The sequence below is a fragment of the Ictidomys tridecemlineatus genome, chromosome 14 (assembly GCF_052094955.1).
Source record: "Ictidomys tridecemlineatus isolate mIctTri1 chromosome 14, mIctTri1.hap1, whole genome shotgun sequence".
Lineage (NCBI taxonomy): Eukaryota > Metazoa > Chordata > Mammalia > Rodentia > Sciuridae > Ictidomys > Ictidomys tridecemlineatus.
In genome coordinates, this window is record NC_135490.1 from 24,299,727 (window position 1) to 24,588,084 (window position 288,358).

General features: G+C 36.3%; 4 protein-coding genes, 1 long non-coding RNA gene and 2 pseudogenes across 19 annotated transcripts in view; 3 read left to right on the forward strand and 4 right to left on the reverse strand.

Annotated features, from left to right (window-relative positions):
• Positions 1–46,652: 46,652 nt before the first annotated feature.
• Positions 46,653–47,502, reverse strand: LOC101958482 (dnaJ homolog subfamily A member 1 pseudogene; annotated as a pseudogene).
• Positions 47,503–49,428: 1,926 nt separating this feature from the next.
• LOC110598152 (uncharacterized) lies at positions 49,429–57,494 on the reverse strand. The gene is made up of 4 exons (XR_002483991.3): positions 56,007–57,494; positions 52,237–52,314; positions 50,064–50,118; positions 49,429–49,648 (listed from the first exon to the last, which is right to left on the reverse strand). It is a non-coding gene; the product is annotated as an uncharacterized LOC110598152 (long non-coding RNA).
• A 121-nt stretch (positions 57,495–57,615) lies between these two features.
• Galnt7 (polypeptide N-acetylgalactosaminyltransferase 7) lies at positions 57,616–186,498 on the forward strand. Of its 4 annotated transcripts, none has more exons than XM_078030988.1 (12): positions 57,616–57,820; positions 119,095–119,555; positions 160,116–160,282; positions 165,312–165,442; positions 165,684–165,763; positions 167,698–167,880; positions 171,156–171,273; positions 172,760–172,882; positions 174,964–175,182; positions 178,772–178,870; positions 179,669–179,797; positions 184,053–186,498. In XM_078030988.1, exons 1-12 carry the CDS (start codon positions 57,695–57,697, stop codon positions 184,188–184,190), a joined length of 1,974 nt encoding a protein of 657 aa, XP_077887114.1. In that variant the 5' UTR covers positions 57,616–57,694; the 3' UTR covers positions 184,191–186,498. The 4 variants fall into 4 exon arrangements, with proteins under 4 accessions (XP_077887114.1, XP_077887113.1, XP_077887115.1 ...); XM_078030987.1 differs by lacking the exon at positions 167,698–167,880 and adding an exon at positions 168,021–168,203 and having other exon boundaries at positions 57,617–57,820; XM_078030989.1 differs by lacking the exons at positions 57,616–57,820; positions 167,698–167,880 and adding exons at positions 95,908–96,667; positions 168,021–168,203.
• Positions 186,499–192,684: 6,186 nt separating this feature from the next.
• Hmgb2 (high mobility group box 2) lies at positions 192,685–195,296 on the reverse strand. Of its 5 annotated transcripts, none has more exons than XM_005325507.5 (5): positions 195,136–195,296; positions 194,412–194,580; positions 194,042–194,187; positions 193,790–193,964; positions 192,685–193,217 (listed from the first exon to the last, which is right to left on the reverse strand). In XM_005325507.5, the coding sequence occupies exons 2-5, from the start codon at positions 194,559–194,561 to the stop codon at positions 193,056–193,058; spliced, it is 633 nt and encodes a 210-aa protein (XP_005325564.1). In that variant the 5' UTR covers positions 194,562–194,580; positions 195,136–195,296; the 3' UTR covers positions 192,685–193,055. The 5 variants fall into 5 exon arrangements, with proteins under 5 accessions (XP_005325564.1, XP_021582183.1, XP_005325565.1 ...); XM_021726508.3 differs by having other exon boundaries at positions 194,412–194,576; positions 195,136–195,291; XM_005325508.5 differs by having other exon boundaries at positions 195,110–195,283.
• A 13,408-nt stretch (positions 195,297–208,704) lies between these two features.
• Positions 208,705–288,358, forward strand: part of Sap30 (Sin3A associated protein 30) — an 85,128-nt gene continuing 5,474 nt past the window's right edge. For 2 of the 7 annotated variants that reach the window (XR_002483992.3, XR_013430291.1), the window contains exons 1-7: positions 208,705–209,257; positions 209,439–209,966; positions 211,653–211,778; positions 212,050–212,148; positions 221,574–221,637; positions 225,285–225,432; positions 243,164–243,257. Coding sequence is in view for 2 of the 7 variants with exons in the window: in XM_005325510.5 (XP_005325567.2) it covers positions 209,213–209,257; positions 209,439–209,966; positions 211,653–211,778; positions 212,050–212,148; positions 214,569–214,691 (921 nt within the window). In the remaining 5 variants the exon portion in view is untranslated. Of the gene's footprint in view, positions 209,258–209,438; positions 209,967–211,652; positions 211,779–212,049; positions 212,149–214,568; positions 214,903–221,573; positions 221,638–225,284; positions 225,433–243,163; positions 244,311–269,354; positions 269,549–269,765; positions 287,159–288,358 lie in introns of those variants that run through there. The other 5 variants (XR_013430290.1, XR_005737790.2, XR_013430292.1 and 2 more) reach the window with 5 other exon arrangements.
• Positions 221,240–260,970, reverse strand: Scrg1 (stimulator of chondrogenesis 1). 2 transcript variants are annotated; one of them, XM_078030992.1, is made up of 3 exons: positions 260,775–260,970; positions 223,589–223,840; positions 221,240–221,458 (listed from the first exon to the last, which is right to left on the reverse strand). In XM_078030992.1, the coding sequence occupies exons 2-3, from the start codon at positions 223,825–223,827 to the stop codon at positions 221,404–221,406; spliced, it is 294 nt and encodes a 97-aa protein (XP_077887118.1). In that variant the 5' UTR covers positions 223,828–223,840; positions 260,775–260,970; the 3' UTR covers positions 221,240–221,403. The 2 variants fall into 2 exon arrangements, with proteins under 2 accessions (XP_077887118.1, XP_005325568.1); XM_005325511.4 differs by lacking the exon at positions 260,775–260,970 and adding an exon at positions 239,883–240,349.
• The window catches only part of LOC144370312 (protein tyrosine phosphatase type IVA 1 pseudogene), a 2,139-nt pseudogene continuing 1,078 nt past the window's right edge, over positions 287,298–288,358 (forward strand).

Here is a 288,358-nt window from a genome sequence, read left to right on the forward strand (position 1 = left end):
TTTTAAACTTACTGTCACTAATGTTCTGAAATTGTTAGACTTGTTAAAGAATAATAACTAGCTTTCCTTGTTCATGACAGATATTCTCTCCCTCCCTCTTTCTCTCTCTTTCACACACCATATATGTATGTGAGTATATATTGTTAAATACAGTCAGTTTTCCATTATCCACATTAATGAAGTTGTAAAGCAGATATTCAGATGACCTGAGCATCCAAAGAATTGCTACAACTGTTCTGTTCTAGTAATCACGTGTCCTACAGAAGGAGCTGTGGGATTCATATGGTTCAAGATATGCCTTTGCCATGCCTTTGTATATAGACCTACAAACTTCTCTTTTCCTTTTTGAAATGCTAGGGAATGAACCCAGGACCTCACATATGTAGGCACTCTACCATTGAGCAACCTGCCCAGCCCATAAACTTTTAATTGAGTAGAAGAAGAAACCCAGCTGGATTGTGTAGGTGTCTCCACCCTATTTTACTTAGTGAAGGAGAAGGCTGCATCACAACGAAGCATGAAACTGGGCCTCAGAGCAACAGAAGTGTGTAGGCACAGTAGAAAAACTAAGGGAACTCTTTATAGTATATAGAAGTCAAATTAAATGCATCATATTTATCATACCACTCAGAGGATTGTAACTGATTTTAGCAAGGACCAAAAGAATCCATTTATAGATAAATAGATGCTGTTCAACTTTGCCATTGAACATTATTCATCCAAAGTCAGTGACTTGTTATTCAAATATTATTTGGGTTCCCCTCCGAAGGCAAACATTCTAATATATCTAATGAGATCAAGTGTATTGTTCTGTTCCCCGCAAATATTTCTGAACATTTTTAGTACTCCCAGAGTTAGTGATATGGAAATATTGTCAATCTTGAGCCATTTAAAGAGCATATATAGAATGCTACCCTAACTCTGCTGTGCCCATCTAGTTGCCAATGAGAAGGAAGAAAACTAACATAGATTGAGCATTTACTATGTAGTAGTATATGCATTATCTTACCATGGAGAACTTTTTAAAAATTTCATATAACATTATTAATAGGTGCCTTTTTAAATATAGAAAATAATAAATGGACTAATATAGACCATAATTATCAATAAACTTCTATTTATAATTTTTGTTGTATCGAGTTCAAAGTATATACAGTATAACAGTGGTTAGGATAAGGACCCTGGAATTAGAATTTTCAAGTAGAAGTTCTCTGACTTGTTAGTTGTGTGACCTTAAGCAAATCACTTAAGCTCTCTGTGTTTTGGAAAACTCATAAATGAATTCAGCAAACTAGCAGGATACAAAATTATCACCCTTAAATCAATTGCATTCCTATACTCCAATGATGAATTGGCTGAAAGAGAAATCAAGAAACTATCCCATTCACATCGCCTCTAAAAAAAAAAAAAAATACTTACGAATCCATCTAACAAAAGAGGTGAAGGAGTTTTTACAATGAAAACTACAGAATACTAAAGAAAGAAATTGAGGAAGAACTTAGAAGATGGAAAGACCTCCCATGTTCTTGGATAGGCAGAATCAATATTGTCAAAATGGCCATACTACCAAAAGTGCTCTACAAATTCAATGCAGTTCTCATCAAAATTCCAATGACTTTCTTTATAAAAATATAAAAGCTATTATGAACTTCATTTGGAAAAATAAGAGGCCCAGAATAGCTAAAGCAATCCTTAGAGAGAAATACAAAGTAGGAGACATCACAATACCAGACCTTAAATTATACTACAGAGCTACAGTTAAAAACAAAAACAAAAAACAAACAAACAACAATAAAAAAAAACAGCATGGTATTGGCACCAAAATAAACAAGAAGACCAATGGAACAGAATAGAAAACACAGAGGCAAACCCACAAATATACAGTTAACCTCATACTAGACAGAGGCTTTGTAAACATACATTGGAGAAAAGATAGCTTCTTCAACAAATGGTGCTGAGAAAACTGGCAATCCATATGTAGTAGATTGAAATTGAACCCTTATCTCTCAACCTGCACAAAACTCACTCAAAGTGGATCAAGGACCTAGGCATTAGACCAGAAACCCTGCACCTAGTAGAAGAAAAGTTCAGACCAACACTTCAACATATTGACACAGGAACTAACTTCCTGAACAAGATTCCTAAAGCACACACACACACACAAAAAAAAAAAAATAGAATAAAAAATCAATAAATGGGATGGCATCAAACTAAAAAGCTTCTTCCCAGCAAAAGAAACAATCAAGAACCTACAGAATGGGAGAAAATCTTTGCCAACTGCACCTCAGGGCATTCATTTCCAAGACATACAAAGAACTCAAAAAGTTTAACATCAAAAACACAACCCAATCAACAAATGGACAAATGAACTGAACAGGACCTTCCCAAAAGAAAAAATAGAAATGATTGACAAACACATGAAAAAAATGTTCAACATCTCCAGAAATTAGAGAAATGCAAATTAAAACCACACCGAGATTCCATCTCACTCCAGTCAAAATGCCAATTATCAAGAATATAAGTAATGATAAATGTTGGCAAGGATGTGGAAAAAGGGGTACACTCATACATTGTTGGTAGGATTGCAAATTGGTGCAACCCCTCTGGAAAGCAGTATGGAGATTCCTGAAAAAAATAGAAACGGAACCACCATTTGACCCAGTTATCCCACTCCTCAGTATACATCCAAAGGATTTAAAATCAGTAACACAGCCACACCAATGTTTATAGCAGCACAATTCACAATAGCTAAACTTATTCTTACAAGAACACCAGTCTTTTTTTTTTGAAATCTTTATATATTATTTCTATAGAGACAAGATTTATCTTCAGAACAGCTAGGTGCATAATTGGGAGTGGCTTTCTGTTATTCTGATAATTTAGAGTATGTTGCTGTGTCTCTGGAAGAGGTTCAGCCTCTCAATAGACCAGTGTTCTGAAATTCAGAATGAAGGAATTATACTCATCTTTCGGAGTTTTTGTGAAGGTTAAATGAGATAAGGCCCGGTAAGGCCCACAGGTGTGGGCCACTGCTCCCAATTTTAGCCCACATTTTGTTTATCAACAGATGTATGGATAAAGAAAAAGTGGTGGAATACAACTCAGCCATGGAGGAGAATGAAATTTTGACATTTGCCAGTAAGTGGATGGATCTAGAGAATATCATGCTAAGTGAAATAAGCCAACCCCCCATCCCCCCCCAAAAAAAAACAAAGATTGAATGTTTTCACTGACATGTGAATGCTAAACCACAATAAAGTGGGGGAAGTGAAGAAGAGAAATTCAGCAGATTAGACAAAGGGTAACACAAGGAAGGGAGGAGCTACACAAATAGAAAAGACAGTAGAATAAATCTAATATAATTTTCCTATGAAAATATCTAAGTGAATCTCACCATAGTGCCCACCCACAAGAATGGGGTCCTAATTAGAATAAGATATATATCCCATGTTTGTATAATTTTATCAAAATAGAGTCTACTGTCTTCTTCTACCTAAGAAGAACCCATAAAATAAAAAATAAATGAAAATTACAATAAAGCCTATTTCCTGATTTTAATTACAATAAAACCTACTTTCTCTAAGCATTTAAATTTAAATTTATAAATTTAAATGCTTAGAGAAGTTTCTGGCATATGATCAGTGCTAAGTTGACTGTAATTACAATTTCCATATGATCAATGCTAAGTTTACTCTAATTACAATTTCTATTATTTCCATGTTAATTTCTATTATTTCCATGTTCAGAGTGGCTGAACCCCCCTGCTAGGGACACAGCAACATACTCTAAATTATCAGAATGACAGAAAGCCACTGCCAATTATGCACCTAGCAGTTCTGAAGATAACTCTTGTCTCTATAGAAATAATGTACAAAGACCTCCAAGATATTCTTCTTCTTCTATAGTTCTTTCAGCTAGAAAATTCAAATGCATCAAAGACCATTCACCCTGCCCTTCTCTGTGTCCTCTGTGTATGGATGAGGCAGAAGCATAGTGTGGAAATTTGGTGACAGCTAACAGAAGACACTACACACCCTGTGCTTAAGATAAATGGCAGGGACAGTAGAAAAGGTTAAAGTTTAAGCTGAAGACAGTTAAAAAAAAAAAAAAGCACTGCATGCTTTATGCTTAAGACGAATGGTTAAAAGCCTCCCCCCCCCCAGGTACATCCATCATTTAAGACAAACAACAGGAAAACGTCAAACCTGTGCAACAGATCTGACCACAACCCCTTGACCTAAAGTAACCAGTACTGTCAATTTCCATGTTAAATGCATTTCCATGTTAAGAGATGAGTCCAAAGAGAAGACCTACCACAATTTTAGGCACATTTTGAAGCATGTACAAATATTTTTGACCATGTCCAAATTGGCACAGGTGTATGTTAACATATCTTATGAACATGTTGATTTCTAGCCCCAAGATGCATATATGCTGTTTACCCCTTGATTTTATCTTATCTGCCTAAGAGGTAGCCACAGCGCTATAATAATCAATGCAATAACATGCTTTTTCTAACCCAGTCTTTGTTAGCCATGTTTGATTTATATTCTGCATGAGCTAAAAGACCCACTGAGCTGCCGACTTTGATACTGCAATGCAAGTGAAGCTCATGCTAAAGGACAATGATATCCAGCTGAGGTCCCATGTTAGGGGACATCTTCATATACACCTGCATCTGGGGAAAAAATTAGATGGCAACTCAATAGCTCACCTTCCGGCTAAATGCTATTATTGTAACAATGCAAAGAAGCTTCCAAAACAGTTTTTGGGACTACGTTAAAGGCCTAAGCAGAACACAGCTGAGATTTATGCCTACAAATATCAAGTTCAAAATTATGGTTCCCATGACAGTCATAACTTACCCTCCAGCACACAGGTAGTATTTTTAGTTGTTAGGTTATAGCAGGAATGTTGCAGCCTAAAATATATGTGTGATATGTTTAGATTACAGCTAATACAAGAATGGTTAATTTAGATTTCCTCTGTGGTTGTTCATACTTATATATAAGTTGATTCACTTGAATGTGATTTTGCACTTACAGAAATGTACATTTCAAACCCAAAGAGTAATAATTACTTGCAAATTTAAATTAAAGTATGTAGAGCTTAAAATAGTGTTTGAGCTCAATACACAATGACAGAATAAAATAACACCAGAGCACATTCAAATATTTAAGTTAAGGAGACTCGGGAGGGTGGAGGACTGACTTATTTATAAGGTAGGAAAGAGTCTCCAGGTTAAAATAAACTTTGCTAATAAGTGTATTTCCTGCTATATTTAATGTCCTAACAATCCTGATAAATACATGTAATTCTTTTAAATGCATTCATGCATTGAATCATTTTCTAAAAACATAGTATAAAGCAGATATGAACACTTAATCTTGAAAGCTAGTATGAAAATATTTCTCTGGCCTGAAAATGGATTCTGAAGAAGAAAGGAGAAAGAAGATATGAGACTAAAGCAATATATATTTGGACTTCCCTTGTCTGTTTGGATTCCTTAGGTATCAGGGGCTACTTTGGGGAAACCAGGAGTAGATTGGTTTCAGTAGATGATTGAATTATCTGTGTCAATCTCAGGCAACACTACAAAAATGTACCTTATACCCAGTGTGTGTTTATAAAAATCTTGTAGAAACATATTTCTGAAACAGTGTTTAGATATCTAAATTATACTTTATTGGCAAATGACACACATATTTCTATATACAAAGACAATAAACTTAGCTTCCTCATTTTTTCTCTCTCACATACACACACACACACATACACACACACACACAGAGTCATGTGCGTGCACATTGTTTTTTTTCTTTGAACAATGTGAAAACAGAGTTTCAAAAGGAACAAGGGATACAAGATCATTTAAGAGTGAAAGAAAAATTTAGAATAATTTTAAATAGGTAGGAAAAATTAGAGGGGGGGTTAATAACTTAAAACTAACATTTGTTTTATTTTTCTCTTTTTAATTGACTACAAATTACCAAAATCTTGGATCTTGAAAAATAAAATTTGTCATAATTTGGCGTGAACATACTTTATATACAGAGTTACAAAAAATTGTGCTGTGAATGGATAATTATGATTATAATGCATTCCACTATTGTCATGTATGTAAGAAATTTTTTTAAATTAAAAATAAATAAATAAATACATAAATACAATTTGTTAAACATCAACCAAACTTATAAGATGACATCAGTTTGGTAAACTGGTCTATTAAGTAACATTAGATATTTTTTAAAGTGATGATCCAAATGTGGTGCCCCAGGTCAATGTCATCATCACCTGGAAACATAACGATGTAAACATCTCCAGCCTCCCCCATCTACTGCAACACTGAGGGTGAGGACCAGAAATCTATGTTTTTACAAGACTTCTGGGTGATTCTGAAGCAGACTAACATTTGAGAGTCTCTGATCTAAAATAATAAATCCAGAGTAGCCCAAAAATAGAGTATATCATCATAAAAAATTTTTTAAAACATTTCTGATAAATAGGAAGCAAATCAGATTATATTCTCAAAGCAGCTCTAAAAGAAAATAAAACCACAGGTTTGATTATGAGTAAGAGAAAATGTCTCATAGGGAGGAGTTCTTCAGGTCTGGACTATCTCATCAAGAGAAGTGATGGGGTGGGTGGGAAGGGTCAGGGCTCTTGGTGATTAGGCAGCTACACGGAATGAAGGGGTTGGCCAGCCACCACTCTCTTCATTCCCTGTGTCCCTCCTCCACCCCTCTAAGCGGTAGCAAAATAGCTGCTGAAGCTCTAGACCTCATAGCTACATCCTATCAAGGAAAAAGAAGGAAGTAAATAGGGCAGCACCAACAAACTCAGCCAGAATTATATGTTATAGCTACATACAGATGTAAGTTTTTTTGTTGTTGTTTTTTAATAAATTACAACACCAAGGACAGAGAGAGGCGAGGTTGTGAACCTATACATTATCTATTACATAAGCATAATTATTATATTCAAAGAGATCTAAGAATCTATTGCATCGATGAGCATTTTCAAATGTAATTGACAAAATAAAAAGGTCAACGGACTGAATAGCAGAATTAACCTAGCTGAGGAGCAAATTAGTGAGTTAGGAAATGAAAAAACATCTCCCATGCAATTTCCCTTCTCTCTCCCTTTCCCGCCCACCTCTCATCCCTGTTTAATGTTAATCTTCTTCTCATGCTCTTCATCCCTACTCTGTTCTTAGTTACTCTCGTTATATCAAAGAAGACATTTGGCATTTGTTTTTTAGGGATTGGCTCGCCTCACTTAGCATAATCTGCTCTAATGCCATTCATTTCCCTCCAAATTCTATGATTTTGTAATTTTTTAATGCAGAGTAATACTCCATTGTGTATAAATGCCACATTTTTTTATCCATTTATCTATTGGGTTATACAAAATTACATACAAGAGGAAGTGAGGGGAAGGGAAAAATAATACAAGGGGGAGAAATGAATTACAGTAGAGGGGGTAGAGAGAGAAGAGGGGAGGGGAGGGGAGGGGAGGGGGGATAGTAGAGGATAGGAAAGGCAGCAGAATACAACAGACACTAGTATGGCAATATGTAAATCAATGGAAGTGTAACTGATGTGATTCTGCAATCTGTATACGGGGTAAAAATGGGAGTTCATAACCCACTTGAATCAAACTGTGAAATATGATATGTCAAGAACTATGTAATGTTTTGAACAACCAACAATAAATAAATAAATAAATAAATAAATAAATAAATAAATAAAACATCTCCCAGACTACAGTCTTTAGGAATTTCAACCAGGAATTGAAAAATATCCAGGGAGGAATGTGGGGACACTGAAGAGGAAATTTTAAAATCTGAAGAGCTTCTAAATTACTAAGCAGGTTCCTTCTTCTGCTGAGATAAGCCTGGTCTGTCCCTCCACCCTGCAATCACTGAATAAGCAATGGGTGCCTTACACTCCCGACCACTGAGTTGATTAGAGATTTCTGCCTCCAGGCAGAGAGGTGTAACAAGGTGTTTGATCCTTAGGGCATTCATCTGCTCTGGCTGCTGCCATAAAACAGTTCTGGAGGCTAGAAGCCCAAGATCAAGGCAGCCACTATTTTAGTCCCCCAGTGAAGACTCTTTCCAGCTTCTTGTGTCCTTACATGATTCAGAGAGAAAAAAAAAAAGCTCTGGTCTCTCTTTCTCTTCTTATAATCCTGTAACCAAATGCAATGGGTTTGCCCCTCTGTGAGTGCCAAACCAATAAGCACAGGAGATAAAGGAGTAGAGAAAGGTGTATTACTGGTGGCAGGTAAGGAGAGCACAGGAGATGATTCCCAAAGCAGTGTTCACCCGAACAAAAAAAAGCAAAGGCGCTTTTTCTGGGTAATTGTGGGTATATGTTCATAGAGGAAAGACTAATCATTATTATGTGTAAGGTAGGCACATTCCTGGGCATGCTAGTTCAGGGTCATAATCACATGTTCAGAAAATAGCAGACATGAAGCTTCTGGATGGAGAATTTACCACCGTAATGGGCATAGTTTATTCTAGGTCATCTAAAAAGCATGAGTCAAAGTGACTCAGCAGTTTTAACTGGTCCCTTAGAAGTTTCAATGAAGAGTCTTAGCTGAAACAAACAAACAAAAAAAATTCAAAAATCACTTTGAGGGTACATGAACAGTCTTTTAAAGAGGAGCAAATTTTCCCCATAAGCATAGAGCATGCCCTTCATAGTGTCTGCCTAGTAACTAAGGATCCCATCATTGGGACCCCACTCTCATTGGTCCAGGGCAGGGGCCTACCACAAAACTGAGGCAACATGGAGACTTCCTTACTCTTCAAACCCTGATTCTTGCAATCATGCCAGAAAGATATCAGACATGTCGCTCTGAGAAACCGGCAATGAGTTTATTAGAAGGGATAGGGGAGGGGACAGGAGGACACACTCAAGGGACAGTGAGTCCTCTCAGCTAGGAGAGGAATGGTGTACCTCTCCTGCCCCCCAGGTTGTGACTTTTGACTGATAAGATAGGAGGATGACATCAGACTTTCAAGTCCCTACTGCACTTGAGGGCTCTAGGTGACTTTGGCCCATGCTGACAGGTTCTAACTGGAACTGGTTCCTACAGATTTTAATGTTAAGAGGAATTATCATCTCCCCGAGTTCTGGATCTGGATTAGGTCACAAAAGTCACCCCTTCAGGGTAACTTGTGATCATCTTATTGGGCTTTCAGGCCTGAATTTCTTCTGCAGGTAACAGGAAGTTTGCTGAGGAATGTAATATATCCTGTCAATTTAAACCAGGCAGGGCTGCAGGTAAATTGCTTTTTTTTTTTAAAGAAAGAAAGCATGTAAGGGTCAGGACAGTGGACCCAGTTTATAGAATTATTCCCTTAACCTCATGTTTCCACTGCTTATATCTGTCCATTCTCTGTTAATCATGATCTCATTTTACCTATGACCTCCCAAAGAATTCACCTCCAAAGACAATCTCACGGGGTGTTAAGGCTTCAATATATGCATTTGGGGAGGTCATGGTTCAGTCTGTAGCACTAAGGTATTATTTGAATAATGCATAAAATAGAAAATGAAGAGCAGATACACACTTTTGTCTCTATCACATAGTGTTTCTCTTACTATAATTAAAAAAGTAAAATTGTGTTATGACCCAGAAACATGCATGCAGTCCCAGGTTGAGCAGCTCCTAAAACACACAAAACTATACCAAAAAAAAAAAAAAAGTAATGTTAAAAGATGCAATAGAGGAATTTTTGGTGAAGAGAAAATAGGTATTGCAATATTAATGTTAGGTAAAATTTTTTTAAAAAAAGCATTTATCAGTTTTTAAAAAGAGTCATATTTTTATATTTTAAAATATAAAATGTTTATATTTATCTTTTATATTTATAAAAGATATAAACCACAAAAAATAATCCCAAACATTGAAGATATAATTAATGAATAAATTAAATATGAAAAATAAATAAGTAACAGATAATTTCTGTGTTACATGAGCCAATCCAGAGAATAGGAAAATATTTTAAAAATTGGCAGCTAATTTTGATTAGAAAATACAACACAAATAAAAAGGTAGGCCTATGTCACTTGTAAATAAAGATTAAAACCATAAATAAGATATTAGCATTTAAATCCATCACTCCATGCTAAAGAGGTGTTTATGCAAGGATATTCTCTACACTACCAGGCGAGGTTAAGAAAAGTAATCACTGTATTTAGAGCCAGAAGACTTGTATTCTAGTCCTAAATCATGCAGCTCACTTAGCCTGTCTGAGCTCTGGTAATATTTACATTTAAAATCTCTCCCAACTTTAAAATACAAATTAGAAAAAAACAAGATTTTAGAGAATGTGGAGAAACCTCTTGTATACAATACTGTCATCAAGGATGATTAGGTTAATTGTCTTAAACAGACATTTATATGAAGATGAAAGTTCCTTCTGAGTCATATTTGTAAGGCCACTCCTAACAATTTAATGAAATAGCAAGATTTCTCAACTAGAAGAATGAGGATCAATGAACCCTTAGAATATCCTGATTACTCAAAAGTAGGTGTGCAAAGTAAATAGCTAAAGCAAACCTATAAATTAGTAAGAGCTGCTCAAGCAAATTTGACTGCCAGATAAATCTGAGAACACATTAAGTCAAGCAATTTAAATGGAGCACTGTAATTTCTAGGCACAGAGAAAAATATCTTTTCTCTGACACCAAAATGCTTTCGAATTATCCCTGTGTAGTTGACCCCCATGAGAGATGTTCATAATAAAGTATTATTATATGACTTCACAAAGCATCATGATACCATGAGATAGCCATAGATAGAATACTATGCAACCAAATAAAAATAAAGTTTATATCATAAAAATACTTCTAAAATAATGTTAATTTTAAGAAGCCTAATATAAAATTGTGAATACAATATGGTATCACTGTATTAAAAATACATGTTTTATAGATATAAAATGCCTTATATATGTAACATTTGGGTCTTCAATCTCTACAGCCATCTGAATTCACTCTTTCCTTCAAAATCAATATAACACCTGCCTTAGTTTTTCTAAACTCTCCACTGTTTCCTCCATCATCCACTTCTGCATATGGCTCCTTTGCCTCTAGCACCACCTTCTTTAAGGGCGGCGGACACCTGCAATCACATCATTCCTGAGAATACCACTAATATAAGGCTATTGGCATGAAAAATTAAAAGCTGAGAATTACAAAGATAATTCCTAAAGTAGATTTCAGAAACTACCTAAAACTAGCTAGAGTGAGGGGAGACATCCCTATAGTGAATTAAATCTATTATAAAACTACAAAAATTAAAGCATGTGGTACTGTATCCATAATAAATGGATAGAATAAGTACTATATCCAAAAGTTAAATCACATATAAATGGGATTAAATTAGTTAAATCACATATATATTTCCAGAATAGTAGGGAAGGAACAGAAAATAGAATCTTCAATAGTCAGTGAGAAAACTGGAAATTTTTTTTTTTAATTTTTAGATTCCTCATCTTGTTGTATTAGATAGTTGCTGGAGTTCGGATCTGGAATGTCCCCAAAGGCCTGTGTATCAAAACCTAGTTCTCCAAAGTGGTGTTATTAAGAAGACTATGGAACCTTTAAGAAGTGGGGCTTAATGAGAGGTATTTAGGTCATTGGGTATGTAATCTCAAAGGGGATTGTGGGACCCGAGGGCCTTCACATCTTTGGCTCCCTGGTGTGAGGTTAGTACTTCTGTTCAACCATATGCATCTGCCATGACATGCTTCCTTGCTACGTCCCCCAAAGCAAGAGAGTCAATCAGTCATGGACTGGAACCTCTAAACCTGTGAACCAAAACAAACCTTTTCTTTGTATAAACTCATTATCTCAGATATTTGTTACATTAACAAAACACCAATAACACAATGGATTAAAGATTTACATATGCAAAATAAAAACATTCAACATTACACATTAATAAAAATGAATATTGATAAACTCTTGGGAGTAGCACAAAGAATTTTCAAAACAGAAGAGGAAAACTAGAACCTTTAGAAAGAAACTAGCAAGTACACTTCCAGAAAGTGGTTCAAAGGAAATAACAAGACAAAAAGACAAATGCATACTTAAAATGATGCTAGTAGTAGTGCCGTTAGAATATTTAAATATTTGAACTAATTTAAATACTCACCAACAAGATTTGGTTAGATAAATTATTCCATATAATGGAATACCATGTTGCAATTAAAAAATAAATATGGATAGGCTTATTGATATGGAAAGATATCCAAAAATGTTAATAAGTGGGGAAGTAGTAACAAAAAAGTATGTAGTTTTGTGGGTTTTTTTTTTTTTTTAATGTTCAACTGTACAAGTAAAATTGGATCACTTTCCTCATCACAGAGCTTCCTGTGGCTTCTGAATCCCCACAGAACAGCCAGGCTGCTTAGCATGCCATCCAATGCTCTCTACAGAGAACACTCCTTTCCTCACTTAAAAGAATATGCAGCCTTCACACTAACCTATTATCCTGTCCCAGAAGAACTGTATGCTATCACATCTTCAGGGTGCTCCAGCGGCTCTCAACCTGGAAAGAGAAATCTTCCACATTCGCTTCTTAAGAAATGCTGAGGCCTCCAGTCTGCTCCAAAGCTACCTTTCACTTGAAGCCCTTACTAAGCCCACCCCCACTCTTTCCCCACACTCTTACAGACAGTATTTTTACCTCTTTTAGACATAAAACATTTTTGACCAACCTCTGTACACACAGTACTGAGCCTATGCTCATAAGAGATGCTCCATTGTTTGCTTAAACTTAAGATCTATAAAATTTTATTTATTCTCAAAAGTTACCAAAAGGGAGAAAATAAGCCGGCCACAGTGGCACATACCTGTCATCCCAGCAGCTTGGAAGGCTAAGACTAGAGAATCACAAGTTCAAGGCCAGCCTCAGCAATTTAATGAGGCCCTAAGCAACTTAGTGAGACCATGCTTCAAAATAAAAAAGGGCTGGGGATATGGCTCAGTGGCTACGTGCCCTCAGGTCAATCTCTGGTACCAAAAGGGGTGGGGGGTAGATAAATCTATAGATAAAGCTGGCTTTTTTTTTCACTGTAGTTAATAGTTAAAGCAGAATTAATATAAATGGAAAATAATAAGCAAAAGTGCCTTATAATTCCACGCCCCCCAACAACAATCTCTCTTAAGAACTCAGTATATAGCTGACTGTGGGGTGCACACAGTGATTTGGGAGGGAGAATTGCATATTCAAGGTCCTGAGTACCTTAGTGAGACCCTGTCTCAAAATGAAAGGTAAAAAGGGCTGAGGTGTAGCTCAATGGTAAAGTATTTGGGGGTTCAATCCCCAATACCAAAAATAAATAAAAAATAATTCAGTATATATGATGTTTTACAATTTATGATATGTTTACATAATTTTTCTACAAAACTGGCATCACATCATCAAAATTTTCATCAGATTGGCAAGGTTCTTCTCCCTAATCTTCTGGTGAGAAAAATATAGAGTATCACTTTTCTTCAAAATTCTTCCTGCTTCTTTCACAGATTAGAGAGAAGTCATTTATTTGCTTTGTATTTTATTCAACTCCACCCATAATGCTTGACTTGTCAGATACTTTCAGGATAAAGAGGGGATAATTCATGGTGACTTAGCTGGTGTGTCAGAACCTGTCAGTCTCACCCATGCTTTTCATCTAACCTTAGTTGGGATGATTTTTGGCCTTCTCATTATTGGGCTTCTATGGTCCCAATTGTGTGTTGCTGAGGTACACAAACAAATGATACAGTAACTACTACTAACTGCTCTCAGACCTTGAGCAGACCACTTAACCCTCTGAAAAATCCCCTTCAAGCAACTGTTTATCAATCAACTTTTGAGCATCTTTTACATACCTGAAACTCACTAAACTGTTGGGAATAATATAATTCATATGACCCAGCCCTGCCTTTCAGGAGCAATAGAGAAAGGCAAAGAGGCAAATAACTGGAGTAGGAATGAAAAAAAGAGCTCCAGAGAGTGTGGGTACAGAACTGCCAAATCCCTCTCAAACTCTGAAACTATACAGCTCCACGGAAAAAGAGTAGTCATTTTTTTAAATGACCTTAGATATTGCATAGGTGTCCTTCTCAAAATGCTGAAATATGGGGATGGAACTTACAACAAAAAGTTGAAAATCTCATAAATCAAAAATGAATTCAACAACCTAACCCACAGAACATCATAACTTAGTATAATACTGTAGAGTAGCAGTCGTTTGCATTTGAGATGAGGTGGCTGGCAGAAGAGAGTATCCTATCACATATTGCTAGCCCAGGAAAAGATCAAAATTCAAAATTTGAAGTACAGTTTACATGGAATACATGTGTCTCATGCACCATTGAAAAGTTGAAACCCCCCAAGCAGAACCATCATAAATCAGAGACCTTCTGTATATCTTGATGCTAAATAAAAATCTCAGAGGTCCCCGATTCAATGTAGACATTCACATTTTGGCAAAACCAGTTTCAGATATGTGTAGGAAGGAATGATGATAGATTTTTCTGTGGTATGGTCCATCTGATGACATTCTGGGCTTCCAGATGTGGCAACCAAACAGGAAAGTGCTCTGATAGGGTGGGAGCATACAGCAGGTGCCTGGAGAGCCAAGTCGGAGCCCAGATGTTTGGCTCAGAGAGCAGCAGATAGGAAGAACGATGCTTCCTGCCACAGATATCAGCTGGCATATCTGCTATTCTTGCAAACTGGTCTATATTGAACACATAATTCAGGGGCTAAAATTAAAATTAAAATGAAGCCACAATTTCTAGAATAAGTCTTCAAACATTCCAGTCATAGCAACACTTCCTTTCATCCAGCCTGCCATCTTCAGAGGCTAAAAAGGAATTTCCTCTAAGCACAAAATTCTGAAGAGAGTTCTTCAAAGGTCCTCGAGAGGAATTCATCTGATAGCAGGGAAGGAAAGTTCAAGATGCCTCGGAGACTACATGTATAGAAAAACACTTTAGACTGTCAAGGTCAGAGGAGGTTATCTTAGAGGATGCAGGAGAAGGCAGCAACAAGTTAAGAATCCTACTCAAAGCTAAAAGAGCAAGAGTGCCATTAAAGACACATCCTTGTAAAACAAGGACTCAGAGCACACACATATTATGTACATAATACACTGTATGTGTGTGCCTTTACATATTAATGCAGAAGGGATGTCCGAAATATTTAACAGTTTCTGAATAGTGGACATGGTGACAAGTTGTCCCAGTTTGTTTGGAATGAAGGGGTTTCCTGAGACATGGGACTTTTAGCAGTAAAACTAGAATAGTCCTGGCAAAGTAGGAAGGTTGATCACTCAAATGTCAGCTATCCATAACCAGTGTGGCCTTCCTGACATCTACGTGATCTCTCATCCTTGCCTTCTGAAGATATCTGTACCAGATAAACTCTGGGAATCATGCAGTCCCATGTGAGTTCCCCAAATTGCTCAGGCTCTCTGCTGCCCCTGTACCTTTGCACATGTCGTTGCCTCCACCTGGAAAATCCCTCTCTGGCCTGCCCAACACCTGTCATTTCTTGCAAGAAGACTTTGTGACCTTTCAAAATCCAAATTAAGGCCAGTGTTGCAATGGTGCATGCCTGTAATCCCAGCAGCTCGGGAGGCTGAGACAGGAGGATCGTGAGTTCAAAGCCAGCCTCAGCAATAGCAAGGTACTAAGCAACTCAGTGAGACCCTGTCTCTAAATACAATACAAATATAGGGCTAGGGATGTGGCTCAGTGATTGAGTGCCCCTGAATTCAATCCCCAGTACCCAAAAAACAAAAAAACAAATTAGGGCCAGTGATACAGTGGTGCATGCCTGTTAACCCAGCTACTTGGGAGACTGAGGTAGGAGGACGACAAGTGAGAGGTTAGCTTCAGCAATTTAGCAAGACTCTAAACAAAACAAAACAACAAAAACAGAACTCAGGAAATAGTTCAGTGATAAAGCAGCCTGGATCCAATCCCCTTTACCAAAACAAAACAAAAACCTAAATTAGGTACTTCTCTGAAGTTCTTCCTTAAGATGGCATATTTACTGCAGACTGCTTATCCCAATTTAGTTGTGAATGAGGATGAATGAAAGCGCATACCCAAATTCCGAATCAAAGTAATTTGGTCTCAGTTTGTGATGTTGGTCTCCAGGGAGCCACTGAAGCTACTATAGCCTTCTGTTCATGCTGCCAGGCTCCCAGGCAGAGCACACAAGAACCTGAACCTGATGATTTTAGGCACAATAATGAAGACCCACTGTTTCTGCAGGTTTGGGCCAGAGCCCTACTAATAAGGGAAATATTTTTCTTTAAGTTAGTCCATGTTGTCCCTGGACTAAACTGAACTGTAATTAATTAATAAGGTACCAGCAGATCCACAGCCCTCCCAGATGGGAAAACTGAATAAAAACGGAAGGACCCCATGCTTCCCACGCTCCCCAGGGTTCTACCTGAGATGGTGGGATTCAGGAAAGAACCAAAGGCACAGCAAGTCCCTTCCTGTGAACCTGAGTCAAGCTTTTCCAGGAGCCAGTTTGAGCATGGGTGTGAACTGAGGTAGAAACAGGTCAGGAACAGGGACCTGTTATGATTGCAGCAGGAAGCAAATGGCAAACTCACAGCAGGAAAATTCAGAGAGAGTTGAATAAAGGGCTTATTTTCAAAGGTCTAGGCAGGGTAGGAAGAAACCACAAGGGATTAATGCAGTCCCTGAGACTGGCACAGCAGGTGTTACCACCCCTGGGTCAAAGTGTTGAAGGGAGGGAGTGGTAACTAGAACCCAGAGACAAAGAGGGTTACAGGAGGAGAGCCACATGGCAAGAGCTTAAGACGCGTGTGGCAGGACACAGCCAACAGGCAGGGACCTGCCCAAGGAATTAGCCTCCAATCCCCTCCTCCCTCTAATCCCTGCCAATTCTATCCTTGGGCCAAAGGGGAAGGCCACCCTCGTTAGAATCCAAGGTTATCCTCCTGGTGCCCAAGCAGAAGGGAGAAATACGGTGAAAGTCTGGAGAACCGGCAGAAGATGTTCCAACTCATGTGAGCTTTCTCATTATGAAAGCTCACATCTTGTTGTCCTTTCCTTTGGATGTACAAAGAAAGTTCAGGCTACTTAGAATTTGAATCTTGGCAGTGATTTAAAGCATCCATGAGACCACCTAGGTTAAAATCCTTGCTCTGCCATTAAGTAGGCATGTCTCCTGAAACAAATCTCTTCACATCCACAAGATTCAGTTTATTAGCCAGGTGTGGTGGTGCATGCATACCTGTAATCTCAGCAGCTTGGAAGGCTGAGACGAGAGAATCATGAGTTCAAAGCCAGCTTTAGCAATGAGCAACTCAGTGAGATCCTGTCTCAATAAAATACAAAATAGTCCTGGGGATGTGACTCAGTGGTTGAGTGTTCCTGAGTTCAGTCCCCAGTAAGAAAAACAAAAAGCAAACAAACAAACAGATTTAGTTTATTTACTTATAAAATAGGCACAAGTATTCATAGGACTGTTGAGATTCTGTAAAGCACTGAACATAGTTAATGATGTATAGTAAGTGCTCAATAAATGTTCATATTAATTTTCCCAATATTGCTATTACTGTTTTTTTATTTCTAATAAATATTATACAGCCCATGTTATCTGATGTTTTCCCATTGCTTTTATAAAGGAGTCTTCTCTATTCCACTTTCTCCAGCACCAAGAGAAGAGGGAAGTCAGGTTAATGGATGTGTTAAGAAACAGAGGCTACTGTGACAACCCAGAAACTCAGAGTGTCAGAGACACCAGGCAGATATTTGCAAGATACTAACGCCAAGTTTCCTGATTGTCTTATGTGGGTTAAAATGTCTATCCCCCTCAAGAAAGACTTGAGAGGTTCACAAATTCCTTTTATATTTAAAAGAGGAAATAGATCAGAAAGGTGAAAATGAGTTTATATAGAACAATCTATGTATTTATTATACAAAGAAATGAAATCTCTTCAGTAATTCATTGGCAAATTTAGCATGTGTCTGAAAGAGCAAAGGAAACAGGATGCCTCTGACAACAGCGAAAATTCATGGTCTGCGTGAACTTGGTTTTATATAGCTGGCCATGACTTAAGGGCACTTGCAAAAATTGATGCCATTCATTCCAGTGTTCTTTAGCATTGTGAAGTCAGAATTTTCCCCTCTGTATTCTACCATAAGTATGATTCATTGTAATAAAGATTCCTGTTTTGACAACCTGACCAAGCTAAGTTAAAACCTGAAAATTAGTATTGGCAAGTTAATAGAATTCTGTGGATCCATGAGTCACTGAGTTCAGCATCAGATAAGAATGCAGAAGTGGAGAATGCAGAACACAATTTCTGCCAGGGGAATAAGAATGAATTGAGGGCAATCGAAGGACTAACTCCAAAGACATGTATGACACAATCCCTGGGCTTAACATTTTAGTCTTTCATTATCTTGCCTGTTTTGATTCAATAAGTTTGAACAGACATGGGTAGGTTGTAGATTTTTTTGTTGTTGTTGGTTGATTTACAATTTTGTCTTTAAAAAGATTTTATTGAAATAGCATTTATATACCATACAATTCTCCTCATATACACAAATATGTGTAACTATCACTACAGTTAATTTTAGAACATTTTCATCACCACAAAAAGAAACTGTACCCTTTAGATATCATCCCTTTGACCCCCATTTCCCCTTGCCCCAACACCTAAGCAAACACTCATCTCTTTTCCATCTCTATGTATTTACATATTCAGGCCATTGCATACCAACAGAGTGAGTGATATGAGATCTTCATGACCGTCTTCTTTCGCTTAGTAAGTTTCTATGGCAGAATAATATTCCTTTGTGTGGAATATTATTTCTATATCCACTCATTGGTTGCTGGACATTATTTGGGTTGTTTCCACCTTTTGGTTAAGAGAAGTAATGCTCCTATAAACATTCATGTACAAATTTTTGTGGATAGATGTTTCCATTCATCTTGAGTAGACACATGGGAGTGGACATGAGGGGTCATATAGTAACAGTGCTGAACTATTTGAGGAACTACCAGATTGTTTTCCAAAGTGGCTATACTGTTTTGCATTACCATGATTTCTTCCATTTCTTTTTTCTTTTTTTAAAACATTATTTTGTAATAATCACAATTATTATTATTATTATTTTACTTAGAATAGGTCTTCAGGAACATTTCTTTTTCTTTATCCTTATTAATCAACCTAATATCTAAATGAAAGCACAAAACACTGTGTCAGTCACATTCACAAAGAATTCTCCTCCAGAATAAAGATTGTCACTTCCCCATCCATTCCCAAATACATATGAGCTCTCTATAGCAAATCACAGTGAATCTTATAAGGATTTAAATAAGAATTATGGTCTTTTGTAGTAACTCTATAAGATGCATTCACCTTATTTATTTTATTTTCAAAAAAAAAAAAAAACAAGTGAGAGAACTGGGCACAGTGGTGCATGCTTGTAATCCCAGAGCCTTGGGAGGCTGGGGCAGGAGGATTCCAAGTTTAAGGTCAGCTTCAGCAAGTTAGTGAGACTCTCAGCAACTTAAGGAGATCCTGTTTTACAATAAAAAATGACAAGGACTAGGGATGTAGCTCAATGGTAAAGTGCCTCTGGGATTAATCCCCAGTTTAGAAAACAAGAGGAAAAGCAAAATAGACAACAACAACAACAACAACAAAAGAACACAGCTAATTGAGATATGCTGGGGGCGGGGGCATGACTTCTTTAAACAGATGGAGAAGCAAAAACACAGGAAAATTTGTAACTTGCCCTAAGTTGCATCTAAGTGGTAATGCCAAGGATAGTATCTCATTTGTCAATCACTTCCCTCAAGGAGGTTATATAATGCAGTAGGGAATGATACGCTCTTAATGTAAATGATAATGACGCAAGATGCATGTGCTATGAGCCAAATGGCTAATGAGCCAGAATGTGATAAAAGAGCATGGTAAAGTGTAAGGAGATGAGGATGAGGACAAAGTGGGGAGGAGGGAGGAAGATACAAGAGAGATTTCCCCGAAGGAAAAGAGAAAGTGGTGCCAGAGCTAGTCCTTGAAGGATGCTCAGGAGTTTGAAAATTTCACAGGCTAAGTTGAGAGAAGACTGTGCTGGATCACAAATTAGCAAAACCAATGACTTGGAAAACGGAAGCAGAGCTAGGCAGTTTATTTAGAGTGGAAAGTAGCCCCTTATATTTAGCTGAGTAGTAGTAGGTTATGAGTTTGATTATAAATCCTGGATTAAAGAAGCCAGCCTTTATTTAGGAGACAGTAAAGAGAAATCAGCAGAAATTTTATCAAAGGGTTTTTGTAATCTGTGTGGTTCATTCATGATATTATTTTGGCAGTGCTGTATGGGGGAGGGGGAGTAAAAGGATAAGGAAAGAGAGTAGAAACCCTACTTTAAAACTCAGCAAAACAGTCTCAGTATAAAATAACAAGCATCATGGAAAAATAAAAGACCCAGAATAGCAAAAGCAATTTTAAGCAGGAAGTGTGAATCAGGTGGTATAGCGATACCAGATTTCAAACTATATTACAGAGCAATAGTGACAAAAACAGCATGATACTGGTACCAAAACAGGCGAGTGGACCAATGGTATAGAATAGAGGACACAGAGACTAATCCACAAAGTTACAACTATCTTATATTTGATAAAGGGGCTAAAAGCATGCAATGGAGGAAGGATAGCATCTTCAACAAATGGTGTTGGGAAAACTGGAAATCCATATGCAAAAAAATGAAACTGAATCCCTTCCTCTCGCCATGCACAAAAGTTAACTCTAAATGGATCAAGGAGCTTGATATCAAATCAGAGACTCTGCGTCTGATAGAAGAAAAAGTTGGCTCCGATCTACATATTGTGGGGTCGGGCTCCAAATTCCTTAATAGGACACCCATAGCACAAGAGTTAATAACAAGAATCAACAAATGGGACTTACTTAAACTAAAAAGTTTTTTCTCAGCAAGAGAAACAATAAGAGAGGTAAATAGGGAGCCTACATCCTGGGAACAAATTTTTACTCCTCACACTTCAGATAGAGCCCTAATATCCAGAGTATACAAAGAACTCAAAAAATTAGACAATAAGATAACAAATAACCCAATCAACAAATGGGCCAAGGATCTGAACAGTCACTTCTCAGAGGAGGATATACAATCAATCAACAAGTACATGAAAAAATGCTCACCATCTCTAGCAGTCAGAGAAATGCAAATCAAAACCACCCTAAGATACCATCTCACTCCAGTAAGATTGGCAGCCACTATGAAGTCAAACAACAACAAGTGCTGGCGAGGATGTGGAGAAAAGGGTACTCTTGTACATTGCTGGTGGGACTGCAAATTGGTGCGGCCAATTTGGAAAGCAGTTTGAAGATTCCTGGGAAAGCTGGGAATGGAACCACCACTTGACCCTGCTATTGCCCTTCTCGGACTATTCCCTGAAGACCTTAAAAGAGCATGCTACAGAGATGCTGCCATTTCGATGTTCATAGCAGCACAATTCACAATAGCTAGACTGTGGAACCAACCCAGATGCCCTTCAATAGATGAATGGATAAAAAAAATGTGGCATCTATACACAATGGAGTACTATGCAGCAATAAAAAATGACAAAATCATAGAATTTGCAGGGAAATGGATGGCACTAGAGCAGATTATGCTTAGTGAAGCTAGTCAATCCCTAAAAAACAAATACCAAATGTCTTCTTTGATATAATGAGAGCAACTATGAACAGAGCAAGGAGGAAGAGCAGGAAGAAAAGACTAACATTTAACAGAGTCATGAGATGGGAGGGAAAGGGAGAGAAAAGGGAAATTGCATGGAAATGAAGGGAGACCCTCATTGCTATACAAAATTACAAATAAGAGGTTGTGAGGGGAATGGGAAAATAAACAAGGAGAGTAATGAATTACAGTAGATGGAGTAGAGAGAGAAGAAGGGAGGGGAGGGGAGGGAAGGGGGGATAGTAGAGGATAGGAAAGGTAGCAGAATACAACAATTACTAATTGGGCATTATGTAAAATTGTGGATGTATAACCTACGTGATTCTGCAATCTGCATTTGGGGTAAAATTGGGAGTTCATAACCCACTTCAATCTAATGTATGAAATATGATATGTCAAGAGCTTTGTAATGTTGTGAACAACCAATAAAAAAAATCGAGAAAAAAAAATAAAATAAAATAACAAGCATCTTAATTGCAGTTTCTCAAACAAGATATATTTAACCCTCAGTGGACATATGCAAGTTTTAGAGTCATTTTTGGCTGTCACTCAGGGGGATGTGCTTCTGGGATCCATTAGGTAAATACCCTAAAAAGCACAGAAGAACATCCTACAACCAAGAACCAGCTAGTCCACAATGTCAGAAGTACCCAGGTTGAGAAAACCTGATCTAAATCAAGGTGGTGGCAGTGAAAATAAAAAGAAAAAGACAACTATTAGAATTATTTTCTAGGGAAAAGTTTTAAAAAGATTTTAAAAATCAATTGAATCTGGAGGTAAGTTAGGTAGTAAATGGTTTATAACTTGCATGATTGACAAAATTATAATGGCAAAAACAATTTTAAAGAGGCTGATAATAAGAAGAAAGAATGTGTACATATATATTATACGTGTATTCTATGTACATATTTCATATACATATTTCATATACATGTTACCCATACACATATTATCTGGTCACTTGGAAATAGTAATCCCAGTAAAGATACTGGAAACAAGTGACCTGTGAATTATATTAAACTCTTTGTAGTTTTGCCACATGTAGAATGGCTTTGAATTGGTTCAAAACAGGCCTATCCATGTGGTCATCCTTTGCCTTTCGCTCTTAGATCTCTTTCCTCTGTTTCCTTGATTTGCTCTGTATCACACACAGAGGGGTGATTCTGCACAACATATTGCCAGCCTTCTTTACCCACTGGGTTCTGGTAAGTTTGGCCACTAAGAGTCACAGACAGGAGTCTGGGGTGTAATAGGAGGGAAGAAGCCAGGGTATGTCTCTCCTTTTGCTCTGGCCAGTTTTCTGACAATGATTGTGTCCCCTCCAACGTCGCAGTTTTTCTATGGAAACCCTGCCCTTGGTGGATTCGGCTCCCACTGAGTACCCTGGCTGCTGAATTCTGGGATGACCATCTCCTATTTATGTCTCTCCAGCCCTAACAACTGCCTGCTTTGCCAATCCCTGGCTTTACCATTTTCTGTCTGTCCTTTTAGTTCTTCCAACACCTCTGTAACTAGTTTTCCATGTTAAATCCTTTTATTCATGCCTTGGTTTGGGTTCTTTCTTCCTGACTGTATTCTGATTGATTCATTGTGTTTAGTCTTAAATTCAAACCATTGGAAATGGGATAATAGACTAGGAAATGAAAGAGACACAGTGACAATTTTTGACCTTTCAATTCAATAAAATGAAATATACAAAATTATTGTTTACCAGTAGTGGATTTACACGTGTGAAATAGAGTTCATAAGGAGTATGTAATATAAAGCCACATGTAAATAGAATAAAAATGTAAAATAGTATAGATACAAATTTCATGGTTCAGGAAAAGAGAGATGGATGGATGTAACAGCAGCTATCAAGAAAAGACTTAATGAAGGAGATAAGACCAGATCTGAACTCTAAAAGATGGAAAATCAGTTAGTGGGAAACAGATTTACAGATGTATTATGTAGAAAAGTGCAAAGCATAAGCAAAGAAGCAGGAATAAGTATAATGTGTTCTGACTAAAGTAGAGGCATCAATGGGTAGACTGGTACAAATACGTAAGGAAAGGCTACAATGCAGAAGGCCTTCAAGAGTAGGAAAAGAACCGTGAAGAATGTGGGATCCCAGAAACACTGAATGGAGAGATTATGTCCTTTAGGAGATAACAGCTGTAGCCTCTTCTTCACATAGTTAATGAAACACAGAACAAGATATCAGGAAGCTGGCTTGTATTCCCATTCCCTTGTCCACTTTATAAACTTAAAATCTTTACAGTTTCAGCCAGGTATAAAGGTGCATGCTTGTAATCCCAGCCACTGGGGAGACTGGAGCAGGAAGATCTCAAGTTCCAGGCCAGTGCTGGCAACTCAGGGAGACTGTTACGGTTTGTATATGGGTGTCCACCCAAAGTACCTGTTAATCCAGGAATATTCAGAGGTAAAAGGATTACATTACAAGAGATGTAACTTAATCAGTCCATCCTAGTCTGAATGGACTAACTGGGTGGTAACTGTAGGCAGGTGGGGCATAGCTGGAAGAGATGGGTCACTGTGGGCATGTCCTAGAAGAGTTCATCTTCTCTGGGGCCCCTTCCTTGCCCCCCTCTGCCTCCTGGCCACCATTAGGTGAACAACACTTCTCCAGAATGCCCTTCTGCCATGATGTCCTGCTTCACCCGGGGCCCAGAACAATGGACTATACCTCTGAAACTGGAAGCCAAAATAAACTTTGCCTCCTCTAAGTTGTTCTTATCAAGTATTTTGGTAATAGCAACACAAAGCAAACACAAGAAACTCTGTTTCAAAATATATAATAAATAAATAAAAGGACTGGGGATATAGCTCAGTGGTACAATGCCTCTGAGTTCAATTCCCAGTATAAAAAACAAACAAACAAATTAAAAAAAAAAAAAAAGACAATAACAACTTCAGAGTCTCAGTTGCCTAACTGCAGAGGAATTAATAAGACACATCCAAAAAATGTTAAGATTTTGTTGCTTTTCAGATTGGTAAGTAATTTTTAAATTATTTCCTATATACCCAATCTTGTGGTGGGCCTAAAATTATGAGGTCAGTTTTATTTTTTTCAATGCCTAATTTATTCCTTCCTAATAAAGAAAATAACTTTAGATCACAAATAAATAAATAAATAACCAGAAAGAAGGGTATTTTTCCCAGCATTGAGTTCTAAAACATGCTGAATTGAGCATAACTCTGACCTTTAAAAAAGTAAAATATAAGAAAGGATTCAATACTTTTAACATAATATATTAATTGCTTTTAAAAATGAAAGCATATATAAAACCAAGAAAGAGCCTGTCACTGGATATTTGATGTATTTTTTGAGAATGAAAATGAAAAGAAACATTAATGTAAAGGTTAAAAATTATTTTAGAATTTATAAGCGGGTTAGCTTGACAGGTGGCTGATGAAATACAATTCTACATCTCATTTTATATTATAGTGAATTTGTTTTGTCATGTGTATTATAATTCACATTAGAAAAGCTAGTAATCATTCTACTGTTACCTTCAGTTTTATTGTGGGAAGAACCTGGAGCAATAGCTTAGCTCTTACCCAATGCCAGGAATGAATTGAAGTCAGAATAAACAAAGACTTAATTACAGCCTTTAAGTGAAAGCTGGAATAGTACACGTGGAACTGAAATCTTATCCAAGTAAAATTAAAAAAAAAAAAAAAGGAATAGAATAAAAGAAGTGAAGCTAACTGGAATTTTAGCAGTTGGAAGAAACAATCAAACTTAACTTCTACTGGGGAATGTAACTCAGTGGTAAAGTGCTTGCCTAGTGATCCATGAGGTGCCGGGTTCAATCCCCAGCATGTCAAAAAGGGGAAAAAAAAAAGTAACTAAGTTGGTATTGTTGAAAAAATTAGGCTAGCATTTTAAGTCTTTGCAAGGATTTTCAACTGTTTTCGAGTCTATTTTGTTAATTTGCCCCCAAGTAGTATTTTAGTACTGACAATAAAAAGGATTATAGTAGATAGTATATAATTTTATGAAATAAAGACACATGAGACTTAAACATAGTATACACAATGGGTAATTTCATTTATGGTTTACACTGGGGTTAAGGGACATTTAATGGAAAATACATAAAAGCAAACCTTTTAACAGAAGGCAAGTCAAAACTTAGGAGAGTCACATAATCATGTCATTCCATAAAACAAGCAGGCCCAGGAAATGAGAAACTAATCCGAAGGGCGTTTTCAGTTCTGGATAAACTACAGGGCAAGCAACTCAGCTGAATTGTTGCCCTTCTACATGATGGTGGTACTGAACAATCTCCTGAGTTTTACAAGATTTTCAGCAAACCCTTAATTGTTAAGTCATTATAACAACTACTGATGTGTCATCCCTGCTATAATTGCTTTAGGCTCTTTTCAGCACCTGTTTTGCATTTACTGATAGTATTAAAAGACTTAACACAAAAGTAAAATGAGACTATTACTTTTGTCAATTGCATGTGTACATTTGTTACAAAGCATTTTTAAACATACACACACACACACTCACACACACACACACACACATCATGGGAATAGCCTGCTGTACAAATGAGACCATGTTTTAGAGTTCCTGGAGGTCAACAATTGTTATATATGTAAAAAGACCTTGGAAAAAGAGGAAAGCAATAATATTCACATAGCTAGGGGAGGAGATTTATTTATCTTGGTAACTATTACATCCTCCGCCCCTCCTGGAAAGCCTTTTCCCCAACATTACTTACACGGCCAAAGTTGCTTTTAGCTCAAATTTGTGGCCCCTGAAGAGGCTGAGAAGTCATGGAAAAATGCAGTCACTGGAAGCAGCAGAGAGTCATTCCCCTGCCCACATCTATTCTTCTCATTCACCCTGGTGTAGGGCCTACAGACAGTAAGAAGAAAGCCTTTGATAATCAACCTTTCACATTTCCATGCTTTCTCAAATAATAATAATAATAACAAACTACAACAACAATAACATTGGTTCTTGTCTGAAGGGTATTAACTGAACTTATGCAGATAATTTACAAAAATATTGTAAAAATATTATAAAAATTGACGTAGAGGTTTATGGTATCCAACTGCACAGCCTCCGTTATCAAAGCCAAATATGGGTCTCAGTAGCCTCAGAGTAATTTATTCCCATGACAGTCTTAATATCTATAGCAGGAGAAAACTGTGAGATCTACATACTTTCTATATCCTCTCTCGTCTGGCTCTGGAGAGACGAGAATGTTCTCACTCTGACCACTGGGTCAGGCCCTGGGGCTTTGTGACAGCACTTCTGTGAGAATAACTGTTATATTTTAGCCAGAGTGACCCGTAGGTCCTGAAGAGTTCCATCAATTCCATGCTGGTTGCCACCTTCATGTTGATGCCCCAGTGTGGGTGTATAACTCATCCTCCACAGAGGGAAGTTTTTGAAATCTTTTTGATATCAAAACTACCCAGCGGCTGGATGGCCTCCTCAGCCCTGCTGCCTGAAGTTACCTTGTTTTATAGCTGACGTTTCAACTCTTTCTTTAACATGAAAGCACTGTGGATCAATAGGAGTTCTGAAACTCTGTACACAGGAAGATTTATCAACTAGTCCATTTTATCGTCACTTGAGAAGAGTTTAGAAAGTATGCCTCCCAACATAAACAATCTCTAGAAAAGAGGGGAGTTAAAATGAACGGTGTTATAGAAGCATTACATTAAAGAAAAACTCAAAGTCCTGCAGTGGCTATCTAGGATCTTTAATTTTTTACATTGGTGACAAAAAAGTAATAAGGAATAATGTCAGGAGCTAAATGGTAGATACATGGAGATTGAAAAATGAAGCCACAATACAGATATCTGAAAATAAATTAACTTGTGATCCTTTAAAAAACAAAACAAAACAAGAAAACACTTTAAGTTCTCATACAAGAAAACACCACGGTAAGAGAGTTCTTAAAGGTTTTTTTCCTATTCCTACAATATTAGTTAAATGGCAGTGTATACTTTACAGAAAGAAAAATGGACTCACAGAACAGCAAGAGAATTAAACAGCAAACATAACATAGCAAGGTCATTCTTGATTTGGGGATTTAAATCGCTCCGATCTAACCACATTACTACTGCACAGTTGTGTTAGAGGTCACTTTACATGAAAGACATTTTCTTTCATTGATGAAGGTAAAAGAAATTTTAAAATTCCACTAGATCACTAGATACGCTAGAGCAGACCTAGGAATAGAGGGGGGAAATCATTTGCTGTTTGCTGAAGTTGACTGAATGCCCTGGGGTTTCATTTTCTTAATGCTACAAGCCAATAAAATGTTTTACTTTGTAACCTCTGGCAAGCCAGTTGAGAGTCAGCAGATGGCTTCACAATGGCCTTGATAGGTACTTTTTTCTGATCTCTTACTTTGTGATGGATGAGGTATAATTTTTAACACAAGAATTTTGTGGCAGACTGAGAATAGAAGAAAGAAACAGGTGTTGAGTGATACAAAAACACATAAGATCAAGTTAGACTTGAAATACCATTTCCGTTTTTTTCCTGACTTGAAAGCCAAAGAAGGGGCTTACTCCCTATAGAGAGGAGATTCTGAAGATGAAAATGCAAAGTTGAGGATTTCAGACTAAAACTGTCTCTCCATCACAGAAAAAGCTTGAGTTTTATGGCTTTTGGAGAATATTAAGGGAGAAATGGGTCTTTGAGAAAAGGCCTGTTAAGGAAATGAATTGTTAGGCAAGAATAGTGCAAGTGTGGCAAATTCTTTAGCTCTCTGTGAAAGGCATGGAAAGAGATATATAATTGTATCTGTGGACTTAAAAGGCATCCTAAAGATTTATGGCTTAAGATGAATGTAAAACATGAGTCTAGCAATGTCTGGCTTTTTGCAGCTACTGCAGAGTTTGATTTACAAATGTATTTGATTTGGAGAAATGGCACTTTGTAATTTACCCACTGGCATAATAAATGATCCAACATTCATTTAGTTCCTTTCCCTCTACTGCTAACAAAATGCATTATGATTTGGTAAAATTACCTGCATTTGGGGCAGCAGGAGGAGGGCAATATAAAATAAGCAACTGGTGAAGGCAGTTACAGAATATATCGTATTTGGTTTCTAATACTTGAGGTTGGCATTATCAGCACACACACATAACTATATTGCATTTCTCTTGGTTTTGCTCTCATCTTATTTAATATTCCTTCATAACTTTTCACTTAAAACACAGCATGGGGATGTAGAAAGAAAATCATATGGGTCCATAAATAATTCATATACACCTGAAGGCATAAAAATCATGCTAGACAAAAACAAGTAGTAAGAAAGGTGAACAAGAAGTTAAATTTAAATGTTGTTAGGAAAAAAAATCAGTGGAAATCTGAAAGGGCTTGAAAACTAATAAAAAAATGACATCACTCTCTCAAAGAAGATGTATGTAACCTCACTCTTTGGCCCCCTTCATGGCAATTAAACTAATTTCATCAGGGATTGTCCTGAACATGAATAACTTTGGTGTTTGAAAGATTGTTAATGTTAAGATGCAGAACTGTCAGCTCCATACAAAGAGATTTCCAAGTCTATTTACATTGTAGTGTTCTTTGCCGTCTGGGATGATATTCTGAACTGTGCCATGTTTTTAAAAAGTACTTGTCAATCCACTTGCAAACTTCAATGGTGATAGCATTATATCTCTAGACTTCAGAATAATAGAGATTCTGCTATTGAATAAAAGTCTCTGACTGCACATTTTAAAGATATTGAAAACATAAAAAAAGTATTTTTGAGGAAGAAAAATTTTAATAGTTTAGGTTTGATGATATTTTACAAAGCAGTTAACCATTTTGTATACATTTCTATGGAGTGATATTTAATACTGTAGTATTGAATAGTTTATTTTCTTATAAGTATTGAAGCATGTACAAAAAAAGAAAAACAATACACAATACTCTAAAATCTCAAAAAAAAAAAATAAGTACATAGACATGGAAAGCACCCAAACACATTTTTTTTTTTGCTTATTAGCATTATTCTTCCTTATGGGTCATCTACTTTTATTCTAGATGCTGATAAAGTAATGATAATAATAATGGGTAACATGTATTTAATAGATACTAGGAGTCAGACAGTATGTCAAGTATTTTATGGGATTTTTTCCCATTTAATCGTGTCAAGAGGCCTGCCAGTTATCCCCAATTTATAAATGAGGGAAAGTCATATAGATGAGAAACCTAGATGAAAAAAAAAAAAAACTTGCCCAATGTGATAAAGCTTGTAAATGCTGGAGCTAGATTCTAGCAGTCTAAGGGCTGAGGGTACACTGTCCCCACTCCCCTCCACCACAATCTCCAATACTAGGATGAACCCAGGGATGCTCTGCCACTGAACTACATCCTCAGCCCTTTTAAATTTTTATTTTGAGACAGGATATTACAGGTTTTGTTTGTTGGTTGGTTGGTTTTTTACCTAAGACTGCTCTAGAATTTGCAAACCTCCTGCTTCAGGCTCCTAAGTTACTGGAATTACAATCAAGCACCACTGAGCCCAACTCAGTATGCACTCTTACATATTATGTTATTTTCTGAGATCATCAAAGTAAAAATTATCACCAATCTTATTGTTATGAAGCAAAATTAGGTATGTGTTGATTCTCTCTTAGGTCTTTGCAAAATGGGTCTGCTGAACTGAACAGGACTTCCATTTTAAGATGGTTTCAACAATCAAACAATTGTCTTAAAACATGGCTCACTGTCATTTAACAGATTAATGACAGAATTCTCAACAATCCAGATCCACTAGACTTATCCTCTGACATCAATCATTCTGCCTTATAATGAAAGGTACCTTCAGATAAGGAAAGGGAAATGACTTGCAAGGGATTGAGAGAATTCCCTGCCCTATAATGGTTTTGACTCGTAATCATCTTCAGTTTGGGTAATGAACAGCCAAGGTAATAACAGCTGAGGGCCCAAAGTCATTTCAGATGCATCACAAGAGTTCATCAGGGCACCAACCACCCCAGCCTAAAGGAAGGCAGAGAAAGCAATGATGGAGTATGACAGCAGCAATACCGTCTCGCTTTGCAATTTCTCTTTACTTGTCACCGGCCAACACTTCATTTTAATTCTCCCTTGCTGTCAAGAATGAAAATAGTCTTCTTAGAGAATCCTTGATTTATAAGAGTAGTTGGTGTCTAAGGCAGAAAATGGAAGTGTATCTATGAAAGAGGGGGTGGGAAAATAAAAATAAGCAATAAAACACAAGAAGAAATCTGAAAATATAGTTTTTTTCCCTTATAGACCAATAAAATCACATTAAAAATTAGCATTCCCCAAAGCAGGGCAATGTATATAGATACGAAGATTTCTTGTTAATTGGTGCCCATTGAATTCCTGGGAAAGAACTAAAGAAAGTAATAGACCTTCCGTGTTCTATTCCCATTCTGCTGCTGATGGAGGTTCTAGACTGTATTTTGAGTTTTCAGAATGACCAGCTCTTAGAAATTCCAAAATAACAGGGCAGAATTAACAGAAAAGCATTTATAACTTCTTTAGAGAACTATTGAGCCTCTTCTCCTGGAAGTGGGCTCTTTATCCACATGCTATCAGTCTAAAATACAAATCCCTTCTGATAAAGAGAGAAATAAAGAAAATAATAAAGAAAACAATATTTACAAAAGATTTTCATGCTTTTTATTTAGTATAACATCATACTTGAAGTTATGAGTAAAGTTGGAAATCCTCCAAGAAGAGTTTCCTCTAAACCTCCCTAAGAAGTAGTTGTATATTGAACACCAACTCTGGTGGAGAATTCCACTTTCTTGAGGTTAAGTCATTTTTTCCTCATTCTGAAATAGTTACTTTCTTCATGATTCCACTTATAGGTACTAGGTCAACTTCTTGGAATATAAATTTCTAATCTCTCTGGAACATAACAGTTCTTTTAGATTGAACAAACTCATGCACATATAAACTCTTATTGCCTATTTTGCAGAGAAAAGAGCATGGGGCTCTGCCATAAACCACTTACATAGAAGTGGATATGTTATTAAATATCTCAAAGTCATTTTCATTAATGAAAATGCATAGAAAATTACACCCATTCCATATAGTCATTAAATGGATTGAATTAGTTAATATATGCAAAACGCCTTACAGTGGAAGTACTAGATTGTGGCTAGTATAATTATTAACACAGTGGCTTCCAGTCACCTCCTCCTATCCCAGTTGTTCTTCTCCTGACGCAATAGAATAGAACTTCACAGTTAGACAGTGTGTTTCAAGCATGTCAAAATAATACTGTTTTCTGTAGGAGTCATGCCCTTGGTGAATGTATGTACTGTATTCATTTTTATCGTCTCACCGGAGCCCTCCAATTTTTGTTTTTGTTTTTTTAATTAAAAAAAGGTTGTTGTTGGGGTTGTGGTTGTAGTTCAGTGGTAGAACACTCGCCTGGCATGTGAGGCACTGAGTTCAATCCTCAGCACCACATAAAAATAAATAAATACATCTGCAGAACAACAAAACTTGGTGCCCTCCCTTTTTAAAGGACTCTTTACCTTGTCATATAAATATTTTTTCATTATCAGCATTTAAATAGCAACTTGTGTTAGAAATAATTCTCTAAGAGAAATTTAAATTTTAGTTTTTGGCAGTATTTTAGTCCCTCACCTCTGAGAGTGGCCCAGCAAGGCTTTTTTACTCATTTGTATCTTAAAACTATTATTCTTTTCTGGGATCACCATTATTGCAAGAAGAAAAACAAGAAAGAGTACAATAAAATTTACTAATGACTGTCCTGTGTGGGGTATTTTTTTTTTTCATGTTGGGGATTGGTCCCATTGGTACTTTACCACTGAGCTACAACCCCACTTCTTTTATTTGTTATAGTAAGACAAGGTCTCTATAAATTGCTGAGGGTCTCAATAAGTTGTTGAGGCTGGCCTTGAACTTGTGATCATCCTGCCTCAGTTTCCTGAGTCACTGGGATTATAGATATGTACTGTAATACGGTACCCAGCTTCTGTTGGAGTATTATATTTAACCAAATATTACTCTGACAGGTTAAACAGTGTAGAATGAATTATATTCTTCATTTGTGCTAGTCCTGCTATTACTATTATTGCAGCCTAAAATGAGATTATGATTTTGAGAGAGCCATGTCAGACTGTTAACTCACATTGACCTTGCAGTTAATGAAAATCTCTAGCAAAAATGTAGATGATGCTTTCATTAAAAAAAAAAATACTTATTTTGGTCTACTTATTATGTGTACTAGTCTAAATACTAGAAATATGGCTTTGAACAAAAGCAACGAGATTCCTTTTTTCGTACAATAAATCTAATGTCTTTGAAAAACACCAATTAGATCTTCAATATCATTTAAATTTTATTTTCATTTTAAAAATTTTATTTTTTTAATTTTTGTGGCTCTGGGGATTGCACACAGGTGCACTGCATCACTGAGCTATATCCCCAAATCTTTTTTTTTAATTTTGAGACAGGGTCTCACTAAATTGCCTCAAACTTGTGATCCTCGGGTTGTGGGAATAACAGGGGTGTGCTGGCTTGAAGTTAAAAAATAAAAATAAAAAATAAATAAAAAGACTTCCAAACTATTATCTTGGCTCATTTCTAATCAGGAGGTGGGGGTAAGTACCAGAGCCCAAATGGAATAGGAATAAATTGCTTTAAAAAATAAACTCATATTTTCCTATTGATACAAATAAATAGAAAAGAATGCACAAAGATGCCTGACAAGACTAGCATTCTTCAACTATTGTGTATTAGAATATAGAACATTGTTGTACTTCACCAGCCATATCTTTGAAGTATTAAAGTTAATTGACACAATTTGGGAATCTCTTTCTTATAGCAACTACTAGTAGTTCTTTTGAAAAAAGATAGATAAGCTGTCTTTATTTCACCCTTGATGATGTTGTTCAAAGATTGATTCTTGATTCTTGAATACTTTTGTCCTTAGTATTGTGGCAGGATAGGCTAGGTTGTGACAGTGATGAACTCCAAAATCTTGGAGGCAGAAAGGACATCTCACTCTCTTATTTCTTGGTATGCTATATTTCTATAACAGTTTGGAAGCAGGACCCTATCTTTGATAATCACTCAGGAATTCCAGTGGGCTGAGCAGCTGCCATCTTAAATACTGTCAATCACAAAGCCAGAGGGAAAAGCAGATGTGGTGAAGGAGGCAACACAGAAGCCAGAAAAATGACTTGCCATATCTAATCCCAAATCCACAGGGAAGTATAATCCTACTGTGTGTTGAGAGAGCGAGGCTGGAATTTGTAAACCACAATACTGATTACCATAGGGGCACTATTTACTAAATATATTCTTTCTTTCCAAAGTACTATTACTTTCAGGTGTTCAGAATCTTACTTTGACAATTATGCTAATATGATCCGTTGTGCAATTTATAATAGTGCATTAAATTTAGGAAGTTCTTACATTATCTGTCAGGTGTCATCATAAATCTGGAATACATTCTCTAATTAGTTCACTTTTCTAATGTCAAAGAAGTAAATCATTTTATACTTTTATAATAAAAGGATTTGGTATAAGATTCTTACTTGGTTTTTGAGAGGTATGAGTACTTCTAGAATCGTGTGGGCTTTTCCACCTAGGGTTGGAAGTCTTTCAAATGTTAAAACGACATTAAATTAATTGCCACAAATGATTATGAAGCAATCTGGAATTTCTCTATAGACACTCACCCATAATCCACCTCTTCTATATTTTTACAGAAAAAAATTGAGGCATCATGATTTTTCAGTAAATTAGGCTTTGGGAATTTACAGGTTGTGAATGACTTTGCCCTGAATGGCGACAGTGGCAGAGCATTTTTGTGAACTCTTTGCTTAGTTCTTAGTTACTAGACCCTTACAAATTGAACCACTGGACCAATGGACCACAGTAAATAACTGTCTGCCTAAGTCTATTCAGGTTTAATCTTTTCTAAAAATTCTGTCCCCAAAACATTGTATTTCCTTTATACTATTTACCTCTGAAGAACCTAGTTTTAATCTTCTTTCCCTGGCTTTCTGGTCTGTGCCTGTTTTGTTTGTGTTAATGCTCTATTGCTCACATGTGGGATAGAAGTGAATATTTTTTCTCTTACTCTTTGTTTAATACACTCTCCTGTTACTTGAATGCATTTCACTCTTTCAGAACTCCCACGAGGACGCCAGTGAAAGTAGCCAGTAATTGTTGATGAAAGTTTTGTCACTTCTGCATCATATATAAGACAACAGAATTGTTGAGAACAAAAGCTGGTCCTTTCTTGTCCTTTGTATTCTGAGAAGGTTTACAGGAAACTCAAATCTAGTTAAGTATTTTGTTATTCTTCATACTTAGCAAGTGCAGTATAAGGTAGAAATTCATGATGATTAATAAAAGAACGTAGCAAGTTGAATCTTTAGGTGACTAAAAAATATCTTCCTCTCATAGTTTGGTGCTCTGTCATCAAACTTATAAGTTAGCTTATAGAGTCCAGAAATTCCAGAACTGAATTGATGGAAGATTTACTTATCTTTGCATTAATTACTATCATAAAGTCTCCATAAATTATTCACTGTTTATTATGAAACTTTTATGTTTTTGAAAACTTTGAGTTATAAACACTTATTTGTTGGAAGCATAATTTGAATCTAATGGTTTGTTCAACTTATTTGCTTATTCTCCTTCCATTCATTTTGATGTAATACTATAGTATTATGAAATAGTACAATACCAAAAGAAAACAATAATTAAGACAATTCAGGATATGAGAAAACTATGATTCAGAAAAAACAAGGATGTGATAACCATTAAAACTAAGAATCACACAAAAAAATTTGATCTTGGGGCCGGAGTTGTAGCTCAGCGGTAGAACGTAAGTGCATGGCCCTGGGTTCAATCCTCAGCACCATTTGTGGTATTGTGTCCAATAAAGGTATTATGTCCAGCTACAACTAAAAAATAAATATTAAAAAAAAATTTTTGATCTTGGAGCCAGATCTATGACTCTTCATTACTAAGCTTTGCACCAAAATTTCAGAAATGATGAAGTTTATTTATTTACTTGGTACTGGGGATTGAACCCAGAGGCACTTAACCACTGAGCCACATCTCCAGCCCTTTAAAAAAATATTTTATTTAGAGTCAGGGTCTCACTGAGTTGCTTAGGGCCTCACTAAGTTGATGAGGCTGGCTTTGAACTTGTGATCCTCCTGTTTCAGCCTGTTGAGCCATTGGGATTACAGGCATGCACCACTATGCCCAGCTGAAGCTTATTAAAGTACGTTTCTTGCCTAAAAATTCTCATTATCAATATATTTCAGAGCAAAATAGTTTTTTCTCTAAGTAAATAATATAAAATGAAATTATGTGTTAATTTTATTCTTTTAAATATCTATAATATGGTAGCAAGGCATATAATAAATGCCTCTGGAGGTACTGAGAGCAGAAAGCACAACTTTAGGAAAGCTAGATCATTAGATTTTGTTCTAAATAAAGTAGATAGGTGAATTATTAGATTGACATTTTAATGGCTATGTGAAAGAATTTGAGATGTAAGACCAGCTAGAAAGCAATTACAACAGACCAAATGAGGAATGATAAAGACATGGGGCAAAGAACAAATAAAAGAGGAGAATGAGGTCAAGTTCAAGAAATAAGTAGGATAGAAAATCAGTAATCTGATGAATTTCAGAAGTCCTTCAACTTATAATTTCCTGCTTTGAAACAGTTATTCTTCAAAAGTATATAGATAACTAGGTATGGTGGTATATGCCTCTCAGCAACATGGGAGGCTGAGGCAGGAGGATTGCAAGTTTGAGGTCAACCTAGCCACTTAGTGGAATGCTGTCCCAAATATTAAAAAAAAAAAAAAAGAATAAGGAGGGCTGACATTTAGATCAGTGATAGATCATCCCAAGTATACAGGTAAGAAGAGACTTTATTGAATCTTAAAGCTACACAATGGCCTTTGTACTGGGTGACAGATAATAGACTCCAAATGAAGAGAAAGGACTAGCATGCAGTCGCTATGATGCTGAGTTGCTGAGAGAAGTTGGGGTATTAAAATCGCCAGTGCTTAAACTCTGGGTGTCCACTAAATGCAAGTCATGGCAACTCTAAATGGTGAAGTATGAAAATATGTATTTAAAATAATGTACAGTTATTTAAAAGGTCTACTTGTATAAGGTATGAATTCTCATACGTAGCACCTTCTATCTGTACAATCAACGCTTAAATCCGTCAAGTTAAATAATCTGTACATTACAATTTACCTGCATAATACTATGAATTCAATACTGTCCTTGAGACTATTTGAAAAAGAGAATTGTAATGAAAAAAATCAGATTTCTAATGCTGAGATTTCAAAATTAAAGTAAAATAAAATCTAAAACCTCAAAATCAACACATTAGATTAACTATTCCACTCTTTAATTGGTTTGCTTTTGGTACTAAGCATTAAATGATTCATGAAATCAGACTTCACACATTTCTTTGCAATCATTTATTTGACTTATTTCTAGGCCAGAAACATAGTCATTTGATAGGCTTTACATGGGAAACTGGTGACTGAAATTTTATTTAATGTTGAATTAAAGGAATTGCCATGAATTATTTTTTTAAAAAATGCTAAGTAAATTTAGCCAATCCCAAAAAACCAAATGCCGAATGTTTTCTTTGATATAAGGAGGCTGATTCATAGTGGGATAGGGAGCAGGAGCATGGGAGGAATAGAGGAACTCTAGATAGGGCAGAGGGGTTGGAGGGGAAGGCAGGGGGAATGGGGTTATTAATGATGGTGGAATGTGATGATCATTATTATCAAAGTACAGGTATGAAGACATGAATTGGTGTGAATATACTATGTATACAACCAGAGATATAAAAAATTGTGCTTTATATGTGTAATAAGAATTGTAATGCATTCCACTGTCATATATAAATAAGAAAATATATTTTTTTTAGTTGTAGATGGACACAATACCTTATTTATTTTTATGTAGTGCTGAAGAACCCAGTGCCTCACATGTGCTAGACAAGCACTGTACCTGAGCCAGAACCCCAACCCAAATTATGTCTTTTTGATAATATATCTGATTTAGGATCTTCTCAATTCTTGAATTTGAAGTGAGGATTTTATTCAGATTACAGTGACTGATTATTAAACTCTTCTTCTCCCAACTTTGGTTAAAAATAAATTTTAATTTTTAAAATATTTTATTTTCTTATGATACTAGGGAGTGAACCCAGTATTATAATAAAATAAAATATTTTAAAATTTTTATATTTATAATTCCACTGAACTACATCCCTGTTCCTTTTATTTTTTATTTTTGAGACAGGGTCTTGCTAAATGGCCCAGGCTGGCCTCAAACTTGGAATCTTCCTGTCTCATTTTCCTGAGTTGCTGGAATTACAGGTATGCCCCACCATACTAGTGACTGGTTTGTTTTATAATTCTATCTATATTTCCCCTTTCCTTCTTTCTGTGTTCTCAAAGTGATGCTCCCCAAGAATGACACTTTTTTTCCTTTTCTTATTATATACATCTTCCTAGAGAACTTCAGGAACAGTCATGTTAATTGGCCTATCTTCCTTCCACCATTCCTCCCCCACCTCCCTTCTGACTTTCCTTACTTCCTTTCCTTTCTTCTTTTCTTTTTTTAAAATACAGAAGAATTCACCAGGTTAAATCATGGCAATGGCCTTCCTTGGTAAGTTCATGATGTGAGTCAGTATAGCATAAAACTAAATGAAAGACACCCAGAAAAAGTGTGTTCTCATAATTCTATTTTTTAAAAAGTACTGTTTTAAAATACTAATGTGACCTTAAATTTTTTTAAAACAGAAGATCAGAACGGTCAAGCAAAAGAGAAACTTTGATTTTGATATGATGGTATGATGATTTTATTAATCATTCCATGTTTTTAAGTTATAAATGCCTAACGGGCAGGATTTTTTATCCTCAATTTGGCACCAATCACTCAGTATTTGTTGAATAAGTATATCAATAAACTCATATAGGAATGGTTAAAGTTATGATAGCTTTATGGGTTTCAAATAAAACCAGAAACCTTTTCATTTTGAGATAAGGAAATTGGTATAAGTCTCTTAAGAAAGCAAAGAAAATTAAACATTTTCATGAAGTGTTCTGAGGCCTAGTCTACTGGTTGATTTTCTTCAAACTGTGCTGATAGGAAACAGCCTAATCACACTGAAAATGTCTCCTAATTAAAAGTTTCATTTTTGGAATGCAATTTGCTACGTGATCCTTTCCTGGTTACCAAGAGACTAATTTGCCAAATAGGAAATGGTTCATCGTTTTATAACTTTATTACACATCTTATTCTACTTGGAAAAACTTAGAAGATAACAGGAATGTGTTGGATTTCAAACATTTTACTTAAAATTGTGTCAACTAAAAAAACTGCAGGAAATGCCTTTCTCCACTTTTGCAGTACAAAGAAACAAATTAAACAGGTTTATGAAGTTGCCCACATTAACGCCCCCACATCTTAATGTAATGTATTAGTTCAGGTATCCATAGTTCTCACTCTTTTGTAAGCTCCTCAGAAGCCAACAAGAGTGTCCTCGATTTGTATCCCCTGTACAAAACCTGGCACGTTAGGCATTCATATATGAAAGCAAAAAGTAATATGGTAACATAAGACTGAAATTAGTTCTCAATATTTTAAAAATAATAACTTTAAGAACCAAAAATTCTTTTGTTTGGATATAATCCTGAGATCAACTTGTTTATTACAATATTAAGCAGTCTGCATAATACTTGTTTGTAGAGAGCCCTGATGTTTTCATTGTTTCATCCTATATTCTCAAATTCCTATAAACAAGGTCCTCTAATTCCTGTATAATCACCGCCATTCTAAAGTGTGTGACGGACAAACACTCAATAAATATTTACTTGCTCACTGAATCTTCAATAGTGTCAAATGCAAGATCACACATGCCCTTATATTGAATAAATTGAAGCATAGCATCCATCAGAAGAGCATTGGTTTCTCTTTCCTCCAGTTTACTTTTAAGAAAACTAACATGTGTGTCCTTAACATTATCAGATAAGATAACTCTAATCTGAATGACAACTCTAATCTGAACCAGGTAAACTCTGGGTTGATTAGCTGGTGGTGAAGCTCTTTGTGGGTCTTGTAACATGCCCTCTGATGGGCTGTTTTCCTCCCCTGCTCATTGTCTTTAGGATTACCTCTAAAATCTTTGGCTCAGCTATTGCTCCCCCTGGACTTCTTTCTATTTCTCTATGTCATGTCAGGCATTCTGCACATCCCCTTGCCTCCAAACCCCCTTGCTTGGGTAACACCAATTCATTGTGTCAGCATTCTCTTCAATGCCACTTCTTCCAGAAGGCCTTTCTTTGTTCCGCTAGAACAGACTAAATAGTACTAGGTACTTCCAGAGCATACTATATTGGAGTATAAATATCTCTTGTCATAATTATTCATCACATAAATTAGTGTCTGTCTTACCTCTGTGCCTCTAAGTTTTATGCAAAACTGGGAATTTTTTTATTTTGATAAACACTTTCTCTCCAGCACCCATACTGAATTTATAATTACTAAATTAAATTGAACAAATTAATCATGTCTTCACCTTAGAAGATTCAGTAGAGTGATGGGATAAAAATTCCAATGCAAAAGCATTAGAATCTGTAGAAGTGGATTCAAATGCTATTATCAGTGTGATGTGGCCATTTTTTTTTTTGACCCTGTCCCCTTCTTCTCCAACAAAGCAAGTTAAATAGTATAATTTAGTTTGCTCATATTATAGTTTTTGAAACTAAGAGACACTTGCACTATCACAAATTGAGATACTTTGGTACCCTTGAACATGACTGCTGTCTACACAATGTGACTGAAAAGACCAATAATCAAACAAGTCTTTCCCACAGGGCAGCATGAGGACTGTCCTAGGATATGCAGTTGGAACAGTTCAGGGTAACAAGACACATCTGCCACTCTGCCTCTTGGGGATGCTTGAGACCAGTGATTCCTCCAGCTAACTGACTGGAAAGGACCAAGAGGTATATCCGTTTGTTTCCCAACAGTCTGTAGTACAGAATTATTTCTATTATTTTATTTATAAATCCTAGGCATTATAACTCAGTGCCAAAACTACTAAAATGTGCATTTGTGGCTATGATTGCCATCGAAAGTCAAAATAGAGGCCAAATTCATCATCTATTATTTATATAATTTATACCAACTTCAAAACAGATGAGGCATTGTAGATAGTTAAATGAAACAAACTCTGTATTATGGTAGTGTTAGAGAAGGAGAACAGAACACCGAAACATTTGAGCACTGAAGCTCTGTATGGTAGGGGCAGGGTTCAAACACATGAAATATGGAACAAATGGGACATTTACCATGAGTCCTGATCTAGAATTTCACTACTGTATTTTCCTGTTCTTTCCTTTTATCTTACAGATGTACAAATATTCCTTTTTATATATCAAAAGGGAAAAAAAGCAATTCATAGTTCTTCACTAAAAGAATGCAAAAGACTGACTTTTTTTCCCTTGGGTGTCTTCCTTTCTAATTAATCATACAGTTTTTGGTTCAACAATCAAAATACAACCAAAGACTGAATCACATAAAGGAATGACTACGTATGCTAGAAACTCAGTCACACCTCATTAGTAAAAACAATAAATAATTCAGCCAATGTGTTTATGGTCATCAGTATTCAAGAAAATACTTACTACAAAAAAAGCCTGTGCTCCAAAATGAATGCTAATGTTCATTGGTTAGCTCTTGTTTTATGAGATGCTCCAAAGACTTTGTAAGTGGAATTTGAGCTAAAGAGTTTTATTTGCTTTTAAAACACAGGAAAAAAAAATCTTACACATTTTCTGTCTTAATCTATCTAATGTAACTAATTAAGTCATTGGGTTTAATAACTACTTCATTATGTGTCTCAATTATTATATTGCTGACTTCACCCTGTCCTGCTTGGCTCCCATTCCTCTCTTAACTTAACCTTAAAAAAATTAGTGACTTAATCATAAAAACCACAAAGCCGGAAATAACCTCGAAACCACATTCATACTTTCAGACAACCCGTAAATCACCCCAAACAGATCTCTATCCTAAGGGTTTCCCCAGACAGATTCTAGAATTTCCTCTGCTTTTAAAGTGTTTCAAGACTTAAAGCTTGCCTTTTCTTTGTTTATCATCCAAAAAGAAACCTTCATCCAAGTCTAAAATTAATGATTGGCCTCTTTTTCTTTACTTTGGTCAACTGTCTTCTCTTGGAACAGGAATATGATCTCAAGAAAGAACAGTTACTTCTCTATCATGACTATCATGACTCATCTGAGCTATGTACAAAGCAAAGAATTCTGGACTTTAAAAATGCTCCATGTATGATCCAACTTATGAAGTTTTGCCATTGAAATATTCTACATCATATCAATAGACATCCACTGAAAATGGTTGGCATGGAGAAATACAGTATTCATTGTTAAAAAAAAAACAAACAACAAATAAAACAAATGGCATGTAAAAAAAAAAGGTCACCCTATACACCATCTATTAAATCATTTAATTTTTGGTACCTATGTAGAAACATATATCATGAAACTAGATCATAAATCATAAAACCAGATGCCAGTGGGATGGGGTGTAGCTCAGTGATAGGGTGGTTACCTCTCATGGATGAGGTCCTGGGTTTGAGCCTCAGCACTTCAAAAATAAAACAAATGAGATGCCAACTAAGCAAAACATATGTTGTTCATGGTCCCCAAACACAAAGAAGCTTGAACCTAAGACATTAAATAGGCAAATACAACACATTATAAGTCAGTTACTCCCTAAGGGTGGTAAACTTGGGGGTAAAAAGATGATCAGGAGAGTGCAAAAACACAAATATTTTTAATTTTGACAATTACATATTTAATATGTATAGAAAACAATATTATATTCCTGCAATTTTACTGGTATCTTTGTTTAGAACAAAGCTAAAATTTGATTAATAGTAATTTAAATAAAAATAATAAAATAATGGTGTATTGCAATTCCAGGTATGACTGAAAAATGGTATAAATAGTACTATGATAAACAAAGTTCAGAAAACACTATCACTGTTAACTCACTAGTATTGGTATCACAAATACAGAATGATTACAGTGTTTTAAAATTGAAATTAAGGCCAATAAAAAATAAAAATAAAACTGAAATTAAGGTAATTTAAAGAAAATGTGGTTATTTGGTTTACCCGTTACCACATTTTGAAAAGTGTCTATGGAAATAACTCATTATTAACATTGTGTTCTTAGGCTTTTTACACTTAATTATTCTATTCAATAATACATTGATCAATCAATGAATATTTATTAAGCTTTACTGTGCATGGGGTCCTGTGACAGGTAAGTTTTGTGAACTCTATAAAAATCTTTTAAAGTCACTCCATTGTCTTTCTTTAAAAAATTCTGGGTAATGTTTATTTTAAAAAGTAACAGTTTCATTGCTAATAATATAGATAATACAGGGTCTGGGGCTGTAGCTCAGTGGCAGAGTGCTTGCCTAGCATGTGTGAGGCATTGGGTTCAATCCTCAGCACCACATCTCCATCTACAACTATAAAATAATTTAAAAATATATAGATAATACAGAAAAAATTATGTCAAGAGGAATCTCAGCAACCTCACTGTTCAGATATAGATTAAAATGCAAATGATTATTTTCTCTATAGTCATTTTTGAAAGAAAATATATAGAATTCTTTTATTAACAGAGTTAGTACTTGACTACATTTAATTTTATATCACACCTTTTCTCCATTTAATATTTTATTCTTTCCATTTTCACACAGTGTTATCTATTTTTCAAAATATAATCTGAAGGACAAAATATACTGTCTTAACTACTCACCTGCCAATAGACATATGGTTGAGCTCTGGTCAAAAAAAAACTGGGATGACAAAGGACTTAAAAACAGCATCCTACAGTGATGCAGCCACATCAGTGTTTATATCAGCTCAATTCAAAATAGCTAAACTGTAGAATCAACCTAGGTGCCCTTCAACAGATGAATGGATAAAGAAACTGTGATATACATACATGGTGGGTTATTACTCAGCCTTAAGGAATGAAATTATGGCATTTGCCAGTAAATGAATGGAACTGGGGGATATTATGCTAAATGAAATAAGCCAATCCTAAAGAACCAAAGGCCGGATGTTTTCTTTGATATGCCGATGCCTATTCACAACAATGGGAGGGGGAAGAATAGAGATACTCTGGACTAGACAGAGGGGAGTGAAGGAAGAGGAGGGGGCAAGGGAGTAGGAACAATAGTAGAATGAATTGGACATTATTACCCTATGTGCATATATGATTACATGACCTGTGTAACTATATCATGTACAAGGTACAACCAGGTGAATGAATTTGTATATGATGTGTCAAAGGCCTTCAGAACAAGTAAAGAATATATTAAAAAAAAATGGGATAGAAGGGATGGTCCTGGCCTCCAGGCCCAGCTCTTCCCAGTGAGCCTGCATGTGCTCTTTTCCCCTTCAAGAGCCAGCCAGAGACAAAGAATCCAGGGGAGGACTGTAACTCCTGAAGGTGGTAGATTCACCAAATGGAAAGGGTCTTGCTATGGTTTGGACCAATGTCCCCCCAAAGCTCCATATATAAAGGTGTGGCACCTGTGGTGGTGGTATTGGAAGGTACTTAGATCCTGAAGAGGTAAGACCCAGTAGGGGTCCTGAGGTCATGTAGGGGAGGTGGGTATTCCCCCAAAGAGATGATGAGATCCTAGTCTCTTCTCAAGTCTCTTTCTGCTTCCTGCCTTGAGTCGTGATTACTTACTTCAATATACACTCCTGCCAAACCCTGATGCCCTTTCCAGAGGCCCAAACTGATGTGGCCACTGGATCTTGGACTTTTGAACATCTAGAATTGTAAGTCAAAATGAAACTTTCTTTACTTCATAAGTTTCTCACGTTAGGTATTTTATTACAGTGACATGACATTGACTAATGTAAATCCCTTCTAAAGAACCTCAACCGCTATGAACATCGATATGGCAGCATCCCTGTAGCATGCTCTTTTAAGGTCTTCAGGGAATAGTCCGAGAAGGGCAATAGCAGGGTCAAATGGTGGTTCCATTCCCAGCTTTCCCAGGAATCTCCAAACTGCTTTCCAAATTGGCCGCACCAATTTGCAGTCCCACCAGCAATGTACAAGAGTACCCTTTTCTCCACATCCTCGCCAGCACTTGTTGTTGTTTGACTTCATAGTGGCTGCCAATCTTACTGGAGTGAGATGGTATCTTAGGGTGGTTTTGATTTGCATTTCTCTGAATGCTAGAGATGGTGAGCATTTTTTCATGTACTTGTTGATTGATTGTATGTCCTCCTCTGAGAAGTGTCTGTTCAGATCCTTGGCCCATTTGTTGATTGGGTTATTTGTTATCTTATTGTCTAATTTTTTGAGTTCTTTGTATATTCTGGATATTAGGGCTCTATCTGAAGTGTGAGGAGTAAAAATTTGTTCCCAGGATGTAGGCTCCCTATTTACCTCTCTTATTGTTTCTCTTGCTGAGAAAAAACTTTTTAGTTTAAGTAAGTCCCATTTGTTGATTCTTGTTATTAACTCTTGTGCTATGGGTGTCCTATTAAGGAATTTGGAGCCCGACCCCACAATATGTAGATCGGAGCCAACTTTTTCTTCTATCAGACGCAGAGTCTCTGATTTGATATCAAGCTCCTTGATCCATTTAGAGTTAACTTTTGTGCATGGCGAGAGGAAGGGATTCAGTTTCATTTTTTTGCATATGGATTTCCAGTTTTCCCAACACCATTTGTTGAAGATGCTATCCTTCCTCCATTGCATGCTTTTAGCCCCTTTATCAAATATAAGATAGTTGTAACTTTGTGGATTAGTCTCTGTGTCCTCTATTCTATACCATTGGTCCACTCGCCTGTTTTGGTACCAGTACCATGCTGTTAACCCAGATGCCCTTCAATAGATGAATGGATAAAAAAAATGTGGCATCTATACACAATGGAGTACTATGCAGCAATAAAAAATGACAAAATCATAGAATTTGCAGGGAAATGGATGGCACTAGAGCAGATTATGCTTAGTGAAGCTAGTCAATCCCTAAAAAACAAATACCAAATGTCTTCTTTGATATATTGAGAGCAACTATGAACAGAGCAAGGAGGAAGAGCAGGAAGAAAAGACTAACATTTAACAGAGTCATGAGATGGGAGGGAAAGGGAGAGAAAAGGGAAATTGCATGGAAATGAAGGGAGACCCTCATTGCTATACAAAATTACATATAAGAGGTTGTGAGGGGAATGGGAAAATAAACAAGCAGAGAAATGAATTACAGTAGATGGGGTAGAGAGAGAAGAAGGGAGGGGAGGGGAGGGGGGATAGTAGGGGATAGGAAAGGTAGCAGAATACAACAATTACTAATTGGGCATTATGTAAAATTGTGGATGTATAACCGATGTGATTCTGCAATCTGCATTTGGGGTAAAATTGGGAGTTCATAACCCACTTGAATCTAATGTATGAAATATGTTATGTCAAGAGCTTTGTAATGTTGTGAACAACCAATAAAAAAAATAAAAAATTAAAAAAAAAAAAAAGAACCTCTACCGACCACAGAGTAAAAGGGACTGTAACATCCCCTGAAATCTGGAGTTGTCATAGCAATTGGCCTATCTGAATTCATTTACATTCTTTCTCTAAGTATTTTTTGAGCTTTTATATTTGCGTTTATTCTTCATTTAACTTTTAAAACACTACTATAATTGAATATTAAAACAAAAACAATAGCAAGTAGTGAGCATGATTATAGTCCTACACTCATTCACTACTGCATATAAAATACCTGCATTGAGTGTTATTCACTTGTCCCATTAAGAGGTCTGACACTAATAGTACCTCTGGATATTGGCTTCTGGAAGCCACCTAATGCTTCCACCACCTGTATGTCCATACACATGAAAAGGTTGTCTCCTTATCGAGTAAAAACAGCATGGTCCTTCTGATCTAACACAATATCTCCTGACTCTTGGTCTCCTTCATCATGAAATGTTATTTTCTGTCCATCTTTCATGCCTTTGTCAATATAAACTTCCAGAATCTTTGTCTCTTGAACTATATTCCTTCCATTGCAATTTTTCATCTATCTTTAGGACTGATCTGTTCCCCATGGCCTTGGCACTCCATGCACACAGACTGATTTTGCTGAACCATTCCAGATCCTATCTGATGAATTCTTATTTTCATTCCAGTACCTTGGCAGTTGGGACAGCACTCTATTGTTCCTTTCTTACCAACCTTGGCCTTCACATTTGTCTCAAAGCACATTCTTTTGCAGAGCCAGTTTTCTTGTTGCACTTTATATAAATCTTCTAACATTACTGAGAGCTGACACATGTTTTTACCTTTCCTTTCTCTCTGCATCCTTCCTCCTCCTCCAAAAAACATATTAAAGATGTCCATGGGGGAGCCAAAACCACCACATGTTCCACCCTCCTTAATTGCCTATTCTCCTTTGTCATGAAATTCCCTTTTCTTGGCATCAGAGAGAACTTCATAAGCTTGAGAAATCTGTTTAAACTTTTTTTCCTTCATTTGGATTCTTATCAGGGTGGTACTTCAAGGCCAGTTTCTGTGTCTTTTCAATTCTTTCTGGTGGCATTGGGTTTGACCCCCGAAACATCATAATAAGTGGTTTATTTCACCATTTTCTACAGCAGGTGAGTAGGTTGGGGCTGATGTGGGGGAGTGGGAAGGAGCACCCTAACTGTCTGCAACTCAGGCAGCCGCCGTTCCCCTGCCTCCCACCAAGCTTTCTGGAAAGTTCCCCTTTCTCTAAGTCTTAAAAACTTCCAAACCCCCATTCCATTGTTCTATAGCAATTTTTCTATGACTCTTATCTTGATTTTTTTTTTCATTTTACTTGAAGTCATCTATCTGGTGGTTCCTGGTTGAGTGACTATAAGGGATTTCACCAACTGCCACTTCTTCTAAAGTAGGAGATTAGGTTGCTGTGAACATAACCTAAGACAATTTTGTATCGAGGATTTACCCAGTATGATGCTGTAGCATCTTTTCCTTATCCATTATCAGTCTGGGTGTCTAACATTCTCTATCCAAAAGTCCATGAAAACCTATAATCTTCATGATGCACTCCAACCAGTGCAACAACACTGTGTGTAGAGCTTTATTTGAAGAGATTATACTTGCCAGGATGCAATGAACTATCACTTTTCAGTGTGAACCACTAAAACATTTTGCTCCAGTAGTGATAGGATTAAACTAATATTTTTAGAAAAATGATTCTGATAGTGAGAGGAATTAGCATTTGAAGAGATGAGAGGTTAGAAGGTGATGAAAGAAACTGCAAGGAATCCTGAATTTCAGCGGTGGGAATAGAAGCAAAAGGAAGCATCAATGCTAGAGTGGCCCTGACTTGATAACAACCAGATCTGGAAGAGAAAAGTAGGAGAAACCATGGAAGATTTCTCAGAAATTTCATGTTTTGAGTGTCAAAGGCTAAATCAAGAGCCCAGGAAGAATAGAAGATTTGGTGGGATAATACAGGAATTCCACTCTGGAAATGTTGACTTTGAAGTACCACAGGGAGATTCCAAGTGAGCAATGCCCTGTAGGTCTAATGTTCAGAATACAATTTGTGCTAAAGGGTCAGGTGTGGGAATTATTAACATAGTCAAAACCTTGTGAATGGCTAAACCAGGAAAAGATTAAGTACTGAGGAAAAGATGAAGAACTAAAATTCTCTAAATTCCAAAGGATGCCTTTTTTTTAGAGATAGTAGAAGAGTTAGTGAGACTTTGACTGAGTGACCTGAAAGACAGAAACAAACAAAAACACAAAACCAGAACTCCAGAACCCAAGAGATGAGAACATTTCAATAATAATAATTCTAGTATGTAACTTAACCCACTCATTTTTTTAGAAAAAATCTCAATTATAGTTTTTACTTCTGGAAATTAGGTCTTTTCTTGATTTTACTCATCTTTCAGAGTTCTCTTTTCACTTCTTAAGATGTATTAAGCATATTTTATTTTCTGTGTTCCACAGTTACAACTGTTAGGTTTTTTTATGCATTTTATTTTGTAGTTTATTATTTCTGCAGGCTCTTACTGTGCCTCAGGTATTCATTGATTTTCAACTTTTTTTTTTAAGAGACCACAAGGATGGAATATTTTTTTCAAAATGTGAGGTAAAGGGGGTTCTTTACAAATAGGTTTGTATTTGTTTTTCAATTTGCCTATGACATTATTGGTCTGGGCCCACTTCTAACTACATTCTTGGTTTTGAGGTTTTTCTAGCCACCCAGGTAGTGTGAATTCTGGTTACAAACCAGCATGAGGGCCAATTTATGATTACTAGCTTCTTAGATGATGGTGTGGGCACATGTAGAGGGAAGTTTCTTCTTAAAGAGTAAGGGGAATGGGTAATTAATTATTTTTTAACTTGGGAATGTGGTTCTTTGGAAAGCCTAGGTTTTGCAGTCTATTATGGATGGGATTCTGCATATTTTTTTGTTCTTAAACTCATAAACTCAGAATAAAAGCGATACACAGATACCTCAGTGTATCAGTCATGTTTTCATTGCTGTGAACAAAATATATGACAAGAACAACTTGAGGAGGAAAATTTTATTTGGATCATAGTTTCAGAGACTTCAGTCCATGGTTGGCTGGTTCTGAGCAAAAATATCATGGCAGATGACACGAAAGAGAAAAGCTGCTTATCTCATGGCATCTGGGGAGCAGAGGGTGGGAGGGCAAGGGACCAGGGAGAAGATAAACTCTTCCATGGCACATCCCAGTGACCTTCTTCTTCCAAGTAGATCTCACCTCCCTGTAGTCCATACAATCATCAATAAATGGATTAATGTACTGATGAGACCAGAGCCCCCATAATCCAATCATTGCCTAAAAGCTCCATCTCTGAACCTTGCCACACTGGAGACCATGCTTTCAACAGGTGTGTTTTGGTGGGACATTCCACATCCAAACCATAACACTGAGGATAGGTCAAAGCCCTGAAGGTAAAAGCCAGTTTGGGTGCTCAGCTTATCTTCTTTATTGAGACCATGACCTTAGCATTCTTTATTTTCTCATTACCCATGGATGCATTTTAAAAGATTACAGGGGATCAGAATATAGCTCAGTTGGTAGAGTGCTTGCTTTGCATGCATAAATTCAATCCCCAGCACCACCACCACTAAAAAAAAAAAAAAAAAAAAAAAAAAAAAAGATTATAAAAATTTTACCTGGTATTTTCAGTTGTTTTCAACAGAGCGGTTGATCCTGGCACCTCAAGTGCTACTATTGTTGCATGGGACATATAATTTGTAAATACAGGATGTTCCATTTGAAAATATATTGTAATACATGAAAATCTTAACAAAAGACGTTAAACAAATGATTGAGTAATTGTTTATAGTTTCTGTGTGTTGTTAAAGCATTTAGAATTGCTTTACAGGTTATTAATTTAACTACTTACAGATAGCACAAAAGCAAAACAATAAACTTAATTATTTGGAACCATAATGGTTGAAAAAGAATCAAATATATCCATATTCTGGCCTATTCTAAGGACTGCTACTGTTATAATCCTTAGTCTATGCTGCCATAATCTTTCACCTGGATTATTAAAATTTCTTTGTTTCTTTCCAAACCAAACCCAGAAGGTGTGTCTTTTTTATTTATTTAATCCTTTCCTTTCCCACCTTCTTGCTCCATGGTGATTCTATTCAGATATGTTAGATCATGCCACCACTCTGCACTAAATGGTCCAGTGTCTTCCCACCTCTAAATAAAAGCCACAGTGAGTACTAGGATTCAATTTTCTTCCTTCGCTTTCTCAGCCTTAGCTCCCCTGTCCTTGCTTCTCCTCAGACATTCTTGCCTTAGGACCTTTGTATCTATTGCTCTTCATGCCAGATAGGAGCCATCTCTCTTGAGATATTCACTTGGCTTGTTTTCCCACCACTTTCAGGTTTTGTTCAATGTTATCTTCTCTGTGACATCTCAGGCTACTTAAAGTGGAAACCTCCCCTCATCCTCATCCAGCATTTCATATTCCATTTTTCTGCTTTATTTCTCTCTATAACACTTATCTTCTAATATACCATCTAAAATAAAAGTTATTCTTTGTAAACTTTTTAGAACAAATGTTTGACACAACTGACTTTTTGTTTCATGACAATATATAATAATTAATTTACATATTGGTTTATTGGCTAATGCCAAGAGGACAAGAATTTTTGCTTTTATTACTATATTCCCAGCATCTAAGAACAATGGCTAGCACATCAAATGTGCTCAAATAACAGGTTGACTAGAAAATCTATAAATATATAATAAAAGATCACAGGAAAGGATTCACTTCATTAAAAATGATGTTATAAGGTTTGAGAAATAGAAGCCATCCCAAAAGACTGAGTCCTCAAAGACCACTCTCCAAAAAGAAATGTAATTAAAATTCAAATTTCAAAACTCTTTGCAATATGCCAAAAGGTACATTTATCTAAATGACAGTATTTTGAACTCCCCTGAAGATCTGCACTCTTGGCCCACAATTCCCTGGTGTGGCTCTCTAATCTCATTTAATATAGAGTCATGTGTTCAAATAAAAGAGAAAAAGGGACTTGTTCACTGTTCAGTTATTGGGAAATAACTTTAAAAAAAAAAAGAGAAAAAAAAATTTCCAGGCATCACTGAGAAGCAGCATGGCATAGATGGAAAATAAAAGTTTGCAATTGACAGGTAACTAGTTCCTATAGAGCCTCTAATTCCTAGATAACCTTCCTATACAATCTCTTGACTGTCTGTCTCAAGATCTCTTTATTTATATTCAATTCTGTTTATCTCCTCTGAAGTATCTAAAAAGGTATGTAGGAATAGAGTTCATTATTAAAAATAATCCAAATCTTATTTAAACTAATCAAAAACCAATTAGAAAATGAAGATGATATAAACTACTTCTATGCTGTTCCTATCAGGTTGTTCTGTAGGCTCTACATCTCATCTTGGATAAGCACAGGAGAATTGCTTCCTCCTTGGTCCGGCTCTCTAGGTCTAAACACCTGCATATCCCTACAGAGATTTTGCTTATCCAGCTACACCCACTGTGGTCCAGACAAATCTTTCATTTTACATATGGCAGCATGGGTTCTCTGGCACTTTTACTGACATCATTTCTCTCCATTCCATCCACTGCATAAATTATGCTGAGAGATTATCAATATTAACAAAACAGAGTCCAATTTGCCTTGTAGGAATCAGATTCTCACATTAAACACTGTGAGGTTCTGGGCTTAACTGGATAAGCAAGATCTCTGGAGGGATGTGATAATAAACTGACAGCTGTTTGAAACTAACCGTCTGTTCACTGATGCAGAAGTTCATATGCACAAACTGTAATAGGATTTACAGTAATACCTTGACAAATTTCAGTTCTGAAGACTTTCTGGTCATTTAACCATTCTGCTGAGAACCTGAGTCTTTCTTCAGTGAAATCTGTAAAGGGAAATTAGAGTCTAGTCAAATCTCTCATTTTACATATGGAAGAATGGATTCTTTGGCTCTTTTACTGATGTAGTTTCTTTCTATTTCACCTGTTTTTTTAAAGTTATGCTCTAAGAGATCATCAATATTAGTAAGAAATAGGCTAGAATATTTTACATTAAGGGTTTAATTTACATTAAGGGTTGTGAAGTTCTGGGCAACTCATATTCCCATCACTGACCAGTTAGTTTCAAGCAGCTATCAGTTGCTAGGAATTATAGCACTAGGAATTATAGTACTCATTTTGGTCAAACAAGATGCAGAATAGTGTACCCTTCTTTTCCAACCTCCAAATCAGGGCAAAATCACCTATCTGTAAAATATTTAGCAAAAATTTAGATATTAGTTCCTTTCAAGATATATTAATTCATAATTGAAAAAGGATGCTTCTAAACTTCTCTATGCTTAAACCAATGAAGGCATCAACATACTTTCCCCCATTTACTCGACTCAAGTTATAGAGCATGTCTTCTGTGCAAGCACTGTCAGTATCCTAGGAACACAATGCTAAAAAACTTGTTCTAATGGAGGTGACATACTCTGAGAGAACTTATGGGATGTTCTGAGTATGAATCAGGGATCCTGGACTCAGCAAGGATGTAGGGGTTGAAGAGAATCAGAGGGATCTGAAAGAATTGATGTATAAATTGAAATTTGAAAGATTATCAGGAGTTTGATGGCACTGGCACAGGCCAAGATGGGGGAAGGACTGGTACAGAAACTACTGAGAATCCTGGGAAAGGGAATAACGTGCATAAAAACCTAGAAGTGAGATAGAAGTGTGGGCTTGAATTTGAACTGTTCCAGAAACAGAGAGACATCAACATGGCTATAGTTTAAGCTGGAAAAAAGGTAATTGACCAGCTTTGAGTCTATGGAGATAAGCAGATGAAAGGTCATAAAAGTCTTTGCAATACATTGAGGAGTTTGGGTGTAATTCCATGAACAATGGGAAGCTGTTTAAGAGGTTTCAAACAAGAGTAGTAGGAAATACAATCTGTTTCAATCTCCTCCTAAACAAATGTTTAAATCAAAAGAGCACTCGGAATTATGGGAGTCCAAAAACAGTACCAAATTATGAAGAGGTAGTATTCTTCAGTGTGAAATCTAAGAGGGCTTTTAAATAAGCATTTTTGCCTTCAGAACATTGTAGGAAACCATTAACCTCATCAAATGGGAGCCTTGACAACAGTCTTTTATTCCAGATGAGTACAACTCAGGAATCACCCACTAAGCTTATAATAGAAATAGTAATCTATGTTGGAAAAAATATATATGCAGAGTTTGACTTCATAGTATTCCACATGAGAACATAAGTGTTAACCATATATTAACATTATAGTCATCCTCAGAATTTCAGTACTGAAAGGGATATCAAAGGTCATTCTGTCCAATGTCTTCATTTTATGGATGAAAACAGTAGACAAAATAATCAGAAATAAGCAATTATTTAAGATCTGGGTTCTTCTTGGAAGATTTCAGCACATTATAATGACAACTTAATTTTCACAATGAAAATCAGGTATTTTGATGTAAATATTTAATTACTAACACTGTTCCTGAGCTTCCAAAATGGTTCCCAATGGACCCTGCCTATTAGTATTCACATCTGTTGTAGTTGCCCCAGCCTCCAACATGGTACCAGCTAGTGGGTCTTGAGCTCTAGCCTTCCTCCCTTGAAGTGTCCCACCCACCACCTGTGAGTTACCAACGTCTTTCTGTTTGCCATGTGAATGAACTTGGAAGCCAGTTCTCCAGGCCCAGCTGAGCTGAGCTGACTGCAATTCTACTGACAGCCTGGCAAGAACCTCATGAGAGAATCTGAGCCAGAAATACCAGTTAAGGCACTCCTTGATTCCTGAACCTCGAAAGGGTTAAATAACAAAGGTTTGTTCTTTCAAAGTGTTAAACTTTGGTATAATTTGTTGTGTAGTAATAGAAAATAAACCCCATACAAAATTAAAAACTCTTTACAAACTATATGCATTTAAATAGTAATTGTTATACACAATAAGATATTATCTTGATTTAGAAATACAACCACTGGTGATCTCCTTTGAAAAGAGATGATTAAATGGTTTCCAGAATAGGCAACAGAATATTTAACTAGTAATTTACAGGTCACTGATTCTAATTTAACTGAATTCTTGGCAACCAGACAGAGTTAAAATTGAAATTTGGCCATAAACAGTAATTGCCCATAGCTGAATGTTCCTATTTCAATAAACCTTAAAAAAAAAACCCCAACCGTCAAAAGATTAAAAAAAAAAATCTCAACTTAAAGCTATCATTTTCTTCTTAATTGTGAGTATTTTTAGTAGGATATTGAGTAAAAGGGAAACAACAGCCTATCAGTTAATGGAGATGACAGTGTAAAAAGTAATCACAACACTAAACAAAACCCCCAAACTTTTATTCTGGGAAGAACCTTCAGGTAAAGAATAGCCAATGAAGCAGTCCCCACCCCTCTTCTAAGTTTCATTTCCTGTTTTTTATTCATAATCCAATTATTCACTCAGCATTCCATCAAGAAATATTTATTAAACTCTTTTGACACACCAGGCACAGGGATACAATAGTTAATTAGACAAATCTCCAGATTCTTGCAAATTTAATCTGGGAGTGGGAAAACAATTCAGGAATTACAACACAGTGATAATCGTTAGGGATGAAGTAGAAGGTGCAATGGAAGCCCCTAGCAAGAGACCTAACCCTGTACCTTAGTAGAAGGGGCATGGGAGAGAGTCTAGAAAAGCTTTTGTAATTGATATCCAAGTTTAATGGTAAGGTGTCACAGGATATTTCGGGGGTGGGGTGGGGGGCAGCTCCTTATATAAAGGCCCAAAGGCAAGTGAGTTACATTGAGAAACTTAGACCTTCAGCCTTAGTGTAGCACATAGAAGGAAGGCATGGTGAGAGTCTCAAGTTAGTGCAGGATGGACACAGTTCCTTATAGTGGATTCCTTTGTAGCAGAGTTGACATGGGAAAAAATTTAAATAAAACAAAACAAATCTGATCTTCTGCATCCAATCTGAGAACATTATATAATAAATACTATTATGTAATATTATAAGATAACCATAATCATTACTTGGCAAAAATTATGTATGTACTGGCAAGAATTTTGAGGTGAAAAAACGTGTTTTGAATCCCAGCTTAGAAATGACAGTAATACTAATCTCAGGTTGTGTAAAGGTTACATGAAAAAATAAAACATGAAACCTCTTACCCATACCAGGTGTTCAAAGAATTCACCTCCTTTCTGGCTACTTTGCTTCTGAGCCCCCAGCTGATCTTTGAACTGAAGGCATCATGTCAACCATATGTGACCTTCTAACCTGGCAGACACCATCTCCTATGCTCATCCCATTACGCTCTAGACGTTACTTTCCTCCCCAGTGAACGTTTCCCTGTGTTAGACAAGCCAGAAGTACCCCCAAAAAATAACAATCCCTGTCATACAGTAACAGCTATGGCATTTGTAAAACAAGAATTACACCCATACATTAAGACTTAATCCATTACATTAACTGTATATCTGCTCTGTACTTGGCCTCAGTTATTCCCTTTGATAATATCATGCAGTATAATCACTATTTGGTAGATAAGAGCCTTCGGTTAAAAAAGGTTAAGAGTGGCTTACCCTGACCTAAGCTTTGAATGTAGCTTCTCATCTTCTTTCTCAACAGACTTGTCAACTCTTCGAAAGCTGCATCCCAGCAAATGTGGTAAAAGCCATTTATTTTAAGGTGTATGTTAGGTTTCTTTTAAACATTGTTAGAATTCAGAGAAATATGGTCTTTTACTACTGTATACACATTGATTAATTTCTAACTTTGTGGCCTTTTCATTTGTATTTCCAGTTCTGTGTGCAAGTGGTGATGGCAGGATCTCCCTAGAATACTCTAAAAGAACCATTCAAACGGCTTTAGCCATAAGTACCACTTTCCATTTGTATACTGAGCAGCTATGTTTATAACAGCAAAAATCAAGCTTCTGATTTTATTCATAACAAAAGATTGTCTTTCTGACTGTGAAAATGAGAGCACAAATGCAAGGTTTAATCACTGAGGCAGACTAAATAACCAGGTTTTACTTGTTTTAAACCCCAAAAGCAAAACAACAAAAAAACCCTTGCAGATTTGAAGTAATATTATGAAAAAGTATACTTTGACCATACTAAAACAAAGGACAAAATTTTAAACATTCTGTTTAATTAGGCATTTCAGCGTATGGCACACTAATAATGCAATAACATACACTCCATGATATATAGTGATGGACATCTTTGTTGGAAGATATGGGCACAATATTTCCTTGAGAAGGGGCTTGGTAATTACCAACATCCTTTCAAGGGCGTCAGGTCTCATGGACAGAAAAGGAAAGTCCATCAAGAGGCAAAAATCAGGTGTGAGGGAAACAATAAGGGGTAAGTATTGTCTTAAAAACTGAAACTGTTTTCTCTGGGTAGAAATCTAAGATCAAGGATTCACTGCTTATTAGCAGAAGACAATTGGCTTTCTTCTAATTAGCTCAAGGGCAAGAGTAATACTGGCTTTCCAAGTGAGCTCCTCTAGTTCAGTGATATTTGCACATCTCACCTGAGCCTTTCGGTTACAAATCCACCTCCTCTAGAAGCCGTGTGAAAAAGCAAGATCAATATATATATGGAAAAAAAAATCCTCCCAGCTATAAATCAGCCACGTGGAGCTGCTGCTGCGGCAGCTGTAGCTCCGACTTCCTGGTTTGCTTCCTGCAATCAGGGGGGGCTCGGGCAGGTCCGCGGCATCCTGGAGGGCATGGGTGTTAAGGGCAGAGTTACGGTCCATAATTACCATAAAAGTTTGGCAATCTGGAAGCTTTAAGGAGCTGAGCTGTAGGGCAAAGGCTAAGGACCAGACCTGGGGAAAGTGTTAAGTTAGTTACAAAATAAGGAGGGACTGGGAAGGGGGCTCGTGTGCTCGGTGGTGGAGAGAAGGGGACTGCGGATCTGGAAGGGGGCAGGTAGAGAAAAAGGAAACGAAGAGAGCGAGGCACACCGGCCGGTCGGAGCTCTGCGGAGGCCGCCTGCGGGGAGGGGGAGGTGGCGGCGAGCGCGGTCCGAGCGGCGGGCTGCGGGGAGGGGGCGGAGGGAAGCGCCCGGGGGAAGGTAGAGCCGAGGGGAGTTCCGGAGCTGGAGCAGGAGAGGGCAGACAGCGGAGAGGGCGGCAGCCGTAGCGTTAGGGGTGGGGGAAAGAGGAGGAGGAGGAGAGCCGGAGGAGGGGGAAGGAGGGAGGGGAGAGCTGTGGCGGCGGCTGCGCCGGGCTGTGTGTCTCTCGCCGCTGGAGGAAGATGAGGCTGAAGATTGGGTTCATCTTACGCAGTTTGCTGGTGGTGGGAAGCTTCCTGGGGCTCGTGGTCCTCTGGTCTTCCCTCTCCTCACGGCCCGACGACCCGAGCCCGCTGAGCAGGATGAGGGTGAGTGACCCGCCCGGCCCCCTCCGGCGGCTGCGACCTGCAACTTGTTTTGTTTGCGCGCGCGTGTGGCGGGAGCGGGGGGCGGCGGGGTCGCGGCGCGGCGTTGGCGCCGCAGCTCCGCAGGTGGTGCTGGCTCAGCGCCGGCCGAAGGGGGCGCCGAGCCCCACGCACCGGGTCCCCTCTGGCCGCAGCCGGCCCGCCCCCTGGCCGCCCCTTCCTCCCGCGCTTCCCCGCCCCGGGCTCCGCCGCCGACACCCGCGCTGCGGCGGCGGCGGCGGCTCGGGGGACGCTCTCCGCGTCCGGACTGCGGGATGGGATCGGAGGAGAGCTGGGTCCGGGGGACCGCGGCTGCTCGGCGTCCAACTCGCCGGTGCCGTGAATACCGCGGTCGCAGCCGAGGGACGTGGGGTTGGTCCAGGCTGCGGCCTGTGGCGCGTGCAGGCCTGAGGAAGGCGAGATACCGCCGCCACCACCGCGGTCCGGTGGACCAGGCCCCGCGGTCCAGCCTTCCCTCCCGCCACCGCCGCGGGGAGTTGCCGCCGAGCAGCCGCGGTCCCCGGACCAGCCTTCCTCCCGATCCATCCCGCCAGTCCGGACGCCGGAGAGCGTCCCCAACCGACCGCCCGCCGGGGGCGCGCGCGCGGCGCTGTCCGGCGGCGGAGCCCGGGCGGGGGAAGGCGGGAGGAAGGGCGGCAGGGGGCGGGCCGCGCTGCCGGCCAGAGGGGAACGGTGCGTGGGGCCTCCGGCCGCCCCTTCGGCCGGCGCTGAGCCCAGCCCCCTGCGGAGCTGCGGCGCGCTGGTGCTTTCCCGGGGATTGGGAGTCAGTTCCTCTTCCCGGGCTGCAGCAGTGTTTCTCGGGCCGGAAAACTAACTTGTGTCGGTGCCTGGCTCCCCGCGCTGCCTGCCTGCTCCCTGAGCGGGACGCAGAGTGGCGCCCGGGCGCGGAGCTCCCTGCCGCTCTGCTGGGGACGCATTTGTCTTTCGCCCAAGGCGCGGGTGTTAGATTTGACACTCCCTGGCTTTTGAGGATTTAGCTAGGAGCCTCAGAACATTAGTTACCGTGAGCCGCGCCGCTTGGAAGGGGCCGCGGTCACTGCTTCTGCACTGACCAAGCAGTTGTAGGGGCAAGAGCGTTCTGGTTCCCCAACCTGACTCGCCCCCTCCCTCCCGTGAGCCGTTGCAGGCACCTAGTACCTCGCTCCTGAGACTTGGATACCCACCTCCTCCCGGCCAGTGGTTCAGAGCCACGGACAGGCTGAGGAGCCTTCGGAGTCTTTTGCAAAAAAAAGATCAACATTGCATCCATGTGATCTTCTATTAACTTTCCTTCTGGAAAGTTAGGATGTTGAGTGGAAAAGGCTTGTGGAGTCCTTTCAAGAGTAAGAATCTTAGGGGGAGGTTCCCTTATCAGTCCTTGTTTATGTCAGGACTTAATTTGTAAATTTCAGTATTTGGATAGTTTTTACTGCAGAGGAATCTCCTGTTGTACTATCTGGAGTGGATTCCCATCTAAGTTGATGATAAAAAGTGTCGTTTTCCTTTGCAGTGTATTGGCGGCTCTCATGGAGTGAGTGATGGTGACCTTTTTCTAATTTTGCTGAGGGTTTATTGACAAAGGATAACTGAATATTTGCAGTTGTCTGTAAATATTTGAAATCATCACATGGCCTTTTACATAGTGCTAGAAATGTTAGTCTTCGTTTTCTGGAAGACAAAATTGCCATGTTTAGAATGTCCTGTAGTTTAGATGATGAAGTTTTTTAAAGAGATGGTGAAACATCATTCCCATCTCTTGAGATATTTTATCAATGCTGATATGTAAGTAAGGTACAGTGCCTCTTTAATTACAGTGAGGTGGCGATATCTTTTTGGTTCAACTTATTTAGTGAAATTTGTCAGTGGACCCAGTGCAATTGTATAATTTACCAGATTTAAGATTTACCAACATAATTAAAATTAAAATGAATTCTTAGGTATCAGGAAAGCAAACTCTTTTTATTAACTTTCCAGGCAAATAGTAATCTAAGTGATTTAAGGTATAGCATATAAAACAGAAAAGTGTAAATGAGGGACTATTGCATTTCTTTAATTAAAGCTAATCTAAGAGCTTAAGAAATCCAGTCTTAGAAGACCTTCTTGATTAGGGAAGACTGACCAGGTACTCAGATGCTGATTCCTGAGTTTCTTCTCTCCCTTGCAGTTCATTTACTGTGATTATGATTGCAGACACTTCCAATTCATTTTGAGAACCTTGCTTTTCTTTAATGTTAATCTGAATTGTTTTGGATCTCTTTAAATGTCCTGAGATTGGCTAGAACATCCAGTTTACCAAATGTAAGTTCTGTTTGTGTTCCATCAGGCTTTTTATGCTCCATCCACCCTGTGCAATTTTTTGTTTTGTATTATTACTGTTCCAGACATTAAAGTCTGTTACAACCTGCTCCTTCATTACAGGGAGTATTTCTTTGCTTTAATATTTCCCACCTGTGGAGTCAAGACAAGAGAAACATGTTCTTAGCTTCATCCTTGTACCTGAATCTCTTGTCCTATCTTTGAGGTGAATGATGTAGAAAAATGACCTTATTATCCCAATCATATTGTGTTATTTTTTTCTTTGATTTATTCAAATATTTTTGAGTTTCTACTGTGTACCATGTTTGGTGCTAATTGTAAGGAAACATTCCTTGTCTTTACCTCAGAGACCTTATAGTCTAATGAGAAGAAAACACATTGATCTAGCCTCCACAATATATAAATAAAAATTGTGCTACATGCTATGAAGGAAAACCATAGGGGACCAGAAAACAGAGGAGCTGTTTTCTGAAGAAATGACTTGGAGTTGAAATCCAAAGATTTGAAGAAGAGTAGTTGTTGATCTGGGGATGGGACACTCCTGAAAATAGCAGTGTGTACCAGGTCCTGAGGCAGGGGAAGGAAGGAACTGGAAGATGGATGTAGTTGGAACATGGAGGGTGAGGAGATAGGTGTAACAATACCACAAAGGTAAGGATGTATATTGCAGACATGATTTAGATCTTAAGAGGAATGGGAGGCTATATAAGGATGTAATTTAGGAAGAGACATGATTACATTTGTGTTTTGAGGGACTACTCTGACTGCCTTCGGGAGATACCCTTTGGTCTATAGATAATTAAGAGTTCCATTGTTACAGTAGTTCATGTGACATATGACTTTGCTTGAATTGGTAATGAAGAAAGTGAATTGATTCAACAACTATTAAAGATGCAAAATCATCAGGATTTGGTGATTGGATGTGGAAGTGAAGATGGCAGAAGGTCTAGGATGATAGATTGTTACATTATAAAAAGTTATAAAGACAAAATTTATTCATTCTATTCTATTTTATGGTTATGAGAAGGCTTATTTTTTAGGCATTGTTCTCTGTATTTTAAGGTCATCATTTATTAAGACCATCTATTTAGACATGCAAAGTGCAAAAAGTTTCTTTAATAAATTATAATAGGTCTCAGACTGACACCATTTCCCCCAGGTTTTAGGCCTGAATGAGTGTTTGAAGTTGAATCATAATCACTGAAAGAAAGTAAAGGAAATTTAGCCTCAGTGGTTTCTATTAAAACCCTCAGTACTGATTGGGCTTTTGTGTAAACTCATGATTTGTTGGGAGTTGCTCTGGACTCTACGTACCTTTAAGTCCTGAATAAAGGAGTATGGAACAGTTGTTGCATCCCATTTTCTGGAGCCGCTCTGGAAATACACACCCTTAAGTCCTCTGTAAGAGATACTGAACAATTATGGCGCCTTGCAGTAACTTGGGCTTTATCTCCACTGGGATAATGAGGTGTGGCTCCAAGAGTAGGTGTTACCCAGTGGGATTGAATTACACTCACCTGTTCCTTTGTAATCCTACCCCTTTGCCTTTTTTGGATAGAATGTTCCATGGAACCTCCCCTTGTGTGTCCCCTATATAAGAATAAAGAATTCCAGCGGCTCTCTCTTTCCACTGACCCCTAAGTTCACAGAGCCATCCCTGGATTTTGAAAAGGTACTTATGTGTGTGTGCATGCTTTCTTCGGTGTTTTCTTAAGTTATTGGAATAGTCAGATTTTGTGAATGCAGCATTAAGTTGTTACCTAGGGTAGATGATGATAATGATTCTCTGTATATTCAAATGATACTTTGGCCAAACCATTAGTGACATGTAAATTCAGAGCATACACAATAGGATTCAGCAACTACTGCTTGGCCAAGAGGTTAGGTTTGAAAGGGGTCTAGCTTAAATGAGGACTAGTGGCCAAATTCACTACCCTGTCACAGTTTAGTTCCAACTTACCAAAGTAATTTTATCTCAGTGATGATCAGTTGTAACCTGAAAAATTCTTCCTTTGACCATGAGATTTTATCTCAAAGGGAAATGCCATTTATACTGTTAGGGATAGAGCTATCACTTAGCAAAAGTGTAATGTCCTAAGTAGCCACTGTTCTCTCAGTTCTCCAGTCTACATGGCTCAGGATGTTTTTTGTTTTCTTTGCAGTTCTCAACTTTTCACCGTCCAAAATTTCTAGTAATAATAACATTGATGTTGATAATAAAAGTATATCACTAAGCCTAAGAAATCTGGGCTTATAGACATCCTGAAATTATTGCAGATTTTTGTGTATATGTGCATTTTCTGGATTGAGAATTAGAATCTTCCCTACTTCCCCGAAGGTCCTCTAAGCCAAACAAGGCCTCAGACCACTGACTATGAGCCCTTTGGAGGCAAAGTTCATGTTTCCTGCTCATAGGATATATCTTCCCTTCTGTTCTTGGTGTTGAATTTGTGGAAGGTGCATATTAAATTTTTGGTCAAAAACATAAAGTACATCTATTTATGTATTCCCTGTATGTCTAGACACTGAAAATGTTTGGTGGATTTCCTAGGAATTGCTTCTTATTTGTTGGTTTTTGTGAAAGAGTCTCCCATACAGGGGTCTAAGTAAGGTCAGCCTGCTCCCTGTCCCCTTATTTCCCCCTCAGTCATGTCCCCTGGAGAACATTGAAAATATCTAGAGTTAAAGTCCCTATTTGCATATGTTCATGTTTTACTGGGGATAAATTTTCTGTTCCTTAATCCAGTAGCAATATAAAAGGTATCACATGAATATGTTTCATTAACAGCCATACCAATAAGTAGAAAGGTTTAAAATATCTATTTGGGAAGTGCACAGTTATTAGTGAAAAGAGAATGAGAACTGGTGTAAAACAGTTGAATTTGGATCACTATTTTGTGACTTAGGTTAGCTGTGTAGAAGGGGAAATAAGACGAAGGATACAGTTTGGGTTTCTGTATAAGCTGCATTAGGTCAGTGAGTTATAGATTGGAGAAAGTGAAAGGTAAGCTTCAGGAATGGAAAGCAAAATTCTGAGTTTGCACCATTTGTAACCAGAACATATACACATTCTAACTTCCTAGTTATTAAAAAAAAAAAAAAAGATGGGGGGATTTGGTCAGCAAGATTTGAAAAGCTATTGAATATAGGAAAATGGTTGCAATTATTCAGCTTCAAACTAGATAATTGTGTTTGTTCATATGTACACTGTGGATTTCTACATTCCTGAAGATTGAATGTACAATCTGCCATGTGAAAAGTCGTTAAGTCAAGAATTTAAAATTTCTAGAATTCAATGACAAAGGCTGTGAAAGGAAGGGTTTATAGTTTTATATAAAGATGGAAAGGGGGAAGGGTGAGAAGGTGAAATATAAATGTGGACAATTTTTGTAAGTATTAGGAGATATATTGATATTTAAATATGATACTCAACAAATATTGTGTGTGTGCATGTATGTATGCAGAGAGGGTTTTTTTTTTTTGTGTGTGTGTGTGTGTATGTGTGGGACTGAACCTAGGTCCTCAAATATGCTTGGCAAGTACTCTCCCACTAAGCTAGATCCCAGGCCCTAAAATATAAGTTTCATTGCTCTAGGCATGGGAGATTGTGTATTGTGGAGGAGGTGGAAAGTTTTGACTTAATAAAGATGTTATTCAAGTCTTGACCTAATAGCCACAGTAGGTGTCCATAATATCAATTTGTGTGTGTGTGTGTGTGGGGGGGTGGTAATGAACACATGAAAGCAACAGAGGCTCTTTCCCATTCCCCTGCCCTGAAACTTCTAGTCACTCAAAATAATGTGTTGAGGTCTTTTTTACTGTGAGGCACTGGGCTGGGTCCTGGAGATGCAAAAATGTCAAGGACATAGGCTCAGATCCCTTAAGAGAGATAAACTGTGGGAATGTTAGTCATAAAAAGAAGCTTCTTACAGAGCTGTAGGAGGTGGATGTTGAGAGGGAGAACAAAAAAAGAGCATAGAATTTAGCTATACCAGGAATGTCAGTGGGATTTGGCCAGGTAGAATTACAAGGAAAAACATTCTAAACTAAAGGAATATGGTGAAACCAGAAAGAAGTCCAGTTTTACTGATGAAAAATGGTGGAATAATTTTTTTTTTTTAATTTGGGTGAATGTACCTCAGTGAAACTCAGCATTCTGTACAATTGAGATGCACCAATAAAAAAAGATTGGAAAGTTAAGTTTGGGCTGTGTTTGAAAGGAATTAAATGGTAGGCTAATGAACTGAGTTATGGTTTCATTAATTCAGCAGTATCTTTCTAGAGTATCTTCTTTTTTGAAGTGGGTTTGAGGAATTGGTAGCATTCATTTACTTATCAACTTTTAATCATTCACTTAACAAATATTTCAGATATATGTCGAATATCTACTGAGTGGACATTGCTCTTGGTATTGGAGATGCTCTAAGGTAGTAAATAATAACAACAATTGCTTACATATATTGGATGCTTACTTTGGACCAGGTGAATATTCTACATGCATTATGTTGTTTAATTGTAACAAATGCCTTCTAATGCAAATCTGTATAATCCTTACTTTATAGATGAGGTGGCATAGGTAGGGAGAAGTAAAATCTTTGTCCGAGGTCAAAGAAAGCAGTAGAGCCAGGGTTCAATTTTCAAGTGTTTTAACTTTACATCTGTGTTCTCTGATTCTGCATTATGGATTTAAACAACATGGACAAGTTCATATGGAGTACATATGTGAAGACAATAGCAGGATAATTTCAGATAAACACTGTGAAGACAATTCAAAGGAATATGAAGGAAATGGGGGCAGAGAAGATCACTCAGTGGAAGGAAGATTACAACTGAGCTTAAGACTAAAGAATGAGTATATATATATATAAATCTAAGGGAAGAGCATTCCAGGCAGAGGAAACAGAAATGCAGAATCCTTGAAGATGGAACGAGGCTGGAGTGTTTGAGAAATAGAAGGAAGGCCAGTATAGCTGGAGGAATGTAGTCAGGACTCAGATGATGGGAAGTGTAAGGCCTGTAGTGTGTTATTAGGGTTGTTATTTATATTTAGTTTACACTCATTGTCCTTTAGCCATTACAATCCTTTCTCTCAACAGTGGATGGGTTGCATGGTAAATTATATGGTCATTTTACTTACTCTGTTTGGTCCTAGATAAACAAAATGAGTAATAAAGTTTTTGGCACCTGGTTTATGGGCCAGACATGCAAATATACAATTGCAGTGGGTAAGTCAAGAACTGTGTAAGCTAAATCCATTGGGACCCATGAAATCACAAAAGAAAGCTATCATCTAGTTTTATGGGGCAGGGTGCCATCAGAAAGCTTGACTTAGAAAAGGACATGCTGAAGATGTGAGGACAGAGGTGCCATCAGAAAGCTTGTCTTAGAAAAGGACATGCTGAAGATGTGAGGACAGAGGTGCCATCAGAAAGCTTGTCTTAGAAAAGGACATGCTGAAGATGTGAGGACAGAGGAGCAGCATGCCATATTGCTATGTCATGAAACATTATGGCCAGTCCTGGGGACTATATGACTGGTAGATTGGGTAGGGGAGGGGAAGAAGAGAAGACTCTAAAAAGAAAAATAGAATCTGAGCCATAAAAGACTTTGAATAGTATGACTGGTCAGAGCTGGACTATAAGGAAAACTCTGGAAATAAGTGCAGGCTAGATTTCTGTGTGGAGATAATTATCCCTGTAATATAATGAAGTCTGTACTAGTAGAAGGACCCAGAAACTGAATACAGGGAGAAAAAGATTATAGAATTGCCCAGATTAGCAGTTAGGAAGAGGATTCCTGAAGAGGAAAGGAGAAAAGAATGGTAGGAATGCCTTTAGAAAGAACACAGCTGAATATTATTACCCTGTAGGCATATAGGAAAGGGCCATCACCCATTCAAATGCTGCAATATTAAGAAGGAGCCAGTTAAGATATGATGCAGCAAGTGACTGGAAATGTTATCTCCTGCTGAACTAACCAGTAGTACTTTGGCCTGGAGAGGGAGCATCGTTAGTGGAATTCAGTAAATATTATGACCCAGAGAAACAGGCTTAGATGAGAAAGAAGTTCAGGTTATGAACAATCATCCTCACTATGGAAAGAATACAAATAGAGAAAGAGTTTTATTAGAGAATTGTAACAATCAAGGCATTTTGGCTTATATCTCTTACTGTAATTTGATGGGCTGTCCGCCTCCTGCTACCAATTGTGTGTGTGTGTGTGTGTGTGTGTGTGTGTGTGTGTACAAATTACCTAAAATTCTTGGGAATATTGCGTAAATAATGTAATTTTATACATTAATTTGATGTGTTTTAAAGAAAAAAACAGGATAGCAAATTTGTATGCTCAGCATTTAAGTAAGTAGTAAGTTTTTAAAAATGAAGGATACCGTTTAATTCTAGTTCGGCCCTGTGATCTTGAAAGCAATACTGAAGCAACTTGAACTGCAACTACTCAGGTCTTAAATCGTTTTGGAGAAAGAAGAACTAACTTTCAGATACTTCATTTGAGAAGAATCTGAATGTTTCAAAATGAGAAATGTTCCCAGTTCTGCTTCATTATAAATTCCCTTCTAAGCTCCCTAGCCTTCATAGCATTTTTAAACGTTGCTCCTGAGAAGCATTTAAACATGCCAACAGGGAGACCTGATTGAGTTCACTGAATGTAAGAACTGGTACATTGAAACTTGAGGAAAAAATTAACTTTGCATTATCTAATTAAGTTTATAGGATTGCAGCAGAGCAGCCTGGTTTCTCAAATCTAGAAGGTACAATTAACGGCAGTATTACATCAATACCAACTAGTCTGCTAATAGGCTTCTAAGCAAAGCAATTGGAATTTGTTATTACCAAGAATATTTTAAACTGGATGAATTAAAATTAAATTACATACTATCGGGAACCATTCTGTATGAGGATAGAATAGATGACCTAATCATTTTTTAATCTTTAATTTTTATCCATTCCCTGAGTTGAGAAATATGTTTGGGCCTCAAGGGAAACGGTACTCCCTTCAGTAGCAAACTTAATGTGCTTAATGATTATCTGGCTTGGGTGTAATTTTAGCATATCTTGTTCTTTTATGAAATTATTTTATAATACCTTAGTCCTTACCGTATTGAGTTACTGTGAAAACTGTGTATTCCTTGGTAATGTGTATTACAACTTGGTATTAACTAAGTAGGCATTAACTGAGAAACTGTCAAATCTTTTTTTGGTCATTCATATGAGAAGATAGATGTGTAACATTTCTGTTTATTAAACTATATTCTCCTTTGACTTTGGATTTTCCTTTTAATAAAAACCTAAACCAAAACAAACAAAAAACCCAACCCATCTATGAAAAGATATTCTTTTTATTGTGAGCAAGGTTTGCAAGTAACTTTTACAACTGAATACCTACCCCCTTTTCCAGCTGGAATGCTTGATTTAAAAGTACATGTATGAAGACACAAAGTGATGTGAATATACTATGCATACAACCAGAGATATGAAAACTTGTGCTCTATATATTTAATAAGAATTGTAATGCATTCTGCTGTCATATAAATAAAAAAATTACATGAAAAATGAGAACCACTGTAAAATAAAACTACTTAACACTAAAAACAAACAAACAAAACCTATTGACTCTGCTGATTAACCAGTCTCAGAGTCTTAATGTAATATGGAAGTCACTTTCGAACGGTTTATAGAATTTTAAAGATAAACCCTTAAGAGAAGTGATGTCATAACATGAGAGTAATACCTTCATAATTTTGTGAGATTTTTAAAAATATATGCCTTAGAAAGGCTAAATTGAAAAAAAGAACAGTAAGGTACAGCTGAACATTGAGAAAATAAAGTTTTGTTTGGAGTGCTCTGGAAGTTCTTTATTTATCAGGACTTACAATTGCACGTCAGATTTTCTATTCTGTTGAAGTAAATTGTTCACATACATTTTTAGTAACACCTATTATTGCAAAAAATATGACCTCATAACCCTTGCATGAGCTATCAGTATAATTAAGTAAATCATGCAGTTGTCATGTTGCCATAATATATCACAGGTAGCTGGGTAAAGATGTTCAAGTACAGGATATGGGAAGAGAAGAACATGGCAAGGAGATTCTAATTCTGGATAGATGTATAGTTTATAGTCAGTTGTGGAAATATCTTAAAAAATGACTCTGAACAATCTAGTGAGGTCAAGTCAATTAAGGGATTTTATTTGCTTGATTGTTAATGCTACTATGAAAAATACATATTTGTGAGGGAAATTATTTACCTAGAAAAACTTACCTAGCAATATGTTATACTATACTAGAGTTCTTTGTTAATAGCAGCCCATGTACCTATAAAAGAAGAATGCTTTGTATAGCAATTTCAAAACCTGGCATAGGCATGTCCTAAAACATTTGTCTTATTAGGCATAGGTTTTAAGTATACATATTTAGGATGACTTAAATACCCCCACTCCTGACAGATTTTTCTCCTTCAAAATTTAGTATTTTTCCATGAAGTTCTTATTAGATAATTTGATCATCATATGTCTTAACTAATCTATTTAATCTTTGATGTGGCAAGATGTGTTGTGAAAGTGTTAGTATTTATTTCCTTTACAATCTGTTTGCAAGGTTTTGCATCTTTTGAAAGAAAGCTTTTTAAACCTCCTGTTTAAAAGTCTACTAATTCTTACCAGGATGATTTAAGATAAATAAAAAATCCATCAGACTTTTGGCAAATATGTTCTCAAATAATGACAGAATAAATGACTACAAAGAGCTTTTTAGAGTAATAAAATAGAAATGACTAAAATCTTACTAATTTATACATGCAGATTTTCTCTTATAGTAGATGTTTAGTTTTTTAAACTAAAAGATTGATGTCAACATTGGAAATTGTGATCACTTGAAATAGATAATTGTATTTTAACATATAAGCAAAGGAGTGCTAGAATAAGGAAATATAGGTGTGCAGTTTCATTAACTATTGCTTCCTGTGATGGCCTCAGGAAGTTCTAAGTCTAAAATCAGTCACGGGAGATTGGAAAAGAATGTTTCTCCTGTGGTGGGCAATTAAAATAAAGTTGCTTACAGATTAGAGAGATCGTAGTGGTAAAGAAAAAAAAAATGCTTTAACAAATAATTTTCTAAAATTTTTGTATTCTGACAGTATGTTAAAAGAGGATGATTTCTAAATACCTCAATATTTTAGAGAAATACATTCTCTTGGTATGAATTAAAATAACTTACTCTTTTTCTTGTAGTTAACATTTAGACACTAAATCATGGCACATATAACAAACACTTATCTTAAAATAAGTGTAGGGTACTTGAAAGCGCAGTAAAATTTTGAAGAGTGATATCAACCTGCAAACCTTAATTGAGCCAAAAATGCCATACCTCTTCCCTAGTCCTGCTGTCTTCATAGCTTGAGAATTGCTAGTATCATCTGAAGTATTGGTCAAAATCCATATGTACTACAAGATTATTCTCAGATTATTTATTCCAAAATTCCTATATGAAAATGGGAAGATGTGTTAATGAATGTAGCTTCACTTTATTTTCTATTAATTACTGCCACAAACTAATGCTAGCTACTCTTGTTTGAGCAAGAGTACTAGTTCAAGAAAATAGCCAGAGTCTAATGAATAGTTTCATCTGGTACAATTATGTTTCATAAGAGACAGTTACTATTCTTGACCTCTGCTCAATTACCCAGTAACACTAAGCAAAATGTAAATGTTAAAATCTTTGTTATACTTTGGCAGTAATCCTGTCAGATAAAGTGAATGGCTTGAAACATTCATTCCGATTTGTGTCTACTTATTTAGCTTAAATAACAGGTACTGTGTTTAAAAGTAAACATGTCTTATGTAATTATTTATGGTTTATAAAGGCTGTTAAAATGCAAGAAGAGTAAAAGGAAGTTATTATAAGTAACAATTAAGGGATACATGCTTTTTAAATATAGAAAATCAGAATTTAAGGTATTCACAAAGATAATAATACATATTTACATATTTATTCAGTGTCTTTAATTTTTTGATTACTAATGACGTAAGATATCTTTTCTACTGTTCCTTCAATTCTTTGTGGAAATAACTTCAATCTGTTTAGTCATTTCTTCTTTCTTTTCCTCCTTTGGGACAGAGGATTTCTTTTCCTGATTATGAGGCTTGGAATTTGTTGAACTGGTGGTAGGTCAGTTTCTTTGGGTCCCGCTGGGTACTAATTGTAAGAATGATTCCTTTAGTGTCAAATGTCAGCAATAGATTTTTCTGTCTTTATTTTCAATAAAATATATCTACCATTTGGATACACAGCATGTTGCCTCAAAGTGAGGAGCCTAGAGGGTTGCTTAAAATTCTCACACTAGAGAAGTTGCATTTTCTGAATATACCCAATTGCATTTTTCTTTTTTTACCCAATTCTTTTTAATTAAAGATTATAAACTGGATAACTCTCGTGATGAGACAGTATTGATGAGAAAATGAAATTTTATTTCTAAAGTTATAGAGATAATGAACCTTTTAAAAAGTTTTTTTGCTGTCTGATCTCTATATACCTCCTTGCTTCTCTCATGTCTCACTAAAAAGAAAAAAAAAAAAAACCTGCCTTGAAGAGGCTGTTTCATCCTGTGAAATGCCACAGATCTTGACAGAGAAGAATGATGAAAGCTAAAGACCCCAGTGATTGACTAATAATGGTGGTAAGGTTAGGGATTTACTTTTCTTGCACGAGACTTCTTTCTGTCAATGGACTGCAGATTTTCCTGGGTTGACAGGCTTTATTTAAGACTGTCATATATATCAAGTGGTGAAAATCAAATCAAATTTAAATTACTAAGCAGACCATGCTCCTGATAATATTCCCCCCACCAAAAAAAATTAGAATGTTGTATTTTGAAATATTAGTATTCCGAAAGTTGACACGTAAGTTTTAATGAACTTCTCTCTATCCCACTACCTTGTCAGTGAACTATAATCATTGGTTCATTTGTCATAATTTTACCTGCTGACTACTACTACTACTACTACTTTTTTTTTTTTTTACTTTACCACTGAAATACATCCCAGTCCTTTTAATGTTTTTATTTTTTATTTTGAGACAGGCTCTCACTAAGTTGCTTAGGACCTCATTAAATTCCTGAACTAGTTAAACTTGTGATTCTCCTGCCTCAGCCTCCCAAGTCATTGGGATTATAGGCATGCACTACCATACCCAACCATGATAACCATTTTTAAATGGTAAGAATGGTTAGAAAATATACAGTGCCTTATTAAATCAAGTGCCTTATTTGTTTCTAGTACTTTTAACTTAGGTATATATTTGATGCACTTATTTCTAAAATACATGAATTAGTACTGATTCATAATTGTCTTTAGAATATCACATGTGTATATTTAAAAATACATCAGTAATAGATGACTGACACCAAATGTGGTAAAAAAAACTATCATGTTTTAACTAGTTTGTGGTGAAGCAAAATACATGAGAAATTTCCTGTGTTTCAGTTTGCTTATTATCAGTAGAAATCACTGTTGCCATCTCCAGGAAGTTAGGTTGGTTGAATTCTCTTTACTGTTTTATGAAAGCATATAGCAGTATACAGCACTCTTAAATATGTGTAAAGAGTGAATGATGCATTAAGTGGCACCTGAAATCTTGAAAGGACAATGTCTCTTATTAGAGGTTTAACCTAATAGGAGTGAAGATCAATGTCTCAAGAAAACAGTGCAAAAATTCATTTTGGGATATGGAAGCTAATTGAGGATTTTCATTTCTACAGTTACTTCATTGAGAAAAATTCCTGATCTTATAAGACTATAGTTTACTATATATGATTTTTAAAATACTCTTAAATGCTTCCTGTCTCAGTCAGACAATGAATTAAAATGTATTGGATATTCAACAAAAGAGACCTACAACTCAAGAATACTAAATTTAGAATTTTGTACTATAAGCTGGTTACCAGGAAATAGTGGAGGTTAAATCTGTGCTGCTGGGAAAGTTTTTTATTTCCTTGTGTAAGCCTTGGAGCCTACCAATTTCTTGGTTTTGCCAGCATGTAGACGACTATAGTAGTTTCTCTTAAGGGAATTGTGTATTCTTCAAATAAGAGATAAAAACTTTGTTTTGGGTCAAGAGATTGAGTGATCTCATGATGTGGGAATAATGTGATATTTTAGTGATTTTCTTTTTTTCCCCAATATTTATTTTATTGAGGGTTTTCAACATATGAATTCACTTTCTTTACACAGGCTTATGATGTGCTTCTTTGATTTACATACACTTCAACCAGATTTTAATGATTTTCTTGTCACTGTCTCACTGACAGTGAAAAATTCATATTTTGAAATGCCCATAATTAATTCTAATGATTTCTAGGGAAGTTACATTCTACTTGATTTTAGTAACACTAGCGCTTGGGGTAAGGCAGGACAAATGAGCACCCAGGTATAGGAAGAAAAGAAGTGTGTGCTACCCAAAAGCAGGAGGTGTCTTGGTATATAAAGTCATGGTATAGGCCACTCATTTGTATTGGGGTTAGGGATTAAGAAGGATTTGATAGGGTGCAGTGCGATGAACTACATACATATTTTTTTTCTTTTTTAAAACAATTAGGTCAATAACCATGAATATTAATCCCCATGAATAGTAAATATCCTGGAGAAATTATATGCATATTTAGTTTCTCTTACTGTAAAATCTGTTGCTACCCAAGGACAAATTGGCAGTTGGTGGATTAAAAAATAGAAGCTGACAATCATATAGTTAAAGTACACATGGACTCTGACATGAGTTAAAATCCTGGTGCAATCACTGTTACTAGTTTTATGAGCTTGGCCTAGCAACTTACCTTCTCTTCAGTTTCCTTTCCACCCTTATCTGCCTACAAGACATAAAATCTCCATAGCAATGTTTTTTTTATTCTTCCATTAGTTACAGTTACCAGAGCTGCTAACTACAGGATTTAACTTGCAGTTTTATACATGCTCTTCTCCCTTTCTTCTTTTTCTTTCTTCTTGAATAAGCATAATAATTTGTACATGGTTTCAAGAACACTTAAAAGAAAGAAAATAATTCAGTTAATGAAAGTTTTCTCCTAGATTTAAGGCTTTTGTCTTAAAAGTTGTATCCTTCACTGAACCAGTGTTCTAAAATGGGGAAAGAAGAAAACACTACAATTTATTTGTTTTAAAATAACTTTTTTCAGAATATAAATTATGATTATTGTAGAAAGTATAAAAAAGTGAAAGCAAGTGTGAAACTAAAACTCACCTATAATCCATCCTACCCAGAGATAATTATCATTAACTATTCAGTATATTCCTGGCCCAATGTAGACATAAATCACAGCATATATGCTGCTTTGTGCATTGCCTCTTCTATTGTCTAGTAGAACTATTTTAGTGGTTTTTAGGGTATATACTTTTGTAAAGTAATCTCTTTTAATGTCTGATCATTTTTGCATGGAGACGGTTTAATGAAAGAGGACGTTAGTAAAAAAAAAAAAGAAGAAACTTTTTTTAAATTTTTTTAAAAATTTTTTTTAAAGAGAGAGAGAGAGAGCAGAATTTTAATATTTAATTTTTTAGTTATCAGCGGACACAGTATCTTTGTTTGTATGTGGTGCTGAGGATCGAACCCCGGCCGCATGCATGCCAGGCTAGCACGCTACCGCTTGAGCCACATCCCCAGCCCAGCAGAAGAAACTCTTGTGCTCTTGTAATGAACAATGAATTTGCAAAATTATTTTTAATCTGCCCCTTTAAAAAACTTCAGCGTGATTCTAATTTTTATAAGATGGTTCATTATATTGCTAAAATTCAGGTGCTTAAGGACTGAACATACAATGAATTCAAGAAAAACAAAAGCCATGTGAGGGACAGACAATAAAACTGGAAGAGCAACTATTTTGTGGAAGTTTCTGATTTTACACTCTATCCCTTATTTTTCAACCCATCATAGTCTACAACTTAATTTTGAGTTGTGGTCCCTTAATATTCTAAAACTTTTAAACTTTTGCATAGTGAATCAGTATTAAGAAATTTAAGTCATTGACCTGTGGTTAATTTATGAGGTTGAGTAAATACTTGTTCTATTAATCTGTTAGTCTTATTCCTATTGTGTCTGTGTTGTGAAGAATAATTTTTTTGTTCTATTAATTCACTTTCACTACTTCAGTATTTTCTTAAACATTTTTCTCCAGATTAGGAATATTTGAAAATGATGTTCTTTTAGTCATTGTGTAGTTGGGCTATACTTATTTCCCTGGGCAGTGATAAGGCTCTTCTTTTCTCTGTTTTCAAATCTTATTTTAAATCCATACATTTATACACACTTTATTTACTTATTTATATTTATATATTGTGATACAATGGATCAGTACAATCATTTTCCACTTTTTGGGGATATAAATTCTAGTCTGAAAATTGAGCATTAAATACAAATGATTTAATTTTGATTGAACTCTTATAATATCCTGGGCTAGGCATATTTACATTCTCAATTTTGTATTCTGACTTTTTATAGATGAGGAAATTCATGGTGTAGGAAAGGGAAATGCCAAGCCTGAGGTCATGTGGTAATGGAACCAAGTTCACACCCAGGCCCACCCTCTCAGGCAGGTTTCAGTACCTCCAAGTTGCACTTCCTGAACTATGTCCTGTGAACCAACATGTATTACTTTTAAAGAGGGTTCTTGAGCTAATAAGTTTGATAAATATAGTGTATTATATCACTCTTTCAGAGATTCAGTGTACTTTCATGTTAGAAGCTGTAGAGTCTTACAGAAAAGAAACTTTTTAGCATGTTTGCTCATCTTTCACAAGCTGATCTGGTCAATCTACCTTTTAAAGAATATCTAGTTGTTGTTAAAGAACCTACTTAAGTGTCCTCAGAGAACATTTAAGTAATACCTGGATCAGTCATGAGTTTCCTGGGGATATTACCTTCTAGTGAGTGCTCTGTAAATAGATCCACAGTCTCCAGGGGAGGAATCTAGTTGCCTTGGCTTGTTGAATACTGCTTTTATAACTATTTCACAAGTTTATGTATGCAGTGTCATCATCTAGCTGTCAAAAATCTTACCACTTTTCAAAATTAGTTCAGGTTCTACCTCTTCTCTGATGCCTTCCTTAACCACTGAAGTCCACACTGATATATCTGACTTCAGAAAGGGCCCTCATTGTGGTCATGGTTATAATGTTAGCATATGGCTGTTTCCCCAGTTGTTCCCTAAACTCATTGGGCAGGTAGGCCCTATTTCATACTGTGGCCTTGATTTCCTGTTGATTGTCTCCTGGAGGAGTGAGGTCTAAGTACTCTGGAGAGGCTTTTGTTCAGTTAACAAAAAATACGCATTGTTTCTCTCGTCATCACTCCCCAATGAAACCTGCAGTTCATTCTCTTTGGGGGGAAGAATGGTGCTGGGGATGGAACCCAAAGCCTCCTGAATGATAGGCAAGTGCTCTTACCACTGAGTTACATTCCTAGCTGCAATTCATTCTTAATCCTTAAATTCCATTTGGAAATAAATCATTTTATTTTGCAATATTGTTTTATAAAAAAATGATTTCAGGGTATTTTTTGGGTAAATTTCCATTTTTAAAACGCATTTCACAATTATAGAAAAGTCCTCTTGATCAGTTAAAATAGGTTTCTTACAACAATACTAGCTTGTTAGTTAACCTCTATCTTGCTACATTTCGACAGCAGCCTGATAAATCTAAGTGTTAATATTTAGGAATTTATTTTATAAATGATTTTTTAACTTTGGCTGGAGGTCAAAGTGTTTTAAGTATAACCTACATTAGAATCCTGTGTCTTTTAGAAATAGGTAGATGTCCTGTGTAAAAGTTATGTTTCTGTTCTTGAAAACTCATAGACTTCCTTTTCTAAGTGCCATTTCTTTGCATGTCTTATACCCATTTCAAAGCCAGTTTTATTCAAGAAAGCCTTAAGGATGCAACCTATAGTTTCTTCTCTTTAGAAACTCATTATGAAAATATTATTCATAAATTTCCACAAGCCTTTATTAAATTTGTCTTTGGTGTCTGTGACTCATTGAAACACTATTTAGGGTTTTTTCTGTTTTTAGGAGTTTTATGTTCTTAGGCATAGAGAGGATTCAGAGATGACTATGATGTTCTCAGAGAAGTCACGTCCTAGTTTATAGTACAAGGAGAATGTGAAGACACTAATATTACATGTTAATTATTAAGATATAATGAATTATGTGTGGGAAATGGAAAAAGGAAGGCCTGCAGAGGATAATTAACTTTTGAGTTCATCTTTCAGAGCAGAGATTTGCTAGGATGAGGGAGAAGTATGTATATGTGTGTGTTTGGGTGGTAGGGACAGTAAATAGAAACTAGGAATTTAAGGGGAAAGGAGAAATAACTATTATGATATTATGATCACATGTGCCATTACTGGTTGTTGTATGATGTAGTGTTATTTGTTTGCCCTAAAAGCTTTCTTGTTTTGGTTTTAAGAAGCTCCTCTTGCTTCAGAATTTTGAATTTCTTATGCACCCTCTTCCTGTCCATCATTTATTATTATTATTTTTTACTTTTTAAAATTATTTTTTACACAAATGGAGCACAACTTTTCATTTCTCTGGTTGTATATGATGCAGAGTCACATCGTTTGTGCAGTCATACCCATACATAGGAGTAATAATGTCCATCTCATTCCACTACCACCCGCACACCCCCTTCCATGCTCACCTTCCCGTCTGCTCAGTCCCAAGTTCCTCCATTCTTCCCATGCACACCCCCGCCCCCTTATAGATCAGCATCCACTTATTAGAGAAAACATTTGGCCTTTGATTCTTTGGGATTGGCTTACTTCACTTAGCATGATATTCTCTAACTCTGTCCATTTAATACCCCAAAATGCCATAATTTTATTATCCTTTAAGGCTGACTAATCTTCCATTGTGTATAGATACCATAGATTATTTATCTATTCATCTATTGAAGGCCATTTAGGCTGTTTCCGAAGTTTAGCTATTGTGAATTGAGCTGCTATAAACATTGAGGTGGCTGCATAACTGTAGTGTGTTGATTTTAAGTCCTTTGGGTATAGACTGAGGAGTGGGATAGCTTGTATGGATTTCTCTAACTTGTACACAGGTCATTCTAGAGTAACATATACCTCAAATGGAAATAATCTCCTACTTTAACCTAAAGGAATTTACTATTAAGGAAACTTCGAATGTAAGACAAAAAGGAAATCTAAGCAGAACCCTAAAAAGATGTACATAAAGTTGCTGCCTAGCTCCGTTACAGTCTTTCCCCAGACTCAAACTTTATTTTATTTTCAAGGTGTTGCCTATAGTCAAGTAAGATGAAACATGTTTTCTACAAGAGTAAAATGTATTTTTCTATTTTTTTTAGCCTGTCTGACTTTGTTGATCTTTTTTGACAATAAAAAAAATTTCTATCTGTGTGGTACAGAGTATATAATTTATAGAAGTTTCTGTGCAAATGAATGCTAAATCAGAAGGCAACAAAACAGAGAAAGGGAATTGCTGATCTCCCCAATTGTTGGCCTTTAGTTAATATAAACTAAAGAACATGAATTTAATGAATATGAAATAAAATTTTCATTTACTATAGAGGTACCTAAATGGCTTATGAGATAAATGATTATAGCCAAAACTATAGACTGTTAAAATAAGGAAGCTAAATGTACTCAGCATTGATGGTACTAATAATTTATTGCTTTATTTGTTGTGAGTTTTTAGTTAACATAGATTTTGTTCATATGTTATGTAGCTATAGGTACATAGCATATGAACAAAACAATTAGACTTAAGTTTTGAACTTTCCTATTTGTAAAAGAATTTAAGGTCCTTTTGATAGCCTAGCAACTAATTAAATATTTTTTTTAATGGTTCAACTAATTGCTTTATGACCATTATTTATTTTGCTATGTTTGCTTAGGGTACAGAAAATAAAAACATTAAGAGAATGTTAAGGAAACTAATGATGTAAATTAGTTGGGGTTCTTATTGTCAGATGTAATATGACAAGTTAATATATAGCATTTACACAGAGGCATGTTTTTACATGCCATGGGTTGTTTAATGGAACAAATTATATTTAAATAGACAATTTACTTGTCAACTTGGAAAGTTTGTCTTACTGCCTGAGGGATAGTATACACCATATTGCAACTATGAAAAATGTTAGGAGAGCTGTTGGGAACTTTTTTTGCCAACACTTCCACTTTCTCATGTTCTGTGGCTTTGAATGTAAATTTGAGAAATTTTTATGTTCACAACTTCGGGAGACATAATGTTTACAGACAAAATAAAACTAATATCAGTTTTGAATGTAAGTACTTGTTTTGGAAGATAGTTTCATATGAGTCTTTGATTAAGATTTTATCTTATAGGAGATAAATTTAATCTGGTTTTTAGCCATAGAAGCATTCAGACTGAGTCTTGAAAATGTTCTCTCTACTTTTTCTTACCATCAAAGACATTAATAAAGGGCTTTTTAAACCTGAGAACTTCTGGCCTAGATGTTCTTAGCTAAATTTCCAATTGGAATCAGTGGGTACATTGTGGCAGATGTTAATCTTCAGTACTGGTTTAATAATAATAAGATTTGGTTTCACACACATATAAAGTATTTATAAAGCTATTTATTTCCTTTAATTTCAAGACCAAAATATAACTCCAAATGCCTTTGGAATTTGGAATTAATACTGAATGTTGGTGTTGATGAAGAGCCCTTAAATATCTGTCATAGTTTTTATACATCTATTATTTTTCATTTTGTCATTTTCTTTTGTGTGTGTGTGTGTGTGTGTGTGTGTGTGTGTGTGTGTAGAAGTAGCTTGGAAGTTCTCCGTAGTTTTAACATTCCTTTTGAAAATGACATTTGCTCATTTACCCAAAGTTTATTTGAAAAACCCAAACTAGCAAGCATGGTGGCACATGTCTGTAATCCTCCTGACTTGGTAGGCTGAGGTGGGAGGATCAAAAGTTCACAGGCAGCCTCAGCAACTGAGCAAGGCCCTAAGCAACTTAGTGAGGCCCTTTCTCAAAATAAAAACAAAAAAGATCTGGGGATGTGGCTTAATGGCCAAATGCCCCTGGTTAAATCCCAGTACTTAAAATAATAAATTGAAAAAAAAAAAAAAGAAGGTAAGAAAAAGAGAAACCACACTACAAATTGGACCAGCTACATCATCCACAAGGCCCAGAGCAAAATGAAGCTACAGAGAGTCCTCTTCAAAACTTGAGAATCGCAAGTTGTTGGTGACAGTGAGGCATTAAACCAAGCCTGGAAACTGTCATTTTCTTCTCTAAGTATTTATACCTACTTCCTTTATTACTAAATGTAATTATTTCTTAAAAGATACTAAAGTGATCTATAAAATTAGGCATAGAATCTTCCAAAGATTTAAGGGAAACTAAATGGCTGACTCTAGTTTCAGGCTAATTTTGAAGTGTTTCATATTTGGAATAGTTCTTGGAATTTAATGGCTTTTCATACTTTTAAATGAGTGAGTTTGTTCTCCATATTCTCTGGCTCCAGAATCTTAAGGTCATTTTGCAAAGAAATGAAAGTGGTGTAAAAACCACCTCTACTTCCTGGTGTCCTCGATACTTCAGTATAACCCAGAAATACATTTTCTTCTCTAATAATACTAGATCCTGAAGAGAAATAATCTGTCAGTGTAGGAGCAGAGTTGCCCTTACTCTGTCTAATCTCTTTGGACAATCTATAATTACCGTCAAGAACATCTGCTACATTCCATGCTCGTAATGAATGCTGTTGCTCTTACATAGCTATTCAGAAAAGAGGGTGACTTAGAGGAGACAAGTACAGAAATTTGTGCCTGGTTTACTCAGATGTGTAATCTCTTAATGAAGACAACTAAATATGGTATAAAATTCAGAGAAGCTTTAAAAAATGTCATGTTGGATTTAATAATGAGGAAAAAGAGTGCACATCATGATGTGGCTTCAGCTGACATTTTCTCTTAAACCCTAAAACTAAAATATACCTCTTATTAATGTTATACAGTCAGAATAACAGCTGCCTTTAAGTTAATGTGGACAAAACTAATGACTCCAAGTGCTGTCTTTATTTATTTTCCAATGTGGATGAGATACTTTTAGTTACCTGGCAATTCCCTATTAAAACAGAAAACACTATAACTCTTTAACAATGCAAAATTAGTTTCCTAGTTTATATTTTAATAGTGAAAGTAGTCTTATGGTGAAATGAATTTAAGTTGTTTAAAATGGAAGCATTTTATGTTTTCCACAAGACCTTCTTAAAAAAACTTGGAATTTGGAGCAGGGATAAGGCACTGTTACTTAGTAATATGAAGATTATTACTGTTTGGTTGTCATGAAAACAAATTAGTTTGGCTAGAATGGAGCAACAGTGTAATAATGGCCTAACCTTAGAGCCACTGCATAGTAGAATTCTGCTTTGCTTCCTGAATGTTATCTGCATTAATTCCTGTTGTTTAAATAGCAGGCTTATGCATATAAAAGTGGGTTCTTTGCCCAGAATCCAGTGGTACATTTAGAGGTAAATGTGTTTCAGAGAAGGTGAAATTTTTACATTCTCTCTCTCTCTCTCTCTCTCTCTCTCTCTCTCTCTCTCTCTCTCTCTCTCTCTCGTCAATATAGCAGAGATCTAATTTCATGAATGCCTTCTCTGTGCACGTTCTGGAAAAAAATAACTCCAGAGTTTCAGACTTATTACTAAATTAAATTTCTTTCTTAAACAAAATAATGCTGCTTGCAAGGTTTCTGTAATCCACATTTCTTAAATTTGTATTGCATTAAGGTAGTAGTATTTAGAGCCTATTAGAACATGTTGTTTTCAAAAAAGTAAAGAAACTTGTGTATGACGGAAAAGAAAGGCTAGGGATAAATTTGATAAATCCTAGATCAGATTTTTTATAATAAAAATAGTTCATATCTTAATTTGATAAATCATCAATAGAAAAAAAGAGTTTTTCTCAAATTTTACACAATAAAATTTCCTACTTTGTTTTGTTACATAGATTTCATAGTACCTGATGTTGAATATTAAGAAAAACTTGCCTTAGTTTATATAAATAATATATAAGCATGTGTAGAGTATATAATAAGTGTATATTAAGCATGTATGGAGAGGACAAATGTGCTATCCTCTACTTTTGCTCCTAGCCATATCCCATCTAGCATCTGGCCCAGGATGTTGAGGTTCTGATTGGAGAGAAGTGGAGGAATGAAAAGGTAGAGTCTACAGTAGCAGGAAGAAAATGATCTTTGGAGCCAGGCAGTTCTGAATTTGAGACCCAATCTACCCTCTTAGTGGGTAAATGGGCTACATTGATTCATTGCTCAGAGCCTCACCCTTCTCATCTGTGGAGACTGTGTCAAGGTGTGAGAAGGCCAGGAGTTACCACATGTGAACCATGCCTTATGCCATATTTGATCCTCATTTTGGCAACCTGTATAGGTGCTGCAACTTTCTTTTACCTGGATTTACCTTGTTTGAACCTATTTCTTTAGTGAAGAAAAGATTGGAGAGAAGGCACATCTTAAAGTAATGCCCAGGCTTTCATATACTTAATACATCTCTTGTGGCCCTTGCCAGAGTCAGAGTGTCTTCTTGTGAGGAGATCCATTAAAAACACAAAATTTCTCGTGGCCAGATCATTTCTATGACCAGATATGTTTGACAAAAGCTGCCATACTGCCTTTTAAATATCATAGGCCTCTAAAGTCTTGATGAAATTTATTGAACTTTCTCTAACCCAGAGTCTCACAAATTTATATGAAAACAAAATATTTAGTAGGATAACCTATGAATATTTATTTACTGAAATAAAAAATGATGTTTTGGAACTTGTTATATGCTGTAGACACTGTCATAGGCTGCCTCAGGGCAGTCTGGGGAAGGTAGAGATAAGTAGAAAGCTTGCAATGCTGATTTCAGATAATCATGGATAATTTGGGCTTAATAAATCTATGTGTACTGTAGATAAGATGTGAAAACTATTTTAAATCAGGTGGTCATAAAAGACCTCTTGAAAAAGAGATATCACATAAGTGAACTGACCTTGCAGAAATTATGAAGAATAGAATCTTGTAGACAAAAACAACAAAGGAATGAGTGTACTTTGAGAAAGATGTTATAATCAAAGCAAAGAGTATATGTACAGAAGTGTATCATCAAAATTTTTTGCATGCTTAATATAGAATAAGTTTTATTGAGCATTAAATACTATATATTGTATGCTTAAGACACTGAGAATATAGTTATGTAGATGCCCTTCAGTGGATGAATGGATTAAAAATGTGGCATATATACACAATAGAATTTTACTCTGCAATAAAAGAGAAAAAAATCATGGCCTTTGCAGGTAAAAGAATGGCGTTGAAAAAGATAATGCTAAGTGAAGTTAGCCAATCCCCCCCCCCAAAAAAATGCCAAATGTTTTCTCTGATATGAGGAGGTTGACTCATAGTGGGGAAGGGAGGGGGAGCATGGGAGGAATAGACAACTCTATATAGGGCAGAGGGGTGGGAGGGAAAAGGAGGGAGCAGGGGATTAGCAAGGATGGTAGAATGTGATAGACATCATTATCCAATGTACATGTATGAAGACACGAATTAGTGTCAACATACTTTATATACAACCAGAGATATGAAAAATTGTGCTGCATATGTGTAAAGAGAATTATAATGCATTCCGCTGTAATTTATTTTTTAAAAAATCAATAAAAGAAAAAAAAAGAACACTTGGTAATACCTGGAAAAAAACAGAAGAAAGTAATTCAGAGGAGAAAGTTTGGTGTTTAGGGAACTGGGTGATAATTTGTATGATGAAAGTAGTATGTTGTAGTGAACAAGGCTAAACTAGACTGCCCAAGTTGAAATCCCAGCTCTGCCATCTTCTTGCTTTATAACTTTGGGTAAGTTATTTAACCTTGTGTCTGAACCTTGGTATATTAATAGTGCCTTTCATTGGATCAGGAAGTAGATGTAAAGTTCCTAGAACAATTTCAGGAACATTGTTAAAATAGATGATGAGGGTGGTAGTGATGATATTCCTATCATAATCAATGTCATTATTATTATCTTCATTATAATCTTCTACCTAGTTCTATGGCCCAGATTGTATGCCTGGATATCCTTCATCACCTCCTAGTGAAATCCAAGCTTTGTAGGCAGAGTCCTACACATGATTGCCCACTATGTAGGCACTATTCTTAGACAACAAAGAAGAGAATAAAACTTGATTCATCTGTTTTATACTGCTTAATGAATCCCAAAAGTTTCTTGAGGATTTATGAGTATGATTGTATTCTGTTTCACTTGTGTGATGGTGGTGGTAATAGGTTGAAGGTAGCGTGGAACAAATGAGAACTTGCATTGTACCACTTGCTAGAAGGATTAGGTTAGGTGAGAACCATAAATCTGTACTAATAATGGATTATCTTAACAGTGACTCTAAAGCTCTTAAAGATTTACTATGTTTCTTCTGAACTAACAAAGTTTAAAAGTTATCTGGGATAGTTTTAACACATTATTGGCTTCTAATTCTTAGAAAATTGGTAATCCATGTAAAGAATATGAAAGCCTCAGTTGCTGCAAATGTTCATAATCTGAAGAACCCATTCCCTAACTATTTTAAATAAATGATTTTTATAAATTTTATAACATTTTGTTTGTGCATGGATGAGACTATTTAGCTCACCAATTACATATCTAGCTTCTGTAGCAGTCCTTTGAAATTAATCTAATTGCATTCTGTTGAAAGCCAGTCACCTTTTATACATGACAATTTTATGCGGAGAAAATGAAAATGTCAAGTCTTACTAATACACAGAATTACTCTTCCTCTTGATTGTTTAAAGCAGAAAGAAAACTACTCAGATTATCTGTTTAGGATTATTTTCAGTTATCTGTATATGTCTACATGTAGCCATATTCTAAGACCACTTTATGCTTAGATACTGCTTTCTAAACCCTATAGGGTTCTGTTCTTCAAAAATAGAAAAAAAATTATTATGTCATTTGACATATCATTTTATTCTAAGGAAGACTAATTAGAACACTAATATCTGAGAACTGACAACCTCCCACATATTATTTTTGAATACTGTGTGCAAGACCATATTATTTTGGTTGTTTCAATAGCACATATTCTCTGCAGCTTGCTAATAGCAATTTTATTTATCTTTTTAAAAAATAATTGTGCCTTGGGCTGGGTTTGTGGCTCATCAGTAGAGCGTTCACCTAGCATGTGTGAGTCCCTGGGTTCCATCCTCAGCATCACATAAAAATAAATGAATAAAATAAAGGCATTATTTTTTATATAAATATTTTTAAAATTGTGCCTCTCTTTAAGATGTGCTAAAGAATAGGAGGTGAATGTGTTCTAATAATGTTTGTAGGATATAATTATTTTCAGTTTTTAGTACAAAGATTCTATGATCTTGAAATTCTGTATTATAGATTGTTATATGTTGCTTTTTATTTCAATGAGACCAAAGTAATATTCTAAGTGAAAAAAGATTAGAGTAGCATTTCTCAAATACCACATTTGAACCTCAGCTTAAAATAGATTTATTACAAAAAAACTCAAAAGAAATTCAAGAAGACATTTATGGAGCAGCTACTATGTGCTAGGGATTATATTAGGTGTTTTCAAAGAGGCATTTAATTATTTCAATAAACCTTAAAGATTTTTTATATAATCTATCACACATACATTTATTCAGATTAAATATGTTGCCTACTGATTTTATAAATTACCATTGTTAACTTTAATATGTGAACTTTATAGTTAAATTTTGTGCCTACTTTTAACAATTATATGGGACCTTTTAGAATGAATTTTGTAGTTTTCTTTTCTTCCCCGATTTTCCTTTCTTCATTTTCTTATCAGCTCAGAGTTTTAAAATTGGTGTTTTTACTGTCTGTTTTTAGGTAAGCCATCTCTTGTCATTTTTAGTATAACCTGAGGTTATTAAATAAATTTAATAAATTGATGGACTTTAAACGTGGCCAAAATCATACAGGTAGGAAATAGAAGAGCCAAATAATAATATAAATTCAAATAAATTTTAGGGTACTTGCTTGAGGATTTATGTGTCTAACTTCTGTTTCATCTTACTGCCTATGAAATCAAGATAAAAATAAAACATTTAAGTGCTTTGAAAGGGTTCACAGCTATTTGTATGACTAGAGTTTAATCTATTTTGAGCAAAGAGAACTAGGTTATATGCTATTTCTAGATTGAGTCAGACCAGTAAGTCATTTTCAGTCTGTAGGATGCAATTCAACATTGTATTAACATTAATGAAAATGCCAACTCCCATTTAGAGCAGATGACCAACAGGTGATATCAGAGAGAGGACATCTTAGGAAAAAGAATCCCTTTTCTAGTGATTGGAATTGTGTCCTACAACCTTCTGTGTGCTTGGAGTGCCTCAATAATGCTTTATCCAGGTTGTCTAGAACCCCCACAAACATCTTTCCATCAGCCCTCATTAGGATGCTATATTGCAGCCTTTCCTTAATAGAAAAACAGAGAACTTGCAGACCTTGCTGTCTCTTAGGTGATTCTGAAGTTTGAGAAAAGTGAAAGTCATTGTAAATAAATGCCTGGTTCTTATACTTCTGATGAGAGAAAAATCTTTGCGAAAGAAAACACAGCAGATCCTATCTTTATGAATTGTTTATTAGGAAGTCTAGTTTTTCTTAAGGTAGGTGTGTTCTTCTAGAAAGTTCATGTTTACTTTGTCTTTTTGATTATTGCTATTTCAGACCAATCTTGATACTGTATAATAAAAGTTATTTTTATTTTTGCCAAAGGATAATAATGCTTCTACATTTTTTAAAACTGAGATGCAAACAGTATTTGAAAGCCTTATGGTTCATTCCCAGCGTCTTATAACATGGTCCTGAAGAACACTGCTGAGATATGCAGGTGAATGAGAATTTTCTGAAAGAGAAGTGTATAACCATGGGTTCAGATCTAACCCGATACTTTTGAAAGCAGAAACCACTACCACCAACTTTTTCCTAAGCCTAGAGGTCACTGGAAGAAGAATAAGCCTGTAAAGTTGATTTGTAGTATAAGTCTTATGTGGCTATAGAGCTGAGAAATTACTGAAAGAAAGGATGGTGGATTTGTCATTCTCATTTGGTCATGCTTTTGCCTTTTCTTAAATTATCCTTTTCATTCTTTTCTGCCTCTTCCTTATGTAGCCATCAAAGTCTAGTTCAAATCCTACCTATCGCAAAAAGCATTTTTTTTTTTTTTTTGTGGGATAGGGGCAGGTATCAGGGATTGAACTCAGGGGAACTCGACCATTGAGCCACATCCCCAGCCCCTATGTTATATTATATTTAGAGACAAGGTCTCACTGAGTTGCTTAGCGCCTCAGTGAGACCCTGAGGCTGGCTTTGAATTTGAGATCCTCCTGCCTCACCCTCCTGAGTTGCTGGGATTATGGACATGCACCACCTTGCCCAGCTCAAAAAAATCTTTTGGGCTCCTTCCAGTTCTGATTGATTTCTTCTTTTCCTGGCCATTTTCAGTATTTGTTTCACCACTCAGTCTGGCCCTTAATTGGACCTTTGGTTGGCATTTTTAATATTTGTGTGATCATATGATCTGACGCTTAATACTGCCTAGAGTCTCCTAATGAAAGCTGCCATTTTGTTGTCTAAGATTCTGTGCTTTAAAAAAATTTAACAGCAGTTCTATGAGGTATGTACTAACGTTATTCTAAATTTATATTTTAGTCTCTCCTTTAAAATCTATTAATATTTGCTTTATGTATTTAGGTGATCTGATGTTGGTGCATATATATTCACAATTGTTTATGTCCTCTTGATGAGTTTCTTACTATATAATAATAGCCATTTTATTACTATATAATTATTTTCTTTGCCTCATTTTATTATTTTTTGCTGAAAGTCTATATCTGATACAGGTGAAATACCCTTGCTTTCTGTGGGTTTCCATTTGCATGGAGTATCTTTATACATTCCTTTACTTTAGTCTTTGTGTGTGTCTTAAAGGTGAAATGAGTCTCTTCATAGGCAGCATATTAGTTGGGTTTTTATTATCCATTCAGTTACTCTATATTTTTTGATTAGGGGTTTAATCCATTTATATTCATGGTAATTATTAATAATAAGAACAATACTTCCATTTTGTCATTTAAAAAATTGTTTTACAAATACTGTGTCCAACTCCCCTCCCCCCGTTTCCTTTGTTACTAGGTGACTTTCTCTAGTGTTATGTGTGGATTTGTACTTTTTAAATTTTATGTATCTACTGTAAGTTTTTTTCTTTGTGCTACCATGAATTTACACAACACATCTTATGGCTGTGACAGATTTTCTAAGCTGATAATGTAATTTTGCATTAAAAGACTCACAACTCTTACTCCATCCAAGCTTTCTTCCTCATATATGTAAACACACACACACACAACATACATACATATATACACACACACACTTTTTTTCAACAGAGAGAGAAGGAGGAAAGGTTTATCTTGACTCATGGTTCCAGTCCACTGTGGGTTAGGTCTATTGCTCTGGGCCAGAGGAGAGACAGAACATCATGGCAAATGGGCATGGTAGAGGAAAACTGCTTAGTTTCTTTTGTGTCTTCCTTAAAATCTTATTGTAAGTATTATTATTTTAGTAGTTTAGTCATTTCACTCTCATACTGTTATGTACCATAACTTAATTGTAATTAATTTATATTTAACAATAATTATGATTGATTTATGTACCACCATTATTACAGCATTAGAGTATTCTGATGCTAACTTTTAGCAGTGTGTTCTATACTTTCATGTCTTTGTGTTACTACTTAACGTCTTTTTCTTGCAGCATGAAAAACTCCCTCTAGCATTTTTTATAAGACAGATCTGATGGTAGTGAACTCCCTCAGCTTTTGTCTTTCTGAGAACATCTTTATCTGTCTTTCATTTCTGAAGAATAGCTTTGTTGGCCACAGTATTCTTACTTGACAGTTTTTTTCTTAGCACTTTGAAAATATCCTCTTTCCTGGTCTGTAAGATTTCTGCAGAGAAATCTAGTACTAGACTTATTAGAACTCCTGTATGTTATTTGCTTCTTTTTGTTTGCTGCTTTCAGGGTGCTATTTTTTGTCTTTGATTTTTGACAGTTTGATTATAATATGTCTAGTGTAGTCTTGTTTGGGTTGAATCAGATTGGAGACCTTTGGCCTTCCTATAGCTGGATGTTTATATCTTTCCCCAGATTTAGAAAATTTTCTGCTATTATTTATTATAATAAGCTTTTTGCAGTGTGGAGATTCCTCAGAAAAACTACTACTGGAACCACCATTTGACCAAGTTATCCCACCCCTTGGATTTAAAATTGGCTTAATATAGTGATGCAGCCATATTAATGGATAAAGAAAATGTGGTGTATATATATATACATATACATATATGTACACACACACACAGTGGAGTCTTACTCAGCCATAACAAATGCCTTTATGACATTTTCCAGTAAATGGATGGATGTAAAGACTATCATGAAAGAAGCCAATCCCCCAAAACCAGAGGTTGAATGTTTTCTGATATGTGGAGGCTAACTCACAATAAGGGGTGTGTGGGGAGAATAGAAGTTCAGTGGAGTAGGCAAAGGGGAATGAAGGGAGGGGAGAAGGAATAGGAAAAGGAAATAGTGGAATGAATCTGACATAACTTTCTTATGTACCTATGTGATTATACTACAGTGAATCTCATTGTCATGTATATCCACAAGAAATTAATTAACAAAAGTAATTGTGTAAATGGCAGAAAGAGCAATAGAGGGAAGGGAGCAGGGAGAGGAAAATGTAAGGAGAGTTGAGGTACTGGGTCTGAATTAGAGCAAGATATATTCCATACATGTATAATTATGTCCAAATGTATTCTACTGTCATGTATAACTAAAAAGAACCAATAAAAATAAGGTTTTCTGGCCTGTTAACACCCATAAGTTCCAGAAGCTTTCTTTCTTTCTTTTTTTCCACCCTTCTGACTATATATTTTCAAATAACCTGTCTTAGGGTTTGTAGATTCTTTCTTCTGCTTGATTGATTCCACTGTTGCTGTCCTCTATTGCATTTTTTCATTTATTGTTCAGCTCTGGAATTCGTGTGTGAGTTTAAAATATAATTTCAATCTCTGTTAAATTACTCATTTTGATCATTTTATTGTTTACCTGATTTCATTGAATCATTTCTGTATATTTAGTTGAGGTTTGCTAAGCTAAGCTTCCTTAAAGCAAAGTTATATCATTTAATGACAAGATTACATTCTAAGACAATTTCTTCCTTGTGTGAATATTGTAGTGTACTTAAACTTAGAGGGTAATAGTCTACTGTGCACTGAGGATATTTGTGCAGCCTGTTGCTCATAGGCATGTTGCTGTACTGAATACTGGAGGCACCTGTAACACCACAGTAACGTTTTGGATCTACGCATATCTAAATATAGAAAAGGTACAGTAAAATATGTGATATACAAGATTAAAAATGCTATACCTGTGTAGGATATTGACTATGAATAGAGCCTGCAGGAAGTTTTGTAGGTGAATGAGTGAATGAACGTGAGTGAATATGAGAGCCAAGGACATTAGTATACACTACCGTAGACTCTCTAAACACTGCATACTTTGTCTACACTATATGTATTAAGAAAAACTTTTTTCTTCAGTAATAAATTATCTGTTGTTACTGTAATTTTTCTTTATAAATTTTAAAACTTTTCTACTCATCATAATACTTGGCTAAAAACAAAAGTTTTTTTCTATTTTTAAAATTCTTAATTTAAAAAAAATTGTTAAAAATGAAAACACAAACACACACAATAGCCTAGGCCTTTACAGGATCAATATCTTCAATATCACTGTCTCCTACCTCCATGTCTTGGCCTACTGTAAAGTCTTCAAGGGCAGTAATACACAGGGTGCTTTCATCTCCTAAGATGACACTGCCTTCTTTTGGAACACATCTGACCACCCTGCCTGAGGCTCTTCTTGAGGAGTTGTCACTCTTCCGAAGTATGTCTAGTGGCTTTCTTTTCAGAAATATGTCCATGTTTCCTTACATATTTGCTCATAAGCAGATAATGCATCAGGAACATTTCTCTTTATTAATGAAAACCTTTCAGTGTTTAGATCAATTTTTTCAAACTTTTTGAAGAGTTTATTGAGGTCTTCAAAAACTTCTGCTAATCTCTTCCCTAAGAATTTTCTTGGAGGTGGTTCTTTTTATTCTTTGGTATTTCCTTTTCTCTTGCTCCTTCTTCAGTTATGCATTCACTAGATAATAGGCATTTCTGAGCTCCATTTGAATTCTATGATTCCACTGTTGTGTTTTTGCTCCATTGTTGACCAAAGTGTCATTGTGTGGCACATGTTGGTATTTTTAATTCTTTTTTTTTCCAAAATTTTTAAAATGTATGGACCTAGGCAAGTGCTCTACCACTGAGCCACAGCCTTAGCCCCGGTATTTTGCATTCTTTGTCAGGCTATTTATGTATCTATATTTCTTTGAGATCATCTCTTGCAGGACCATAGTATTCTTTTGGTAGTCTTATAATTTCTTGTATTTTTTCTTGTTTCGTTTTGCCTTATGTTGATGTCAGTGTATTTGAGAGAGTACCTCAGAAGGTGAAAGGCAGATGTGCTAAGCCTATCATCTCAAATTGAACCTTTGTGGCCTTAGATGTATAGAGTTTAAAATTTTTTTGTATAATTGAACCTACAAATGATTCATTTTGATTTCTACCTTTTTTTAAACTATGTTTAGAGAGTTCTCCAATTTTTTAAAATTTAGTTGTAGATGGACACAATGTCTTTTGTTTGTTTGTTTGTTTATCTATTTATTTATTTATTTTTATGTGGTATTGAGGATCAAACCCAGTGCCTCACATATGCTAGGCAAGTGCTCAACCACTAAGCTATAGCCTTAGCTCTCTTCTCCAATTTAAGATTATATTTTATTTAGTTCCCTAATAAATTCTTTATTGCATTTAAATCTTTATTAGTTTCTAGAATGATTTTAGTGGGTAAGAATAGCTTGGAGTTCTATCTTTTGTTCAAGTGGTTAGCCAGTTTTTCAGTATCATTTATTGAATAACAAAAAATTTTGGAAGTTTCATCTTTTATTAAATATTAAAGTTTTATCTGTTTGTGAATTTAGTTTCATTAATTTCTCTTTTATCTACACTGGTGCCAAATTTTAATTGTTGGGACTTTAGAATTCATTTAATATTTGGAAGGCAGATCTCCCTCATTCCCCATCATTGTTAATCTTTTTCAAAGTAGTCTTAGCTGATTTCGTGTTCTCTCTACCCTGAAGCAAGAAGAAAAGTTTGTTGTAGCATATAGTACAAGTTTGAAGAAGGTTGTTTGTGTCAGTCCATCTCTTAGGTCTTCTTCAATGTTTCTTTTCCAGCTACATGGTAGGCGTAAAATGTGTGTTACATTAGTTTCCTATTCCACCCAGTTTTGTTCTTACTTGCTTTCAGTTGTAGGATTGGAAAATGCAGTGTATGCCAGTAGCTCCAGTCTTCTCTAATCTGTGAACATATACCTTCAATACCTTCACTGTCATTTGTGTGTAGTTACTTGCAACCAAAAGGAAACTAGTCACTTAGCCAAATTTCACTCTCAATATTGCATGTGTTTCTACTACTGTACCTACCAATCAATACCTCCCAGTCACCCAATCCAATCTCTCCTCTGCAGCAGTCTGCCTCAGCCTCCATCACTGCCTCCCTCAGGAATGTGTAGATGACCTTCACGCCTTTTAGTCAGGCTCCCTTTTCCCTCCCCATTTGCCAGCCCATCTTCTGCCTTCCCTGCCATAGTGTCCGCACAAAAAGTTTCTGATACAAGTGCCTCTGGCCTCAAGCAGAATTAGTCACCTAGCAATTTAAGAAATGCTTATTTAATTATGCTTACATAGAAACACTGAAGCATAAATATGACAGGTTTGAGACAGAAGAATGAGTATTTGTTTCCTGGCAGGAAGGATGCCAAGAAACCCATGCTTTGGAATCTCTGTGGGCATGGAGCCTGTGTTTGAGGCAGATAGAATTTCAGCTGTCGGAAACTCACCTTCATTGACTGTTTCATAAACACACTTAGAGCTAAATGAAGAACGGTTTCCTTTGCACAAATATTTATCAGAGACCAAGGAAAACAGAAAATCACTTTATTTTTCCTTTACATTTGCTGTATTAGTTCTACTCTTTTTGATTCTTCAACAAAAAATCAAAATGTTAACTATTAAATAGCCTCTATAGGAGATGATTTTTAAAAATCCTATTCCAGTGCTGGCCAACAGAAAAATAAATACATGTCACATATGTAATTTTACATTTCCTATTAGTCACTTGGAAATAGTTTTAAAAATCCAGGTGAAATTAATTTTAATATTTTAATTTAACCTATTGTGTTCAAACCATATAGTCAGTATTTTAAAACTTGAGATATTTCACTTTCTTTTCTTTTTTTCAGTTGAAACCTGGTGTGTATTTTGCATTTATAATACATCTCAATTTAGACTAGTCACATTTCAAGTGCTTAGTAGCCACATGGAAGATTGCTTTATTTCTAAATTCTGGATTATTTTGCTGTGTTCTTATACTAGAAATGGCCATATCTAGGAGTTCTTAACTAGGAGTGCATGTCCAGAATTACCTGTAAGCTTTTTCTAAATGTATACTCTTGTCTATACCTCCACTAAATTTGTCAAGATAAAAATCTCTGCATATGAGCCATAGCATTTGTGTTTGTAGAAGGGTACATAGGTAGTTCTGACAAGTACCTATAATTAAAAACCACTGAGATAGTACAGTTTCTGCATTTTACCCATACTAAACATATCCAAGTGTGATTAAACAGCTTTCCCACAAAGAGTAATGATCTAGGCTTGAATCTTCCATTGACAAATCTGGTCTTCTGTTGCTCAACCACATTATCAATTGTAACATATAGGATAGAAAGCAGACTAATATCCTATGTTGATTTTTCAGTAACAAGGGGAAGCAATAAAAGATATTTTGAAGTTAAATTTTAGATGGTCAGGAATGTGTGTATAAGCACACACATTTTGTCTAAAAAAGTCTTCTTAATTCAAGTTTCATAATGATGGACATGACTATGTAGATTTTACATTTACTTGATTCTTTGATCTTGATACCTTTTAGACCCACCTGATAGGCCAGTGCTTTCTTGAAACTACTTTAAAAAATCTATATCAAAATAACAATTAGGGGGCTATTCTGATTAAAATTCTAACTAAAATAAAAGTTCTTCAAGCTATCAGTTTTTAAAGTGTCAACCATGAACTTTTCAGGTTAAAATTTTATATTTTTAATGTAATGACAAAGCTGCTAGATACCAGCAGGCAGTATGGTTGACTACTCTGTAATTTTATGGAAATTCTTTATAGAATGGGTCACAATGACTTTCTTGTCTTTCTCTCACATAGAGCTGACAAGGGCAGCACGCATACTACATTGCAATAATATAAATCTCAGATCATCTAAAGGTACTTTGAGTATTATTTTAGATGAACTGAAAATGTGGAGAAAAATGTTTGCTTTTTAACATGGTATATATGGAGTAATTAAATACATAAGATTATAAGTTTTATTCAAGGAAAATGAATTTTACAATTAAATATTAATCATTTAATTTATATCTGTTTATTAAAAATTATTAGAGTCTATAGAAGTCTCAAATAATTAACAAAACCCATTAAATAAATAATGGTATCCATAGTACCCTACTAATAACTACTAGACTTTTAAAAAGCATTTTGAAGTTGCTGTTTAAACAGATTTTTACCAATAATCAGGATGGTGGCATTTCCTTCACTGGAAAGAGGCTTCTGTTTAAGGTGATCTAGATAACTCTCTTTGCAAATGAAAAATTCACTTCGAGATCCAAAGGGATCAAGAGATTAATCCAGGTCACACAGATTCCTTTCAGTGCAGGTCTGCCATTGTCTTCTTACTCCACTGACTTTTCTTTTTCTTCAGCTATGAGGACTTTATTTTGCTAGAATGCAATAGCATATTAAGGTGTGGTGATTTGCTATAACAAAATGATTAAGATATTTGCTTATAAGAGTCATCAATTCAGTAGAACAAAGAAAATAGCAGCATGACTTTGGTGTTTCCAAGTTCTTTTTGTATTTCCTTCTGTCTAGCATAGGGCATTAATATAGAGAATGACAATCTCTTCAAAAATAGATTTTTCAGAGCTAAAAGCCAAATTTTAAAAATACCCTTTTTTGGGAAATACTGAAACTTGGGAATACAACCCTCTTTTTTACTTTTAATATATTTGCTCACTTAAGGAAAAAATTTCCTTTGGGCAAGTGGATATAATTTTATATATAATGCAGTGGGAAGAATAGGTTGACTGGTCTTCTAAAGTCTTAAATACCTGAGAGAAATGTATGTATTTATCAGTAATTTTAAGTTGACCAGGTGATAAATAGGAAAACCCCTTTTTTGGAGTGCTCTGATATGTTATTAGTGTTCAAAATCCTCAATCTAAATAAGAAAAAAATGTTTCTTTTTACATTCTCCTCCTAGTGTTTTTTTTTTTTTTCTCTCTCTTGTGGGACAACGTTTTTTATTGTACAATCAAAACTGATAACCGGCTCCTGTGCTCTGTATGCTATTCAGGTTACTGCCGTGAGGAAACGGCTCTCCATAAACCTGGGAGTTTATTAGAAGCTACTTTGTTCAGGCAGTTATTAGGCCTAAGCAGCTGCCATTCAAGAGAGTTAAAGGAGAATTAGGCTGGAAGCTGGTAAGAAAAAGAGTTATTTCTATGCCAGTGTTTGTAGAGCTGGTCAGGCAGTGAGACAGTAATCTTTAGTACAATTGAGCTTGATGGATAAATATGAAGAATCATACATTGTGTTATTATTAATAAGAGTCCTGGAAGGATCTTTTTATTGAGTATTGTACTTCGAAATCAAAAGAGCCTAAACTATATAGTTGTTATTTCTTGGTAATTTTTGAAGTTCTGCCAACCAAAAAATCTGTAATAAAATTCAATATTATGAAATTAAATATTAAATTACTAAATTACAACTATTCAGGTAAATATTAAAGTACTAAAATGCATTTAACATCAAATTTATTCATTTGCTGGCCATTGCATTTTTCATCAACTTTAGAAAGTCTTATTTTTCTTCTGGAGAGAATTACATTAGCATCCTTGCCTGTTATTACTAAAAAGGATTTCTCATATACTTTTTATAGCACCTTTGACTTTTAGGCTGAGGGCTTTTAGGTAAACTTAAATGGATTCTTCCAATATGCATGTCTGAAATGTTGACCTCTGCACTTTACTAATGTATATTTCATTTTATAAAGTTAATTTAGGGGCTTTTCTATTGCTCCAGGCAATATCTAGTATAACCTCAATATCTAGTATAACATTGGACACAATGTTATTTTTTCTTCTTTTGCAAGTCATAACTAGAGATGTGATCATTATACTGTGTGTCCTTTAATCTTGATGTTTTAATAGAAGTTCAAGTGTTGTTTCCTTTAAACAATTAAGTTCAGTTCAAAAGACAGAATAAATTCAAAGCTCTTTAAAAACTCTTTTAGAGTCCACATTGTGATAAGTACTTCAGCCTTGGGATTTTGATATGCTCAGAAGCTTTATTTTGAGTAGTCATTAACTTGTGGTTTGGCCCAGATCACCATGTAAGGTCATAGTAGCTTCAGGCCTCTTATCTCTGACTAGCCTGTCCCCTGGGATAAAAAGTGTGTTCCAAAAGAAAGAGCAAGATCTCATTGTGATTAAATCAAGTCTCCAGGGAAATGACAGTCCTAAGAAAACAACAGGTTTTAAGACATCATCACACAGGAAAGGAACTGATAGACCCAAATGAGCCCTAAGAAAAAGGGAAGTGCTTGAGGCTAGTATACACTGTAGACTTTCCCAGTAGAGCTGTGCCAACCACAAGGGCAAATCGAAGTTGTCAAGCCTGATAATAAGGAATCAGATTACTTGCATTTTGCAGCGGAGAGTTTATAGAACGCTTTCATGGAATCAAGCAGTAACCTGTTACCCTTGTCTTCCTTTTGCTCCCAAACTTAACAGCCTCATGAACTTCTTTTTTAATTATACTCCTTCCATCCTAGTTCTTGGATAGCGTTTTCCTAAATGTTATTCAACACTTCTCAAATATCAGAGGCAGTAATAGCACATCCAGGCATCTAGCCCATGGTTGTACCTCAGGAATACACTGACTGCCTTGGTGGTGGCCAAATGCCAGTTCCTGTAGCCAAGTTGTGGTTTGGGCGGGTAGACCCATTTCCCTTCTGTAACCCTATCACAGTTGCCAGCTTTATTTCTCCCCCATCAGAACCTAAGCTTCTAGAAGGCAGGAGCTACGACTTTTGTCTCTCTTAACTCCAGAGCCATGTCTGCTAAAATCATGGTGAGTATACAAAGAAAGTTGGTAGTAGCAAATCTAGCTACAAGATTCTTTAAAATAACTTAGCATTTGATTTATTGTGTTTTAATATTTTAATAATATTAACTATAAAGTAGTTACTAAATTAACTGTTTTAAATTTCTTTGAAGGCAGATATTGCCAGTTCAGCTCTGATTCAAATATTGGTTAAGATCTGTCATATCTAAATTTAATTATATAGGCAAATATTTAAGTTAATTACAGTTACCTCTTTGGTTATTGTTATCTATTCATTTCCACCCACTCTCTAATTCCTGCTGTTTAGGGAAACTGGTCTAGTAGAGATATTAAATTGTAGCATAACCCACAAAATGAGCCAGAAACTTTATTCTCATGACTTAATACTCTACTTATTCCTCAAATTATGTGCAGTGAAGGTATTTGTTTGTTTTATTTTATTTCTATTCAGTCACAAACCAGTACTTCTTAAAATAAAATGAGTTAATAGAAAAATGAAAAACTTTAAAGCATAATAAATACAGATCTGATTCAGATTCAGAAGATGTAACCTAATCTCATGGATGCTTGAGAACCTTTCAGTGCTGACTTACTTTCTGTAGCTGTGCCATCACAGAATAGCTCCTGCTGAGTTGTTGCTCCAGCATCAGCACCTGCTTCCTAGACCCTCTGTGAACACTGCAGGAACAGAGCATTTGTTTCACTGAGACGGTCTCAACATTATTAAATAATCTATGCCCTGTGTTTGTTTGGTAGTGGTTTAAAATCAGTGTCTTGAAATTACAGGGTTTGAAGCAGTAAAGATTTATACGTTCCCCAACATGTGCTTGGAATTATTAGACTATACTGTCACCTTCTTAACCTACCACATGTAGATAACATAGTGTCCTCCCACACATTCTTCATTTGATCCTCTTTGACAGTTCTGTGGGTTGGGTTCTTATTATCATCTCTATTTTACCAATGAGTTAAGTGCTATTTGCCAGATATCATGTAGCTAATTAATGGAAGACATTGGCTGGAAAGTAGAATTGTGTTGTGACTCCTATTTTAGAGCTGAAATCAATCCTCTTGTGTCATTGACATCTATCAGTTTTTTAAATAAAATTGCCACTAAGGTCATGGTAATTTTCTGTTATTGGTGAAACTCTGCTAGTTTCTGCCTCCGTATCTTCATTGGCAATGGTAGTATGATTTCTTTTTCACAGTGAGAATCATCCTTTAAAAAAATCCAGCTTGTCCTCATCAGTTCTCCAGATCAATTCCAAGAACCACTTGTATTTAGGTGGAGCTTTCTAAGGATAAGCAAGTGTTTTAATGAAAGATAAGCCCTTAGCAAGCTGCCTGATTAGTGAGTTTGAGAATTACAAGGATTCATACTTACTCCAATCATCAAAGTCAAGACATACAATCTCTGTATCCTGTATAGATTCCATTCATTGTGGTTTATAATGCAATAGACTTTACTACCTTTTTAAAAAATATTACATCCTGCCTAGTCCTAACACATAAATAAATTTGGTGAATAAGTGGTAGTTCTTTTAAATTAGTTAAATCAAGCTTGAGTTATATCTGTATTTCATCTTGACCTAAGAGAAGTTTATCATACTACTTTTACATAAGGCATTCTCATAATTATTGTTCAGTAATAAAAATGTTTTTGAATTAAAAGTACAGATAGCACGTTTTACTGTTATCTTTTAAAATTTTTTTTTGTTTTAGTTGTAGTTGGATACAGTGCCTTTATTTATTTTTATCTGGTGCTGAGGATTGAACCCAGCACTCTGCACGTGCTAGGCAAGTGCTCTACCGATGAGCCACAACCCCAGGCCCCATTGTGTTATCTTTAGGGATTCCTTTACTGAAATTTTAGAATAGACCCAACTCTCTCTCATAAGTGAAATCTCCTGGTCCACAATTTTATAAGCTATCTAATTTTTATAAACCTTTTTAGTGTTATTTTTCTTAAGATTTTTTATAAGGAAAATTTTCATTAAATATATAAAAAGTTGATAGACAAGTACAATGAACATTGATGTAAATACCTTATAGTTTCAATAGTTAATATTTTGACACACTTGCTTCTCTTCTTCTCCATGTATATACATAGACCTATTTATGTAAATCTTGGCTTGATCTGAGTTTAGGTAAAGCATATGGATTTTAAAATACTTATTTTTGATGTGTGTACATATATTGCATTGTATCAAGAAACAAATGATGTTAAATTGTTCTATTATTTTATCTCTTTGCTATGGTTTAAATATCACTTGCCTTTCCTCCAAAGCAATGTTTGGAATGTTTCAAGATGAAATGATTGGCTGGGTGTAGTGGAGCATACCTATAAATCCCAGTGACTAGGGAGGCTGAGGCAGGAGAATTGCAAGTTAGAGGCCAACCTCAGCAACTTAGTTTAACTTAACTTAGCGAAACCATATCTCAAAATAAAAACTAAAAAGGGCTGGGGATGTGGCTCAGTTATTAAGTGCCCCTGGTTTTAATTTCCCCCTCAAAAAAAAAAAAAAGATGAAATGATTGGATTGTGAGAGCTATAGCCTAATCAGTCCATCCTAGTTTGAATGAACTAACTGGGTGGTAACTGGAGGCAGGTGGGTCTCTGGGGGCATGCCCTGGATGGCTTCATCTTCCCTGTAGCGCCTTCCCTCTTTGTTTTCCCATCACTATGAGGTGAGCCACACTCCTCTATCACTCTTCTGCCAAGTTGTCCTGCCTCATTTTGGGCCCAGAGCAATAAACTCAACAAATGATTGACTAAATGAAACCATGGGTCAAAATGAACTTTTCCTCTTTTAAGTTGTTCAGGTCAGGTATTTTAGTCACAGTGACTAGAAGCTAACACACCCTTGTTTATGGTAGTAACTTCCAGATCTCATTTTCATAAATAACAAATATGAACAGGTGATACTTTCGTACTGTATGAATATGCTGTTCCCCAACATTTTACTTAAAGGTTTTAACATCCTTTGGTCCTTGCTAGATCTGTTGTTCCATCGGACTTTCTTGTTCTATTTAATAGGTTAGGTGGCATTCTAAGAAGGTGAGAGTTCCTTCTACACCTGTGGATGAACTACTGTTATTTCATTAAGGTCAAGGGTACACGCTTAATGCTTCCCTTAAACTACCATGTTTGGAGTAGATCTTACCAAATCAGAAATTTCCCCAGTGCTTTTATTTTCTTCTGATGTGATTCACCCTATTGTCTCCTACCTCAGACCTAAAATTTTTTCAAGGAGCCCTAGTGCTATTTAGTGAGAAGTGGTATTTAGATAAGTGCTATTCTGACTTGAAAAATCATCGCTTCTAGGCTATTTCAGTATACAAAAGCAAGGAAACATGTTTCTTTTAATCATGAATTCATATTGACATTTCTAATTTAAATATTTTTAGTTGTAAATGGACACAGTACTTTTGTTTTTATGTGGTGCTGAGGATTGAGCCCAATGCCTTACATGTTTGTGAGGCAAGTGCTCTACCACTGATCCACAACCTCAGTCCTGACATTTTTAATTTCACTCTAATAATTTTTATATTTTATGTCTCCTATTGAAAATATTGATTCTTACTAATTTAGTATTTATTTGCTTCATACATAAAGTTACAGTGTTGTCATTATTGCTACTAAGAATAAAATTCTGAATGAAGGTTAAGATTTCTTTATAGTGTCTTAATATGAGGAGTTTTGAAAAATATATTACTGTGCCACTTTTCCCTAAACTACTGAATCAGAATCTTGGGGCAAGAGGAATATCAACTTGTAAGTTTGTATTTTTAAAAAATATTTATTTTTTACTTGTAGCTGGACACAATACCTTTATTTTATTTACTTATATATGGTGCTGGGAATCAAACCCAGCACCTTGCATGTGCTAGGCAAGTGTTCTACCGCTGAGTCACAACCCCAGCCCATAAGTTTGTATTTAAAAAAAAAAAAAAAAATCCATGGTCTGAACTAGTCAGTCTCAGGACTGCAGGAATATGTGAGATCTGTTATCCTTTGGGTGACAGCTCTCAGCTCTCCTCCTGCTCTTGTCTTCTAACACTTTTATAATTTTCTTATAATGTAATTGTCAAAAAAAACTGGTACAAGGCGAACTGTATATAGAAATGAGAAAAGTATGGACTGAGAAACCAAAAGAAAAATAAGAATTTGTAAGGAAATAGTATAGGGAGCTTAGAAGCTATTGCCATGAACAATTAACGTTGCATATTTTCAGAGTCCCATCATCCCCATCTTCCTTATAGTTCTTCAGAGTATTTTAAACAGTAATCTTGTTTAGAATATCATTTTAGGATTTATTTAATAATGGCTTAACATTATTGCATACTTAGTGTTGCTAGGTTTTCAAAATGTTTTATATATTACTTCATATAGTCCTTGCAGTTACCTCAATGTGCTTATGTATTATTCCAATTTTAAAAAAGAAGAAATTGACTTAAATACACTTACTGTCTGCTTACTGATTTACTTTTCAAGGAAAATACAAATATTATCTTCTGCCACAGGTCAGGTTGCAGGAATCAGACTCTGAGATAGAAGAGTAGATGCATGATTCTATTAAGAGTCTTCTGGGGATCAACAGCTTGGAAGGGAGGCGGAGCAAGGAAACTACCAGAAGTTGAGCTTTAAAGTAGTTCTCTAGAAAGTCCTCAGCCAGTCCCACAGAAAGCTCTGGAGCAAAAGTAGTCCCCCCATAGTCGCTCCATTATGAGGTGGGAGGACTGGATTATTTTACCTTTGCATTTACTATTGTATATAGACTACTCCTGGAAGAAGGTTGTTGGGGGAACCTCTAACAAGGACCGACAACAAAGACACACTTCTGCCAGTATTCGCAGGAGATGAGGAATAAGTCCTTTCTAGGGCATCTGGGGTGTCATCATGCTATTCTACCGCATCTTGATAAATTTGATATAATTTCTCCAAACCAAATTGTTCTTGATAAAGACACCCCCCCCCCATCACCACCACTGGCTATCCTTTTCTTATTTACCTTGTTGAATAATGTATATTTAAAGAAGTTTACACTTACGTCCTTGCCTTATATTATTTTGGCTGGGCCAAAAGGTTTACATGCATATAACTTTTTGCTGTTTTTAAAAACATCAGGTGTTTAGCATCTCTATTCCAGTCTTCATAATTTTATTCTGCTTTTCTTTTATAATCTGCTTGAGAAGATTCTCAAAGAAGTCAGTGCAAGAAAAGCTCCTTGTGTTTGTCCATGCTCATGACCTCCTGATTTTCCAGTCCTTCTTTGTTGAAGCACACTTTCACACTCAGCATCCATCCCTCATCCTATGATTTTTTTTTTTTTTTTGGATTGAGTTAGTCTCTTTACCTGCTTCCCATCTGTCCCAACAGTCTGTTATCCTCTGTATAAACTTTGAGGCAAAAATGCTGCAGGCTGTCTTCTGCCTTTATGTAGAAAGAGCCACCATCTCATTGCAGAGAGAATGAACCACCTGCTCATTTGGACCAGTGGAGGTGGTTGAAGCATGGCACCACTGCATATCACCACTACCTGGTATAACTTGTTCCTTGTTTGTAGCATTATGTCATCTCAGGAAAAAGCCTGAATTTACATTTGAATCAAGTCAGGCTGTATGTTATAAATGTGCTGTTTACTTGAGGGGTATGTCAGGTCTTTATTTTTATTGGAAGATCTTGAAATAATTTCAACTTCTTTATTTTTTAAAAAAGTAAATCATTTCTGTTTATGTTGAAATTCAGCACCCAGAAACATAACTTCTTTGCTTTACAGTATTTTCATTTCATTAAACTAGAAATGAAATGCTTTAAAATTATGCATATATCAAATGCTTTTATGTGCAGATAAAAGTCAGTGTAAGAAAAAATAGCCTACAAATTGCTAAAATCCAACCACTCCTTTTAATTCATTTTTCCCCCCTAATTCATCATCTATCTACCACTTTGGAAAGAAATTAAGATAAAGATGTTTAATTTAACTTCCTTAATTTTTAAATTTAATTTTAAAAAACTTCCAATTTAAGTCTCTTTAAAGAAGTATCTTGAGGAAGATTGAACTGAGAGTAGATGTAAGAGACAAGTGTAATGTGCAGAATTTAATGCCTCTTTTTGAAAAAGGTGTATATGTCTTTACATAAAGCCCTATGCTGTGTAGGCCTTAGGCTTCTATGTCATGAATGTCTCATTTTAGAACATATCTTATTACATAATTCTCTTTGCTTTTTAAATTGATAATTGATGTCTGAGTGATTTATAATTGGCTTCACATAAACCTTTTAAAAATTTTTGCTTGAAGCAAGTTTTTGCTGCTTTTGCTGTTGTATTAGTGCTACATAAGTTTGATTGTGTTCTCAAGTAAAAAAATATTCCTAGGTATCATGTGAACTTTCAGCAGAATCCTTTTTATGGTCTTGAATACTTTTCTCTAAGCCTTCTCTCAGTTGCCCATAGTGGTGTTTTCTGTTTGATCCTTAAGTTATGAAATGATCTCTTTGGCAATGACCAAATTTTATAGCTTACTGTGATAAAGAACTTCCTTACTGGAAACAATACTTCAAGTTATTATATAATTTGTCTTCTGAAAGGTCATTTTTTTTCTGAATAAACTTTAAAAATAATAGGAAGCATAATTATTTTTAAAAAGGTACACAATCATATGTTAAATCTGTGAATAAGGAAACAAAGGTATAACACAATTGTCACTTAAAATCTCACCACTGTAGATGCGCTGTTAGTGTTTTTTGTAGTTATTTCTGTCATAAAATTTATTGTTTTTATTTATTTTGCATATTTGAAGTCACATGGTATAAAGCATTATGTATAGCCAATGTATGTGCCCCACTCTTTAAAAATCAACATAAGCATTTTCCACAAAATTATTTTGCTTAAGCTCTTTATAGTTTTATATTGCTCAGTTGTGTTAAGTGTAGCATAATATTCTTGACCACTCTCTCTTTGAGAAAACCTGTTAATTTCTAGTATATTTGCTGGTATGTAATGCAGTGAGCATTTACGCATAATGTCTTTTCTGTAATTACAATTATCTCTCTAGAATATATTCCTCGGTCTGAAATTTTGTTGTTGGGAAGAAAGAATGTTTTTAAGTATCTTGGTACATAGAGGCAGATGGTTGTACAAAGAATTCTACCAACATTCTACTATTTGTACATTTTCTTCCCCCCCCCCTCTCTCTTCCAAGATCTTTGTCATCTTAAAAAAGGTTAAGCCATCGATATATATTTATAAAGAAATTTTATTCTTCTTGAAGCTATTGCTACCTTTTAACTTTCTCCAAGTCTAGCAGCAAACATAGCCTGAAGTAAATGTACAAGAAATTTGTTAAAATGGGATCTTAGTGCAACTTACATGTGACCAAAATTGAAGATACCTTTCAGGAGTACTAACATGCCCTAGGGAATTGAAATGCTGGCAAATCTTCCTTGGTGTCAGTTTGAGAACTTTACTTTATTTGCTTCATATTTGTCAGTGGTAAACAGTGGATTTTTGAAAACCATTCTGTTTCTCTGAAATCACAACAAGCAAGCACAGCAACTCAGTTTAATGGTTCTATGTGTCAAAGTGACTAAATGAAAATAATATGAGATGAATGTATCATTCTCAGTATACAACATTTTCCTACATCTTGATATTCACCTAGGTAGTGGGCATTATAGTAAGCTATTTCTACTTTTGAAGTAGCAATTGGATTTCCAGAAGATTATTTCTATTAAAATAGTCCTCTGTGAATTATTTTATTACTACTCCTAGTTAATAGCATTGTAATTAGTTTGAAAATAAGGGAATTTTTATTGAAATGAACTGATTGAAATTAACAGTGATTCTAAGGAATATACGTAGGTTTGGGCATATAAAAAACCTTAAAGATAGCTATCTATTTATCTAAAGTTCACCCAAAATTTTAGTTTGAAAAGCTAAAAAACAAAAACAAAAACAAAACAAAACTAAACAAACCCTGGATGCCTTAGTCCAGGGACAGAGTAATTCAGTTGAGAACATGGGCTATGAAGCCAGAGACCCTGGATTTGAATCCTCAACTACCTCCCTAGTTTTGATTTTCAGTAAGTTACTCTCTGGCCTCACATTTCTCATCTGTAAAATGGAAGAATAGTGGTTCCTTATTCAAAGGGTTATTGTAGGGGTTAAAAGAGGTGGGTGTCATGCACTTGAAATAGTGCTTGTAAGGGTTCTTCTGCCCCTTTCTGTTTGTAATAGCTATCATGGTGAACATCAGTATTCTATAAAACACTTTCACTGATTAAATTGATTCATCACTTTTTTTTTTTTTTTTTCCTCTTCCACATTCCTGTTAAGCCTTTGGAAGTTCTGTTCTAATTTTGGCAGTACTTTGACTGACAGTTGACAGGCTGTCTTCAATGTGTGCTGTAGTAACAGCAGGTTTCCTTTCCCCTTCATTCATACATACCGGGTTAAATATATTGCATACCTTCCCTATACCAGGTATGCAATATATTTATATTTCTTTGGAATAGAAAACAAACCAGGTGACTCAGGGTCATCAGATATGATTATGGCAAAATAAAACTGAGGTATTTTATTAAAATTAGCTCTCCCAATTATTATGCATATTATTTGCCAGAATTTTACTCTTGGTTGCAAAAGTATATCAGATTTCACTTGGCAACTTATGTGTTACCAGTGGCAGTTGGAATGTGTCGGCTGAATTCAGGCAAGTGTGACTGACTGGCTTCTCTCAGCTAATTGGTAGAGTTGCTTCCTATTGCTCAACAACTGCTGGGTTTCCTTCTCTTAAAGTGCTAAAAAGTTTCTTGAAGTGACCATTTGAATTGTTTATAAGGTATTCTGAAAAGAATTATAAGTATTATGAACATTTTTATTATAAAATTGAAATATTTCTAATATATAAAAGGTGGTGGTTAGCAAGATTAAGAAATGGAAATAGAAATGGAAAATTTAATTTGAAGTTAACTGCATTAAATTTTAATGTTTTAGTGTAAGTGTAATTTGTGTGCGTACATGATAAACCAGAGATTACATTAGGAAACATCCTGAATTATTCTCTGTAAAAGCAGTATCTTGCTGTACCTACTCCTAATTGGTTCAGTTTCAGTTTTGATTTCCTAGTGAGCTTCTTCATGTGTCCTAAAAAAACAGACTGTTGATTGCATCTGTGGTTTAGCACTCTGTGAGCATTTCCTCTCCTTTTTCTGATTGATACCTTTTACACTATGGGAAGAAAAATAAATGGAACTGTAGTCTCAGATACAGTTCACGTGTCTTGAGAAGCATAGCAGTTCCTTTGTGATGATGTAATAAACTTCATCTGTCTTTATAGAACCAAGTATTTGGAAAGTTTTTGATTAGAGAAGAATATCAAAACCATAGCTTGATCATGAACAATTAGTTTTATTCCATAGCCACAGCAATCTTTTTGGTCATAAAAAAGGCAGTGGTGTTCTTTAATGGTCATTTGAACCACTCAAAATTCACAGTGGTATGTCAGAACAGTCACTTAACATAGAACAAAAAAATCTTAGTCCTTGCTTTTGAGAAAGATTTATTTAATTCCTTGTATAAAATTGTTCAAAATGCTTTCTTCCTTATTTCACACACTGTCAAGGGAAATTATAACCTAACACATTGGAGGAGCAAAAAAGTCTTTGACAAGGCAGATCTCATTGTGCAAAATGTCAGAATTGGCTATTTCTTTGGTGTAAGTGGTTGCAAAAGAAAGACTTTGTAACATGATTAAAAAACAGTAAAGATACAGTAGTCTATATTAATTGCACATTTTGAAGGCCATTGAAATTAATAGCTTTTATAAATTTCTCAATTCCTAAAAGACATCACCAAATAGTCTTTTTGAAATGATTTAGCTTTGTAACTACATGCTCAGTTATTAGTAGCCAGATAGACTGGGGTTCAAATCCTAGATCAGTTACTTACTAATTTTATGTTAATGCAATGGAATTTAGTCTTTCTAATCATTAGCTTTCTCAATTACAAATGTATAAATAAAATTACAAGACCTATGTTACTGATCTTCCTGGATAGTTGTGAGGATTGGAGTATATAACATACTTAATAGTATTTCATTATTTTACTTTTTAAAAATCAAATTTTGCATTACTGTCCCCTCCAAAACAATCCATCTAAAAAAACATTTTTCTTTTAGAAACATGGATACCAGAAGCATCATGTTTCCTATTGAATAGGTGTTATTATTTTGCTTATGGAGGGAAGAATAAAGAAAAGAGAAATGTCAGAGAATTTAGGAGAAGATACATAATAGAAATGTAATAGAAACTTCCTGTGCAAAAGACTGCAAGACTTATCAATTAGAGCTTGTAGTCTGGTTGGAAGAAAAGGTAATATATAGGATAGTTAAAGAATTAGAAAAGTTTTGAGTAGAAATTCACAAAAGGGAAAATTACTAGAGCAGATGGCAAGGGCTAAATCTGTATAAATGGAATTGGAAAGGAGAGAAGGAAACAGGTCAGTGCTATAAGCTAAGGTTATAACCTTAGCCAAGCCCTATAGGCCAGACTCAGTGATATATATGTATATGTGTGTGGGGTGTGTGTGTGTGTGTGTGTGTGTGTGTGTGTGTATTTTTTTAAAAAAAATGATCTCCTGACAGGGCATGACTGACTATTGAGTAAGAGGACTGCTGGAATACAGTATGTAGAATAGATTAAATAAGAGGCTGGTGGAGTAATTCAGACAGCAGTGGTGAGGATTTAAATCCCAGGGAGGAGAAAACTGCTGGTGTCTGCACTTGTTTCATCTTTCCTATTGCAGTACAGGGGCTGACCTCCTCCTGACCAAGCCTACTGCTGCTTTGGCTCCCATCCCTTCTGCAATCTCAGGGTTTTTTTTACTCTTGATTACTCCCTCTCTTATGTGCATTTTAATGTTTCACCCTTTCCTTCGTTTTAGAAATACTCAGGTCTTCCCCATTAAAACAAAACAAACAAACCCAAACTCCTCACACACCTCCTCCATCTACCTCTGCATCTCTACCCTGCCCCTAATGGAGAACTATTCCCACATGCTGTTTACTCTTGCTTGCACACTTCCTAGCTTCTCATCTCCATTCACCCTGCTTGGGCTTTTGACCCAAGGATATCATCAAAACAGCTTTCAGCTTTCCCTAAAACCGTCCCTCAAATTCATGTTACTGAGCACACTGACTTGATTTTTCTTGGTTTTTGGTTTTCTTCCTATATATTATGCTGATTCTTTGTTTCCTTGGTAGATGTCTTAAGAGATTCCTGCATGTGAGGTCCAAAGCACTCTCCTTTTCTCACTATAATCTTGCCATCATTTGTCCTATGCCAGTCCTTATGTCAGTTACTATCTACATAAAGATATCCACCAAATTTTTATTCTCTAGGCCAGACTCTTTTTCTAAGCTAAAAATCTGTTTTTCTCCTCATGAATGTTTCAGAAGCACTTCAATCTCAGCATGTCTAAAAAGGACCTCATCATTTTCAGTGCTTGTCTTTTTCAGCATTTTTTCTTACAGTGAACAGTATCCAATTGTGTAGAAACTTGCATTTTACAAGTTAGATATCCAGTCCATCATGAGGCTTCTACATTTTTACTTCCTAATGAACCTGCGAATCCGTCCACTTTTCTTTCTCCGCAGCCAAGATCCTCATCCTGGCTAGTACTATCCATTCCCTTATCTATTCTCATTCACTGTGGCTTCCTTCTAGTTGGTGCTCTTATTCCCTCAGCCAAAGGATTCTTTCCAAAATGCTTATGTCCTTCCTATAATGCATTAAATCTTAAACTATTTACATGCTTTTCACTGCTCTGAGAATAAGACAAGGCTCCTTACTGTGGACACCAGACCCTGCTTGGCCTGGCTGCTGTCTGTCTTCAGCCTCACCTGCCACTGAGGCCTGTTACTCTTGTACTCCAGCCACATTTTGCCCTTACTTGTAATTTGATTAACTGAGTCCTCCACTGGACAGAAAACTCTACAGGAGCAGGGATGTATTTCCTTATCTTTGCATCCCTGTAACCTGGTATATAATGGCTACTCAGTATATATTTGTTAATCGGTCAGACATTTCATTTCAAATTAGTGACTAGGGCAGAACAAGAAGATCCCAGAAATGCCTTTTGTACTCTAGATGATAGAAAGCAGTGTGATAGTTCCACCTATAGCTGGATACTGATAAACAGAAGGAGTCCTAAGGCCTTTAGATCCATGCTTGTGGGGCCTCCATCAGTGCTGTGTGTCATAGCTTGTAAGAGAATCATACTGCAGAACTGCAACTAAACAACTCAACTTGCCTTATCTACATCTGTAGGCTTTCTAAGTTACTAATTTAATACCATGCCTTCAGTTTTTAGCCCCATTAGCTACTCCTTTCTTGAAATTCTCTCCTGCATTGTCTTTCCATTTTTTTCCTTGTCTTTCTGAAACATCTTAATAATCTGGTAGAGAAAATGAATGGAAATGATACTAATTCCAAAATATAACTCTGATCTTGCATGCACCCCTCCAGTTTCCAAGAGGATGGATTCTAAACCACTTGGTAGTTCCTAAGAGTCTTCTGAGGATCTTCCAATTCAAGTCTCATCTCCTGCTCTCTCCCCATGTATCTCCTGCACTTACCATACCAAAACATTTGAAGTTCCCAGAACAGTCTGTGTTCTTGTGTTTTTGTACCTTTGCCTCTGCCTAGAGTGACTTCCATGCCCCACTTTCTGTCCCTGCCTCCTTATCTACCAGTCCTCACCCTCAGCTTTGTGATAGGGAGCCCCTACTGTTTTCAGACAGTTTCCTAGGCTTCCCTTCCCCCAGGCCATGACCCCCTTAGAGTAGAGTGCCTAGCATGTAGTAGGCCTGTACCAAAAGGACAATTCTTTTCTCTTAATGGTGCCTATAAATAGTAACTTGAATACCTAATATACTCCAGATAAACTAGAGTATCACTGGATAAACATTCTCCCTTGAGATCAGGCATGTTGATAGTTGAATAGTAAAAAAATGTCAAAAAGTTTATTACATGAATAACTTTGATCTACTTTCAGATAATTTTCTGGCTGACATAATTATGTCAGTTTGTCAAACCCTCCTACAGTGGATTTCTAGTCATGACATGATAGCAAAATGTTGGTCTGTGCTTCAAAATGGTATATCTGCCTTGAAAACTTAGAGGTATTTTCTGTCATGGGGTGATTTTTTTTTTCCAGGTTTGCGATAGAAGATTATCTTATACCAATCAAAATGTAAGTATTGTAGAGTCCCACATTGCAATACTTTTTTTTATGAGCTGTTATGAAAGCCAGGCTTCAGGGCAAAGCAAGGAAGCACTAGAGAAAAAGCTGTTTTATGCATTTCCAGCTACATAAAATAGGAACACTTCATGTGGGAGTGCTGTATGCATTCTTGAATTTCTCCCCTAGAGGGATAATAGGACATTGCTCTTTTGACTTTCAAGAGGGTATTAAACATTTTCTTCTAACACAAATGCCACATTTTACTTTATTCTACTCTCACTCAGTAAATGTTTCCTTTAATGTCGAAAGAATTATTGATGATTCTGTTGGTGACATAATTTCCTATATGGTTTTCAGGAAGATTCAAAATCATTATGTGGTTTCACTGGATTTGCCAGATGTGAAGGAGGATTAAGAATTAAACTGTCTGCTTGACTTTGGCCGACACTAAATTATAAAATTCATTATTACCTCGGAAAGAAGAATCAAAGGACAGGACTAAATAAGCACTCCTCTGGATTAAAAAAAGAAAAAGTGTTGAGTGTGGTCTTCAGGGATTGATGTTGGGAAGACTCTTTTAAAATGTTTTAAAGATGATGTAGAAAAGAAATTCATAGCTGGTCTAGGTAAGAAAATAGAGTTGATTGGCACAAGCTAAAACAAAGTTCCAAAACATGTGAGTGGGCAGGAGAGGAGCAGATGTGACCTCATTTCAATCAGCTCAACTTTTAAGTAGTTCCTCCTTTCTCCACCTGATGAAATGCTGTTATTGTTCTTTTGAAGGGTCTATTTGGCTGGGTTAATTTCTTATCCTTCCAAGCCATTTGGTTTTTAAATGTATATTTCCTGTCTCCATGTGCATACATAATATATATTCATGCATAAATTATTCATGTGTTTAAAAATCTTCACAGATTTTTATTTTACAATCCTTTTCTCAATACTCTGCTTTCATTTTTTTATTCTCCTAATACCGTTCTTGTCTTTAGACAGGTCATTTTATAGGAATATTTTGGTAAGATATATTGTAAAGTATTGACAGTTTTCTGAAAACATTTTATGTAACTTATTATATGTTATGTTATCTATAAAATGAAAAAAGTCTACTTAGGAGTTCTTTTTTTAATTCAGGAATTACTTAGCTCCCAAACATGGAGGAGTGAAAATCTAACCATTATAGCCTTTTATGATTGCAAGAAGTATTATCTGCCTTTTACTAACCTGTGGGAGATGGGGCTTTTAAATAGCACTGATATTCTTTGTATTTATAGCCCTGTCTTGATAATTTGTGCTCTTAGCACTGAAATGACAGCATAGTCCTGGACAAATGTAACTATTACATCAGCTTCTGAAATATACTAAACGATGATTTATTTGTCATTTAATACTCATGTGATTCTTGTGATTCTTAAAATTAAGTTTAAACCAACTAAAGAGTTAATATTATATATGCACAATAAGAAATAATTTAAAACCTGCAAGTATATTCATGATTCAGTTCATTAGCTAAAGCATAAATTTTTATAAGGTCTCTGAAAGATAAAAATTATTTCAATTTCATAAATATTTTTAAATTTAATGTGTTTCATAGAGTTCTTGATTGTCTATGATAATATTTTGAACTGGGCCAATTAAATAGTCTCATGAATAAAAGTTTTGTTTTTTTTAAATAAAAGGATAATCAATTTCTTATTTTCCTATTGTACAAATTAACCTATATTTTGGCCCTTTGCATATTTCTTCATTTAATTTACTTTGAAGTATAACCTAATTTTTTTCTGATCTGATTTAGAATCTCTATCCTATTACTGTTTACAACAAGCACCAAATTTAGCAGAAAGCCATTTACAAGATAAATTGGCCTAGAGAACTACGACTAACATCAGCAGATTTACTTTCTCATGTTTAAATAAAGTACTCATTTTCTCTGAAGCACCAAATTTCACTTGCAAACATTATTTATCCAAATCTGAAGAAGAGAAGAAATTTTTTTTAACAAAAAAGGATTATTCAAATTTTAGATGTGTAGGGAAGTAATGTTTTCAGTTATCTCATTTGGATTTCTGAAATGCTAGCTTAAATCAAGTCAAGCATATGATAATATAAAGATTCAAAGTCAGTTTATATTCCAGCAGGGTAATAAGAGATGATCCACAGCTAGATATTCTTTGTGTACTCAGTCTCTAAACAAACATGCATTGAGTGTCTACTGTGTACTAGGTGCTTGGGGCACACAGATAAGTAATATGCGTTATGCTCCAAGAGTTCTCAGTCTGATTGGGGAGAAACAGCTAAGGCAATACAGGAAGAGAATGGTAGAAACAATCACAGGACTGTGGGAGAAGGGTAGAAGTTTCTGGAAGCTGAATTCTGAGTTTAAGGTGCTGGTTTGGACTGCTGTATACTTAATGGGAATTTCACATTTACAGAATAGGACATTAGAGATTATAAGAATAATACGAAGAAGAATTTTGTGTGAAATCTAACCTCTAGGTTGAAAATTGAAAGTTTTTACTAATAAGGAATCTGCAGTTTACTCTTACCTTTAAAATGTATACTATACAAGATGGTTTTTAAAAAGTAATTTTTAGCATAATTTTAATAATTTAATCATGTATTTTATTTAGTGTTGATGAACTAAAGTTTGCTCAGAATTATACTATAAACTTCTAAACAAATTTAATAGTTTTTTATCTGTACTTACTAATATTACTTCCAAAATTACTTTTAAACTATCACTGGAATAATTTAGAGTTTCCAAAGATAAAACTCAGAAATTGGAATAGTTTTATATTTCCAAAGGTTTTTTGTTAGTATGACCTCCTATCTCTGAAACACTTTAAATAATGTATATCCTATAAAGAAATTCATACCAATCTGTTAGGATTGGGTTCTGTTAAAAAAAATAGTAATATTTCTTACTTGTTAAAGAGTGATTTTCCTTAATGAAGAGTTGCCTAAAGCCTAAATGAAGAGTTGCTTCCACATAAAAAATTTGTATACTACCACTACCAGTATATATGAGGGAGATGAAATGTTAAAAAACTTACTAAGAGATCTCCTTTAAATACAGATGGCCACGATAATTGGACGTTGGCTGATTTAAAACTGGAGATACCTTAGGGCATAATTATTATCCAAAGGCAAAACATATGCAACTGGTGAGTCAATATTTTGTATATGCTATATTAAATGGAGGAAAGAAACTTGTTTAACCCCTATGTGGTTTCTTAGATGGATGATTTTAAATGCTTAGAAGAGATCAAAGGCTTCTACTCCAAGCATCCCAACCTCCTCATTTACCTGGAGGAAGAAGCCTTGGTTGGATTAGAAATACCTGGGATGACTATGCATATCTGTCTCATGCTTAAAAAGTGAATTCAGTCTCCAGATAGAGAGGCTGGGAAGGATGTTTGGACCACGGATTAGAAAATGTCGATAACTTTTGGTACCTTCATGAGTTTATCATTGGTAACTCAAGTAGTTTTTTTTTTGTTTGTTTGTTTTGGGTACTAGAGATTGAACCCATGGTCACTTAACTACTGAGCCACATACCCAACCCTTTTATTTTTTTAATTTGAAGCAGAGTCTCCCTAAGTTGCGTAGGCCTTGCTAAGTTGCTGGGGCTAGCTTTGAACTTGCAATCCTACTGTCTCAGCCTCTTGAGCTGTGGGGATTATAGTTGTGCATCACAATGCCCAGCAGTAACTCAAATAGTTGATTGCCAAAATTGGTTGATATTTTTCTACTTATTATATAGTACTTAAAATTTTTTTATTTGCTCTTTTTAGGTATACATGACAGTAGAATGTATTTTGACACAACTTCCCATTCTTGTGGTTGTACATGATATGGAGTTAAACATGTTGTGTATTCGTACTTGAACATAGGAAAGTTATGTCCGAATCATTCTACTGTGTTTCCCCTTCCCATTTCCCCTCCACTCCCCTGACTCCCCTCTGTCCAATACAGTGAACCTTCATCCTATCCCCACCCTGCTCATTGCCTATTGTGACTCAGTATCCACATATCAGAGAGAAGATTGGGCTTTTTTTTTTTTTTTGGCTTATTATTAACATGAAGTTCCCAGTTCCATCCATCTACAGACAAATGCTATAATTTCATTCTTCTTTATGGCTGAGTAATATTCCATTGTGTATGTATACCACATTTGCTTTATCCATTCATCTGTTGAAGGGCACCCATATATAGTATTTTCAAGGTTGTTTCCCATTAAACAGTCAGGTCACAAAACTATGTTATCCTACAATGAGTAAGAAATTGTGGTAAAACTGTGGGGAAAGATCCAAAGATCTAAAGCTTGTCATATCTAGGTATTTTGTAGTTGATCAGAATTACTCTAGGTTACACAGAAATCTTCAAGAAATTGGTGTATCAATGGAGAATACCTTTTAAGAATACCAAATGGTATGCATGGAAATCCAAAAATTGGTTACTTGCTTATATAATAATGAAATTTAGCACAAGACTATTACATAATGGGAATCTTCCTTTTACTCAAATGACTATGTGTTTAAGAATGTGATCTAACCAACTTTAGGAAGACATTAATTTCTGTATTATTCACTATCATATAGGATAGATCTGCATTATATATTGCATTTTATGTTTTGATTATGCTTATATGGTTTATGGGGAGGTCTCCAGGCCTCTCAGGGGGTCCTTTTTTCCTGCCCAGGAGGGTATAAGCCACAGGAAAAAAATAAGTCAGAAATAATTAGTAAAGAATAAAAGACACAGAGTCAGAAAAATAGTTTTACAGTAGAGCCCCTGATAGGCCCAGCCCACACAGGCTCTGGAGCTAGACAATTAAAAAACAGCTCCCATGGTTTATTTAAGGGGGTATATTGAAGGCAGGAAATAGATTCCAGGGGTGGAGTCTTGCTTCATGATATCTTGCAGTCAGCAGGTTGATTGGCATCTTGGCAGGTCACATCCATCTCTGAGAGGCTATGTGGCTATAGTAAATCACCCTATCTCTGGGGCTGTGTGGGGCCTGGGACAGAGCTTGAATAAGGTCACATGTGTCTGGGCAGTATTAGCCAGAGGAAATTTCCACTGGAAGTTCCCAGACACCAGATTCTCCTATTTACTAGACTGTGATGCCAATGTAGTCCACACACGGCCCACTGATGGCTCTTGACAGTGATTAAAGAGGAGTAACATTTAATTGGCTCAAAATTCCCTTTTAGGAATTATCTGCTAAAGTCCAGTATATATTTTAAGCAACACTAACTTACCCACTTATAACTGGTTTCTGTAGTGGATCAGAAGTCTTCAGAGAAAAATAAAAAGAGTAACTATTGCTATTATATAATAGGCAGCTCTCTGTAGTCAGGAGTCTTAATGTTTTAGTCCCTAGGGTTAAGTTTGGGTTCATGTGGTTTACTGTAGTACTCAGTGTGGCCCCCCTGCTAAGTCTAATTTATAGCGTAAGAGTTGCTGACCTGGATTTCTTTGGGTGGAGTAGTCACAGTGATAACTGCTCTTCTTCATTCTACTAACTCTTATTAGTTTTTACCTTAGCTAGGCTCTTTAAAAAAAAAAAAAGTATATTTCTCTCAGTGGATAATTCTTCTTATCAAAATGTCATGGTATTTTACTAAGCCACACCCAGAGCTTGTGTGGAATTTTTATATTTACATAAATTTACTTAACCTGATAGCATACTTTCTCCATTTTTTCAGTTCTGCTCTAGTTGCTAACGGAGTTACTGACACTGGGAAGTGGCCTTAAATCTCTTCCTAGTTTAAGAGTCTTAAAATATATTTGGAAATTGAGTCCTTACCTGTAATGGATGACATCCTATATATTCAAGGACTGGTAAGGTCTCTGTTTAATCTTGGCTTTATCCATCTTAAACCCTGATTAAGCACAGATCATTTGACCCCTCCCCCACCCCACCCCCCAGCAGAGCTACAACTCCCAGTGCAGGAAGCTCTCCCTGCTCTGAAAGGATCAAGATTTGGGTTTTTGCTTAGCACAGGCTATTAGATGGGATAGCTTAGAATCCAGCCATAGTTAAACAGAGAGAAACTAGGGTACTGAGGCCTGAGCACCCCATATTTTCTACTACGTCCTGCCACATGTTGGCAAGAGTGTGAGGAGTCCTGCCTATAATCACACCCTGTTTCCTCTGAACTTGTAACAACTGCTTTATTTTTATAATCTCCCTTCCTGCTCTCTTTGTCCCTTGGGTCTTCTGCTCCTAGTTGAGTAAGTGCAACCAGAGAAAGGATGCTAATGTGATTTTTCTTAACTAAAGGTGGTTTTGATCAAGTGGGCTTCAAATTACAAAATGAAATTTGTCTTCTTTTACTTTTAAATTCTATGGCTTATGAAGAAGCATAACCAAATAGTATGCATATTGTTCAAAAGTGGCCACTTTTGCTAAATTGTATTTTCTCAAGAAATCATGTGACTATATAAACTCATCATTATGAGTAAAATTTTCTAAGATCCATCTATGATTTGAAATGCAAACAGGCCTACATTACTGTCATTTGCTCCAAAAACCATTTTTCTAAATCCTCTGGATTCATAAAATTTCTTGCAAGGCAGGACTATCATGGAAAAAATGGCAAACATAAGTAGGATTTGGGAATACAAGGTAGGGATACTTTTTAAGTTGTAAGGTGGACAGTGATTAGTTTGGCCTTTTATCTGGTATTTCATATTACCACCTGTGATAAGTGAGTTTATTTTTCAGTTCATTTCCATCTCTTTGAACTTAACAATCTCAGAAAATTATCTAATGATTTTCTTCCATTTCTACTCAACAGTGATCCATTGATTTTGACTATACAGCAAATTAGTTGTTGCTTATGAAAGTTTCATGGTGCCAGTGAGTCACAAAGGCATTTACTGATTCTCATTTACTCTCAGGAAAAGGAAGTGTGTAGTTTTCCTTCTCAGGGGAACTAAGAATTACACTGCTTTATAGCCATTCTTTGAACCATATAACATATAAGATTTGATATGATTATTCTTAATTGACTTGGGTTAGTCAGACATTTCTAGAATTTGGTTCTGCCTTCAGATTTAATGATTATGGGCTTTAAGAAGTGAGCAGATTAAATTTTTCTGGTGCTGTTATATATCACTTTTTAGTGATATAATACTGTATAGAGAATATAGAGTTACATCCTTGATGAATTCAAAGGTATTGGCCGTAAGGGTCTATCTGACCCAACCCCTTTTCTTTAATTTCAAATTCTCTATTCTTTATCTTTACCCTTTCTTCTCAGAATCTCTCTTACCATCAAAGCAGAAATTTTATAATTCATTCATTGATTTATTAAGTAAATTTTCACTGAAGCCTTATATGCCAAGATAAACATTGGGAATGCAGTGGTGTGTACCATAGACCTTTCCCTAGAGTTTATCATCTAGTACAGGGATTGGGAAGCCAAATCCAGCCCACCATCTATCTTTGTATATGAAGTTTTTTCCTTCCTCTAGAACTGGGAATTGAACCCATGGCCTTCAACATGCTAAGCAAGTACTCTACCACTGAGCTACATTTCCATCCTATATATGAAGTCCTATTGAAGTTTATATTGTCTCTGGCTGCTTGCACACTACAATGACAGACTTGAATAATTGCAACAGAGACCAAAAACAATTTTGGTCTGCAAAGCCAAAATGTTCACTACTTGACCCTTTGCATAAAAAGTTAGTCAATCCCTGCCTTCTTTGGTAATGATGGACGTATTATATAAATGTGGGAAAGACAGTAAATGAAACAGGTATATGGTGTGAGGTCAATGTCAAGTTCAGATTTGGGGGTTTCAGATTTAGGTCCCAGAGACATATAAATAGAAATGTTAAGGAAGCAGTAGACTATAAGGTCTAGAGATCAGGACTATTATGTGGGCTGCAAAGGTGGATGTAGGAATCATCAGAATAAATCTGGTCACTAAGCTTAGAAGAGAATGAGGTAACCTGGAATGAGAATGGCATGGCAAATGGACTTCTCACAGAATCCTAAAGAAAACCAATAGTTTAATATTGGACAACGAACCATTAAGTTAAAGAAAAATCAAAACAACTTTTAGAAGAAGATAAGCCGAAGTTTGAATCCATTAAAACTTCTATTATTCAAGTGGGTGAATTTGGGAAATATTTAAATAAGCACAGGCCAGCCTAGATATAGCATGTATTTCACAACTGGATAGGTTGGTTTCATGTATCATCATAGTCCATATTCTTCTAATGTATAGTTTTCTTCCTGTAAACCATTAGGTAATTTAAGTGGATGCCCAGACAAATTAAATCACAGTGTCTGAAGGGAGAACACAGGCATTAGTATGTATTTTAAATCCACTGAGGTGATGTGAATGCTGGGAAATACTGTTTGGGGAGAAGAATGGTTCTGGCTTAATAAGTTAACAAAATCTCTCAGGATTTCTGACTGAAAGAACTACATAGATGAAGAGGGTCCAAACAGAAAAGAGCGGTGCCCCCTGATGAATATCCTTATAAGAAGAACCTGTTTTTACCTCTGCCACTCCTGGAATGGGGCAAACTAGGGATTTGGGGTGGTTTAAAAGACTTGGTTACAGTTATTAGAGTTTTTCTCATAGTTCTGAATTCAGCTAAACTCTCACTGAATAGAAAACACTGAACTGGCCTGTTGAGTACATTTCTTCACCTCGTTCCTCTGCCATTTGGGGTATGAAGCCAGCTGATGGATGAGATCCCTCTAATACCTTTGCCATCATATGGTTGTATTACTTACTAAAGATTATATTTACCATATACCAGATGCCTGTGAAAATTATTACTATACAACATGACCTATTAAGTATCTGTTTTAATCAAAGATCCTAGAAACTCATTGCTCTAATCCTTAACAGTATTAACCCTTAACAATATTGACATTAGTAAGAGATCTTTGTTAGTTAAGTTTATAGAGATGATTTTTTTAAGTGTCCATTCATTTATATTGGAATAGTATGGTGAGGAAATAGTCTATTTCTTGGTAGTTTCATTCTACCCTGAGAAAGATCTTATAATGTGAAGACCTAACAAAATGGCCTGCTTACATTTCACATTTTAAACTGTTTTTATTGCCGCCTCAGCCTTTCTTTAAACATGAAAATTTGTATCATAAACTCTACTTTGCCTTCATGTACTCATTATATATCCCCCTCCTTTTGTATAGGAAGACAGAGATGTCAATAACCCCATGCCCAACCGAGGAGGCAATGGATTAGCTCCTGGGGATGACAGATTCAAACCTGTGGTACCATGGCCTCATGTTGAAGGAGTAGAAGTGGACTTAGAGTCTATTAGAAGAAAAAACAAGGCCAAAAATGAACAGGAGCACCATGCTGGAGGAGATTCCCAAAAAGACATAATACAGAGGCAGTATCTCACATTTAAGCCTCAGACATTCACCTATCGTGATCCTGTGCTACGCCCTGGGATCCTTGGTAACTTTGAACCCAAAGAACCTGAGCCTCATGGAGTGGTTGGTGGCCCTGGAGAACAAGCCAAGCCATTGGTTTTGGGACCAGAATTCAAACATGCAGTTCAAGCCAGCATTAAAGAGTTTGGATTTAACATGGTGGCAAGTGACATGATCTCACTGGACCGCAGCGTCAATGACTTACGTCAAGAAGAGTAAGCACCCATCCTCTTCTTTCTAAAATTGGGGCAACTATTGCTTTGCTAGATATTGAGATTGTTAGGGATGGAGAAAATATTTATGCCTTTATTTCAATGAAATAAGGGGACCTTTGGTGAGCAAAATGACCTGAAAGATGAGGGCCTCCATTTTTGTCTTGATATTGAAGGTACAATGTATAAAATGCTGGAGTCTTCTATATCAGTGCTACTGAAACAAAACATGGTCCCCAGACTGATAGCAATCTATGATTTTTGTTTGTTTCCTGCCCACAGTGAGAAAATTAGCTTATACCAGGATGAACATAAACTATACCATTAAATACTTTGTTTAGTTCACCTGACAATTTTTTGATACAAAACTTCTTCCACATGTTGATTTTCATTCTGGAGCAAGCACGTTCCTTATCTTTTTTGTGGAACAAGAGTAAATACCAATACTGCTCTGGGTATCTCATATTATTAGGTAGATTTATATTTCCTTTAATTTTTTTCCTTAGTACTGAAACAAGAAATTGAAGCATTTAAATATATACAAAGAAGGAATACTTAGATAAAACTGTGGCCTAAACTTTCTTTTTTTTTTCTTCATGTGATATATAAGTTAAATGAAGGATTTCCAGCTCTTAAGTTGTGACAGTGATTATTGAATGAACTCAAAACTTTTCTCTTTCAGTTTATTCAATAACTGTTTCTACTAGCGTGGTATCTAAATAACTTTTAATGATGTGTATGCAAATTTATTCACTACTGGTAGAAAACTTTCAAAGTATATTCTCAAAATGATGTATTGTTAGCATAGTCTTCATGTGAAAAGGTTAACACAGCAGGTGCACAGACCCCCCCCAATATCCACCCACAAACACACACACACACACACACACACATACACACACACACACACACACACACACACACACATGGTTGCACCAGTATCTTTATAACCACTAAGTAAAATTCCATACCTAATGTAGTACCACTCAATAGACGTCAGACACTCATACACGTATTGGTAAGAATGAGAAGAGATGAATGAAATGTGCATAGAAAGTAGGAGTGGATAGCACCATGACAGTAGGAAACATAACTTATACAGAGAAGAGTTAGCATCACATGGGACTGTGAAGAAAAAGTCTTGGACCAATTTATTCTTAGTAGAGACTTGCCTTGTCATAGGGTTGCTAGATTAGCCCATAAAAATACAAAATGCACAATTAAATTTGAATTTCAGATAGATAGTAAAAAAAAATTAGTATAGCCCCATACTGTATTTGGACATACTAAAATCTTTTTGTTGTTGTTTATGTAAAAATCCAAATAAACTGAGTGTCCTCTGTTTGATATGGGAGTGTTTCTAGTCAGGAGGTGAGGGTGATTGTTGCAGAGTTAGAACTTTTCAGAGAGTACCTGTTAGAACCCATAAAAAGATCTGCTGTTCCAACCTACAGGGTGTCCCAGTTATGTTAAATATAGCACTCAGTCATATACTTCATATGTACAGAGTACTCTTTACTCTTTTAAAGAGGGACTTTGAGAACTTGTGGCATTCTCATACTATATTGAAGGAGAAAGGGAAGGGATGGGAATAAGAAGAAAGAGTTTATCATTTATTGGCTTCCTACTTCATGCCAGGACTTATAAGTTATTGAATTCTTACAACTAAACTATGAGAGAGTTCTTACTTATAAATGTAAAGTCTGAGGCTCAGAATGATCACTTCTTTATATATACCCAGCAAAGTGGCAAAGCTATGATTCACCCTGAGATGGCTTGGTCTGAAAACCCCTTCTCTTTTCACCACATCACCCTTAAGGTATGTCTCTTTCTAGATAGTGAACATAAGAGTAGATGTTACATTCAGAAGGTGAACTTGGCAATGTGCAAATGGAAATTTTAGCACATGAACTAATTATAAAAATATATGGTGTAATTTCAAAAACTAGTATAAATATAGATAGCTTTCTAATCTAAGAAATGTGGTATGAAAATCAAATTATGTACAAGACTTAGAGTTGTGCACAGGATTTAGAGCATCCTCCATGCTTCCCTCTCTGTTACCTCTTACATCTGTCTATCAGCAAGGCCTCTGGTTTCTACCACCAAAATATAGCTCAGATCACTTCTGAGGTTCATTTCCTTCATCTCCATTGCTATCACCATGTCCACATGACCATCATCTCTCTTGGAATCCTGCAAAAGCCTATTTACTGGTCTCTATACTATTATTCTTACTTACTGCCTATTATTTATACAGAAAACAGGGTGGTCTTTTAGGACCAAAGATGGTCTGTTGAAAACCATTCTGTGCTTTCCATTGCACTTAAAATAAGACACAAGCTCCCACCCTGCAGCAGCCTCTATGCTGTGACCCTATAAGGCATGATCTGCCTTGTGGACCTCCTTTTGCCGCCATACACCTCACCCATAGCACCCCAGCTATGTTGACCTGTCCCAGAGTCTTTGCATATGCTTTTCTCCCTCTTCCACGAATGCTTTTGCTCTTCATCTGCTGCCAGCCCTTTCCCATCCTTTGGATTTCAGTTGGACTTTGCTAACCATGTTGTTTAATTTAGTAGTGCCCCACTTAATTCTCTTTTACTACTCCCTGACCATTTTGTTCATAGTATTTATCAAATTTTATACGTACAGGCTGGGATTATGGCTCAATGGTAGAGCACGTGCCTAGCACACATGAGACACTGGGTTCAATCCTCAGCACCACATACAAAAATAAATAAAATAAAGATATAAAATTTTAAAAAAAATTTTTATACTTACCTAGTTGTTTATTGACTTATCTTTCTCACTAGGTAATAAATTCCTAAGATCAAACACCATGTCTAGGGCTGGGGTTGTAGCTCAATGATAAAGCATTTGCCTAGAATGTGTGAGACCCTGGGTTCAACCCCCAGTAACACACACATTCACATGACAATGTCTCTTTTCTTCACTGGCTACTCCCAGTAATTAAAATATAGGAGCTCAGTAGTACCAACTAAATATCTCTTTGAGAGAATGAATGAATAAGTGAGTGAGTGAGTGAATTAAGGGAGTAGGCCAACATTCAGCCCTTGGCCCCAACACCAGATGTGAGATCTTCAACCTGTTATTTATCCTTTCTGACCTCAAACTTAAAATGATATTAGCAATAACAATCTCAGGATTTACATTAGAACTAAATAACAATAGATTAAAACTCTTATTATAGACATGTTGTTTAGAAACTTTAAGTATTATTAGCTCCTCTACTGCTGTGGCACTTTTCTTAGTACTTTCTTGTCAACATTGGAATGTTTTCAGTTATTATTTAACTTTCATATTCTTTATTGCTTTTTGAAAGGCACAAATATCACACATGCCTTAACTATGTCATCTTGCTTCTACTTGTAGCTTCTATGATATCAAAGCCTTCATTTGTCTCTTGAAAATTTTAGACACACTAATTGCCATCTGACCCCCATCAGAGTCCTCCTAGCTCCCCTACAGTCTCTTTCCTATCTCCCCCTTTCCCCTTTCTTTTTGCCCCTTTGCTTCTTTTCTCCCCTCTCCTTTCCTTTCCTCCTCCATTTTTTCTGCCTTTTTCTCCCTCCCTTTCTTCTCTTATGCATCATACAGTCCATTGTTTCCCATGTGCTTTCCTTTACACATCTACAACAGGACCTAGAAATAGGATGTTTTGTGTTTTTATGTGTCATTTTATATTTTGTCTTCAGTCAAATAAAATGACTCAAGACTACCTTAGCAAATACTCCTATGCCTTTATTTGAAATCCTATACTAGTGATAAATTCCTCTCTTTTTAAAAATATTTCAAGGGCTGGGGTTGTAGCTTGGTTGTAGAATATTTGTAGTATTGGTTGTAGAGGCGTGCATGAGGCCCTGGGTTCCATCCCCAACACCACAAAAATAAATGAGTAAAGAAAGAAAAATGATTTTAAAAGTGAAAGAACGAACAAGGCTCATCGTGGGAGAAAATACCCGTTTATTGAGGAACAGCTCTGCATATTTCTAGAGCTGGGGGTGGTTTGACAGTTATGACAGTTTAATGGTTGAAGGGTTTGACAGTTGGCATGGGGTACTTTTTGATTGGTAGGTAAGGATCATTTGAGCCAGCAGGGCTAGTCTGATTGGTGGATAAGAATCATGTGAGCCAGCAGGGCTAGTCTGATTGGTGGATAAGGATCATGTGAGCCAGCAGGGCTCACCATTGGACAGCTCTTCTCAGGGGATAGGGAAGTTAGTTTTTGGAGCCAGAGCAACTCCCAACAAAAAGCATTCAAGTGTAACAACCCCCAGAAATAATTTTTAAATCGAATCCACATTACATTCTAAGCTGGATTCTTTTTTTTCCCCACATTTTAAAAATTTGTTCTTTTTAGTTATACATGACAGGAGAATGTATTTTGACATATTATACATACATGGAGTATAACTTCCCGTTCTTGTGGTCATGCATGATGTGGATCTACAGTTGTCATGTATTCATATTTGAACATAGAGAAGTTACGTTCGATTCATTCTAATGTCTTTCCCATTTCCATCCCTTTTCTTACTCCCCACCTCCACCATACCAATCCAAAGAACCTCCACACACACACCCTGCCTATTGGGAGTGACCACATATCAGAGAGAACATTCAGCGTTTGGTTTTTTGGGATTACCTTTCTTCACTTAGCATGATAGTCTCCAGTTCCCTCTATTTACTGGCAAATGCCATAATTTCATTCTTCTTTTTGGCTGAGTATTATTCCATTGTGTATGTGTACCACATTTTCTTTATTCATTCATCTGTTGAAGGGCACCTAGGTTGGTTCCATAGCATACCTATTGTGAATTGAGCTGCTGTGAACATTGATGTGGCCATATCACTATAGTATGCTGATTTTAAGTCTTTTGAGTATATGCTAAGGAGTGGGATAACTGGGTCAAATGATGATTCCATTCTAGGTTTTCTGAGGAATCTCCATACTGCTTTCCAGAGTGGTTGTACCAATTTGCAGTCTCACCAACAATGTTTGAATGTACCTTTTTTCCCCCACATACTTGCCAACATTTGTTGTTTTACTTGTATTCTTAATAATTGCCATTCTGACTGGAGAGAGTTAAAATCTCTGTTAGTTTTAATTTGCATTTTTCTAATTTTAAGCTGGATTGTTTCTCACACTTTTTAAAAAAATCAGATGGGTTTCATTCCTCTGTGAACACATAAAAAGTTCATCATAAGCTGGCTACGATTCATACTTATAATTTCTGCTATTCGAGAGGCTAATGTAGGAGGATTGCCAAGTTCAAGGCCAGCCGGGGCAACAGAGTAAGACTATCTCAAAAAGAAGAGAAAAGAAGTGCAATGCAGAGTATAACAATTTTTTAAGAAAAGTTATTCATAAGCCTAAATGTGGACAATCTTAAAATTTTTCTCTAAAATAAAAAAGAACAAGTTTTATATATTATCTAATATGCAAATTGCACCTTTCTGCTTTACTGACAATATACTGAAAACATACCATACTTTCATATCTCACACAGCTTCCCTTATCCCTCATGGAGAATGTGCTATGGAGCCTATCAGAGACTGGCTTGTTTTTGTTGACTTTCTGCAACATTAGAATTTAGGTCTTAACAGCCTGGTTCTCTTGCTTCTATTAGTCATATAAATGGGCCACCTGCAACACTTAGCAACCAAGCTTTGGACTGTTGGTCCAGCTGTGACATCTGACATTGTGGTTAACTTGTTTGTTCTTGTGGCTGTTCCATACTCTTTTAGGATGAATGTGTTCTCCCCTCGAAGCAGGTGAGAACTGCCTAGCTGCCAGCATGACTCACACTTAGTATATGATAGCTTTGAATTACATTCACTGGCTGAGTAATTTACTGGTTGTTGATTGCTTGTGAAAAGGATGAGTAACAGAATTTTGAGTGAAATGGAGCCTACTTCTTTATTAAAGACTTGAGTGAAGAATAACTTCATCTGTTTTCATTACTTTTTTTCAATTAAAAAAATATGATTTTCTTTACAGTTTGCCAGGCATTAACTGAGTATCTCCAATACGTAAGGTACCATGCTAGGAAACACAACTAATAGAAAACATAGTCCCTGCCTTCAAGAGGCTCACCATCTGTACCCAGGGAGAAAGGAAAGAATGCATAATATGGGGCAGAATAGAAGAGCTAAAGGAAAGTGTTAGCAAAATGATTGGGTTCAAAGAGTCACTCTTGGTCACTTCAGGAGAGTCAGAGAATGGTTTACAGAGGGGATATAAGGTAAGACGTCTGAAGGATGAGTGGAGTGTTCCCAGGAGGATGGACTAGGGCATAAGACATGAACAAGTGGTGTCATTTACTTGAAAATCAGAAAGTATATAGAGAAACAGAGCTGGTAGGGTGATTAGGGCATTGGAAGGCCATGATGCAATTTACAAAGTCAATACTGAATTTAATATTCAGGCCCACTGAAGGTTGATAAAGAGAACTTCAGGACTGTTGGACTGGTAGAATGGATTAGAGGGTGGAGACCTGTTAGAGGTTAGTGGTATTGGAGTAGGAACTTCAGTGGAGATTACAGAACCAAAAGAGCTTGATGTAAGAGAAGAAAGAGTTTGAATCAGTAGGCCTTGGCAGGTGATCAACTAGAGAAGAAAATCAAAGGTAAATGCAAGGTTTTGAAGCCCAGTAATACAAAGAAGAATCACGCCATTAACAGAAACAGTGGTTGGAATAAAACAACCATTCTGCTGAAGACTCATTTACCTAAACCAGTCTGTCGCTGGCTTTGGGTGACTTCATGCAGAGCCAGGCAGGATGAAAAGGCTGTCTGGGAAGAGGTGAAAAGTTCTATTTGTGGATGTTAAATTTTCTTCTATTAAAACTTGAGATTTTATATCTATTTTGTGAACTGCTGATGGAAATACATGAAAATCATTCTTATCCTCTTTCTGCTCCCAAAGACATATAACCAGAGAGATATAATCCAAGCTGCTTTGTTCCAAATAAATGAATTAAATATTTTGACATGTTGAGCAAATGTGCTGCTTCTGATATTTAACCTTTCCTCCCACTTAACACACCTTTTGCATTTTGGTTTTATAGAAAGCTATCTTAGTTGCATTTGCAAAGTGAAATAATAGATGTAAAAGTGCTTTGAGGGCTAGGGTTGTGGCTCAGTGGTAGAGTGCTTGCCTAGCACACATGAGGCACTGGATTCGATCCCCCAGCACCACATAAAAAAAACTACATAAAGAAAATAAAGGTATTATGTCCATCTAGAACTAAAAATATTTTTCTAAAAAAAGTGCCTTGAAAATTCTAAGAGCTATGCAAATGTTAATATAATTAATTGTTAATAATCTCTGATCATTTGTGCAAAATAGAGGGTTTTTAAAAATAATTTACATATGTACACATAACTTATAAGACAGATAATTCTCTTCCTACATGATTCCAAAGTAAATATTGATTTTTATACTTTAATTTTATTTAAGTTGAATATGGTTGTGAGCTTTTCTCATTATCCATGTTAAAAGTTCTCTTTGATGCCTATTATATTTAAAATATAGCATTATAATTTATGAAATGGTTGCTATTTTTAAAATGTCAATGAGCTGAAATGCTGTCATTTTCCTTTTAGTTTCAGTCTCTAAATAACATGACCTGTTGGTTTCAGAGATTACTAAAATCTTAGAGCCTTTCATAAGAAATTGAAACAAATAAATAAAATGACATATAAATCATACATACATATAAATGTGGATCTCATATTATATATATTTTAGTACTTTATTCCAGTTCTTTGATCAGAATGTATGGTGGGGCTACGTGAACACCAAAATTACATTGACAACACCAGTTTTTAACACACAACTCTTTTCTCTCATACATTGCCAAAATGGGTCTCATTTTCCAACTGTATTTGGCAACCTTAGATCTAATATACAACAGGCACGTTTGAAAATGGTTTCAGTTTTAACAACTAAGGAGACTGAAGCAGGAGGATTGCAAGATTGAGACTAGCATCAGCAACTTACGGAAACCCTATCTCAATAAAAATTAAAAATAAATAAATAAATAAGGGATGAGAGTGTAGCTCAGTGGTAAAGTACTCCTGGGTTCAATTTCCAATACCTTAAAAAAAGAGAAACGTTTCAGATTACCTACAATGTACATGTTGCTTCTTTAAGTCCAAAAGGTGCTTTCTAATGGCTCTGAAAAGTTTTAACTCTCAGAAAGTTCTTATGAGTTTAGGGGCTTTTGAGATTAACTTTAAAAATAACTTAAGTTCTGATGCCTAGTTTCTTTTACTTTTCTTTATAAATATACACATACCAAGATAGACAAACAGACACACACACACACTGCACTTTGGAATTTTCTCCATTATGATGGCAGAACTGATTTATGTTAAAGATTCTGGCTAACAGTAGATGTATTTAAGGAAACAAATTATTATAGAGGTCATGTAGTAATTTATGTCACCCCTATGTTCCATAGCAGTTTAGAGGAGTACTGCATTCATAGAATGAGGCCACAAAAACTAGAAATTGTAACAGTTGGTTGCTCTGAGCTGCCATCAACATCAGCGATCTCCATCTCTGCCTCCACCTCTGCTCCTCCTTCCCCTTGATACCTTTCCAGGATGACTAACTTCCTTCAGTGGAGACATCTGTCCTACTGCCCAGACCTCATGTAGTCAATGAGGTCTTCCCACTATGGTCATTATCCAGGTTTCTCTAAGAGGAGACTTAGCTTCATTTCTTCTCCCTCATCCCTCATCCCCAACCCTTGCCACCAGAGTTTTAAGTCACCAAGTCTACCTGATTAAAAAAAAAAAAAAAAAAAGATCTACTACTCCCATCTCATATATTGTTTTCTCACAGCCCTCTACCCTCAACCAGCAGTTCAGAATAAGTTCCCTAGAAATTAGTTAGAAAAATATTTATAATAAATTCACTAGATACTGTATGCTATCCACTCCCATGACAGACTAAGAAAACTTCAATTCTTTCCTTTTAGAGTGAGATTCCTACCCACCAGGAGCACTTATGTGGGCATTGAGTAATGTTTTTTATGACCTTTTGTCCTGTAGCAGGAGGTAACAATCAAATCACTCATCCACTGTGAAAAGGTCATCAATTCCTCACAAGAGAGCCTCTGCCAATAGACCTAAATATGTTGAGTGCAGGGTGGATGTCAGAGCAGTCCCTTCCCTCAGTGACTTGGCCCCTCTGGGAATTTAACAGTTCAAACTCTGAAGTGCGGAACCCTTAGATGCTGTCTGTTCACTGGTCTGTGCTGCTTTAATGCGTATTGGCTCCTGTGTGTTTGGCAAATGAGAAAATGCAGTCAGTTCACTGTGGAAGTCCCAAGGGATTTGTAGATTTCCTCCTATGTGTTAATGTTTATAGGTGGTGGGGGCAGGGGCAGGGAGAGAATGAGGAGGGGGTGAGAATTGGAGTTTCTCGGAAAGGTATAGCCATAACTATCTATGAAGACCTTAGGAAAAAGGTGTCAATCCAGTGTTTCGTGGAAAGGTATAGCCATAACAATCTATCTATGAAGACCTTAGGAAAAAGGTGTCAATCCAGTGTTCCGTGGCTTCGGAACCCATTGTACTTGCCACTGTTTAGCTTTCTGGGGAAACTGCTAGTGCATCCAAATAAGGCGAGAAGGAAATTAGTGAATCCAAAGCTATCCTTGGATCATACTTTTAATTTCGTATTAGAAAGCAAATGTCTCCAAAACTCCACCAAAAAGAAAACACAAGCCCCTGGATTTCAGGGCTGCAGAGGATGGACCATAATACAAAGTGATTTCAGCTGTGCTGATTCTGTTTTCCTTAGGGCTCTGGTTCTCAAAACTCCCTGTTTTTTGAGTGTTGTGGTTTTTAACCCTTATCTTCCTTTAAGTCTTATTTCTTTTCCTTTCCTTCTTTCATTTTTTAGTTTATGTTCACAAAACAAAAAGCCTATTAGGAAAATATACATGACATTATAGCACCTACAGGTCCATCAAAAATCAAACTCTGGCCAGGCTCAGTGGCACATGCCTGTAATCTCAGCAGCTCTGGAGGCTAAGGCAGTAAGATCATGAGTTCAAAACCAGCCTCAGCAAAAAGCAAGGCACTAAGCAACTCAGTGAGACCCTGTCTCTAAATAAAAAACAAAAAAGGGAAGGGCTGGGGATGTGGCCAGAGTGCCCTTAGGTTCAACCCTCCCCCCACCCCACCCCCCAAAAAAAACTTTGGGCCTAGGGTCATGGTATGACAATACAACCATAAGAAAGCAGAAGCAGAAGGGGAGATGTTATTCATGCTTAAGATTAATAATTGATGTGAAAGTGATTAGCTGTTAAACATAAACCAACATTGGAGGAAAAGGGAGATGCCCTACCTTTCCATTTATTCTAAAAGCACAGCAACCATTCTGAAAAATAAACTATTCTCAGTGAACTAGGACTAACTTTGGGTCCTGCATTGGAGAGGAACTTGGACTAGTTTAGAGCCAGCACTCACTATTGCCACAGCAGGGTGTAAAAACACGAAATGACAACTTGGTTTCTTTCACGTTGTACATGTGGACTTCGTGGGATATCTGATAAAAATGAGCAATGTTGAAGAGAAGACAGTCATTGAAACTTGTTGAATCAGGTCAGAGCTGATTAGGGGAGACTTTCTTCCTCTCAGCTGAGTTTCAAGCTGACATCCACTCCTTATAGTCCATGGCGGGTAATTTGTGACAGCTCCCTAATGGGAAAGGCAGGTTATTGCAAAGAGCTAGGAAACAAGATCATGAGCACCATTTTTTTTTCTTCAGCAAGTATTGTGTGTAGAGTAATAACATGTATAATAAATGTACCATTTAAAAAAATTTTTTTAGTTGTAGATGGACACAATACTTTTATTTTATTTATTTTTATGTGGTGTTGGGATCGATCCCAATGCCTCACGCATGCTAGGGAAGCGCTCTACCACTGAGCCACAACCTCAGCACCCCCACCCCACTTCTTGAATGCACTTACAAGAAAGTTAATTATCTTTACTCATTGTAAGCTAAATATGTAAACGATGTACTTGGTATATCAATAGAATTGCTATTTCATCATTCTTGGAATATATAAGGTGACTATGCTAAAAAAGTAGAAAGGACTTAGCACCAAAGTCAAGTTAATTACGTGAGTTAAAATTATGTAAATAACATTCAATAATACCTTTTAATGTATCACTGGGAAATGGTCCATAGCTTTGCTTTTCTCTTCACTGAATCCTGGGGGAGATTCCATGCTCTACAGTGTATCTAATGTGTGGGAGGAAAATCACATTTTTAATAACCTAGTAACTTTTTTTTAGAATGAGCAACACCATTTTAATCAAATGAAAAGTATCTATATGTTCTCCAGAATAGAAAGTCCCAGTGAGCAAATCAAAAACAGAATAAAAGGCTCTGGGGAAAGATTTGAGAATCTCAACTATACATTCTTAAGACCCTGGAGATGTACAACTGTCACTTTAAAGGAAAGAGTTGTAAACTTTTCAGTAAAAAGAGAATGTGAACTAACACTGTGCTGCACCTTACTGTGAGACAGGAGCTCCCTCCAGAGCCCAGTTAGGCTGAACAGCAGGCCTGCTGACCTGGGTCCACATCCAAGGGAGATTCTTAATACTGATTTGTTCTCTGAAAAAGAGGGAATAAAGAGTGGTATTGAAGTAAGACAATAAAACTCTCTCCTAAAAGCTGTAGGCAAAATCTGTAAACAACAACTACTTAGGAAAATGACATTGGATAGTCATATTTATTTAATTTTTTTTTTTTTTTTTTTTTTTTTTTGAGATTGAGTCTTACTATGTTGCCTAGCTGGCCCCAAACTTGGGATCTTCTACCTCAGCCTCTTGGGTAGCTGGGATTATAAGTGTGCACCACCATACCTGGCTTAAGTGTTCTTACTTAAATCAGCTGTAAAGAAGAATCTATTTATAAGCAGACAGGAAACAACCTAGACTCAAATGGGGCTGGTTCTGGACCTCATGTCTCCTGTCATTGTCTGTGTCTCTGCAGTCCTTGCAGGACATTGGGGCTGGTGAGTGCAAGGGTTAAAGTTAGCAGTGTACGAGGGTATGCCCATCATAGATGCAGAAAAGCAGGTCCCAGCCCTAGGGTATTTTTTTTTTTTTACACTTCTTTATTTGGTTTGGGGGAATATTTCTTTAAATGAAACCTAAGCTATGTCTTCCACCTCCTGTGATAAATAATGTTGCTGTGACTGCGCCTCTTCCTTTTTTCTCTGCTGAACAGCTAATGAAGACACAGGGTCCTCAATAAGTGACAGGAGAATTCACAGCATCATTGTCCATTTACTGATTATCTACTATATTTCTGGAAGTATGCTAGGTTTTTAAATACACCCTCTCTAATCCTTATTGTTAGACTGAAACAGCATATTTTTATTTTCATTATATTTTTAGATGATGGAAATGAGGCTCAGAGTAAGTAGATAACTAGAAGGTTGCATAACTATAAGAAGGCGGTACTGAGATTCAAATTCTGGCTTACACACCATATTGCCTTGTTAGTGATGCTAAACTAACAGTCAGAGGAGTCCATTACGGTGTGCTACAGGAGAAAAACAGGAAAGTCAGAAGAAGGTAAAAGGCAAAGGCTTTGTATCGCATAATAAAGCAAACTTTTTTCTGCCTCCGAGACCACATTTTGCAATTTCAGCATAGTAGACTGGAAAATTTGTCCTGGGGAGTATTCTATTCATTGAAGGATATTTGCCAGAAGCACACACATATCTCCTGCCCACCCTTTATGAATCCCTATTTGTGACAACCAAATCTCCAGACTTTACCACACAGCCTCTGGAGAGCAGAATCACCCCTGATTAAGAATCAATGTTCTAAGGGATCAGTCAAGGTAAAAGGTACTGGGGTTGAAGTGGAAGGAGCTATCTTTTTTTCCACTATTTAATTTAAAAAAAAAAAAAACCTCTTTTAAACCCAATCCTTCCTGTTATCTAGTTTTACCTTTCAGTCAATTGTGGTAACTGATGGCACTTTTCAGCTTTTTGTGTGATTTTGTCCAACCTTTTTCTTATTTTAATTTTTCATTGATACCCATAATAATTCTAAATATTTATGGGGTACAGTGATACCTAATACATGTCATGATTAAATCTGGAGTGATTGCATATCCATCACCTCCAAACATTTATTACTTCTTTGTGTTGGGAATGTTCAGAATCTTTTCTGCCAGCTATTTGAAATGCATATTTAATTGTTGTCAATCATTGTTTTCCTATTGTGCTATAGAACGTTAGAAGTTCTTCCTCCTGTTCAGCCACACCTTGTACCTTTCTCCATTTCCCCTCTCCTTAGCCTTCCCAGGCTCTGGAGACCACTCTTCTACTCTCTACTTCTCTGAGATAATTTTTTTTTAAGTTTCTACATCTGAGATAGAATATGAGGTATTTATCTTTCTGTAAAATACTAGTTTCCTGAATAATGCATATCTTCCAAATATTGGCCATTTTGTTTTGTAGGGTAAGAACAGCAGCGTGTGTGTTAGTATCACCATCAATTTTATCAGAAAAGTCTTTTTTAACTCCTGGGAGGGTTTATATTTCCAAATTTATAAGTTTTTCCTGAAAGCTCAAGTTTTCTTGGGCTTCAAATTTTCCTTGAGGTAACAGGCTCCTTTCATTCATGTTCGTTTGTGAAAATGCCCCATACCAAAGTTTGAATAACTACAATCGGTCCTTTGGTTCCTTCAGATGAAAATGACATTCTGTGAAAAAATGAGCTTGTTTAGCAGGCATCACAGTCTCACAGGTGCTTTTCCTTGAGAAAAATCATCACTTTAGCATGTGACAGAAGTCCCTTATGCGTACTTCTTATTTTATCTCACATAATATTTTTAAAACATGTACTCAAGGGCAAGATTTAATAAAATTTAATAAATCTTCATCAAAGAAGACTTTTTGCTTCATCAAGGGTGTACAGTGTAAGTGGGATTTGTTTTAGTGAAATACTAGAGTACTAGAAAGACAAGTACCATTTGGTGCCATTGCCTTGGTTTTACTGTCAGTGTAAATATCAATATAATGAAAAAGGCATTAAAGTCTTTATATTATCATGAAAATAATTTTGAACTAACCAGGATCCTGAAAGTGTTCTTGGAATCTCAAGGATCTTTAGATCATACTTTGAGAACCATTACTATAGATTTTATAATGAACTAGAGGAATAATGATAATGAAACTCTTTAAGAAAAATATCTTGCAGCCAGGTGCAGTGGCACATACCTATAATCCCAGTGACTCAGGACGTGGAGGCAGAACGATCGCAAGTCCCAGGCCAGCCTCACCAACTTACCCAGACCCTGTCTCAAAATAGAAAGGGAAAGGGATATAGTTCAACAGTAAAATGCCCCTGGGTTAAATCCCCAGTACCCTGCCCTGCAAATCGTCATCTTTAGTCTTCCAGTTTGACCATTGACAAACACAATGTAAGTTTATAAAGTTGTTACAGCTGAATCATTGGTAATTTCACCAGATTCTATGGTTAGCAGTGAGATAATTAAGATGCTTACTTAATCCAAAATTGTACCGATATTTATTTTAACTGATAAAGAAGAAGTGCTAGAACATCTGCAAAATGGCAGATGATCTGATAGTATGAAATCCCATCTCTACACTACTTGCATAGGACTGATGTGTAAAATTGTAACAAACTTGGACACCTCTAATATTCCTGGAACAGAAATGGTTTTAAATGGTATAATTCAACCAGCTTCTAAACTGGAAGAGTAACTCAGTTTACCATTATCATAATTAATGTTAAAGGAATTTCTGGGAACAAACACAATTTATTGTTGATTTATTTATTATAGTAGTCACTATTTTGTAGTGATGGCTTTTGGAATTTAAGAATTCATAATAAAGGGCCCAAAAGTTGTCTAATCTATATTTCTTAAATAAAGTCTAGAAGATAGTACTAGGATAAATATAAATATATTATGCAGACACATGATAAAATAAGGTTAATGGTATTTACATGATAAAAAAACATTAGACATTATTTTGATGACCTAAGTTCCAAACTGCTAGCTCATTTGTTGAATAATTTACAAAGCTATTGCATGCAAGGCCTTCTCCCTTACCATATTTCTAAACAAAGGTGGGGGGCATTTTACCATAGATAAAATAATTGAGCTTTGAAGTTACTGTTAGGATCAAGTTTCAATAGCAAATTATAACAACTTGAGGTCATACTTTGATTTTTCTACCCTGCCCATTCTTCCATTTTCTTTTTCTTTTTTTTTTTTAAGAACTCTTTTTTTTTTTTTTAAAGAGAGAGTGAGAGAGGGGGACAGAGAGAGAGAGAATTTTAACATTTATTTATTTTTTCTTAGTTCTCGGCGGACACAACATCTTTGTTGGTATGTGGTACTGAGGATCGAACCCGGGCCGCACGCATGCTAGGCGAGCGCGCTACCGCTTGAGCCACATCCCCAGCCCCCCATTCTTCCATTTTCAAAAGAAAAATATCTGCCATTTGATACCTTAGTAGTCAGAAGGAGTTTATTATTTCTGTTCTAATGCCTGCAAAACTTTAAGCAGATACATACTAGAATCAGAAAAATTCACCTAAAAACAAAGTAATTAAAATATGAGTGATTATGAGACAGTTGCTGTAAGACAAAATTAACCTACAGGATGATAAAGGCTTATTTTCCCATAAGTGTTCATCATAAAGTAAAATATATGGGTTTACACACTTGTGGTATTTACTTTTTGTCTCTGTCCTAATGTGATATGAATTCTTTAAGTACACAGTAAGATCAGATGGGGTAAGGTGAAGTATTGTTCCCTCTTAATCTATGAATCTGTTTCCATATTTGTTTAGAATGAGGAAGTTGTCAGTGGTTTTTATCTTGCTTTATCTACAGAATCCTCAGAGTCTTTTCTTCAGATGACTTCCTAGGCAACTCTACACTTTCATTCTTGATACCTTCTTTAATCCCTACCTCCTTAAACTAGTCTGGACATCACTGGCTTAGATTGTTTTCCCAGATCTTTTCCATATTAAAATTAGTGTTTTCCTGTGTTTACATTTTCCCCTAGGTTTCCATCATTTTTATCTGCATGGAAAAGTTGAAATGGACCAGCCAGTGAGTTTGCTAGTGTGTAGGTATAATCACTTGAGGTTGGTGGAGTGCTTTCTGTTTGGGTATTACCTCTTCCTGTATCCTTGAAGATCTGAGGGTTCTGGCAGTCCCTGGGCCACTCCAAGGGGTGACGGCTCTTTTTGGAAAATAGCAGTAGGTGCAGCATTTATTCACTGAGTTATGCAGTATTCACACAGAAGTGAGCACTGATTTGATTCCAGCACTTTAGCAATTTGCACTTGTTTGGCAAAACATGAACTTGGTGTCCAGCCACTCAACACTGGCCAACCTGGCAGATAGACCATCAGTCTTGCAGCCAGGATCCCAGGCTCTCACTTCTTTGGTTTCCTCGGAAGCAGGCAGGGGACCAGGATGGATTAGCTAAGAAGACAATCAGTCATTTTATATTGCCAAGTTTGTATTTTATATTGCTAGTATTTCCAAAGTATAAACCTGTTATGAGAGTGTTTCCTGTTACCTTTGTATGTACCATCTCCTGAAATGGAGGAAAACTCATTTGCTCTGTAGATCAAGAACTGAATGTTACCTTTCTCCCTTTTAGGGGCAACTACTGTTTAATGGATACTTGCCATTTTTTTAAATCCATATATCTATACACTTTGGGAATTTTAGAGCATAAACATTAATTCTGTGTTCTCAAAACTCATCACTTTCTATGCTTCCTTATGTTTGAGCCTCACCAGTCAATTCTGTGTGGTATCAGATTATGACATGGTTAGTACCCTGTCTGGCTCGTCATAAGCAGCAAGTACACATTAGCTGTTTATAGTACTGGTGACATAAATGCTTGCTTCTGTCTCTATTATCTGTCTCTGTCCCTCTGTCTTTTTTGCTCCCCTTTTCTTCTTCTCTCAAGCAATGTGGGATTGCCTTGAATTTCTTCTGCACTCCTATTCTTGTTTTTTTTATGTTTCCCATCTTCTCCCTATGAGTTCAGATCTTTGCTCTCATCCCACTCCTCAAATGGCCCAGATAAGCTGTTGATAAGAATGCATGGGAAAGTTTACACTTTTTAGAGTCACATAGTAGCTTTTAAAGAAAATGGCTCAGGTATTGGTCATGATATATTAAATAGTCATAGACTTATAGAATTTGAGAGCCAAACGTGGCCAGAGAGATCCCTTGGTACTCTTCCCTCATTTTGTGGACAAAGAATTATCGGGCCAAACAATAAGTGACCATTAATGACTAAATATTGCCAGAAGTGAATCCAAGTCTTCTAGGACCTTTCACTATACCAAACAAAAGGTCAGGAAAGTTTGTTTAAGTGAAGTAGCTTTAAGTGTAATATTTGTGGCACATTCATGAAACTTCTTTTATAGTAATAAAACTTTTGCTTAAGAGCAAAAGAAGTATATTATCAAACCCCAAAGTGGCTCTCTTTAAATGTAAAGAAATATAAAACCTAAACTATAAGGGCCTCTGCTTAAGTCTAAGTTGGAAGAATCCACACTGAGATCAGAAAGGCACCTAAGTAAGTCCCAAGAACAGAGGATTGGTGTTGTGGGAATAAGCAGATTTTACCATGGTACTGTGCATGTTCCTTAGATCATCCTCCGGCTCAGCTCCTGAAACTCGTGCCCAAATATGAGGAAGATGCTGTGAAAGAGCGTTTCATTCAAATGCCTGTAAAACTCTGGGACAGCAGATTTTTACACTTGAGGGTATGTGGATCACCAGCCAGTGACAGGAAGCCACAACCTTGGCAGACTGACAGATATCCTCAACTGGTCTTGCCTGGAATAGGCACACCAGCTTCTCAGGATCAGAGGCTGCTGTGTGGCACCTGAGACTGCCCCAATTCATGAGTTCATGTGACGTAGACCTGGAGGAGTCCCACGTATGGTGGCAAAGAGTTATAAGCATGACAGCTAGCATTCAGAGAGCTTTGATTTCCTCTTCCAGCAGATATGGGTAATAATACTTGGCTCATAAAGTTATTAAGAGAAATAAATGTGATAAGGAACACAAAAGACTTCTCACACAGTAGATAGCATGAGCCCTACTGGTTGGAGGTGATAATAGTTGAAGATCATGTTCAGGCCCTGTGTGGCACAGAGAACCTACAGAAGCTCTTTGTTCCACACAGGTCTCGTGGTGATGGACCTGTGGGATTCAGCCCTGTCTGTGTATGTCTGACCCTCCTCCTTGTCTTTTATCTTGCCATCTTACTATATAAGTGGAGGAAGAGTTCTACTGGAAGTGAGCAAACATAAAATCCTTAACAGCAATGTAAGATACTTCCTTGCGTGTACTCGGTGATCAAGTCTCTAATTTGCATTGAGAGAATTGAAGGAAAATTCATCCTGGGTGTCATACTTAGTATTTAGATAACATTTATTAGCACTTTGCAAAATAAACATCATTTTTATTTCTGAAATTATAAATATTTTCCAACTTAACCCTATAATTGTTCTGACTCTAATCATTTTTGTAGCATAGGCTATAATCTAAGCAAGAGACCACGTTGTCCTTAGCATAGGTTTGTCATAAAATGGGCTCTCTGGCTCTTGGTAACTGCTGTTGCTTGGTGGTGAAGACCCTGTTTCTCACTGTTCTTTTGGTCTCTTCCTGCAGTTTTCAGGGCACATTTTTAAACATGACACCCTTGAATATTTTACAGAATGTTTCTGACTTGCCCTGGCTTTTTTTTAATGACGATATTGATTAATGTCCCATTCTCTGGCATAATTTTTCAAAAGCATACGTTTAATTTTAATTGAGAGAATGTAATTCAGTCTGTTTTATTCTGCAGGTTATTCTGGTATCCAGAAGCATTGCCTAAAGAATGAAAATCCATTCAGCTAGCATGCTTTCCCTTTGTAGTGGGCAGTCCAAAAGATTCATCTTTAATGGTGACAGGTCATTTCTATGTATTAGCATTTTGATATAATTGATCCCCATTGTTCATGAGACTTAGATTCTATAAGGTAACTGTGAATACTGTGTTATGAATACTGAACTGTTGTTCCTTAGGTCCTGTAAGTCTTTAGTTACAACATTTTCATCAACTGATCAAATAGATGGCCTTATTTATGTATGTTCCTGTTCTAAGACACCTTATTTTATGTATACTGTTGATTAATTAATATAGAAGTCAGGGTCAGCAGCACCATAACTCGTGCCTGAACAAAGCTTATGAAACAATTTTTCACTGTAAGGCACAACACAGCTTCCTTGTGCACAGGAATACTAGAAGCCCTTTGACATTACACTTGGGCCATTTTAAACAGTAAAATCACCAACAAAAAGCAGAAAAGAGAGAAGAATGTGGCATTAAATAGTCTACAAAAGGACATGCACTTTCTGTATGAGAGCAGATACAAGAAGCAGGTCATCATCTTCATGAGTCCATGATATAGTTTCAATCTACATTTGTGGACACAGAAGCCATGGATTATAAAGATCCACTAATAGAACAAATATTATTACCTCTTAATTTGTGCCAGATATAAAATCTGATAATGGCTTTTAGAAATATCAAAAACAAAAAGGATAGAATATTAAATTTTTCCATGCAAGGAACAGAAATAAATTGGCCTAGTTATTATAATGTGTACCCTCGTAATTCATCTTTATTTTCTCACTCCCACTCCTCCTTCCCAACTTTATCCCCCATCTCCTTTTATGGATGTCTTACTGCTCAACTGGGCTTGGGAAGAAAACTGGAGTCATGCCAAGACATGCACCACAGAGGCTGCAGTCAGTGGCATGAGCAATGGAGCACAGGAGATTTTCTGCACTGTTTGGTATGTTTATTAGATTTAGTGCTGAAAAAGTCTCTCTTGATTAGCAGACCTAATATGAATTTCAGAGGTACTGATGACCATGTAAATGTGATAGCATCATACTCTCAGACCCCAGGTGCATCACCTTACCCAGATGGGTAGATGCTGCACTGAATCTGTTTAATTTCTTGGTAACTGGCCTTGACTTTATCTGGAATGCCTATTAATTTTAGATATTATCTCTTCTCCTCCTCAAGAGAAAGAATTTAAATTCTTTCCATGTATCATATTTACAAAAGAACATTCCACCTACTTCTTTTGTCTTGGTCTCAAGGAAACATACAACAAAATCCAATAGACCATGCCATGAAGTATAATTGTAATAATGCAGGAAAAGAAATGAATGGTTTCTGAGCATCAAAAGTTGCAGGCATGATTCTAGGGGGTTAACATATTGCAGAGATCCGGAGAAACTAGTAGACCTCACCAGGGCCCCTCCTCAGCTGATTGTGAAGAAGTTGTTTATAAAAGTCCTCTGACTTTTGTGTTATGGATCGTATCTTGGAGACATCTTTGAAATTAAGGTGAGATTGGGATTCAATCAAATCCCTCCTGTGAGGCCTTCAGTTTCAAAGATTTTTTAAAAAAATGTTTTGTTTTTTTTTTCTTTGTGTGACAAGTGTTTGGAGTAATAAAATTTAGGGGAAGAAGTGGCGTTCTGCGGTATAATGTCTTAGTTAATGAAGAGGCCTCAAAAACATACTTTCTTTCTTGAAGGCTTTAAAATTGCCAGGGAGGTCAGTGCTGTGACTCTAATCTTAGGTGGACAAGCAAGCTGTCAGGCTATGGCATGACATACTGGAGGAGCATTCAGATGGCAGAGCACTGAGAAGTCAGTGAAATGCATTTAAATAGATACATTTCCTTAGATTATCGCAGAGTCATGTCTACTTGCAGTTATTTAAAGGAATTTCAAAGTCAAACTTGTTTTACTCTTGAGTTACATTATACATAATTGAGCTCATCTCATTTTCTTCAGGATATCTGGAATTTCTAATGTTTTTAATGGATTTTTCCATCAAAAAAGCATATTTTTATACCACATGAAATGCTTTATTTCTAAAATGGTGATAATTAAATGTATCTACTTAGTAATATTTGGAACATTATCCTGGAACTCCAAAGAGCTGGCTTTCCTGTTTGAATTTTTAAACCACCAAAAGTTGGCACAGGCTCTTAGAAAAGATGTCTTCCAACAGAACTCTTATATCTTTGTTTGTGTTTCCATCTCCCACTTAAGCACATTTATCTTTCTTCTAGCTGTTCCAGCCCTCAAAGAAACAGTAGATCTGTTGGCAGCTCTATTCTTCTGTTCCATGTTGGCCCTTCCAACAGCTATCTGGAAGGGCCATGCAATTAGGTGGAACAACCAGCTAAGTATCAGCATGGAAAAAAACTGACAGAAATGAAGTATAGAGATAACTTCAGCAAAATTTGTAGGTCCTTCAAATACCTAGCCATTGAATGAAAGTGAGAATGGGTATAAATAATAATGTTTTTTAAAATGTGCCCTTGTATACTTAGAATAGATGTATTTCAGCAAAGACTTCTACAAAGGTATTGCAGAACTTTGGTCCAATTATTTTCATAAGGTAGCACTCTTGTTGTGGGGAAAGCCTTCATGTGATAGTTCTTACAAGAGAAGAGGTTATCTTGCCCAGGGATTTACCGATCATAAAGCCACCAGAGTAATTTTCTAAGTTCACTTGAAATTGTCTTAAGTAAAAACTTCATTTTTAAACATTCTTGGGGAAAAAAAGGAAAGAATTATACATATTTAATAGAAAATTTAAAAGAAAATAAAAATCACCTGTAATACTACCATCCCAGGTAGTATGTTTTTTCAAGGCAGGTTGCACATAATAGTATTTCATAAAATGCATTAAAAGTTTTAAAAACATTTTAATGAGTTGTTAAATATTTTTTCTACAGCATCATTTTTCCAAGGTGTTTGATGGGCATGTTAAAGCATGAAAGACCACAGGTTATTTAACCAGTCCTTTATTTTGCAACATTGGAACTGTTTTCAGTTTCTCGCTTCTATAAAAAAGTGGTCATGAACAAGCTTGTGGCTCAATCTTTGTGCCCATCATTTATTATTTCAATGGTACAAATGTGTAGTGGAACCTCTAGTTCAAAGGATCAATATCTGTTCTTCTTTACTTTGTAGTGTTTTTTTCAACTCTGGAGTCTCTCTTCTACTGACCATCATATCTTATTCCATGTTGCTTCCACCTCATATAGAGTAGATCTCCTTTCCTTTGATTCCCCCGCCTTTTTTTCTTTTTCTCTCCTTGTAGTCTCCTGTATATGAGCTTCTCTATAAACCTATCAGAAATCCAGAACCTATGAGAACAGAATGCAGCAAACTTGATATACTGTTTCAAGATGACAGTCAACAGTAGCTCACTTGTTCACATGTGTTTAGTCCTTGGGTTTCCTGCCAAGGTTTTGAGTGAACTAAAGTATTTTTCAAAAATTTGGCTTGAGACTTCCTGATATATGCCTTCTTCAGGATGAGAATTAACATATCCTCTTAGTTCTTAGCTTATAATTTCATGGATGGAGTAAATCTTTTGATAACTAACTACAGCTCCATCTTGGTGACTCATTTGCTCAAAAGGACTTGATTTTCTATAATTTTCTAAAATTACAATGAATTTTACAAAGATGTAAGGGAGGAGTAAAGACAAATTAATGCTGGAAAAGAGGCAGACTACTTTAATGATTTCTTGAAATAGTATTACCAAGTTTTCTCTTCCATGATATATATTAAACATTTCATTTGTATGAATTATATTATATGTTAAATGAACCACCTGGTTCCTAATACTTTTAACAAGATAAATTAGTAAACATAGTTAATATATTTTTGTTAGCCTTAGCACTTGCTTTTTACTTTGAATTAATAAATGCTAACTGTTGAACATTATGTACTTTTTCCACATTTGTAATTAGAATTTAATGGTTGACTCTCCTCTACTGACCATTATATCTTGTTCTGTGTTCCTTCTACCTCACACAGAGTAAATTTGTTTTATTTCCTTCTATTACCTCCTCATTTGGCTATAGTATCAATCAGTGTTTAAGACTTTCATAAATAAATAGTACATGGCCTGTCTTGATAACTCTTGAAATTTCTAATAGTTCTTTGCTGGAAAATCATTGAACCTAAAGTTACTATGCTACTGCTGAAAGCTCATAACTCTTCTTCAGTCATTAACAGTGTTGAAATTTGCTTTTGGAAATGCAAGTTCTCCATATGGTAGATGTGATTCCTTATTGTAATTAGAGTACATTGAGAAGGCATATAATCACTCACTGGGTGATGAAATGTGGAATAGAAGATGACTCAATAAACATTTTAAGGAATGTTTGCAAAGTGTGATTTTCAAATCTGTGTTGAACTTAAATTTCTAACTTGTTCTCTGCACAACTGTTTTTAATGACTTGCACTTTGGTATAATGCCATTGGTCTCCATTGAAGCTTTCATGAAAAACAGCCCAGTGAAACTCATTACTGTGTTTACCATAAGGAGACCCTCTGAAAAAAGAAAAATCTTCCATCTGGACTTCACTCCAAGAGTATGAAGTTCTTCTGAACAACTAGTTTGTTAAGCAGAGACTTAACTAGGTTTTCCTAGTACCTCTGTCTTGATTCCTTCTCCCTCTTCCTCATTCTTTGTTTATCCATTTTTCCCCTTCTATTTTTAATTTTTGTAATGTTGCTTGATTCTGTGAGTCTTTGTAAGCTTCCCAAAGTCCTTCATGGAATAAGGTGCAGCATAAATTAGTAAACTAAGTCAGAGATATAAATATTTATTTGCTTGTGTTATTAGTGTCTTTATATCTGTGTGTGGCACCTGGTGTTGATCCTTACTCCTGTTGGTGGTGGTTGTTTCAGCTCAAATATATTGGTGTTTGATAAGCTGGCACTTCTATAAAATTAGAATATGATATGTAAGCTCATATGTGAAATGAGAGTCCAATATAGCTATAAACATATGGCTCACAGTGTGAAATGTTCTTTTTTTTTTTTTCTTTTCCCAGGAATTTTGAAGAAATCTAAAAGAACATATGTCCATTCCTAGGACTCCCTGCCAGGGTTTTTCTTAAACTGTGGTCTGAGATTTGAGATCATTAACTAGACACATCTGTCTGATATGTTATATTTTTCAGAAAAGGAAAATTTGAAGACAATTAACCAAAGAGTAGTTCAGCATTCTTAGCTATCCTTAACATTTCGTATCCTCAGTACTTGAAATCTGGCAAAAATCTGCCCCGCTGTGTGTAGTCATTTTTGTTAGTAGGTATGGGTGAAAATAGAATTATTTCCCTGTTTGCTTTTTGAATAAATCTGTGGTTTAGGGAAAGAACATTAAAGTCACAGTCAAAGGATTCATTAAAAAAAAAAAAAACCAAAAAAACCTCTCACTCCTGTTACTCTAACTTTGAAGAAATCATATAACCTAACAGCCTATTTCCTATGTATAAAATTAACAATAATAACACCTCCCTTCCTCATAGGATGACTGTAAAACTTAAATGAGATAATATGTCTAAAGAGCTTTGGAAACTAAGAGCTATAATAAGAACTCCCATTTCCCCAGGTTGGGACTAAATGAGATCACACTAATAGTAAAAACACTTTTTTTTTTTTTAGCTTAAACATCATATATTCTTCAAGAATTTTAGGTTCCTCAACTTCTTCATAACTAGTTCTGGGAGCCTGCTAGGAATAATGAACATATCCTTGGGAATAAGTGCCCTGGGATTCCTTGTGGGTGCTCATGTTCCTTCCCTGTGTCTCCCTGCTGCTCATGCAGCCAGCACTCACTGTTTCCTTAGCCTCAGTCTGATGCCACTGATCGTCCTCACTAAAAGGACATATATATGTATAGTCAACCCATGTAACCAGTCTTGACATTGCTCAGCTGTGAAGTTCTCACCCCTGTCTTCTCTTACAGTACCTCAAGGTGGAAGACAGACCTTTCTCACCTGGTTGTCCTTGTTAGGACACTGAGGAAGAGCATCAGTGGAATGGCTGAGCTGGAGGCGTTCTCCAGAGCCATACTCAAAGGTCGCTGCCCCAGGGTTTGTGCACACTATTTAAGTTTGCCACAGAGACCATAAACTGTGTGGTCCAATGATGACGTAAACTATAGCTCCTGTTGCTATTTCAGAGCTGAGCATTTTAGCCATACAGAGACTGTGTGATAAGAAGAGAGGCTAAAGGAAAGGAAAGGTGGAGAAAATGTGGCATTACATCTAATGACCAAACAGCTATATCTCTCTAACTGTGAGGGTGCCAGGAAAATGGCTACCTCAGAGGAATTGGACATAAATACAAATAAAGCTTTTCAGTTAGCCCTGGGTCGGAGGAAGCCACAAGTGGTGCTGTTCTTTGTCATAGAAGCTACATAAAGCAAAGGGGTTTATATATATATACTTAGTTGTCTATGGACCTTTATTTATTTATATGTGGTGCTGAGGATCAAACCCAGTGCCTCTCACATGCTAGGCAAGCACTCTTCCAATGAGCTATAACCCCAGCCCAAGCAAAGGTTTTTACTAGCTCTCTTTGTAGCTTTCAGCCTTGTGGTTCAGACACGGTCATTTCTGGTTCTAGCCATGTTACTTTGCTGAGCCCCTTTTCTCCAGTCTACTGATTGGGCCTAAAATAAACCTGTGCAGTTCAACATGAAATCAGCGCAGAATGTGAAATCTATCCCAGGATGAGATTAAATGCAGCAACCTGGTTAAACCAGATAGTGTCTTAAAACCTTGCACACTCAGCAAACACTTATTGACTTAAATTGAGATGATTGGGAGAGGTGGATCTGATAGGAATTATGGGCATGATGAGCTACATCCATCCACTAGCCCTACCTTCATTTCTGGTTTCTGGCCTTCCACACTTCAGTATACCCCCAAAACAAGGATTATAGTTAGCAGTCATCCTTTCTCAATTACCTAGTTCCATTCTGTTAGGGAGTATACGTGAAAACTTTTGCAGGCCCAACCATTAATATGTTGATTGATTTCACTTTCATCCCCAAATAGAACAGAAATTAAAGATTATTTTCCTTGTCATGAATATATAATCATTAATGAATAAAATGGGTGGTGGCCTTTGATATAGCACAATGTTGAAAAAGAGTAGTCCCAGAAAAAATTTTGAAATCATGTCAACATGTATGTACCAAGGATAAAACCTATTTTGTCTAAAAGCAGAACTTCTGATGATTAGCTTTGCTAACATTTTTCTCTTGGAGATAATATTGAACAATGAGTTGTTATTATAGACTTAATTTTGGCCTTCAAGGGAGAACTAACTGATAAGAAGAACATTAAGGAAAAGTAATTAGGTCATCTTAGAGTTTCTAATCATTGAGGAAAAGAATACATGCTCTTCAAGGAATTGAAGTAGGGTTTGAGAAAATGATTAAATAAAAAATAAACTATAACCTCAATTTTATTTTGTCTACTCAAAATAAAGAGTATATAATGAAAAAGGGAATAATCTACCTAGGAGTTAGAATAATGAAGACAAAGAAAAACTGATCATTGTGCCTGCAGCTGTCCAACAGAGTGGGAGTCCGAGTTAGCCACTACAAATTTAGTCTTTCAGCAAGCCCAATTATAGAGGAGGATGTGTGGAACTTTCAAAACTGTAAGGCACCAGCCATCAAGACAAATTTTGTGTTGGCCAAATAATCTAACTAACAAATATTTGAAGACTAAGTGACATGAAAATTTGAGGATTTTTTTTCTCATTTCAAATTAATATTTTTATATCAGTTTTGAATTTGGTAAGCATATATACTTATCTTAAACTTAATGTTGTTCATCAATTAAAAATATTTTTAAGACCTATCAAATAAAACTATCTGGAGAGGCTGTCTCTAGTGCCTTTTTCTATAACTTCAGCAATGACCATAGAGAAGATTATTCTAATAATCTCATGTTTTAGGAGAAAATAGATTGACTAATTGAAAGTTGGTGAAAATCTCCTTAAGTTCAATTCTATGACTACGTGCACAAAATGAACTGAACTGAATTTTATAAAAATGTCAAGAATAGCATGTTACAGATTATTTGCCTACAAATAAATCTAATTAAGCTAAAAGAAGGGCAGGGAAGTGAGGGGTTAATTAGAAGGATATGGTGGTATCTCATAGAACCCAAGGTGACAAAGCACTTGTAATGACCATGAGAGACATGGAACCAGGGGATGAAAAGTTGAGAAGTAAAGTGACATGTTGGGACCCTCTAGAGTTTGTGGATTCACGTCTCCTCTTTCTTTGCTTCTCCAAGAACACCAGCTCCATGTCCAGCCCTTGCCTCACAGTGCACAAGCCTAATATAAACCAACAAGGAAGCTCAAAGTCCAGGGAAAGGAGCTCTGACTGGCCCAGTGGACAAGTGTTTCCTGCTAGTTCATTCTGCCAGTCCAAGGATGACATCATATGACCACTGCTTCTTAGGACAAGAAGACTCTTAAAGAAGGGGATCTAGGCCAGGTTCTGTGACGTGGCAGCTGTCAGAACAGCAGGAAACATTCCAGACATGCATACCAAGACAATAAAAAAAATTAAAATTCTGTTTAGAGTAAAATAACAAAAAAGTGAAGCATAGGTAAATTAATTATTAGGGCATTTTATGATTTTAACAGATGAGAAAAAACACATGTACAATGCTTTTTTCCTTCTTAGCAGGAGTGATCTCCATATTGAAAGTTTATAACCAATATCTTAAGACTGCATTAGATTTGTTGAGACTGCTTTGCTCTTAAGTGCCTCTTACAGCACCAGATATTGAGGGAGTTGCCAGGTGAGTTTAAGAGTTAAGTACTGCCAGTTATCAAGATGTATTAGGGAAATAGGAGAGATGTAAGCAAATATGAGATATCTTATTTTCCAAAGGGAAGAGAGAAAATTTGGTTCTAGAAACTTGACTTTGATGCACTGTAAAATCCTGGAGGAGATCACTTAGGTAGACTTACTCAGTAGCCCTCAGTAGAGGCTAACATGGGTCTATGAAAAGGAGTCAGACCAAACTCAGACCTGCATGTGAAAAAAGAGATGAGTTTATCGTAGTGGAACATGTGTGGTGCCCACTGCATCTTGATTTAGCATGATGTTTTAGTAAAGTCTTCAGATCCCAATGGACAAGAAAAAGAAATGTAGTTTGAATAGTAGTATGTTAGGTGAAATAGAGGGAGTGGTATCATCCAGGGATAACATGCTTTAAAACACAACATTTGACCTTCTCATATTTGCCCATATAAGTAGTAGATGAGATAGAAAATCATAGTAATCCAGTTTTCAACATAGAGAACTGGGAAGGATGGTTATTCATAACAAATAATAAACACCAAAGAGAGCAGAGCCTGCTGGGCAGTGTTGCACATCTGTAATCCCAGTGACTTTGGAAGCTGAGGCAGGAAGATTGCCAGTTTAGCAAGACTCTGTCTCCAAATGAAAAATAAAAAGGACTGGGGATATTGCTCAATGGTAATCCCCAGTACCAATGATAATAATTTTGAAAAGAAAACAGAGCTTGCTGGAGCAGACACCTAAACCAACAATATAAAATGCAGAAAGCATAAGCATGTTATTTTATGCTGAGTTAAATGGTAAAAATACAGAATGGGAAACATCAGGCATAGCAGGAATTTGGGGAGAAAAATTCTAAGTATATGTGAGCTGGAATGTGATATAGTTGCAAAAGAAGTGTGGTGCCAATGTAGTTTTAAATCATGGATATAGAAGAATATGCTGTATAGACTCAGGTTATAGTATTATCCCCTTATGTTTGCCAATCCACATCTCAATCATTATAGCAATCTTTTCTAGGACATACATTGATAAAATAGAGCATATCCATTGAGGTGTGATAAGGATATGTAATTTACAAATTTCTTTTGATGCCTAGGTTATTTATTTTGCTATTCTTAATGCGCTATAAGGAATAACATGTATCATAGTATACCAGATGCTGTGTCAAATGTATGTCAAGGCACTAACTTAGTTTCATTCCAATCAAAGTGTGTAGAAATCAAAAACTTAAGTAAAATTTACTTACCTCAGTCTGTTGCATTTGAGCAATTGTGTTTAGCAATGATAATTCTTCTTTTGTTGAAAATATATATTAATTTCTATTGTTGCATGCTGAGTTAAATTTTATATCTGCATTACTAATTTTTTCAACCATTGGGTGTCAGCACTGTTTTATGTAAATTATAAGCATTTTTCACTTCCTTTTATTATATAAATGAGCAAAAGTTTGTTTTTTTTTTTAAAGAGAGAGAGAATTTTAATATTTTTTAGTTTTCGGTAGACACAACATCTTTGTTTGTAGGTGGTGCTGAGGATCGAAGCTGGGCCGCACGCACGCACGCCAGGCGAGTGGGATACCGCTTGAGCCACATCCCCAGCCCCAAAGTTTTTTTTTAAAACAAAAATAGAAGTATACCTTTCCTCCACATCCTTGCCCGAATTTATTATTACTTTTTTCTTGATGATTGCCATTCTGATTGGAGTAAGACAAATCTCAGTATACTTTTGTTTTGCATTTCCTTGGTTGCTAATACTGTTGAACATTTTTCCTTTTTTTTTTTTTTTTTGGTCATTTGTATTTCTTCTTTTGAAAATTATCTGTTTAGTTGATTTACCCATTTATTGATTGGGTAAGTATAACCACTTTGGAAAGCAGTATGGAGATATCCCTCAAAAGACTAGGAATGGAATCATCATATAACCTGGCTATCCCATTCTTTTATATTTATCCAAAAGCTCTAAAAATCACCATACTGTAGTGATACAGGGACATCAGTGTGCAATTCACAATAGTTAAGTTTTGAAATCAGCCTAGGTGCCCATCAACAGACTAATGGGTAAAGAAAATGTGGTATGTATACACAACAGGGTTTTATTGCTAGTAAAAGGATGAAATGGAGAACATCATGCTAAGTGAAATAAACCAGACTCAGTCAAGGGCTGAATGTTTTTTCTCACATGTGTAGAGAGATTGGTGGGAGGGGTGTTCATGGGTTTTTGTTTGTTTGTTTGTTTGGTACTAGGGAGTGAATCCAAGGGCACTTAAGCACTGAGTCACATCACCAGCCCTTTTTTATATTTTATTTAGAAACAGGGTCTCACTGGGTTACTTAGGGCCTTGCTAAGTTGCTGAAGCTAGCTTTGAATTGGCAATCCTCCTGCATCAGCCTCCTCAGCTGCTGGAATTATAGGCATACACCACCGTGCCCAGTGTGGAGGGAATTTTTAAAAGGGGATCTCATGAAAATAGAAGGGAAACCAATGGAGTGGAAAAAGGTGATCAGAGGGAGAATGGGAGGACATTGGGAAGTACTAGGGAATACAATCTACCCAAATGTCCTATGTCCATGAATGAGTATACCACAATGAATTTGACTTATTATACAATTGTAATACACTAATTAATAATAATAATAAAGCAGGGATATTAGTAGAGCAGAGCAAGCAGATGTGGGGATGAAGGAGACGAGGGAAAAGGAAGGTACTAGGGGATGAGATCAAATTATGTGCATGTGTGAATATAGCACAATGAACCCCATTGTCATGTATGATTATAATGTACCAATAAAAATATTTTTAAAATAATAATCAAAGTAGATAGTTTAAAAGTCAGTGCTTCCCAAATTGAGGATTTATTTCCTGTGCCTCAAAAATCTTCCCTTTTAGATTTAGACTGCTTGAAGAATTAAGGAAACAAATCCCAGATGACTCTTTTTATTGAGATTCTCAGTGAATGATCTAGAAGTTAAGATACAACCTTTAAAAGGGGGCAATATGAATAACTTACACACACACAAGTGTATGGATGCACACTTTACTGAAGACTGATGGTAACATATATGGATTGCAGGGATTTGCAGCCTAAACATGTTACATTTTTTGTAGTCTGTGGAATTAGATACTATTTATTAATAAGGTCCAAATATACCAAGGCTTTATATCAAACTACAAATGTTAAAAACATAGCAGATACAGAGAGAATGCAAGAAAATTCTTCATAGATCCTTCATTTTTTATTTTGAAATCTACTGATATAACTTACAGAAAAGTCACTGTGAAAATTCTTTCCCGGGAGCTGGGTCATAGCCCAGCGTTAGAGCACTTGCCTCGCACATGTGAGGCAGAGTTCAAACTTCAGCACCACATAAAAATAAATAAAGATATATATTTTTTTAATTTTCCCATCTTTTTTTCTGATACTAAGCACCTGGCCCACATAGCTCCATGAAAATATTCTATAATGTTACCCCAAGAATAACTCTATAGCTTTAATCACTTCAAGCCTGTAATCTGAATGTGAATATTTGCAATCAGAGCAGTTTTGCAACACAGGTGAACTACTACTATCCTGGAGGATTTAAAAGCTTTTCTGGAAAATGAGATGCTGGATAGCAGAAGTTAGTCAAAAATGTGTAACAAGACTTGTCCACTTAGAAATGGCATTCTCTTTTTAGTTAGCCTTCCTTATTAGAACTTACAGCAGCCCTTCCCACCTTATCCACAGGGGATATGTTCTAAGACTGCAAATGGGTGCCAGAAAATGCATAGAGTATCAAACGCTGTAAATACTGTTTTTTAAAAATTTATTTCTCCAAGTTTTGGAGCCTGATCAGTCCCAAGTTTGAGGCTTAGGTATCTGGCGAGAGCCTCCTTGCTGTAGCCTCCCATGGTTGAAGGTAGAATTTTTATATATATGTATATATGACAGCGGAATGTATTATAATTCTTATTACACATATATAACACAATTTTTCATGTCTTTGGTTGTATACTAAGTGTATTCACACCAATTTTTGTCTTCATAAGGGAACAAATCCCAAATGACTCTTTTTATTGAGATTTCTCAGTGAATGATCTAGAAGTTAAGATTCAACCTTTAAAAGGGGGCAATATGAATAACTTTGGATAATAATGATCATCACATTCCACCATCATTTATAACCCCATACCCTCTCCCTTCCCCTCCAACCTCTCTGCCCTATCTAGAGTTCATCTATTCCTACCATGGTCCCCCCTCCCTATCCCACTATGAATCAGCCTGCTTATATCAAAGAAAACATTTAACATTTGTTTTTTGGGGGATTGACTAACTTCACTTAGCATTATCTTCTCTAACTCCATCCGTTTATCTGTAAATGTCATTATTTTATCCTCTTTTATGCTGAGTAATATTCCATCGTGTATATATGCCACATTTTTTTTTTATCCATTTGTCTATTGAAGGGCATCTAGGTTGGTTCCACAGTTTAGCTATTGTGAATTGTGCTGCTCTAAACATTGATGTGGCTGTGTCCCTATAGTACGCCATTTTTAAGTCCTTTGGGTATAGACCAAGGAGACGGGTAGCTGGGTCAAATGGTGGTTCCATTTCCAATTTTCCAAGTAATCTCCATACTGCTTTCCATATTGGCCGCACCAAGTTGCAGTCCCACCAGCAGCGTATGAGTGTGCCTTTTCCCCCACAACCTTGCCAACATTTATTGTTGTTTGTCTTTATAATAGCTGCCATTCTGACTGGAGTGAGATGAATTCTTAAAAGAGTGGATTTGACTTGTATTTCTCTAATTGCTAGTGATGATGAACTTTTTTTTATATATTTGTTGATTGATTGTATATCATCTTCTTAGAAGTATTTGTTCAGGTCCTTGGCCTATTTATTGATTGGGTTATTTGATTTTTTGGTGCTTAGCTTTTTGAGTTCTTTTTATACCCTAGTGATTAGTGCTCTATCTGATGTGTGAGGGGTAAAGATTTGCTCCCAAGATGTAGACTCACCTCACAGATTGTTTCTTTTGCTGAGAAGAAACTTTCTAGTTTGAGTCCATCCCATTTATTGATTGTTGATTTTAATTCTTGTGACACAGGAGTGTTATTAAGGAAGCTGGGGCCTAATCCCACATGATGGAGATTAGGGCCTACTTTTTCTTCTATTAGAAACAGCATCTCTGGTTTTATTCCTAAGTCCTTGATCTATTTTGAGTTGAATTTTATGCATGGTGAGAGATAGGGGTTTGATTTCATTTTGTTGCATATGGATTTCCAGTTTTCCCAGCACCATTTGTTGAAGAGGCTATCTTTTCTCCAGTGCATGTTCTTGGCACCTTTATCTAATATAAGATAATTGTCATTTTGTGGGTTAGTTTCTGTTTCCTCTATTCTGTACCATTGATCTACCAGTCTGTTTTGGTGCCAATACCATGATGTTTTTGTTACTGTTGCTCTGTAGTATAGTTTAAGTTCTGGTATAGTGAAGCCACCTGCTTCACTCTTCCTGCTAAGGATTGCTTTAGCTATTCTGGGTCTCTTATTTTTCCAGATGAATTTCATGATTGCTTTTTCTATTTATATGAGGAATGTCATTGGGATTTTGATCAGAATCACATTAAATCTGTATATTGCTTGTGTAAGTATGGTCATTTTGATAATATTAGTTCTTCCTATCCAAGAGCAAGGTAGATCTTTCCGTCTTCTAAGGACTTCTTTGACTTCTTTCTTTAGGGTTTTGTAATTTTCATTATATAGATCTTTCACCTCTTTTGTTGAGTGATTCCCAAGTATTTTATTTTATTTTATTTTATTTTTGAGGCTATTATAAATGGGGTAGTTTTCTTCATTTCCATTTCTGAGGATTTATCACTAATTTACAGAAATGCCTTTGATTTATGGGTGTTGATTTTATATCCTGCTACTTTGCTGAATTCATTTACTAGTTCTAGAAGTTTTCTGGTGGAACTATTAGGGTCTGCTAGTTTAGAATCATATCATCAGCAAATAGTGCCAATTTGAGTTCTTCTTTTCCTATATGTATCCCTTTAATTTCTTTCACCTGTCTGATAGCTCTGGCCAGTGTTTTAAGAACTGGGTTAAATAGAAGTGGTGAAAGAGGGCATCCCTGCCTTGTTCCAGTTTTTAGAGGGAATGCCTTCAATTTTTCTCCATGTTGGCCTGGGGCTTAGCATAGGTAGCCTTTATGATGTTGAGATATGTCCCTAATTTTTCTAGTGTTTTGAACATAAAAGGATGCTGTATTTTGTCAAATGCTTTTTCTGAGTCTATTGAGATGATCATATGATTCTTATCTTTAAGTCTATTGATGTGTTGAATTAAATTTATTGATTTCTGTATGTTGAACCAACCTTGCATCCCTTGGGTGAATCCCACTTGATCATGGTACACCATCTTTTTGATATGTTTCTGTATTCGATTTGCCAGAATTTTATTGAGAATTTTTGCATAGGTTCATTAGAGATATTAGTCTGAAGTTTGTGTTTTTTTTGGCGGAGGGGGGGGGTGTTTTTGCCTGGTTTTGGAATCAGGGTGATATTGGCTTCATAGAATGAGTTTGAAAGTGCTGCCTCTTTTTCTATTTCCTGAAATAAATGGAAGAGCATTGGTATTAGTTCTTCTTTAAAGGTCTTGTAGAACTTGGCTGTGTATTCATCTGGTCCTAGGCTTTTCTTGGTTGGTAGACTTTTGATGGCATCTCTGTTTCATCACTTGAAATTGATCTTTTTAAATTGTGTATATCATCCTGATTCAAATTTTGCAAATTATATGACTCTAGAAATTTGTTGATGCCTTCAATATTTTCTATTTATTGGAGTACAAGTTTTCAAAATAATTTCTAATTATCTTCTGTATTTCTGTAGTGTCTGTTGTGATATTTCCTTTTTCATCATTTATGTCAGTGATTTGAGTTTTCTCTCTCTTTCTCTTCATTAGCATGGCTAAGGGTCTGTCAATTTTATTTATTTTTTTCAAAGAACCAACTCTTTGTCTTGTCAATTTTTTTAATTGTTTCTTTTGTTTCAATTTCATTGATTTCAGCTCTGATTTTAATTATTTCCTGTCTTCTGCTGCTTTTGGTGTTTATTTGTTCTTTTTTTTCTAGGGCTTTGAGATGTAATGTTAAATCATTTATTTGTTGACTTTTTCTTTTAAGGAATGAACTCCATGCAATGAACTTTCCTCTTAGAACTGCTTTCATAGTGTCCCATGTTTCATAGTTGATATGTTGTATCTGTGTTCTCTTTAACCACTAAAAATTTTTTAATCTCCTCTTTGTTGTCTTCTGCAACCCATTATTCATTCAGCAGCATATTATTTAGTCTCCAGGTGATGGAGTGGATTTTATTTCTTATTTTATCATTGATGTTTAATTTCATTCCATTATGATCTGATAGAATTCAGGGTGGTATCTCTACTTTTTTTTATATTTGCTAAGGATTGCTTTGTGGCATTGTATATGTTCTGTTTTAGAGAAGGATCTATGTGCTGCTGAGAAGAAAGTGTATTCTCGTTAAAGGATGAAATATTCTATATATGTCAGTTAAGTCTAAGTTATTGTTTGTATTATTGAGTTCTATAGTTTCTTTGTTCAGCTTTTGTTTGGAAGATCTATCTAGTGATAAAAGGTGTGTGTTAAGTTCACCCAAAATTATTGTGTTTTGGTCTTTTTGACTGTTGAATTTGAAAAGAGTTTGTTTGATGAACGTAGATGCTCCATTGTTTGGGGCATAAATAATTATTAAGTCTTGTTGTTGGTGTATGGTTCCCTTCAGCAGTATGTAGTGTCCTTCTTTATCCTTTTTGATTGACTTTAGTTTGAAGTCTACTTTATTTGATATGAGGATGGAAACCCCTGCTTGCTTCCGCAGTCCATGTGAGTGGTATGATTTTTCCCAACCCTTCACCTTCAGTCTATGGATATCTTTTTCTACAAAGTGAGTCTTTAGAGGCAGCATATTGTTGGATCTTTTTTTTTTTTTAAATCCAATCTGCTAGTCTATGTCTTTTGATTGGTGAGTTTAGGCCATTAGCATTCAGGGTGATAATTGAGACATGATTTGTATTCATAGCCATTTTTGTTTATTTTTGTATTTTATATGACTTGGTTTCACCTCTGATTAGATTTTCCTTTAGTGTAATCCCTCTCTCTGCTGATTTTCATCACTGTTTTTCTTTTTCTCTTCTTGGAATACTTTGCTAAGGATGTTCTGTAGTGCAGGCTTTCTAGTTGTAAACTCTTTTAACTTTTGTTTATCATTGTAAGTTTTTATTTCATCCTCAAGTCTAAAGCTTAGTTTTGCTGGATATAAGATTCTCAGTTGACATCCATTTTCTTTCAGAATTTGGTGTATGTTGTTCCACAATCTCCTGGCTTTGAGGGTCTGGGTTGAAAAATCTGAGATACAAATTGGTCTCTCCCTATATGTGACCTGGTTCCTCTCTTTTGTGGCTTTTAAGATTCTATCCTTATTCTGTATGTTAGGTATTTTCATTATAATGTGCCTTGATATACATCTGTTGTAATTTTGTGCATTTGGTGTCCTGTAAGCCTCTTGTATTTGGTTTTTCAATTCATTCTTCATGCTTGGGAAATTATCTCATTGAAGAAATTGTGCATTCCTGTGGTTTGAAACTCTGTGCCTTCCTCTATCCCAATAACTCTTAGATTTGGTCTTTTGATGCAGTCCTAGAATTCTTGGATGTTCTGTTCTGGTTTCTAACTATCTTCACTGTGTGATCAACTTTATTTTTCAGATTGTATACTTTGTCTTCATTGTCTGATGTTCTTTCTTCCAAGTGATCTAGTCTGTTGGTTATGCTTTCATTGAGTTTTTTATTTGATTTATTGTATCCTTTATTTTAAGGATTTCTGACCTTTTTTTTTTTTTTCAGAGTCTCTCTCTCTTGAAGTAATCTTTTGCTACCCGTATTTGCTCTCTTATCTCATTGTTGGAGTGATCCATTTTGGCCTGTATTTACTCATTTAGGTCATTTTTTAATTCACAGATCATTTTAATTATGAACCTTCTGAACTTTTTCTCTGACATTTCATCAACTTTGCTGTCCGTGGGTTCTATTATTATAGTATCCTGATTTGTTTGGGGCACTTTCCTTCCTTGTTTTTTCTATGTGTCTTACTTTCTTGCAGTGTGGATCTGAGATATTATAGTTTCTTCCCTATATCCTTGTAGTACCCATGTAGTACACTTTGATGTTGGGCTTCCAGACCCTGCTGGTGTCCCTCAATGAATGCTACTGCATCCTGGACCTGAGTCCTGCGCAAGTTGGAGTGGATGGATCTGGGCCGCTGGGCTTGACCTCCCTTGGTAGTCTGCTGGCTGGAAGGGGCTAGGCTCTGGCGGGTGTCTGCCATGCAGGGGTTGGGGGGATCAGGTCTACTGAGAGTCTGGGTCCTGCGTGGGCTATTTGGATGGGCAGTCTGGGCTAGATCTCTGGAAGGTAGAATTTGAACAAGAGAAAACAAGAGGGAGGAGGCCCCAAGCTTCCTTTTCAGGAAGCCATTGCCATGATAATAGCATTAATGTATACACTTTGCTCTCAAAGCCTAACCACCTCTCCTTAGGCCCCACTTCCCATCATTGTTGCCTTAGGGATAAGTTTCTAATATGTTAGCTTTGGGAACACATTCTAACCATAGTAACTTAAGGTTATCACTTTCCTAAGCTTAGGGCCAGTGGTCCCTTTCACAGTAGCCCCACTCTGGTGACTCATCCCCACTTTCTTACTTGTGTATTTCTGTGACATTTCATAAACTTTGCTGTCCATGGGTTCTATTATTATATGGGTTCTATTATTATATTATAATAATATTATATTATAATATAATATATAATGTTATATTATAATATTTGAGGCCAGACCTTGGCCTCAAACTTCTACCCCATGTATTCACTGCATGTCATCTTACACCTTACCACTGCATCTCCTAACAGGCTGCTGGCTCTTAACTCTTAACTAATTGTCATATTCCCCACTGGAAGCTCATGGAAGCTTCTGAGCTCTATCATGTCACTCTACAGCCAAGAGAAATTACAGGGGGAAAAAAAAAAGAGGTGGGAAGGGAGAATGCAATGTAGCCTCCCACATTAGATGGTCTCCTCCTGAAGCTTAGAAATGGAGGCCAGGCAAAAGTCTCTTCCTTCATCTGCTTTTGTTATGTTCTGTTATTTTGGTCCTTCCAGATTTTTCTACTAAAAGAGCTTCTACTAACCTTTCATGTGGAAGAGGAATAGCCCCCTTCTCCATGGAATGTGGAACCATCTGGACTTACTTGTTCTCAAGGGTACTTTAAATAGAAAAATTATGCATTGAGTAGACATTATTGAGAGAAGAAAATACATCAAAAGGCATTTCAAAATAACTATCTCCAAAGCAATTCAGTAAATTATTATGGATCAGCTTCTATGTGTTAGGAGCCAGGAACAAGGTGGTGAGCACAACAGAAGACATTCCTACCCTTAATGAACTTACAATCTTGAACATTTTATAGGAAATATTGCCATATCTCAATAGCATGGAGATATATACATAAGATTGATCATTTCAACAGTTGTTGAAGACTCAATTGATACATTCATTGATCAGGAAATGATTAAATAGATTATGTAATAGTTATACTATGGAACATTATACAGTTATTAAAAAGAATTAGAGTTCTACTGTTTTTTTTTTTTAATCTCCATTTTGCCAGTTGGTAATTGGCCAGGCATGATGGCTCATGGCATAGACCAAGCTACTTGGGAGGCTGAGGCAGAATGATTGCTTTTCTTATAAGGTGGAAAACCTATTTTTGCAAGCCCCAAATTAGGGCCTATAATATAATATGAAAATACACTAAGGATAATTAAGCAGAATATTTTAAAATCTCAAGTGTCTCAAGTCCTATAGTACACCTGTTTTCTCTACTCATTGTGAACAATTTCTAAATCATAATATGAATTGCATTAAAACTGGAGAAATTAGTTTTTTAGTGGTAGTAGATACCAATTCTAATGAATTAATATTTTATAATCTACATCAGATTTAATTAAAATGTAGTTTATGGTATTTTTGAGAAAATAACTCTTTACCTGTGTATTTTCAGTGGAAGATGCCAAGCATGCAAAATATTTTTCACTGGATCGCTGAATAAATAATTACCATAAAAAAAGAATTAGATGTGTCTGTACATGCTCATATAAAAGAAGAATCTATACCTAATCATCTGAATATATGTCATGTACACATGCAGACATGTCTTCATGAATAGAAACTTAGAAAAATACAAGCAACTATTAATGATGATTTCCTCTAGAAGATGAAATCTGACATGCCTGGAGAGAGGTAGAAAGGGAATTTTCATCATTATAAAGTTCTGTATCAGTTTTGTATGACAAGCTGTGTGTTACTTTTGTTGTTTTTAAAACAAAGAATATAAAAAAGTGAGAAAAATAAATAACCAGAGTTGCTACTGGCACACAATCTAGTCTACATGTTTAGAGAATTATTATTTCTAAATGCAATAGACAAGAAGAAGTGGATAAAATGAGCAACATATTGTTCCAGCTCTCTTGTCTCCTGTCCTTTGCAAGAGTACAAGGCCTTTGGGAGGTTTCCACATGGAGTGTCCAAAGATAGTAAAGAAGCGTCCTCTCTCTTGTCTTCAACATACCCACTTCCCACCCTCCTTTAGTTTGTTTTCAATGCCTTTCCATTTCCCTTTCAAATTTCCTATCTTGCTTGTTTCCTTGAGTTACCTTAGAAATTAGCAGTCCTTCCCAGCTAGTTCTGCCACTTTCAGCCCAGTGGTTAGAATAAGAGGAAGAAAAATGTTGCCTGAGCCTCCATCCAGATCACAGTTTGTTTTGGGGGATTACCATCCCTACCTACCTAAAATTAGATGTTCCTTGCTCTGCCTACATTAGTTGTTCTCCAGAAGTACTTATCACATCTTCTTACAAAACTTGCATTTTTCCATTACTATATTTTTGAACTTGTTATTCTGAAAGAGCATTTGTCTTCTCTTTACTTGAGGTTGTACTTGAATCCCCTCTTTTAGAATCATACTCTTGACCCTCCCCTGGCATCCTGAGTCTCCTTTGGGCTGGGCCCTGTCTTGTGCTTCATCTAGTTAGGAGGAAAACTTTATTCTTGCTCCAGTTTTTCAAGTAGTTTTGTATAGAATAACTAAAGATTCTTCTTAGCCAGTCAACAAAGTCTAAACAACATTAGACTTTGTTTATTCATTCAAGATTAAGTTTTTAATGCCTGCTGTATGCTTTGGTTCTGCCTGTTGAATTTTTTTTTCTGAGTTACTTATCCATATTGGAGAGGACAGCTTTTAAACACAGTAATAGAGTTGTTTCTTCACAAGAAGTGAAGTAAACATCTTGAACCAAAAGCTCAAGTTTCAAAAAGGAAAATAAACTAATATCTATGTCAGAGAAAACAACAACCTGATACCCGTTAGTAGTATCTTACACATTCTTAGCAGAAATTTATAAATTAGTTCTTTTTACCCCACCATGTACTGGTTGTGAATTAGCTTTATCTAGGAATAACTTTATCTCATGGCTGTCTCTTCTATCTTGTGTTTCTGCTAAAATATGAAAGACTGTATTTCATTCACTTTCTTTATTTAAATCAATAAAACTTTATCCAATTAGAAAAATACAATCATAGTAAGTTTGGAGCCAAGCATTATAAATTACCTCTAAATAAATATGATGAAATTTTCTTTTTGCAGATGCAAGTATTGGCATTATGATGAAAACCTGCTTACTTCAAGTGTTGTCATTGTCTTCCATAATGAAGGATGGTCAACCCTCATGAGAACAGTCCACAGTGTAATCAAAAGGACTCCAAGGAAATATTTAGCAGAGATTGTGTTAATTGATGATTTCAGTAATAAAGGTAATGGCTATCAAGTTGACAGTTTGTCTTTAAAACGAGTTAATTATGAGTAATTGCAAATTTAAAATTGTTACTGCCGACAGTATTTATTATCAGCAAGTGACACTGTGCCAAGCATTGTATATGAATTATTTTGTTAATCCTAACAGTAATTTTTAGAATAAATATTGTCATTATCTCCATTTTACATACCAAAGGCTCGGAAATGTCAAGTAACTTGCTAACAGTCACAAAGACAGTAATTAAAAGTTGGATGCAAAGCCACGAGCTCATAAGTTTGTGTCTTCAGTCACTATCTTAACACTATACCAGTTCTTTAGGGCTTGGAGTTTGCAAAATTTTAGTCATGGAAGTTTGAAAGACTGAAAAAATGCAATCACATGTCTATTGCAAGGCCACCCAAAGGGCCGTCCACAGTTTTCACATTGAAATCCATATACCTATTGCATAGCCTATACTTTATATTTGAATGATGAGGGAAATATTAATTTTGACCAGAAACTATGAACTATTTTTATTTATTATAGTATATTTTAAAGCTTATTTTGTTCCATATTTAGTTTAGAATAGTAAACAAAAAGAAATTATGCTTTTTATTCTTTTTAAGGAGGCAGCTATTTTAGCATTTAGGAAGGTCTTGGTTAGTCTTGGCTCAATTTGGCAAGAGAATGATTGAGCAGTGATCTTCCAGATAAGTGATTTTTTTTTTTAAAGGAGAGAGAGAGAGAGAATTTTTTTTTTTATAGATGGACACTACACAATGCCTTTATTTTTTTAATGTGGTGCTGAGAATTGAACCTGGGTCCCACCTGTGCTAAGGGAGCGCTCTACTGCTGAGCCACAACCCCAGCCCCAGTGATTTTTTAAATTATATATTTTCTTTAAATGTATTACTGTTAGTTGAATGTCTTAATGACATGAAGTGAAAATACAAATAATGCTGTAACTCAGAATCTAAGTCAACATGTAAATAAAAATAGAATTTTGCTGCTGCAACCCACATCTGGATTTTTTTTTTCTTGTCACAAAATAGAATTGAAACTTTTGAAAATTGACCGGAGAGCTCAGACTACTCAATAACAACAGGATGTTTTCATTCTGACAAATAAATTTTGCAGAAAATTGTTCTGTATAAGAGTGGTATCATTGAATGTAGACAGAACATAGGTAGCATGAAAATATCTTTCTAAATGACTTTAGAAAAGCTTCCTTCCACCACTTAATTTAAACTCTTGTAATCTGGATAAACTCATACTGTTTTTGCAGAGACATGACTATAATCGTGATCTGCATACATGTTAGCATTAGGAGAAATAGAAATAAGACTTACTTCCTTTTCCCTTTAACTTGGTGTAGTGAATCACTTTTTTCAACCAATCCTATTTAATCACACTAGAGAAATGAATAGTTTTAAATTTTATAATCATATCAAATGCATTTAGATTTTTTTCATTTCTTTTGCTATTGGGGATTGAACCCAGGGACACTCTACCATTGAATCATATCTCTACTCTTTTTTATTTTAATTTTGAGACAGGGTCTTGCTAAGTTGCTGAGGGTCTCAATAACTTGCCAAGGCTAGCATGGATTGTAATTCTACTGCCTTTGCCTCTGGAGTTGCTGAGATTATAGATATGTTATCTTTGTTGCAATTTTCTATAACAGGAATGTTTACATCAAAAATATTATTCTTATTCCAAGACAAATATTTGAACATATGTTTTATGGTGATACTGTTGGTACCAATAATATTATAAGTATAGAAAAACCTAAACCACAAAACTACTCTGAGAAATCGCCTTTGATTGTACTGATTTTAAGAACCCCTATATTATTAACATAAGAAAAATTTTAATATGTCCTTAAAAATGTAAAGGCTTACTAAAAAGTTATTACCATCCTGAAATAACTACTTGATCCTGAAAATCAGAACAGAATTTTGGGCTTAAGATTTTTGTGCCTTTTACTTTCACCTTTTTGTGATCAGTACTTCTGTTGCTATAGATCTCTTATGTTCAGTCTCATGTATCACAATTTGAAGGCAGTCATGCAGGGACTGCTCATAGTATGCAAAGCCTTTTAGGTTCTCCTTGAACAGAGGTACGGAAAATCTGTCATTAGTTTTCCCAAACTCACAATAATTTTTAAATCTGTTGGTCCTAACTTCAGTAAAATTAATATCATATTTGCTTAATATGGCTGGAGTGAAAAATTTGGTTTGTACTTTCTCCAATATATTTCTCCAATATAGAAACTAAACTTTGAATTTATAAGTTTTCCTTTAGAGAAAAATTACTGATAAAAACCTCACAAAGGAGCTAACTACTCATAATAGCACTTAGATTTCTGAAAATTGGTGTGTCCTCTCAACAAGGTTTGGAACCTTTAAAAGAGCAAGCTCCTCTATACACATGTGCATCAGCCAGGGAGGCTAAGTCAGGCTAAGGTAAAACACAACTCCATTCTTTTTTTTTTAAATATAGACACAATATCTTTACTTTATATGTTTCCTTTATTTTTATGTGGTGCTAAGGATCGAACCCAGTGCCTCACACATGCGAGGCAAGTGCTCTGCCGCTGAGCTATAACCCCAGCCCCTCAACTCCACTCTTAATGGCTTATAACAACAAAAGGTTTTCTCCTTTTATACTACATTTCCTACAGGTCAGCCTATCTCTGTGCTCTATCTTCACTGCAAGACCTACACTTTGCAGAGCAGCTTCAGCTCACGCTGCCTGTGTAAAGGTAGAAGAAAGAAGAGATCTAGTAAAACACAAAAGGCCTCATAGTGCTTTTGCTGACAAGTGACCCATAGCATTTCTATCCACGTGTCATTGGCCACAGCAAATCACACACCCAGCCTGACATCAGTGGGTTAGAGGCGGGTAATTTTACTCCAGGAGTAGTGGATATTTTGAACCCTAATACAGTCTATTACCATGTAAGATTTCAGAAGAGCAAGGAGTCATTGTATTCACTATTTCCCCTTTTGGGCCATCTTAAACAATAATCTAAACTTGAAGACTAGGCCACCAACTTATTTCTGTCCATAAAAATGTAATTAAGATGGTTTAGGTTGCACATCCAAAAATGTACCTAATGGAATTCAGAAAGAAAGATTTTTTTTTTAAATAATAACTTAGGATACTAGTCTTAAAAAAGAAAGAAAAAAAAAGGAGAAGGTTTATTTTTTTTAATTTTTATTGTTGGTTGTTCAAAACATTACATAGTTCTTGACATATCATATTTCACACTTTGATTCAAGTGGGTTATGAACTCCCATTTTTACCCCATATACAGATTGCAGAATCACATCTGTTACACATCCACTGATTAACATATTGCCATACTAGTGTCTGTTGTATTCTGCTGCCTTTCCTATCCTCTACTATCCCCCCTTCCCTCCCCTCCCCTCCCCTCCCATCTTCTCTCTCTACCCCATCTACTGTAATTCATTTCTCCCCCTTGTTTTTTTCCCCCTTTCCCCTCACTTCCTCTTGTATGTAATTTTGTATAACCATGAGGGTCTCCTTCCATTTCCATGCAATTTCCCTTCTCTCTCCCTTTCCCTCCCACCTCTCGTCCCTGTTTAATGTTAATCATCTAAGGAGAAGGTTTAAAAGTAAATAAATAAATAAAATCTAGAAGGGAAAATTACCCAGATCTTCTGGGGTGGGGGGAAACATGAACAAAAGAGTTTTATTTATAACATTCATTAAAACTGCCAAAACAGAAGGAAAAAAAATTTCTAAATTCTGAATACCCATGTGTTTCTTGCTGTCTTACTAATAGAAGATCCCTAAAATTAGTAAAATATTAAGTGCATTGACTGATATACCTATTTAACCCCTAGCTCATTTCTATAGCAATTTTTTGTGATTTTTATATTCATAGGCCAAATTTTTAAACAGTTTTTGTATTGTCAAGAATCATCTTTAGAGCTTATTCTGGCTGTGGTGAGCAAATTTCACAGGCTCATAGTGATAAAAACAAAAGCTGTTCTCTTACATTGGGAAGCCAAGAAGGAAATTTTGCCAAATATATTTTTGTTGTTGTTGTTTTAAAATATTTTTTAGTCCTAGATGGACATAATGTGTGTTGTTTGTTGTTGTTGTTGTTGTTTTTAAAATATTTTTAGTTGTAGTGGACATAATGATTTTATTTTATTTATTTATTTTTGTGTGGTGCTGAGGATCTAATTCCGTGCCTCACACATGCTAGGCAAGAGCTCTACCACTGAGCCATAACCCTAGCCCATGTATCTGGTTTTTATAAAAGAAAATATCCTCTACTAAATTATAAACATATATATGTATATATACAATAATAATAACAATCCAATAAAATTATACACACACTTGTAATGCTAAGATATACAGAAAATAGGATCTTTTGATAGTTATTCATCAACATGGCAGGAACCATATTCATCACAATAAGACTGCAGACTTCATTCCCTATTGCAGTTGGAGAAAGCCCAGAAATGAAATGTATAACCCATGCAGATTTCGGTGAAGTTTTATGTTATCAGTGCACAGTGTATCTTCAGAAATCAAAATCATTGCTTCTGACAACACAAAAAGCAACAAAAAATCTTTTAGATTGAACATTACCGTGTTAATTTAAAAAATTTTTTTTAATGTATCTTAAAGACTCAACTGTCAATTGGCATAATCACCATTTATTTAAAGTTTAGTAGGATGTTTGATAATTGTCACACCAACCAGTTCTCTGTAGATATATTAAGCTTAAATTTTAACTTAAGTAATACATATCAGCTTCCATTTTTTTTTCCCCCCTTGGGGATTGAACCCAGGGCCTCACTGATGCTAAGCTCAGGCTTTTCTACTGAGCTACACCCCCAGCAGGCCACAGTCCTTGCTTGTCCTCTTAATAGATTAAACATTTGATAGGGCCCATGTAAAATTATTGACTGCCCAGCACATTTATACTCTTTGTTGAGAAAAATAATACTTTTTTATATGCAAAGTTTTGATTTTATAATGTTGATTAAATTTTTTATTCATAGACCACTTAAAAGAAAAACTGGATGACTACATTAAGATGTGGAATGGCCTAGTAAAGGTATTCCGAAATGAGAGAAGAGAAGGATTAATTCAAGCGCGAAGTATTGGTGCTCAGAAGGCTAAACTTGGACAGGTAGGAAGCATATGCTATCTACAATGTCAATAGCTTGGATTTGGTAACTAAAAGATTATATAAATTTTTAATCACTCTTCAGGTTTTAAAAATGAAATGAGAATGCTGGCTTGAACAAATAACTACTGTGTCAAAATTGACTGTAATATTAATTTTTGTTAGCGTCTGATTTTAAATTGTGTGTGATTTGTGATGTACCATATGCAAGGAGTATTCTTTCACCCTGCCTCTTTTTTTTAAGGTTTTGATATACCTTGATGCCCACTGTGAGGTGGCAGTTAACTGGTATGCACCACTTGTAGCTCCCATTTCTAAGGACAGGTAACATAATCTTGCTTTTTTTCTTTCCTAGTTGAAAAGTAAACCTTGTCCTAGAAGGACAAATAATATCCTTTGATTCCACTTCTAGTTAGTGCATCAAGTATTGGGTTTTAAGTGTTATCCTTGAGCTAGTTGTTTCCTTGGGTGGAACTTGGCTGATACTTTGGGTTGATGAAGTCTGGTATTTGGGAAACTAGGTCAAGTCATCTTGTGATTCCATTACTGAGACTCCCTCTGATTCCAAAAACTTTCCTTAACAGAAATATTAGTTGCTCCCTCTAAACATGAACACGAGTTCTAGAGACTTGAAGAACCATGCTTTGAAATTGTACCTATTTTTTTTAACACCCTTTTAAATTATTACCTTAGTAAGGACCAGCTATGATTTCTGTCAAGGCTTTGGGTTCCTATGGAAACTTTAAGATTTAGAAATAGATAGCTATGCCATGGAAATGTGGTGCTCACCATTAAATCTCCAGAAATGTCTGAAACGGCAGAAGGCAGCGTAATTTCCTAGTTCCAAAAGCCTTTCTTGCTTCTCATCCAGAATTCTGGCTATTTCAGAATCTAGGAGAATGAGACATATCTCTTTTGTGAATGGCATGAGTCAGAGGAAGAACTTAGAATATTTTATCATCAGAGGATTTAAGATGAAGTCCTATAAAACATTTTTTTCACATGACTTAATCTTCACAGCAGCCCTGAAAGTTAGAGATCATTAGCTTCATTTATAGAAGTGGATCCTGAGGCTTAGGGAAATTAAGTAATTTGCCCCAGATTAGATAGCTAATAAACTACCAAACTGAGGTCTCTGGGCCATTTTAAATTGTACCATTTTTTTAGAAATGCGAAAAGCATGATTAGTGAGAAAAGATATAAATCAGGTATCAGATAACCAAGTTTGCCAGGGAGATGCTAGCAGTCTTCCTGGCAGTAAGAAAGTGGTTTTCCAAAGTTCCAGTGACAATCTCTTATATCCCACAGGGAACCTCCAGTGTGTGTTCATACTCTGGAAAGACTAACGCCCACTTTTAGGATTTACTTGCCCGTATCAAGGATCTAAGCCCCCAGAGAGTTTTCCTTTCTCTTGGTTTCTAAAGAAAACTGTAAACTGGTTATGGGAAGGTCCAATCTATATTTTAGGAAATACATTTTAAAATCCTTTTCAACAATATGAGCATTGAAGCAAGCAAGGTACCAAATTACCTTTGTAATGTCAACTCTGTATCTGATTGGTTGCACAGTACTATCATTTTTATGATGTCCAAATAGAAAGAATTGGCTTTTTTCTCCTTTGTTCCAAATTCTTGCACCACTTAAGTTTTTAACAGATTTTGAGGGATTTTTTTTCTTGCTGTTTTTTTTTTTTTTAAAGCAGCAATACATTACAGAACCTTTATATTTGCAATAAAAGGTGGAGGAAAGGCGATTGAGTACAAGCACAAAAACACATTTTTATAAAAACTACTTTCAAAGAAATAGCAACAAAGAGCTAGAAACCACTAATGATATGGCAACTATTATTAGCACATGCTCATGCACACGCACATTTTAATGGGGAACAGGGAGGAAGAATGACAGAAAGAAAAATCTTGTAAATAGTGCAAAATTACCAAGAGAAAGTTGCCACTAGCACCAAAGTGAAATGGAAAAAAAACACTATTATACTCAATTGGCAAGGCCCTTTGTCCCTGAGGTTTGTCTGTAAGCCTAGGGGAAAGTCTCCTCTATCTGTCCTTGCACTGATAGGCTCTTGGCTTGTGTGGAACATTCATTTGCTGTTTCCCCATTAGATATTTAAGTTCCCTAATGCAAAATAAACCAATTACAAAACAACAACAACAAAACTACAAAAAAGGACAATGTAGTTAGGCATGCTGAACTAGTCAGTTTGGGGTTCTTAAATGCTTCTTCATTTTCTGTAAATGTTTCAGAACTACATGTACTGTGCCTCTAATAGATTACATAGATGGGAATGATTATTCCATTGAACCACAGCAAGGTGGGGATGAAGATGGTTTTGCCCGAGGGGCCTGGGACTGGAGTTTACTGTGGAAACGTATCCCTCTAAGCCACAAGGAAAAGGCCAAAAGAAAACATAAAACTGAACCTTATCGGTAAAGATTATTACTTTTTTTTTCAATGTTGAATGTTTATCTAAGTACTTTTTTTTTCCTTCCCCATGAACTCATATAAATCTGTGGGTCCATACGTACGTTTCCATTTGATCTTTGCTGCCATCATCAACACAATACAGAACCATTTGCACTGTGCCGCTTATAGATGTCATAAATGGCAACACATATGAAATTGTACCCCAAGGGGGTGGTGATGAAGATGGGTATGCCCGAGGAGCATGGGATTGGAGTATGCTCTGGAAACGGGTGCCTCTGACCTCTCAAGAGAAGAGACTGAGAAAGACAAAAACTGAACCGTATCGGTAATCACTAAATCACTTACATATTTTTCTTTTCTCCAGTTGCTGCTAATTTATTAACTTCTTGGCAAGCTAAACATTTGTTGTTAAACCTGTAGATGCTGTCTCAGATTCTGAAAGAGCTTCTTTCCTTCCACTCTTTCAGAGCTTGGAATTCACATTTGCTCCTTTGTAATTGCTTTTACCCTAAATGCAAGCTCCACTATTCAGTTATACTCTTTCATTGGGGAAAACAAATAATGTGAAACGATAAGGTAAAAAAAGAAAACCTTTACTGTCCTGTTCTATTAGGCTAGATAACAAATTTTGTTCTCTTGATGACAATATCATTCTATAAATTTAAAATACATAAATTACTTACAATCTAAGATTCTAATTTCCACTTTAATGCCTTAGTGTGATGATAACAATGAAAGACACTAGCAAGAGATTTGGGAAGTTCCCTCCTTTTGTTTTATATGCTAACTCTTAAATATTAATTTTGCTCTGGTTAAATCTGATGAATAAAAATGCATCACTTTAGAAGATGTTACATAGACTCCCTATGGCTTCATTCTCAGAAGAGTACTTGATTAAAAGAAAACTCTGTTCCACAATCAGCTTTAGTCTCTTCTTGTGGTTCTTCAAGTAGAACAATTTATGCTACTCTCTTCTTTTTGATCTTTCAATTGGAACATTTTACTGTCTTTCAAAAAAGTGACCCCCAAATGAAATGTTTGCTAAATGTTAGTGCAGCTGTCTCCAAATTGTGTCTGTTTTTATTTTTTGACCCTATGGTTCTGCTTTCAGTTTCTTTCTCCCTGTTATGCTGCTGATAAATGTTAGAACTTTGTTTTGGGAAGATGCTTCAGTGTTGTGGAAATGCTAATGGGATTTGGGCATGTCAGGATATCAAGATACTGAATGGCAAACATAAGGAAATTACAAAACTTTAAGGTTTTTTGGGCATTCTCCAAATTTTCATTTGAAAATTTCTTACCCATAATACTTCAGGAATCTGCTGCTTACCTCCTTAACCTAACAAATAATTCTAGGGGAAAAAAATATAGGGTGCTGACTACATTTATGTTTCTGTTCATCCCATGGGCTGGTAAAGACCTTTTTAAAGCAAGCTAGAAAATTTAAGAATGGTTTCCCTTTAACTAACTCACAAATTTCCACATAGCCCACTAAAACCAAGTTTTCAATTCTGAAAACATAATAACATATTCAAATATTATTTCAAAGTTACCATAACTGATATATTTGTCGCTCAGTTTAAATTTTATTTAGGTGTTTCACATCTGGGATGATGGGACCAATGGGTTAAAGCATTTTCAAATCTGTACTGAGATGGATGGGAATATATCTAAAAGCCAAATGAGCACAGTTGTAGTGGAACAATTTTTAATGACAGTTAAAGTATAACCAAAAATGTGATAGTACTGTGTATTTAGTTAGTATATTTTAAGAAGAAAAGGCATAGAAAAACAATTTTCTCTTGATATGGTTTTTTGTTAGTATGGAAATATTATCTGATTCATTATCTACTCAACAAATATTGAGTACTTACTATGTGCCAGGCTCTGTACATTTTAACAGATATCCTCCCTCATGAAACTTAAAATATAGGAGAGAGATAGAAATTGAACAGATTACTACACACACACACACACAAAAAAAAAAAAAACTGAAACAGCAACTATGATAAGTAGTATGAAAAAAATCACAGGTATGTGGAACTTGGGGAAAGGAAAACTTGATCCAGCTAGAGGCCCCAGAAAGTCATTTCTGACAAAGTGTCATCGAGGCTGAGATTTTAAGGAGGAAATACATTTAGGAGTATAAATAGCATGGTGAAGCCTCTGAGGCAAAGGCATGACCTAGCTAAGCTAAGAGCAGAGTGGCAAAGAGCTGGGTAGAGGGAGCTGGGTGAGCCTAGGCAGTGGGGAGGAATCATGGAGGCCCATGCAAAGGAGTCTGCTTTGGCTGCTGTACGAATAGATTTAGATGGGGACAGAATAGAATAAAGGACACAAGTTCTGGAGATTTGGCACAGTCCAAGCAGTGTTGGTGTGGTCTAGGGTGGTAGCAATGAAGTTGGAAAGAAGTAGACAGATTCAAAATTTTCCAGGTCGAATCAGTATTATTCAGTGATTGGTTTAGTATTAGGTGTGATGACGAAGAAGGTACCTAAAGATATGAAGTTCCCTAAAACTTAAGAATTGTGATGCATTAATAATTATTTTTTCCGTGGGAGTGGAAGGACATACAGCAGTATGAAAATTATTCCACTTTCATTTCTTCCAATAGTAGGAGTGACTTGACCCTAAAAATATACCCAGTCCTTTTTCTCTTGCCTCAAAATGTACCTAATTTAAGATCCATTCAAGAAGGCCCACAGATCACCCTTTTTCATTTTGTACAGTAAATAGTAATGTGGAATTCTCCTGTGTCATTCCTACACTACATTTGCAAACTCTGAATGAACTGTGGCTGTTCTAGTGTGATTTACACTCTTATTTGGCAAGCCCTTGAGCTATAAAATTAAAAAATGACGGACTACTTCCATGGTGTATGGTTTCGTTCATCCCAGAATGACTCATAAATCATTGCAGGAGCAGTTAGCAAACCACGGCTGTGTGGCTCTGTGTTTCAGGAGTGAAAGAAATTTTTATTTTAACTAAAATGAAGGCTTAATTTTTAAATCAACAAAGAACCAAGTCGCCCTCTAATGGTAAAATGACGCAATGCTCCAATTTGTGACAAACTAATTGGGTTTCAGAAATTTTGGTAAATTCTCTAAGGAATTAGGAATAAATTATTTTTGAAGGATTTATAATTTCTTAATGTTTGGCCATCAGTTTTGTCTCTTCTGTGCATATTTAGACTGTATTCCAAAAATCTTGTTTTCTATTGGCAAAAGGATGTTGGGGGTTTGTCTTTAATGGTTATCTCAGTGTTTTTCTTTCTTAGGTCCCCAGCCATGGCTGGTGGATTATTTGCTATTGAACGAGAGTTCTTCTTTGAACTGGGTCTGTATGATCCAGGTCTCCAGATTTGGGGTGGTGAAAACTTTGAGATCTCATACAAGGTAATGTTTCATTTAAATGATGCAGTTTTCTACAGTTACTGACTTTTGTGATTTTTCAGATAAAACTAGTTTCTTTGAAACAAAAATCCTGTAATGCATTTCTCCAAATTATAAGGAATGACTTAACATACGTCTGGGGAAAAATAGAGCAAAATGCAAATTCTAAATTTATATGTTTATAGAGCTTATTTCAAAATTGTGGCCAATAAGCTTCAGAAGTGGAAATAACCCCTTTCCTCACTCCCAGGTTTTCTGTACACTGGAGCCATGTATGATAGTAGCTCTTTGGAGAATCTGCATGTGTTAGAGCCATAGTTGACCATTCACTGACACAGTCACCCTTTATCACTGTAGGACATGATGAGCCAAGACAGAAGCAGATCCCCACAATGACTGTGCATCCTCAGACTGACATTGGAACTGTCTTCCTGCAGCACCTCCCCTGTTGTTGAGGCAGTCCCCGAGCACTAATACCTTCCGCGCTCCAACCCCTACCTCAACACCCACTCCTATCCCTAATTTCCAAAAGAGAGAGAAAACTATATCACAGTTTGAGTTAAACAGGTATTCATTACCTCTTGTCTTAACTGTCCTGTGCTTTAGCACTGTGAGAAATAGAAGAGGAGTAAACTGGTCCTTGTTCTCAAGGAATTTACAGCTGATTTTAATTTCTAATACATTAAAAGGAGGAATGGCATTCACTTGGTGTTATTCATAAATCGAATTGTGCTGGAGGTAGAATTTGAGGCATAATTAGAAAGATGCAAATGATATCAGAGAACTGAGCAGAGAACAAGCGAGGAGGGGAGAGGGAGATCTGAGCAGATAGATTGGGAGAAGGTACAAATGTATGGACACGAAGAGCACATTCAGGAAACAGTGAAGGGCAGTTTGGCAGAAGCAGGCAGCATGAATAAAGACATGTAAGAAGATAAAGTGGGCAAGAGGTTAGGGCCATATTAAAGAGTCTTTAATGCTTAGTTAAGAGATTCTTACCTAACTTATAAGCAGTGGAGAACCATCAAAGATACTAAGCAAGGGAATAACATGACCCAAAGCTGCCCTTCAGCCACAGTAATCTCTTGCAATAAATAAGGATAGAGGTAAGTAGAGAGAGAGTGAAGGTGAAGATGTCAGTTAGGTTATTATAATAATCACCCAAGTAGGAAATATGTTAGCATTGAAAACACAGATGATATTAGGAATGAAGAATGTGCATTGTTTTGCAAGGTTATATTGAGAAAAAGTCTCTAAGGACTGTAAGCACACAGGAAGAGACCCCCTTAGCAGTTTTTTTTGTTATATTCCCATTGCCTTCCTTGTTATTATAAGTTTTTTAAATGATCAATTATTTTAGGATTTGTTCAGCTTATGAATTCTGTGTGGACATTGTATCTAATTTAGATTTAAGATTTATACTTAGAAGACAAGTTTTTAATTATAATGCATCTTTGCATTATAAACAACATGTGTTGTCTCTTGATAGATATGGCAGTGTGGCGGCAAATTATTGTTTGTCCCTTGTTCTCGTGTTGGACACATCTACCGTCTTGAGGGCTGGCAAGGAAATCCTCCACCCCTCTATGTTGGGTCTTCTCCAACTCTAAAGGTGAGTAACGAGAGAAGGATAGGATAGGATACAATAGAGAACTAACATTTACAGACCACATGCTATTATACTCAATTAACAAATATCATCTCATTAAATATGGGGTACACCTCCTAAACAGTCATCCTGGTTCTCACCTTTAACTTAGGTTAGGCTTACTCTAATGAAATCTTATTATTCTGTAAGATTATTCACTGTACCCCATTCTTTTTTAATTGAAAAGTAAAAAGTGTATATATTTATGCTGTAGAACTTAATGTTTTGATTCATATACATTGTGCATTGAATAAATTAAGCTATTTAACGTTCATTACATAGCATATTTATCACTTTTTTGTGGTGAGAACACTAAAATTGATTTTCATGTGTACAGTATATTGTTATCAACTATAGTAACCATAATATACAATAGATTTCTTGAACTTATTCCTCCTGTCAAACTGAAATTTTGTGTCTTTTGTCCAACATCTCCCCAATTTTCCTACCTACTTCAGACTTGATAGCTACTCTATTTCTATTTCAACCTTGATAGCCACTCTATTTTACATTTTTTTTTTTTTTTACTCCACATAGAGTGAAATTATGCAGTATTTGTCTCTCTGTGCCTGGTTTATTTCACTTTATATAATGATCTCCATGTTGTTGCAGTTGACATGATTTCCTTAGTTTTAAAGGCTGAATATTCCATTGTATATGTCACACTTTCTTTATCTTTATCAGTTGATGGACACTTAGATTGATTTCATGTCTTGACTGTTATGAATAATTCTCAAATGAACACTAGGTACTACTCCTGATGTAAAACAGAAGTTAGCAACTGTGGTCCAGAGACCAAATCTAACCCATTTATAAAGTTATGTTGGAGTTCAGTCCCATTAATGTATTTACATATCATCTGACTACCTTCACCCTATACTAGCAGAATTGAGTAGTTGCCACAGAGATTATTTGGCCCACAGAGACAAAGATACTTACTATCTGACCCTTTATAGAGAAAATTTGCTGACATATAGTACAGAAAATCAAGGGATAGAACGAATAAATGTCATTTCATATATATTCATGCAAACATTCATTCTTTCTATATGAAACCTTAGAAGTTAAGACAACGTCAGCTTATTACTCAATTTGAGGAAGTAACATTACAACATCACTTATTTTTTTTCATAGTTGCTTTTCCTTACCATTTTATTGCTTTATAATTGTTTTTCCTTAATTTGGGACTATGGTAAAATGATTCAATTCTGGTTGTTAAAAAAATAAAAATAAAACACATTTTTATCAGGGGCGGGAGTTGTGGCTCAGTGGTAGAGCACTTGCCTAGCATGTGTGAGGCACTGGGTTTGATTTTCAGCACCACATTTAATAAATGAATAAAATAAAGGTTCATCAATATCTTTAAAAAATTTTAAATATGTTTTATCAAACAGAGCTATTTTTTCATGATGGTTTCTAAAATGAGATTTTCCCCTATGCATACCAGTTGTGTGGTTTAACAGAAAGAGATTGTTCTGGGAGAAGGAGTACCAGTGCTCAGCCAAATTCTCAGGAATCCTCTGGGTTTCATTTTCTTCCTCTCTCGCCAGGAGAGAATACATTGACTTAAAATAAATGATCTTGATAGTAGGGGATAGGAAAGGTAGCAGAATACAACAGTCACTAATATGCCATTATGTAAAAATGTGAGTATGTAACAGAAGTGAGTCTGTATTATGTATTTGGGGAGTTCAAAACCCAATTGAGTCGATTGTATGAAAGATGATATGTCTTGAGCTCTGTAATGTTTTGAACAACCAATAAAAAAAAAAAAGAAGGAAAAAAAAAAATAAATGATCTTCAATTCAGGGATAGTATATTCTATGTACCTCAGTTTTTAGTTAAACATACATGACATTTTTTATCTTGGCAAATGACATATTGGACTCATTAGCTCACTTGAATTCTTTGGTTTAATTAAATGCCAGGTTCTGTAGAAATGAGGTTGTTATATGTTGATCATACTTCATGTATCTAAGATGGTCTATTTATTCCATTACAATTATTTTCAGTTTTCAAAATGATATTAATTTTCTTTTTCACAGAATTATGTTAGAGTGGTAGAGGTTTGGTGGGATGAGTATAAAGACTACTTCTATGCTAGTCGTCCTGAATCAAAGGCATTACCATATGGGGATATATCTGAGCTGAAAAAATTTCGAGAAGATCACAACTGCAAAAGCTTCAAATGGTTCATGGAAGAAATAGCTTATGACATCACCTCACACTACCCTTTGCCACCCAAAAATGTTGACTGGGGAGAAGTAAGTATCAACCAATATTCAGATCACAAAGTATGTGTGTTTGGGGTCTGCATTTGGGAAAAAGGCAAAGAGAGATGAAAATGTGTGAGTTAAAGAAAAGAATTTGGAGGAAAAAGTTTGGCTAAAAACTGACTGGAAACATCTAACAGCTTACCAGTCAACACCCATAGCTACCCTGAGATGTCTCTTCCCAGCCTCTGCACGTGTGGCTGCCCTGCCTAGAACACTGTGCCTCTTCTTCTCCATCTCCTGCCACTTCCCTGTCCCTCACTTCAATTCCCTTTCTTGACTGTTATCTTATTTTTCCCAACTTAGAGATGATGAATACTGAGAATAATTTCTTATTCTTACCCACTTCATCAGAAAGGCTTAGCTCTGTGATCTTTCCATGGGTTCTCCCAACACACAAAATTGCCTATCCCCCAGCCATTCTTAAGTACTTCAGGACTTCCAGCCCCAGTGTGCTATAATAAACTAATGCAGGGACCCAATATATAATGGGCACTTAGACAGTGCTTGTCAAATAAATTAATAATGATAATTAAAAACTATTAAAATCAACCAGACATTAATGCTTGTTGTCATTTCTGTTTCTTCAGACTTGTCTTTTTAACCTCATTTCTGATTGTACTCACCCAAGTACCTTATATTGCTGCCTCACAGTTACCTTAAAAGTATCGTGAACTTTCAAGTCTATGTGCCCATGCTTATTTATGCATTCTGCAAATATTGGTTGAGGGCCTACTGTGTGTCAATCATTCTTCGAGACAGAAAACCAGACAAGCAAGGCCCTTCCCTTCAGTGAACTTGTGGATAGAGACACCAAAACAAAATAGGAAAACAAAAAATAAAGATAATTGAGAGAGGTGGTGAGAGCTACAAAAGGAAATAAACTTGGGAGGCTGTCAGGAGGAGTTGGGGGACAGGGTGAGGAAGGCCTCTCTGAGGAAGTACAATTAATCTGAGATCTGAATGTTAAAGAGCAAGCACATCAGAGAGCCAGGGGAGAGTGTTACAGGTAAAGAAAATGTTGAGTTCCAAGGTTCCAGGTCAGGAAATGCTTTGCATGTTTGGTAAGCAGAAAAGAGGAGATTAAATGAGACAGAAGTGGCAGGCATGTGAGAAGGAAGGCCTATATCCCAAGGGTGGTGAGAAGCCAGGGAGGATTTTAAACAAAAAGCTAATATGATTTGATTCATAGTTTATTTTTAATTACCCTGCTTGGAAATGTAGAGTAGAAAGAAATAAGGGTGTCTATGAGGAAATTGAACTATTTTGTTGGTAGTTCATTTCAATACCTCCTCCTACCACACCTCTCTCTCCTGTACTCTTATTTCATCTCTCCAGTTACAGCAAATTGTGTTTGACTCCCAAGTGAAGCATAAGCTTTTGGGAGTTCAGACCACATTTTGGCTATCTTTTAATCTCTCAGAATTTCTTCTCTGTGAGAGGAATGAATTATACTGATCTTATCTAGTCTCATGGCTTTAGCACTATCATTCTGTTGATGATTCTCAGATATGTATCTTCAACTCAAATCTCTCTCCTAGGACCCAGACAAGTATATTCAACTGTGTACTTGATGTCTCCACTTGAATATCTAGCAGACATTCCAAACTCAATATACTTAAAATTGAACTCCATCTCTCCTTCCCCACCCCATCTCTGCTGATTGATTGTTCAAGCCAAAAACTTTAAACTCTTCTTTGAATCCTTGTACACTTCACATCCAGTTCCAGAATGTGATCCTTTCTTAATTTGGTCTAAGTCACCATCATCTCTGACCAATACTAAATTTTTGGACTTCCTAGAGCCTGTTCTAAACTGCAAGAACTCAGGGTGAGCCTTTTGAAATGCAAGTCAAATCTCCCCTCTGTTGGAAAACCTGCAGTCACACCCCATTCTCTCAGGCAGAGGCAACCAACCTCCTCATTGATGGCCAAGGCCTGCACCTCTTGCCCTATTTCTCTCGCCTCACCTGCTCTACGCCCTCCACTCCACTCCAGTCCCATTGGCCTTGCTGGTCCTCAGCCTTCCTCAGACGTACTCCTGCCTTTGCTGTTCCCTCTGCCCACACTGCTTTCTTTTATACATCTGCAGACTTGTCTTAACTTGTGCACCTCCTTCAAGTTTGTACTCTTGTCACCCTCTCAATGAGACTTACCATGTAGTACACCCCTCAGTTCGATAGTCCTTTCCCCACTTAACTTGCTGTTCTTTTCTCTTTTTTTCCCCATGGCACTTATCCGTAATTAACATAATAATTTGACTATTATGGTGTTTTTGTTTTGTTTTTGCATGTAGTCTCTTTCCTTCCCTAGAAATGTGAGTCTGTTTTATTCACTGGAGTAGCAAACCTTACAACATGCTTGACACACAATAGGTATTTACTTAGTATTTGATGAATGAGTAAATGCATGAATAGATGAGTGAATGGATGAATGGATGGATAGCATTTTCTGTCCTCCTTTTACTATCTGATTTCTAAATTCATTTTCATTTCAACTCTCCCCATTCTGCCCTTTACACTTCATTTCTCAGCATTTCATGAACATTACAGGGTAAAACCCTGTCTATTCAAAAGATGTCTTTGTGACATGAAAGTAGAAGGGGGACTATTAGGGATGGACTGGGAGAGGGTCCCAGGAGAATTTAAGAGGGTAACAGGGTAGATATGATTGAAGTATATTATATGCATGTATGAAAATATCACAAAGAAACCCATTATTTTGTACAGTTGCACTAATAATTATAATAAAAAATACCACTTGGGCAGTCTTCAGAGCTCCTCAGGCAGGGTGAGAGACTGCTTCCTCCAGATCCTCCCTACAGGCTGACACTTAGCCCTGTATCCCCTTACAGACTGTGAGGGTATGGAGGACCCTGACTTACACATCTTTGTATCTTCAAAAGCTCTTTCTTCATAGTACATAGTAAATATTTGCTGAATGAATCAATGTAACTTTTTATTCAAATACTATAGTGATGCATAATTGAGATAAATATATAGTATTTCCAAAGTAGTTATTTTGATACAAAGTTCCATTCCACAGATGGAAATCTGTGTTTGCTTTTCATCTATATTATCCATAATTAGAGAAAAACCTCACTGCCTGGCCTCTGTGCCATGATGTTTGCCTAGAGACTCCTGGAGACAACTAGGAAAAATAGTGCCCCAAGCTATCTGTGAGTTCTTACAAATCCACTTCTGCTCTTAATTCCTAGGGCCAGTGTCTGTTGCCACTGTGGTAAGGTAGCTTTATTCTCTTTGTTTCTCATTCGTGTGAATTGTTATGATTCTGAAATTGTACTTATGGTATCATTTTATTTTTTCCCCCTGTGGTATTTTAAGGCCTGTACCCTTACTTGAGCTCATCCCAGTGTTGACTTCAAGATCAGAATTTCAAAGATGACTGGTTTGCTCAAAACGACTTAAAGACTGACAATGCCATAATAACCTGGCAATAGACACCCCCAGATTTCCCTTGCAAATTGCAATATTTAACATGAAAATCTTTTACTCTGATATTAGGGCTTATTAAAGAACTAAAGCATTTCTTGCTTTTTGGTCCTTTGTTTATATTTTTAGATCAGAGGCTTTGAAACTGCTTACTGCATTGATAGCATGGGAAAAACAAATGGAGGTATTGTTGAACTTGGACCCTGCCACAGGATGGGAGGAAATCAGGTACATCACCTTCTTCTGCATATATATTGGTCAGCATTAAGAGATGCAGGGTTTATTGATCACAGGATTTAGTTTTGTTTTCAGTTTGATTTTTGTTTTCTCCTGTCCAAAGATCAAACCTAGGGTTTCATGTATACTAGGAGAACGCTCCACCACTGAGCTGCATCCCCAAGCCCAGTATTTTTGTTTTGATAAAATAAAACATTCTTTAAAGAATTGACAGTGTTAAAACATTCACTTAAGTAAGGGAATAATAGCAGTCTTGGACATAACAAGCAGAATCTAGGAGTGATGTCTGTATGTAAGAGATTAAAATATTTTCTGAGTAGGTACTTGTCATTTCAATAAAGTAGAGTATTACTGACAGTAATGTATTTTACTAATATATTTTCTTACTACCTTATTTGGGTATTTTTCTTATGTCTAATTTAGATTATTAAATATTATCAGGTCTTTACAATTTTTAATTTTCTCACATGATAATACATAATAAGTATGTGTTAATGACCCATTCTGTATTTTAGAGGCTAAAGAACACAATTGTTTAAGTGTTTACAGAGATCTTCACCAACTTCAGCCTGCGGAATAACAGTTCCAAACACACAAAACTATAAAACAATAAGTTAGTTATTCAGCTTAATTATAGGAATTTAATTTCTTCCTTTCTTCCTTGCTTCCCTCCCTCTTCTCCCTTTCCTCCCTTTCTTCCTTTTTTTTTTCTTCTTTTTTTTTGTAAAGTGCATATGAGTAGGGAAGTTGCCTCTGTTATTTGTTTCCTTTTTTTTTTCTTCTTAATAGCTTTTCCGAATCAATGAAGCAAATCAGCTTATGCAATATGACCAGTGTTTGGCAAAAGGGCCTGATGGAACAAAAGTTATGATTATGCACTGTAATCTAAATGAATTTAAGGAATGGCAGTACTTCAAGGTATTGTTTCAACTCTTAAAATATTGTTTTTATGCTGTTTGATTTTCAATAGCAACTAGCATGGAATTTAGATGAATAAATCTTAAAACCTACATACAAATTGACTTGCATTTTCCTCTCATTTAGTCATTTGAACAGGTTCTCCTGAGTACTGGGTGAATTATTGTTTTATAATGAGGCATCACTTTTATTCTCTGATATAATATTGTCTTATAATGAGGTCACAGTGATGTTCATGAAAACCTAACTGCTATAACTAAGGAAAATCAGTATTCTAGAAGTAATCCTCACTATTGTTCTAGGCTCAAAGTTGGATTTTTAAAATCTAAATGAGTCATTCACTAAAGTAAAATGTATTAATACCATAAAAAATGTGTGGTTAGTATTTCATGTCGTCCAGCAGGTGGAGATAGAGACAAACATATAAAACTAGGATGCTTAAGCCTTCTCTGCTTCCTTATCATTGTTTGCTAATTAAAAACAACAGGATAAATGTATCTGTTTGCTTGTATTAAAGGTCGGATTTATTCACATGACATTTCTGGGACAGTTTTTCTGTTTCAGCTGTGTCTGTTTAATGCTCTAGGACAAGGTGAGGATCAAACATAAATTATGAATAATCAAAGTGAGTTATGGATTGTTTTCACAATCTAGATTTGACTACAATAAACCAATTTATTATGAGATAAAACATTTGGAATGCTTTTTCAAACTGAAAGAACATGGCAACACTCAACTTTACTCATCTAATATTTGTTATCATACCCCATCTGTCGTGCAAGCACTTATTTGCTATGTAGTAATAATATTATGACCCATCTTAATAATTCCCTGTTATCATCTTTCATAGATAATAAAACAAACATGGTAAATATGTGTAAATTACTCTTTTCCCTTATAACAAGTTAAGAAAAAGATTAACAAACCATGAAGAACAGAGCATTTATTTTCATAAAGAAAAATGAATAGCAGTAAATGGTAGAGATCAGTGAGAACAATATTAGTATAATAGTAGAAGAAGCCTAGTAGAACAGAAATAACCATCAAAAAGTAATGGAGAGGGGTGGGGAGTGTGGCTCAGTGGTAGAGCAGAGCCCTGGGCTCATTCCTCAACACCATTAAAAAAAAAGTGATGGATAAAAAATGGAATATATATTGTTTTAGATATTTTAAAGGAGACTGAATTAAATGCACTTTTGTACATCAGACTCTACTAAGTCTTTGCTATAATGTTCAGTGACACAATAGATGGTCTGTGAGTTTGAAAAATAGCCACACACTATGCTATAATGTCAGAGAAGAAAAATTCAGTAATAAAAATAAGCAAAATGTCATCAGAGTGCAAAGGAGAGATTAATAGAAGTAATTATTTCTGACAATTTTCACAAAGGAAGTATTATTGCACCGGATCGGAAATATACAAAAAGCTTCCCATGGAAATCCAAGTGTGGTGGTACTTACCTGTAATTCTAGAGACTCAGAAAACTGTGGCAGTAGGATTCCAAATTAAAGGGGAGCCTCAGCTACTTAGTAAGACTAAGCAACTTAGTAAGACCCTCTCTCAAAATAAAAAAGTAGAAAGGTCTGGGGTTGTGGCTCAGTGATAAAGTGACCCTGGATTCAGTCCCCAAACCCCACTTCCCAAAAGAAAAACTCTTCCCATGGAAGATAAATAAGAAAGGTAGATGTGCAGAGGTATGCCATCAAAATATATAGGAAATTCTGAGAATCTCATTTTGTTTGGTTTCCGTAAATTATGCACTATCAGAAAGAACATTGAACTTTATTTTGTCAGTTTTGGAGAGTGATTGAGATTATTTGAGAAAGATAATAATAGGAAACAATGGATACTTTCAGGAAAATAATCCTGAAAAATACTGCAAGATATGAACTGATGGAGCAAGATCAGCTCCAGCAGCAATTCTCAAACTTTCTGATCTCTGGACTTTCTTTACAATCTTCAAAATTATTGAAACTCCCTCTCAAACAGCTTTTGTTTAGGTAGATTATCACTAATAATATTTCCAGCATTAGAAATTAAATCTGAGAAATTTGTAAAATTTTTTGTTTTAAGTCATGTAAAAGTAAGACTAATCACCTTATTACATGGTAATATAAATACCATATTTTAAATGAAAAATATACACACATGTAAATAGAAGAATATTATAGTCTAGAGTTTTGTAAATCCCTTTAATGTCTGGTTTATAGAAGGCAGCTAGATTCATATTGCTTCTGTATTCAAATGAAATTTGTTAAGTTGACATACAAGAAGAAAATCCTGCCACACACACAAATATGCAGTTTGAGAGACAGGGATAATTTAATAATCTTTTCAGAATATTGTGATTGTTCTTTGTTACTGCACTGCAATTCAATAATTGATAGAAAGTTATTGACAATGTAGAATCTGAAATCATATCACTGAAATTTTGTTGTGTTTTAAACATTAAAATCCATTGGTCTTCCTTACGTTCTTTTAAACAAGGGATTAATTTTATTTTCCCACAGGATCTTTTTATATATATATGTAAAAAGATACAACACATCACAACCTTGCAATCTTCCAGCATGACCTGTTTCTACAAGAAGCATGCCAGACCATAAGACTTTGTAGCAGAGTCTTTAAGAGCATTCAGTTGAGAAAAATAGAAAAGGCAGATCTCAGGGAAGCCTGGGCAAGCCCAAAGGCTGAGCTGCATTCTGAACTCTAAAGCAGTCCTTATCTTTTCAGATCTTTCTATGTTTTCTTATTCACAACATTCCCACTGGAGTGTTCATACTCTTCCTCAGTGTCAGGCTGCCATCTTTCTGAAGCCTTCTGCAGTTTCAGCTTTGCCCACAGGGAGCCAGCATCTGCAATCTGTGTCACATTAGCAAAGTGGGCATTGTTTAGGGTGCCCAAATACCTTATTCCATGGGCATGATGCCATTCACAAAGTGCCCCTGAAAGGCCTTGAAATTGAATCTTTTATCCATATGAGCTTTAAACATCATGCATTGCTCACTGAGAAACAATTTTTACTGTTACATAAATCTTTCAAATGTTAATACATTTCATTGTACAATGTCTAAAAATCACAAATATAACCACTACTGGTTTCATCAAAAAGGTCTTTTTGTGAAGCTGTCAGTTTCTCATGGTGATGGATACAGGTTTTCCAAAACTCAAGTTTTGCTTGCAGACTCAAATTTTATCAATTACAACAGACACTGTCAGGTTTTTTTTTTTTTCTTCTTCTTCTTCCTTGAAGTGACAGGTTCACTTCAGTTTTGAGAAAATCTCTACCCATTACCCAAGTTTGGATAATCATAGTTTGTTGATGAATCATTCTTTCAAGTAACAGTGACATTTCATTAAAAAAAAAAACAAAACAAAACAGGTAGTTCATCCCTCACATCAGTTATACAAGTGCTTGTCCAGAAAATACCATTGTACTTTATTGTGTAGAAATATTTGATACATACTTCCCATTCCATCTCTTGGAGTAGTTTTGAACAATAGACTTGAGGTTCAAGATTTAATAAGATTAATAAGTGTTAATCACTTAATCAAAGCAATTCTTAAACAAAACCAAGATTGGTTTTTTAACTGTATGTGGTAGTGAAAAATATGAGTACTAGCATATTTGGGTGTCATTGCTTGATTTATGCTAAGGCTCCAGTGGTTTTACTCCATTGCTTTTATTCCAATAGTGTAAATGTCAATACATTGAAAAGGTAAATGAGTTCTTAGTATTCTGAAAATAGTTTTCACCTTACAGATCTAATCTTAGATAGTCTGCAGACCACACTTTGAGAAACACTGAGTTATAGTAAAACAACTTACAACATATGATGAAAAGTAATATAAGGTATAGTCAGTAGGGATGAGAAGGAAAAAATATAAACCAGAAACATTACAAATATCAGTTCTTGATAACTGGTGTAACACAAACAAATGAAGAAAAGTGCAGTATTTCCTGAGGACTGGAAAGTGGTATTGTCATTTTTGCCCAGAATAGGAACTCAAAGTAGTAGACTTAAGGGTAAAGATGATGAATTTAGGATTGTACACATTGAATTTGATGTACCAGCAATATGTTAAGACTTAACAGACAATAAAAGGACCTAGAAAACTGACAAGAAAAATCCAAAGTCTGAGGTGTGGTAGGCTTGAAAGATTTCCTTATGAAAGCCAGATATTGACTGCTAATAGCAGGGCTATCAAAAGAGTCCAAATTTAAAACTCATTTTTCCTTATTGTGTTTTCCAGAACCTGCACAGATTTACTCACATTCCTTCAGGAAAGTGCTTGGATCGCTCCGAGGTCCTACATCAAGTGTTCATCTCTAATTGTGACTCTAGTAAAATGACTCAAAAGTGGGAAATGAATAATATCCACAGTGTTTAGAAAGAATAAAAGAAACCAATAATCTACCTACTGACAAGTAAATTTATACAGGACTGAAAACCGCCTGAAACCTGCTGCAACAATTATTATTAACTCTGTACAGCTCCAAACCTGGAACCTCCTGATCAGTTTGAAGGACATCGATAAACTGTGATTTTACAATAACATTATCATCTGCAGTTACTGTTTACAAAACTGCTTTTACCTTAAACTTTGTAGATGTTTACATCTTTTTTGTTTTGTTTTAAGATGATGTTGGTAATTTGTGCCTTTAACTCTGTTTTGTGGGAACAGAGTTAAAAGCATGTCGTCTTCTTTGGGATTACACTCAGGGGTCTGAAAGGCAGTTTGATTTTTTTTTTAAACACTTGAAAAAAGGTTGTAGTAACCAGACTTTCATATATAACTTGGTGATTATCAACCTCTTGTGTCTTTATTTAATTTTACATCTTTTTGAAGCACTGCCACAGGTTATTAGCCAAGGTGGCCTTCCTTCACAGTCATGCTGCTTTTTTGAAAGGTGAATTTCAACACATTTAGTGCCTCTTTCATTTCTCAGTATATTTTTCAAGACCTTTTGATGAAATTTATAGGATGGTAATGATGGAATGAATTGTCACCTGTATCAGGAATACTTAGACTTCTCAGAAATGAATTTGTGTGCTGCCATTTGCTATGAAGTTGAATGTTATGTGGCTTGAGTAAGAAATGATGATATGTAACATCTTAAGGCTTTAGTACATGGGGTTTGAAAATTGTGTGGCATTAACTCCCACTCAGACCTGCTGGCATTCTCAGTGCCATCTGTCCATGTCAACTCTTAGGGTAGCAAAGGGATCTTCCAACTAGAGAAAAATTGTACTCCTACATTTAGGATTTACTTTTCCCCGGTACCTGTTGATACAGAAAGCTATAAATAAATCTTAAGTTTTGAAACTTGGGCAGGGCGGGGGATACCCAAAATAATAAAACACTGCTATAATAAACACGTCAAAGGTTCATTCTGGCTGAGGTAAGAATTTATAAGCCCTTTTTAGATAAGCCTTATAAAACTCCTGTGCATTACATCCTAAGTTGTGTAACCTATGAAACCAAGAGTGAATTGATATTTCATTTATCTTCATCCAAATGAAATTCCCTATATATATTTTAAATTAAATTACTAAGAATACCACTCATTAACAATTGTGGACTACTTTCTGTTGAATCGGGTATTAATTCTCTTTTATTTCTTAATTTCTTTTTTAGTAAGTGTATTTTTATTAGCATTTTTCCAGTGAAAAGATTTGCTTAGGTTTAAACATTTATTAGGACAGTACCTACTAAAGGAGAACCAAATACTGCAAATAGTCTATTCAATTTTGATGTCTAAATAAAGTCTTTTATTACCCAAAAGATTAAAATGCCTAGGTTGGGTGCTTAAAAAATGTGATAAGGTGGAAAATGGCAAGTAAATTAAGCATTTTTGATCTGTAATCATGGTATCATTACAGTGAAAGGAATTAAAAAACTACTGCCATGGGGAAATATTTTTAAAGCCTAAAAAAGAAAAGAATCCTACATTTGTTTAAAAGAAAAGCCTACGTATTTGTTTCATCCAAACTTAGTTCTTAAATTTGGAGAGTAAAAGTTAAACATCCTAAACAGTTTTATTCAAAATTTTGAGTTTTCAGTTTGTATTTTGCTACTGATCTATGGTCAGCCATTTTAATCTTAATCCATTTCTAGGGATATTTAAAAAGAAATACATTTATATGCTTATATAATTGCAAAAACAACTATAAAAAAGAAACCAAGAGAGAATTGAATTGGTACTTTAATTACTTTTGTGTTGGCAAATAGGCCCCATTTTCCATGTTGAATAGATTATAACCTTGTTATCTATGCATAGGCCTAAGAAAGGTGGCACATGAACTGTGCATGTAATTTTATGGGTAAATTAAATGTTTTTTTTTGTGCAATTCATTAAAAGAAGATACTCTATGAACATGATTCTATATATTGAAATCAGAAACCTTACCAAACGTGAAAAACATCAGAAGCTGCTGCCATAATGACTATTTTCTACTGTAGGCTGCTTTGGAAATAATTCTCATATCCTTGCTTTGTAAGTTGATAATATCACTATGCATTTCTACACATTTTATAAATTTGATTTATGCAGATTTTGATACACTGTATGTTTCTGTAGAAATTGTACAAATATTCAAAATTTTATTAGGGTAAATTTGAGAAGTTTATGTATATCCTAATTCTGGGTTGCTTGTTTTTTAGGTGAGAAAAAAATAAAATATTGTATTTTAACCCATGGTGTTTTTCAGTATTTGTAATCATTTCTAAATCTACACATTTTAAAGAATTAGTTTAATTTACAAGATATACTGTTTATAGCTAAAATATTACAAACCATAGTTACTAGTTGACTTTGTGCTTGAGTGTTGAGTTAGAATTCTGCTGCATGTGCTTAGAATACTCAGCGCTTACCTGTCTATAGGAAGGAAGCAAATTTTTTTTTAAATTTACATATTACAAGTTTTATAATCATCCAAATGTTGCAAATATAAAGGTTTCTTTTTACAATTCTAGTTACCTGTGAATGGCAATTTTTTAAGTCACCTATCCAATTATAAAGTATAATCCCAGTAAGCTATATCTTTCTTGGTAATGTATTCTATATAATTGCCTATTGAAAGTGAAAGTGTCTTTAAATCAAAATTCTTACAGATCAAGTGAGTAGAGAAAACCAAAGAGAAGGGAAGCATACAAGAATGAAATTAGAAATAATGCATAAGACCTTGTGGTGCAAAACATGCCATCCCAAGAGAAAACATGGCTGCTAACTGATTCAAGTAAGTAGCTTTGTTGACTTGGGACCTTCCAACTCATTTACCTGTTTCATGTCTTTCAATTCTTCGCTGCTGTAGGGATAGGCTAGGAAATTTGAAAAGTGACATTACTAGACTGGAATAAATGGAGACTCACTTACTTTATAAGATAGTCTCTTACAGCAATCTTGGAATATATTTTGTTTCCAGGGAAAATGTAATTGGAAAAGAATCCACCTGTAATTCAATGTAATTCAAAAACATGACAGCTACCGGACCTGAGCCAGATATTTAATAGTAGTTTAGGAATATGAAAATCAGTCCATGTGAAAGCACTTTTTAAAAATATAAAGCACTAAGAAAATATTATTCATTAGAATCAATCTGTGTGAAAATGGACAAAATTGGAATGGATTTTGAGGACCATTATCCCTGCAAGTGGAGAGTAAAGAAAGGACTGTTTCTAAATTAGATTCAATAATTGCTCTACAACTCTCATTTTTAAGATTTTGAAATGCTCATAGTTGAGGTTAGTAGATTTCAACTTCTGAGTACATTACACCTGGTTCAGTACATCTGAACAGAAGTGTGACAGAGGGCTCCTTAATTTTTACAGTATAGTCTGCTCATCTGAATGGTAGTATAATATAGTTTAATAGGGTGGACTCCAAAGTCTGACCGTTTGTATTCGAATCCCTGTTCCACTACAAAATACTTGGCTGAGTTATTTAACCTCCTTACTAACAGTTTGCTTGTTTGTAAAATGAGGGAAATAATAGTGCCTATTTTAGAGGGTTGTTATTAGTATTAAATGAGTTAATATAAAGTTCATATAAAGTTCCTGGAATACAGTCAAGGTAATATGTTAACTATTATTATCTGGTTTCAAGTCTTAAAATCTGTCTTTAATCAGAATAAGAAGATGGCTACACTGCAGACCTCTAGAAAAGCTATGTGTGTATGCCTGTGTTTCAAAATCATATGTTATATATCATTACCCCTACTTTATAAGTGAAAATTAACCTCAAAAGTTAAAGAAACTAGAGGTAAGATGGTTTCCAAAAGAAATTACTCTCAGCCTCATGTCATTCACATGATAAGCAGAAAGTAGTTTTCAGTGGTCCAATTCAACTCTTAGATAGAACCAAGTGCCATCTTGAAAGTTGTCTTAAGATACTGTGCCCTTTAAATTATCTTTAAATGAAATTTCACTTGGGATTTTAATATGGGTAAATAAGATGGGCTCAGCAGTGCTCACAAGTAATCCCAACAACTCTGAAGTAAGTCAAAGCCAGCCTCAGCAACTTAGTGGGACTCCGCTGCCTCAAAATAATAATCTTTTTTAAAGGTCCGAGAATGTAGCTCAGTGGCAAAGCACCCCTGGGTTCAATCCTCAGTATTAAAAAAAAAAAAAAATGGGTAATCATACTCCAAATTAATTTAGATTAATTTAAGATTAAATCAAAACTTTTTTTATTTTTACTGGGCATGGAATCTATTGAGCTACATCCCCAGTCCTTTTTACTTCTTTGAGGCAGGGTCTAAGTTGCTGAGGCAGGCCTTAAACTCATGATTCGCTTGCTTTAACCTCTTGAGTCTTTAGGATTACAAGTGTGTGCCACACCATGGTGGACTCAAAACTAAATAGTAGAAAATAATGACATAGTAATTGGTATTGACATTACCCTGGCTATTCTAAACAACTCTAAAACTGGACAAAATATATAGGGGCAACTGCTTTTAGGAATTGGTTTACAGACAAACTATTTTTAAAAAGGGAAATGGGGTGAAACCCAGGTTCACTATGTCTAAGAGAACTTTCTCCACCGTGGTATAACAAATGGATAATGGAGCTCAAGAATGATACTGCTGAGCTAAGCAAGAAAAGTGGGGGTTTGGGGTTGTTAAAGCTGATGGAATTTCTCAGGGAAGTTAGTGAAGGTGAGTCCTTTTTGTGTATTAACTGACTTGTACAGGAATTTTATAGTGCTGTCATTTGTAATAGCAAAATAATAAATAACAACCTGAATACCCATTGAAAGGAGAATGGATGAATTATGATAAAACAGAAACATTACAATGATGAACATGAATGGACTAGATATAAACAGTCTTAGTAATACTATGTTAAGTGAAAAAGGCAATTCCTCAAGTACTCCATTCAGCACTCTTTATAAATACTAAGTGCTAAAATTAAATATACAGTAAGTTGTATGTTTATACAAGAGGTTAAATAATTGTAAGTTCACAAATTTCATGTTGGGGTTAAGGACATAAATCCTGTACTTGATATCCCCAGAACTCTGTTGTAGGAATTTCTATTTGATGCTGAGAAAAACTCTTAAAGAACGTCTTCCATGGTTATTTTTCCTACCCACATTGACGGACAAAAATCTCAGAAGTGAATCTAATTACTCTATCATACATCTATACATTGTGTGTGTATACATACACACACATGTACAAAAAAATGTATATATATATATATATACACATAGGTATATTCATATAGATGTCTGTAGATAGATGGATAGAACCATCAATTGATTGATCTACTTGTTTGAGCTAAATAGTGGCTGTCCACTTTGCCCTGGGCATTATATGCTTACAAATATGCATAGAACACTTTGTGACACTAGGGTATAGCAGTATAAAAATTTTTAATAAATTTCTATAAAATAAAAATTTTATTTTTCCAAGAGTTTTCTTGTATGCTCCTTAGGTTCACCACATACAAGCTTTTTCCTGGTCTAAGTTTTTGTTTCCTATAAGTAAATATCCTGTCTCTAAAAATGCCATCATCTCATGAGGAACTCTCATGAAGAACTAATCCAAAAATGGCTTGCTTGTGTGTGTACACAAGCGTCCACACCAAACTTTACACCCAGGGCTTTGGGTGCTAAGCAAGTGCTCTACCACTGAGCTATACCCCCAACTCCCTAAAAATGGCTTATTTCTAAAAGGTTATTTTCTTTTTAAAAGGAGCTTCTGCAGTGGCATAATAGCTCCTTTAATTTTCTTGCTATTTCCCAAGAAATAAAATCATTTCTAGTGATACATGTAATAATGGGAAGTCAGATTTAGGATACTGTTGTATTTATACTATTGTAAGATAAGCTATTTACTATTCATCGAAAACGATGCTGTTAAAAGGCAAAATATTTTTTAAAGCATACTATTAATTCACCAAGTTTGCAGTATGTGCTTTGATGTATAAAGGACCATAGGGTCTTCTAGCCCAGTGCCCTATTACAAGTTAAAAGACCAAAACCAGTGGCTGACATTGGGGAAGAAATAAATCTGAGACTTTATCTCAGTCTTTGCACTCATTTCAGGAGGACCAAATATTTAAATTTTAAAAAAGAAAAACCAAAGTTTTTGTTGTTGTTGTAATCTGAATAGGAAAGAACTCTGAAAACCATGAAAGAACTGAAACATTTGACTACAGAGAAATAAGAAATCTTCATGAAAAAAGTACCAAAAGTCAAAGAAATATTTACATGTCATAAAAGATCCTTTTCCTTCATATTAAATAAACTATGAATAACAAGACCAATCAGACAAAAAAAAGATCACAGATCAAGAGAAAACACAATTGGCTCTTAAATGTAATAAAAAATAACAGGAGAAAACATTTTTATATATCACAATAAGGGTCTAAAAAGTTTGAGAATTATGTTGATGAGGAAACCAGTCACTGCAAAACATATAAAACGTGGAGTATATTTAACACACCTTCTATGGAGAGCAATTTTAGCAGGCTTCAGCAAGAAGCCTGAGAGAAAACAAGCACAAAGACAGTTTCTACTAGATCCTATGTATGGGGTTTGGTTTTTATAATTAGCAATTTTTTAAAATATGCATGCCTTTTACCTAGCTACTCCTTATAGGATTCTTTCATGTGTGAAATCACAAGGATAGTCACAGCAACATTGTTCTTAAAAAAAAAAAAAACAATACAATCTTTATTCGGTTGCATACTGCAGTTAGCTATTTAATATGCCAACTGTCATACTAAAAAGTTACCAACAACGTTAAGAACTACGTATTTAGATATATGCATCTAGATGTATACATACACCGTTATTTATGGTTACACCTTTATTGGATAAAGTATTGCATCACTGGAGTTATCCAAGTTAATAGTCTGGAACAGTATAGCTGGGACTTAATAAGATGAACTATCCTCTCATATCTACCCTTTTACATTTTGTACCACTTAAATATGACCTATTTATAAAGCTTACATAAACATACCTCCAATTAGCGGCTAGTCTAGAAGAGAATTTTAAAAATTACTCATTTCAATGCTTTCATTTATCTTTTAGTCACCTAGTTGCAATTATTGAGAACTTGTTTAGTCTCTCAGATCTGAAATTTTTATTTCAAACATGAGCTAGGCAGGGCCCATTTCAAATCCTGATTTGCTATTGATTCAAATGGGTGTTCTTAAACTACAAACAACAGAATGTCAGTATCCCAAAGTTAGGGGACAAGAAACTCTATAGGACAGCTTTGTGGGTCTAATCTATAGATAGAGAAATTTTGTGTTTACTTAATTTCCATATTTAGATTTTAACAACTTCCCATCTTTTCTGTGCATTAGGTGCTGTTTTCAAGTACTTTACAAAATTTTCATCATTAAAACACTGTGAAGTAGGTATTTATCCCATATTACAAATGAGAAAAAATAGGCTCAAAAGTTCCTACTTCTATAAAGCCCTACACCAGGGTATGCATCTGAAATACATTACCCCAAATACTTTAATTGTACTAAGTCACCGAACACCTGAAAACAAATTTTTATTTTATGATCAGTGAAAATCCTGCCAGGTAAGGTAGTGCACACCTGTAATCCCAGCCACTCACAAAACTGAGACAGGGTTGCAAGTTTAAGACCAATCTCAGCTACTTAGCAAGACCCTAAAGTCGTAATGAGACCCTGCCTCTAAACAAAACAAAAATGGGCTGGGGACATGACTCAGTGGTTAAGTGACCCTGGGTTCAATCCTCTATCAAAAAGAAAAAAAAAAAACAAACCAAACTTAGGTAATCAAGATAGTCAAACTGTCAACAAAGACTTCTATAGGTAGGCATTTAGTCCATAGATGATCGACTTTCACTAATACCTCTAATATCAACTTACAAGTTAACTGTTGCCTCCTCAAGTAAGCATTCCTAAAATAAATGCCATCCCCTATAAATACAAATTCTAGTGAAATTTAGATTAGTCAGGGAATATCACAATCAAATACTTCTTAAGTCTAGAATTCTAGGTAACTAGCCTAAGACCCAAGATTTCAGATATAATTCAAAATCTACTCGGGTATTCTACCTTTAACTTAATAAAAAGCTAAAATTTTTGTAATTTTTTTAAAAAAATCAAATGTGTACATTTTAGAATTCACCACCCTAGCTACATAAAATTTCTGAAGGCCAGAGCAGGTAAGGGACAAGTTACTTAATAAATGAATATAAGCATCAAGCACAAAGTGTAATCTTTCTTTGAAAAGAAAGTTCATAAACTTCTTAAAGTGTATTAAATTCCAGATCTGAATTTCAAAGTTTAAAACATTTTACTAATTCTACTGTTACCTAAGAACTATTGGGCATAAATTTTTTTCAAAAGGGAAAACTAATTTAGCATATTAAGACAAAGACAATAGGAATAATATACATAATTTTATTACAAATTTTTTTTAAAAAAAACCAAAATGCAACATCCTAAAAAACCCAAAATTTACTAATTCCTATCAGTTTGCTGTGCTACCATACACAAGAAATTAAAGAAACCATTAAATATTTAGGAACATTCAACATCAGAAGCTTTAAAATCTAACTGTATGTAGTAGCCCTTCAAAAAGCTACAATCTGCATTTTTAAAAAAGTATTTTCTCTACAAAGAATCTTAGCAACTATACAAAAATCTGTACAGTTTTTATACTGAAGCTAATGTTGAGCTGCACTTGAATTCACATTCTTAGCAAAACAGTTGCCTGAGCACACACACACTCCACACACATCATTACAGGACAGCCACTTATTCTTCATCCTCCTCCTCTTCCTCATCATCTTCATCCTCCTCCTCTTCTTCCTCTTCCTCCTCATCTTCTGGTTCACTCTTCTTCTTTGAGCCTGTTGGCCTACCAGGGCCCTTCTTTCCTGCTTCACTTTTGCCCTTAGCACGGTATGCAGCAATATCCTGAAATATTGTCAAAATAATATGATCAACATCCGGTGTCATTACTCAACTCTGAAAAACCACTTCATTGTAAAAAATCTAAAACTATTGACCAATAACCTTGATAGCTGTCTACACAGGTATTCAGAGTCTACCTTACTTTGGGGAATATTTGTTTGCTTTAGACTTTCAGAAACCAAATGGTGTAAAAAATGGGAGTTGGTCAGTGAGTGCTTTCGCTACCAATATTCATTTACATCACACATTTCCCTGCCAACTTCACATTCTGAATACATCTACACAAAATATTTGGCCCTCCAACTTCTTAAAACAGACTTATCTAATTACAAATGAGAACATATGTAGGAAATTTCACAGTGCTATAAACATTGCTTTCAGTCAAAGGAAGGAAGGCCTCAATGAGCTTGTTGCTTAATTGGACAAATTCCATTAAGGCTCTTCTTAATGTAACTGATGACCATTAACATAAGATTGCCTGAATTTCCCAACTTTCTCCAGTTCATATCTAACATACTTTTAAAAAAACAATGTTTACCTCATTTTAACCTCTTTTTAAGACTAACACAATATACCTTCTCATATTTCTCCTTTAGCTTAGCTGCTTTCTGTTCATATGGCTGTTTATCTTTGGCTGACTGCTCAGACCACATTTCGCCCAGTTTTTTTGCAGTATCCCCAATGGACAGGCCTGGGTGTTCACTTTTGATCTTTGGGCGATGTTCAGAGCAAAACAGGAAGAAGGCAGATCTGAAAGAAAGCAACAGGGTTAATAAAGCAAAAGTAAAAATCTAAGGGATAGTTTGGCCAATTTAAAATAAACTTACGGTGGTCTCTTAGGAGCGTTGGGATCTTTTTTCTTTCCTTTCTTATCACCTTTGGGAGGAACGTAATTTTTCATCTCCCTGTCATAGCGAGCTTTGTCACTTTTTGCCATATCTTCAAACTTCGACTTCTCCTTTGCAGACATGGTCTATGAGCATAGAATGAGGAGTAAAAACACAGCAATTTTGTAAGCTATAGACCCCCCAAAAAGATTAAGAGCATCTTTAAGGATCACATTTCCTTAGTTAACGACTCTGTGCTTTCGTCGCTTCAGTGAAACACTGAAGTTTGCTGCCTGAAACGCCAGGGTCATCAAGGTTGTTAGCTGCCTGCCCCAAAACACCTGAAAACCCTCAGCTCCGAAGCCCTCACCTTCCATCTCTCCGAGCACTTCTTGGAGAATTCGGCGAAGTTGACGGAAGAGTCCGGGTGTTTCTTCTTGTGCTCCTCGCGGCAGGTCTGCACGAAGAAGGCGTACGAGGACATTTTGCCCCTCGGCTTGTTGGGGTCTCCTTTACCCATGGTGGCAGCCGCCGTCTACCTGGCGTGGAGAAAGCCGGCGGGTGGGCGCGGAGCCCGCAGCAGCGCTGGCGGGGTGCAGCTTCCCGCCCAAACCCGGCCCGCGCCCCCCTCCTCGCGGGCAGGCGGCCGCCGCGCCCGGCTCCCCAGCCGCCTCCGCCCGCCGCCACAGCCGCGGCCGGCGACTCCTGACGCCGGGTCAGCAAGTTTCTCCGCGAGGCCGGATTCCGCCGCCCGCCCCTCACCGAGGCCCGGGACGCCGCGAGCGCCCTCGCAACCCTTTCCTGACAGAAATGTCCCCCGACTTCTACGTCGCGAGCCTAGCGCAGACGAGTCGCCTCGCGACCGACAGTCAAAAACTACTGGAACCGGGCCCGGGGGAGCTTCCCGCCCTCCCGCCTGCCCCGACACCCGACCCCGCCCGCCCTTGGCAGCCCCGGCCCTCACCAGCCAGTACCCCAAATTCAGCTCGCCAGGTCGGACCCCAGGAGTCACGGCTCCGAGACACAAGAGAGGGCTCTGAGGGAAGGGGGAAGGACAGGCCCACGAACCAGAAGAGATGAAGGGGGATTCTTGCCTGATGGGAGCTTTTCCTCAGAGACCCGCAGAGCGGCCGGATCAGACAGAGAAGCTTCCTCCCCTGGGCTCCGGTGTGAACTGGTTTATCGCTAACGCAATCCTCAGCCTCTTGTTTTGCAGAGTTCTCCGCGCCACGGCAACTTGACGAGCGCCGCCAGAGACCACACCCCCACCTCTCTGATTGGCTCGTACGATTATTCAAACCCGGGGAGTCCCCGCCTCCTCCCCAAGACGTCTCCCTATTGGTCAGTGTCTCTCTAGGTCCGTCCCCCTTTCTCCAGCCTAGCAGGTTCGGTGGGTCACCCAGGTCGTTAACTCCCAGACCCGTTAGAACCGGTCAGAAGAGGAATGTACTGCTCGATCCTGATTGGCGGCAGGAAAAGGGTTTGAAAAATGGCGGGCCTGACAGTGATTGGCCAGGACTGCAAATGGAGGAGTGGTTGGCCCTAGAGGAAAAGCCCCGCCAGATTTAAAAGTAATAAGTCAGGAGCCTGGGGGTGGTTCTCCAGGGCCCGGCGGCGGCATCTGGGCTTACTGACGCTAAGGTAAAGGCGGAAGCCTGTCTTATCCCTTTTCCAACCAGTTTTGGTCCTTTCTCTCCTACGTCCCAGCTCGACCCTGCAGCGTTGTCTCTTGGGAGCTGTAGTCCCTTGCGGCCCTGCAGTCTCCCTAGCACTGTTCAAAAAACAGTAAGTGGCGGAGACTGAGGAGTTTGATCTGCGGACCGATTTTTCTCAGCCCCTTGGATGTGTCGTTGAGGCTGAGTAGACCCGCAAAAGACAAGGCGAGAAGCCTCAGAGTGTGAGGCGCAGGAGAGGGCAGTTGCTCCCGCCTCCTGTGCGTAGGGTGGTAAAAAGCCAAGTGAGGCGCTTCCCGCCGAGGGAGTTTCCCTCGGGAAGTCCCGCCCTTCATTGGCTCTTTGTCTCAGGTGTCAAACTTTAGGAAGTGAACGGGCGCGCCCTCCCGCGCCCCGCTCGCCCCGCCCCCCGGCCTGTCCCGGATTTCGGCTGTAGACCACGGGGCGAACCGGGGGCCCGCGGCCCACGCCCCAGTCCTCAGCGCGCGCGTGGAGGTCGGGGCCCAGGCGGCCGCCTCACTTTGCTCATTGACTCAGGCTTCTAAGGTGACAGTTTTTAAAAAATTGAAAATCTAATAAAACTATGGATGCTTCACCCTGCCTCACCCCCAGTTGCATACATTCGTCAAATTATGTACAGCAACATTTTAGACTCCTGCAAGCTGCCTTAACTTGCTGCTTACCAGCCTCACAAGCTGCCTTCCCTAAGGTAGGACTTTGACCCTTTAGTAAACTATTTCTGTGTTGTGTCTAGTTTTGAAGGTTTCCCCGCCCCCAGCCTTTTGGCCTATTATCTATTGCACTGACAGTTTCAATGGGTTTTTTTAATTTTGTCTTGTTTTTAACAGTAAGTTTGCTTGCATTTGAAACTGCATGCTCCTCTTTGGTTTGAGTATGGTAATCATACTCGGTGATACGTCAGATCCAGCAATTCTTTACCCAGATTTACTAATAAAAACTATAGATTTTTTTTAAAGTATTTTTCCTTTATGACGGAATAGGGGTTGCTCAATATTGTGAATGCAGTTCATGCCAGTGAATTGTACACTGACAAATGGCTAAAATGGTGACTTTTATGTATGTTTTACCACAATTAAAAAAAAAAAAGTGGCAGTTTTTCAAAAAGATACGTGAATTTTCTTGTTTTAAGGATCTTAAGAATTTTATTAGTCATAATCCTTAATTTATAACATTTTTGTGTCTGCCGAATCTTCTATACCTACAAAATGACAATTGCAGCTATAATATAAGTTGTGCTTATATAAGAATTGGGCATTTACTCAAGAACTCTTTACTGAATATGTTAAGCAATGAATTTAGCAGTGAAAATATAAAGATGAAGTGTCATGGCCTTTGCCCTTGGAATATTTACAGTGTAGAGGAAGACAAAAATAGGAAAGGGCAGTAAAACATAATAATTGTTGAAATTGTTCAATTATGAGAGCATAAAATAATTACCTAACACCATGGGGAAGTAGGGAAGCCTTCCATGAAAGTAGCATTTGATTACAGTTGGAGTGGGAATATTAAATAGGGGGGAAAATAAACAGAAAAGCCTTTGAAAGAGCCTGACTTATTTGGAGATCAACTAGAAGGATGGTTTTGGACTGGCAGTTTACAAAGAAATTTAGTTTTTCCTATAGTCAAAGGAATTACTGAAAATTGTGAGAAAGGGTAAAATAATTAGATTTCCACCTTAGATGGTAGCATTTACAGCACGGTAAAAATGAAGTCACATTAACTTTAAAGTCATAATCTACTGAGTTCAGTGGCACAGATCCATAATCCAGTTATTCAGGAGGCTGAGGCAGGAGAGTTGAAAGTTGGAGGCCACCCTGGGCAATTTAGTGAGGCCTGTCTCAAAATTGTTGAAAAGGGGCTGGCCATAGCTCTGAAGCAGAGAGTTCCTGGGTCCCCAGTACCAATATTTACTAAAGTTTACTTCACTTGGAGAATTTTGTGTTGCAATAATAAATTGGTTTCAAAACTTTTTATGTCACTATAAAGCAATAGTGAATTTATTCAACATCCCAAATCAACCCACTTGAATCAAATGTATGACATATGGTATGTCAAGAGCTTTGTAATGTTTTGAACAACTAATAAAAAAATAGAATAACTCAAAAAAAAATCCCAAATCAGAGCTACTAACTGAAGTCTACATTTCATTCTATTTTATAAGAATCATGATTCTAAGACCTTTTTCCTTTCAATTATACTAGCAATTGGTTGGGTTTGAGGTGCTTATTTTTCAGAAAGGTTTTTAATCCCTAATCTTGATGCCTAGAAGAGACAAAGGACCATCAGGCAAGCCAAGATTGATGATAGGCTCACTTAAGTGTTATGGGTTAAATTGTACCCCCCTCAAACTTCATATGTTGAATTTTTAGCACCCAGTACCTCAGAAGATAATCTTAATTGGGAATAGGGTCATTGTGGGATACTATTAGTTAAGACAAGGTCATACTGGAGTAGGATGAGCCCCTAATCCAGTATGATGGATGTCCTTATCAAAAAGAAAAATTTGGACACCTATACAGGTATTAGAGGTAAGACAGTGTGAAAACACAAAAATATAGCACATGCAAGTAGAGAAACCTGTAACAGATTCTCCTTCCCTTACTGCTCTCAGATCTGCTGATACCAATTTCCATTCTTCATCATAGCAGAGAAAAGAAAAACATTTCTGTATTTAATCTACTTTTACCATTGCTGTTAAGATTTCACTTTCATGCTATACTTCCTGGCCTAGAAGTAGTAATATTGAGAAGCACATTAAAGTGTAAATAGGTTTAACTAAGATCTTGATGGTTGTTGATTATAGAACACTACCATTTTTGGTGAAAAAAAATAAAGTATCTGGTAGCATAAAAAGAAAAACTTAGTCCTAAATATAATTCTGAAAAGATGAATTAATACACAAAAAAATCAAGGCTTAGGCTGGAGGTATGGCTCAGTGGTAGAGTGCTTGCCTACCATGCATGAGGCCAGAGTTCAATCCCCAGTACCACCAAAACGAGAAAAAAAGAAAAAAAAAAAAAATCAAGGCCTGATTCACCGTAGTATGACTTATTTGACATACTATCACAACTTTATCAGAAAACTGAAATGTCCTAAAAGGAGTAATACTAAAGGTCTTTTTCACTGTTCCAGTCTTATGATATTTCTAAATAGGGAAATAAAGTGGTATTCTCAATTAACTTGAAAACTAATTTTTTCCAAGAACACATTAATTTTACGTATTTTAAAACAAACACCCTATATTTATTAAGGCAGTACACCTTTCTAAAAGATGATGAAATGCAAAATGTATTTTTTCTTCACAAAAATGATAAATAAAGGGACTGGAGCTGTGGCTCAGTGGTAGAGCACTTGCCTAGCATTGTGAGGCACAATGGTTTCAATCCTCAACACCATGTATAATACATAAATAAATAAATTAAATAAAGGTTCATTGACAACCAAAAAAATATTTTTAAAAAGATAAAAAAATAAGAACTTGTGATTTAGAACTGTTCACTCACTTGGCATTTCTAGGCCTACGATTGAAAAACTAAATTGAGCTTCAGGGGATAATCTCTAAAGTATCAACTCACAAACTGTATGATTCTGTAATTTTGGCAGTATGTGATCATAATGTGAGCAAATAAACATATTTTAACTTATGCAATTGTTATGTAGTTCAGTGATTATAATTAAACTTAAAAATATACATAACGTGTCTATAAGAATACTGGTTAGTTTTAATTCCAGTTATTCTAAAACGGTGGTTGATGGAGTAAGAGTTGATAGATGCTAAACATAATAAATTATGTAGACCAAACTGGATCACACAATATTTCCATCATCTTATCCTTTCATTAAAATTATCTGGACAACTTTTCCCCTCAGATGGTATCATTATATCACTTTATTTGCCAAACTATCTTAATTCGGCATCTCACAAATCATAAAACATATGCTGTTAGTAATAAATTAATTATGAGGAGCAACACTATTTCCAAAGTTTGTCCCTATCCTATACCTACCTGTAAACAACTATTCTATTGAAAAACTTGAATTTATTTACAACAATGTCAGTCTTGCAGAATTGTATTAAAATGATATGCTAGATTGGAATGCCTATCATTTATTTGATCAGTCTTCCTAAAAATTTTATACTTTTAATAATCTGTGGTCATAATCAGATTGGAAAATACTAATGGATAATATGTACATTTTTTTTTTCCAGTACTAGGGATTAAATCCTGGGGGCTCTGCCACTGAGCTATCTCCCCATCCCTTTTATTTTTTTATTTTGAGACAGGTCTCACTAAATTGCAGAGACTGGCCTCAAATTTGCAATCCTCCTGAGTCACTGAGATTAAGGCATGCTCCACAGTGCCTGGCATGATATACATTTTTTGTAGACCCTTCCCCTGAAAAGCGATAAATAAATTCCCAATGGTGATTATCATTGATTAATTAACTCATAAAGTGAGCCAAAATGAAGTCTACTTTATACAAGATTAGTAGCATATAAAATAGTTATTTTCAGTTGAATAGTTGGTGAATAAACTGAAAAAAATACTCTGCACAGTTCCTCAAAGAGTAATCTTAGATTGGAGCTGAGTATTTTCAAGTTGTTTTAAAGGCAGTGAGGAAAGATAAGCCTATTATCAAGTAGGCACATCCACATGTGGGTAGATCACTGATTATGAGGCCTAACTGTATACTCACTTCAGAAATGAAATTTAGTGATATAGTTGAATAATGTATTTTTGAAGAACTGAAAATACAAGTTTTAAAAAATGAAAAATGTGGGCAGGCACAGTTGCACATGCCTGTAATCACAGCAGCTTGGAAACCAAAGGCAGGAGAATTGAGAATTCAAAGCCAGCCTGAGCAGATCAGTGAGGCCCTAAGCAACTTAGTGAGACTGTCTCAAAATAAATAAAAACGGCTTGGAATATGACTCAGTGTTTAAGCATCCTTTGGTTCAATACTTTGTACCAAAAACTAGAAAGAAAACAAAGTTATTTTTAACTATTAAACTGTTTTTGTGAATCTAGATAAAATCTCCATGAGAAAAGTGATTTATTCCTGATGAAAATAATTTTCCAGTCTTTCAAGGGTAAGGAGTCAGAGACCACTAAACCCTCAATCAAAAGGTCATGAAGGGCTGGGGTTGTGGCTCAGTGGTAGAGAGCTTGCCTAGCACATGTGAGACACTGGGTTTGATACCCAGCACTACATTAAAATTTTTTTTTAAAAAAACTTGTATTAAAAGAAAAAATATCATGCAGCAATAAATATCTAAGGAACAGGAATAAACCACAGGTGATCTGGGTCTTATTAAAACTTTGCAACACAGAATAGGCACTGCTGAATCCCTCACTGGATTGTGATAAGTAGCTCCTTATCCTTCCATCTATTAGAGAGGTTATTCCTACCTAAATAAAAAAGGTCAAACCTGCTCTAGTAAAATATATCTTTTAAGCACATCATAATACAAAGTGTTAAAACCTAAAGACATGCTGGGTCCAGTGGTGCATACCTGTAATCCTAGGATGACTCAGGAAGCTGAGGCAGGAGGATCACAAGTCCAAGGCCGGCCCCAGCAACTTAGAGAAGTACTAATTTAGTGAGACCCTATCTCAAAATAAAAAGGGCTGGAATGTAGCTCAGTGGTAGAGAGTCCCTGGGTTCAATCCTTGGGAAGGGAAGGAAAGCAAGGGAGAGCTTTGCAGGGGATAAAGGAAGGAAGGGACTGGGTACAGATATAGTTCAATGGTTCAATACCTAGTACCACCCGCCAAAGGAAAAGAAGAAGAAGGAACCAGAGGAGAGAGATTCAAGAAAGCAAAAATAAATCTGACAGCCAACTCTTAAATGAGAAGCCTATGGAATGGCTTTAGAAACAAAAATGAGAAAGTACCTTGAGTTCTATATCCAGGGAAAAAGTTTTCAAGAATTAAGAGGAAAAAAAAGATGTTTCAAGGCAAAAAAAAGTTGTCCTGCTTAACGAAAATAATCTTAAATCATCAGGAGGAGAAAAGGCTCACAAACAAGAGTAATTATGTGGATTTAGAAAGAGTATTACCTGTTTAATACAGCAATAATAACTGTATAATGTGGAAGTAGAATATATGACAACAATAGCAAAAAAGATGAGGATAAGTGGAGTTGTTGTAAAGGTCTTTTATAGTTCATAAAGTGGTAAAAATAGCAATTTGTATTAAACTGTATTGAGCCAAGCATGCTATATCCTGTTTAAGGTGCTAATATAAATACATATAAATAAATACATATGTATTAGATATATGCCTGTGTAAAAATTTATCCTCTTGCACATAAGATGCCATGTCTTAATCTATACTAAAAGTTTCAATGACTAATGATTACTAAGCATGTGAAATATGTTTAATATTGTTAGTCATTAGGGAAATGCAAACTAAAATCACAGTAGACACCCCCACTTCTCACTAGGATGACTACAATCAAAAGATGGTAGAAGTGTGGTAAAGATGTGGAAAAATTGAAACCTTCATATATCACTGATGGGAATGGAAATGCTATAGTCATATGGAAAACAGTTTGGCAGTTTCTCAAAATTTAAACACTCCTAGGCATCTACCCAAGAGAAATGAAAACCAATGTCTACAAAAACACTTTAATGCAAATGTTCATAGCAGTCTTATTTGTAAAAGCCCTAATCTGGAAACAACCCAAATGCCCACTACTGGACAGTGAATAAACAAAAATATGGTATATCCATGCATTGAAATACTATTCATCAATAAAAACAAACAACAATACAAGCTATAATATGAATAAACCTTAAAAACATTATACTAAGTGAAAGAAGTGAGACAAACATAACATTTCTGTAATGGGCAAATGTATAAAAGCAGAAAGCAGAAGATTGCCCCCGGGGCTGGAAATGGTAGCAGGAACTGGCTGAAGAAAGGCACAATGGAATGTCTTCAGGTGATAGAAATGTTCTAAAACTAGATTATGGTGATGGTTGCATAAGTTTACTAAAAATCATTGAACCATATACTTCAAATGGGTAAAATTTATTATATATATAAATACACCCCAACAAAGCTATTTTTTTAAAAAGCCAATGACTTGTTAGAACATGACATTTGAAGTAGTCAAGGACTGAATATTCTAAAAGACAATGTGAATCTCCCAGAGTTTCATGACATTTAGTGGACAAAAATCTAGCTATAGATGGCAGAACTTGCTTTCATACAATAGGAAAGTAATTCTTTTGTAAATAATTTTGAAAATAACTTTTTATCTACTTTTTTGTAGGTATTTTCAATTAAGGTAAATTTGTTTTATATTTGTTGCTCGTGGCGCTAGTAATAATTACCCAGAGGGAGATTGTCTTTAAATGTAAAGCGTATATTCAATTACACCAATCATCAAATAGAAACAATGCAAAAAGTGTTGGGTTTGCTGGAGCACCCCAACTAGCATTCAGTGCACACTAATTAAACACTATAAGCAAACCACACAATCCTAGGGCAACCACGAGCCCCAAAATACCTCCCATGCCACATGACTTCTCTTAGTAAAAGAGCAGATGTTGTCCTTGTCTGGTGGTTCTCTCCAGCCAATGGCTGGACATCAGGGAATGGTAGAGTCAGTCTACAGATGGACAGCAAGGCGGCCAGTCTGACTGATGGCCTTGGAGCAAACCTCTTCATTGTGGCAGGATAGCAATTTAAATACAGTTCCAAATTGGTGGTGTATGTTGGTTATTGGTTACACCCAGTGAAAGTCAATGTCCATTGGTTATGTCCAGTGAGGTGATGTAATTGCAATTGGGCGTGTTCTTTGAGCGTGTCCATGGATCTATGCTCCCTATCAATTATAACCATTCATTGATAAGCATGCCTATGGCTAGCGCCCCGTACAGCTCTTTATCAGTGGCAAGCTGACATGACTAAGCATTTCAGTGGCTGCTTATGGCCAGCAATTTAATGAGTCCCAGCATGTCTATGGCAGATGCTTCTTACAATATTAGTACTATGTTGATCTTAGGTTAAACCAATGATAGTTTTTTTTTTCTTAAGTTTGGTAATGACTTAAAATTGCAAATTCTAATGTAAATACACATAGATATAAAGGTAATATATTTACTTTGTCTTCTAATTTTGTTCCTGCACTTAGTAGTTTGACTGTATTTAGAAAAACATTTACAAACAATATGAAATTTTCAGATGTACTTTTCAAATAATCCTAGAATTTTAATTAAGCTAAAATGTATTTATGCATACCTTAAATTTGGATCAATGGATAAATAAATAAAAAGAAGAGCTTGGCCTGGGATTGTATGTAGCTCAGTGGTAGAGTGCTTGCCTGGCATGTGTGAAGCACTAGGTTTGATCCTTAGCACCACATAAAAATAAATAAAGATACTGTGTCCATCTACAACAACAAATTTTTTTTTAAGTTTATTCTGTATCTAGTAGGATTAACTGAAATTTTAAAAGAGTATAAATTAAAGAAGTGATCTTCATTGAAAACATTAACAATCGTACTAGGGGACTGGGGATGTGGCTTAAGCAGTAGCCTGCTCGCCTGGCATGCGTGGGACCCGGGTTCGATCCTCAGCACCACATACAAACAAAGATGTTGTGTCCGCCAAAAATTAAAAAATAAATATATAAAAAAAGCAATCATACTAGGAATTTGTATAAGCAATTCTCTAGATAGTGATCCAGCTCTTGTTCAGACATAGAAGAATTCTATCTATTCAGTAATATTTAGGCCTATCTTATAGGCCTATCTTATAGGCCTGTCTTATTCCCTTATTTGTTTGTTTGAGGGTTTTGGGTCCCAAAGATCTTAAGAATGGAGTAATTATAATCCTAGAACCTGAGACTGCTGAATATGAGACCAAAACCAAATCTATTCTCAAAATTCAAAAATAGAAGCCAGTGAAAAAATTCCATCCAAATTTTAAATAATCTTAATGACAAGATTTAAGCAAAAGAATCTATTTCTCAAGTCTTTCTCCTACACGAGGCCCTCAACATCCCAAGCTAAAAATTCTGGTTTCATCTTCAGGGTCTAATGTAAGCTATTGTTTTCCACTGCCATTTGCTGCTGCCTACCCTAAGTATCTTCTCACCATTACAGCCTTTCCAAACACTTAAACCTATGGGTCTCCAAGATGTTCCTATTATGTCAGCAAATAAGAAAAATACACTGAAAAGCATGCATGCCGATTTATGACATGAAAGAGAAGCAACAGAGAAGACAGGCATAAAAGGACACAGGTTAAAAAAAAAGTAACAGTGATAAGCAGTAAGGTCAAGAATGGATCAGGAGGTAAACTGCACAAAATAACAAATATATGGAGAGAGACTAGATTTTATGAACTTTGTGGCTCAGTCCATTTATATTTAACAGTAGAATATATATAATGCCATTTATTTAACAGTGTTTTATATGATTTTAAGTATTGTAAAACTATCAATCTTCAAAATAACACCAATGAGATATGTATACTATTATCTTTGTGGTATAGAAGTAACTGAAGCAAAGAGCAAGTAATTGCCTAAGCTCACAGTGTTAGTGTTCAACTAGGAAAACAAAAATCACTTCAGATATTTCAAAGAGAAATATTACTGAGAGAATCATTACAAAAGTATTAGGGTTGGAGAAGCAAAAAGAGGTAACTTTAATTATTGATATTTGTGTTGATACTAATATGGAACAAGAAAAGCTACCGTCTATCAATAAAAAGACAAAAGGCAAATAGTGTTATAAAAAACCCACAATTGTGATGCTTCTGAGGCTTTTGGAATATTTGGCATTATTGGAACTGTCTCTTCTAGGTGTATTTCAGGAAGTCAGCAACCAGCCTTTACCTTGCCCCTACCATTCCTGGATCCAGGATAGAAGAGAACAACACTCCTAAGGCTGCTGAAGTCAGAAGGGAAAAAATGTTTTCTGTCTTTCTCTTGCCTTTTAATCTTCCATTAGCAGAACTGAAATCAGTAGGCAAGTGAGTCTGGCAAATGCTTTTTAGGATGCCAGTACCCTGTGGTACACAAGAGAGTAAAAGAATGAAAATGGAACTGAGAAACAACTAGCACAAATAACTGTCAAGTGACAGAGTTTAAATTTCTTTTTTTATTATTTTTATTGTTGGTTATTCAAAACATTACATAGTTCTTGACATATCATATTTCACACTTTGATTCAAGTGGGTTATGAACACCCATTTTTACCTGTATACAGATTGCAGAATCACATCGGTTAAATTTCAAGCAGTTGCCTCCTGAGCCCATGCTCTTAACTACAATAGTATGTTATGACACTGTGACATGCTATAACAACAGGATTTCACACATTTTTAAATTTATAGCTGTTGACCAAGGCAGGTTGGCAACAAAGAAATTCTAAGGATTGAGTTTATTCTACAAATGTTAAGTGTCTACTTTGTGCCAGACAATGTTACAATGGATATAGGATGATGCACAAACAAAAAGAAACAAAAGTTAAAATGCTCCTTTTTTCTTATTCTAGATTGAACAAAATTCCCTGGGAAGGATTCTAGGTAGCCTGCCTTGAATCATGTGACCACCTGTTGAACTAGCACTTTAGCTAAGGGGCAAGTAGTGGGGGAAATAACCAAGTGGAAAGGACCACTAGAAATCTGAGACAAGGATTTTAGTGCAGATAGTTTATCTAAGGGATGCAGGAAACATAAGTGGAAGGTGAAGAAGAAAAAGTAGGGAATGCAGTCATTGAAGGGTACAGTATCAAGCAGCTACAACTGCTAAAGCCTGGAGCATAATCTCAGGGGAAAACTCTGGGAAATAGTGTAAAACTCAGACTTAGCTAGGATGTGTGTGGGTGTGTGTTAGAATTCTTTAGTGGGTGAAAGCTGCTAGGATGGGAAGTTAATTCTAAGGCATTTTCAACTTTCGCTGACCACATGGACACAGCTGCCTTCCACAATTTAGGAGAAGGCCCTCAAGCAAAGAAATGAACATTGAAATAATAAAGGTCAGAGAGGCAGGGGCAGAGATCAGTCGTGTCTGCCACTCTGAGTTTTTCCATTGGGTAAATATTTCCTGTACCTTATGAACAAAGTTAAGAATTTCAAAAGAAATAATACCTGTGAAGGAGCTTTATAAAGCAGAAAGTATAATATCAAAAATTATTGTTTAGAAATTTCTTGAAAGGCAGTAATGTATATCATCATTATATATTTCATAGGGTCTAGTGCAGTGCTATGCATGTGTCAAAGTCACAAATATTTAAATATTTACTTGATGAATTTTTAATACCTGAACATATTTTGTAGATTAACAGGTAAAATATTTTTAGCCTATAATTAAAAATAATAACTCATTTCCTAATTTCTAAAATAATTTTTCATCTCTTTGAGCAATTTAAAGTAGCATGGACCCGTCTATTCCTTTGTCAAACATTCTTAAAATCTACATCATTGTAGAAAAATCTTAATTATCTATCCAATAACCATTCTCTTCTTCCTTAACAAAAAATACTCTAGCTGGGCATGATGGCCCACACCTCTGATCCTGGGGAGCTATGTTCAATCTCTTTTTGAAGATAATAACATTCTATCTCAATAGATAGGCAGAAATAATTTTGCACCCAGTGCAAGCTCCAGCATTACCTGGGAACTACATCTACTTTTCTGTACACTTCACACTTTGATGATAATTAAATCATGGTAGAAATCATATCCTATACAAAATGTCAGATAATGGATAGCTTCAGAATGCTTATCTTTTAAAATGTATATAGTACTAGTTGAATCAAGCAACATCTGTCAAATCACTTGGATCTAGGGTTGGAATCCAATATACATGAAAGGTGATAACCCTAGTTATCACTCTGGGGTAAGACTCCAAGAAGCACAGCCCAAAATGGGAATATAGAGTAGAATATCATCTGGTTGGTTGAAAAATCCACAAGAACTATTGGTACCCATTAGCACTTTAAAAAAGGAAATGAAGCCTCTCTCTATAGGAACATAACACCCAATTCTTCAAATTATTTCTATGATTTCTCAGATAAAATGCATACCAAAAATCAAAGATAAAGGATGCAAAAGAGTCAAGCATGAGTCAGACCAGCAGAAATGACAAAAGAAAGAATAAACATAATTTTAAAAACCACTATTTTGCTATGTTCATGGAAGAAAATCAAAAATTTTACCAGAGAACTGGGAACTATAAAAGTTGACTTAAGGTTTGAAAAAGAACAACATAAGAATTATAAAATCATATCTAAAGAAAGAATGCGTGCAGGTTAGAAGAATCCAAAATAAGAGGAGATACACATTTAAAAATTAAAATTACTGAAGACAGGGCAGAAGATAGAAGGATACAGGGGGAGACCTGATGTGTATTGAATTGGAGCCCCAGAAATGGAACAGTTTAGATAACGGCAGAAATGATATGTGAAAACATAATGGCCTAGAATTTCTGAAATTTGATTTAAAATGTTAATTATAATTTAAGAAGCTCAGTAAAGTATAAGCAAGATTTTTTTATATGCATTTTTTCATTGAACTGAAATGCACATACGAAATGGAAAGCTTTGGCTTTCAGTGTAGATAGCATTTTCAATAAATTTGTTAAGTATAAAAAAAAACCCTCAAAAATCTACTGCCTGAAATGTACGTATTTTTGTTTAAACAGTGATACTGGTTAACAGTATCTGCTGATAATGACGCACAATAACTAGCAAAGGTGCAGGCTTTCATATTAGCCACTCCCATCCTGCCCCTCCCTCCACAAGCACAAGCACACTTGCACGCAGGCATACACACGCCCGCACGCACGTACGGGCGTGTGGACGACTCAGGAAATCGGATTTCTCTCCCGTTACGCTCGGTGGAACTGACGCTGGGAAGTTTCCGAGGAGCTTTCGGGCTGACTTGGTTGTTGTTGTTGGTGGTGGTGGTGGTGGTGGTGGTGGCGGGGGGGGGAGTCTACGTTCCCCTTTGAGCGATGTTAACTGCGTCCTTCTCCAGAGCCTTTTGAGGAGAGATTGAAAAGGTGGAAGTGGAGACGAAAAATAGCCCTGCAATTGCGAACTAGTCAGTAGATGTTTGTGAGGACCTGGCATGGTCGACAAGACGGGAGGGCGTTTCCCCCCCACTCCCCGCCGCGCTGTATTTATTTGGTGCTTCAGTGTTTGGTCAAGTTGAGACAGAGCGCTTGGTCCCCCGAGTTCCTGACTCAGGTTTCCACAAAAGCGTGGTCGTACGAAACACCCCGAAACTTTTCCACACGCTCATTTGTCTCACACACACACACACACACACACACAATTTGTGCTTCTCAGGAATCGGCCAACAGAATGAACACCAACTCTGCAAAAGAACAATAGCTGAACACATCCCACCTTCCCGGGAGAAACAGGAGGCAAGACACCCTAAAACCGCACTCCCCTTTGCCGGGTGCTTAAAAACAAAAAAAGGCCGGCCAGTCGCTGCACGCTGCATGCCGGGATGAGTAGTTTCTCCAAGCCGCCAGGCGCCAGGTTCAGAACGCAGGTCAGGTGGACTCCCGCCACGGAGGACTACGGTTCCCGTGGGGCCTCGCGGCAGAGTGGAGGAGGCGGGGTGGGAGGAGATGCGTCGTGCTTGCGCAAGTTCAGGGGCTGGAGGGAGGCGGGGGAGCCGCGGTCCAACTGCTGAAGTCTCCATGTGACAGTGAGTGGGGTTCCCTCTCCAGGCGCCACACAACTCTCGGTCCCAGCCACAAGCGCTGTCCACTGTTCGTCGCCGACGGAGACAAACAGGCCGGGGATACTTGGTGTTTGGCCGACGACCGCCGAACTTGGGGTGCAGAGTGCATTGCCGCCGCCGGGTAGGGCGCCTGAGGGACCTGGCCGGGAGAGGCGGAGCGGGGATTTCTGTCAGCGCCAGCGCCCCTGAGCACCTAGACATGAACGGCTTCACGCCTGAGGAGATGAGCCGCGGCGGGGACGCGGCTGCCGCCGTGGCTGCGGTGGTTGCGGCTGCAGCGGCCGCCGCCTCCGCCGGGAACGGGAACGCTGCAGGCGCCGGGGCTGAGGTACCCGGCGCCGGGGCGGTCTCAGCGGCTGGGCCCCCGGGGGCGGCCGGGCCGGGCCCCGGGCAGCTATGCTGTTTACGGGAGGACGGTGAGCGGTGCGGCCGAGCGGCTGGCAACGCCAGCTTCAGCAAGAGGATTCAGAAGAGCATCTCCCAGAAGAAGGTGAAGATCGAGCTGGATAAGAGTGTAAGTGACCTCGGCCCGCCCCGCGGAGTCCCGGCAGCTGTGCAGAGACGTGGGTTGTTGGCGGGGTTCACAGCTCCTGCAGACTGGCTGCAGTGCGGACTCGTGCGTTCTCCGTTAGGGAGTAAACAACAAAGTCGCTGCAACTCGACCGCCAGCCACAACGTATGCACACGCATGCAGTGGTTCCAGTCCTGCTAGTCCCCCACCCCGACTCCCGCTGCCCGCCTCTCCCGCGCACTGCCTTCCCTCTTCCTCCTTTTGCTGTGATCTGGAAACGAAACAAAGGGGACCGCCGCACCGAGGGCCCAGGGTAGTTTTCCTGTAGCCCGGCAGTCTTCTGGAATGGAGGCGCCTTTGTTTTGCTGCCGGAGCTGGCGATTGGCCCCAGGGAGTTGTAGCTCCCCTCGTCTGAGGAAAGTGGAGTCCTGCAGGACCCTGCACCGCAGTCGAGGAAGATCTGTTCTTTTCGATGTTGGGTCTTTTCTGAACGCAGAGTGAGAGAGGAGCCAGCTTGTAAACGATGTTTGCGATGTCAGCTCTTAGGGCAGCTGCTCCCAACGTGGAGAGCACGTAAGCCTCTGCGGTTTTGCAGTCGGTTTGGCAGCCATCGGGATTTCTTTTTTCGTCCTTTTGCACGTCAGTTCTTTTGACCATTATGAATTTTTTTAAATTTCTTTTTTTAGAAAGAACCATTGCTACCTTTCAGAGCTCTGGCTTGTGTAAATAAATAACAAGATACAGAACATAGCACATGTCCTGTATGTTTTTTAATTTGAACCTAGCTTAGAAGTAAATTTAAATGCCTGTTAAATCAACCCTTAACTGTATTTTTTTAAAGGAGTTAACTTTCAGTAGTTGGAACCCAATATTTCATTGTCACTATACAACTCTCCAGAGTGTAAAGTTTTAGAAAAGTGTGTCACACTTTCTGTCTATTGTAACAGTTCTTTATTGGTGTTCATGAGAAACATTTCAAATGAACCTGAATTTAAAATAATTGCTTTAATCTGAAAAATGTATTCTGATAAATATATACATTTAATAGAAAGAAAAATTAGTAACTGAAGCTTAAATTTAGATTGTAAATCATACATTACTAAAATATACTGTTCTTTAACTACAGAAAATACTGTAGCCAAATTGTGAGCGATATCATCTTTCCTATTGTGAGGAAGAATCTAGCATGAACTAATTCAGGTCATTCTCACTGTTTCTCCTCAAAACCCAGAGGACTGGAATTTATTATTCTCTATCTCTGCCTCCCTACCTTCCTCAATTGGTACCACCCCCTGCCTCCAACTGGCACCCCACCTGTCCAACCAATACCCTTTCTTCTTAACAGTATTGCCAGGCATCTTATGTTTTAACAAGATAAAGAATTTAAGAGTAGGAAGAGTGCTGGAGTTGTGGCTTAGTGGCAGAGCACTCACCTAGCACTGGGAGGTTCCTGGGTTCCATCCTCAGCACCACATAAAAATAAATAAATAAAATAAAGGTATTGTGTCCAACTACAACTAAAAAATAAAAAAATTTAAAAAGAGTAGAAAGAAACATGCCATTGTATTAACAATGGCTTGTTTTTGACTTTTTTATTTGTAATAATTCATTGTGGCCTATGCATTTTACTAAAGTATAGATGCATTTTTAATGTAATCATAAGCAGTCTGTGAAACTTTTCTATTTCAGGCAAGGCATCTTTACATTTGTGATTATCATAAAAACTTAATTCAAAGTGTCCGAAACAGAAGAAAGAGAAAAGGGAGTGATGATGATGGAGGTGATTCACCTGTTCAAGACATTGATACTCCAGAGGTAGAAAAAAACTTTTGTATGTTAAATATAAACCATAAGTATTCTATTCCAAAGCTTTTCTAGAAAGAGATAAACAATTTTTTCTGTTTAAAGCAAAGTTTAATATAGCCAGTTAACACTCTCCATGTACATAATTTGAATGTTTACATCTGAATTGACAGTTTCTATAGCTCTGCAACAATCAAATTGAACTTTTATTGTTATTATGCATATCAATGATAAATTTTCAAAAAAATTTCTGAACTAATTAATGTATGTTACTTTTTTCTAGGTTGACTTATACCAATTACAAGTAAATACACTTAGGCGATACAAAAGACACTTCAAGCTACCAACCAGACCAGGACTTAATAAAGCTCAACTTGTTGAGGTATATATGAGTTTTAAACTATATAAACTTCAAATGAGCCTGTATACACAAATAAGAGGTGATGAAACAAATACTGCTAACAAAAGTATTAATGTAGTATATGTAACTATACATTTTGGTTAGAAAGATCAAAGTTATTAAGAAATCTATTGTAGAAAAATCTAGATGCCTAGAAACATTTGCTACTTAGGAAATTTCTATATGTAATGACTACTTAGTGGATTATATACAGATTGTGTACAAGGTCTTCATATAAAGGCTTTCACAATCGAATGAAAAATTTTTTTCCTCATTCTAGAAATATTAGTTTTAAAATTCCATTTAATCAGTTAATGTTTATTGAACACCTGATTGAGGCATAATAAACAAATATGCCATTATTTTTTAGAATTTATTTTTTGAAGTTTCTGATGGAAGAGTCTACAAATGAGTCTTTAAGAGATGTTTTCATAACTTGCTGATTTAACTATTCAGAATTTGTCCTTGTTTGTTTGACTATTAACATCTATGTTTTCTTCACATCAAGAGAAGCAAAAACTTATCCAAGCTTTTACTTATAGTTTGCTTTTATATAGGATTTCTGGTCCTCTCATTAGTTTTGAAAAGTTCACTGATTATATGAACCAGAACCAAAAAATCTGAATATTTTTAAGATACATATAGATTTATATATTTACATTTTAATCATTTAAAATAAAATTTTTCACTTACTAGAAAGAATAGACATAAATGAATCAGTTTTCTCATATTCTGTAGCTTGAATTTAGTAGTTATTTCAAAATTTTCTAAAATGTGCATATTAGCTGGGTGTGATGGCTCACTCTTGTAATCCCCTTGGGAGGTTGAGGCAAGAGGATTGTAAATTCCAGGCCAGCCTGGACAACTTAATGAAGTGGACCTTGTCTCAAAATAAAAAAGGGCTGGGAATGTGGCTTAATGGCAGCATCCCTGAGTTCAATCCCCAGTACCAGAAAAATAAATAAAATAAAATATTCATATTAATTAAGATAAAAATAAATAGAACTTTTTCAGTTCTTTGACAAAATTTTTTTGAATGCTGTTAAAATCCAAGATATCTGCTATTTAGCCACAATTTCTTTTCTATTTCTTGCCTACATAACAAAAATAAAACTTTTTTCTTTATATTTGATTTTAAAGATCTGGTCCATTTTTGATTGTGCAATAAAATAGATTTTGCCTTCCATGAAGTAGATCAGATACAAATTGAGTAAAGTCACCTTTGTTCTGCAACATGTATATGCAATGTGTATGTATTTATTTATTTATTTTCTAAGAGAGAGAGAATTTTTTTAATATTTATTTTTTAGTTTTCCGCGGACATAACACCTTTATTTGTATGTGGTGCTGAGGATCAAACCCAGGTCGTATGCATGCCAGGCGAGCGCGATACCCCTTGAGCCACATCCCCAGCCCTGCAATGTGTATTTTAATGCATACATATTTTAATGCAAAATTTAAAACTGAAAATTTTGATAATCCAAACTTATAAAAACAGTTATATTATTCTATAGCTATTTTTTTTAATAAATAAAAAATCTAGATTCCAGGTATGCTTATCATCCTCCTCCTCCTCCTCCCATTTGATCTATTCTACTATTTTTAGTTGTAGTCCACACATTAGATTAGCACCACAAAAAGACAAGGAAGCAAATATACAGTCTTCAATGAACATTCCCCTTTCTCCTTTCATTTTCTGTTCATAAGTTGTGTTCAGAAAAAACTTCAAGGAACCAGGCTGGGGTTGTGACTCAGCGGTAGAGCGCTCACCTAGCACAAGTGAGGCCCTGGGTTCCATCCTCAGTACCACATAAAAATAATTAATAAAATAAAGGTATTGTGTCCAACTACAACTAAAAAATAAATACAAAAAAAAAAAAAAACTTCAAGGAATCTTTATAAAGAATAATTCTAATAAATTAATAAATATAAGTGGCAGCAAAGATATTTGTAAACTATTTCCTGGTTTCACTAATATAAAAAATTCGAGAACTTCATTTTATTCTTTTTCTAAATTGTAAACCATTCCTAGTGTGATACATGTGGAGTCTTCAGTGTTTTATCTGATGCATATTTAAAGTTTAAAAGTAGAAATATTTACTTCCTGATCTAGACCCAGTTATAAAATTTAAAATATAAGGAAATATACTGCTAATCAATGTATATTTAATTAAATAGGGTCAAAGGGTCCTTTAAAATCAGACTGTCTTTTGTTTATAACATCTTATTTTTGTGTGTTTTTTTGTCCTGTTGCTGTTTTGTTAAATATAGTTTAATCTTTAAAAGAAATAACTCTTATCATCACATAGCACTTTTGAACATTTGATGAAACAGTACCTTTTACCTATTTTATGAAGCCTGTTATATCTAAAATTTAATTTCCTCGATTTTTTTTTTTATAGATAGTTGGTTGCCACTTTAGATCTATTCCAGTGAATGAAAAAGACACCTTAACATATTTCATCTACTCAGTGAAGAATGACAAGAACAAATCAGATCTCAAGGTTGATAGTGGTGTTCACTAGGAGAGATGGCGTTAAGTCTAATATGTGGATGTTCAGATGTTAAGACTGTTTACTGTTTTTTCACATGTAGAAATGTTCTTTGTGTATTTTTTCTACAGAGAATTTTCTCTGGTTTTATTTCCTTTGTTTCTGATTCTAATAATTAGCTGGAAACTCATGTAAAATGAGCTTCCTAGATTAAAAATATTTTAAATAAAGGTTATTACTATTATAGTTGCTTCGGTGTATTTATTTTGTGAAACATGATTTTTAAACTGACTTTAGGAATCAATATTAATTGAAATTCTAATGTAAAGAGCCTACATTGATGTAACCCTTTTTTTAAATTCCAAGAAATTAACAGCTTAAGTAGCAAGTGTAATTTACATTGGCTTTCACTGGGGAAGTTTGATTTGAAATTAAGGATATCCTAAATAGCATTATTTTTTTAAGTGTTTTATAGTGCTGTCAGAGTTGAAAATAGACTTTCAGTAGGATGCAACATCTTTTTATTTTCTTTCTTTGTTATTATTACTTGAGGTAGTATTAAAAAATAGTTTCATTTATGTGCCCACCTCTTTCCAAAAAAGACATAATGTGCCAATAAAGACAAACACAGTGTTGAAAGTTGAAATAAGAATATAGAAATAAATTTTGTCTTAAGGAAAATTATTTATATAGCATGAAAATAGATAATACTTCTGCAGTGCCCCTTAATTTTCAGTCATGTTCTGTGACATTTGTGTTGCAAATTATGACCGAAGTGTGGAAAGGTCTAAATGTCTAACAAACTCATCCTTTAAAGTTTTGTTGTATGTAGCTCTAACTTGATTTATATTGCATTTCCTTTTGATGTTTCATTCTGTCAGATTCTGCCATCTTAACTTCTGCTTTTCCTGGTATTGTATTGCTTAGATAAATTCTTAGTTAATAATTGCAAATCAGATTTATAGCTTGTGATGTGAAAAAAACAAAAACAACAGCTCCAGTGAAATGTTCTATGATTGGCTGCAAATTTTATGCTGAAAATGGAAAAGATCACTAATGGAGCTCGAGTTTCTCAAGGTTGTCATTTGAACCTGATAATTGTTTGTTGTGGAGACAGTGCTGGATTGTAGGAAGATTAGCATCATCTATGAAGTCCACACAGCAGGTACCAGTAGCATTGTTAAGGTGTGACAACCAAACATTACCAAACATCCCCATGGAGACAAAATTAACCACTGGGTAAGGACCACTGGTGTAGCTAAAGTACTAACTATATCTAAAGAAAAAGAACTGGTCTATTAGGTGAATAAATAAGATAAAGGTGTTGTGTCTACAAATTACAAAAAAAAAAAATGTTTAAAAAAAATTGACAGTAGGCTTCCTTTTTCTTATTTAAAAAAAAGTGTGAAAACTTGAAATTATTTGTTTACATTTAACTAGCTCTATGAACATAACCTTTGGTAATGTTAATTTTCAGAAACTTTGCATAAGAATGTAATTATTCAAGGAAATTAAATCCTTGTTAGAGAAATTTAAAACAAAAAAAAATGGGGTCTTATGAACTGAGACTTGTAAGAAACTCATCAAGATTGAGTTAAGTTTTATATAATGATTTTAATTCCTTGCTATTGTGTTGTAAAACTTATAAATTAATTAAACCTTTTAATCTATATCAGAACTAGATACATAAGTACTCCTATCTACAAGGGTGCGCATTGATTTTATTATTAGAGCATCAAGGAAAGGATTTAAATTTTACTGCCTTCGACTAGAAAAAAGAAGAAAGCATACCCTATAGAGGGGCTCAAAAAATAAGTCAGTTATTTGATAACTAAAAGAAAAATTTTAGGGAAGGCTAAAGAGTAATGCCTAAAATACATTTATTTTTAGAAATAAGCTGTATATTATTTCCATATGAATTGATTTTTTGAAGTTGAAGGGAAATTTTTATAATGTACAATCATTTAATAAAAATGTTCAGTTTGTTGTGGTATTTAGTAAATTGAGAATGTTGTACAACCACTAGTTCTAATTTCAAAACTTTTTTCATCACCCCCCAAAAATAGTCATATATAATCATTCCCCGTTTCTTCTTCTCTTCATCCCATCTACTTTTTGTTCCCATAAATTTGCTATTATGGATATATTATATAAAGGGAATCATACAGTATATGTTCTTTATTTTAAACATTTTTAGTTCTAGATGGACATAATCCTTTATTTTTATGAGGTGCTGAGGATTGAATCCAGTGCCTCACACATGCTAAGAAAGCACTCTACCACTGAGCTACAATATGTCTAGTTTATTTTGTTTTGCATTGTTTTCAGGGGTTCATCCAACTTGCAGCAAGTATCAGTACCTTGTCCCTAGATGAAAACCATAGATGAAAAACATGCCATTGTATCTGACAGTAATTTGTTTACCAATGCATCCATTGATGAACATTCAGTTTCTGCCTGTGGCTGTTAGGAATAATGCTGCTATAATCATTCTTGTACATATTTTTCTGTGGATAAAGGTTTCATTGCTTTTGAGTACCCTTCAGTAGAATCACCAAGTCATGATAATTCTATATTGAACTTTTTAAGGAACTTCCAAATTTTCCAAGAGGCTAGACCATTTTACATTCCCACAAACCATGAGTGCTACTCTTTTTTAAATTAAAGCTATCCTACTGGGTGTGAATGACCTTATTGTAACTTTGTTTTATATATTCTTAATGATCAATAGTAATGAACATCTTTTCATGCACTTGCTGCCACTTGTATATCTTCCTAGAAAAAAATGTTTATTCAAGTCCTTTATTCACTTTTTAATTCAGTTGCTTCTTTCATGTATTGTATGAGTTCTTTATTCTAAAGGACTTCTTTATTAAACCCTTATCAGATACATGATTTGTAAATATTTTCTTCCACTCAGTTCCTTTTTCACATTTGATAATTTTCTTTGATGCACAAAAAGTTTTATTAAATGTTTATGTAGTCCAATTTAATAGCACTTCTTCTGTTGCTGTACTTCTGCTATAAAATCTGAGAATCCACTGCCAAATTCAACATCACAAAGATTAATGCCCATGTTTTCTTCTAGGAGTTCTATAGTTTTAGCTGCTAAATTTAGATTGTTGAACCAGTGTACTGTCAATTTTCATATAGGTAATGAGGTAGAGGGGGTCCAACTTCATTCTTTTGCATGTGGTTAGCCAGTTTATCCCAACACTTTTTTTTTTTTTAAGAGACTGAATGTTGTTGGCACCCTTTTTGAAATCATTGGCTAGAGATGTTGGGGTTTATTTTTGTATTTTCAATTCTATTTCATTGATCTACATGTCTATTAGCCTTGTGTTGAAATCAGAAAGTGAGATTCCTACTTTCTTTGTTTTTCTTTCCAATGTTGTTTTAGCTGTTCAGGGCCCCTTGCAGTTCCATATGGATTTCAAGATGGATTTTCCCATTTTTTACTGAAAAAGTTATTAGAATTTTGATGGGATTGCATTGAATCTGTATACTGCTTTAAGATTGCCATTTTAACAATCTTAAGCACTCTAATCTATGGGATGGTTTTCCATTTAGTTAGTCCTGCTTTAATTAATTTCTTAAGTGTTTTATAGTTTCAGTATATAAGTCTTTCATTTCCTTGGTTAAATTTATTCCTGGATATTTTGTTCTTGTTAATGCTATTTTACATAGAATTGTTTTCTTAATTTCTTTTCTGGATTATTTTTTAATGGTATAGAGAAACACAACTGATTTTGTGTGTGTTGACCATTGAACTATGCTGAATTCATTAGTTCTAGGAGTTTTTTGTTTTGGTTTGGTTTTTGTGAATTCCATGGAATTTTCTACAGAGAGAATCATGTTAATATGCAAATAAAGGTAGTTTTACTACTTCCTTTTCAATTTGAATGCCTTTTATTTCTTTTTCTTGACAAATTGCTCTAGCTAGGACTACCAGTACAATGTTGAAGAACAATGGTAAAAGCAAACATTCTTATCTTATTCCTTTTTTCAAATGTGATTTATTATGGAAAGAATATATGTGTGTCTATTGATAATTACAAAGAAGTTAAAAGTTGCAAAATGATCTTTGAATATTCCTACTTGTTCTCCAACAGTTGTTGCTCATTGTTTTGTTTTTTCTATGTTGCTTCTAGTTCTCTAATAATCCTGTACGATCAGTACCTAATCCCATATGTATATACATATTTTTTTTCAGGGAGTCCCTGTGAGAGATTATAATGAGAAAAGAGGAATTGATACTATCAAGAAAAGATGTGCTATTGGTATTACTGTCAATCTGGTGCTTGCAACATGGGACTTATTGTAAAAACAAGGATATAGAAAGTCAGATATAAAGCTAAAATAAAGACATTGTTATTCAGAAAGCATTTAGCCCATGTGAACTATTTGACATGTACAATTGTATTTCCTATCCAGAAAAGTCTTGCTTTTCTAAAAAGGAAATAAATTAGATGATGCTATTAAACAATGTGGTAAGATACCAGAATAAGATTGGCCATATTTAAAATCTGGTTTACTGCTTATTGATAATGTAACATTAGCTAAGCTATGTAATTATGTAATTGCTCTAAACCATGGGCTTTTTTTTTTTGGTACCAGGGATTGAACTCTGGGGCATTCAACCACTTAGCCACATCCTCAACCCTATTTTATATTTATCAGAGACAGAATCTCACTGAGTTGCTTAGCACCCTGCCATTGCGGAGGCTAGATTTGAACTCATAATCCTCCTGCCTCAGCTGTCTGAGCCTCTGGGATTACAGGTGTGCACCATCACACCCAGCTTAAACCTTGGCATTTTTTGTCCATAGAAGAGGAATAAAGACGGTACTTACTTAGTTCAGTTGTTTTAAGACAGTATTTAGCAAAATAGTAAATTTTTAATAAAAACTTAATTGTACTTTATAACTAAAATCTGTTGGAAAAAATAAAATATCTGTTCATTAGTTTGATGAGTAAATATTTGCCTTTAAAAATATATTCACCAAGTCCGGAAAAATTACATGAGGTAAACTCTGTGAACATTTATGTTTTACACTTACTTGTTAATATAGAGAAGTATATATAGTTCTATAATGCACTCATTTCTAAAAGAATATTATTGAATTTCGTGTTCCAGTTATTTCCAGAAAGGAAAGAATACAGTGAAGAAGAATCATCGGTAATCTATAAAATTTCATTTATTAAAATTTAGTTCTTAAAAAAAAGTTTTTTCTTGGGCTAGGGTTGTAGCTCAGTGGCAGAGTGCTTGCCTTGCACATATGAGGCTCTGGGTTCAATCCTCAGCACCACATAAAACAAATAAATAAAAATAAAGATTTTTTTTTAAGTTTTTTTCATCAGGTTTTGATTGCAAAAGAGACACAGTAAAAAGCCACTGTTGCCTCACTTGTACCCTCATGCTGATGTCATTTATAAGAGATAATGGACTGTTAGCACTTTTTCCCCACTTAGAAAGAACAGAAAATGAAAGAAGTTTACTGATGGTTTTGTTTACCTGTTCTATGCACTATTCCAGAAAATGGATTTAAGACACCTTTTTTTGAGTCAATCTTGATTTTATTGCCAGTCAATTCAGTGAAGAAAGGCCAATTAAATCATATACTATCTTGATAAAACAAGTAATTTGATTGCTTTGTACAATTCTGTTTATCTTCATGAATTTCATAGGAGGTCATAATATTGAAAAGATGTTCTGGCCTGTATTTATTTTAAGAAACACTGAATTATACCTCAAAATTGTTTAGCCCAGCCCAGTAATGACTATTAAACTGAATTGATACTAGATACTATTTTGAATGGAGTATTCAGAAACAGATCAAGGACCTCCAAGAATGTAATTCAATGAAATAATGTAATTTTAGTCACAAAATATCTCCTCGATTGCCTGCATGGTGTTTCTTAAACTTTCCCCCACAATATTTTGTTCCCCCTACCTACAATACTTTGTACAGTACCCCTTAAATTTAAGATAGTATCTGAAAAATGGAGCTAAGAAAAATATCTCAGTGTTTTTTTCTAAATAGTAAAATTAAAATGTATTTAAAGTGAGTGGCATTTATAATATACATTTAATTATTAGTTCCTATTTTTCTTCTTTCTAGAATACTGGTTTCCTTTCCAATAAGTTCAATTTGTAACATTTTTTTTCCATTAAATATACATAGTCATGAAACTAGACACATAGACACAATGGTGCATGCCTGTAATCCCAGTAACTTAGAAGGCTAAAGCAGGAGATCTCAAGTTCAAACCAAATTCCGCAATTTAATTTAGTGAAGCCCTAAGCAAATGAGACCCTGTATCAAAATAATAAAATAACAGGGACTGGGGATGTGTCTCAGTGGTTAAGCATCCCTGGGTTCAATGCCTGGTACCTAAATAAACAAACAAATATGGTCAAAAAACTGTCAACAACTAAAAGTATCCTCAATGTTTGAGTAGGGATTCTGACATCCATCTGGGGGGAAAAAATTCTTTTACAGAGTATAGTGAACATCTCATAAATGGAAAATCTAAAGACAAAAATTTTACCCATTATTAACAAGGTCTACAGAGAAACATTAAATTGAATTAACTTTTATTAGTACTTGCTCAACACAGGTTCACTTGACCTAGGCAAATAAGACTTTATAGACTCTATGCTTTATTGCACTGGATAGAAACTAGAAATTCAGCACACTGATAGGAAATTAGGGATGGTGTTCTCCAGAATACATGAAGATTTTCAGTGATTGTTGCAAGGGATTACAAAAGAGATCTTTGGTCCAAAGAAGATATCTCTGAAAGAAAATAGAATATAAATTAAATTTAGCTGAAAATGAAGATTTCTATTAGTCTTATGAAATAAACATTGATAGTGATTCCCGGGATTTCAGATATGACTATTGTTTTCAGGTGAATAAAGTACAAAGGGATGAATGGAAGGATATGTCACAGAACTAACAAGGACCAAAAAAAGGTAATTAATTCTTCTATTTTCCTCCTATTTGCCACCGGTGGCATGCTATCATTTATCTATAAAGTAAGGAACAAATAGATAATTTCAAAACCTTATAACCATACATAAAGTTTTATTTGTCTGATAAGGGGATGGGCTGTGAAGTTTGAATCTGCTAATAAGAAACAATGTTAAAACTTTCTTAGTCATTAAATAAATTTCTAGGTTTGATAGGGAAAAGAGAAATGTCAAAAATCTACACTTTTTTATTGGAAAGATCACATAAAGCAATGTATAAATATGTATAGAATAAGGTACAATTGTATATATGTGTTATTATGGCTTATTAGAAATGTACTTAGCAAGGTAAATCTGTTGCTACTGAGAAAGCAGTATCCCAAAATCAAAGAGAAATTACTTATGTATTTTCACATTCCTCTCTATATCCATTAGCACAAATAATCACAAAATTATATGATAAATAAATACAAGTTCATTCCAGTAATTTTTTTTCAAGTAATACAGTAACAAAAAGCAAGCACTGTATTTTTTAAAATTTTTTTTTAGTTGTTGATGGACCTTTATTATTAATTTATTTATATGTGGTACTTAGAATCAAACCCAGTGCCTTAATACATGTGAGGCAAGGGCTCTACCACTGAGCCACAACTCCAGCGAGCACTCTATTTTAATATTAGATGGCATTTCATTTACACAGTACAAGAAAAATTAAGTCAGTTCTTGGGAATCATTCAGTACACTAATTCCCAAACTTGATCAAACATCAGAATCATGAGAATGATTTGTTAAAACCTAATTGCTGAGCACCTCCAGACTTTTGGAGTCAGTAGATTGGGATTCAGGAATAAGTATGCATAATATGAGGGGAGGCAGTACTGGAGATTGAACAAAAAAGTGTTTTGCCACTAAATTACATCCCAGTCCTTTTTATTTTGAGATAGGTCTTGTTAAATTACTGAGACTGGCCTCGAACTCACAACCGTCCTGCATCAAGCCTCCCAAATCAATGGGATTACAAGCATGAATTACCACACTAGGCTATATGTGCATTTTTAACCCTGGAACACAGGGGATGCGGAAGCTTGTTTGGGGAGCCTTACCTGAAAACCAACTGGCTTGATGAGGAGAGGGGTTAAAAAATCTGGTACAAATCTGAATACCTAAGTTAAGTCTCAGGTCTGATATTAGTTAATTATATAAGATAGTGCTGGTCCTTTCATGTCTCTGTATCTTTCTTTGGTAAAATAGTAATATCTGCCCTTTGTATCTTAGGCTTTGTTAGAAGAATGGAAATATAACAGTACATGTTGAAAAAAAAGTTAATTTCAGTATACTAAAGATCATAATATTTGAAAGACTCAATAATTAGAAGAAGATGATTTTAAAATCAAGAGCTTAAAATATTTATTGATTTATCTACCACTAGTTTATACTTAAAATACACCTTTTTTCCAAAAAAGTAGAATTTTTGAACTTATATTTAGTTCATTTCTGGTTAATCCATATATGGAAATGGTTTTCTTTGACCATTACTCATCATTACTTTTCTATCCAGTTAAGTAATTGGTACTGTATACTAGCATCTTTTATCTAAAACCTTTTACTGGCTTTCAAATTGGTTTAAGATGACAGCCTTGATGTTCATTTCTGCTACCAGTAGTTTTTTTATAGTAGAAACTAAATGGGGAATTCAGAATTTAATTGATTAAAGTGTTATTAATTTTCTGGTTTTTGCTTAGTTTTATTAAATTCTGTCAAATTCTGTTTCTTAAACAAAAACATTTAGTTCTTTACATTATGGTGATGATTCTAGAAAACAGCTGGGATTTTAAAAAGATTTTACTTAAATGGGTAATTACTTTCAGCAAAACTATTTTAAAGGAAATGTCTTTTAAAAAGATTTGTTCTGCATACATTTCACAGCAATACATTTTATGATTTCATTCCTTACCTTGGGCAACAGAGCAATTCACTGAAATTGCAGTAACAGATCATCTCACATCCATTCCTATCCCAGAAATGGTCGTGGACATTTACATCCATCTGTGTCAGGTCAGCCACTCCTTCTGGAAGGTTGTGACAGTTGCGATCTTTTAGTATCTTTCTGTAGCAAGACAAGCGATTTGAAGGCATGGCTTGGACTCCTAGCAACAAAGTTATCCCAACAGTGACAAGTACCATAAATTTCATCTTGGTTTTAGCCCTGAGAGAAAAGAGAAAACGGGATGTGTCAGTGTTTTGGTTTTTTGTTTTTGTTTTTGTTTTTTAAGAAGAAATTCTTCTGAAGATAAAGTTCTGTAGCATTCTCATAAACTCGTGAATAGAAAGAATGGAAGTTGGCCTATCCATGCTTCTCTTTGTGTTTCTTGAAGTATGGTTTTCTGTCTACAATAAAAATCACTTGGACTGATAAAAACCAAATGCTTGAACTACACACACACACACACATACACACACACATATATATATAACATATGTTAATATTTATGCATAATATAATATATGTATTAAAAACATATTGCATATATATAATGAAAAATGCCAGGGGATGGAATGTGGTGGTAAGGGATAAAATCTGTATTTAGCAAGGTAGCCAAAGTTATATTTTTTAAGCATTTTAAAATCAAGAGCTTAAAATATTTATTGATTTATCTACCATTTATCTATCAACAGCTTTTAAGATAGTATAAACTCAGGTAAATTGGTAGAACAAATAGCATCATCATATACAAAGAATCTTGGAGCTGGGGGTATAGCTCAATGGTAGTGTTTGCCTATCATGCACAAAGCCCTGGATTCCATCCCCAGTGCCACCAAAAAGAAAAAAGAAGAAAAAAAAATTAATCTTGACCTTGTATATTTTACATTTTTTTAATGTGGTACTGGAAATTGAACCCAGGGGCACTTTATCTTCATCCCCAGTCCATTTTAAAACTATTCTGAAACAAGGTCTTGCTGAATTGTTGAGGCTAGCTTCAAACTTGCAATCCTGCCTCAGCCCCCCAAATTATGAGATTACAGGTGTGTGCCACTGCACCTCATGCATATCATGTCATGTATCCTAACTAAACATTGCCAAAGTACCTAGATCCTGTGCTGACAGACACTCATTTATGCTGATATTGACAGATGATATTCTATAGATATATTTATAGTTTGGTTAAGTTTTTAAAGCCTCCAGAATTATTTTTAGGTCCTCTTATTTTTACAAATTCTTACTAATGTTTTGAATTTTCATCTACATACAGCACTACATCTTAGTCCCAGTTGAGAATGTAAGCTTGACTTTTCGTTTATAATCGTCTAGCCTGTCCTTGAGGGCCTACAATGATGGGAAACCCATTATTGACCAAATCAGTACATTCCAGTGACATTTTCCTTATTGTAAAATATTTTTCTATAGCTTCCACCACCAATCCTAATTTGAATCCTGAGTGTCATACCAAACAAGTTTAATCCTTCTTCTAGGAAATAATTCTTTAAGTACAGTATTTATATTCAATTATGACGTATTCATCATCTATGTAATCAGGCTTCTCTATTAGACATGAAGAAAATTCAAGCTATTACAGTAAAAGAAGAGCATCAAAAGAGTGGAGGAATCAGAATTAGAATCCATAGTCATTCATATTTCATCTTTTTGACAGGTGCCAATTTATCTTTCCCACCATATAAAGAGGAAGGACAAATGGTTACTTCTCTTTGTATCTTGTACTTTGAAAGAAAGCTCTATTGTTGAAATTTCTATATGGAATTTTCAGTGATTAGATGCAGCTTAAGAATGAATTATTTCAGGTAAGATATGGGATTTTTTTTTTAAAAGAGTGGTCCCTCCATGTTGTACGTCTGGTCTTGAACTCCTGATTTCCACTGATTCTCCTGCCTCAGTATCTCTAATAGTTGGGACTATAAGCATGCACCACAGCACAGGCCTACCATCAAATTTTTCTTTTTTTAATGTTCAGAGAGTAAAAATACTCCATCATAATCCTATGAGTTTCAAATTTTCTTTATTTTATTTTTAATTTGAGCTAACAATTTTTGGCTTTGCTTATGTATTTTCTTAGAATTATAAATATCCAATTTAATTCCTACCTCCAACCATTAGTAAAAGTGAGATCTGTTTCATCAGATAATTTTTTTCTGATTTACCGGAGTAAAACATTGGTGTTAGAGTGCTTCATAATCCAGCATACACACACACACACACACACACACACACACACACACACACAATGCCTTTTGATGGGCCTTTTGCTGATCTTAGTTAAAGTTTAATAGCTTAAAATATATTCTTGGCCAAGGATGAAGCTCAGTGGTAGAGCATTTGCCCAGCTGCTGTTGGATTCAATCCCCAGTTCCAGGGTAGGCGATGGGAGTGGGGAATATCTTTCTATAAGGTGCTCCAGTTCTCAATTATCTCAGATTAGAACCACCTCCGATACTAGTAAGATATGTAAGACACATTTCTGCTGCGTGGTAGGTGTATGCCTGTAACCCAGAAACTTGGGAGACTGAGGTGGGGAGATTGCAAGTGGGAAGTGGGAGACCGTCAACAACTTAGATCCTATCTCAAAATACAAAATTTAAAGAACTGGGGATGTAACTCAATGCTAGAGGCCTTCTGTATTCAATATCCAGTATTGAAAACAAACAACCACATTTCCTGACATTCTTTCAGTTTAATCTTCAATAAGAGTAAAGTTATCATTTGTTGGGCATTTATTATATTACATAAATCACCAAAACCATTAAGTTTTTTAAAATATTGAGGTATAGAAATGAATCCCACTATATAAGCAAAGTATTTTAAACAGTTTAATTGAGGTAAAACTAACATATGATAAATTGCAAATACTTAATTTGAGAAGTTTTGGCATGTATAGATTCTCATGAAACTGTCACCACAATCAAGATAATAAACATATTTCTCTCCCCTAAATCTTCTTAGACCCTTTTGTAATACATCCCTCCTTATCTCCCACCTCTATGCAGATAATCCATGATCTGCTTTATGAAGTTACAGATTAATTTTATTATTCTAGAATATCATGTAAATTGAATCATAAACTATGTACTCTTTTATGTGGCTTATTTCAATCAACATATTAATCTTGAGATTTGTGTATGCTGTATGAATCAATAGTTGATTTCTTTTTATTGCTTGATGTGTTCCATTGTATATACTATAGATTTTCTATTCATTCACCTGTTGATAAGTACACAGGTTGTTTTCAGCTTGGGCGATTATAAATATAACTGTTATGAGCATTTGTGTACAAGTCTTTATAAGATCATGCATTTGTTTGTTACTTTTGAGCAAATACCTAGGTGTGGAATAGCTCAGTTACATGGCAAGTGTATTTTACCTTTCTTAGAAACTCCCAAACTGCTTTTTAAAAATGATTATACATTCCCACCAACAGTGTAGGAGAGTTCCAGTTTCTCCATATTCTCCAACACCCAGTATTGTCACTGTTTTAAAATTTAAAATTTTAGCTGTTATAAAGCTGTGCAATTGTATCTCATTGTGGTTTTATGTAGACTTTCCTTACTGGTTAATGATGTTGAAACTTTTTTTATGTGCTTATTTTTCACATACATATTTTCTTTGTTGAAGTTTATTTCAAATCTTTTGTGCATTGAAATATTTTGTGTTGCTGATTTTCTTGAGTTTTTAGAGTTTTTGATATTGCTTGAATCCAAATTATTTATTAGGTGTATGCTTTCTAAATATTTACTCTTCTCTGTCACAGGCTTTCAATTTCATTTTCTTAATGGTGTTTTCAAAGATCAGAAGATCTCATTTTGTTCTTTTATGGATCATGCTTTTGATGCTACATCTAAGAAACATTGCCTTACCCAAGGTCACAAAGGTGTTCTCTGATGTGTTTTCTTCTATAAGTTTTATTTAAATTTTAGGTTTTGTACTTAGTTATGGTCCATTTTAGTTAATTTTTGTACATAGTGCATGATATGAATTGAAGTTCTTATGTTTTTCATATAGTTGTCAAATAATTTCAGCACCATATGTTGTTTCTCCCTTGAAGTACTTTTAACTTTGTCAAATATCATTTTTCAGTATAAGTATGGGCCCATTTCCATACTCTTCATTTTTTTCTCTTGATTTATTTATTTATCTTTATGCTAAAACTACAGTTTGATTACTGCCATTTTTTTTGGTGGGAGGGACTGGTACTAGAGATTGAATTCAGGGGCACTCAACAACTGAGCCACATCCCTATCCTATTTTGTATTTTATTTAGAGACAGGGTCTCACTAAGTACCTTGCTGGCTTTGAACTTTCATGCTGAGAGCCACAGCTGAGTCAGAATGGCCCCTGGCATTTTGCCAATAGTATTGGTTGAGAGGCAAGCCATTAAGATAATGCTGGATTGATTCGGTTGTATATTAGACCTTTACTGTCCGCCTCAGCCTACTACTTTGGAGTTCTCTCGATACTTTAGAGTTCTTGTGGGGATTCCTGGAGAGTTCCCATTGGTTGGGGAAGTGTGGGAGGAGAGATTTCCGGAGGAGGGATTTTCTGGGTGGTGTGTGGTGTGTCCAGGGAGAAGGCCGCATGCGTGGTGTTCTCGGGAGTGCAGAGAATAAAGGAGTTCCTGTTTTGAACCTATAAGGCTGTGTGGTGGCTGGGTTATTTTGTGCCCAGTCAGACTGCGGCACTTTCGATCCTCCTGTCTTGGCATCCTGAGCCTCTGGGATTACAGGCGTGCGCCACCATGCTCAGCTTGATTACTGCCACTTTATAATAGTTCTTAGAATCAGGTAGAGTTGGCTCTACAACTTTGTTCTTTTTTTACAAGTTGTTTTGGCAATGCTAGGCTCTTGTATTTCTGCATGAAGTTTAGTATCATCTTATCAGTTTCCATAGAAAAAGTCTGCTGGAATTTTGATTGAGATTGCATTGATTCTTATATTTGATCTTCTTATCCATTAACATGTTTTCCAAACTTTCATGTTTACTTATTTATATTTCAAGGGCATTTCTTTTTTATTTTTTTATTTTATTATGGTAAGAATACTTAACAAGAGATTTGCTCTCTTAACAGATTTTAAGTATACAATAAATACAGTATTGTTATCTGTAGGCATGGTTTTGTACATCAGATCTCTACCACTTGTTCATCCTGCCTAACTGAAGCATTATATCTATTGATTAGAAACTCCCCAATATGCCCTCCCACAACCCTAGAAATCAATGTTAGATTCTGTAATGGTTTGGACTATTTTAGATAGTTAATTTTAGTGAAATTATATAGTATTTGCCCTTCAGTGATTGGCTCATTTCACCTAGCATACCATCCTCAATGTTTAGTCATGTAGTTGAATATTGCAGAAAATTCTTCTTTATTACGGTGAATAATATTCTATTGTATGTATAAACTAAATTTTAAAAATTAATTCATCTAGCATTTTAAAAGTCCAATTCTCTACTTTTGAATAAGTAGCCAGAAGAAGAATTGCTGGATTATTGGTTGTTCTATTTTAAATATTTTGAGTAACCTCCATCCTGTCTTCCACGGTGGCTACACATTTTGCATTCCTACCCTCAGTGTACAGTGGTCCCAGTTTTTCCACATCCTTGCCAAAATGTATTGCCTTTTATTTTGTGATTTTGTTTTGCATTTCCCTGATGATTGATAACCTTGAGCATCTTTTTTATATATCTTGGCAATTTGTATATCTTCAATGGAAAAATGTCTATTCGAATTGTTAGCCCATTTTTAAATTGAGGTATTTTGTCTATTTTTATTTTTTTTTATATTGAGTTGTAACAGTTTCTTACACATGTAAAAATTAACCCTTAGGCACAGTGGCACATGCTTGTAATCCCAGGGGCTTGGAAGACTGAGGCAGGAGGATTGCAAATTTAAAGTCAACACCAGCAACTTAGCAAGGCCCCAAACAACTTATTGAGATGCTGTCTCAAAAAATAAAAAGGGGTGGATTTTGTGGCTCATTGGTTAAGTGCCTGGGGTTCAATCTCTGGTGATAAATAAATAAATTAATAAATAAATAGAATCCCTTATCAGATATATGGCTTACAGATATTTTTTCTTATTCCATAAGCTTCCTTTTTACTCTAGAGATTATTTCCTTTGCTGTGCAACAATTTTTAATTTGAAATAGTCCCACTTGTCTATTTTTGCTTTTATTTCCTATTTTGGGCATCATATCCATAAAATTATTAAGACCAAAGTCAAGAAGATTTTCCCCTATATTTTCTATCAGAAGTTTTATTTTCAGGTCTATGTTTAAGTCTGTGATCCATTGTAAGTTGATTTTTGCATTGAGTGTAGTGGTTCTATTTCATTATTTTGCATGTAGATGTCCCACATACAAAATGGTGCAGTCCCATTCCCAGCAACATTTGATGATGAGACTGTCCTTTCCCCCATTATATAATTTTAGCTTTGTTGTTGTTGTTTTTCTGAAATGCTGGGGATTAAACTCAGGGCCTCATGCATGTGAGGCAAGCACTTTATCACTAAACCACAAACCCATCTCTCCTACATGTTCTGTTGTGTCTGGTTTTGCACTCACCCAGGGTACAGGAGCCTTTTAGTTTCTTCATTTCTCACTAAGGGAATTATCCAGGTGTTGCTGTTGAATTGGTGTGTCCATGAAAGGAAGGAGAGTCGACGTCTTCCTATTCTGCCATCTTGCTGACGTCAGTCTCAGATATATTTCTTTTAAGTGGTCTATAGTTTGGGCTTAACTTTTGAACTACTTACTTTTAATATGATTATTAACATGGTTATGTTTAAATCTATTCTCTTTGAATTTGTTTTCTGTTCAATCCATGTGTGCTTTTCCCTCTTTTTCTGTGTTCTTTTGGATTAATAGAAAATTTTTACAATTTCCTTTTACCTTCCTTATTGCCTTTTAAGATGGAATTATTCATTTTGCTATTTTAGTGGCTGCTTGAGGGCTTATAGTATGCTTTTGGCTTATCAGTGTCTCTCTCAAGAGATATTATGCCACTTTACATATAGTTTATGAACTTTACGTTAGTATACTTGTGTTTCTCTCTTTCTAAACTTTATGCTATTTTTCTTATAACATTTTATACATTCACACATTATAAATCCCATACTTCTTGTTATTATTTTTGTTTAACCTGTCAATTATATTTTAGGGATTTTACTAATGTGAGAAAACATCTTATACATTTGTTTATTCATGTACTAGTTTTCATTTCTAGTGCTTTCCATTCTTTTGTGTAGATCCACAGTTCCATCTAGTATCATTTTCCCTGTGCCTGAAAGTCACCCTTTAGCATTCTTGTAGTGAATATTTGTGGGTGACCAATTCTTTCAGCTTTTGTATGTCAGAAAATGTATTTATTTCAGCTTTTTTGCTTTGTTTTGTTTTTGAGGTTTTCGCTAAGTTGCTGAGGCTGCCTTGAATTTGAAATCTAGTTGCTGGGATTATAGGCATGAGCCACCATGCCTGGCATTTTTTTGTTTGTTTGTTGGTTGGTTGGTGTTTTTTCCCTTCTTTCAGTAAGTATCTGTTTTAATGTCTTATATATTAATTCTAATATTTGTATCAGTTCTGAGGTTATTTTAATTGATTGATTATTCTCCTATGATTTATGGTTTCCTGCTTCTTTGAATGCCTGGTAATCTTTGAACAAATATCAAACGTTGAAAACTTTATTTTATTAGATAAAATGCTATATAGTTTTATATTCTTGTATATTCATGCTTTGTTATTGGAGGTGACTAAATTTTTGCTTGGAAACAGTTTTACCCTTTCATGTCTTGCTTTTATGATTCATTAGGTAGTTCCAGAGCAGTGTTTAGTCTAGGGCTAATCATTACTTATTGCTGAGACCAAACCTTCCTGAGCATTCTACCCAATGCCCTCTGAAATATGAGGGTTTTTTTTTTCCCAATCTGCTCATTCCTAACCTTTATGAGTAGGCAGGCATTCTGCATTCTAATCCTTTTGGATTTCCTCCTTGACCTTGGATAGCTTTCTCGTGTGGATATACTGGTTAGTTTTCTGCTGAATATTTGAGTGGGGCCCTCAGTAGACCTCCAGAGTTCTTTCTCTGTGCATGTCTTCTTTCTTCTTGCTGGTACTCTGTTCTGTGAACTATAGCTGGCTTGGTCTCCCTATCTCTCATCTCCATTTCTTAATCAGGGAGTCAGCTGGACTCTGTCTGGGCTCCCTTTGTCTGTGTTGCAGCCTGGAAACTTTTCTCAAGGTAGTAGATTGGGAAATCTTTAGAGCTTCTCTTGTTACTCATCTCTTAGAGACATGTATCCTTTGCTGCTTGAAAACCAAATGTTCATATATTTTGTCGTTTTGTTGTTTCAAGTGAGCAGGTAAATCTGATTTCTATTACTCCATATTAGACAGAACAAAGTTTCCTATATCATCCTTTCTAAACTGTAACTAGTTTTAGAGGAATACGAAAGAAGGATACCCAAATCCTATAGATCGTAAAAATCAGCTGTGTTCTATTCTGGTAATTACATTACTCAAACTCAATTATCAAAATTATGTTTCTTTCTCCTACTCCCTTTCCCAGGTTGAACAGTGGTTCCTCTGGTTCCCATCTCTTGGATAGGGTTAGTTGCTGGTGGGTCCCAAATACAACAAATAGGGCCCTTTATTATTTGCACAAGGAACCACAGGCTTGCCCTTCATACTTCTGATATAAACCTTATCTGTTTTGTTCTAGAAAAAATAGGCTGTTGAAATACAGTCTGGAATCATTCTCCTATCTTTAGGCCCAAATCTTCGTACACTTGTTCAGGTGATTTAGACTTCCTCTGCCCATACGAAGACCAAGCTGTCAAGGATATTTACAGGAACTGCAGCCAATATTGGAAACATGGGGCAAGGCAGGGACTGGCACTGGTGTGGGCCTGTCTCACTGACAAAGTAATTAAGTAATTGTGTCAGAAAAATGAAAATAGGAGCAAGCTAGTTTATCTGATTCAACTTAACAAATATTTGTTAGTGTTTTCTTTATGCGAGACAATATTCTAAGTATCAGGAATACTAAATGAATTCAGGAAACTAAAAATCAATAAATAAACATAGCTTCTTCCAACAACTCCAAATTCTTGGAGTAAAAGTTAACGTCGTTACAATGGCCTTGTAATGCAATCTGGTTCCCTATTTTCTCTCTAAAATAATCTACTTTTCTTTGTGTTCATTCTACTCCAATATTACTCAAGAATGACAGATACTTTTTAAAAAATTTTTTTAGTTATAGGTGGACACAGTATCTTTATTTTATGTGGTGCTGAGGATAGAACCCAGTGCCTCACACACTCTAGGCGAGTGCTCTATCTCTGAGCCACAATTCTAGCCCAGATACTTTTTGCCATAGAAACTTTTCACTGGTTGCTTCTACTTCTTAGAATGCTCTTTGATCAGATATCAGCATTTCTGAGTTCCCATTCAGTTTTTAAAAATTTATTATTTTTTTAGATGTACATGACAATAGAGTGTATTTTGACATATTATACATACATGGAGTATAACTTATTCTAATTAGGATCCCATTCTTATGATGGTGCATGATGTGGAGTTCCATTAGTTGTGTATTCATATATGAACATAGGAAAATTATGTCCAATTCATTCTACTGTCTTTCCTATTCCCATCTCCCCCGATTTCCCTTCATTCAGTTTTTAACTCACATGTCATCTCTTCTCTGCCCCACCCCACTACCTTATGTAAAATCATATCTCCTCTCATGTACTGTCAAGCTGTCTTGCTTGTATTATTTTTCCAAATTATTACAAAATTATGATCATAAAATTATTCTAAATTATTATAAAATACTCTTATTATGCCTCCCCCTGTTTGAATGGAAGCTCCCAGAGAGCAAGGATTTCATCTAACATATATGAACCAACCACCTGAAATGGTTCCTGGCATGCTGGTGAGTGAATTCAAATAATATATCTTAATTTCTAAATGCTTAAAAAGTCAGGGAAGGCAGAGTTTCTCAGATTGCTAAACTCAGTATCTAGTTGTTACTTGGAGAGGTTATCAAGCTGTTACGTTCTTAAATTTGCTTGCCATCAGCTACTATTGTTTTAATAATCAGTTTTTCTGTAGTATGACTTTAAAATGTGTTTCCCAACTTCTGTTATTTTCCTTTTTTAAATAAAAACTATCATTTACTTTTCTTGTATCTGACTTAAAACACATATGTAAGTATATATATGTGTACATTTATCAGCTACCACCTGCCTTTAATCTTTCTTACTAAGTTCTTCTCCATCAAAAAGTGAAAGGAGGAAAATATTACAAACTGTTTAATCTTTTTTCCTAATGTATTTGAAGAATTTTTCTGTTGTTTTAGATCTTTGGCAGGTTTTTTTTGTGTGTGTGTGTGGGGGGGGGGTGATATGTGTGGTAGGGATTGACCCCAAGACCTCAAGCATGCCAAGCAAGAGTTCTACCAGTGAACTGTGCTCCCACACCATTATTCATATCTTTTATAGCTTTGATCTTCCTAGTTTTTTACTATGTAGTCTTTTTTTTTTTCCTAGTTTAATTCTGTCTCACTTGTGTGGCTTTTGGACAAGGTCATGCAGATAGCCAACTTGAGCTGGTGCTACCCTTCTTGTCTTACCTACATATAAGTACAGTTTGTTCCAGAGTTCTCTTCATGACAGCTGTTTCCCCCCCCAATGGTTCTTATTAGAACCATATACCTTGTTGACTTTTTTTTGTTTTTAACCAAAAATATATTTTCTTTTCTTTCTTTTTTTTTTCTTCTTGTTTTGGCTTTGGAATTTTAGTTCACAATAGCTAAACAGAACCAACCTAGATACCTATTTGTTGATGAATGTATAAAGAAAATGTGGTACATATACACAATAGAATATTACTCAGCCTCAAAGAAGAATGAAATTATGGCATTTGCAGGTAAATGGATGAGCTGGAGAAAATCATGTTAAGCGAAATAAGCCAAACTCAAAAAATCAAAGGCCTAATGTTTTCTCTGATAAGCAGATGCTGATCCAAAATGGGGTTAGGGGTAGGGATAAATGAAGGAACTTTGGATTGTACAAAGAGGATGGGAAAAACAATGGAATTAAGTGGACATTATTACCCTATGTACATGTATGATTACACTACCAGTATGACTATGCACCATGTACAGTCAGAAGAAGAAGTTGTGCTCCATTTTGTACAATGAGTCAAAATGCATTCTACTATCATGTATAACTAATTAGAACAAATTAAAAAATAAATTAATAAATAAATAAAAATAAAACAGCAACTCACTAAAAAAAATATTTTAAAGGTTATACAAGGTCAGATTCTGAGACTCTTGCAAACCTGTCAGGCAATGGAGATGAAAAAGAAAAGTGAAAAGATAGAAGTAAATTTTTCATTTTGTACAACCATTTAGTAATAAAGAAACTGTTCAGTTAAACACTTTTTAACTATTCAAAGTCACCATCTGGATTTATCTATGTGAATCACATTATTAATATTAGTTCTAGACTGTGGTAACTTGAAATATTTGTGTTTATTAAAAGGTAAAAGTACATTAATAATTTCATTAATTAAAACTTTAAGCATTTAATTGAAATTAAGGCATGGGCCATTTTAGAAAGCAAAATAGTATATAAGAACATTATAAAAATATCATGAAAGACTTGTACATAATGTCTGATCATGCATCCTTTTGGTTGTGCTTTTAGTATGTCTGATTGTTTATTTTTTCTTAATAAAATAAAAAAGTGCATATTATAGATACATAATAATACAGAAAAGCATAGATAGTATAAAATTTGACTAGAGTTTCAATATAGGGAGAACCATTGCTAACATTTGGGTGTGCAGGTTGTTGTTTTCTTTGTTTTGTTCTACACTGATGAGGAGAAAATGAGATGGCCGGGGACAGAATACAGGGAAACTCAAACATTTATGAACTGTATGAGAGATAAGTAAGAGAAACAGGTTTTAAACCAGTCAAAGGTTTTGAGAGGAAATATTGGTTATAAGGTAATTAGACAAGGTGGAAAGGATATATGAATGGAAAGCTCAGAAAACGCATGTGGAATTTGGAATTAACTGAGGTTTATTCCTTAGGATGTCTCCATTACACTCTGCTACATAAAAGCAGATAAATTTAAAAATATGTATATCATCGCTCCCTGACCTATTTTATAGTCTCTGTCTCTCCTTGTGCACAAGATCTCCACTCAGACGACAATATTTAGCATTGTTAAAATGTAAGGATGCCAGGTAAAATACATGATATCTATGTTTAATTTTGGATTAACAATGAATGGTTTTTAATGTAAGCATATACCAATTATTATAAAGTTTTCTACCTGAGTTATTTTGATAATTTATTTTATTGGAAAATAAACCATTTCACCCATTTGAAAGAAAAAAAATTGTGATAAATATGTATAGAGTATTTCATTAAACATAAAAGTAAATGTTGCTTCTATTGTCATCTTTCTATGTATTTCCCCTTCTACCAGGAACTCTTTCTACTTAACTGACTTCTCAACATTTAGGTCTCAATTTAAATGTCATTCCTTCAAAGGCTTTCCAATCTAAAGTAGTTTCTTTTTTTTTTTAATATTTATTTCTTTAGTTTTCAGCGGACACAACATCTTTGTTTGTATGTGGTGCTAAGGATCGAACCTGGGCCGCACGCATGCCAGGCGAGCGCCATACCGCTTGAGCCACATCCCAACCCTCTAAAGTAGTTTCAACCTGACTCACAGTATTCCCTTCTTTAATGATACTTATGACAATTTAAATTATTTGAGAAATTATTCATTTTATGTCTATCATTCCCATTAAACTGAAAGCTCCATAAGAGCAATCTGTCTTGTTTACCACCACACACTCAGTGGCTAATACAGTGTTTTGTTCATATTTGTTGAAATGAGTAAATGATTCTCAAAAAACACTTAAAAAAAAAAAACCTGGGGTAAAGTCCTATATAGGTTTCATGGTATCTAAAAGACTGTGTGAGCTTCTTAGGACTAATCCTAAGGCCTTCCTTCTACTTCCCCCACCTGTCATTCATTCCTGTTGAGCTAGCCAGTCAGCCCAGTTGTCTCTTTTGTCTATATGTGTATCTTTGACTTGTTGATACTTCTTACCTCTTCCCTTTACGTTCATTTCCCTTCCTTAATGTTGATTTCTCACCAAAACATCAACAAAAGACAAACCACAAACATATCTTCTGAGAAGTCTTTCTTAATCCACTTAATACCACTTTCACAGTTTCCTTGCTGTTTTCAGAGCATGCGTGTATAATCTGTACTATAAGACTTGAGAATTTGACTAAATAATGCCTTGTGATTGTCAGCATGTTACATAAGTCAGTTAACTATATGGAGAATATGGCTATAACTGGATATGTAGGAGTAGGAAATTCACTGAGAGAAAAAAAAAACCCATTTAATGAATTGGTCATTTTGTGAATTTGATTATAGACAGGAAGACCTGGAATGATCATAAAGGGCCTTATAGGACATGATGAGGAATTTAAACTTTATTGAGCCTATTGGAAAACCACTAGAAGATTTAGACAGGATAGTGAAGAGCTGATTTGTGTCTTAAAATCAGATTCATGTTGTATTGGTGCAAGATTGGAAGCAGAAGACAAGAGATTTGGGGTGAGAACTGATGGAAGATATGAGACAACAAAAGCAATAATCAAGGATGACTCTTTTTTTTTTTTTGCCTGAATGGTATTATCATTTTATGACCCAAAAAATAATTGGAAGTAGCCAGTTTTGGGGGAATGAAGAGTAAGTATTTGGGATAGTTAAGTTTGAGAGTTTGAGGTGCTGGTTACACACCCAAGTGAAGACATTGAGTAACTTGGCATCCAAATATGAGTCTGAAGGTCAGGGCTGGAAATACAAATTTGAGATTAATCAAGATATTTATTAATTGTAGCTATGGGTCTGGGAGATTAGTAAATAGAGACCTAGAGGAGTGAAGGCAGAACATGGCGGCCTGGGGTGGTTCAATATTCAGAGGACTAGAAGAGGAGATGCCAGCATCATGAAGGTGAGACTGTAACTTTTTTTTTTCAGTTTCTCAGAGCACCTGTTTCAGTGTAAGTATTTGAGAACATTCACTGAAGGAATGAATAAATAAATTTCTGGGAAAGCAGGATGTAACCATACCATTTAGCTCATGTCCATGCCAGAGCATAAAGTCGTTAGTATTTCTGCCAGTCTCAGTCACATACAACGGTGGAAAGTTCCACACCTGGCAAGCATTTATGGTAGTTTTTTTTTTAACACTTTATAAATTACACCTTTTAACTGAAGCCTTCTTTTCTTCCTTTACCTAGGTACAGATAAATAGCTTTAACTTGTATTTAACAAATGGAAAAATGACTGAGCCAGTGTGTTCCTGGGATGCATTGGTTGTTTTCTTCATTAAAAGACACCAACCTCAATCCTTGTTAATCTATCAAAACCATATATTTTCAAGTGCTAACCAGAGTAAAATGATTTTGGCCAATTTGAAGTAAATTTACTCTATGTTTTTCTCTTCCAATTGAAGTACATGCATTTAAAATTTCTCCTGGAGTGCCTCCAAATTACAAAAGAAAACAAAGTTAAAAACAGAAACTCTGAAGGAATAGCAAGAGAGCCTTAATTGATTATACATTGCTTTTTTTAAAATTCAATTTTGTGTAATTAACATTGTTCCCAATATTGTATGATACCATTCATATCCCAGTATTGATATGATTTTTAAAAAATCAATGCAGAGGATACAGAGTTATGAGTAAGACATTTCCAATTAAGCAATAAATCTTTGCCACAATCATTTGGGAGGGAATTGCAAATTTTGATTCTGGAAGCGTATTTGGCACCAGCAAGCTTTTGAATGGCTGGAGTTAAATGGAGACTTAAAAAGAAAAATTGTCTCATTAAATGGCCAAAACCAACAGGACTATGCAATTTATGTATTCAGACATTTATGGTGCAATGCTCATACAGGCAGCTGATGTCAGTTCTGGGAACTGGTATTAAGAGCAGTGGAATGAAACAAAGTTGATGAATTACACAGAAAGAGCAGTCCATTTTCAGATTTCTCTCAAAAAGCAGCAAGAGTGAAACAAAACCACAAAAATAAACGAAAACTTCAGCCTAGAAATTGACATTTGAAATATCAAAATTATAGATGGAAGAGATTAAAATTGCTCAGGCTCTGAGATTCCTCATTCATTTCTTTTGGATAATGAAAATCACTGTTATTTTTAAAGTTCTCTCTTTTTCTTATTAACTATCTTGGAAGAAGTTTGTACTAGGATGACCAAGTCCTGAAGTGAAATTTCTCAAAGTGTACGTCAAGGAACAGTTAGAAAGTGGATAAATCTTTCAAAGATTCCTATAACAGGCAGTGGCCTGATTACCTAAGATTCCTTCATCTGTGGAAAAATGAAGTCTGCATCCTCCCTGATGGAGATATGCCTTCAGGCCTCTCAGAGCAAGCTAGAAGATATTAATATCTAGTCTTGCACCATTCTAATTGTTTTCCTGGCCACAATAAGTCATCATCATAGAAGGAAAGGACCAAAACTGGGGAGAGCTTTTCAGAGCCCAGGTAACTAAGCTAAGGAATTTTTCTAAGTCCCCAAAGGAAAAAGTGTTCCCTTTATCTTAGCAGTACAGACACTGTGTTGTGTTCCATGGTAGGAACACCAAGGATGAATTCAATGAATTCCCTCTTTGTATCAAATGTTAACACCAGTTTCTTTTCAGGAATAAGGGTTTTTAAAAGAAAAAAAAAACATGCTTTATTAGACATGGAAGTTAGCTTCATGTAGAGTAGGTATTGGAGCAATGTAACTATTGCATTAAAACAGTCATATATTTAACCATGCCCACATAATTCTGAGGGGTAGCATAAGTTCTGTTGTATAGGATAAGATTCAGAGAGGATTTGTGCATTAAATGAATAAGAATGAAGCCTGCCTCTTCTTAAACCCATGATTAAATGGCTTTCCCAGTTAAGGAATATTTGTTTTCTATCATCTTTTGATCTGGTTCTTTTCTTTTATCCCAGGAAGCATCATCTTTTTCAAAGTGCAGACACCATCTCCTTAGAGCATCTCTGTCTCACTGTCTTTCCTTCCTGATTCAACACATTGCATACATTTCTGTTCTAATCTATAATAGCAATTTGGAGAAAAATAAATGATATAAAATGCTTTCTACAGAGGATAAAAAATTACATACCTTTTTCTTCTTTCCTTTTGGTTTCGTTGGCAGAAGAATCTTCTTAAATGCTCAAACTGACTGGGTGAGTTTGGGCAAACGGAGAAGAGAGGAGGTGCTGGAAAGAGGTTCTTTACAAATGAACCTTTGTCTGCCTTGTCTCTTGCCTGGAACTGACAGACTCATTGCTCCAGCCAGGACTGAGGGGAGGAGGGGAATGGAAGGAGACAGGACTGCAAGAACTGCCTCCCTTGGGTTCTTCCAAACCAGGCAAGAACGAACTAAACAGCTTCTTCACAGAAGGAAATAACTAGTCCATACAAGAACTTCAGGGAGGCAGACTTTTGAGCAATAAAATATGAAACCTGAGGGATTTAAAAGAACACACAGATTTTTACCTTAAGAAAAGGTTACATGTGTATGTAGGGGGAGGGAGGGTAGAAAGGAAGAGAGAAGAACAGGAGGGGAATGGTTAGCATTACTTAGGAAGATGGCTAAGCACCTCTTCTCCCTTCACAGTTTCTGTGTGTGTGTGTGTGTGTGTGTGTGTGTGTGTGTGTTGTTTGTTTATTTGATCAAGTTTCTCATAGCATCTAGATATAACATTTTGGCAAAAGATATATTCTAATTTATATTCCACCCTATTTCATCCCTTCAACCTCTCACTCAAAGACTTATTAGCAGTCAATGGAAAGCAAAACTAAGCAACTAAAAATGAAATCTATTCTGTGTCTCAGGAATTAAGACACAAAAGGAATTTCATTCTGTTTTGAGCAAACAATCCTGGAACTCTGTTTAACTATTTTTTAGCATCAGTTTTTTAAAATTCAATTAGGAATAGTCTTCTGGGAACTAGAAAATATTGTGACAGAGTAGGAATTATCTTAGACAGAGAATGGAGGAAAGGGCATCCCAGGTTAAATTAACCAAAGCATTGAAGGTGAAGAAGAAGGTGACAACTTGGGCATTACAGGTAGCTTCATGTTGTTGGAATCAGAAATGTAGGAGATGAAGTTAGAGAAAGAAGCAAGTAGATGATGTGTTTCATTTGCTGTGCTAACCATTTGGATTTTTTTTTCCTGAAAGTGAATGGAAAGAATGAATATTAGAAAGAATGAATATTAGAAAGAATGAATCCCCAACTACAGTGTGAAAAAAGGATGGTGTGGGATAAAGGGGATTGGAGACAGGAGAACAGAAGCACTTGCAACAACCCAGAAGGGAAGATAAGTAGAAGGCAAAACTGAAGGGACCAATACCCAATTGGGTCGTGTTTAAGGTAGAGGTAGGTGAGGGAAGCAGAAGAGACTTTACTAACTTTCCAAGCCTTGGGCCCTTGGATGGATGGTGGTGATATTTATCTAGAAAAAGAATACAAAAGGAGTACACAACCAGAGATGTGAAAAATTGTGCTCAATATGTGTAATATGAATTGTAATACATTCTGCTGTCATATATAACAAATTAAAATTTTTTAAAAATTAAAAAAGAATATAAAAGGAAGATCTGTTATTCAAACAGGAAAAAATAATCTAAAAGTTTTTCCTTAGCAGGAGTGGGAAGATATAAATGAATTGGTTGGTGAATGGTGAATGTTGAGTTTAAGGAGCCCTTGATGCAATTGGGAGTGTTACTGGGCAGCTGGCTATATGGACCTAGGGATCAGGAAAACAAAATCTTTTCTAGAGAATTGAGGTTCATTAACTAATCAACTAAACACCAAGTAATGCCACTTAAGTAACTAGTGGAGTTATTCAACTAAATGATAGCTGTGACCCTTGAAATTTACCATGCTCTTGCTGTGAGCCCTGAGAGAGATCAGATCTTTGCCCCATCTCCATTTAACTGAAGCTAAGGCAAGTGGCATGGACTTCAAGAAAGGAAATGAGAAGCGTGCATGCAATTGACTGTACATTTCCTTTGCATTTTAATAAACAAATCTCCTGTGATTCTACTAAGTCAAGATTATGTCATAGAGGGTATTAACTTGCTTTTATGATTTAAGTGTGTAGAAATATGTGAGTATGAGAAAGGAAATGGAAACTGGCCTTCATTCCATCTTAAGAGCTATCTATTTTATTTATCTTAAGTAGATCTAGACATTAAGTATGATGCCAAGGCAACTTAATGTTCTTTGTGGGTGGATCCTCTCTTTTGTCTTTGTTTTACTCTGAAATTCCTGTGTGTCTCTTTTTTTTATTTTCCTATTGTGCGTACTTTGTCTCCTTGTATCTGAATTCACATTTTTATATTCAGCAATGTTCAAATCCATACATACATACATACATGTGCTTGGCTTTGTGCGTCCTGCATGCTGGCTTCAAGTGGTACACAGATGCTCTGCCTATGGGCTAATAGTCTGGAATAGATTCTTAGTCACTTAGAAAAGTGATCCCCCAAGAAACACATTTAAATCCTGACTTCCTAGTCCCTCGTTGTGCTGTCAAACATTTATTCTTAGCTGGACTTTCCATTATATCTGGGGAGAACTAATAAACTTTGTTAAATTTAAAAGGCTTGATGTTATTCATCCTGATGTCCATTACAGAGTTGTCCATTTTGAGAAGCAAGTGAATTGCAAACCAAGAACTACAACTGGAATATCTGTCCTTGTAACTTCTAATTTGGGGCTCAAAACTGAAATCACTATTTGTTGTCTTGTTTACAGAGAATTAGGATTTCTTTTTTGCTTTCTCTCCTAATAGGCTATTACTCAAACTCCTTGTTGAACTCTGCTCTAGAGATCACCTGTCTCATGAAGAAAGCTTTAGAAACCCCCCAAAGTGAACATCTTAAGTGACATCTAGAATGTTTTAAGTAAGGCCATCTAAATATCCTTTCCAGATTTCTAGAAAATATATATATATGTGTGTGTCCTATCTGGATGTTTTATTTATATAGATACCTGTTATCACTTTTAGATCCAATCTAGTTTTGTTAAAAATAGAAAATCCTTACAAATTAATGACAGACCAATTCATGAGTAAACATTTTATATGAACTTAAACAATTGTGTTTGAAGCACTGTTATTAAATTTTAAAAGTGATCTAATTAGTGTTTCCCAAAAAAAAAAAGAAAAAAGAAAAAAATCATCAAAATCCTTCTAACCAGATGAAGTCTCAGAAGACATCTTAGATATAAATAATTTCAGACATCAGAAATTTTAAACTTGTGGAAAAAAAAATGGAAGCACACATAAGCCCTCCCTCTGATTTTCACCTGGGAGCTCATGCGTTTGCCCTGATTTAGAATCTGCTGCTTCTCTGTTCTATAATTGACCCCTTTCTCTTATTTCCCTCAGGCTTACATCCTTCTGGAATCACTGAAACTGGAGGTGCAGGGGGGAAGCAGCTGCTGGGTTCAGCCTTCACAGATCAGATCCTCCCAGGAGAGAGGTAGAACTTATTTTATGCAAGTATCCTCCATAAAAGGAGTTTTAAAGTAATTACACCAATTGGAAACTAATTCTCAAAATGTTTGTTGAAACATTACAAATTACAGACAAAATCATCTTTTAAAACTATCCTATAATCTTTCATCAGTTAAAAATAAATAAGCTGTTTTATTAACTTAATTATTTTTTAACTCTGTAAAAGAGATTTCTTTTTGATTGAAACTATTTAAAAAGTTCCCTTAAGATTTCAACTGAACCTGGAACATTTGTGCTTAGAATGGTTTTTGCAACTGGGTTGAACAATATAACCTCTATTACCCAAACTTAGCTTTATGCCACAGAAGTGAAGCTTATGAAAACAGAGTGCACTGAGGAGTCTCCAGTGAGGCCCTGGAGGGGAAAGCAGAATTACTAAATAGGAAAGGTAAGATGTTGAGCTAATGCTACAACTGCAGGAAGAGAAATTTTTTCCAGAAGCATTTGTATTAGAATGCAATTTCAATGGTCTGATGTACTTTAGAACTACCAGCTTTCCCAAGTGGGCAGCCCTGGCTATCATGGGGATAACAGGACTGTCTTCTTGATGCCTTTAGACATAGAAATGAGTACAAGCTCTCTTTTACCAGGGAGAGAGAGTAAGGCTCCCACTGGGAGCAATGGATTTTTTTCCAAGGAATTTATATATAAAGGTCATGAACACTGTGAGTAACATGATCTTTAAATACAGTGGAAATAAAGTCAGAAAAATGAACATCAAGAAAGAAGTGTGTCAAGGAAAATTGTTATGTTTTAGGAGCCCCTTCTATATTTAGAATGAATGAGAATATTAGCATGGAAGTAAACTTTTGTGGGAAAAGAGGCAAAAAAAAAATGTGTGGGGGGAGGGAGAAATTTGAAAAGAACCAATTTGTGTTCTAAGAGGCTGTAAGAGTGTCAGACTAGCAATGCATAGAATCAGAGTCCAGACCCCCAAAATAAGTTTGTGTTTTGTTGGAAACAATACTACTTACTTAATAAACCTTGAAAAATGGAAAGAATGACTGAGTATGCCAAAGGATGTTCTGTTGTAGGTCCTGAGTTAATGCCCTAATCTTCCCAAAGTTGTTTTATAGACAAGCATCAGATTGGTTAATAATAGTAGTAAATAATAGTAATGATACTAGTGAGAATAATATTTGCTGACATTGCCAAGCATACTAAACATTTTATAAATATTTTCTTATTTAATCTGAGTGACTTATTTTCTGAGGGAGTTTTCAGATAGGAAACTGAGGTTCAAAAGAATTAGGCACCTTGGCTAGGATCACACAGTGGGTAAATAGTGAAGCCTAAGACAAAACTATCTTTGTTTATCTGCCTATAAGTAGTAAATAGTAAAAGAAGTAGAAGAAGAGATTGAAAAGTATAAGATAATACTATTTTTAAAAGTTGTGATCCATAATTTGAGTGTGAATTAACTGCACATGCTGTCTTCAAACCATTTAGCCATCCCCCTCTTATTATGTCTCCGCCATCTATTTTCTGCTAATCTTGGCTTGATGTGGTTCTTACCTAGACACATAAACTTAAAGAAGTTGAACAGAGTTATCTACAAAGTCAGATATGTGAAACTGCCAGAATGTCAGTACTTTAGCTAGAGTTCCTAAGTGGTTATAAATCTAGGAATAAAATTATAGTGCCAAGCACTCAATATAATAAATGACAACAAGTCAATGAATACATGAGTAAATGGATGAAATTCTTGGGTAGAGGATAGGTTCTTGAAAATTATTCATTCAGTAATTATTTATTGAGTGTCTATTATGTACCATGAATGATATTATAGTATCACTGAAAATGAAGTTCAGCAACCTAGATGCCCTTCAACAGATGAATGGATAAAGAAACTGTGGTACATATACACAATGGAATATTACTCAGCATTAAAAGAGTGGCATTTGCACGTAATGGGATGGAGCTGGAGAATATCATGATAAGTGAAGTAAACCAATCCCAGAAAACCAAAGGGCCCAGTGTTTTCTCTGATATGTGAATGCTGATTCATAATGGGAGTAATGGAGGAACTTTAGATAGGGCAAAAGGGAGGAAGGGGAAGGGAGGGGACATGGGGGGTAGGAAAGATGGTGGAATGAGATGGACATCATTACCCTAAGAACAGGTATGAAGACATGAATGGTGTGACTCTTCTTTGTGTACAACCAGAGACATGAAAAATTGTGCTCTATGTGTGTACTATGAATTGAAATGCATTCTGCTGTCATGTATAACAAATTTTTGTTGTTGTTGTTACTACTGTGTATTTTCTTTGATAGTTTAAAAAAAGAAGAAGAAATTCAGGAGAGAATTCCTGAGGGTCTAATTCTCTCTGAAGCAGATTAGACCTTATGATTCATTAAATGGGAGCTTCTTAGATACACCATGTCTCTCTTATTACACAAAATTATAATGAGAATTCTCCCTTCTGCCTCATCTTTTATTGCCCCATGTGACAGGGGGAACCTCAGATGCTTATTTGCCCTCAATATCATAGAACCTCTCTCTATTTGCATGTTCTCTCCCTTCCCCAATCCTTCTCTCTCTCTCTCCCTCTCTTTTCCTCCCTCCCTCCCCCCCCTCTCTTTCTCTCTCATTCCCATAACAATTTATTAGCACTATGCTCATTATCCTTCCAGAGTTTATTTATCTTTCAAAATAAGAACAAATCAAACAATCTGGGCAAAACTAAAACAATGAATTTAAAGTGTCCTAACTTCCCAGAAACACTTGTAATAACACTTGTAGTGATTTGACACTCTTTTTTTTCTTAAGCTGGAGAAGCACAAAAATAAATGAAGATATTGGGCCTTTATATTGTCTTTTTGTTGTAGTTGACTGTGTATTTTCTTTGGTAGTTTCCTAAATACTCTTATTCATACCAATATAAGGTGAGTGGAGATTTTTGTCTCTAGATAAAGAACATTTTGTAGCTTTATTAAGGTTGTTCTTTCCCATATTCCCTGATATGCCAGATTAACCTTACCTAGGCCAAGGATCTTTCAGGAGGAAAAGGATCAAGACCATATCCTATTTCCATTTGAAATTCAACCTAATTGGAACTTTCTGAAGGGCTAAGGTAGTCCTGACTCAGCCCCCCCCCAAGAAGAAAGAGGAAGCCTGGCTCAGTGACAGGCTCAATGCCAGGCCTAGAGGTTTGTAGGGGACAGCTTGTCCTAGGTACTATGTGTGGCTGTGGTTTGAAACCCAATTATACCTGGCCACCTTGGCAAGCAGTTATGTTTGGGCAATAGTAGCTGATTGTGTGAGTCCAGTAAGCTGTCATCTTGGATGTCCATGAGCACAGTGCTACCCTGCTGCCTGCTAAGGGTTCTGCAGGAGCAAGGATGTCCTTAAAGTAGGACAAGGACTCACTGGAGCCTGTCAGAACCAGTTTACAACAGTGATCTCCTGTAGAGGTGATGATTAAAACCAGAACCTGTGGGCTGGAGATGTAGTTCAGTGGTAGAGTGCCTGCTTAGCACAAGACCCTGAATTCAATTCCCAGCACCACAAAAACAGCACCCAAACCAGAACCTGTTAATGACTGATCCGTTTTTTCTACATGGAACATTGAAACAAGACTTTCCCCTTTAGTAAATTTCCCAGAGTTCCTGATCAACTTGAGAGATGAGGTGTCCTTAAGAATAAGTTATTGAATTACCTACAGTAATAGAGGAATGAAGGCTTGATCAAATAATTGCAAAGTGAAGAGAAGCCCAAGTTTTGAATCTAGACAATTACATTTAAATGTGCAAATACATTATAAATCTTTAAAAGCTGAAGTGTTTGCCAAACTTATTTGACCACTGAACTTGTGTGTATGTGGTGTGTGTGTAGCTGGGCATTGAACCCAGGGTCTTATGCATGCTAGGCATGTATTCTATAACTGAGCTACACCCCTAGACCTGAAAATATTTTTTTTAATTTTATTTTTTAGTTGTAGTTGGATACAATACCTTTATTTTTATGTGGTGCTGAGAATTGAACACGGGGCCTCACACAGGCTAGGCGAGCGCTCTACCACAAAGCCACAACCCCAGCCCCATACCCAGAACTATTTTTTAAAAAATACTAAGTATCTAAAATGATTGGATTCCAAAGAAAACTTGGAAAATGCTTCTCAAATTACAGAATTTTAGATGTTTCATAACCATTTATTGAGTGACTGGATTTCTGGTTATCACCATTTTGGCAATGTTACTAAAAACCTAACAGCCATTTCTTTTGCACAGTTTGCATCTTACAGCTTCAGAGCAGATGTCTCCTGGAAGGTTCAGGAAGTTTGAGAGCAGTAATGGCTAAGAATTCTTGATTAGTTTTAGTAGATCCATCCTCAGGAACAAATGGTAAACCTCATTTCATTTGTAAATCAAAGGAAACCATATTTTACCAACTCCACCAACCTGGAATGGGGTGTGATGGTAGGGGGCCATCTCTAATCATACCAGCTGAATCCCATTCCCCCTCGGCTCCACATTCCCCAGTTTGAAGATGATGAGAAGTTTATTTAGCAACCTGTAGCTGCAGACACTTTATAAATAAATGGAATATATTTTTATTAATCAGTATAAAAATTAAAATTTAAAGACTTCCTTTCTATCTTCTAACTCGGCTTTATGATGACATTGCTTTGTAATATAACTTATAAGGCACAATATTCATGAAATCATTCTGATAATTTCTAAGTCATTGTTGGTTTTTAGAAATTCCTGGTTGGTCTTAAGTTTGATAAGTTTCCTTTAAACTAAATACTGCTCATCTCTAAGCTACAATTTTATAGGGGAAAATTCACCCAAACTCTTCCAATGACTTCTGTTAGATTGGGTCTGGGACGAGGCACTTGCCTCAGCAAGAGGGTGACTGGGTGGGCTGCTCCTTCTGTCCAGGATGCTAGTGCTTCTCACCTACCCTCTCCCTAAGGGGCTTCCATTCTTATTGACAATACTGCCATCAGCTCAGCCTGTCCCACTATTCCTGCAGCCCTGGGCCTCTCCTGAGCAACTGGTAGACACTGCACTGGCCTCAGATACCACCTTGGTCTATTCCTCTTATGCTCTAAGGTCCAGGTCCACCATTACCAAGTCCCATCACTGCCTACGCAATGGCTGCTATACAATTTTGTTTGGTGACATGGTTTAGTTTAAGCTATTTACCAACCATCAGTGCAGTGTTTCTATGTTGCTGCCTGTAATAACTCTGTACCAGTGTGTATTGCCTGAGTATCAGCTGTGGCCCATCTCCTCCAAGTAGTTCAGAAAGTTTCTATGTCTTCTCCCACAAGTCTCAGAACAAGAAGACCATGAGTGCTATTTTCTTCTTTCCCATATTTTCTACAGCTTCTTCTGCTATCTCTCACTTCCATGAAGTTGCTCCTGTGTTTATGTATTGATTTTTAGAAGCAGCTACTGTTTTTGCTTTACCTGTTGAAGTTACTCAAGTGGTATTGCCCTTGCTGACATTCTATCTCTGAGCTGATGTAGGAGAAAATCCCCCTCTATTGGCATGAGCAGCTAATGGTCACCAGGCCTAGACTGCCTTATTCTCTTTGTGACTTGTTCCTTACTACAACCCTGAGTGTCTGGATGACTCTGTTAGAAAACAATCTCAGTTTACTGCTACCTCCGATGGTTCATCATCTTCTAGATTGAACGTTTTGACAATTTCTGCCCTCAGTAATTTCTTTTCCCCAATAGCTTGGGAGCTTAAGAAGAAGTCTTTCATCCCTAATAGTTTGGGAGAATTGTTTTGAAGCAGTCAGTCGAATGGGACCAAGGCATGAAAACTAAAATTCCCATATGTGAATTGGATTTGCACCCAGTGTTGACAATCTTTAGCTTTGGGGGGTCTCTTTTGGGTCCTAAGTATTCAATCTTCTCTTCCATCTTTCAGGTCCCCTACTAGACTTCATACATACTCAATGAGTTTATCTCAGGAAATTCATATACAGCTTAGTTTTGTTTGTTTTTATCTGGGACTTCTGCCACTCTGTGACTACTCCTATGGACGCAGATGAACAATTTCCTTGAGCTTAATTCTATAAGTTGCATTTGAAAAAAAAAAAAAAAGGAAACCACTTTTAGTTGCTCTATTTCCTGGAACCTACAGCTGGCAAAATGCCTGGGACAAGATGTATTCAATTCAAGTCAGAGCAGAGTTCTTAGGAGAAGCAGATGGCCCACCTAAGGTGAAAAAAATTACTTTCTTGTGGCGGGTGGTTTATTCACCTCTTCCCTAGGAAGGTGGGAATGTGTGGAGGCAAAATAAATAAAACACATTACAAATGCATTCCATAGAGGAACAGAATAATTGTTGCTGAACAAGGCTACAGGAGGCTTCTTTCTGCCTCCAGGCAGGCGGGAGGAACCTGTCACACATGTATTAAAGTGCTCCCAGAACAGAAAATCAGTCCATCAGAAGAACTAATAAAAGCCAACACATTGTTGAAGCGACCAACCATCAGTAACCTTCTCTGAAAGTTGTTAATAAAGAGCTGAAAAGATTGGGGATAGTTAAGATGAGCCAGTATAGGTTAAGGAAAGTGACTGAATATGTAACGAAGCAGTGAGAACTGTGCTTCATCTAAAGAAATGTGGGATTAGCATAGGTGGACATTTAGAAACTGGGTGATCTACATTTATTTATAAAAGGGAAGATGAGAATTTTATAAAAGGGAAGATGAAAATTTCCCACTGATTATCTAACACTTTCCAGATTAGAGAGAGAGTTTTCCTGGGTTGTGCTCAGATCATCTACAGAGCACATTTCACTCAGAAGACTTTTAGAAGCCAAGTGCGGTGGCGCACACCTGTAATTGCAGCAGCTCCCAGTGCTGAGGCCGGAGGATCCCAAGTTCGAAGCCAGCCTCAGCAATTTAGAAAGGCCCTAAACAACATAATGAGACACTGTCTCAAAACAAAACATTAAAAAAAAAAAAAAGGGCTGGGATCTGGCTTAGTGGTTAACCACCCCTGAGTGCAATCTCGAGTGCCAAAACAAAAACAAATTAATGTGCATTCTGTTTGGTATGTCAGTCTCTTTATTAGCATGCTTGATTATCATGGGTTAGTCCCCCAACCTATTCACCCAGCAACATAGACAGAATCCACTCTCTGGACCTGTAAAGCTGACTGTCAGCCCCAGAACAGCCTGAGCATTCCTCCATATTGCCATCCTGTGAAGCTCCACCCATGAAGCCTCAGGCTTCCTTCCCTGGCTCATGTGCCTCTCTTTAAATCCAACTAGAAAGTCAACTCCCTACTGACTTCTTTAAAATCAGCAGAAGATAATTCTAAATGCTCTCTGTAATGCATTCTGGTGTCTTATAGCTCCGAGCCTTAGGAAACAAGTTAATATATTTCACATGCTGTGACCATGTAGTTTCATGAAGAAGTAAACTTGCAGCTTCCTGCCACGGGCTTCACTGCCCTCTTCATCTTGAGAGGGTGAGCTGAGGAGAGGCCACATAATGATGCACAGAGCTCCCTTAGGCGAGGAATAGGAAAGGATGATTATTCCACTGAGCACAGTTCCTACTGAGCCCCTCATGCTCCTTGATCATGTAACTTGAAAAGGGAATGGTTTGGGTGAAACGAAGAAAGGGTAGGGTGTTCTTATCCACAAGAGCAGAACTGTGTACATAGCACCTGTGGGTGAGTACACAGATTTGCCTATTTCCTCACTGTCAGAACATGTGCTTCTATGGCTTGCTCTGCCATTCTCATCCCTGGTTCTTGTACAGATGGGACATCAGAACTTCAAATATTCTCACTTAGTTGTCACCTTCCTTGGGAATAAAGGGCTATCACCACGCACCCCTTGATGGATACTGTACATTCCTTGTTTGCTGTAGGGCATTTGTCTATTGGTATTTTGGTAACAGTAGTTTCTGTCTGACTGCAGAAGGAGATGGAAACAGCAGTGATCCAACTTTGGAAATAATCTACCAACCACATAAGGTGATGTGACATCCCAGAAATTGACCTGTAGCTCTTAAAAAGAGCAAATTATCTTCCCTTCGTAAAATGGAAACATTGATATTGCTTATTAATTTCTCTTTCCCCCAATTTGGAGAGTTGGCAGAAGGATAAATAATGGTGACTATTATAAAGATGCTTTCAAAACAGTCACTTCATAAAACAAATGGATGCATTTGCTGCAACTGAGATTTACAAAGCTTTTGTGAGGTGGCAAAGGGGTTAGCAATTCAGGATGTTTATGGCTCTTGGGCTGTGGCTAATCTCTTGTGAAGCAAGGTTTCAGTTGGGTAGAGATTGAGTAATTCCAACAGAGAAACATTGTGTAACTCCTTCTTCCTCTTTATTTCTTGTGGACCAGTGAGTATCCTAAGTCTCAAACTATACACCAGCTTAATAGATTGAATTTTTGAGTGTCTTATATCAGGACAGCTCAGCATTTGCAAAAAGTGCCCACAGATAACCATGGAAATTACCACCTTCCCTGCTGTGCTCATGTTGAATTTATCTGACAGAGTCACTCAAGAACATCTTTACATTCTTTAAAGGCAAAGAGAATTGATGTTTACTGGTTACTTACTATGTAACCACACTACCTTAACTCTCATGGCAAATTTGTGAGATACTATTATTTCCCCTATATTATAATAGGATAGAAGCTCAGGAAAATTAAGTAACTTTTTAAAGGTAACAGACAACCTTAGAAGCCTAAAACAGACAGGTTCTCTTCTGGGCAGTTTTATATAGTAGAAGCGAGATGATAATACTATAGAGCTGGGTTTTAGGATTTAAATGAAAGTCTATCTGATCCCAAATCCATTGTTCCTTGCCTTGGACCAGATTGCCACTCAAACACACAGAAGGCTAGAGAAGTGTCACAGGAATTTAAAGTGCCATGAATAAAAAACCATGTACGAGAAAATATTTTCTGAGAAAATTTAGATCAACTCAGTCCTTCAGAGTCACAGCTGACTTAAAGTCAACCTGCATTCTCATGAAATGTAAGGAAGAAATCAGTATTTATTTTTTAAACCTCTGAGACAAGGCTTATTGTCATATGGAATATCTCCACACTCCGGAGCAGGCAAGGGGTGGTCTCACACACCAGGGGTTGGTCTTAGTATGGAAGAGGGTAGAAGCTCGACAGTCTCTTCTCAGTGTGAGTGAGCTGTGCAGGAATGACAGTGAGACAGTACTGCCACCTCAGAGTCCTCTTCTGTTTTCCATCAGGGACCTGTTTATCAGAAGTCACCTTTTGTGATGAATAATCCTACTCAAAGTCTGTCTGTCTATCTATATATCTATCTACCTATTAATTATGGTGCTGGGGATTGAACCCAAAGGTGTTCTACCACTGAGCTACACCTCTAACCCTTTCTGTTTTTTTTTTGTTTTGTTTTGTTTGTTTGTTGTTGTTGTTTGTTGTTGTTTTTGAGACAGAGTCTTGCTGAATTGCTGAGGCTGGCCTTGAATTTTGAACCTCCTGCCCCAGCCTCTTGAGTAATTGGGGTTTCAGGCGGGCCCCACCATGCCCACTTCAAAGCCTGTTCATTTAAAATGTTGCCAAGTTCTGGAGAGTGTGTTGGTGCAACAACTAACCACTTCTGTCTTCACTCCTGCTACCCCATCCGCAGACCAATGTGTACTGATTCTGGTCCATTGTAAACACTTCCTAAACAATTTTCCCACTTGCCAGCCACTATTAGCTACAGAAACATGACTGCTAGATATATTGTCAGAAAGTACAGCTCTGATTACCTCAAGCTTCTGCTCAAAAGAAGAGAAACTTCCAAATTCAAAGTCAAACCCTAGAAATTATCTAGGGACCCTCTCCTAAAGTACACACTAGTCCTGGGACTAGTGTTCTCATTTTATGTTTGTGGATGCCATTTCCTAAGAGTGGTGGTTTCTGAGGAACTATCAGATGCAAGAGTTCTGCTTCAAAACAATATACAGGAAGAGGGTAAATAGCATAGAACTACTGATTTCACCACCAAAAAAGTCTTAATCCTTTTCTGTTAAGTTGTTATCTAGTGCCACCTGGTGTTAAAAGTGAACAGCAGCTCTAGAGAAAAAAGAAATATTTTAACTCAAATTGAAGATGTTCAGTACTGGAAGGAAACTTGAGATAATTTAGACAGCTGTTTCATTTTATAGATTAGTAGTGTACTTGGAATTTAAAGTCTGAACTCAGTACCAGGCTCCTCAATTTTCCAACTTGTCTCCATTGTCTCTTAAGCCTCCAAAAGGAGTTGGGCCAGAGTGATGTCACTTTTGGAAGAGGATCTTTGCTCTTACTCCTGTTCAACAGCTGGACAAAATAAAATTTGGAGACCCACAACTTATTTTGTACCTGTAGCAACTTTCATGTCTATGTTTATACAAGATGTCTTTATCCTAGATGTTTCTTGATCAGAGTGGAGACAATTTGGTGGTGGCAATTGGCATAGATTGTGAAAACGGAAGGTAATGAGTAACTCATTAAGATTATATTTTATTATTTATTCACAATTATTTATTCAATCCTTACCTTGGTGTGTTTTTCTGTTTAGGCAAAATATACTCCTCCTGACCTCAGTTGACTTTGGGGTTGGCCAATTCTATCCTCTCTTTGGTCAGTAGAATGTGGCTAGACTAGATGGATACCACCTATGAGCAGGACCTTTAAATTGTGTGATTTGATTAGGCCTGCGTCAGCTGTGACCTTCTGCATGTGAACAGCATGCAATACAGAGAGACTGTTCCTTTAGCCCTGGCTCTAAGCTGAGCCCATCAGAGTCACTGCTGACCTACAGTTAATGTGCACCTTCCTGAAATGTAAGCCAGAAATATTTGTTTTAACTTTAAAGTTTCACAGTTGCTTTTGATTTTTAAATATTTAAAATAATTTAATCGTGGAAAAATACACATACCAAAAAATCTACCAGTTTAACCACTCTTCAGTGTACAGTTGAGTGGCATTGTATAGCTCATATTGTTGTGGGATCATCACCACCATCCATCTCAATAGCATCTCATCTTGTGAAACTGAAATTCTGTACACATTAAACAATAACTCCCTATTCCCTCTGCTTCTAGCCCCTGGCAAACATCATTTTACTTCCTATCTCTATGAATCTGACTCTTCTAGGTATCATGCAGCAATTGTGTTCTTGTGACTGCCTTAGTTTGTCCACAAAGTTCATCAACATTGTATTATGCATCAGAATTTAGTTCCTTTTGGGGTAGAATAATATCCCATTGTATGTATATACTACATTTTGTTTGTGCATTCATCCATTGATGGACACGAGGATTGCTTCCACCTATTGGCTATTGTGAATAATGCTGCTCTGGACACAGGTGTGCAAAAATGTCCTTAAGTCCTTGCTTTCAATTCTTTTGATTATGTGCTCAGAGGTGGAAGTGCTGAATCAAACATTAATCCTCTTTAAAATTTTTTTGAGAAGTGCCACACTGTTGTCCTTAACAGCTATGCCTCTTTACATTCCCACTGGCAGTGCATGTGGGTTCCCGTTTTGCTATAGCCTTGCCAATACTCGTTGCTTTCTGGTTTGTTTTGTTTTGTTTTGTTTTGGTAGAAATCATTCTAATGGGTGTGAGGTGGTATCTCCTTGTGGTTTTGACTAAACATTTGGCTTTTTTTTAAGCCACTGAGAATTTGGGTTTGTTTGTTCCTGCAGCAAAAACTGACAAGTAGGGTTTGAACACAAGTCTGATGAACTCTTAAGAAATTTTAGAAACTCTCTATGAAAGAGGAAAGTACTTCCAGAATGATGTCCAATTTAACTGATTTGAGAACCAATTAAATATTAGATCTTAAGTTGTTTTTACCTTCTTCAAGGTTTACTTAATTCTGCTATCACTGCCCCTTATCCTAAGCACCCATTTAATTATGCAACCTGTTTTTCTGACTATATTTCCACTGTACTTTTGATTCCCCTTTACCTTGAGCCCCCCATCCCTTCTCTCTCTCTCATACTGAGAGTTAAAATCCAGCTGCACTTTACTGTTAAACCACATCACCAGTTCTTTTTATTTTTTATTTAGATACAGGGTCTCACTAAAATGCTGAAGCTGGCCTTGAACTTATGATCCTTCCACTGTAGTCTCCCAAATTGCTGGTCTTACAGGTGTGTACCATCTTGCCAGGCTACTTTTTCTGTTTCTAAACGTTTTTATTGCCTTCTAAAATTCTATGCAATGAATTTGTTTATAATGTTTACAGTTAAAATGTCTCCACTGATGAATTTTAAGAGGGAAGGGGTTTTGTCTGTTGTGTTTACTGTCATCCCTTAAACAGCATCTGGCACACAGTAGATGCTAAGATTATTAAATGAAGGAATGAAACACAAGAACAGTTCTGAATGTGAGTGGTTGTATTTTAGTAACATGACCAGTAGAGGTCATAGATGAGCTCTGGGACTTGCAGTTACTTTTGTATCTGGTTTATAGGAGGATCTTGATCAGTGTGGATTGCCACATTAACAGTGTGGTGGGGGAGTTCCATGGATCATGGAAACTGCTGAAAGAAACACATTGATGATGCCTCAGATTGGCTTCCCCTTCATGTATCACCTGGTCCCGAGAGCAAAGCAGGGGGGGAAATATAGAAATTGAAATTTTCTTTCTATAAGAGCAAAAAGTTTTGGCTTTAAAGCTGTATTTGTATAAATTGCTTGTAAATGAAAGTTAAAATCAATCAAATGATTACAGAGCATAATAAGTGTTTATTTTCCGTTGCAAAGCTGTTTGCCTAGATAAACAACATCTCCCCCCTCAAGAGTGTGTGTGAGTGTGTGTGTGTGTGTGTGTGTACGTGTACAGATAAATCTTATTAATACAAGGACACTTAAACAAAATTTTCCTCTTCCCTTTTACAACAAGAACACCACAAAAAATGACAAACCAGCACTTCCAAGCTGTGATTCTGCCTGAGTATGGTTTATTTTTCTTGGCTTAATGGCTCATGCTTAAATGTCACAATATGTTACTACATATAGAGAAACAGTGATATCACATCAGAAGTGAACTGTTATCTTTTGATTGCATATTAGATTTGATCGATTAACTTAATACGATTTTTGTGTGTGTGGTGCTAGGGACCGAGCTCACGTTGTGTATGATAGGCAAGTGCTTTATCACTGAGCCACATCCCAGCTCTGATTGATTAGTTTAAGGACAAACATTTGAGAAAAGGAAATTTGCTTTTAGATTACTTCCCATGTGTGGGGCACCATGATAAATAATTTTACCTGTTATCTTGCTCCCTGATGTGACCAATGTCAACATAGCATCTGGATCTTAGTAGAAGCTCAATAATTGTTGAATGAGTGGTATCTAGGGTGAAGGACAGTTAGCATGAAGAATTTGAATCTTTGTTTTGGTTTGAGGGGAGTTGATCGGTTGTATTTCCTTGACAAACCACCTCAGAATGTGGGTACAGAATGTACTCTTTATCCTTTTATTGGTATTCATTTGTTTGTTTTCTTCCCTCCCTCCCCCTTCCCTCCTCTTTCCTTCTTTCCTTCTTTCCTCCTTCCTTCCTTCCTTCCTTCCTTCCTTCCTTCCTTCCTTCCTTCCTTCCTTCCTTCCTTCCTTCCTTTCTTTCTTTCTTTCTCCAGGGATTGATTGAATCCAGCCAGGGGCACTTAACCAAATAATTTTTTTTTTTGAGATAAGGTCTTGCTAAATTGCTTAGGGCCAAGCTAAGTTGATGGGGCTGGCTTTGAACTTCTGATCCTCCTGCCTCAGCCTCCCAGGTTGCTGGGATTACAAGTGTGCATCACTGTGCCCAGGGAGGTGTCCCTTTCTTGGGTCCTGAAAAGTAAAAGTAGAAGATGGTCCTTATCAGGAAACCCATAAAGTTGGGCATGGATGAAAAGCTAAGACAAGGGGATGGTAATTCCAGCCCTGCAGGGGCAAGAGATCTTTCCCTTCAGTTCTGTACAATGGGAATGATAATTACATAATTCCTACTTTTTCTATTTCAACACATGTCATGAGGTAATGATAAGGTCATATTGAAAAGATTTTTAAGTCATGAAATGAGAAAATTGTCAATAAATGAAAGTTTAATGAAAACTTTCCTATAATGTCCACTGGGGAAGGAGTCTGTCACCAGCTCCATCCAGTATCATACATCACTGTGGCTGTCCATATGCAGATGAATGGAAAAATGAAACAGATCAGTATTCTCAACATCATACACTACCTACACCTGGGGATGGTGCAGACTTCCATACTGAAGAACTGTCTTGTGCTAGTATTTGCTTGAGCTTTGTGTTCAGAGAAAGCCAGATCATGTAGTTTTTACTCTATTCTGAGGTTCTTAGCTGGGTAGACTGCAAGGGTAACTTCTCCTGGGGGATGATGTGAAAGAGAATATACAAACTACTCAAAAACATTCTTAATGTGTAGCAGGTACGGTGAGATTGGGGGAGATTACCACTGATCTTCTTAGTTCCCTCCATGAGCTTAGGGAAGTTCTCCCACTAACAGAAGTAAAATTGGATTTCTTTCTTTCTTTCCTCTTTCTTCTCTTCCTGTACCAGTACTTAGAACTTTAGTCAGCTGTCAGACATATAATATATAAATTGCAAGCATAATCACCATGCAGAAAGATGCCAAGTGCACATGAACAAATTAGAGGCTCTTAGTCAAATCCAAACAAATGTATACCTGATAATGGCTTTGGCTGAAATATATTTTTATATTTTATAGCATGTTCACATTTGCCAGTGGTTAGCAAAGATTAAGCTTGCCAAACTTTAATGTGGTACAAATGCCATGTTCAAGGCAAAGTAAGTAGACTGTTAGAGGATCTGGCAAATCAAAAGCATTATCAACAGCTGTGGCTTTCAAATGCTTTTGTGAGACTGGAATAATAAAATCATGTGTGTTTCAAGTGGGCATTGATTCTACCCTGTACGTATTTAGATATAACATGATCATTGGTAACATCGAGTAGCATTAAAATTAACTATAATTAACTTTGAATACATATTATGATGGTCAGAAGACAAAAATAGACCAAAAACCTAATTAACTAATTAAGGATTTATTGAGTGACTGCTATATCCAGGGTCATGTATTTGATGCTAATTGTAGCCAATCACTTCACACCTCTTCCCTTCTGGACTTTTGCCAGAATTGGTAAAAGCATTAATTTGAATTTCACCTACTTTCACTTATCACCACTAGTGGACACATTTTTAGAAATGAAAAGTCAAAAGAAAGGAAAACCATCATAGGGCTAAGTAAGAATAAACAGTGACCCTAAGTTGAAAGTTCCTATGCCAATAATCAGGAAATTTATATATATATATATATATATATATATATATATATATATATATATATATATATATATATATATATATATATGTTTTAGAATTTCTTAGCCGACAAGAATTTTATGCTATGGAAGTATTTTTGTGTTTCTGTAACATCACTTGAAAATTTTAAGTGGAGCTACTCAGGAGTGAAAACATATTTTCAAAGGAAAAAAAACCAGTTACCAGTAAGTTGTCAATTGCGTGACCACCATTTTGACCTTTTAATTTGTTCTTAGAACATTCTTTTCATTTTCCAAATGATTTCTTATTACTAGCTGGGAGGATTTAGCCATAAACTCAAAGGTAAGCTAATCAAAAAGAGCACTGTATGCTTTTCTTGAGTTTGATTCAACAGCAAGGAACTCTTTGGTTATTTTAATTGATAGCTGGCTTTTCCTCAATTTTCCAATGCAATAATTACTATGTCATACCACTTCATTTAAAAAACATCCACTTCTGTGTCTCTCATATATCTACTGAATCTCTTCCTGTTTCCTCTAAAGAGAAAATATGGGCTACCCATAGTCCCTTAGAGTGGTGAAGCTCTGTCCTCTTTCATTTCATTGGCTTAGGAACCAATAAGACTCCTATCATCAAGAGAGCTGGATCCTGAAACCAGATGCCTCAACATCTATCTAATATAAACCTTTCCAATGCACCGCGATTGTAGCTCAGTGGTCGATTGGATTGCTTGCCTAGCATGCATGAAACCATGAATTCAATCCCTAGAACTGCAAATATATATATAAATAAACCTTGCCAGTTCCAAATCCACTCTTAAAATAATCATATCAGCCCAATTTCTTCTATTCTTGCATTTGCATTTTCCCCCTTTGCCCTCTATATCTTCTCCAGGGGCCTAAGAGGGTATGTCACTAACTGCTATAGTGATAATAATGTGTAATATTTACTGAGCACTTACTGTGGGCCAGACAATCCAGGAACTTTAAATGTGAAGCAAGCTTCCTTCGGCCTAGCTATCAACACTCCCACTACCAATTCTGTGCCATCACTCTCATTTCATGAGGGGCTGAGCTACAGGTTCTCCTAGCGTAAGATCACCAGATTTTGCAAATAAAAATACAGGAAGCCTGGTGAAAATTGAGTTTCAGATAAACAATGGAAAAAAATTAGTGTATGTCCTAAATATTGCATAGGAAGTACTTTTATTAAAAAGCATTTGTTATTTATCTGAAACTCAATTTAATTGGACTTTGTGTAGTTTGTCTGGCAACCCTGTCTGGGTGTCTGTCTGTTCTACATCCGTGGAAATGAAGCACAAAATTTGTCTATCTTTCCTTTCTCTTTGCTTCTCAGCTGTCATGAGGTATGCAGCTTCCTTGGCCCCATGCTCCCACCATGATTTACTGCTTTGCCATTGTCCCAAAAAGCAATGGGGCTGACTATAAGCTGAAACTATTGAACCTATGGGCCAAAATAAAGCTTTTCTCTTTTTAAGTTCATTATCTCACGTATTCGTAATAGTAACAGAAAGCTCACGCAGTATAGTGACCATCAGGCCCTACTCTTTCCACACCCTTTCTGAGAGTCCAGCACAAATGCCCTGATCTTAGGATAATGATTTTTTGCATAGAGATATCATGTCCCATCTTAGCCTATGGGACACCTTTGTGTGAATTAGAAAAAGAGAACAGCACAGCTCTGTGGCACATAACCTGGTAGGAGGAATGCAGGCTGAATTTCAGCTCCCACTCACCACCTAGCCAGGTACCCTCATGGATTGAGCAGTCCGTACATCTATACTTAATGGTCCCTTCCTGGGCCTATCTGGTCCTGGACTAGAGTTTTGTCCATAGCACCTGTTCAAAAACTGAGAATTCTTTCCTTTCTCTCAGGTCCTTGTCTGGTTTTAACTACCTGTTCTCCAGGTGTCTTATTGCCTTTCTCCCAGCTGGATCTGTTTTATCATCCATTGGATCCTCTTCTAGGAAAATTATGCCATTTCATTCCCATGTCCAACCCCAGTGAAGTAGGCAAACACAAACTCTCTCTACTTTCTAAGACCTTCCCACTTGGGTCTAGTTTTACCTTTCCAATTCCAACTGATTTTCAGGGTGAAGTAGCTGATAATCTTAGGTACTAGTAAAGCTCTTGCCTTTCCCGATCAAGTCAACAACTTTACCTACCTCTTGAGTTTTCTATATAACTCACCCCTCAAGATGTGGAATTATGGGCTGGGGATGCGGCTCAAGTGGTAGCGCGCTCGCGTGGCATGTGTGCGGCCCAAGTTCGATCCTCAGCACCACATACAAACAAAGATGTTGTGTCGGGGCTGGGGATGTGGCTCAAGCGGTAGCGCGCTCGCCTGGCATGCGTGCAGCCCGGGTTCGATCCTCAGCACCATATACAAACAAAGATGTTGTGTCCGCTGAAAACTAAAAAATAAATATTAAAAAAAAAGATGTTGTGTCTGCTGACAACTAGAAAATAAATATTAAAAAATTCTCTCTCTCTCTAAAGATGTGGAATTATCTTCTAAAGTTCTTTCAGAATAAATAATGTCAAAATATCTCGACTATACAAGCCCATATGCAGTATGTGTTTGTGTTTTATTATATAGATAGATTTTTAAAAAGTATTAACTTAAGGTGGTATAAAGTGAGTTTAGAGAAAGCATAATATAAGTCAAATATCACAGGTTTTAGAACAAAACAAATTTGGGTTAAACTGCATCTCTTCTGCTTGTTACCCACATGATTTGGGGCAAGGTTCTTAATCTTCCTCTCTTTCCTTATAAAAAGGGAATTAGACTTAAATTGTAGGGTTATATATGAGTTTTCTAGAATTTCCATAACAAAGTATCCCTGACTGAGTGGCTTAAGCAATAGAAATGTATTGTCTCACAGTTCTGGAAGTTAAAGAAGCTGAAAGTTTCAGCAGGCTTGATTTCTTCTGAGGCCTGGAGGGAAGGATTTGTTCCAGGCTTCTCTCTTTGGCTTTGATGGTAGTCTTTAGGTTCTCATGCACTTTATCAATGTGTATGTCACTGATTCCAAATTTCCTCTTTTTATAAGGGATACCAGTCACACTGGATTGGGGTTAACCCTATGACCTCACTTTAACATAATTACTTCTATAAAGACCTTACTTCCAAATAAGGTCACACTCTGAGGTACTAGGAGCTAGGACTCCATCATTTCTTTTTAGAGAATATAGAGTTCAACTCATAACATGTTGTTAAGAGAGTAAGTAACTTATACAAAGCACCTAACTAAAGGGTGAGGATGTAACTTAGTGGTACAGCTCTTGCCTAGCATATACAAGGTCTTGGGATCAATCTCTAGTACCACTAAATAAATAAAGCACCTAACAGAAATCCCAGGAAATAAGAAGTACTTAGCAATTCTTACAGTTGTTCGTAGTTTTATCTTCTGATCCTTTACAATACATGGATACTAGAATACATGGTTATTCAAGTCCTTATAAATAACAGTTTCTTTCTGGGATTAAATATGTAAAGAGAGTCGATGTGGAAAAAAAATGAAGTAGAAAAAGTGCAAATGTCAGGAAAGTCAAACATGAATACCCATTATTGAAAATAAAAGACCTATGTATATAAATGCATTTGGGGTATGGGATAGGGGGCAAACAGAGGTGACAGTATTTAATTATCCAAATTGATTGATTTTGAATGAACACTCTGGAGATAAAGAGAGACAAATCAAACTTTACCCTGGAATAATATAATTTTTGGTCAGAAACAGAACTTGCTTTAGAGCAAAAGGTCATTGAAGAATTAGCCATTTGATACTGATGACAGAGAAGTTCAAACTATAATTATTCAACAAACAGCATTACTTAAAAAATGTTTACCAGGGTAATAGTTTCAAGCCTCTGTGGGATTTAAAAGTGCTACTTTTTTTTTCCCCCTGTGGCACCTTCAGCTTCAATGTGTTATTTGAAGATAAATTCTTACTGTTAATGAAACTGAAAGGGGAAAATTATATTTGTTAGTTCATGAAGAAAGATGTATCGTTTGATCTTGAACTTTTTGCTTCAGGATATCCTCCATGGCGGCTGGGTAACTAAGACAATATAGTGGAATGCGTGGCAAGAGGGTGAGTCCTCTAGAAGATGAAGGGTTATTCACAAGAATCTGGTCTCCATTAAGAATAGAACAAGAGGAAATATGTTTGAATTGCAGAAGGAAGAATTTAAGCTCAATCCACTCTCTGACAATGTTGGTAATCAGTACAATAGATATCCAAGAGAGACTAAGCAATATCCTTCCTTAGATCTGTAAAATTGTGATAGACATTGTGTTACTAACAGTTTCCAAAACTCATAAGGCCTTTTGAATATTCTATCTAGCCCATAAAATTTGCATTACTCTACCCACTTTTCCAATATCACTCTTAAACTTTTCTAAATTATTCCTCTTATTACTATTACTCAATCCAATAACATGTTTTTTTAAAAAGAATGGATTGTTGGGTTTAATTAAATTTATCAAATAGAAAGTTAATTTTGTTTTTGTGAAGACACAATCTTCCCCACACAACAATTTCTATTAAAGGAAATAGAAAATGAAAAACTTCAAATATTAGATTTAAGATCTGAATCTTGATTTTCCCAGGGAGAACTTACATTTCTTTGAGAATAAGATTGTTCCTTTTTTGTTTGCTTGTTTTCCCCAAAGCTTATTTCTAATAAGGAAGCATTCACATCCTATGTTTCATTTGGGGGAGTCGGAGAATACTTTGGAACCATGTTAATGGAGACTGAACAGCAGGAGGAGGAACTGTACTCTCCACACTGATAGTTTCTGTTGGCAGATAAATGCTCAATTATTCTTTTCACTTTACCTAAGGATTTATTTTCCATGTAAGTCTGTAAAAGATAAAAATGGTTATTAAACAACTTCTTTTTTATTTTAAAAAGACAGAGTCTCTCTGTGTTCCCCAGGCAAGCCCTAAACTCCTAGGCCCAAGCAATTCTGTTGTCTCATCCTCTCCATTAGCTGAGACTACCAGTGTGTACCACCATGTTTTGCTCAAACAAGTTCATTTTCAGAAGTGAATCCAGATCCAAAGGAATTACAGATAAGAAAAATGGAAATGTTTAAAGTGAAATACACAAAAAATAACAACTTAAGACTTTGATTTCTAGCAATATTTTTGACCGGATAGTCTGAAAATACTTTTACTACAAATCACTTGGATATGCTAGATGAAATATAACATGCATGCTTTTAAATGCTATTATGAAAGGCAGGAGGGTACCCTGGAAACTCATTTATTTTTTTTTAATTGATCTTTTGACTCCTCTGGATTTACTTTTCTGCCAGTCTGGTTAACATTAGGTATGGGTTTTAATGACCATGAAAGAACAGTTGACAAATCTTTGGGCCCACGAGAGGCAGAAAACTGTATTTAAGACTCTCAAAATAGGGCTGGGGTTGTGGCTCAGCAGTAGAACACTTGCCTCGCATGTGCAAGGCCCTGGGTTGGATCCTCAGCACCACATAAAAATAAATAAATAAATAAAAGTTACTATGAACAACTACAACTAAAAAATAAATTAAAAAAAAAAAGACTCTCAAATAAAGACCCCTTGAATGATTGTGGAACTGTGAAAGAGGAGAACTTAAATCATTCATTTCCTCTCAAAGTGAGATTTAAAAGAGACTTTCAAGCTTAGCCTGATCTACTAAGGAAAGGGGAAGAAAGGAAAACCCTGAGAACAAGAACCTGAGAACCTTAGGCTACCCTCATTCCAGTTTGGGTTTTGAATTTATACTGTCTAGAAGACCTAGATTCTTTAAGTGAGGGGAAAAAAAACATTATGGGCCTGGTAATAATTCAGTGCACTTAATAGAAGTAATTCAAAGCCTTCTCTAGAAAGACATATTTTCAACCCAGGCTGTGTAGGATTTCTATAGATAAAGTCTCACTAAACATGAGCTCACAATTTAAAATTGGAAAATACACAAACAATCCAGAATCATCAGAAATAACAGCCAACATAATTAGATCCTAGTTCAGAAATAACCTATAAAATTAATGTTTAAATTTGTTAAAAAGAAAAAGCAGATACTGCTGAAATATTTACTAGGAGTAAAATAAATATTCTTAGTGAGATATTTATTAGGAGTAATTTTTCAGGCCTACAAAAGGGTTAATTTGTGTGCTGTCTGCACCTTAGTCATGAAGTTAATCAGAGCCAGAATTCCACTTAAGGGTGAGAGGGTACTCTGTTATTTTTAGATCAATCTTTCCTATACATGCTGGGGTTCAAGTAACAAAACTAAATGTGGGATTGGGGAGGGAGATTTGCTTCAATTGTGGGCCACTGAGCAAAGGGAAAGCTGTGTTACCACTGAAGTTGGAAAGCAGACTGACTAATTTCAAGAAAGTACAGAATCAAATAAAGGAGAAACAAGATAAAGCTAGAGCATTTCAAAGGTGGAAGATGTGGTATTCCCTAAGGAAAAAGAACAAACACAAGTAACCCATTATAGATCTTCTTCCTTAGAGAAGTCTGTGGTTGGAGGCTGACTTGGGCAATATTTGGGAACATTGCTTTGCCTGTGAAATGAAACCAGATCCAATAGAAGAATTTAATCTCAGAAATAAAATTCTGAATTAGGCTGAGATGTTAACAGGAGATTTTAATTCCTGGAACCATAGATATTTAAATGGGTATGGTTTCTCCTGTCTGTACACCCAAGAACATCTGATCTTTGTTATGTGAGTATTGGAGACAAATTTTTCAGGCTTCTGCCTCAACTCATTATCTTCCAAATGAGTGAGACAGAAAGGTTCTCCACGCTAGAGTTAGGCCTTGATGTTTTATCTTAGTGTGAATTTAGCATCATGTCAGGTTTATAGGTAGCACATCAAGATGCAAAAAATAAGCTGAAATCCTGTTTTGGTTACTTGCACCTACGTTCAAGTGTTTGGACTTTTTGACACCTATTTTTAGGGTAGGAAATGAAATAGTCAAATTCATAAAATTAATTCAAACTGTTTTTGCCTAGACAGGAATCAGTTGTCTTCATGAACAAAGTTGAACTCAGAGGTAAAAACAGGATTAGCATAACTTGATGGGGCCACTTATATTAGCTGGACACTACAGTGTTATAAAAACAAAACTGTCTAGTTAAATATGAAGAATTTTGTGCCAGTCCTCATGAGATCTGAAAAATCATCCAGTGGTTATTCGTTCCTTTCTCCCCACATCCATTCTGACCATTTTTTTTTCTCTTAGCATGGGTCTTTGTAGAGAACCTTTTATGCTCACTAACCTGCACCTGCCAAATGGTGGCCTCTGAGCCTGTATCTACACAGCCTTCCGGTTCAGCTCCTCAAACTTGACTGTGCTGCACTCTGTGGCTCAATTCTGTCAGTGTCAGATGTTATGATCAGGGGTTTTTTCAGTCTGAGGCAGTATGGAGAGACTTCTGTACTTTCTTGTAACCCTGAGACTTCTGTACTTTCCAAGCTCCCTTTCCAAGCTCTGTGTGTTTTAGGCAGCTTGGGCATCCAGGGCACCCTGCAATGATCTGTACAGTTCCACATAACACCACCATTTCTATGTGATTTTGTTGAGCTTGATGGTCTTTGTTGTAGCTTATAAGAGTGATCCTTCTGGAGGGTCAGTGAGGACTTTTTTTTCCCAAAGAGTATGGTAAAGGGCAGACAAGGATCTCCATTTCACAGATACCAGGAAGCATAAAAGAGAAATAGGTAGAATACTTAGCAGATAGAATTGCAGTCTTCTTACTAATTATTTGATTTCACTTAGATATATAGTTTTTCTTTTTCCCAACTTTAGAAGCTAATAGATTAAAAAGGTGGCCTTATGTAGTAGTTTCTTTAAAATAGCATTGACAAAGTTTGCAAGTTCTGAGGAATATTATATTTTCTGAGGAAGAAAGTCTACACTGAATAAATTTTAGAAATAATTAAGCAAAGTAGAGCATTTTCCTTTAGTGTAGGACTTCTCAGATCCTCTAATATGCTCCTAAAGGTTGAAGGTATAGCTCAATGTTAGAGTACTTGCTTAACATGAGGGAGGCCCTGTGTTCAATCCCCACTACCTCTGATAAATAAATAATAAAGCAGGCTAATAGACACTGTGACACTCCCAGAGTGGGTTAAAATCTGATTTCCCCAAATTTATTTGACCATCAGAAAAAAATATAGACATGAAAACAAAAGCTTTAACCTCATTGTTCCTACCAGTGCAACTTCCAGTGCTCTCCTGACCCAAGGGGACCTTGTCTTGATTAGGATGCTCTCTTGTGTTGCAGAGAGGAAGACTCTGGAGATCACATTTTGCACTGGTCAGCTCGCTTCCTGTTAGGAGATCCTAGAAGGAGATTGGGCAGCAAGAAGAGTGGGGAGGGACTTTCCTTCTTCCTCTTTTGCTGGTTCATGTGCCACCCTAAGGATAGCCTGTCATTGGCCGCAGTAGTCGGTTCCTGGCTTCAGCTTTTTCCTTACTCTTGAACTCATTGTACTTGGACTGAGGCCTGTGGTAGGAGCAGCATCCAGGTAGTGCCCTCATCAGAGGTCAGAGACCCAGACCCAGGATGCCATCCTCCAAGCTCCAGGGCACCAGCAGTGGCTTGGCAGTCCCCCTACCCTGACACCTGAGTCCCAGCTGTCTATGACCCTTGTCCAACTTCTAGTTTTGGTAACTCCAATCTCATCCCTAAGAGTGGTAGCTGCCTCCTGCCTTTGTGCTCATAATGGCCCTTTTTGCTTTCTCACTCTTTAACTTCTATAATAAATTTCCCCTAGCAAATTCCCTGTTCAAATACCTAACATGGTGTATGTTTTCCTGCCTGGACCTTAATGGAAAAGAACTTAGGTCAGAGCTTCTGTTGCACAGGTGTGGGGCGTAGGCGCAGGGAGGGTGGGAGAGCATGGAGGAGATCAGACGCACCTTGGAGTCTTTGCTGCAATCTAAAGCAATGTTTTTCCAACTTAAGCAATTTAAGTGAACCCAGAGGAGTTTAATTTAAAATTTCTTACAACATCCCAAGAGATAATAGATGACAATTCTGAGTGTTATAAAAATAGGATTAAGAAGTCTTTTCTGGTTTTATGAAATTATGAACGCTATTGATTTAAGTTACATGGTAAATTTAGTAAAAATAGAGCTTAATGTATCCTTCTGCAGGGCTGAGTTTGCTACGACTATAAACCATAGTTATTCAAAGAAAGTGGAAGGAGATATGTGACTTGGTAAAGTGTTAGAATTGGGAGTAAAGTGCAAGAAATATGTTTTAATGGAATCTCCAAAGGTACATTTAAAAATACTTGGTTTAAAAAATAACTAACTTCTGTCTCTGCTTCTTGAATATGGCTGATCATTGGAGTCATCTGGGAGCATTCAAATTACAGATTGCTGAGTTTGACCTGGTGCCCAGGGATTCAGACTGCGAGCTAGGCATCCTAGAGCTGTTTTTTTTTTTTTTTTTAACTCCTCATGTGATCAAGGGACTCTGATAATCAACACGTTTAAGATCCATTGTTACACAGAATAAAACTATTTCATTCTATAGAACTTAGATTCATAATTCAGCCTTTTCTACCCCCTCATTGAAAGTTTGGAGCATCACGTGTTGACAGTCCCTATCTTGGCAGGGGGCAGTGGGGAAAGCATTGGGCTGGAAAAGACAAAAGACAATGGAGCTTCCCTTGGAGGCTGATTTTTGAAGGGCTTTTGATCATCCTCCACCCAACGTCAAAGCCAATCATGGATCCTTAGTGCCAAGTCAACCCTGGCAATTCTCTTTCAACACCACTGCACATCTCTGGGTGCCAGGGCTCCAGGGGGTGCCCAGGGCAATGGGATGTACTCCCAAGGGGGGCTTTTATTCATTGCAAAGCTTTTTTTCCAGTTGTTACCTTTGTGTGATTCTAAAACTTAGTGACCAGGCATCTGACTTCTTAAAACGCCCAAGTATGTCCCTGGATACTGCCAGGAGTTTATCTAGTAAATGGAAAATGAAATAAAGGAGAGAACAAAGCTAAGGCAAACAGAAGGAAAGTGTCTCATTTAATGAATATGTCCTAATTAAAAGGTTTTTATATGTTTTTAAAAAAGTTATCCAGGGTCAGTTTTGTTTTGTTTTGTGACTTTGAAATGAAAAACAAAGCAAAGGAGAGCCTCAGTAGTTTTTAAGCACTCTTGTGAAGAGGGTGACAAGGGTTTTCTAGGGCTATGCCTGTCAGAGTCCTCTCTGGTCACCATTCCTTTCAAAATGAGGAAACCAAGGACTTTGTGCTCACAGCCAGGCGAAAAGATGCCAAATCTGTCAAGTTCAATAAAAATAAGGATAATATGAAGTTAAAACTTTGATGTAGCAAATACTTTCATACCTGTCATCACAGACAAAGAGAAGGCAGAGAAACTGAAGCCAGTCCTGCACCCAGTGGTAGGGAAAGCTGAAATGAACCAGAGTTACTGATTTAACTATATTTATTTTTTAAAAATTCAAACAAATAAAATTCATTCATTCATTTTTTTTAAGGGTGAAAAAGCTACTTGTTTTCTAATTGATCCAGTCGGCTCAATACCTGGCAGAGTCTGGTTTGGGTAATATTGTTGGGTTGCTTCGTGTTAGTGTCCTGGATTTGATCAGGAAATTCACCAGGCGTGTGGCTTTTCAATAGTGGAATCTGTTGACACGAAAAATCCTCAGCACTTTGGGTGATTCAAGTGCACTTTCATAATTTGCTCTCAATTTACCCCCTTTGTTATTTCCACATTGCACAGGAATCCGTCACTCCTCTGAATTATGTGCTGCTCAGGACTGATGCTTGTACCACCCACTCAGTGAGGGCAACCTCAGCTTCTTGAACTCACAGAACCTATTGTTCTCTTCCTTTCTTACCCAACGCTGTCACTGCAGTCCTGTACCTCCAGCCAGGAGGGCAAGGAAATGACTCCCCAGAGAGCCATTGATCATGGTAATAAATGTTCTGTGTTCGTTACTAAGTTCCATCAAAGTTCACCTACACACTGAGCAAAACAATCGTTCTCTGTGCATTCTTCATCTTCTTTTTTTTTTTTTTGGTATAAATTTATATACTGCCCATAGTGCATAAACCACTTGTGTTTGTGTGATGGGTAAACTTGGAGCTGTGTAATATGCATACATAAATTGTGTGTGTGTTTGTTTTTCAGGAAACCTGAGCATCTGCTCATATGTTAGGGTGTGAGATACCTTGATGCCTGGCTGAACCACCAACTTCAGAGTCTGTAGATACCAACTGCTTGTAGGTTTGGATTTTCATTAACTCTCTGCATCAGTTTTCCTCCTGGTCTCCCAGGAGTATTGACTTTAACTGCTTCACTCATTTAAGCATCTCCCAAGACTGTAAGAGATTAGTTAACAGTCCAAGCCTGCTTCTGGCTTTCCCCTGCTCCCCCACCCGCACTCACATTAACCGGAAACATTCATTGCTCAGTTTTTAATGAGGTTGGGATTCCTCTCTTCAGAGTCCAGGAAGACATAAAAGGCAGCCCGACTTTATGTTAACATCAACTTATTCTGCATTCTATGATATGCTTTCTGATGAGTTTTACTTTAGAAAAGAAGCAAACATTACCCCAGCTTCTCAAAGCATGAAATGGTGTTATTGAGCAATCTTGGAATGATTCGCTACATTAGGCACCAACACACACACACACACACACACACACACACACACACACACACACGTAGGTCAGGACAAAACAGTTTGGGTATCCTTTCCTTATTTTAAAACCTCACTTACTCAATAACATATTTCATAAAGCACACTGTACTTATTTTCCCTGGCAGCATTTAATGCAATAACTTATGTACAAAGGAAGGCCCCAACATTTAGCCACAGATGTCATCAAATGAGGGAAGGTTTGTAATAATTCCCTATAATTTAACATTTAGAATTTAAGAGATGCCTTGTTAAGAAAAACAAAAGGACTTATTAACTCATTTACCCTTCTTAGTAATTCTATTTTTGAGTTGACGGAGCAAACACCCAATTAGAGTGATAATTTATTAGGGTCATATATTAGCTGAAAAGAAAAAAGGGAAAAGAAAACCTTCAGCAGAAACTAGAAATTACCAAAGGCTGACCTTGCTTGAGTCAGTCAGTATATGATACCTCTCAAGCAAGCTGATGACAATCTGCCCCTTTACACAGTAAAGATAACTTAAACATAAGTCTCTGCCTCATTGTATTAATCTTAACTGCAGGGAAATACAATGAAGAAACCCAGATTTTAAAACAAACTGCATCAGAAAATAACCATTCCAAACATCATGCTGAATTTAACTTGCTTTCGGTTGAACCATAAGGCCAGCTATACTACATCATTCCAAGAAACACCAAATGTGTGGAATTTTGCTATGGATGCTATCAGGAAGATCAACTGATTTGACCAAAACTGTGGTTGTATAGAAGTAGCTATTCTCAATGCAAAGAGAGGTAACCCAATGTTGACAACTAAGCTTTTTGTAAGGGAATCTGCAGTTTACAACTAAGTGTCACATTAAAATTGCTGTCATTTTTTTTTCTACTTGTTTAAATTCTAAACTTTGGAGATAAAGAAATTTTAAATTAATTAGTGACTTATATGTTAATCACAAGCTTAACAAAATATTCAGAGGGAATGTTAGAAAAAGACAGTCTAAATGTTTAATTTATGGGATTCTAAGTATATACAGACCCTGTTTTGTTTTGCTTTTTGATGGTGTTGGGGAATGAACCCATGGCCTTGTGCATGAGAGGCAAGCGCTCTACCAACTGAGCTATATCCCCAGCCTCAGACCCTGTTTTTATCAGAGTTCATTCATACTTTTAATTGTTTTCTTTCATTTCAAATATTGTTGTTGGGATTGAATAGATTTACCTAATTCTTGCAAGATTTGCCCCAGATATTTTGCTTTGTTTTATTTAAGTCTTCTTAAAACTTTTGAGATGCTGTAATGTGCTATAAAATAGTTGTATTCAGTAATTCAGTAAGACAGGGACTGCTGGCTGTTCACTGAACCAGACTCCTCTTCTTCCTGGGTGCACATGGTTTACAAGGCACTAATGCAATTAGAAGTGGTCACAAGACTAAGTCTCAGTCAATGGAAATTGTACAGAAGTGACAGAGACACTTCTGTCCCCTAAGAGCCTCCCAAGAGTGGTTCTCCATGTTCTTTCATTCCCCTTTTCCAGATTAATGGAAATAAGTTCAGGGTCTTTGGAATCCATGTGTTGCAAATAACAGAACTACAAGATGGGAAGAACTTAGACCCCCAAAATTAAATCCATGTGAAAGATGTTCCTGCCAGGTCCTTTGACACTTGAGGAAATGACATGATTAATTATTCTTGTTTCTTCATTTTTAACAAGGACAAATGACACTGTCTTCACAGAAATTATAATCCTCTTACATTCTTTATGGACACTTCTTTTGTGGCTCTTAATCCAAATAATCAACTTATAAACATTGATGAAGTTCACAGAAGTACTCTAAGATTTTAGTTGCATTTCTGAAAAAATATTATAATATTTCTGGCAAAATTAGGAGATTCTGGTTTTATGGTATGTTTAAACAAACTTCTCAGTTTCTCTTTTTATTGCCTAGCAAATAATCAATCCCATAATTTGGGGGCTTGGAGCTCTTTTCTTAACAAAACATGGGTTAAGACAGTGTTTTTGAGCATGTTTATCATGAAGAACTCCATTTCTAACATTTGCCCTCCATAGACAATATCAAGATTGAGATATTTTTTAAATACTACTCTTACTAATTTGTAGTAAATTCACTTTTCCATATTTCCATATTTGTTACTTCTACTCCTCAGGCTAGAATAAGTAGCACTCAGGGGAGGAGCTATTTCTAGAGGAACGGCCTGGCTTTGACATGGATTAGTGAGTCTGAAATTTTGGCATACACGGCAAATCTGAATTTTGTCAGCATTTAGAATTACCAGTCATGTCCCAATCAGTTTACATTAATAAGATTTATTTTACCAGATTTTGTTTTAGGTGGTGAGGATACTAGAACAAGTGAAACATACTTCCTATCCCAGAAATCATAATCTGGGTGGGGAGATATGTACATGAAAAGAACATCCAATATGGTGTGGCAGTGTTGTCTGTAGGTGGATGTAGAAGAAAAGGGCTTTATGTTTGTTGCCTAGGACTGCTATTACAAATGGTCACAAACTGAGGAGCTTAAAACAACAGAAATTTATTCTTTCACAGTTCTGGACCCTAGAAATTAAAATCAATGTGTTGGCAGTGTAGTGTTCCCTCTAAAGTGTAGGAGAAGCATCCTTCCTTAGGCCAGCATCTTCTGGCCTCTAGTAGCTGCTAATAATTCCTGGCATTGCCTGGCTATAGACTCATCACTCCAATCTCTGCCTCTCCACAAGGCCTTTTCTTCTGTGTGGGTATTCAATTTTTCTTCTCCTTATAGGACACCAGTCGCTGAATTTAGTGCCCATCCTAACTCAGTATGACCTCATTTTAACTTGATTAGGTCTGGAAGAGCTCATTTCCAGATAAGGTCAACTTCACAGGATCCAGGTGGAGAAGAATTCTGGATACTATTCAACTCTACCCAGATTAGGGCAAGTCAGAAAGATCACCAAAGGATGTTTCCCAGAGAAGATGACAGCTGAGCTGCATCTTGAAAGGTGAATGGGAGCAAAAGAGAAATAAGATGATTCATCACCGCAACATGTGTGATAAGTGCAAAGCAGGGTTAGAAATGCCTTCTAGGGGCTGGGGATATGGCTCAATTAGTAGAGTGCTTGCCTTGTATACATAAGACCCTGTGTTCAATCACCACCACAAAATAAATAAATAAATAAATAAAATAAAAAAACCTTGTACCCTCTACACAGAGATTCTTATTGTATTACCTTAGAATGAAGTTCAGCCTCAAACATTTACTTTGTCTTTTTCCTATAACAAGGTCTCTTTCAATGTTCTGATCCAGGCAATTCTACTTTATTCTCAGCTGTGAAATATTTAGAGCCCATGCGCTAAATATATATCACATTAACACTTCCTGGTGCAAGAATCTCTGTAATCTCAGCCTCTCTGGCCTGGTTCCAATAGTGAACATAGAACACCTGTAGGCCTCTCATTTTTTTTCTGATTTGGGGTGTAGGGCTGTTCTCGCTCATAAAAGATCATGCATTCAGCTCAGAGCTGACTTCATTCAGTCAGTCAGTGGAGTCCTTCATTCATTCCACAAACTTTTGTTATTAATTATGTGTAAACCACTGTGCTAGGTGTGAGGAGATTAAGAAAGTAAATACAATATTAGTCCTGTCCTCGAAAAGTCTACAGTCTAACGGGAGAAAGAAAACAAGTAATATACACTACAGACCATAAAATCCATGGTAAAAGAGATCATGTTGACCTTGTTTATGGCCCTATCTGCCCCCCCCACCCCCAGTTCAATTTCTGGCACACAATAATTAAGAAATAGTTACCAAGTTGAGTAAAAAGGTTGAAACATTATTGGGCAGAAGGAATTACTTCTGATCCTCCTGAGAGCTCTTGCCTGCCAGGATCTTTAACATGCATTTAATTCCTCAAGCCTTTGATTCATAGTTAGCTTTGAAATTCAGCATTTCGCCTTGTTGGGTTCACTACCATCTGGCCTTATTTCTGCTGTGATTCTCATCTATATTTTAGGCTTAGAGTGATGATGTGCAACTTCCTAGGAGCAATCGTGGCTCAGATGTGCCTCTCAGAGGTTCTGCATGATGGTCTGACAGTCATAATAGTATACATTTGAAGTTTCACATTAAGAAAGTACCTAAAATGGTAATTTTGAGGATAACAAGACGTTGTCACAGGTTCCTTTAGAGTTAATGCAAGGATTCTCCAAATCTTTTTAAATGTAAGTCCTCTTGTCTGGAGAGAGCACAAAGCAAAGACTCCATTAATAGAATTAATTGAGGCATAATGGTGTTTGGGGCCTGGATTGCTGAGACTGATCATTCAGCTAAAGAGAAAGGGAGAATTATCAGCTAGTTTAGGATAATTCAGGTTTTCCAAATCACCTAAAACTTGATCTCCTACTAGATTTGACCCATTCATCCTGATTTCCTGGGAATTTTTTTTTTTTTTCATTTTAACATGTAAATTCTGCATCCCAGAAACAAAACAGAATGCTTGGTCACCCTTCTTACAGTGACCCAATTATAACAATGTGATTTCTCCTCATTTTAGTTTGACCCATCTTCTCTAGTCAAGCCTACATGCCCAGGCTGACCAAGGCAGGATGGAGGCATCCATTGCCTCTACTATCTGACTGCTGAAGATGAACAAGCCAAAAAAAAAAAAAAGGAATTTACTACACAGAGATGATCCCCTCAAACTATAACATGGCTGTAATTTCAGGAAAGCCTTGGAATCTTGGCTTACGCACACACTCCTTTTTAGGAATGATTGCTCTTCAGAGTGAATCATCCCTTTTAGTTTGCCCTCTTACTTACAGAAAGACAAAGCAATGAGACCAAAATAACCCTCCTAACAAGATCTTATGCCAGGATTTAATATGCCAGAAAATTTGTGTCCTTAGAAATGAAATTCTAGTTTTAACATTAGCAAAATGAAGATTTATTTTTATTTTTTATTTATTTTCTCATTCAGGGAAGAATGACGATTTCATCCATGTCCTTAGACACATCTCAATTGGTGGATTTTTTTTCTTATTTTACTCTCTTAATTGGATGAAAGTATGCAGCTAATGATTTATGGATCTCCAGTTGTGCCAGGCATCATTTTAAATGTGCACAGCTGCTCGGCAGTAGTTTAACTTGGCAGATAGTATTAAACCATTGAATTGTGTCATTTATTTGTATATGCATACAATAGCCTCCTTGTGCAGGTTCTTCAAAAATCCTTGCAGAAATGGTTTGGAACCAAGCATTTAAGGAGTCTCAGAGAGTGATTTATTCTTTTGGAAGATTTTCAGTTTCCAGAATGAAGAATGAGATAGCAGTTTGTGCCACTGATAAGTTCCCAAGGGAATTATAGAGACAGACTAAAGTGGAGCAAGGTGAAAAGAGAGAGAGGTTCAGAGTTTGGGTTGGGGAACTCCAATTTCAGTGGTCGTTTAGGCAATGTAGGATTTGTTACTGAACAACAGTCTCAATTTCATTATGACATGTCTCAGAAAAGCAGCTAAAAGAGGGGGTGATCTAAAACAATTCATTGCAGGCATAAATAACTTGAGAAGCTCTGTTGACAATAAAAAATCTGGCATTCACAGTAGTTAACAATGCTATCTTCAAATTCAAAGGGCCCCGAGATTTATCGCTGTTGTCCTTTGTAGTCAAGGATGATACTGTTGACACTGTTGTTATCCATGTACGCAAGTGTGATGGAAAATACCCGGATGTGACAGATGACAGGGCCTTTCTGCAGAGTGTATGTGGAAAAATCTTTTTTTGGTTTGTGTCTGTTGGACTCACAGGGCAAAACTTGCCTGGTCACAAAGCCTTCATGATTCTGTCTGCTGCAGGCCCTGCTCTGGCTACGGCTCTAGGCTCTTAGGCTATTGTTTGAATGGCTCTCCCCTGGAATCTTGCAAATATGTCACCTTCTACCTGGTCTGTCTATAGTCTCCCAGGCCAAAAATAGTCAGGCAGGTGAGACTAGGCCTGGCCCTCCCACTGTAGCTTGTGAGACAATCATTTCAAGGTGTTCCTCGATTGCTTTGCTCATTAGTGATTCTATTATGCCACTTGAAATTGATCTTAGGTGCTGAAAGAATTTCTTCCCCCTTCTCAGTTTTGCTTGTCTTAGAAGAGGAAAAAGCAGAGGAAATGCTTTTGGCAGAATCATGCCTCTCCTGTAATAGACAAGGAGAACATTACACAGTTTTTTGCCTTTAAAAATGTGTCCTCACCAGCCTGACGTTGCTTCTCTGACTGGACTGATGGACTTATGTGTCCTTTTCACTTGCTCTGCCTTTGATCCCACACAGCACCTGAGATGGGCATGGCTTTCCGAGATGTCAGTCAAATTTGCTGACCACAGGACATTGCCAAGCAACCCCGGAACCCTAATCCCTTGCCTTATTTGGGTTGAACTTTATTGAATGTCTTTCTTTCCAATAAATAGAGTATTTTCTGGTGGCTTGCTCTCTCTTTCCAATGAACCCTTAAGGTAGAGGGCCGACCTGGTCACCAGCCCAGCTAGTTGGCAATACCTGACCCAGAGCATCTATGAGCAGCAGAGGGATACTGTGCATCTAGGAAAGGACATCCTCTCAGAATACAGAAAGGATAAAAATTAGGAGCATGGAGGAAATGAAAATATATTTTATCTACTTCAAAATTTTAATTTGAGGCCGTCCAGCATTATCCCATCTGACATGAGTTTTTTTTTTAATTTAACTAATTTTTGAAAAATATTTTTAATTGTAGATGGACACAATATCTTTGTTTTGTTTATTTAGTTTTTTATGTGGTGCTGAGGATCGAACCCAGTGCTTCACACATGCTAGGCAAGTGCTCTACCATTGAGCCACACCCAGCCTCTTAATTTAATTTAATTTAATTTTTTACACAAATGGAGCACAACTTTTCATTTCTCTGGTTGTACCTGACAAGAGTTTTGAAATTGTTTCTCCAAAGGATGTGTCAAAGTCAATCAGCTTTAAATTGTCCTTTGTCTTCCAAGTACCCAGGAAGTGGAACATAGATTCCTCAAAACTCCAGTGTGTACACCAGCTGTTTCTGATCTTCTAGTTATTCTGTTTCTCTAAGAGGAACTAAGATGAAAGTTATTGAGAATAAGCAAACATCTAGGATGAGTAATGCTTTGTTACTCCCATTCCTGTTATATGGAAGAGGAAACTGAAGTTCAGTTATTGAACCAGCTTCATGTAAAAGCTAAGTAGCAAAACTGAAATTGAAGCTGAGATTCATCTGAAGGGATGAGCAAATCCACAAGTTAGCTCAATTCAGAAAGCTCCCTGAATTTTATTTTTTCAGTTCTGTCTCAAAACTATCAGATTCTTCTCCAAAGTTCTAACCAAGAACTTCACCAAGAAGACTGCATGCTTTCCTCATAAAGTATGAGAGACCACTGCTTAAAAAATGAGTCTCAACTGTATTCCTGACAACCTATTAAGTAGAAAATAGTAATATTGCTACAATGGTGAATATTTAAAATGCCACCTCTGTCCCTTGGTCATTTTGACGGTACCAGTATCATGGAAAATCAGCCATTCCAAGATGAATATCTGAATCATTTAAATTAATCTTATTTTGTTTATTGAGTCAAAATAATGCCCTTAACCTCCTATCAGAAAGAAATAGTTATTCTGGATGACACTTGTGAGAAGAACTTAAATTTTAATTGCTAGGCATCCAAAAGATCACTAATTATAAGAACCTTATAAAACTAATGTATGACCAGTAGGTTTAGCCCATGTAGGTTCCTTCCTTTTCTTTTTTTTTAATATTTATTTTTTAGTTTTCAGCGGATACAACATCTTTGTATGTGGTGCTGAGGATCGAACCCAGCCGCACGCAGGCGAGCGCACAACCGCTTGAGCCACATCCCCAGTCCAAGTTTCTTCCTTTTCTATTGGCTTTCTAAGTATCTTCATGACCTGTTATATGATGGGGGCCCTTTAAATTTACAGATCCCTTCCTCAAAAATTGTTTTATGAAATTTCATGGAAACCCAATGAAAGGTCAAAGCCTGAGTTCTTCCTTTTCTATTAGATATATAAATTGAAGCAGAAAAAGCATGTGCTTTCTTGAAGGTGCCAGAACTAAAACCCAGGACGTAGTGCTCTTAGTATTGTTCCACCTTCTCCCTTCTCCCCATTTCCCAAAAGCATTTATTAAGAATCACACTTTCGTACCCAGCAGCCTGATGAGCAGCAATGGTCATTTGAAACTGAGGTCTCAGATGGGGGAACTAGTGGGGTATTGGCATCTCTTGCCTTAGCTTGGGATTGATCCTCAGGATTTAAATCATTGCTGAACATGGGAGTGGGGCTCAAGAGGAAGGATGCCAAAGGTGGAGCAAGAATCAGCTTGACTTTTAGCAGTGCTGGTTTGTATGATTTAAATGTACATGTCCCTTGAAAACGTGGAGCCTAACCATCAATGTGATAGTGTTGAGGTGAGGCTTTGGAGGAATTGGTTGAATCAAGAACATTTTGCCTTTATGAATGGGATTAATTTCCTTATAGAAGAGACTTCAGAGAGCTGTCTGATGCTTTTACCTTTCCATTTTTCTCATCATGTGAGTATACAGTATTCATCTCCTTCAGAAGATGCAGCCAGAAGGCACCATCTTGGATTCAGGGAGTGATCCTCATCAGATACAAAATCTGCTGGCACCTTGACCATGTATTTCCCAGCCACATGAACTGTGAAAAACAAATTTATATAATTCATAAATTACCTAGCCTGTGATATTTTCTTATAACAGCACAGACAGACATAGTAGCACTAAATGCTATGAAGCATTTTCAAAGTACCTATGAAATATTTTTGAGTTGATAAAATTTATATTCAAATTATCAGAAAATATTTTTAAAATCCAATTCTTTATTGTGTTGAGTCAAATATTCCTAAGACATACCACACACATGTATAAGCTTGACTCAATTCTTCATAAAATAGAATTGAATTTGATTGTTTAAAATGGGGTATCTTTTGGACTATGTGATCATAAGAATGGTCAATTTTCAATGTTTTTAAATGTTAAAAAGACATAGAATGATATCTCTCTTAGGAAATGTAATTTATAGTATATTGCTCATTCAATGGAAATTGGGTTTATGTATCAGTTAGATTAAAAGAACCTCAGTGTGCCAGGTGCAGTGGAACATGCTTGTAATCCCTGTGCCTTGGGAGTCTGAGGCAGAAAGAGTGCAGGTTTGAAGCAAGCCTGGGCAAATTCTCAGGGTCCTATCTTAAAATTAAAAAATAATAATAATAAGGACTAAAGATATAGCTCAGTGGTAGAATGTAACTGAGTTAAATTCCCAGTAACAAAAACCAAACAAACAAAAAACAAAACAAACCTCTCAAGGTATAATTGTGGTCTAAAGAAAATAGAAGTTTATTTTTCTTTCATGTAAAAGAGGTCAGAAGATTGTCTGTTCAAGACTGGTATGCTGGCTTTATAGATGTCGGAGGCTTAGTCTCTTATGTTATTATTCCACTATGCATGGATTTTATTTCCAGATTCACTTCATGGTCCAACATGGTTGCTTGAGGTTCAGCAATTATACTTGCAACCCACGAAGTAAGCAGAAAAATGGAGCAAGAAGAAGGGCATGCTCTCTCTTCTATTTATACTTGTATTTATAACTCATTATCTAGAACCCAGTGATACAGTCCAAGGTAAATTGAGATATGTATTACTTTAGCTAGCCATAATATTCCAAGCTTTAAAACATTAGGTTTATTTTTACAAAGGAAAAAATGCAGAATTACTATTTAGAGGCAAGTAAGCATCTCTGCCATAGCTTAAAAGTATTTCCTTCATCTTATTTCCTATATTCCCCACATTTTCTCCTTCCCTATTCCCTCACACATTTTTTTTTAAAAAAAGACCCTACTGGATGAAAGCCAGAGCCATGAAGATCAAGAAAAAAATATGAGTCTAACCAATAAGTTTGTAGTTATGATAATTTTGCCCTTTTATCCATATCATTTGTATCACCAAAGAAAAATATCAAGGATGTTAAGGAAGTTAATATGGGTCCCTGCCTCTAATCCCTGACTTTATCATTTAGAGGAGATGAGATTCCCATAAAAAATATGCCATCAAGAATGGCAAAAGTTCAGGGATTTTACACTATCTTCAGGGTAACTCGCTAGCCTGCCACAGTGTCATGGATGCCAGCAAAACCCACAAGACTCAGGTCAGACAAAAGACACTAAACTCCTTGCTATATGGCTACACCAAAAGCCAGAGAACCACCCTTTTCTTGTATCAGTTCCCCAGGCCCTATTTCCCCCAGGATGCAGTGGGTTGCACTGTAGGGGAGAAACCTTAAACTTAAAAAGCCCAAGTCTTGATGGGAAGCAGACCTGCCTGCCCTTTTCTCCAGAAGGAGAGATCATCTATTTTTTTAAAGGTATTCTCTATATAGACATTATAGACATGCCTTTTTTGGTGGGTGGGAGTACCAGGGATTAAACCCTGAGCCACATCCCTAGCCCTTTTTATATTCTATTTAGAGACGGATCCTGTTAGGGTCTCTCCAAGTTTCAAGGCTGAATTTGAAGTCTTAATCCTCCTGCCTCAGCCTCCCAAACTGCTGGGATTACAGATGCCCAGCATATGTAGAGATCCTTATGAAGGTAATCTAGAACAAAGGCAGTCAGTGTTTCTGCTTGTAAGATGTGCAGCAAACATGGATGGTAGTTATTATGGTTTAGATATGAGATATCTCCCAAAGCTCATTTGTGAGACAATGCAAGAGAATTTAGAGATGCAATGATTGAACTATGATGTTAACCTAATCAGTACATTAATCCACTGATAGAGATTAAATGGGTGGTAACTGTAAGCAAGTAGGATGTGGCTGGAGGAGGTGCGTCACTGGAGGCATGCCTTTGTGGTATATATTTTGTCCCTAAGAGTGGAGTGCTCCCCCCTCCCTTCCTGGAACCATGTACACAGCTGTTTTTCTCTGCCACACCCTTCTGCCTCACCTGGGGCCCTGAGGGATAGAGTTGACCATCTATGGACTGAGGCCTCTGAAACTGTGATCCCCAAATAAACTTTTCCTCTTTAAAATTGTTCTTGTCAGGTTCTCACAGCAGAGAAAAAGCTGGCAAAAACAGTAGTCTCATAGAGAATTGTCTCCAACAGATATGAGGTGGCATGCACCAAGCATTACACAAGTATGAGAAACGAGGTACAGGACTTCCCCTCATAAGTAAGGACTGAGCACTGGAGACTGAGCAATCTGGAAAAGCAGCTGATTTTGAAGGGAAAGGAGAACATGAATTAAAGAAGAGGAGTTATGCCTACAGGCATGGACAGAAATATGAGGCCACATTTGAAAATCTACAAGAGACCAATGTGGTTGAAAGGAAATCTTATTTAGGAAAGCTGTAGGAGGTTGGGACTGGTTTCTAGAGGGCCTAAAATGCCTGAGAAATTTTCCTACAATTATGAGGAGGGACAGTAGCAATGCTCACTGGCAACATGGCACAGGATGGACCAGTGGAGATTAGAGGGAGGGCACGGAAACCAAGAGGTTATTGAGTATGGAATACTTGAATTCTTTCCACATGGCAAGAAAATATTGCTGTACTTAACTCAATTTTCACCCATACAACACCAAGGCAAACTTTCTAGGTATTTCATATGTTTGAACATCAGTTTACAGCATCATTAGTACATCCTTTGCCTTACGTTTCACTGTCCATTAAAGAGGTACCACTTCAGTGTGTTCCGTGTGGATTCTTTCCTGCATTTTGGGATCAGAACCTTCCCTAAAAGTATTGGGGGTCAGATCTAGAGGCCCTCAGGGCTTCTTTCCTGGACAGGGTAAGAGAGGGTTTTGATAATTGGTCAGATTGAAGGAAGTGACATCTGCTGTGCATGGGAGACCAATTACAATAAATACCAGTTCTCAAAGTGAAAAAACTTGTGTAAAGGGCATGATCCCAAGTAAACACAGGGGACTAGGCAAATGGCTTGGACAGGGGAGCCCTTGATAAATAAAGAGCTCTGTCTTTAACCCTAAGGTTGGAGATTGATATTCTGTATCTTGTGGTGGTTTCTTATTATTCTTACTTCATAGTCTTGGCTCTTTGACTTTGTTGTAGGAAAAGTGGGCAAGCCTCACACCTGCCTCTCAACAAATGAATAAAGTGATGCCCTAACTATTTCCCAGGCTTGTCTCACCCTCAGGGGACCTCCCACAATCCTGGGTCCTCGGCACTTCTATAGCGAGGCTAGAACATTATGGAAGGCTTCGGCAGACCACTATCTTAGAAGCAAACTCCTAAGTATTTTTTAACAAAGCCCAAGGCTGACAGTAGTCAAACTTTGTACACTAAGGGAGCATTGAAAACACAGCTATTTCCAATAATTTATTATGCATATGCTCATAAACACATTCCACTTGTCACAGAACCTGTAACAGGCCTCCCAGAGGAGAATAAATAACACTCACCTAATGAGGAGGCCAGTATTCCATGGGTGTCAAATACACCAAGGTTCCAGCATGAGATAGAGTCACAGTTGGCGATCTCTTTTAATGGAAAAGTTCCCTGACACTGACCTCCTAGGGTATGTGGGCCATGGGCTGGGAACCACTGCACTTGGTGAAGGAGCAATGACCCCCATGGTCTTAATTAGACCAATTATTACTGTTATGATTTGGATGTGAGACAATGTAAGAGGAGAAATGATTGGGTTATAAGAGTCTTAACCCAATCAGTGAATTAATCCCCTGATTGGGATTAACTGAGTAGTAACTGAAGTGGTGGGGTGTGGCTGGAGGAGGTGGGAATTAGGGCGTAGCTTTGGTATATATTTGTATCTGGAGAGTGGAGTCTCTCTGCTTCTTGCCCACCATGATGTGAGCTTCTTCCCTCTGCCACACATTCTCTCATGATGTTCTGCCTCATCTTGAGCCCAGGGGAATGGAGCCGGCCTTCTCTGGACTAAAACCTGAAACCATGATCCTTCAAATAAACTTTTCCTCCCCTACAGTTGTGCTGGTCAGACCCTTTAGACACAGCAGTGAAAAAGCTGAATAAAACATTTACATTGTTTGCTGAAAGCCTCGGAGTTTTCATAGTGACCAGGGTAAGTCTCCAGGAGAAATTGGAGTACATGTCAAGGGTTCATGTTGAGAAAAGAAATCCATCATCAGTGAAAAAAGCAAAGTGTCAAAATTACCACACTCATTGTTCGTGGACACCAACTTGAAAGCAAGTATAAACCACAAAAAAAAATGTGTATATTCAGAGGAAGAATATATTTAGGCCAGGCTGTTAGGGGACACAACACCATGCCACATTGGGAAGAACTGAAGAAACAAGACCCATGTGGAAAGGGCATGAAGCCAGTCCTCACATACTTCAAGAAATGTCAAGAGGGAGATTTCTCAGGAGCAGGAAGGCAGAAATCAGTGATAAAGTGCAGTGACCATAAATGGTGTCCTGTAAAGAGTTTCATGATGCTGATGATGACATTTAGTAGCAGTGAAAAAGAGGGTTTCCTGCCACTTCAGACTCAGACCCTGGAGCCAGTTCCTTGCGCTTCTGTGTTGTTATGAAAATAATTTTTTTTCTTTTGTCTTGAGTTTGTCTCTGTTTTCCACATAGAGTCAAAACACTGGGTAACCATCCTTACCTCATAAAAGCATACTTGATCCTGACAGTTGGCTATTTTGTAGATGTCTCCCTACCCACTTCACAGTGAAGTATCTGTCCTAGATGTGGGCGAGCAGGGCTTGCACTTGGCGATCGTAAGCTCATCTTGAAACCTGAACTACCTTGAAAACTGAAGTAGGAGTTCTTTCCTTATTCCACTTTTAACTCAGGTTTTATCTGAAAGACCTGATCATTTGTTGTCTTTTAGTTATATCTGCATGCTAAGAAAAGCAATCATAATCTTATAACTAGCAATGGAATGTTTGAAAACTATGCTTACACTACCGGGAGAGCTTGATTTGTAGATTCTGCTCATGCTGTATTTGTGTCTATTTGTTCCTCTTCCCCCACCCTCCCCACTCCACCCCCAGCATCCTCTCCTTGTCCTCTAGAAAACATTATAATGTTTTCTAGTTCCCTGAGTAATAGCATTATGTGGTATAAGGTCTTGAAATCCATGGTGAACTGTGAGTTGTTCTTGATTCCAGAGAAACACGGCAGGTAGGTGGGCACACCTGGGGATAGGCCATTGCTTGGCTCCAAATAGAATGTCCAGAATGTAAATGGGAATCTTAGATCCCTAACTGCTCCCAGAATGTCCAGGACTGATGGAAGAGACCTAAACTCATGGGTTGAATATGCACCCAAGAGGGAATGAGGAGCCTAGGGCAAATCAGAGTCCAATCACCCTGATGGCATCAGAGGAAAATTTAAGAGCTTAAAGCATGAATTCAGTCAGATTAGAGCTGGAAATGTAGCTTAGTAGTAGAGTGCTTGCCTAGAATGCACAAGGGCCTAGGTTTGATTCCCAACATTTCTAAAAAACAAACAAAAAAGAATTAAAAAGGATTAATTGTTGCAGTTGGGGTTGTGCTCAAAGAGCGCTCTCCTAGCATGCATGAGGTACTCGGTTCAATCCTCAGCATCACATTAAACAATAAAAAAAAAAATAAAGATATTGTGTCCACCTATAACTAAAAAATAAGTATAAAAAGGACTAATTGTTTAGTCCTGCATATGCCCTTAGAAATATAATGCAAGTAATATATGTATGTAATTTTAAAATGTTTTAGTAGCTACATCAAAAATAGTAAAGATAGGAGGCTGAGACAGAAGAATTGCAAGTTCATGGTGAGTCTTGGAAATTTAATGACACCCTGCCTCAAAATAAAATAAAAAAAGAGCTGGGGATGTACTATGGTAGCAGAGAGCCCTTATTACTTGTTCAGTCCCTAGCTATTACTTGACAGGTGCAGTGGCACATACCTGTAATCCCAGCTACTCTGGAGTCTGAGGCTGGGGAGGCTGAGGCAGGAGGATAGCAAGTTTGACACCAGCATGGACAATTTAGCTAGACCTTGTCTCAAAATGAAACTAAAAGAAAAATAGTAAAAAGAAGTACATTTTAATATATTTTATCTACACAACATATTTGAAATTATAACATTTCCTCACATAATCAATATAAATTATCCACTGACTATTTTATATTTTTCTTATATTAGGTCTTCAAAATCTGGTATGTATTTTACACTTACAGTTCACTTTTGTAAAAACCAGTCACAGTTCAATTATATAATAACCACTTAAGGCTAATGGCTACTTATTAGTGAAGATTTAGTCAAAGACCAAATTTGTTGACTTTTGGCCTATATTGCCTCAATAAAGTTGTTACTATTAAGGTATTAATATGTTGCTTTGGAGTCAATACAGATTCTATTCGTGGTCTGTCATTCACCCAACATTGTTGTAGATACCTGGAATACAGCACCCCTGACCTTCACAGACAAGGTCTCTACTTCCAAGAGTTTATGTTCTATTGTCTGACACAGATGATAAATCCATAAACAGATGAGTATATGAAATAATTCTTGCTAGTAAGAAGTGACATAAAGAAAATAAAAGAGGACACAATATAAAAATTTTTTAAGGCTATTTGAGTTCTCTGCAGGACTAGATTTGCCCTCAACATGTCTTATACTGTATCCTGGAAAAGACACATGTCTTAGCCCCGGGGCAGAGAGATAGGGTTGGGTCCTTTCCTTGGTACTGAGAGTTATCATATATTTGCATCCCTAGAATATAATCTGTTAATGGTTTTGTCTGAGAGTGGCTCTTGTCAATGAAAACAGACTCCATATAGGAAAGGCTCCCAGCCTGATAATCATTAGGCATGAATTCTCGATTTGCTGCTCATTAGCTCCAAAAAGCCCTTTAACCTATTTTGGTTAAAGCCCCTTAACTTTCCTCTGTGATCCCTAGTTCTAACATTTTGTGATTCTATTTTATACAAATGGAACTTCTGTAGCTTGTAGAATCTCTGAAATACCAGCAATAGTGAAAACTGAGAATTCTGGAAGGTGGGGGCAAAGGAGATGAATGGGATGAGCTGCCTAGAAAATAATAAATGTTGTTGAATATGTGGAGAAACTAGAAACCTCAGGCATCACTGGTAGGAATTAACAATGATCCAGTTGCTGTGGAAAATAGTTCAGCTGCTCCTCAAAACGTTAAACCTAGCGGGCTGGGGTTGTGGCTCAGTGGTGGAGTGCTCGCCTAGCAAGTGTGGGGCCCTGGGTTCAATCCTCAGCACCACATAAAAATAAATAAATAAATGTATTGTGTCCAACTACAACTAAAAAATATTTTTTTAAAGTTAAATTTAGGGCTGGGGATAGAGCTCAGTTGGTAGAGTGCTTGCTTTGCATGCACAAGGCTCTGGGTTCAATCCCCAGCACCACACAAAAAAAGGTTAAACCTAGAATTACAATATGACCTATCAATTCTACTCCTATAGAAATAGCCCAAAGAATTGAAATAGCCAAAAGAATTGAAAGCAGGGTCTTGAAAAGATATGTGCACACCAATGCTCATAGCAGCATCATTTATAACAGACAAAAGAGGGAAACAATCCAAATGTCCATTGACAGGTGAAGGGTGAAGGAGATGAGATGCACGCACACAACAGAACATTGTTCAGTCCTAAACAGAAAGAACACCAACATGCTGTGACATGCGTGGATCTTAAGACATTATGTTAAGTGAAATAAATCTTAACCAAAGGGCAAATACTGTACACCTAGAATACTCAAATTCATGGAGATAGAAAGTTGTATGGTGGTTACCAGGGACTGGAAGGAGAAGGGAATCAGGAGTTTAATGAGTATAGTATTCCTGTTCAAGAAGGTGAAAAGGATGAGGAAATGACTAATGGTTATGGTTGTAGGATGATATGAATATACTTAATTCACTAAACTGCATAGTCAAAAATGGTGAAATTGTAAATGTTATATACATACACAATGTGTGTGTGTGTGTGTGTGCTCGCGCGCGCGCGCACATGCATGCATGCACATGAGCACACATGGTGTCCTGGTCTTACATTTTTATGCATGAATAACTCTGTCTTCCAAGATGTGAAAGTAATGTCATTTAATTTTCCTCCAAGCCTCCCTTTTAATAGAGAGGAAGATGACCAATGAGAGGGAAGATTTGGCACTAGCTTAAATTCAGGCCCACTTTGTTCAGGTTTAAGGAATGTTTATGGGTGAGATGGTGAAGTTGAAGTTTAAAAAAGAAAGTGGTGCATAGGGGGAAGAAGACAGGTTTAAAAAAGAAAAGCAAAACCCTGTGAAACTTCACAGCGCTTAGACTTGTGGTCAAATGGAACAAGTTTCTTTTTAATTTGGTACATAAACTTGTCGTAAGCAAAGCACTCAGAGAGAAAATTCCCAAGCAGCAGTGCTGGGTTTAGGGTCATTTGTCAAATTAATCAAGATATATTTTCTTGCCTTGAATGCGTCAGCTGGAATATATTACATTCCATCCTAGGAAGAGAATCCAAGCCAACAATTCCCAACAAACTATTGTTCAGTCTATAGAAGAGTAAAAACCTCCAAGTCCTTTCATTTCCATTCACTTGATTTCCCATGATTTTTCAGTTAGGGAGACGTAGTCAGATAGAAGAATGAGGATTGAAACCTTAAACGGAGTTTGAAACCAAAACAGCACTAGCGTTAGGGGAGACGGAGATTCTAATCACAAGGAAACATTGGGTTTGGTGCAAGAGAGTCACTTAGGGAAAATGGAAAAACAATGTCAGGCCTGATAAATATTTGACACAAACTTAAGATAAAGTCCAAATGCTTAGTTGTTCTCTTTTCCTAGCACTGCATCTGAAACAAGCGGATTGTCTGATGATGAAATTTTAACATTCAGCCATGTAATAGTTGACAAAGTAATGCATTTAATATTCAAAGCTGAAAAAGTATAGTTGTAAAATCAGTATGAACAGAAAGCCATTTTAAAAATGTACACTTTTGTAATTTCTGCAATATTATGTTAATACCAAATATTCTAGAGGCGACGCTCACTGCATGGTAGTCTGGTGTGC

Excerpts from the sequence above, each read along its gene's own strand:
- Galnt7 (XM_078030988.1), top strand. The coding sequence starts at position 57,695 with ATGAGGCTGAAGATTGGGTTCATCTTACGCAGTTTGCTGGTGGTGGGA. Across the intron at positions 165,443-165,683 it reads AGAAGGCTAAACTTGGACAG|GTTTTGATATACCTTGATGC; the intron begins GTAGGAAGCATA and ends CTTTTTTTTAAG. Across the intron at positions 167,881-171,155 it reads CATAAAACTGAACCTTATCG|GTCCCCAGCCATGGCTGGTG; the intron begins GTAAAGATTATT and ends TTTCTTTCTTAG.
- Hmgb2 (XM_005325507.5), bottom strand. The coding sequence starts at position 194,561 with ATGGGTAAAGGAGACCCCAACAAGCCGAGGGGCAAAATGTCCTCGTAC. Across the intron at positions 194,188-194,411 it reads AGTGCTCGGAGAGATGGAAG|ACCATGTCTGCAAAGGAGAA; the intron begins GTGAGGGCTTCG and ends CTATGCTCATAG. Across the intron at positions 193,218-193,789 it reads TAAAGGAGAAATATGAGAAG|GATATTGCTGCATACCGTGC; the intron begins GTATATTGTGTT and ends ACAATATTTCAG.
- Scrg1 (XM_078030992.1), bottom strand. The coding sequence starts at position 223,827 with ATGAAATTTATGGTACTTGTCACTGTTGGGATAACTTTGTTGCTAGGA. Across the intron at positions 221,459-223,588 it reads GAATTGCTCTGTTGCCCAAG|AGATATCTTCTTTGGACCAA; the intron begins GTAAGGAATGAA and ends ATTTTCTTTCAG.